We start from the raw sequence: 288,358 nt of genomic DNA on the forward strand, positions 1-288,358 counted from the left end.
TTGGAAGATGAATTACGAAGCCTGAAGGTTGTTGGTACTGAAATCACCAACTACAATCAGCGATTCATGGAATTAGTTTTGCTATGTCCTGAATTGGTTCCAACCGAAGAACGGAAGATTGAAATGTACAAAGATGGTTTGCCCAAAAAGGTCAAGGCAAATGTTACAGCATCGAAACCTAAGACAATTCATGAAGCTATAACCATGGCAAACGAGCTAATGGATCAGGTCATCTTGGATAAGAAAGTATCCAATACTGATGTGAAGGTATCTGGTAACAAAAGAAATTGGAATGGAAATTATGATCGAGGTAACCAACAACAATCTTTTAAGAAACAAGAAATCATACAAGGTGCGGGTAGTGGTTTAAGCTTTGGTTATAAAGGACAAAATCCTTTATGCAACCGATGCCACAAACATCACTCTGGTTACTGTAATGTGGTATGCAACAAATGTAATCGAAAGGGTCATCTTGCTGAAGATTGTAGGGCTCTCGTTACAAATACAAATGGTACCAAGACTCCTTCCACCAATGCAAATAGAACTGCTTTGGCTACCATTACTTGTTATGGGTGTGGAAAACAAGGTCACTATAAGAGCCAGTGTCCGAATCCAGAGAAGAATAATGGATCTGCACGTGGAAGAGCATTTGTTATTAATGCTAGAGAGGCGTGTGAAGACCCGGAGCTTGTTACGGGTACGTTTACCATTAATAACTTATCCGCATCTATTATATTTGATACTGGTGCTGATAGAAGTTACGTGTGTAGAGACTTTCACGCTAAATTGAATTGTTCATCATTACCTCTAGATGCTAAGTACATGATTGAGTTAGCTAATGGTAAACTAATTAAAGCCGATAAAATTTGCCGTGATTGTAAAATAAATTTAGTCGGAGAAACATTTACGATTGATTTGATACCCGTAGAATTAGGAAGTTTTGATGTAATAGTCGGCATGGACTGGATGTCCAAAATAGGAGCTGAAGTTGTGTGCGCCAAGAAGGCAATTCGCATTCCTCGTAAAAATAAAAAGCCAGTAATGATTTATGGAGAGAAGGGTAACACAAAGCTAAAACTCATTAGTTATTTGAAAGCTCAAAAGTGCTTGAAGAAAGGGTGCTATGCTATCTTAGCACATGTTAATAAAGTCGAAAAGAAAGAAAAAGAGAAGTGCATCAATGACGTGCCTGTGGCAAGAGATTTTCCTGAAGTATTTCCGGAAGAGTTGCCGGGATTACCTCCATTTAGATCTGTAGAATTTCAAATAGATCTTGTACCAGGAGCTGCACCGGTTGCCCGTGCTCCATATAGACTTGCACCGTCCGAGTTAAAAGAACTTCAAAGTCAGTTAAAAGAATTACTAGACCGTGGATTCATACGACCAAGCACTTCACCGTGGGGAGCTCCAATTTTGTTTGTTAAGAAGAAAGATGGATCTTTTAGGATGTGTATAGATTATCGTGAATTAAATAAGTTAACTATCAAGAATCGGTATCCACTACCAAGAATTGATGACTTATTTGATCAACTGCAAGGATCATGTGTTTATTCGAAAATCGACCTAAGATCGGGTTATCATCAATTACGTGTCAAAGAAGAGGACATTCCGAAAACTGCTTTTAGGACACGTTATGGTCATTACGAATTTTTGGTCATGCCGTTTGGATTGACGAATGCGCCAGCTGTATTCATGGACCTCATGAATCGAGTTTGTAGTCCATATTTAGATAAGTTTGTTATTGTTTTCATTGATGACATTCTTATCTATTCCAAGAGTGAGCAAGAGCATGAGCAGCATTTAAGGTTGATATTAGAGTTGTTGAGAAAAGAACAGCTATATGATAAATTTTCTAAATGTGCTTTCTGGTTGAAAGAAGTGCAATTTCTTGGTCACGTTGTTAGTAGCAAAGGATTTCAGGTTGATCCAGCTAAAATTGAGGCCATTGAAAAATGGGAGACTCCTAAAACACCAATGCAGATACGCCAATTTTTGGGTTTAGCCGGTTATTATAGAAGGTTTATTCAAGATTTTTCCCGAATAGCTAAGCCGTTGACAGCGTTAACGCAAAAAGGGAAGAAATATGAATGGACTTCTGAGCAGGAGAGTGCATTTCAATTACTGAAAAAGAAGTTGACTACAGCGCCTATTTTATCGTTACCTGAAGGGAACGATGATTTTGAAATATATTGTGACGCTTCGCGACAAGGTTTTGGTTGCGTTCTTATGCAACGGAAGAAAGTTATTGCATACGCATCCCGGCAATTAAAGATTCACGAGCGGAATTATACGACGCATGATCTAGAACTGGGAGCAGTCGTGTTTGCATTGAAGATATGGAGACACTACTTGTATGGGGTTAAATGCACTGTGTTTACTGATCATAAAAGTCTTCAACATATTTTTGATCAGAAACAGCTGAACATGAGGCAACGTAGGTGGGTCGAGCTGATAAACGACTATGATTGTGAAATTCGTTATCATCCCGGGAAGGCGAACGTGGTGGCCGATGCTCTAAGCAGAAAGGAATGAGAACCAATTCGAGTACGAGCAATGAATATAAAAATTCGCATGAATCTCAACTCACAAATCAAAGAAGTTCAACGAGAAGCACTTACTAAAGAAAACATAAGAAATGAAATAATGAAGAAGTATGAGAAGCAACTCGTTATACGGGAAGACGGAATTCGATATTTTGCAAACCGTATTTGGGTACCGAAGTTGGGTGGATTAAGGAAGTTGATATTGAACGAGGCACATAAGACAAGATATTCGATACATCCTGGAGTTGGAAAGATGTACCAAGATCTTAAGACACATTATTGGTGGCCTAATTTAAAGACAGACGTTGCAACATATGTTGGGGAGTGTTTAACTTGTTCCAAAGTCAAAGCAGAACACCAGAAGCCGTCAGGGTTACTTCAACAACCAGAAATTCCAGAATGGAAATGGGATGGTATTACCATGGATTTCATCATGAAGTTACCAAAGACTGCCTGGGGATATGACACCATTTGGGTAATTGTTGATCGTCTCACCAAGTCTGCACATTTCTTGCCTATAAAGGAAACGGATAGGATGGAGAAACTATTACGATTGTATATAAAGGAAATTGTTTCAAGGCATGGAATACCTATTTCCATTATATCTGATCGTGATGGTAGATTTACCTCAAAGTTCTGGCAATCACTACAGGAGGCACTAGGAACTCGTTTGGATATGAGTACCGCATATCATCCGCAAACGGACGGGCAGAGTGAAAGAACAATTCAGACTCTTGAAGACATGCTCAGGGCATGTGTGATCGATTTTGGAAACGGATGGGATAAGTATCTACCATTAGCAGAATTCTCGTATAATAATAGTTATCATGCGAGCATTAAAGCTGCACCATTCGAAGCATTGTACGGAAGGAAGTGTAGATCTCCTATCTGTTGGAATGAAGTAGGAGATCGACAATTAACTGGTCCCGAGATCATACATGAAACTACTGAAAAGATAGTACAAATCAAGGAGAGATTGAAAACAGCCCGTAGTCGCCAAAAGAGCTACGCCGATGTCTGAAGGAAACCATTAGAGTTTCAGATCGGTGACATGGTTATGTTAAAGGTGTCACCATGGAAAGGTGTAATACGTTTTGGAAAAAGGGGTAAACTGAACCCAAGATATGTAGGCCCGTTCAAGATCATCGAACGCATTGGACCGGTAGCTTATCGACTCGAGTTACCGCAACAACTCGCCGGAGTACATAATACCTTTCACGTCTCAAACCTTAAGAAGTGTCTTGCAAAGGAAGACCTCACCATTCCTCTTGAAGAAATCCATGTCGACGAGAAACTACAATTCATCGAAGAACCAATCGAAATCATGGATCGTGAAGTTAAACGACTCAAGCAGAGCAACATACCGATCGTTAAGGTTCGTTGGAATGCTCGAAGGGGTCCCGAGTTTACTTGGGAACGAGAGGATCAAATGAAACAAAAGTATCCACACTTGTTTCCCGATGACGCAAAATAGGTACAATTTTAAAATTTCGGGACGAAATTTATTTAACGGGTAGGTACTGTAATGACCCGCACTTTTTCGATCGTTCTATACTTATAAGATTAATATTTACATAAATTAAACCTTACCAACATGATAAGCAATCCAAATTGTTGAGATTTATGTTTTTGAAAAGAGTTTTACACAACGTTTGACCGTCTAGTTTGACCGATGATATCACGAACTATATAACATATGATAATTATACGTTTGTGTATATATATGTATATATACATATTTAACATGACCTAAGAATGTTTTAATATCTCATTTTGTATTAATAACAATAAGTTATAAGTATATTTTGAAACTACTAACTTAAGTTTTCAAAACGATAACCATACGTAACGTTAATTGACATAAATACTTATAATCTATAATGTTTATACATATATCGTATAAGTAATGTATTTAACCACTTTTTAAGGACTTAAACACATAAAACAATATAAGTGTATTCACAAAAGATAGCTATATTTGAATCCTCATTCCATTTTTCACAAAATTTCTATACGTATATCTAGAGTATATGTACTCGTATCATACCTAGCTCCTATATGTATTTACTATTGGTATATACACATCAAATCACCACCTAACCAGCCCTTGTTACTACCCTAGGTATAAGGTAATTGCTTTTGTATGATTGTTTGACAAATACACAAGATTACAAGCTTAAAAATTTTGTCCTTGCCCCCCCCATATCACGTTTTTAAGGAGACTCATCGATCATCATTTTGATTCATTTTAACTTCCAATTTCTAGCTAAAAACACACACTCTTTCAAGAACCATAAACTCCATAACAATCCAGCAAGTTACCAAGAAGATCTAGCCATAAAAACCTTACTTAATCACCATAAGAAAACCCTTACAAAAACACTTCAAGAATCCTTTCCAAGAACACAAACTTACTTCCAATCTTTCATCCAATTCCATCACCCTTTTGGTTCTAGGTTCTTACTCCTCTTTTACAGCAATCTTGTCCAAGTAACTTGAGGTAGTAACTTTGTTCATAACCTTATTCGATTCATATATATATATAGCTATCTTATTTTATGGTATAAAATTTTAACAACAAGAACATAGTTTGAATGTTTTCAAACTTGTTTGCAAACTAAATAGATCCTTCTAACTTAAATTTTAAAATACTTCAAGACCTGTAATATATCATAAATATATGCTAACTTAACAAGGTAAAACTTGGTTTTTCAAAGAACACCTTAAAAACTGAATTTACGACGTCGGAGTGCAACCGGGGGCTGTTTTGGGTTGGATAATTAAAAACTATTTTGAACTTTGAATTGGAGGCTTATTTTCTGGAAAATTGATATTTACTATGAATATGTTAACACATAAAAATTTCATGATTTAACTCAAAGTATAAGTATTTTTAGAAAAATAATCATTTAAGGTTGTTTACATGATGGAAAATGATCAACTTCATAACTTTCACTAAAGTTTGACCTATGACCTGTGATTTCAAATACAAACTAAGGTATTTACAGTTCATAGTCTTAAAGAGGGACTCGATCCAAGGAAGTGGCAAGTTGAATCAACGAAAACGGAGTTGTAACGAAGAAACTATGACCAAAACGAAATCGGATATCTAAGACTAGTTTAGCTACGAAAATAATTGGAGAAAATTAAATAAATCACATCTTTTTAAAATAACATGATATTTTATATATATGTACTCATAATTTAATTTTATATGGTTCAGGATCACCCATAAACAATACGAGAAGATTAATCATAAGATCCCATGATTGTACGCAACACGTCATTTGACAACACCGGTACTTTATGTACGCAACACGTCATTTGACAACACCGGTACCGTGGGTCAAGATTAATCTCGACTAATACATATACGATGGGGGTTTTTATTTATTTCATTGGGGGTTTATTAAACACCTAAAAAAATGAACCATTAAAATTGAATTACTAACATCGGACTGCTAACTACGGACTAAGGAATTATTAAAAGTATTAAAAGTATTATAAGTATATATATGTGACGTTTGTTTAAAAAGAAAAGGTATTGATATATTATATATGGATAGGTTCGTGATATCAATCGGAGACCAAGTCGAAATTACATATCTTCAAGACAAAAGTGAGTATATAGTCCCACTTTTAAACTCTAAATATTTCGGGATGAGAATACATGTATTTTATGTTTTACGATATGGACACAAGTAACTGAAAAATATATTCTACGTTGAGTTGTACCACTGGCATACTTCCCTGTAGCTTGGTAACTATTATTTACAGCGGTATTGTAAACGCGAATCCTGTTGATAGATCTATCGGGCCTGACAACCCCAACCGGACTGGACGACCAGTATTCAACGGTTGCACAGTACTTCGTTTCGTGACTACACTTGGTACGGTGTAGTAAGATTTCATAATAAAGGGAATATGCGATGTGATTAAATGTTAAGTATGGTTATCAAGTGCTCAACCACTTAGATTATTTTTATTAAAACGTTTATATATGAAATCTTGTGGTCTATATATATATATATATTGCTGCCGGCATTAAACCTATATCTCACCAACTTTATGTTGACGTTTTAAACATGTCTATTCTCAGGTGATAACTAAAAGCTTTCGCTGCAACATGTTGAATTTAAACAAGATCTTGAGTATGCATATTTGTGTCAAAAATAAAACTGCATATCGGAGGATTTGTAATGTAAAATATGCTAGAAATCGTATTGTTATCATCACATGTAAAGTTTGTAAGTCTAAGATTATCGCTAAACGATAATCATCTTTATTTTGTCTAAAGCTTGTATCAAAATAAGAATTATGGTTTGTAATGTAAAATATATGCAGTTGATTCTTTTAAAATTGTCGCATATAGAGGTCAATACCTCGCAATGAAATCATACGTTATCTAACACGTTCTTATGGTTAAGGACGGGTTATGACACTTATCCTGGCTGTCTGCCTATATTTTGGCTGTGGGGCTGAAGAACTAGATGCCGGGATAGAACGAATAGGAATAGCGGGTATAGGGGTGGTAGTGTCTAGTGGAGTTGGTGCCACATCATCCTCACTAAACTCGGGATTTGAATTTTCTAATTCATTAGCCTTTCGTTTCTTTCCTAGTTCAAACTTGTCTTTTGTAATTTCCTGTATTTCTTCCTCGGGTTCACTTTCCTCCTCGGGTTCACTTTCCGAGTTCTCTATAGTCGGTTCATCCGGAATTTGTGAGTCTTCCCCAAAGATATTATTTTCGTCATCGGATAGGTTAATGACTGGAACACCATCTGAAGATTCTGGTTCGGAGTCGCTGAATGTGATAACAAGTTTTGAGCCCGACATCTATCACATAACAACTAACCCATTAGTACTACATAATATTTACATATAAATTTTAACCAACAATGATAAGCAATGGTTTTTAAATCAGACCCGGTCAAAGTCCAGACTTACTAATGTATCCTAACGACTTATCAGTTAGACACACTAATGCAAACCTGGTTCGCTAAGACCACCGCTCTGATACCACATGTCATAACCCGTCCTTAACCATAAGAACGAGTTAGATAACGTATGATTTCATTGCGAGGTATTGACCTCTATATGCGACATTTTTAAAAGAACAACTGCATTTATTTTACATTACAAACCATAACTCTTATTTTAATATAAGCTTTAGACAATAAAAAGATGATTATCGTTTAGCGATAATCTTAGACTTACAAACTTTACATGTGATGATAACAATACGATTTCTAGCATATTTTACATTACAATTCCTCGGATATGCAGTTTTATTTTTGACACAAATATGCATACTCAAGATCTTGCTTAAATTCAACATGTTGCAGCGGAAGCTTCTAATTATCATCTGAGAATGAACATGCTTAAAACGTTAACATAAAGTTGGTGAGATATAGGTTTAATGCCGGCAGCAATATATATATATATATAGACCACAAGATTTCATATATAAACATTTTAATAAAAATATTCTAAGTGGTTGAGCACTTGGTAACCATACTTAACATTTAATCACGTCGCATATTCCCTTTATTATGAAATCTTACTACACCGTACCAAGTGTAGTCACGAAACGAAGTACTGTGCAACCGTTGAATACTGGTCGTCCAGTCCGGTTGGGGTTGTCAGGCCCGATAGATCTATCAACAGGATTCGCGTTTACAATACCGCTGTAAATAGTAGTTACCAAGCTACAGGGAAGTATGCCAGTGGTACAACTCAACGTAGAATATATTCTTCAGTTACTTGTGTCCATATCGTAAAACATAAAATACATGTATTCTCATCCCGAAATACTTAGAGTTTAAAAGTGGGACTATATACTCACTTTTGCCTTGAAGATATATATATTTTGACTTGGTCTCCGGTTGATATCATGAACCTATCCATATATAATATATCAATATATTTTCATTTTAAACAATCGTCACATATATATACTTATAATACTTTTAATGTCTTCTTAGTCCGTAGTTAGCAATTCAATTTTAGTGGTTCATATTTAGGTGTTTAATAAATAAATAAAACCCCTATCGAAATAAATAAAACCCCCAATCGTATTCGTATTGGTCGGGATTAATCTTGACCCACGGTACCGTGTTGTCAAATGACGTGTTGCGTACATAAAGTACCGGTGTTGTCAAATGACGTGTTGCGTACGTACATGAGGTCTTATGATTAATCTTCTCGTGTTATTTACGGGTGATCCTGAAATATATAAAATTAAATTATGAGTACATATATATAAAATATCATGTTATTTTAGAAAGATGTGATTTATTTAATTTTTCTCCAATTATTTTCGTGGCTAAACTAGTTTTGGATATCCGATCTTGTTTTAGTCATAGTTTCTTCGTTACAACTCCGTTTTCGTTGGTTCAACTTGCCACTTCCTTGGATCGAGTCCTTCTTTAAGAATATGAACTGTAAATACCTTAGTTTGTATTCAAAATCACAGGTCATAGGTCAAACTTTGGTGAAACTTATGAAGTTGATCATTTTCCATTATGTAAACAACCTTAAATGATTATTTTTCTAAAAATACTTATACTTTGAGTTAAATCATGAAATTTTTATGTGTTAACATATTCATAGTAAATATAAATTTTCCAGAAAATAAGCCTCCAATTCAAAGTTCAAGATGGTTTTTAATTATCCAACCCAAAACAGCCCCCGGTTGCACTCTGACGTCATAAATTCAGTTTTTAAGGTGTTCTTTGAAAAACCAAGTTATACCTTGTTAAATTAGCATATATTTATGATATATTACAGGTCTTGAAGTATTTTAAAAGTTAAGTTTGAAGGATCTATTTAGTTTGCAAACAAGTTTGAAATCATTCAAACTATGTTCTTGTTGTTAAAATTGTATACCATAAAATAAGATAGCTATATATATATGAATCGAATAAGGTTATGAACAAAGTTACTACCTCAAGTTACTTGGAAAAGATTTCTGTAAAAGAGAAGTAAAAACCTAGAACCAAAAGAGTGATGGAATTGGATGAAAGTTTGGAAGCAACTTAAGACATAAACTTGAATTGAAAGTTGTATCTTTGTAGTGTTTTTGTTTGATCTTGTTATGGTGGTGTTTAAGGTGATTCTTGAGAGGATTTTTGCTGGAGTTCTTAGAGATACATGAGGCTAGTAAATGTGTGTGTTTAGCTAGAGAAATGATGTATCAAAAATTGAAAATGGATGCATGTATAAATGATGGTGGTGGCGTGATTTATGATGAACAAATACAAAATTTTAGGTTGTTTTCTTGTATAATTAGTCATACTAGATAACAAAGTAGTTACCTTATACATAAGGCATGAACAAGGGCTGGTTGGTGGTGATTTGATGTGTATATACCAATAGTAAATATGTATAGAAGCTAGGTATGATACGAGTACATATACTCTAGATATACGTATAGAAATCTTGTGAAAACGGAACGAGGATTCAAATATAGCTATCTTTTGTGAATACACTTATATTGTTTTATGTATTTAAGTCCTTAAAAGTGATTAAATACATTACATATACGATATATGTATAAACATTATAGGTCATAAGTATTTATGTCAAATAACGTTACGTATGGTTATTGTTTTGAAAACTTAAGTTAGCAGTTTCAACATATACTTATAACTTATTGTTATTAATACAAAATGAGGTATTACAACATCCTTAGATCATGTTAAATATGTATATATACATATATATACACAAACATATAATTATCATATGTTATATAGTTCGTGATATCATCGGTCAACTAGACGGTCAAACGTTGTGTAAAACTTTTTTCAAAAACATAAGTCTCAACAATTTGGATTGCTTATCATCTTGGTAAGGTTTAATTTATGTAAATATTAATCTTATAAGTATAAATTGATCGAAAAAGTCCGGGTCATTACAGTCTTAGCGAACCAGGTCTTGCATTAGTGTGTCTAACTGGTAGTTGTTTAGATGCATTAGTGAGTCTGGACTTCGACCGTGTCTGCATGTCAAAATTTTTGCTTATCATTTCGTGTCAAAAATTACTTGCTCATCATCCTTAAAGTCTAGACACATCTTACTGCATTGATTGCATGAATAGTGTATAGACAAAAATTCATATCTTAGCGTATCTGTTACTGTAAACTTTGCCTGACATATTCCGTAAATTCCTCCGTAATCTACAAAATCTTTTATTCTATATATATATATATATATATATATATATATATATATATATATATATATATATATATATATATAGATATTCCTTGTAAGTAGAATACCATCCGATAGCCAGGAATCATTTCATATCGAAAAATCTTTTATTCAATCGTATAAAATGGAACTCTTCAGTAGTTCAAGTCCCTCGAATTCCGATATAGAGTTTCACTCAAGCTCCGAAAGAAATGTGACCGGAATGGACCAACCAATCAGCCATCATCTATTCTGGATGAATTGGGGATGAGTTCGTAGTCTACTTAATCATTGGAGATAAGAAGAAGGCGATCCCTTCCATCCACCACATTTTCCTCTTGACGAAGAATCTGAAGCACTTACCGGCGAACCTGTTCGAAACACCATTTTCTCTCTCATTTCCAGAGTATCTCTTCATGATTATATACTATCTAAGATTCTAGATTTTATTCATCCGCTCGTCCGAACTGACAATCACCCCGGTGTAACAGAAGAAGTTAACGCACTTCGCGCTCGGGTAGTGGCCTTGGATAATATGGTGCAAAGGTTACAAGCACCAGCAGCATCACCACCATCAACAGCAACATCCACACCCCACACTTTAACATCACAATCAGTACCTCGAGCATCAACGTCACACACACCATAGATACAAAGGAATACCAACAACAACAAACGATGAAGTAATGATTCATAACTTCATCAGAGAAATATTCTACGGTGATTATGTAATCTCTAAAGTTTTAGAGATTATTTATTCAAATCATAGCCGTAAACCAATATGAATGGATGGATAGAAATGATACATGGAAGAATAGAAACCCTGACAAGGATGGTGTAGTGACCCGAACTTTTCCATGTTTATATATATATTAAATGAAATTGTTATTTATATGATTAAGTGTTTCCAACATATTAAGCAATCAAACTTGTTAAGACTTGATTAATTGAAATAGGTTTCATATAGACAATTGACCACCCAAGTTGATCGGTGATTCACGAACGTTAAAACTTGTAAAAACTATATGATGACATATATATGGTTATATATATAGTTAACATGATATTATGATAAGTAAACATATCATTAAGTATATTAATAATGAACTACATATGTAAAAACAAGACTACTAACTTAATGGTTTTGAAACGAGACATATATGTAACGATTATCGTTGTAACGACATTTAATGTATATATATCATATTAAGAGATATTCGTACATCATAATATCATGATAATATAATAATTTAAAATCTCATTTGATATTATAAACATTGGGTTAACAACATTTAACAAGATCATTAACCTAAAGGTTTCAAAACAACACTTACATGTAATGACTAACGATGACTTAACGACTCAGTTAAAATGTATATACATGTAGTGTTTTAATATGTATTCATACACTTTTGAAAGACTTCAAGACACTTATCAAAATACTTATACTTAACAAAAATGCTTACAATTACATCCTCGTTCAGTTTCATCAACAATTCTACTCGTATGCACCCGTATTCGTACTCGTACAATACACAGCTTTTAGATGTATGTACTATTGGTATATACACTCCAATGATCAGCTCTTAGCAGCCCATGTGAGTCACCTAACACATGTGGGAACCATCATTTGGCAACTAGCATAAAATATCTCATAAAATTACAAAAATATGAGTAATCATTCATGACTTATTTACATGAAAACAAAATTACATATCCTTTATATCTAATCCATACACCAATGACCAAAAACACCTACAAACACTTTCATTCTTCAATTTTCTTCATCTAATTGATCTCTCTCAAGTTCTATCTTCAAGTTCTAAGTGTTCTTCATAAATTCTACAAGTTCTAGTTTCATAAAATCAAGAATACTTCCAAGTTTGCTAGCTTACTTCCAAGTTTGCTAGCTTACTTCCAATCTTGTAGAGTGATCATCCAACCTCAAGAAATCTTTCTTATTTATAGTAAGATATCTTTCTAATATAAGGTAATACTCATATTCAAACTTGTATTCAATTTCTATAACTATAACAATCTTATTTAGAGTGAAAATCTTACTTGAACTGTTTTCGTGTCATGATTCTGCTTCAAGAACTTTCAAGCCATCCAAGGATCCTTTGAAGCTAGATCCATTTTTATCATTTCTAGTAGCTTTATCCAGAAAACTTGAGGTATTAATGATGTTCATAACATCATTCGATTCATACATATAAAGCTATCTTATTCGAAGGTTTAAACTTGTAATCACTAGAACATAGTTTAGTTAATTCTAAACTTGTTCGCAAACAAAAGTTAATCCTTCTAACTTGACTTTTAAAATCAACTAAACACATGTTATATATCTATATGATATGCTAACTTAATGATTTAAACTTGGAAACACGAAAAAACACCGTAAAACCGGATTTACGCCGTCGTAGTAACACTGCGGGCTGTTTTGGGTTAGTTAATTTAAAACTATGATAAACTTTGATTTAAAAGTTATTCTTCAGGGAAAATGATTTTTCTTATGAACATTAAACTATATCCAAAAATCATGGTTAAACTCAAAGTGGAAGTATGTTTTCTAAAATGGTCATTTAGACGTCGTTCTTTCGACTGAAATGACTACCTTTACAAAAACGACTTGTAACTTATATTTCCGACTATAAACCTATACTTTTTCTGTTTGGATTCATAAAATATAGTTCAATATGAAACCATAGCAATTTGATTCACTCAAAACGGATCTAAAATGAAGAAGTTATGGGTAAAACAAGATTAGATAATTTTTCTTGTTGTAGCAACGTGAAAATTGGTAACAAATCTATATTAATCATATCCTAGCTAACTTATATTGTATTATACATGTATTCTAATATATTATGTAATCTTGGGATACCATAGACACGTATGCAAATGTTTTGACATATCATATCGACCCATGTGTATATATTATTTGGAACAACCATTGACACTTTATATGCAGTAATGTGGGAGTTAGCTATACAGGGTTGAGGTTGATTCCAAAAATATATATATACTTTAAGTTGTGATCTAGCCTGAGATGTGTATACACTGGGTCGTGGATTGATTCAAGATAATATATATCAATTGTTTTCTGTACATCTAACGTTGGACAACTAGTTGTAGGTTACTAACGAGGACAGCTGACTTAATAAACTTAAAACATCAAAATGTATTAAAAGTGTTGTAAATATATTTTGAATATACTTTGATATATATGTACATATTTGTTATAGGTTCGTGAATCGACCAGTGGCCAAGTCTTACTTCCCGACGAAGTAAAAATCTGTGAAAGTGAGTTATAGTCCCACTTTTAAAATCTAATATTTTTGGGATGAGAATACATGCAGGTTTTATAAATGATTTACAAAATAGACACAAGTACGTGAAACTACATTCTATGGTTGAATTATCAAAATCGAATATGCCTCTTTTTATTAAGTCTGGTAATCTAAGAATTAATGAACAGACACCCTAATTGACGCGAATCCTAAAGATAGATCTATTGGGCCTAACAAACCCCATCCAAAGTACCGGATGCTTTAGTACTTTGAAAGTTATATCATATCCGAAGGGTGTCCCGGAATGATGGGGATATTCTTATATATGCATCTTGTTAATGTCGGTTACCAGGTGTTCACCATATGAATGATTTTTATCTCTATGTATGGGATGTATATTGAAATATGAAAGCTTGTGGTCTATTGTTACGATTTGATATATATAGGTTAAACCTATAACTCACCAACATTTTTGTTGACGTTTAAAGCATGTTTATTCTCATGTGAATATTAAGAGCTTCCGCTGTTGCATACTAAAATAAGGATAAGATTTGGAGTCCATGTTTGTATGATATTATGTAAAAACTGCATTCAAGAAACATATGTCGATGTAATATATTTCTATTGTAAACCATTATGTAATGGTCGTGTGTAAACAGTATACTTTAGATTATCATTATTTGATAATCTACGTAATGCTTTTGAAACCTTTATTGATAAAATAAAGGTTATGGTTGTTTTAAAAATGAATGCAGTCTTTGAAAAACGTCTCATATAGAGGTCAAAACCTCGCAACGAAATCAATTAATATGGAACGTTTATAATCAATATGAACGGGACATTTCAGTTGGTATACGAGCGTTGGTCTTAGAGAACCAGAATTTCGCATTAGTGTGTCTTATCGAGTTTGTTAGGATGCATTAGTGAGTCTGGACTTCGACTGTGTTTACTTGAAAAATGATTGCTTAACAAATTTTGTTGGAAACTATATATTTTTAACATGTGAATATTATGTGATATATTAATCTCTTAACGCGTTTGATATTATGTGATAGATGTCTACCTCTAGAACAAGTCCCATTGACTCACCTAATAATAATGAAGAGTCAAATGTAAATTGGAATGATTCGTGGACTGATTCACAAGTTCCCGAAGAGGAACCGGAAGAAGAGTCGGAACCGGAAGAAGAATCGGAACCGGAAGAAGAATCAGAATCGGAAGAAGAAATAGAACCAGTGGGGGAAATAATAAAACGGTTAAGTAGAAGAAAATCCTCAACCAACTGCCCAAAGTTAATTATGGTCAATGGTGTTTCCGCTAAGGAAGCAAAGTATTGGGAGGATCACCAATTCTCCGATGAATCGGATCCCGACAAGGATTCCGATGATGTTATAGAAATTACCCCAACACAATTTAATAAGGCAAAAGAGAACAATAAGGGAAAGGGCATAAAAATAGAGAAATTTGATTCCAAACCCGATGAACTTTATATGTATCGTCAACACCCGTATTTCTTAAGTTGTGACAATAACCCGGGAACCTCTAAATGAAATGTCCCGTTCTTATTGATTAAAAACGTTCCATATTAATTGATTTCGTTGCGAGGTTTTGACCTCTATATGAGACGTTTTTCAAAGACTGCATTCATTTTTAAACACACCATAACCTTTATTTCATCAATAAAGGTTTAAAAAGCTTTACGTAGATTATCAAATAATGATAATCTAAAATATCCTGTTTACACACGACCATTACATAATGGTTTACAATACAAATATGTTACAACAAAATAAGTTCCTTGAATGCAGTTTTTACACAATATCATACAAGCATGGACTCCAAATCTTGTCCTTATTTAAGTATGCGACAGCGGAAGCTCTTAATAATCACCTGAGAATAAACATGCTTAAAACGTCAACAAAAATGTTGGTGAGTTATAGGTTTAACCTATATATATCAAATCGTAACAATAGACCACAAGATTTCATATTTCAATACACATCCCATACATAGAGATAAAAATCATTCATATGGTGAACACCTGGTAACCGACAATAACAAGATGCATATATAAGAATATCCCCATCATTCCGGGACACCCTTCGGATATGAAATAAATTTCGAAGTACTAAAGCATCCGGTACTTTGGATGGGGTTTGTTAGGCCCAATAGATCTATCTTTAGGATTCGCGTCAATTAGGGTGTCTGTTCCCTAATTCTTAGATTACCAGACTTAATAAAAAGGGGCATATTCGATTTCGATAATTCAACCATAGAATGTAGTTTCACGTACTTGTGTCTATTTTGTAAATCATTTATAAAACCTGCATGTATTCTCATCCCAAAAATATTAGATTTTAAAAGTGGGACTATAACTCACTTTCACAGATTTTTACTTCGTCGGGAAGTAAGACTTGGCCACTGGTTGATTCACGAACCTATAACAATATATACATATATATCAAAGTATGTTCAAAATATATTTACAACACTTTTAATATATTTTGATGTTTTAAGTTTATTAAGTCAGCTGTCCTCGTTAGTAACCTACAACTAGTTGTCCACAGTTAGATATACAGAAATAAATCGATAAATATTATCTTGAATCAATCCACGACCCAGTGTATACGTATCTCAGTATTGATCACAACTCAAACTATATATATTTTGGAATCAACCTCAACCCTGTATAGCTAACTCCAACATTCACATATAGAGTGTCTATGGTTGTTCCGAAATATATATAGATGTGTCGACATGATAGGTCGAAACATTGTATACGTGTCTATGGTATCTCAAGATTACATAATATACAATACAAGTTGATTAAGTTATGGTTGGAATATATTTGTTACCAATTTTCACGTAGCTAAAATGAGAAAATTTATCCAATCTTGTTTTACCCATAACTTCTTCATTTTAAATCCGTTTTGAGTGAATCAAATTGCTATGGTTTCATATTGAACTCTATTTTATGAATCTAAACAGAAAAAGTATAGGTTTATAGTCGGAAAAATAAGTTACAAGTCGTTTTTTGTAAAGGTAGTCATTTCAGTCGAAAGAACGACGTCTAGATGACCATTTTAGAAAACATACTTCCACTTTGAGTTTAACTATAATTTTTGGATATAGTTTCATGTTCATAATAAAAATCATTTTCTCAGAATAACAACTTTTAAATCAAAGTTTATCATAGTTTTTAATTAACTAACCCAAAACAGCCCGCGGTGTTACTACGACGGCGTAAATCCGGTTTTACGGTGTTTTTCGTGTTTCCAGGTTTTAAATCATTAAGTTAGCATATCATATAGATATAGAACATGTGTTTAGTTGATTTTAAAAGTCAATTTAGAAGGATTAACTTTTGTTTGCGAACAAGTTTAGAATTAACTAAACTATGTTCTAGTGATTACAAGTTTAAACCTTCGAATAAGATAGCTTTATATGTATGAATCGAATGATGTTATGAACATCATTACTACCTTAAGTTCCTTGGATAAACCTACTGGAAAAGAGAAAAATGGATCTAGCTTCAATGGATCCTTGGATGGCTCAAAGTTCATGAAGCAAAATCATGACACGAAAACAAGTTCAAGTAAGATCATCACTTGAAATAAGATTGTTATAGTTATAGAAATTGAACCAAAGTTTGAATATGATTATTACCTTGTATTAGAATGATAACCTACTGTAAGAAACAAAGATTTCTTGAGGTTGGATGATCACCTTACAAGATTGGAAGTGAGCTAGCAAACTTGAAAGTATTCTTGATTTTATGAAACTAGAACTTTTGGAATTTATGAAGAACACTTAGAACTTGAAGATAGAACTTGAGAGAGTTCAATTAGATGAAGAAAATTGAAGAATGAAAGTGTTTGTAGGTGTTTTTGGTCGTTGGTGTATGGATTAGATATAAAGGATATGTAATTTTGTTTTCATGTAAATAAGTCATGAATGATTACTCATATTTTTGTAATTTTATGAGATATTTCATGCTAGTTGCCAAATGATGGTTCCCACATGTGTTAGGTGACTCACATGGGCTGCTAAGAGCTGATCATTTGAGTGTATATACCAATAGTACATACATCTAAAAGCTGTGTATTGTACGAGTACGAATACGGGTGCATACGAGTAGAATTGTTGATGAAACTGAACGAGGATGTAATTGTAAGCATTTTTGTTAATTAGAAGTATTTTGATAAGTGTATTGAAGTCTTTTAAAAGTGTATAAATACATATTAAAACACTACATGTATATACATTTTAACTGAGTCGTTAAGTCATCGTTAGTCGTTACATGTAAGTGTTGTTTTGAAACCTTTAGGTTAACGATCTTGTTAAATGTTGTTAACCCAATGTTTATAATATCAAATGAGATTTTAAATTATTATATTATCATGATATTATCATGTATGAATATCTCTTAATATGATATATATACATTAAATGTCTTTACAACGATAATCGTTACATATATGTCTCGTTTAAAAATCATTAAGTTAGTAGTCTTGTTTTTACATATGTAGTTCATTGTTAATATACTTTATGATATGTTTTCTTATCATAGTATCATGTTAACTATATATATATATCCATATATATGTCATCATATAGTTTTTACAAGTTTTAACGTTCGTGAATCACCGATCAACTTGGGTGGTCAATTGTCTATATGAAACATATTTCAATTAATCAAGTCTTAACAAGTTTGATTGCTTAACATGTTGGAAACATTTAATCATGTAAATATCAATCTCAATTAATATATATAAACATGGAAAAGTTCGGGTCACTACAGTACCTACCCGTTAAATAAATTTCGTCCCGAAATTTTAAGCTGTTGAAGGTGTTGACGAATCTTCTGGAAATAGATGCGGGTATTTCTTCTTCATCTGATCTTCACGCTCCCAGGTGAACTCGGGTCCTCTACGAGCATTCCATCGAACCTTAATAATTGGTATCTTGTTTTGCTTAAGTCTTTTAACCTCACGATCCATTATTTCGACGGGTTCTTCGATGAATTGAAGTTTTTCGTTGATTTGGATTTCATCTAACGGAATAGTGAGATCTTCTTTAGCAAAACATTTCTTTAAATTCGAGACGTGGAAAGTGTTATGTACAGCCGCGAGTTGTTGAGGTAACTCTAGTCGGTATGCTACTGGTCCGACACGATCAATAGTCTTGAATGGTCCAATATACCTTGGATTTAATTTCCCTCGTTTACCAAATCGAACAACGCCTTTCCAAGGTGCAAATTTAAGCATGACCATCTCTCCAATTTTAAATTCTATATCTTTTCTTTTAATGTCAGCGTAGCTCTTTTGTCGACTTTGGGCGGTTTTCAACCGTTGTTGAATTTGGATGATCTTCTCGGTAGTTTCTTGTATAATCTCCGGACCCGTAATCTGTCTATCCCCCACCTCACTCCAACAAATCGGAGACCTGCACTTTCTATCATAAAGTGCTTCAAACGGCGCCATCTCAATGCTTGAATGGTAGCTGTTGTTGTAGGAAAATTCTGCTAACGGTAGATGTCGATCCCAACTGTTTCCGAAATCAATAACACATGCTCGTAGCATGTCTTCAAGCGTTTGTATCGTCCTTTCGCTCTGCCCATCAGTTTGTGGATGATAGGCAGTACTCATGTCTAGACGAGTTCCTAATGCTTGCTGTAATGTCTGCCAGAATCTTGAAATAAATCTGCCATCCCTATCAGAGATAATAGAGATTGGTATTCCATGTCTGGAGACGACTTCCTTCAAATACAGTCGTGCTAACTTCTCCATCTTGTCATCTTCTCTTATTGGTAGGAAGTGTGCTGATTTGGTGAGACGATCAACTATTACCCAAATAGTATCAAAACCACTTGCAGTCCTTGGCAATTTAGTGATGAAATCCATGGTAATGTTTTCCCATTTCCATTCCGGGATTTCGGGTTGTTGAAGTAGACCTGATGGTTTCTGATGCTCAGCTTTGACCTTAGAACACGTCAAACATTCTCCTACGTATTTAGCAACATCGGCTTTCATACCCGGCCACCAAAAATGTTTCTTGAGATCCTTGTACATCTTCCCCGTTCCAGGATGTATTGAGTATCTGGTTTTATGAGCTTCTCTAAGTACCATTTCTCTCATATCTCCAAATTTTGGTACCCAAATCCTTTCAGCCCTATACCGGGTTCCGTCTTCCCGAATATTAAGATGCTTCTCCGATCCTTTGGGTATTTCATCCTTTAAATTTCCCTCTTTTAAAACTCCTTGTTGCGCCTCCTTTATTTGAGTAGTAAGGTTATTATGAATCATTATATTCATAGATTTTACTCGAATGGGTTCTCTGTCCTTCCTGCTCAAGGCATCGGCTACCACATTTGCCTTCCCCGGGTGGTAACGAATCTCAAAGTCGTAATCATTCAATAATTCAATCCACCTACGCTGCCTCATATTCAGTTGTTTCTGATTAAATATGTGTTGAAGACTTTTGTGGTCGGTATATATAATACTTTTGACCCCATATAAGTAGTGCCTCCAAGTCTTTAATGCAAAAACAACCGCGCCTAATTCCAAATCATGCGTCGTATAATTTTGTTCGTGAATCTTCAATTGTCTAGACGCATAAGCAATCACCTTCGTTCATTGCATTAATACACAACCGAGACCTTGCTTTGATGCATCACAATAAATCACAAAATCATCATTCCCTTCAGGCAATGACAATATAGGTGCCGTAGTTAGCTTTTTCTTCAATAACTAAAACGCTTTCTCTTGTTCATCATTCCATTCAAATTTCTTCCCTTTATGCGTTAATGCAGTCAAGGGTTTTGCTATTCTGGAAAAGTCTTGGATGAACCTTCTGTAGTAACCAGCTAGTCCTAAAAACTGGCGTATGTGTTTCGGAGTTTTCGGGGTTTCCCACTTTTCAACAGTTTCTATCTTTGCCGGATCCACCTTAATACCTTCTTTGTTCACTATGTGACCGAGGAATTGAACTTATTCCAACCAAAATGCACACTTTGAAAACTTAGCGTACAATTCTTCCTTTCTCAATACTTCTAACACCTTTCTCAAATGTTCACCGTGTTCTTGGTCATTCTTTGAGTAAATAAGTATGTCATCAATGAAAACAATGACAAACTTGTCAAGGTATGGTCCACACACTCGGTTCATAAGGTCCATGAACACAGCTGGTGCATTAGTTAAACCAAACGGCATGACCATAAACTCGTAATGACCATAACGTGTTTTGAAAGCAGTCTTTGGAATATCATCTTCTTTCACCCGCATTTGATGATACCCGGAACGTAAGTCAATCTTTGAATAAACAGACGAGCCTTGTAGTTGATCAAATAAGTCGTCGATTCTCGGTAGTGGGTAGCGGTTCTTGATGGTAAGTTTGTTCAACTCTCGGTAGTCGATACACAACCTGAATGTACCATCTTTCTTCTTAACAAACAAAACAGGAGCTCCCCACGGTGATGTGCTTGGTCGAATGAAACCACGCTCTAAAAGTTCTTGTAATTGGCTTTGCAGTTCTTTCATCTCGCTGGGTGCGAGTCTGTAAGGAGCACGAGCTATTGGTGCAGCTCCTGGTACAAGATCTATTTGAAATTCAACGGATCGATGTGGGGGTAATCCCGGTAATTCTTTCGGAAATACATCGGGAAATTCTTTTGCAATGGGAACATCATTGATGCTCTTTTCTTCAGTTTGTACTTTCTCGACGTGTGCTAGAACAGCATAGCAACCTTTTCTTATTAGTTTTTGTGCCTTCAAATTACTAATAAGATGTAGCTTCGTGTTGCCCTTTTCTCCGTACACCATTAAGGGTTTTCCTTTTTCTCGTATAATGCGAATTGCATTTTTGTAACAAACGATCTCCGCTTTCACTTCTTTCAACCAGTCCATGCCGATTATCACATCAAAACTCCCTAACTCTACTGGTATCAAATCAATCTTAAATGTTTCGCTAACCAGTTTAATTTCTCGATTCCGACATATATTATCTGCTGAAATTAATTTACCATTTGCTAATTCGATTAAAAATTTACTATCCAAAGGCGTCAATGGACAACTTAATTTAGCACAAAAATCTCTACTCATATAGCTTCTATCCGCACCCGAATCAAATAAAACGTAAGCAGATTTATTGTCAATAAGAAACGTACCCGTAACAAGCTCCGGGTCTTCCTGTGCCTCTACCGCATTAATATTGAAAACTCTTCCACGGCCTTGTCCATTCGTGTTCTCCTGGTTCGGGCAATTTCTAATAATGTGACCTGGTTTTCCACATTTATAACAAACTACATTGGCATAACTTGCTCCGACACTACTTGCTCCGCCATTACTCGTTCCGACACCATTTGTTCCTTTCGTTCTATTAACCCCTGGTCCGTAGACCTCACACTTCGCCGCGCTATGACCATTTCTTTTACACTTGTTGCAAAATTTGGTGCAGAACCCCGAGTGATTCTTTTCACACCTTTGGCATAGTTGCTTCTGATTGTTGTTGTTGTTGCGGTTATTATTGTTGTTGGGATGATTGTTGTAGTTGCTGTTGTTGTTGTTGTTGTTGTTGTTGTTGGGCCGTTTGTTGTAGTTGCGATTGATGTTGCGATTGTTGGGATAATTGTTGCGATTATTGTTGTAATTGCTGTTGTTGTTGTATTGGTGATTCTTATCACCGTTTTCCTCCCACTTTCTTTTGACTTGCTTCACATTGGCCTCTTCAGCAGTCTGTTCTTTAATTCTTTCTTCAATCTGGTTCACTAGTTTGTGAGCCATTCTACATGCCTGTTGTATGGAGGCGGGCTCGTGTGAACTTATATCTTCTTGGATTCTTTCCGGTAATCCTTTCACAAACGCGTCGATCTTCTCTTCCTCATCTTCGAATGCTCCCGGACACAATAGGCACAATTCTGTGAATCGTCTTTCGTACGTGGTAATATCAAATCCTTGGGTTCGTAACCCTCTAAGTTCTGTCTTGAGCTTATTGACCTCGGTTCTGGGACGGTACTTCTCGTTCATCAAGTGCTTGAATGCTGACCACGGTAGTGCGTACGCATCATCTTGTCCCACTTGCTCTAGATAGGTATTCCACCATGTTAACGCAGAACCTGTGAAGGTATGCGTAGCGTACTTCACTTTGTCCTCTTCAGTACACTTACTTATGGCAAACACCGATTCAACCTTCTCGGTCCACCGTTTCAATCCGATCGGTCCTTCGGTTCCATCAAATTCCAAAGGTTTGCAGGCAGTGAATTCTTTGTAGGTGCATCCTACACGATTTCCTGTACTGCTAGATCCAAGGTTATTGTTGGTATGTAGCGCAGCCTGTACTGCGGCTATGTTTGAAGCTAGAAAAGTACGGAATTCCTCTTCATTCATATTCACGGTGTGTCGAGTAGTCGGTGCCATTTCCTTCAAAATAGTTAAATGGAACAAGTTAATCATACAGAATATTAAGAGTAGTTAATAGTATTTCGTAGCATAATATGAACTCATTTATAAAAGCTTTTTCTTCATATTAGCGTTTTATAAGTTTAAATTCGGGTAGTACCTACCCGTTAAGTTCATACTTAGTAGCTAATATACAATTCAACTACTACAATTCTATATGAAAAACTGATTATAATAATATTTCGCGTTCAAACTTTTATACAATATTTTACAAACTTACAATACCGCTTATTTTACATAAAGCATGAAATATAGCACACAATAACTTTGATACAAGATAGTTGTGAAGACAATTCTAGCTAGTACACAAGTCGTTCAGCAAAGGCAATAAAGACACGTAATTCATACGTCCAGAAACAAGTCATGCATTCTGGTTTTACTAGGACTACTTCCCATCCTTGGTCTTGTGCAACATAACCGTTATGGCCGTTGATAAGACAGCGTGTTGTAACGTCATCAAAGGGACGAGGGTTACGTAATGTCCAACAGTCTCGTAATAATCTAAAAACCTCATTTCTTACCCCAATTACCGACTCCGTCACTTGTGGAAACGTTTTGTTTAATAGTTGTAGCCCGATGTTCTTGTTCTCACTTTGGTGAGAAGCGAACATTACTAATCCGTAAGCATAACATGCTTCTTTATGTTGCATGTTAGCCGCTTTTTCTAAATCACGAAGTCCAATATTCGGATATATTGAGTCAAAATAATTTCTTAACCCGTTGCGTAAAATAGCATTTGGGTTCCCCGCAATATATGCGTCAAAGTAAACACATCGTAACTTATGGGTTTCCCAATGTGATATCCCCCATCTTTCAAACGAAAGTCTCTTATAAACCAAGACATTCTTGGAACGTTCTTCGAATGTCTTACAAACTGATCTCGCCTTAAATAGTTGTGCCGAAGAATTCTGGCCGACTCTAGACAAGATTTCATCAATCATGTCTCCGGGTAGGTCTCTTAAAATATTGGGTTGTCTATCCATTTTGTGTTTTTAAACTGTAAAATAGACAAGAGTTAGATTCATAAAAAAATACTTATTAATACAAGCAATTTTTACATATATCATAAAGCATAAGAACACTATATTACATATATTACACCACACGAATACAACTATCTTATTCCGACTCGTTCGTTTCTTCTTCTTCGGTTTTGGTTCGTTTTGCCAAGTTTATAGGGATATATGATGTTCCCCTAATACGAGCCGTCGTTGTCCACATTGGTTTAGAAAAACCTGGTGGTTTAGAGGTTCCCGGGTCATTGTTACAACTTAAGGACTTCGGGGGTTGACGATACATATAAAGGTCATCGGGGTTGGAATTAGATTTCTCTATTTTTATGCCCTTTCCCTTATTATTTTCTTTTGCCTTTTTAAATTCAGTTGGGGTAATTTCTATAACATCATCGGAATTCTCGTCGGAATCCGATTCATCGGAGAATTGGTAATCCTCCCAATATTTTGCTTCCTTGGCGGAAACACCATTGACCATAATTAACTTTGGTCGGTTGGTTGAGGATTTTCTTTTACTTAACCGTTTTATTATTTCCCCCACCGGTTCTATTTCTTCATCCGGTTCCGATTCTTCTTCCGGTTCCGATTCTTCTTCCGGTTCCGACTCTTCTTCCGGTTCCTCTTCGGGAACTTGTGAATCAGTCCACAAATCATTCCAATTTACATTTGACTCTTCATTATTATTAGGTGAGTCAATGGGACTTGTTCTAGAGGTAGACATCTATCACATAATATCAAACACGTTAAGAGATTAATATATCACATAATATTCATATGTTAAAAATATATAGTTTCCAACAAAAATGTTAAGCAATCATTTTTAAAGAAAACACGGTCGAAGTCCAGACTCACTAATGCATCCTAACAAACTCGATAAGACACACTAATGCAAATTTTCTGGTTCTCTAAGACCAACGCTCGGATACCAACTGAAATGTCCCGTTCTTATTGATTAAAAACGTTCCATATTAATTGATTTCGTTGCGAGGTTTTGACCTCTATATGAGACGTTTTTCAAAGACTGCATTCATTTTTAAACACACCATAACCTTTATTTCATCAATAAAGGTTTAAAAAGCTTTACGTAGATTATCAAATAATGATAATCTAAAATATCCTGTTTACACACGACCATTACATAATGGTTTACAATACAAATATGTTACAACAAAATAAGTTCCTTGAATGCAGTTTTTACACAATATCATACAAGCATGGACTCCAAATCTTGTCCTTATTTAAGTATGCGACAGCGGAAGCTCTTAATAATCACCTGAGAATAAACATGCTTAAAACGTCAACAAAAATGTTGGTGAGTTATAGGTTTAACCTATATATATCAAATCGTAACAATAGACCACAAGATTTCATATTTCAATACACATCCCATACATAGAGATAAAAATCATTCATATGGTGAACACCTGGTAACCGACAATAACAAGATGCATATATAAGAATATCCCCATCATTCCGGGACACCCTTCGGATATGAAATAAATTTCGAAGTACTAAAGCATCCGGTACTTTGGATGGGGTTTGTTAGGCCCAATAGATCTATCTTTAGGATTCGCGTCAATTAGGGTGTCTGTTCCCTAATTCTTAGATTACCAGACTTAATAAAAAGGGGCATATTCGATTTCGATAATTCAACCATAGAATGTAGTTTCACGTACTTGTGTCTATTTTGTAAATCATTTATAAAACCTGCATGTATTCTCATCCCAAAAATATTAGATTTTAAAAGTGGGACTATAACTCACTTTCACAGATTTTTACTTCGTCGGGAAGTAAGACTTGGCCACTGGTTGATTCACGAACCTATAACAATATATACATATATATCAAAGTATGTTCAAAATATATTTACAACACTTTTAATATATTTTGATGTTTTAAGTTTATTAAGTCAGCTGTCCTCGTTAGTAACCTACAACTAGTTGTCCACAGTTAGATATACAGAAATAAATCGATAAATATTATCTTGAATCAATCCACGACCCAGTGTATACGTATCTCAGTATTGATCACAACTCAAACTATATATATTTTGGAATCAACCTCAACCCTGTATAGCTAACTCCAACATTCACATATAGAGTGTCTATGGTTGTTCCGAAATATATATAGATGTGTCGACATGATAGGTCGAAACATTGTATACGTGTCTATGGTATCTCAAGATTACATAATATACAATACAAGTTGATTAAGTTATGGTTGGAATATATTTGTTACCAATTTTCACGTAGCTAAAATGAGAAAATTTATCCAATCTTGTTTTACCCATAACTTCTTCATTTTAAATCCGTTTTGAGTGAATCAAATTGCTATGGTTTCATATTGAACTCTATTTTATGAATCTAAACAGAAAAAGTATAGGTTTATAGTCGGAAAAATAAGTTACAAGTCGTTTTTTGTAAAGGTAGTCATTTCAGTCGAAAGAACGACGTCTAGATGACCATTTTAGAAAACATACTTCCACTTTGAGTTTAACTATAATTTTTGGATATAGTTTCATGTTCATAATAAAAATCATTTTCTCAGAATAACAACTTTTAAATCAAAGTTTATCATAGTTTTTAATTAACTAACCCAAAACAGCCCGCGGTGTTACTACGACGGCGTAAATCCGGTTTTACGGTGTTTTTTCGTGTTTCCAGGTTTTAAATCATTAAGTTAGCATATCATATAGATATAGAACATGTGTTTAGTTGATTTTAAAAGTCAATTTAGAAGGATTAACTTTTGTTTGCGAACAAGTTTAGAATTAACTAAACTATGTTCTAGTGATTACAAGTTTAAACCTTCGAATAAGATAGCTTTATATGTATGAATCGAATGATGTTATGAACATCATTACTACCTTAAGTTCCTTGGATAAACCTACTGGAAAAGAGAAAAATGGATCTAGCTTCAATGGATCCTTGGATGGCTCAAAGTTCTTGAAGCAAAATCATGACACGAAAACAAGTTCAAGTAAGATCATCACTTGAAATAAGATTGTTATAGTTATAGAAATTGAACCAAAGTTTGAATATGATTATTACCTTGTATTAGAATGATAACCTACTGTAAGAAACAAAGATTTCTTGAGGTTGGATGATCACCTTACAAGATTGGAAGTGAGCTAGCAAACTTGAAAGTATTCTTGATTTTATGAAACTAGAACTTTTGGAATTTATGAAGAACACTTAGAACTTGAAGATAGAACTTGAGAGAGTTCAATTAGATGAAGAAAATTGAAGAATGAAAGTGTTTGTAGGTGTTTTTGGTCGTTGGTGTATGGATTAGATATAAAGGATATGTAATTTTGTTTTCATGTAAATAAGTCATGAATGATTACTCATATTTTTGTAATTTTATGAGATATTTCATGCTAGTTGCCAAATGATGGTTCCCACATGTGTTAGGTGACTCACATGGGCTGCTAAGAGCTGATCATTTGAGTGTATATACCAATAGTACATACATCTAAAAGCTGTGTATTGTACGAGTACGAATACGGGTGCATACGAGTAGAATTGTTGATGAAACTGAACGAGGATGTAATTGTAAGCATTTTTGTTAATTAGAAGTATTTTGATAAGTGTATTGAAGTCTTTTAAAAGTGTATAAATACATATTAAAACACTACATGTATATACATTTTAACTGAGTCGTTAAGTCATCGTTAGTCGTTACATGTAAGTGTTGTTTTGAAACCTTTAGGTTAACGATCTTGTTAAATGTTGTTAACCCAATGTTTATAATATCAAATGAGATTTTAAATTATTATATTATCATGATATTATCATGTATGAATATCTCTTAATATGATATATATACATTAAATGTCTTTACAACGATAATCGTTACATATATGTCTCGTTTAAAAATCATTAAGTTAGTAGTCTTATTTTTACATATGTAGTTCATTGTTAATATACTTTATGATATGTTTTCTTATCATAGTATCATGTTAACTATATATATATATCCATATATATGTCATCATATAGTTTTTACAAGTTTTAACGTTCGTGAATCACCGATCAACTTGGGTGGTCAATTGTCTATATGAAACATATTTCAATTAATCAAGTCTTAACAAGTTTGATTGCTTAACATGTTGGAAACATTTAATCATGTAAATATCAATCTCAATTAATATATATAAACATGGAAAAGTTCGGGTCACTACACTAAACCACCAGGTTTTTCTAAACCAATGTGGAAAATGACGGCTCGTATTAGGGGAACATCATATATCCCTAGAAACTTGGCAAAATGAACCAAAACCGAAGAAGAAGAAACGAGCGAGTCGGAATAAGATAGTTGTATTCGTGTGGTGTAATATATGTAATATAGTGTGCTTATGCTTTATGATATATGTAAAAATTGCTTGTATTAATAAGTATTTTTTTTTATGAATCTAACTCTTGTCTATTTTACAGTATAAAAACACAAAATGGATAGACAACCCAATATTTTAAGAGACCTACCCGGAGACATGATTGATGAAATCTTGTCTAGAGTCAGTCAGAATTCCTCGGCACAACTATTTAAGGCGAGATCAGTTTGTAAGACATTCGAAGAACGTTCCAAGAATGCCTTGATTTATAAAAGGCTTTCGTTCGAAAGATGGGGGATATCACATTGGGAAATCCATAAGTTACAATGTGTTTACTTTGACGCATATATTGCGGGGAACCCAAATGCTATTTTACGCAACGGGTTGAGAAATTATTTTGACTCAATATATCCGAATATAGGACTTCGTGATTTAGAAAAAGCGGCTAACATGCAACATAAAGAAGCATGTTATGCTTACGGGTTAGTAATGTTCACTTCTCACCAAAGTGAAAACAAGAACATCGGGCTACAACTATTAAACAAAACGTTCCCACAAGTGACGGAGTAGGTAATTGGGGTAAGAAATGAGGTTTTTAGGTTATTACGAGACTGTTGGTCATTACGTAACCTTCATCCTTTTGACGACGTTACAACACATTGTCTTACTATCGGTCACAACGGTTATGTTCCACAAAACCAAGGATGGGAAGTGGTATTAGTAAAACCAGAATGCATGACTTGTTTCTGGACGTATGAATTACGTGTCTTTATTGCCTTTGCTGAACACCTTATTTATTAACTAGAATTATCTTCACAACTACTTTGTATCAAAGTTTTATGTGCTATATTTCATGCTATATATATAAAAAAGCGGTATTGTAAGTTTGCAAGTTATTGTAAAAAGGTTTGAATATGATAATTTTTTTTTTTTTTTTTTTTTGTGATTAGTTTTTCATATAGAATTGTAGTAGTTGAAATGGTATGTTAGCTACTAAGTATGAACTTAACAGGTAGGTACTACCCGAATTAAAGAGTATAAAACGCTAATATGAAGAAAGAGCTTTTATAAATAAGTTCATATTACGCTACGAAATACTATTGACTACTCTTGATATTCTATATGATTAACTCATTTCATTTGACTATTTTGAAGGAAATGGCACCGACTACTCGACACACCTTGAATATGAACGAAGAGGAATTTCGTGCCTTTCTTGCTTCAAACATAGCCGCAGTACAGGCTGCGCTACATACCAACAATAACCTTGGATCTAGCAATACAGGAAATCGTGTAGGATGCACCTACAAAGAATTCACTGCCTGCAAACCTTTGGAATTTGATGAAACCGAAGGACCGATCGGATTGAAACGGTGGACCGAGAAGGTCGAATCGGTGTTTGCCATAAGTAAGTGTACTGAAGAGGACAAAGTGAAGTACGCTACGCATACCTTCACAGGTTCTTCGTTAACATGGTGGAATACCTATCTAGAGCAAGTGGGACAAGATGATGCTTACGCACTACCGTGCTCAGCATTCAAGCACATGATGAACGAAAAGTACCGTCCCAGAACCGAGGTCAATAAGCTCAAGACAGAACTTAGAGGGTTACGAACCCAAGGATTTGATATTACCACGTACGAAAGACGATTCACAGAATTGTGCCTATTGTGTCCGGGAGCATTCGAAGATGAGGAAGAGAAGATCGACGCGTTTGTGAAAGGATTACCGGAAAGAATCCAAGAAGATATAAGTTCACACGAGCCCGCCTCCATACAACAGGCATGTAGAATGGCTCACAAACTAGTGAACCAGATTGAAGAAAGAATTAAAGAACAGAATGCTGAAGAGGCCAATGTGAAGCAAGTCAAAAGAAAGTGGGAGGAAAACGGTGATAAGAATCACCAATACAACAACAACAGCAATTACAACAATAATCGCAACAACTATCCCAACAATCGCAACATCAATCGCAACTACAACAAACGGCCCAACAACAACAACAACAACAACAACAACAACAACAACAACAACAACAGCAACTACAACAATCATCCCAACAACAATAATAACCGCAACAACAACAACAATCAGAAGCAGCTATGCCAAAGGTGTGAAAAGTATCACTCGGGGTTCTGCACCAAATACTGCAACAAGTGTAGAAGAAATGGTCATAGCGCGGCGAAGTGTGAGGTCTACGGACCAGGGGTTAACAGAACGAAAGGAACAAATGGTGTCGGAACGAGTAATGGCAGAGCAAGTAGTGTCGGAGCAAGTTATGCCAATGTAGTTTTTTATAAATGTGGAAAACCGGGCCACATTATTAGAAATTGCCCGAACCAGGAGAACACGAATGGACAAGGCCGCGGAAGAGTTTTCAATATTAATGCGGCAGAGGCACAGGAAGACCCGGAGCTTATTACGGGTACGTTTCTTATTGACAATAAATCTGCTTACGTTTTATTTGATTCGGGTGCGAATAGAAGCTATATGAGTAGAGAGTTTTGTGCTAAATTAAGTTGTCCATTGACGCCTTTGGATAGTAAATTTTTACTCGAATTAGCAAATGGTAAATTAATTTCAGCAGATAATATATGTCGGAATCGAGAAATTAAACTGGTTAGCAAAACATTTAAGATTGACTTGATACCAGTAGAGTTAGGGAGTTTTGATGTGATAATCGGTATGGACTGGTTGAAAGAAGTGAAAGCAGAGATCGTTTGTTACAAAACTGCAATTTGCATTATACGAGAAAAAGGAAAACCCTTAATGGTGTACGGAGAAAAGGGCAACATGAAGCTACATCTTATTAGTAATTTGAAGGCACAAAAACTAATAAGAAAAGGTTGCTATGCTGTTCTAGCACACGTCGAGAAAGTACAAACTGAAGAAAAGAGCATCAATGATGTTCCCATCGCAAAAGAATTTCCCGATGTATTTCCGAAAGAATTACCGGGATTACCCCCACATCGATCCGTTGAATTTCAAATAGATCTTGTACCAGGAGCTGCACCAATAGCTCGTCCTCCTTACAAACTCACACCCAGCGAGATGAAAGAACTGCAAAGCCAATTACAAGAACTTTTAGAGCGCGGTTTCATTCGACCAAGCACATCACCGTGGGGAGCTCCTATTTTGTTTGTCAAGAAGAAAGATGGTACATTCAGGTTGTGTATCGACTACCGAGAGTTGAACAAACTTACCATTAAGAACCGCTACCCACTACCGAGAATCGACGACTTATTTGATCAACTACAAGGCTCGTCTGTTTATTCAAAGATTGACTTACGTTCCGGGTATCATCAAATGTGGGTGAAAGAAGATGATATTCCAAAGACTGCTTTCAGAACATGTTACGGTCATTACGAGTTTATGGTCATGCCGTTTGGTTTAACTAATGCACCAGCTGTGTTCATGGACCTTATGAACCGAGTGTGTGGACCATACCTTGACAAGTTTGTCATTGTTTTCATTGATGACATACTTATTTACTCAAAGAATGACCAAGAACACGGTGAACATTTGAGAAAGGTGTTAGAAGTATTGAGGAAGGAAGAATTGTACGCTAAGTTTTCAAAGTGTGCATTTTGGTTGGAAGAAGTTCAATTCCTCGGTCACATAGTGAACAAAGAAGGTATTAAGGTGGATCCGGCAAAGATAGAAACTGTTGAAAAGTGGGAAACCCCGAAAACTCCGAAACACATACGCCAGTTTTTTGGACTAGCTGGTTACTACAGAAGGTTCATCCAAGACTTTTCCAGAATAGCAAAACCCTTGACTGCATTAATGCATAAAGGGAAGAAATTTGAATGGAAGGATGAACAAGAGAAAGCGTTTCAGTTATTGAAGAAAAAGCTAACTACGGCACCTATATTGTCATTGCCTGAAGGGAATGATGATTTTGTGATTTATTGTGACGCATCATAGCAAGGTCTCGGTTGTGTATTAATGCAACGAACGAAGGTGATTGCTTATGCGTCTAGACAATTGAAGATTCACGAATAAAATTATACGATGCATGATTTGGAATTAGGCGCGGTTGTTTTTGCATTAAAGACTTGGAGGCACTACTTATATGAGGTCAAAAGTGTTATATATACCGACCACAAAAGTCTTCAACACATATTTAATCAGAAACAACTGAATATGAGGCAGCGTAGGTGGATTGAATTGTTGAATGATTATGACTTTAAGATTCGTTACCACCCAGGGAAGGCAAATGTGGTAGCTGATGCCTTGAGCAGGAAGGACAGAGAACCCATTTGAGTAAAATCGATGAATATAATGATTCACAATAACCTTACTACTCAAATAAAGGAGGCGCAACAAGGAGTTTTAAAATAGGGAAATTGAAAGGATGAAATACCCAAAGGATCGGAGAAGCATCTTAATATTCGGGAAGACGGAACCCGGTATAGGGCTGAAAGGATTTGAGTACCAAAATTTGGAGTTATGAGAGAAATGGTACTTAGAGAAGCTCATAAAACCAGATACTCAATACATCCTGGAACGAGGAAGATGTACAAGGATCTCAAGAAACATTTTTGGTGGCCGGGTATGAAAGCCGATGTTGCTAAATACGTAGGAGAATGTTTGACGTGTTCTAAGGTCAAAGCTGAGCATCAGAAACCATCAGGTCTACTTCAACAACCCAAAATCCCGGAATGGAAATGGGAAAACATTACCATGGATTTCATCAATAAATTGCCAAAGACTGCAAGTGGTTTTGATACTATTTGGGTAATAGTTGATCGTCTCACCAAATCAGCACACTTCCTGCCAATAAGAGAAGATGATAAGATGGAGAAGTTAGCACGACTGTATTTGTAGGAAGTCGTCTCCAGACATGGAATACCAATCTCTATTATCTCTGATAGGGATGGCAGATTTATTTCAAGATTCTGGCAGACATTACAGCAAGCATTAGGAACTCGTCTAGACATGAGTACTCCCTATCATCCACAAACTGATGGGCATAGCCAAAGGATGATACAAACGCTTGAAGACATGCTACGAGCATGTGTTATTGATTTCGAAAATAGTTGGGATCGACATCTACCGTTAGCAGAATTTTCCTACAACAACAGCTACCATTCAAGCATTGAGATGGCGCCGTTTGAAGCACTTTATGGTAGAAAGTGCAGGTCTCCGATTTGTTGGAATGAAGTGGGGGATAGACAAATTACGGGTCCAGAGATAATACAAGAAACTACCGAGAAGATCATCCAAATTCAACAACGGTTGAAACCCGCCCAAAGTCGACAAAAGAGCTACGCTGACATTAAAAGAAAAGATATAGAATTTGAAATTGGAGAGATGGTCATGCTTAAAGTTGCACCTTGGAAAGGTGTTGTTCGATTTGGAAAGGTATATCGAACCATTCAAGATTATTGATCGTATCGGACCAGTAGCTTACCGACTTGAGTTACCTCAACAACTCGCGGCTGTACATAACACTTTTCACGTCTTGAATTTGAAGAAATGTTTTACTAAAGAAGATCTCACTATTCTGTTAGATGAAATCCAAATCAATGAAAAACTTCAATTCATCGAAGAACCCGTCAAAATAATGGATCGTGAGGTTAAAAGACTTAAGCAAAACAAGATACCAATTATTAAGGTTCGATGGAATGCTCGTAGAGGACCCGAGTTCACCTGGGAACGAGAAGATCAGATGAAGAAGAAATACCCGCATTTATTTCCAGAAGATACGTCAACACCTCCAACTGCTTAAAATTTCGGGACGAAATTTATTTAACTGGTAGGTATTGTAGTGACCCGAACTTTTCCATGTTTATATATATATATTAAATGAAATTGTTATTTACATGATTAATTGTTTCCAACATATTAAGCAATCAAACTTGTTAAGACTTGATTAATTGAAATAGGTTTCATATAGACAATTGACCACCCAAGTTGACCGGTGATTCACGAACGTTAAAACTTGTAAAAACTATATGATGACATATATATGGTTATATATATAGTTAACATGATATTATGATAAGTAAACATATCATTAAGTATATTAATAATGAACTACATATGTAAAAACAAGACTACTAACTTAATGGTTTTGAAACGAGACATATATGTAACGATTATCGTTGTAACGACATTTAATGTATATATATCATATTAAGAGATATTCGTACATCATAATATTATGATAATATAATAATTTAAAATCTCATTTGATATTATAAACATTGGGTTAACAACATTTAACAAGATCGTTAACCTAAAGGTTTCAAAACAACACTTACATGTAACGACTAACGATGACTTAACGACTCAGTTAAAATGTATATATATGTAGTGTTTTAATATGTATTCATACACTTTTGAAAGACTTCAAGACACTTATCAAAATACTTCTACTTAACAAAAATGCTTACAATTACATCCTCGTTCAGTTTCATCAACAATTCTACTCGTATGCACCCGTATTCGTACTCGTACAATACACAGCTTTTAGATGTATGTACTATTGGTATATACACTCCAATGATCAGCTCTTAGCAGCCCATGTGAGTCACCTAACATATGTGGGAACCATCATTTGGCAACTAGCATGAAATATCTCATAAAATTACAAAAATATGAGTAATCATTCATGACTTATTTACATGAAAACAAAATTACATATCCTTTATATCTAATCGATACACCAACGACCAAAAATACCTACAAACACTTTCATTCTTCAATTTTCTTCATCTAATTGATCTCTCTCAAGTTCTATCTTCAAGTTCTAAGTGTTCTTCATAAATTCTACAAGTTCTAGTTTCATAAAATCAAGAATACTTCCAAGTTTGCTAGCTTACTTCCAATCTTGTAGAGTGATCATCCAACTTCAAGAAATCTTTCTTATTCACAGCAAGATATCTTTCTAATACAAGGTAATACTCATATTCAAACTTTGATTCAATTTCTATAACTATAACAATCTTATTTCGAGTGAAAATCTTACTTGAACTGTTTTCGTGTCATGATTCTGCTTCAAGAACTTTCAAGCCATCCAAGGATCCTTTGAAGCTAGATCCATATTTCTAATTTCCAGTAGCTTTATCCAGAAAACTTGAGGTAGTAATGATGTTCATAACATCATTCGATTCATACATATAAAGCTATCTTATTCGAAGGTTTAAACTTGTAATCACTAGAACATAGTTTAGTTAATTCTAAACTTGTTCGCAAACAAAAGTTAATCCTCCTAACTTAACTTTTAAAATCAACTAAACACATGTTCTATATCTATATGATATGCTAACTTAATGATTTAAAACCTGGAAACACGAAAAACACCGTAAAACCATATTTACGCCGTCGTAGTAACACCGCGGGCTGTTTTGGGTTAGTTAATTAAAAACTACGATAAACTTGGATTTAAAAGTTGTTATTCTGGGAAAATGATTTTTCTTATGAACATTAAACTATATCCAAAAATCATGGTTAAACTCAAAGTGAAAGTATGTTTTCTAAAATGGCCATCTAGACGTCGTTCTTTCGACTCAAATGACTACCTTTACAAAAACGACTTGTAACTTATATTTCTGACTATAAACCTATACTTTTTCTATTTAGATTCATAAAATAGAGTTCAATATGAAACCATAGCAATTTGATTCACTCAAAACGGATTTAAAATGAAGAAGTTATGGGTAAAACAAGATTGGATAATTTTTCTTGCTGTAGCAACGTGAAAATTGGTAACAAATCTATATTAATCATATCCTAGCTAACTTATATTGTATTATACATGTATTCTAATATATTATGTAATCTTGGGATACCATAGAAACGTATGCAAATGTTTTGACATATCATATCGACCCATGTGTATATATTATTTCGGACAACCATTGACACTCTATATGCAGTAATGTGAGAGTTAGCTATACAGGGTTGAGGTTGATTCCAAAAATATATATACTTTGAGTTGTGATCTAGCCTGAGACGTGTATACACTAGGTCGTGGATTGATTCAAGATAATATATATCAATTTTTTTCTGTACATCTAACGTTGGACAACTAGTTGTAGGTTACTAACGAGGACAGCTGACTTAATAAACTTAAAACATCAAAATGTATTAAAAGTGTTGTAAATATATTTTGAATATACTTTGATATATATGTACATATTTGTTATAGGTTCGTGAATCGACCAGTGGCCAAGTCTTACTTCCCGACGAAGTAAAAATACGTGAAAGTGAGTTATAGTCCCACTTTTAAAATCTAATATTTTTGGGATGAGAATACATGCAGATTTTATAAATGATTTACAAAATAGACACAAGTACGTGAAAATACATTCTATGATTGAATTATCGAAATCGAATATGCCCCTTTTTATTAAGTCTGGTAATCTAAGAATTAGGGAACAGACACCCTAATTGACGATAATCCTAAAGATAGATCTATTGGGCCTAACAAACCCCATCCAAAGTACCGGATGCTTTAGTACTTCGAGAGTTATATCATATCCGAAGGGTGTCCCGGAATGATGGGGATATTCTTATATATGCATCTTGTTAATGTCGGTTACCAGGTGTTCACCATATGAATGATTTTTATCTCTATGTATGGGATGTATATTGAAATATGAAATCTTGTGGTCTATTGTTACGATTTGATATATATAGGTTAAACCTATAACTCACCAACATTTTTGTTGACGTTTAAAGCATGTTTATTCTCAGGTGAATATTAAGAGCTTCCGCTGTTGCATACTAAAATAAGGACAAGATTTTGAGTCCATGTTTGTATGATATTATGTAAAAACTGCATTCAAGAAACATATGTCGATGTAATATATTTCTATTGTAAACCATTATGTAATGGTCGTGTGTAAACAGTATACTTTAGATTATCATTATTTGATAATCTACGTAATGCTTTTGAAACCTTTATTGATAAAATAAAGGTTATGGTTGTTTTAAAAATGAATGCAGTCTTTGAAAAACGTCTCATATAGAGGTCAAAACCTCGCAACGAAATCAATTAATATAGAACGTTTATAATCAATATGAACGCGACATTTCAGATGGTGCACGAATTACAAGCTAGACTTGTTTACCAGCAGTATCAACAGTACCGCCAGCATCACCGACAGTATTAGCAACACCAGCAACACCTGTAACATTACAAGCTTCATCAATTATATAACCACCAACGATATCGACAACACAATCACCAATAGGTATATCGAAATAATGAGTTATGAAGTATTAACTCATTTCCACTGAAGGATTTATATGTATATCTTATATATATAAATCTTTAAACCATTATGTGTGAATCTTAACACAATCACCAATAGGTATAAATCCTTCAGTACTAAGCTATTATGTGTGAATCTTAACTACAGTTAATTCATATTACTAATATGCTATGATGTACATCTTTCTTCAGCGACTTAATCATCGTTAACTACAATCTCTGTTTCAATTCAATGAATTCCATTTCATAATAAATCAAGTGTATTATTCAAATATATATTTGATTTTACACTTTCATCATCGATGTACTTAAAACTTTTCAAGAAAACATCATTCGTACCTTGCAAAGTTCACAAAAGTTCCATGAAGACCAACATCATGCATCAACAAATAACGAAGTATTGATTCATAATTTCAATTTCATTGAAGAAATACTCCGTAAAAGTTATGTAATTTCTAAAGTTTTTAGAGATTATTCAATTCTAGTTTCAACCGTAAATCAAATGAGTTTAATTTAATATTAACTCATTAAATCTATGTTACATCTGAAGAAAATATACACATATATATTTTCATAAAGACTGTAATAAAACTCTTTTGTACAAAATATTAATTGTGAAATTTTTTTATTAACGGGTAGGTAATACCCGAGAGATATATATAAATTCACAATTAATATGTACATTCTTCGAATCTGATTCAGCAATCACCAACTATACTCACTACTTTCACAACATTATACATTCTTTTATAGAAATCAAAATAATCATTCTCATCCAAATTTGATCACGTATTCTGATATTGACAAATCAAAATCCAAGTCAAGATTTAACAGAAGACATCACTCTTAGATTCTTACATCTTTCAAATCTATACTTTGACTTCAAAACTGTGCTAGAACATCATTTCTATTCATAGAACCCAAAAAAAAAAAAAAAAATTGTATCATTCAAAATCCTAGAACCTCATAGGTATATTAACGATTACAATCTGTGTTCAAACCCTTCGAAATTCCTGAAGACACTTTAAATAATGAACAATCGAGATGATGATCCAACCACATGTTACCCAGAGTTATGTACCTGAAAAGATCTTGAAACCAAAGTAAAATTTTAAACACGTATCCGGGTCAGTTTCTTTGGCATTTATTAGCAAAAATAACTTTGTGATTCCTTTTCAAAGTAGCCAGTTTTGTCACAGCTCCAACAAGTCAACTTTGACTTTTCAGTTGAAACATCTTATTATAACCTCGATATATACGTTGCCCTTTCGCCATCATTACCGGGGAACCGTTTATGTTCCACCACATTAGCAATAAACTTACCAACAACTCCACTGATCTTTGATTTTTCCAAAAAATCATTATATTTATCAAATTCCTATCATTTATTCATCTGCATCTTGTAACGAGAATTGCCATACGAATCATCGGGAATTAGCAATCAGTATTTTGAAATCTTGCAGCATGTCTACGCCAACAGTTATATGTGTACATATAACGGACTTACATACTTCGAATGTGAAGTTTCTGAAAAACACCCCGAACTGCGGAATAGTTCTCGAAATGCTGATGAAGCAGCAAAAATTATAAACGACATTAACAGTAAAAAGTTTGATGATAAAGAATAGTATGTTGGCAAAGCTCAGAAATGTTGGAACTGGAAAACGGATTAAGCAAACCATGAAGGAGACCAAGGACAAATACAAGGACCAAACTCTGTGTTTAAAGAATCCTAATGATTCTGTTTCTGATGAAATTTTTAGCGAATACCTTGCTCCTTACTCTAAAATCTTTGCGGACAATATTCTTCATCATCATCATCTTATCTTAAATATTTTAAGATATCATCGTATCTCCCATTATAAATATCCTCCATATTTCTGAAGATACTTTCATAACCATTCTTATCTGAAATCATTACCTCTTCGCGCTATCTGTGTTACATCATAAAAGAAACTATTTTAGTTTCTAAATTCTGAAACCTTCTAGTTTAAAATATGAATGTTTTGAAGTAGTGTTGGGAACTGAAGCATGAGTTAGCATAATATAATGATACTTGATCAATGTGATTATATTACAGTAAGTCATGCTGAGTTTCTAAATGGAACGTGATGATTCACAGATCATAACGTCATCATGTGCCATGTTACACGACTCTTGTATTCTATCTAATCTATAAAAATATCAAGAAAATATTTTCTTGATGATTCGGTCTTTTTCGAGGTATTCTGGTAATTTGACAAATCAAGATCTTGCTATTACAATTTTCTTCTTAGAACATTAACTATGTTCATTCCGAAATTCATATCTGCGAATTCTGGATCATTACATGCGGTGCTTAATGGATAGAAGAGAAAACAGAGCATGAAACTCCAAAATAGAAATGAAGGTATAAATCGCAGCAAATAGGAGAGAGCATTAATGGTGGATGTCGATAATTATAGAAAGACAGAAGCAGGGACTCTGAAAAATAATGAAAAATATAAAGCCCGACGACAACATATAAATTACAAACCGTGTATATCAATAAGTATTGCAACGTAAAGGCACGGGAGAACTAAAAATACTATAAAGCTAAGAGTATAGTAAAAGTGAATAGATTCTTTCGGTGGTAGATGAAAAAGAAGACTGACATATATGAAGGTTAGGAGTATATCAAGAATCAGAACTGGATGGAGCATATTAATGAATGCTTTAAAGTATGAACTGAGAAAGAAAGAATAGAAGATGTGAGCTATGGAAGTAAGGAGACGAAGAGGGTGGATTTATAGTAAGATATCCGACAGAGCAATCAAAGCAGATGATCGCATTTAAAGCGTGTCCTAATTTCCTTGATTACCGAAGAATCAAATCTTATTACGAAGATTTTCTCCAAATCCCTTGAACTCTAGAAATCAATCCTACCAACGTCAAAAGATATGACGAAACTTTATTTTCTCATTTCACTCTTTTGCGATAGCATCACTCGTACTCTTCACATAATCAAATTGTTTTATCCATATTACTCAATGATGATAAAAATATATTTATCAACTCATATTCGTCATAATAACATTCTTATCGTTAGCCATGACGACCTCGATCAAATTTCGGGGACAAAATTTCTTTAACGGGTAGGTACTGTGACAACCCAGAAATTTCTGACCAAATTTAAACTTGATCTTTATATATTTCCGACACGATAAGCAAAGTCTGTAATGTTGAAATCTTAAAAACTATGAACTGTGTTCATGTATTCATTTACCCTTCGACTGTTCTCGATGATTCACGAACTTTTATGTGTAAATAAATATGCATGAATATATATATATATATATATATATATATATATATATATATATATATATATATATATATATATATATATATGTGTGTGTGTGTGTGTGTGTGTGTGTGTTGGTGTGTGAATATTAAATTGGGGAACATTAATAAAACATTAAACGGTTTGATTGATATGAAAATAAGTTATGAAGTCTATTATATGACTTGAGAATGCTAACAAATTATTTGATGAATAATACTTTACATAAACATATTAGTTTCAATATATGTTATCGATGGAATTAGAAGATAATATCAAATGATTGATTTATCAGATACATTGTATGATTACGAGTCTTTGTTGTGAGGTCCACGTTGATTTGAGAAATCGCTCCTTTTTAATGATATTCGGAATAATTGGTAAAGTAATCTACAAGTGGGAACAAAGTGTCAAATAACAAAAGTTAGTGGAGAATTGAATTTCATAATATTCGAATTACCTATATTCAAATGTGCGGAAACGTTCTTCGATTCAATTGAATTTGATTATTAAAAATGTTTTGTTTAAATAACAAAATTTGAATATATACAATATGATATTAATTATTATAATTAAATATATAAATAACTCGCAACGTGTATTTAAAAATGTGTTATTGAATATTATACATGTATATGTAAGTATATATAATAAATTGAAATTATGAAAAATAATTTAAACATTACAATTAAATATGTAAAATAAGATATAAAATCATTAAGCTATAATTAAAATGAATTTATATTAAATATATGATTTCTATAGATAATTACTACTATATGTATATTATAATATAGATAAAATTTATAAACAAGAAATATTCAATAAAAGTTAATATATAATATAATTAATGATACATATATATAATACAAGTATAAATATAGTTGTTATAATAATATTGTAATTACTTTCAATATTAATTTCAATATTAGTGTTAATAATATTATTTAAATATATAATCTAAAGATATGAATTTGATATATATATATATATATATATATATATATATATATATATATATATATATATATATATATATATATATATATATATATATATATAGTATCATTATTATTAATATTATAATTATTAATAATATTAGTATTATTAGTATTATTGTTATTTACAATATTATTGTGATACATTTTATAGCAATTGTTATCATTATCATTAGCAATATTATTATTACTATTATATTATTAAAGATTTGTATTATTATTATTATAATATAAAGAGTATTATTATTATAGTTATTTTTATTAATAAGATAAATTATAATCTATAAAAAAAATATTTTATAAATATAAGAGTTATATAAATACGGAGATAAATACAGATATATTAGGAAAACAATATTAATATTTTTATTTAGTGATATTACAGCCTATTATTATTAATGAATTTTGAAGTCAAACTTTTGAATTTAAAAAGTCAACAATTGTTCTTCAGTTAAATTCGAACTTCTTGTTATGAATTAAGGGAAATTAAGGATTGAGAAAGTTTTTAGGAGGGATTTAAAGTCTTTTTCATGTTATAGGTTTTGTCTAAAACCTTCTAAAATTTCGAAATTGATTTGAGTTGGATTCGTGTTCTTCACAGACCTGTTACAACTTCTTTTATTATTTTTTTTCTCTTTTCATTTATTCTGATTAATCCCAATCACATTACAATTGGATTCTGGATCAATTTAACCTTCTAAATTAAATCATAAAACTCATTGTCATTTAGTTCTGGTCGATTGTGTTTTGATATGAAGAATAAGGAAATAGGAACACAGATGTTTGGTTAAAAAATATAAATACGAATTTAATCAGGAAATGGGTAGTCGCTCAGTTGGTCTAGGGTGTTTAACGGTTTACAAGAGGTCTCGGGTTCGATCCTTGCTAGTGACATCTTATTTTTTTTTAAAGCTTGTTTTGAGGTTTGTGAATCCAAGACCAACCCCACACTTGTTCAATGTTGTCATATGTATTTTTACTACAAATTACAATATTGTGAGTTTCATTTCTCCCTTTTTATATATATTTTTGGGACTGAGAATACATGCGCTGTTTTTATAAATGTTTGACGAAATAGACACAAGTACTCAAAACTATATTATATGGTTGGATTATTAAACCAAATGAAATGCCCCGTTCATATACATTATAAACGATTCACAATAGTTGATTTCATTGCGAGGTACTTGACCTCTATATGATACATTTTACAAACATTGCATTCATTTTTAAAAGGCAAACTTTCATCACATCGAAAGTTGGCGGCATGCATACTATTTCATAATATATCCAACTATAATTGACTTAATAATAATCTTAATGAATTCAACGTCTTTTGAAATATGTCATTTATTTTCAAGTAATATCTCTAAAATGAGCAAATGCACAGCGGAAGATTTCTTACATACCTGAGAATAAACATGCTTTAAAGTGTCAACCAAAAGGTTGGTGAGTTCATTAGTTTATCATAATCATTCATTTCCATCATTTTAATAGACCACAAGATTTCATATATTGACACGTGTAACTCGCGAATTAAAATTCATTCATATAGATTGAACACCTGGTAACCGACCTTAACAGGATACATATAGAATATCCCCATCTTTCCAGGCTCATCGTACATGATAAATCGAAGTACTAAAGCAGTTCAAATTCTCTAACTGGGGCTTGTCAAGGCCCATAGATCTATCTTTAGGATTCGCGTCAATTGGTGGCAATTATAATAAACACCAATTTTTAGGCTACCAAGTTCAACAAGGGGCATATTCGGTTCGATAATCCAACCATAGAATGTAGTTTCGATTACTTGTGTCTATTTCGTAAAGCATTTATAAAAGCAGTGCATGTATTCTCAGTTCCAAAAATATATATTGCAAAAGCATTTAAAAAAGGAGCAAATGAAACTCACCATACGATATTTTGTAGTAAAAATATGCATACGACGGAACCAAACAATGCAAGGTTGGCCTCGGATTCACAAACCTATATCATTCATATATATATTAACACATATACTTGTAATCGAATAAATTTATATATATGTAAATTTATTAGTTATATCGTTTTACCGTTTTATTAATGATAATATATATGATGATAATAATAATATTAATAACTTTTCATAACTTAATATATTTATTTTCAGTAATTGAAATAAGTACTTAGTATTAATTTAAAAAGGTAATTTATCAATGTTAATATATTAGAAAAATATTTTAGTTTTATTTATAATAATCATAAAATAATAATGTTAGTATTAAGATTAATAACTTCAAAAATAATTGTAGTGGTGATAATTTTAATGATAATAATAATACTAATTATAACAATAATAATATTAATAATAATAATTTTAGTAATAATAACAATAACAATAATAATGATAATTAAATCATAAATTTTCTACTAATGATGATAATAATGATAATAATATTAATAATGCTAATACTAATAATAATAGGGATAATAATATAATTATATTAAGCTTTATAATAAGCTTCATGGTTTTAGTATTAGTAATATTAATAAGTACTCTAAAAATAATAATAACAACAATAATAATTAATAATAATAATAATGAAATAATAATAATAAAGATATAACTACCTTAAGAAGGTAGGCCAAAAATAAATAACACCACTGCCGGGCTCGAACCTTCGACCTATTGTTAAATCGAAAACTCCACTAACCATCTGTCTGACTCGTCTTTTTTGATTTAAATCGGGGTTTATATGCATTAAACCTATTTTCTTCAGCCCAACTATATTTTCAGCCCAACTATCTTGTGCAGCCCAAGTATCAATTCCTTTAACAACCCATTACACAAGCCATATGTGGGTTTTGTCTGGTACTTCAAATGTCAGAGAAACAATGAAAAAAAAATCGTAACCCTTACAGTTACGGCAATAAAAGTGGAAACATGAAACAATACGCCTTCATCATCATCGTTTATCAAACATCATCAACATGTACATCATCGTTCTTATCATACAGTCACGATCATAAAATCATAATATCTTCATCATCTCGTTATCATAGTAACATCATCATCATTCATTATCTCTTCTCACTATCATATCACGATCCTTATCAATTATCATCATCTTCATTTTCAAACAGTAAGCATGGCTGCAACAGTAGCTTGATTATGAAGATGATGATGCTACAGTTGTGTGATCAAAAACAGACATCAGCTACATTGCAGGAGGTGTTATTGTGTGAGTTTTGATGGTTTTTAGTTTGGGTTTAATTGAAATAGCAAAAACAGATGTTGCAGTAGGTTAAGTTGATGATGGTGATCGAAGGATAACAAAAAAATAGAACAATAAGATAGTGGATATGTGATGGGTTTTGTTGATGATGTGTGAAAGGACCCGTTCATATACATTATAAACGATTCACAATAGTTGATTACATTGCGAGGTATTTGACCTCTATATGATACATTTTACAAACATTGCATTCGTTTTTAAAAGACAATCTTTCTTTACATCGAAAATTGACAGGCATGCATACCATTTCATAATATCCACTATCCAACTATAAATTGATTTAATAATAATCTTTGATGAACTCAATGACTCGAATGCAACGTTCTTCGAAATATGCTATGAAAGACTCCAAGTAATATCTTTAAAATGAGCAAATGCACAGCGGAAGATTTCTTTAACACCTGAGAATAAACATGCTTTAAAGTGTCAACCAAAAGGTTGGTGAGTTCATTAGTTTATCATAATCATTTATTTCCATCATTTTAATAGACCACAAGAATTTCATTTCCAGTTCTCATAAATATACGTCCCATGCATAGAGACAAAAATAATCATTCATATGGTGAACACCTGGTAACCGACATTAACAATATGCATATAAGAATATCCCCTATCATTCCGGGATCCTCCTTCGGACATGATATAAATTTCGAAGTACTAAAGCATCCGGTACTTTGGATGGGGTTTGTTAGGCCCGATAGATCTATCTTTAGGATTCGCGTCAATTAGGGTGTATGTTCCCTAATTCTTAGATTACCAGACTTTAATAAAAAGGGGCATATTCGATTTCGATAATTCAACCATAGAATGTAGTTTCAATTACTTGTGTCTATTTCGTCAAACATTTATAAAAGCGCATGTATTCTCAGTCCCAAAAATATAAAGGGTAAAAAGGCAAATGAAACTCACCATACTGTATTTCGTAGTAAAAATACATATAACGTCATTGAACAAGTGCAAGGTTGGCCTCGGATTCACGAACCTATATTAATTATATATATTTATATGTTGGTCAATATTTGTATAGCAATTTAGGTCAGGTCATAGTGTAATCCTATCCTATAGCTCGAGTCTAACTCTACAGTATAGTAACATGTTATATTACTCATGCTCAATTAAGATTCTAGTAAAAGGTGACGTGTGAAACAACGTAACACAAATGGTTTCATAATCATAAAATAGTATTTTAGGTTTTTTTTTTTTTTTTTTTTTTTTAGAGAAAATCAACACAAAAAGTTAACTGAAAAGTTAACAGGAAAAGTCAAAGTTCAAAGTCAAAAGTCAAAGGTTAAAGTCAAAAGTCAAAGGTCAAAGTAAAAATGAGGTCGCATGCAAATATATAATAACTTATACAAAAATGATTTTCGGTCAAACATGACTAAACGTGCCACTTCAGCTATTTTTAGAAAAATTATCAGAACTCCGATTGATAAACGGCCAAAGATAAAAGTTACACATTACCAAAAAAATTAAGCATAAATATTACAGAAGTAAACTAAACCTAGACAACTCGTAGTTGCCAACGCGTTTTCGGCGTTTCAAAGTTAATTTTTCAGCTTTAATAAATTTACAAAAGTGACCGAGTAGCCTACTTTGGAGATTTTTAGAAAATTCCTCAAAACTCGTATTGACAAACGGTCAAAGCATGAAAATTCTCGTTACCACAAAGATATAACATGATTTTTGGCAAGAGTAAACACATATCAGGCCGACCATGACAACTGATACAAAACTGACATTTTTAAATAAAAAAGTTTCAGCTCTTTTTAGAATTTTAAAATGTGACCAAACTGTCAACTTTGATGATTTTTAGAAAAATCGTCGAGACTCGAATTGACAAACGACTAGAGTTGTTTATTAGACCTTACAGCAAAGAATTCAGTGGTATTTTTTTTATATATGAAACAACGCAGATCAGCGAGAATTTCAGTTCCCGTTTCGACATTTCATCAAAATTTGCAAAACTTCTTTTGTCCATAACTTGACAACCGTTCAACGAAACGAGACGTGCTTTATATGAAAATTCATCTACTCGACGAGTAGAATCCAAATAATCACTTTTTATAACCCAGAAAATTAGTTCACTAATTATCATCAGCAATTTTAATTACGAAATTAATTATGCAATTTGTTTATTTCATAACTTTCTAACCATTACTTGGATTCAAGTGATTCTTAAACCAAAATTCAACTATTTTTCGCTAGCTTTCCAACGACATGCATATCTTATACCTTATCTCAATCGTATATGTAACTAATTCAGGAATCAACATAACCTATCTAATGGCAATATCAAAAGTACAAGCATGCATAATCCTATATACTCGAGCACTAGTCAGGGATACACTATTAGTATGTAAAAATTAAATTATGAGTACTCACATATCAATATTGAGATTCAATATTGCAGGAAAGGTACGTAAACGCAACGGAGATGATAAACATTATATTGACCTCACGAGCATACCCATGAACCATACTCAATCACCTCCATAGCTATAACCCATAATTTCCTTAATCTTATCCCACTCGAAAAAACAACCTCGAAATCACTCAGACAACACTCCGTCGTAATATTTTATGTATACTAATAATATCTTGAGATAATACGGAGTAAATATATATATGTAAATCGATTGAGAGAGTTTAGAGAAAACTATTTTCAAGTTTCTATGAAATAATGAAACCTATTGAATTCTATTTATAATAGATTTTTGAATTATTAAAGTGAATTATTAAAGTATGAATTATTAAAGTGAATTATTAAAGCATGAATTATTAAAGTGAATTATTAAAGTATGAATTATTAAAGTAAATTATTAAAGTATGAATTATTAAAGTGAATTATTAAAGTATGAATTATTAAAGTTAAAGTAAAGTAAAAATAAAGTAAAGGTAAAGTTTAAGTAGAGTAAAAGTATAAAACTATGTACGTATAATACGCGTATAAATATATATAATATTAATTTAAATCGTTATATATATTTAATAAAATAAAATATAAATATTGTTATCTTTATCATACTAGTTAAGTAATGAGTTGTCAAAAGTGGTTCTAGATATTTATAAAAGTTATATACGTTTTAATAATAAAGTTCTTTTTAAACTAAAAACGTTTTTGTACGTTTGAAACTAAATAGATCAATCGAGTCTTTATGAGATTCAATCTTCCACTATCCTTTGTCTAGTTCTCAATGATTGACAATTTGTTCATATTTATAAATCACTTTACCATTTTCCGAATATTGTTAAAATGAAAAGATTTCTCAAATCAACGTGGGCCTTTCAACAGAGACTTGTAATCATAATTCAATATATCTGATAATTCAATCATTTGATCTTATCTTCTAATTCCATTGATAAACATTTTGAAACAGATACAATCATATAAAGTATTTAATCTAATATTTTGTTTACGTTTCAAGTTATAATATATATACACATATACATATATAATCATATTCGTTTAATGGTTCGTGAATCGTTGGAACTTGGTCGAGGTTGAATGAATGTATGAACATAGTTTAAAATTCTTGAAATTTAACTTAACAAATATTGCTTATCGTGTCAGAAACATATAAAGATTAAAGTTTAAATTTGGTTGGAAATTTCCGGGTTGTCACAGTACCTACCCGTTAAAGAAATTTCGTCCCGAAATTTGAGTGGAAAGGTCATGAATGATAATAAATATGTTATCATGATGCATACGGGCTGAAAATTAGAGTTTTATCATCAGCGAATAATTTGGATAAATAATCTATTTATATGAAGAGTACGAATGAAGCTAACATAGAAGAGTGAAATGAGTAAGTGTAGATTCATCTTATCATTTGACGTAGATATGATTGATTCCCAGATTTTAAGGGATTTGAAGAAAATCTTCTTAATAAGATTTGACTCTCCGGTAATCAAGGGAATTAGGATCTGCTTTAAATGCGATCGTCCATTTTAATTGTTCTGTCGGAGATTTTCTTATAAATTCACCTCCTTCATTTCCTTACAACTCACACCATCTGTTGATGCATTTTATGCAAGTCCCTAGACATCTACCCACGTCCATTGCAGGTACAACAGTTTACAGGCCACCATGATTGCTCGTTATTATCCTATCCGTGGTTGTATGTGGTTACAGGAACTACAGGAACGAGATTTAGATGTTTGACTATGTTAGACTTAGTCAGACGTACGAGTGAAGCCTCACTAGTACGGCTGACAGGCTCATACGCATGGTTGATGCTGAGCTAAGTCACAATTACAACCTAAATGATAAGACACGAGTGAGTGATCACCCGTACGGTTGATGAAGCCAACTCGTACGTGTGATGAATGAATCGTATGGGTGTGTCAACAGCAGGGGTATATAAAGTCTTATGTTCTTCATTTTAGGTTAAGCCTCTCATTTGTTACACACACTCAGATCTAGTGAGCTCCTTCGATTCTCTCTCAGTCCAAATCACCTAGGTGGTGAATAATAGCTCTAGGTGTTGATCTAATCACACTTGATTTAGTTGTGGTTTGACTAAATTAATCAAAAAAAAAAAACTTAACCTATTCACTAGAGGGTTTGATTCACTTATTCTGCCATTGTGTGAGTTAAATCTGTTGATTTCTAAGTTCCTAGTCATGTTTCATCACCTTCTATTCTTTCCCCCTCAACTCATATTTTAAAGTATTCATCAATATGCTCCATCCAGTTCTGATTCTCGATATACTTCTAACTTTCATATCGGTCATTCTTCTTTTTTTTTTCATCTACCGCCGGAAGAATCTATTTACTTCTACTATACTCTTGGGTTTATAGTGTTCCTAGTTCTCCCGTGTCTTTATATTGCTATATGCATCGATATATATGGTTTATAATTTCTGGTTTGTCGTTGGGCTTTATATGTTCCCTTATATTTCAAAGTCTCTGCTTCTGTCTTCTATAATCATTATCATTCACAGTTAATGCTCTCTTTTATTTGCTGCAATTTATACCCCAATTTCTATTTCGAAGTTTTGTCCTTTCGTTTCTTCTTCTTGCGATTAAGCACCGCTTGTAATGTTCCAGAATTCACATATACGAATTTCAAAATGAACATTGTTAATGTTCTAGGAAGGAAATTGTGTTGGCACGATCTTGACTTGTCAAATTACTAAAATACCTTGGAAAAGGCCGAATCATCAAGAAATATTTTCTTGATATTTTAGAGGTTAAATAGAATACAAGAGTCGTATAACATGGCACATGATGATGTTATGATCTGTGAATCATCACGTTCCATTTAGAAACTCAGCATGACTTACTGTAATATAATCACATTGATCAAGTGTCATTATATTATACTAATTCATGCTTCAGTTCCCAACACTACTTCAAAATATTCCTATTTTAAACTTGAATGTTTCAGAATTTAGAAACTAAAATAGTTTCTTTTATGATGTAATACAGATAGCGCGAAGAGGTAAATGATTTCAAATAAGAAAAATTAATATCTTCAGAAATATGGAGGATATTTATAATGAAAGATATGATGATATTTTAGAATTTCTAGTATCAGAGGATGATGAAGAATATTGTCCGCAGGGGTTTAGAGTCAGGAGCAAGGTATTTGTTAATGACTTCAGCAGATACTGAATTATTTGGATCCTTTGAAGTCAGGTTCAGTCTTTGTAATTTGTCCACAGCCTCCTTCCTACTTTGCTCAATCCGTTTTCCAGTTTCAAGACTTCTCTTTTTCTGCGCTTTGCCAGCACACCTATTCATTATCATCAAACTTTTACTGTTAAGGTCGTTTATAGTTTTTTTGCTGCTTCATCAGTATTTTTCCATTTTCAGAGAACCAATTCGTAGTTCGAAGTGTTTTTCAGAATCTTCACATTCAAATTAAGTCCAGAAGATAGACGTTATATATACACATGTAACTGTTGGCGTAGACATGCTGCAAGATTTCAAAATACTGATTGCTAATTCCCAATGATTCGTATGGAAATTCTCATTACAAGATGCGAATGAGTAAATGATGGGGTTTCAATGAATAATTATAATGACTTTTTGGAGAGGCTAAAGTCAAAGGGTAATGAAGTTGTTGATACATCTGTTAATAATGTGGTGGAATGTTAAAGGTTCCCTGGTAATGATGGTGTATATCTCAAGGTTATAATAAGGTTAGTCTGACTGAAAAGTCGAAGTTGACTTGCTGGAGCTGTGACAAAACTGGCTACTTTGAATAGGAGTCGCAAAGTTATTTTTGCTAATAAATGCTAAAGAATCTGACGCGGATACGTTGTTTAAACTTTTACTTTGGTTTCAAGAGTTTTTCAGGTACATAACTGTGGGTAACATGTGGTTGGATCATCATCTCGATTGCTCATCATTCGAAGTGTCTTCAGAAATTTTTGAAGGGTTTGAACACAGATTGTAATCGTTAACATACATTTGATGTTCTAACACAGTTTTGAAGTCAAAATATAGCTTGTGAAAGATGTAAGGATCTAAGAGTGATGATTTTGGTCATATCTCAAGTTGAATTTTGAGATTTCAAAATCAGAATATGTAATTAAATTTTGAATGAGTATGGTTGTTTTGATTTCTATAAAAGAGTGTATATTGTTGTGAAAGTAGGGAGTATAATGGATGATTTGCTGAATCAGATTCGAAGAATGTAATATATTAATTGTGAATTTATATATCACTCGGGTATTACCTACCCGTTAAAAAAAATTTCACAATTAATATTTTGTACAAAAGAATTTTATTACAGTCTTTATGAAAATATATATATGTATATTTTCTTCAGATGTAACATAGATTTATTGAGTTAATGTTAAATTAAACTCATTTGATTTACGGTTGAAACTAGAATTGAATAATCCCTAAAGGCTTTAAAAAGTACATAACTTTTACGCAGTATTTCTTTAATGACATTGAAATTATGAATCAATACTTCATTATTTGTTGATGTATGATGTTCGGTTCGTGGAATTCTTGTGAATTTCGCAAAGTACGAATGATGTTATCTGAAAAGTTTCGGGTACATCGATGATGAAAGTGTAAAATCAAATATATACTTGATTTATTATGAATTTGAATTTGTTAAATTGCGACAGAGATTGTAGTTAACGCTGGTTAAGTTGCGGCCGAAGGATGTACATTATTGCATATTTGTAATATGAATTAACCGAGTAGTTAAGATTCACACACAATAGCTTAGCACGGAAAGATTTATTTTTATTTCAAAATATATAAAATATACATATAATTTCTTCAAAGGGAATGAGTTAATTCTTCATAACTCGTTGATACAATATACGAGTTATTGATTCGTAATGATGTCCATAGTGATTCTTGAGCTGACGGAGTTTGTGATGTTATAAGTGTTGTTGATTCTGATGTTGACTGTACTGATGATGCTGGTGACGCTGACGGTACTGTTGATGATGTTGGTAAAACAAGTTTAGCTTGTTAATCACACACCATTTTTGTCAGGGTTTCTACTCTTCCTTCTATCATTTTGGTTCGCTTAACTGATTTATGGTTATGGCTAGATTAGATAATCTCTAAGACTTTAGAGATTACATAATCTGCGTGGAATGTTTCTCCAATGAAGTTATGAATTAATACTTCGTCGGTTATTGTTGTTGGTATTCCTTGGTATCTACCGGGCGTATGACATTGGTGCTCGTGGGACAGAGTGTAAAGTTGAGGTTTACGACGTGGTTATGGTTGGGGTGGTAATGGTAATATTGGCGTTGATGATGGTGTTACTGATTATGCTGCTGATGCTGCTGCTGGTGTTTGTAATCTCTACACCATATTCTCCAAAGCCACTACCCGAGCGCGAAGCTCGTTGACTTCTTCTATTACACCGGGGTGATTGTCGGTTCGGACGAGCGGATAAATAAAATCTAAAATTTGATGTAATATATAATCGTGACGAGATACTCTGGATATGAGCGAGAAAATGGTGTTTCGGACAGGTTCGCCGGTAAGTGCTTCAGGTTCTTCGTCAAGAGGGCAATGTGGTGGATGGAAGGGATCACCTTCTTCTTGTCTCCAATGATTGAGGAGGCTACGAAACCATCCCCAATTCATCCAGAATAGGTGATGACTGATTGGTTGATCTATTCCGGTCACACTGCTTTCGGAGCTGGAGTGGGATTCCATTTCGAAATTCGAAGAACTTGAATTAATGATGAATTCCATTTCGTACGATTGAATAAGGAATTTTTTTTTTGATATGAAATGATTTTCGGTTATCGGATGGTATTCTAATTACATAGAATATCCATATATATAGAACAAAAGATTTCGTAAATTACGGAGGAATTTACGGGATATATCAGGCAACGTTTACAATAATAGATACGATAAGATATGATTTAGCAGATACGCTAAGATATGAATTTTTGTCTATACACTATTCATGCAATCAATGCAGCAAGACGTGTCTTAGACTAAAAATGATAAGCAGGTAATTTCCTGAGGATGATAAGTAGTTAATTTTTGACACAAAATGATAAGCAAAACTATTGACATGCAGACACGGTCGAAGTCCAGACTCACTAATGCATCCTATCGACTTATCTGTTAGACACACTAATGCAGACCTGGTTCGCTAAGACCACCGCTCTGATACCAACTGAAAGGACCCGTTCATATACATTATAAACGATTCACAATAGTTGATTACATTGCGAGGTATTTGACCTCTATATGATACATTTTACAAACATTGCATTCGTTTTTAAAAGACAATCTTTCTTTACATCGAAAATTGACAGGCATGCATACCATTTCATAATATCCACTATCCAACTATAAATTGATTTAATAATAATCTTTGATGAACTCAATGACTCGAATGCAACGTTCTTCGAAATATGCTATGAAAGACTCCAAGTAATATCTTTAAAATGAGCAAATGCACAGCGGAAGATTTCTTTAACACCTGAGAATAAACATGCTTTAAAGTGTCAACCAAAAGGTTGGTGAGTTCTTTAGTTTATCATAATCATTTATTTCCATCATTTTAATAGACCACAAGAATTTCATTTCCAGTTCTCATAAATATACGTCCCATGCATAGAGACAAAAATAATCATTCATATGGTGAACACCTGGTAACCGACATTAACAATATGCATATAAGAATATCCCCTATCATTCCGGGATCCTCCTTCGGACATGATATAAATTTCGAAGTACTAAAGCATCCGGTACTTTGGATGGGGTTTGTTAGGCCCGATAGATCTATCTTTAGGATTCGCGTCAATTAGGGTGTATGTTCCCTAATTCTTAGATTACCAGACTTTAATAAAAAGGGGCATATTCGATTTCGATAATTCAACCATAGAATGTAGTTTCAATTACTTGTGTCTATTTCGTCAAACATTTATAAAAGCGCATGTATTCTCAGTCCCAAAAATATAAAGGGTAAAAAGGCAAATGAAACTCACCATACTGTATTTCGTAGTAAAAATACATATAACTTCATTGAACAAGTGCAAGGTTGGCCTCGGATTCACGAACCTATATTAATTATATATATTTATATGTTGGTCAATATTTGTATAGCAATTTAGGTCAGGTCATAGTGTAATCCTATCCTATAGCTCGAGTCTAACTCTACAGTATAGTAACATGTTATATTACTCATGCTCAATTAAGATTCTAGTAAAAGGTGACGTGTGAAACAACGTAACACAAATGGTTTCATAATCATAAAATAGTATTTTAGGTTTTTTTTTTTTTTTTTTTTTTTTTTTAGAGAAAATCAACACAAAAAGTTAACTGAAAAGTTAACAGGAAAAGTCAAAGTTCAAAGTCAAAAGTCAAAGGTTAAAGTCAAAAGTCAAAGGTCAAAGTAAAAATGAGGTCGCATGCAAATATATAATAACTTATACAAAAATGATTTTCGGTCAAACATGACTAAACGTGCCACTTCAGCTATTTTTAGAAAAATTATCAGAACTCCGATTGATAAACGGCCAAAGATAAAAGTTACACATTACCAAAAAAATTAAGCATAAATATTACAGAAGTAAACTAAACCTAGACAACTCGTAGTTGCCAACGCGTTTTCGGCGTTTCAAAGTTAATTTTTCAGCTTTAATAAATTTACAAAAGTGACCGAGTAGCCTACTTTGGAGATTTTTAGAAAATTCCTCAAAACTCGTATTGACAAACGGTCAAAGCATGAAAATTCTCGTTACCACAAAGATATAACATGATTTTTGGCAAGAGTAAACACATATCAGGCCGACCATGACAACTGATACAAAACTGACATTTTTAAATAAAAAAGTTTCAGCTCTTTTTAGAATTTTAAAATGTGACCAAACTGTCAACTTTGATGATTTTTAGAAAAATCGTCGAGACTCGAATTGACAAACGACTAGAGTTGTTTATTAGACCTTACAGCAAAGAATTCAGTGGTATTTTTTTTATATATGAAACAACGCAGATCAGCGAGAATTTCAGTTCCCGTTTCGACATTTCATCAAAATTTGCAAAACTTCTTTTGTCCATAACTTGACAACCGTTCAACGAAACGAGACGTGCTTTATATGAAAATTCATCTACTCGACGAGTAGAATCCAAATAATCACTTTTTATAACCCAGAAAATTAGTTCACTAATTATCATCAGCAATTTTAATTACGAAATTAATTATGCAATTTGTTTATTTCATAACTTTCTAACCATTACTTGGATTCAAGTGATTCTTAAACCAAAATTCAACTATTTTTCGCTAGCTTTCCAACGACATGCATATCTTATACCTTATCTCAATCGTATATGTAACTAATTCAGGAATCAACATAACCTATCTAATGGCAATATCAAAAGTACAAGCATGCATAATCCTATATACTCGAGCACTAGTCAGGGATACACTATTAGTATGTAAAAATTAAATTATGAGTACTCACATATCAATATTGAGATTCAATATTGCAGGAAAGGTACGTAAACGCAACGGAGATGATAAACATTATATTGACCTCACGAGCATACCCATGAACCATACTCAATCACCTCCATAGCTATAACCCATAATTTCCTTAATCTTATCCCACTCGAAAAAACAACTTCGAAATCACTCGGACAACACTCCGTCGTAATATTTTATGTATACTAATAATATCTTGAGATAATACGGAGTAAATATATATATGTAAATCGATTGAGAGAGTTTAGAGAAAACTATTTTCAAGTTTCTATGAAATAATGAAACCTATTGAATTCTATTTATAATAGATTTTTGAATTATTAAAGTGAATTATTAAAGTATGAATTATTAAAGTGAATTATTAAAGCATGAATTATTAAAGTGAATTATTAAAGTATGAATTATTAAAGTAAATTATTAAAGTATGAATTATTAAAGTGAATTATTAAAGTATGAATTATTAAAGTTAAAGTAAAGTAAAAATAAAGTAAAGGTAAAGTTTAAGTAGAGTAAAAGTATAAAACTATGTACGTATAATACGCGTATAAATATATATAATATTAATTTAAATCGTTATATATATTTAATAAAATAAAATATAAATATTGTTATCTTTATCATACTAGTTAAGTAATGAGTTGTCAAAAGTGGTTCTAGATATTTATAAAAGTTATATATGTTTTAATAATAAAGTTCTTTTTAAACTAAAAACATTTTTGTACGTTTGAAACTAAATAGATCAATCGAGTCTTTATGAGATTCAATCTTCCACTATCCTTTGTCTAGTTCTCAATGATTGACAATTTGTTCATATTTATAAATCACTTTACCATTTTCCGAATATTGTTAAAATGAAAAGATTTCTCAAATCAACGTGGGCCTTTCAACAGAGACTTGTAATCATAATTCAATATATCTGATAATTCAATCATTTGATCTTATCTTCTAATTCCATTGATAAACATTTTGAAACAGATACAATCATATAAAGTATTTAATCTAATATTTTGTTTACGTTTCAAGTTATAATATATATATACACATATACATATATAATCATATTCGTTTAATGGTTCGTGAATCGTTGGAACTTGGTCGAGGTTGAATGAATGTATGAACATAGTTTAAAATTCTTGAAATTTAACTTAACAAATATTGCTTATCGTGTCAGAAACATATAAAGATTAAAGTTTAAATTTGGTTGGAAATTTCCGGGTTGTCACAATGTGTGGGTTATGTGGGTTTTTGTTCCGAACTAGAAATAGTTGCATATCTTAGTTACAAGTTAACCAATTGTTGTGGTAGAGTGGTGTTTGGGTTTTTGAACATGGCAGGAGTAAACAACAGCAGGAATACAAGTGGGTTACGTGATTTTTACAAACAGAAAACAAAAGTATAGTAGCAGTATGTAACGAGGACGATGATGGTTGGGATCTTCATTGAACAAACTAAAAACAATATAAAGTATAGTAGTCAACTCACGATGGTATATATATCGGGTTTGATGTATATTTTCATCACAATACATAAAGGTTCGAGTAGTAAGAGAGATAGAGGAAGGTGGTTGGGTTCGTTAACAGAAGAATAAATACTCAACAGAATTTAATACTTGCGAGTAATTGGTGATGAGGTTGATCATATGTTGATTTGTTCAGATGTGATGAAGTGGTGGTTGATCATAATTAGCTAAACAGAAATAGTAAGCAATGGTTTGGCTTGGTGACGGGGTTTCAAGGTGACGGTGGTAACCGATGGTTAAAGGTTGAAGATGGTTGTGGTCGATAGATCATGGTGGTGATGGAATTCACTATGGTGATCCAATAATCCATATGAGTATGTATCATGTATATATAGATTTATATATATATTTATTACATAAAGTTAATCTAATTAATAATAGTAATATAATGATGATGAATTGAAATGAAACAATGATTGGTTGAGGTTGTGTGTGTTGGATCGTAAAGGAGAAAAGAAACACAAGATAGTGGCTATCATAAAGTAGTATTTATTCTATCAAGTTGGGTTTGAAAACAAAAGGCAGAGACAATTAACATTTGGAAGAATTGAGAGAAACAGTTAAGCCATCGATAAATTTTGGATTCTAATTACCGACAGTTTATCACGGATGGCCATATCGTGTTCATTGCTAAACAGTTAACGTATAAAAGTGTTCCTAAAAATCTCAAATTTTTAAATCAAGTTCATTTATTTATTTTGGTCATTAAATTTTTTGAAACCTGATCAAAAAGGTGCGTCTAATATTTATTTTTAATTTCAAGTAATCTATACAGAGTATTAAAATTTAACTCATCAATGTAAAAATATTTTTAATAAATCTAAACTTTATATAACTTAATTATGGACCAATATTTAATTCCAACTTCTCATAAGTTCGAGTTTTAAACTTGTTTAATATTATTCATAAAAAAATTGACCTGTCATTCGAGCTCGATCCCAACTAAAAATTAAATATTTTTAAAATTGATAAAATAGATTCTAAATATATTTTTAATAAAGCTAAAATTGATACAGCATATTTCAGATCATTGTTTATTCTAAAATCACGTAAGTTTCTTGTTAACTCATTTACTATCAAACGAATAACAATTGAGCGTTACCGTCGTTTACTAGATAACTTCGAAACCATATACTTGTATATTCTACATACTTTATTTACATATAGATACTTTTTATGTATTATTATTATTTTAAAAACAAAAAATTATTTTAACAATTACAATATATAATATTTCATTTTATTTATTACCCTTTTATATTATCAACTAGGTGATACTTATATCATAATTGAATTTTTAATATCTAAATATTTTTATAAATTTATATATACATATAATATTTACAACAATGGTTCATGAATCGTCAGGAATAGTCAAAGACCAAATGAATATATATGAAAACAGTTCAAAATTTTTGAGATTCAACATTACGGACTTTTCTTATCATGTCAAAATCATATTAAGATCAAGTTTAAATTTGTTCGAAAATTTTCGGGTCGTCACAATACCTACTCGTTAAAGAAATTTTGTCCCGAAATTTGACGAGATCGTCATGGCTAACAATAAGAATGTTTTCCTGGCGAATATGAGCTGATAAATAGAGTTTTATCATCATTGAGTAATATGGATAAAATAATTTGATTACGCGAAGAGTACAAGTGAAGCTATCACAAAAGAGTGGAATGAATAAATATAGGTTCATTTTAATCGGTGACGTAGTCACGGTTGATTTCCGAAATTCAAGGAATTTAAAGAAAATCTTCGAAATCTAATAGATTTGATTCTTCGGCGAATAAGGAAATTAAGATCTCTATAATTAAATACGGTGATCTTCCTTGATTACTCTGTCTGATATTTTCATTATAAATTAAACTTTTTCCGTTCCATTATTTTCCACCACTCCCATTTTCTATACTTTAATTCATATTTCCAAATCATCAGTCAATATGCTTCATCCAGTTTTAATTCTGGATATATTCCTGACTTTAATATCAATCATTCTCCTTTTTCATCTACCACTGGAGGAATCTGTCTACTTCTACTATGCTCTTGGGTTTATAGTGTTATTAGTTCTCCCGAGTCTTTATATGGTTATACGCATTGATATACACGGTTTGTAATTTCGGTGTTGTTGTTAGGATTTATATTTTCCTTTATATTTCGAAGTCCCATCTTTTGGCTTCCATAATCATTGTCATCCACAGTTAATGCTCTCTTTTATTTGCTGCAATTTATACTCTCATTTCTATTTCGAAGTTCTATTCCTTTGCTTTCTCTCCGCAAGTAATGGTCTAGAATTTGTAAGTATAGAGTTTCGAATGAACATGACTAATGTTCTAAGAGAGGAATTGTAATAACACGATCTTGATTGGTTAAATTATCAGAATTCAGGAGAAAGGATTAAACTATCAAGAAAATATGTTCTTGATTTGTTTATAGATTAGATAGAATGTAAGAGTCGTGTAACAGGGCACATGATGACATTATGATCTGTGAATCATCACGTTCCATTAGAAACTCAGCATGACTTACTGTAATATAATCACGTTGATCAAATGTCATTATATTATACTAACTCATGCTTCAATTCCCAACACTACTTCAAAAACATTCATATTTTAAATTTGAATTTTCAGAATTTAGAAGCTAAAACAGTTTCCTTTCTGATGTAACACTGATATCACAAAGAGATAAATAATTTCAGATAAGAATAGTTATGACAATATCTTCAGAAATATCGAGGATATTTATAATGAAAGATACGATGATATTTTAGAATTTCTAATATCGATGGATGATGATGAAGTTTGTCTGAACAAGTGTAGAGTCGGGAGCAAGGTATTCGTTAATGACTTCGGCAGATACTGGATCATTCGGATTCTTTGAAGGCAAGTTTAGTCTGAGTGATTTGTCCACAACCTTCTTCATGGTTTGCTCAATCCGTTTTTTAGTATCAAAACTTTTGAGCTTTTTCAGTATGTCGCTCTTTATTATCAAATTTTTTGACTGTTTAGACAGTCTTCAGTTTTCGCTGCTTCATCAGCTTTTTCAGAACTCAGAGATCTGATTCGTAAGCTAGAGTGCTTTTCAGGAATTCAGAGATTTCGAATTGAAATTCATCAGTCCAGAAGATATACGTTATATATAGATATATAATTGTTGACGTAGGAATGCTGCGAAATTCGAGAATTAATGATTAATGCTTCCCTATATTTGGTATAACAATTATCGTTACAAGATGCCGATGAGTTCATGATAAGACTTCAATAGATAAATATAGTGATTTGTCGGAGAGATTTAAGCCAAAGAGCAACGAGGTTACTGGTACGTCTGCTGGTAATAAGATGGAATATAAAAGGTTCCCCGATAATAATAAAAGAGCACGCATATATTTCAAGGTTATAATAAGGTTGTTTCGAACAAAAATTGAAGTTGACTTGTTGGAGCTGTGACAAAATTGGCTAATTTGAAAAGGAATTGCAAAGTTATTTTCGGTAATAACAATGCCAAAGGAGCTAGCACAGATACGTATTAAACGTTTACTCAGGTTTCAAGAGTTTTTCAGGTGCATAACTATATGCATCAATCTTTTCTTTCGTAGATGAAGTGCGGTTGGTTCATCCTCTACATTGAGGTGTTTTCAAGAATCATGAAAGGTTTGAATGCAGATTGTAATCGTCAAGATACAAATGAGGTTTAAGAAGAAATCGAGTTGCAAACTTGAAGAATTGTTTAGTTTCATATGTCATAATCAATATTTTAATTCATTTTAATTGTCCAATGTTGGTAGTCCACAGTTTGTAGTCCACAGTTAGCAATTCAATAATTCATATATAGTTTAATATATAATATTCGAATTAATTAATACGTATCGTGACCCATTGTATACATGTCTCAGACTCGATCACAACTCAAAGTATATATATTATTTGAGAATCAACCTCAACCCTGTATAGGTAACTCGATCATTACTGCATATAGAGTGTCTATGGTTATTCTAAATAATATATATAGATGACATCAATATGATATGTCAAAATATTGTATACATGTCCCGATATTTAAAGTGCGTAAAATAAATAACAGAAATTAAATGACGATAAATAAAATTGAAAGAATTTAAATTGTGATAAATAAATTGCGATAATTAATTTGCGATAAATAAATTGCGATAAATAAAATGTAATACGGAATTAACAGTTAGCTAGGAACAGTTAGCTAGGAATAGTTAGCGTGGATTCTTAACAAAATTTCTCATAATTAATTTGTTTGTTTCTAACAAATTTTATTTTGTCCAATGTTTTCTTCATTATGCCAATTGTTAGATTCTGATAAGTCAAAATCTAGATATAAAATTGAATGAAAATGGTTATTCTGTGATGAATGGATTCGTATATCTGTGGATGTAAGTAAGATAGTAATTGACTATCGAATCTAGTTTGAAGAATATACAGTGTAACTTATTAATGTGAAATCTAAATATTAATCGGGTATTACCTACCCGTTAAAATATTTTCACCATTAACAGTTTGTACAAAAGAATTTTTAATTACAATCTTTATGAAAACATATATACATATATATTTTCTTCAGATGTAATTATGGATTTAATGAGTTAATATGATATTAATCTCATTTGCTTTACGGTTAGAACTAGAGTACATAATCTCTAAAACAATAGAGATTACATAATCGTCATGAGGAACGAAGATAAATGATGTAGAACGATACGTAGAACGAAGATAACCGATGTAAATGAAGATGTGAAACGAAGATTATGCTCGAGGTATAGATTGCGATGTTGAGTCGTGTGATGCGAATGTTGTTGTTAGTGGTATTACTGGTGCTCGTGGTGCTGGTGGTATTACTGAAGCTGGTAAATTTTGCACCATATTCTCCAAAGCTATTACTCGAGTGCGAAGCTCGGTGACTTCTACGATTACTCCGGGCTGATTGTCGGTTCCGACGAGTGGATGAATAAGATCTAGAATTTGAGATAGTATATTATCGTGACGAGATACTCTTGAAATGAGAGAGAAAATGGTGTCTCGAACAGGTTCGCCGGTAAATGCTTCAGGTTCTTCGCCAAGAGGGAAATGTGGTGGATGTAAGGGATGGCCTTCTTTTTGTCTCCAATGATTGAGGAGGCTACGAACCCATCAGATGAATTGGGGATGGCTGATTGGTTGATTCATTCTGGTGACGCTGCTTCTGGAGCTTAGGTGAACATCCATGTCGGAATAGCTGTCGGATTCCGAAGAACTTGAACTAGTGGCGAGTTCCATTTCGTACGATTGAGTAAAGGGTTTTTTTAGTATGAAATGATTTTTGAATATCGGATGGTATTCTAATTATATAGAATATCTATATATATAGCATAAAGATTTCGCAGATTACGGAGAAAATTTCAAAAGCTGTCAGGCAAAGGTAACAGTAACAGATACGCTAAGATATGAACTTTTGTCTATACACTATTTATGTAATTAATGCAGTAAGATGTGTCTAGACTAAGAATGGTAAGCATGTAATTTTCGACACAAAATGATAAGCAAAACTTTTGACATGCAGAAACGGTCGAAGTCCAGACCCACTAATGCATACTAACAACTACTAGTTAGACACACTAATGCAAGACCTTGTTCACTAAGACCACTGCTTTGATACCAACTGAAATGCTCCGTTCATATACATTATAAACGATTCACAATAGTTGATTTCATTGCAAGGTACTTGACCTCTATATGATACATTTTACAAACATTGCATTCGTTTTTAAAAGGCAATCTTTCATCACATCGAAAGTTGGCGGCATGCATACCATTTCATAATATATCCAACTATAATTGACTTAATAATAATCTTGATGAATTCAAAGTCTTTTGAAATATGTCATTTATGATTCCAAGTAATATCTCTAAAATGAGCAAATGCACAGCGGAAGATTTCTTTCATACCTGAGAATAAACATGCTTTAAAGTGTCAACCAAAAGGTTGGTGAGTTCATTAGTTTATCATAATCATTCATTTCCATCATTTTAATAGACCACAAGATTTCATATATTGACACGCGTAACTCGAGAATTAAAATTCATTCATATGGATTGAACACCTGGTAACCGACCTTAACAGGATGCATATTGAATATCCCCATCTTTCCAGGACTCTCATCGGACATGATAAATCGAAGTACTAAAGCAGTTCAAATTCTCTGACGGGGGCTTGTCAAGGCCCATAGATCTATCTTTAGGATTCGCGTCAATTGGTGGCAATTATAATAAACACCAATTCTTAGGCTACCAAGTTCAACAAGGGGCATATTCGATTCGATAATCCAACCATAGAATGTAGTTTCGATTACTTGTGTCTATTTCGTAAAGCATTTATAAAAGCAGCGCATGTATTCTCAGTCCCAAAAATATATATTGCAAAAGAATTTAAAAAGGGAGTAAATGAAACTCACCATACGATATTTTGTAGTAAAAATATGCATACGACGGAACTAAACAATGCAAGGTTAGCCTCGGATTCATGAACATATATCATTCATATATATATATTAACACATATACTTGTAATCGAATAAATTTATATATATGTAAATTTTTTAGTTATATCGTTTTATCATTTTATTAATGATAATATATATGATGATAATAATAATATTAATAACTCATCATAACTTAATATATTTATTTTCAGTAATTAAAATAAGTACTTAGTATTAATTTAAAAAGGTAATTTATCAATGTTAATATATTAGAAAAATATTTTAGTTTTTATTTATAGTAATCATAAAATAATAATGTTAGTATTATGATTAATAACTTCAATAATAATTGTAGTGGTGATAATTTTAATGATAATAATAATACTAATTATAACAATAATAATATTAATAATAATATTATTAGTAATAATAACAATAATAATAATAATGATAATTAAATCATAAATTTTCTACTAATGATGATAATAATGATAATAATATTAATAATGCTAATACTAATAATAATAGGGATAATAATATAATTATATTAAGCTTTATAATAAGCTTCATGGTTTTAGTATTAGTAATATTAATAAGTACTCTAAAAATAATAATTACAACAATAATAATAATTAATAATAATAATAATGAAATAATAATAATAAAGGTATAACTACCTTAAGAAGGTAGGCAAAAAATAAATAACACCACTTCCGGGCTCGAACCTCCGACCTATTGTTAACCCAAAAACTCCCCTAACCATCCGTCTGACTCGTCTTTTCTGATTTAAATCGAGGTTTATATGCATTAAACCTATTTTCTTCAGCCCAACTATATTTTCAGCCCAACTATCTTGCGCAGCCCATGTATCAATTCCTTTAATAGCCCATTACACAAGCCATATGTGGGTTTGGTCTGGTACTTCAAAGGTCACAGAAACAATGAAACAAAAATCGTAACCTTTACAGTTACGGCAATAAAAGTGGAAACAGGAAACAATACGCCTTCATCATCATCGTCGATCAAACAACATCAACATGTACATCGTTGTTCTTATTATACAGTCACGATCATAAAATCATAATATCTTTATCATATCGTTATCATAGTAATATCATCATCATTCATTATCTCTTCTAACTATCATATCACGATCCTTATCAATTATCATCATCTTCATTTTCAAACAGTAAGCATGGCTGCAACAGTAGCTTGATTATGAAGAAGATGATGCTACAGTTGTGTGATCAAAAACAGACATCAGCTACATTGCAGGATGTAACGACCCTGGATTTTCCAACGTTTATTTATCAATAATTGTTATTATTAATACGTGTGATAAAACTAATGTATGTTATTACATTTACATGTTGCCATGATTGCTCGAACTTGACTTTAATTGCCCGAAACGTCTTTGTGACACCCGGAACTTACACGAATAATATTTTCAAGTATTATTTACATTCATGATTAATTTTATTAATCATTTTAATTAACTAAGGTTGTTAGTTAGTTACATGGGCTTTTAATGGGTTAATTTGTTAATTAATTGAACTTAGGCTTTACTAGTGTAATGGACTCATGATATTGGGCTTATAAGCCCACCCTACCTTCTAAGTGGACTAACTAGCCCACTCTCCCACTTGTAAGTATTATTTGAACATGAACTAGTTGGTTAAGGCATTAGGAATCTAGTTAACTTGTTATCCCCATGCATGCACCTCAAGTAACCACCTTTAAGGACAATCTCATGCTAATAACCATTAAACACTTGCCTTCCCTTTTTTTTTTAGCTGCTGGCCGTAGGTTTCCTTGGCTACAAGGAGTGTTTTTTTTTTTCATTTTTGCATTACTTCATTCCTTGTTTACTCTCTCAAAAACACACACACAAAATACTTGTAATTTCTCTCAAACATTCTCTCTTTTCTCTCTAGTTGTTGTAAGTAACTTGGACTCTTTTTCTCTTCTTCATTTCTTGTAAAAACCGAATACTAATCACTCTTAATCATCATCATACTTTGTTTGTTTTAATCTTTGTTTACTTGTGTTGATTTCTAGTAGTTGTTAGTTACTTACTTACTTGGTTTCAAGAATCAAACTTGCCAGTTTCTTTCTTCTTTTATCTTGTAATTATAAGAACTCTCAAGAACATAACTTACTAGTTATGTTCTACATATACTTTCTTAATAGATTGCAAGTCCATGTGTTGATTAAAATCATACTTGTGATTCATGAAGTAAACTTTAAAGTTTACTTTCTTAAAGATCAAACTTTGGTTTGAATCTTTAAAGTATGAACAACCATGAACAAATTACATGTTTACTTAGTTTACTTCTTCATTCTTGCACTTTAATTTCATGTAATTAGTTTAAATGGTCAAGTACTACAAGTTAGTCTTGATCTCATTAATCTTGAACTAAAAGTTAACTTTGAAAGTTTAAGAACACACAAATAAGTTTTCTTTAAATATAACTTTGTATACTTATGCTTGATCTAGACTTTTGAGTCTTGGATCTTCAAGATCTAACTAAGAACTATGTTCTACACCTTAAGATCTTGATTAGTTAGCTTACTTTCAAGTTTATAGTTCAATATTACCTTTAAAGTTCATGTATGTGTTAGATCTAAGACTTTGATGTAACTTTGGTTCATCAAAACACTTGCAACACTTAAGTGAGTTGTGCTTCATGTCTTAGACTTGCACTTGGGTTATGATGGTCAAACCTTGGTGAAGATGATGTAAACGCATCAATGAGTTGTACACTTGAAGCTATATGCATCAAGGATGAGAACCATGATGAACATCAAGCACCAAGACCACCGGAACTCACTTTTAACTTCCTGTTTTCTGTTTACAGCCCTCTGTCCTACTGTTTCTGTAACAGACCAGTAGAAATGGGCTACTGAGACCTTGATTTTCAAATAGATCTTTTCGAGTAGATAATTTTTCATATAATACTCGTCTTAATCCGAGTTATGGTTTAGGATTTATGGCCCTCCGATCGTTACTATGTCCTTTTAACGTTGTGCAGAAATTTCTGACCTACTCGCACTTAGACCGTCACCACGGTCAAACGAAGATGAGTTTGCTTCTGAAAATTTTACCACACTTAAAGGACTCATATACTGAGTCATGGCCACTGGTCTCACCTTAATTCAGTAAGGGTAGAGGCCGTGGTGACTGATCAAAGTCAGCCTTTGTTTTAAACTACTTTCATAAACGAAACTTACTTTACGCCTTTTGTTTGATGATGAGTGATGATGACCTTTAAGACCTTATTCACATACTTTTACGACTACTTTATCATTGTGAGTTATAGCATTCCTGAAAGGACCCGTCCTAATCCATCCGGACAAAGTCCATATCGATTACAAACGATTCACAATAGTTGGTTACATCGCGAGGTACTTGACCTCTATATGATACATTTTACAAACATTGCATTCGTTTTTAAAAGACAAACTTGCTTTATATCAAAAATTGATGACATGCAAATCATTTCATAATATATTCAACTATAATTGACTAAATAATAATCTTGATGAACTCGACGACTCGAATGCAACGTCTTTTGAAATATGTCATGAATGACTCCAAGTAATATCTTTTAAATGAGCAATTGTACAGCGGAAGACTTCTTTCATACCTGAGAATAAACATGCTTTCAAGTGTCAACCAAAAGGTTGGTGAGTTCATTAGTTTAACATAAATAATCATTTCATAATTTTAATAGACCACAAGATTTCATATTTCCATTTCTCATAAACATACGTCCCATGCATAGAAACAAAAATATCATTCATATGGATTGAACACCTGGTAACCGACATTCACAATATGTATATAATAATATCCCCATCATTCCAGGATCCTCCTTTGGACATGATATAAATTTCGAAGTACTAAAGCATCCGGTACTTTGGATGGGGCTTGTTGGGCCCGATAGATCTATCTTTAGAGTTCGCGTCAATTAGGGTGTCTGTTCCCTAATTCTTAGATTACCATACTTAATAAAAAGGGGCATATTCGGTTTAATAATCCAGCCATAGAATGTAGTTTTAAGTACTTGTGTCTATTTCGTCAAACATTTATAAAATCAACGAATGTATTCTCAGCCCAAAAATATAAATAAAAAGGGAATAATGAAACTCACGCATATAAATATTGTAAAACAGTTAATAAAGCATTTGCATGTATTCTCAGCCCAAAAACGTAAAGAGTAAAAAGGGCAAATGAAACTCACCATACGATATTTTGTAGTAAAAATATGCATACGACGAAACTGAACAATGCAGGGTTGACCTCGGATTCACGAACCTATACCATTTGTATATATTAAAACATATAATTGTAACTATACAAATTTATTTATTATAACTTAATTTATATATTATATATATTTGATTTGTGTATATATTCAAAGTTATTTATATTATTATAGTTATATATAGGTATATCTGCTTAGTGTTGTAGTAAAAATGCCTAAATTGCCATATATGAGTATTCCTAAAATAATTTGTTAATATAGTTAATATATACTTATAATAATATTTTTAAAACTTTTATTTTTATCTTCATGGTACTTTTAATAATAATGATATTGTTATTACTAATAATCGTAACACTTTTTGTTTTAAAATAATAACTTTAAATAAATGATTAGTAATGATAATAAGTGTTAATAATAATAATAATAGCCCTGTTAAAAGAATATAATAATAATAATAATAATAATAATAATAATAATAATAATAATAATAATAATAATAATAATAATAATAATAATAATAATAATAATAATAATAATGATAATGTTAAGGTAATACTTATAACAATAATAATGATAATAATGATATTACAAATTTTAAATGTGTTACTATACTAATAGAAATGGTACTAATATCAATTTTAATGAAAGCAATACTTCTATTTTTTTTTATTTTTTTTTAATAATACTACTAATATTCATTATTGTATCTAAATATTCTAATAATGATAAATAATGATAACATTTATAGTTATACCAAATTTTGTAACCATAATAATAATAATTATTATTATACTTATAATGATAACAATAATTAATATCAACAATAACATTTTATAATAATAACAATAATACTAATAATTAATAATAATAATATAACATAAAAAGAGAAGTATACCTTCAAATAAGCTTTTAAAATTTTTTTTTGCCTCAAGCGAGGCTCGAACCTCCGACCTCTCGTTAACTTGAAACAACACCACACCACTCCTCTGTTTTCTATTTTCCTGATATTTATCTCGCCTAATATATAGATATATCAAATACTAAGAACAAAAGGTTTGACTTTTTATGAAAATACCTTTGACTTCAAGATTAGAGTTCAATACTAAGAATTTGATCTTTAACTTTTGCAGAAAGATTAAGTATCCAATTCCTAACAAAACCATATTTAAAGATTTTAAATTGGCATTCGAATTCGAATTATTTGAAAAAATAATCAAGAGCAGAGGTTACGTACTGGGTGTTCTTCAAAAATTGCTTTAATTCTACTATTTTTGATTCTGTAAAGATATCTGTAGTTGTTAAAGAATAATGTGGGTTCATTTTTTTATTACATACACTGAATTGCATCTTTTAATAAATCAATTTAATCGACAGAACTCTTTTACGAAGGACATAAAATAATAAAAGGAAATAAAAAGTGAAAGAGACATGGAACTGATTTTTGGATTCATTCAGATAATAGTATTCAGGATTGGTACGAATTTGTGGACAAAAAAAAATCCATTCACAACAGCTGGAAAGTGATGCACAAGAGATTAGGAATTTTCTGTATTTGTTTATATAATAAATTGTATATATATCTATATTTTTATCTGTATATTCATTTATCTATATAAACATATATATATATATAACTGTATTATATATATATATATATATATATATATATATATATATATATATATATATATATATATATATATATATATATATATATGTATTTATATTTATATATAACTGATTTTATATAACTGGATAATCGATTAGCTTTATATCCTAATAATATTAATTATGCAAACATTAATTTTTAATAATAGTAATGGAACTAATAATAATAAATATATATAATCTTGATACTAAAAAAAATGATAATAATCTTATTATTAATGTTAATAATAATAGAATGTATTATTTTCTAATAAATATTAATTATGATATCACTAATGATAATTATATTAAATATACTAATATTATATATTAATAATGATATAAATTATGAAATGGTAAAAATATCATTATTTATAATACTATTAATAATACTAAGTATGATGATATTAATAATAATGATATTAATAACAGGATAATATTAAAATATGATTATTTTACCTAAAATGAAATACTATAAATTTCTACATATATATATTATTTATTTTAAAGTATTCATATGAATAACTGTGTATAGAAGTATGTATATATATATATATATATATATATATATATATATATATATATATATATATATATATATATATATATATATATATATATATATATTTATATTTATATATCTAATTACAATCAGTTGTTCGTGAATCGTCGGGAGTAGACAAAGGGTAATTGATTACATGAATAAAATTTCAAAATTTTGAGATTCAACACTACAGACTTTGCTTATCGTATCGAAATCATATAAAGATCAAAGTTTAAATTTGGTCAGAAATTCCCGGGTCATCACAGTACCTACCCGTTAAAGAAATTTCGTCCCGAAATTTGAGTGAGGTGGTCATGACTAACAATAAAAATATTTTCATGACGAATATTAGTTGTTAAATAGAGTTTTATCATCTCTGAGTAATATAGATTAAACGATTCGGTTACTTGAAGCGTATGAGTGAAGCTATCGTAAAAGTTTGAAATAGGAAAAATAAAGATTTGTCTTGACTTTTGACAAAGTCATGTTTGAATTCCGGAATTCAAGAGATTTAAAAGAAAATCTTTGAAATCTATAAGATCTGATTCTTTGGGATTTATGGAGATTAAGATCTTTTTTAATTAAATGCGATCATTTGTCTCGATTGTTCTGTCAGGTATTTCCACTATAAATGAACTTCTTCCGTTCCATTATTTTCACCATTCCAATACTTTCTTTCTTAGTTCGTACATCCAATGGATTGTGAAAATGCTTAATCCAATTCTAATCCTTGATATTTTCCTAGTTATAATTTCTGTCATCCTTCTTTTCGTTCTTCCACCAGAAAAATCTGTTTACTTCCATTATCGCCTTGGGGTGATACTATTCTTAATTATACCGTGTCTTTATATTGCTATTCGTATTAATATCCACGATTTGTAATTTATGTGTTGTTATCGGGCTTTATATCTTCCCTTATACTTCGAAGTCCTTGCTTCTGTTTTCTATAATCATTGTCATCCCCAGTTAATACTCTCCCCTATTTGCTGCGATTTATACTCCAATTTCTATTTCGGAGCTTTGTCCCTTCGTTTCTTCTTCTTGCGATTGGGCATCTCTTGTAATGGTCCAGAATTCGCAGATACATGTTTCAGAATGAACATTGTTAATGTCCTAAAAAAAAGAAACGGTAATAGCACAATTTGACTTGTCAAATTACCAGAATTCGAGGAAAGATAGGACTATCAAGAAAATATGTTCTTGATATGTTTGAAGATTAGATAGAATGTAAAAGTCGTGTAACATGGCACATGATGACGTTATGGTCTGTGAATCATTACGTTTCATTAGAAACTCAGCATGACTTACTGTAATATAATCACGTTGATCAAGTGTCATTATATTATACTCACTCATGCATCAGTTCCCAATATTATTTCAATAACATTCACATTTTAAGCTCGAAAGTTACAGAATATAGAAACTAACAGTTTCTATATGATGTAACACTGATAGCACGAAGAGATTAATGATTTCAGATAAGAATAGTTATGAAAATATTTTCAGAAATATGGAGGATATTTATAATGAAAAATACGATGATATCTTGGAATTTCTAATATCGATGAATGATGAAGAAGATTTATCCGTAAAGGTTTAGATTCGGAAGCAAGGTATTCGCTAAAGACTTCAGCAGGCATTGTATCATTTAGATTCTTTGAAGTTAAACTTATTCTTTGTGATTTGTCCACGGCTTCTTTCATAGTTTCGTATAATCCGCTTTTCGGTACTAAATTTTCTATTGAATGTTTCCAATATAATGATACACAGGAAGCACGAAGAGATATATAATTTCAGACGAGAATATTTATGAAAATATCCTCAGAAATATCGAAGATATTGATGATGATATTTTGGAATTTCTAAGTTCGAAGGTTGATGAGGAAGATTTTCCGCAAGATTTTAACATGAGTACAGAGCAAGATATTCGTTGAAGGTTTCATCGGATCCAGAATTACCTGGATTCTTTTAATATATGGTATGGTCCTTGTGTTTGTCCTTGGTCTCCTTCATGGTTAGCTCAATCCGTTTTTCAGTTCCAACTTTTCTGAACCTTTCCAACATACTATTCTTTATCATTAAACTTCCGACGATTAAGGTCATTTAAGGTTGTCTACAGTTCCTGCTGCTTCATTCAGCTTTTTCAACATTCAGAGTATTAATTCACAGATTGGGTGCTTTTCCGAATTTCAGAATGAAAGATCATAGTTCTAAGAGATAAATGTTATATGTATACATATAACTGTTGATGTAAAAACGTTGCGAGATTTAAAATACTGATTTGCTGATTCCCGGTAAGACAATTCTTGTTACAAAACGAGGATGAGTATATGATAGGGTATTTATGAATAAATATAGTGATTTATCGAAGTGACTTACGCCAAAGAGTAGTGAAGTTGCTGGTACGTTTTCTGTTAATGTGGTGGGATATAAACAGTTCCCCGGTAACGAAGGCGAAAAGACAACGTATGTATCAAGGTTATAATAAAGTTGTTTCAAACGAAAAGTCGAAGTTGACTTGTTGGAGCTGTGACAAAATTGGCTATTTTGAAGAAGAACTGCAAGGTTATTTTTGGGTAATAATAACACTAAATAAATTAGCACAGTTATGTGTTAAACGTTTACTCAGTTTCCGAGAGTTTTTCAAATGCATTACTATATGCATCAATCTTTTCTTCCGTAGATGAAGTGCGGTTGGTTCATCCTATCGATTGAGGTGTTTTCAAGAATCATGAAAGGTTTGAACGCAGATTGTAATCGTCAAGATACAAATGAGGTTTAAGGTGAAATCAAGTGGCAAACATGAAGACTTGTTTAGTTTCATATGTTATAATCAATATTTTAATTTATTTTAATTGTTTAATGTTATTAGTCCACAGTCGATAGTCCACAGTTGATAGTCCAATAATTCATATATATAGTTTAATATATAATATTCGAATTAATTAATACGTGTCGTGACCCATATACGTCTCAGACTCGATCACAACTCAAACTATATATATTATTGTAGAATCAACCCCAACCCTGTATAGAGAACTCGATCATTACTGCATATAGAGTGTCTATGGTGATTCCAAATAATATATATAGATGCGTCGATATGATATGTCAAAACCTTAAATACGTGTCCCGAAATTTAAAGTGCGTAAAATAAATAACAGAAATTAAATAACGATAAATAAAGTGCGTAAAGTAAATAACAGAAATTAAATAACAATAAATAGAATTGCGAGAATTAAATTGCGATAAAATAAATTGCGATAAATAAAATGTAATACGGAATTAACAGTTAGCTAGGAACAGTTAGCTTGGATTTTATTAGCGTGGATTCTTAATAGAATTTCATATTGTTAATTAATCTGTTTCTAATCAATTTTTATTGTGTCCATTATTTCTTCGTTATGCCACTTGATGGATTCTGATAGATCAAAATCCAAATATGTAATTGAATGAATATGGTTATTCTGTGGTGAACGGATTTGTATATCGATGGATGTAAGTAGGATAGTATATGACTTGTTGAAACAGATTCGAAGAACGTACAATGTAACTTATTAATGTGAAATTTAAATAGTCCTGGGGTATTACCTACCCGTTAAAATATTTTCATCATTAACAGTTTGTACAAGAGAATTTTTAATTACAATCTTTATGAAAACATATATATATATATATTTTCTTTAGATGTATTCATGGATTTAATGAGTTAATATGATATTAAACTCATTTTTTTTGGTTGGAACAAGAATAAATAATCTCTAAAACTTTAGAGATTACATATTCGCCATGTCGAACGAAGATAAATGAGGTAGAACGATACATAGAACGAAGATCATACTCAAAGTACATATGATGATATTGAAGCATGGATTGTTGATGGTACTGGTGCTGTTATTGATTGTATTATTGGTGCCGGTGATGTTGCTGAAGCTGGTACATTTTGCACCATATTCTCTGAATTGATTATTCGAGCACGAAGTTCATTGACTTATTACTCTAGGATGATTGTTGGTAACGAGCGGATAAATAAGGTTTAGAATCTGAGTTATGATATAGTCGTGGCGAGATATTTGGGAAATGAGGGTGAAATGGTGTTACGAACAGGTTCCCCGGTAAGTGCTTCAGGTTCTTCGCCAAAAGGTGAATTCGGTTAGTGGATGGGATCGCCTTCTGCGCGTCTCCATTGGTTAAGTCAACTATGAATCCATCAGATGAATTGGGGATGGATGATTGGTTGATTCATTCTGGTGTCGTTGCTTCCAGAGCTTAGATGACTATCCATTCTGAATAACTGTCGGGATAACTATCGGAATAGCTGTCGGAATCCGAGGGACTCGATCTAGTTGAGGGATTCATCTCGTACGATCAGATGAAGGATTTTCGATAAGAAATAGATTATAGAATGTAGATTAGTATTCTGCAATACATAATTTATATAAGCATATATAATACTAAAATCCCACAAGTTACAGAGGAATCTACGAAAATTGTCAGGCAAAGTTATAGAAACAGATACACTAAGATATGAAGTAGCAGATACGCTAAGATATGAATTTTGTCTATACACTATTCATGCAGTCAATGCAGTAAAACGTGTCTAGACTAAGAATAATTAGCATGTACTTTCCTAAGGATGATAAGCATATGGTTTTCGACAAAAATGATAAGCAAAACTTTTGACATGCAGACACGGTCGAAGTCCAGACTCACTAATGCATCCTAACGACTTATCAGTTAGACACACTAATGCAGACATGGTTCGACCACCGCTCTGATACCAACTGAAAGGACCCGTCCTAATCCATCCGGACAAAGTCCATATCGATTACAAACGATTCACAATAGTTGGTTACATCGCGAGGTACTTGACCTCTATATGATACATTTTACAAACATTGCATTCGTTTTTAAAAGACAAACTTGCTTTATATCGAAAATTGATGACATGCAAATCATTTCATAATATATTCAACTATAATTGACTAAATAATAATCTTGATGAACTCGACGACTCGAATGCAACGTCTTTTGAAATATGTCATGAATGACTCCAAGTAATATCTTTTAAATGAGCAATTGTATAGCGGAAGACTTCCTTCATACCTGAGAATAAACATGCTTTCAAGTGTCAACCAAAAGGTTGGTGAGTTCATTAGTTTAACATAAATAATCATTTCATAATTTTAATAGACCACAAGATTTCATATTTCCATTTCTCATAAACATACGTCCCATGCATAGAGACAAAAATATCATTCATATGGATTGAACACCTGGTAACCGACATTCACAATATGTATATAAGAATATCCCATCATTCTGGGATCCTCCTTCGGACATGATATAAATTTCGAAGTACTAAAGCATCCGGTACTTTGGATGGGGCTTGTTGGTCCCGATAGATCTATCTTTAGAGTTCGCGTCAATTAGGGTATCTGTTCCCTAATTCTTAGATTACCAGACTTAATAAAAAGGGGCATATTCGGTTTAATAATCCAGCCATAGAATGTAGTTTTAAGTACTTGTGTCTATTTCGTCAAACATTTATAAAATCAACGCATGTATTCTCAGCCCAAAAATATAAATAAAAAGGGAATAATGAAACTCACGCATATAAATATTGTAAAACAGTTAATAAAGCATTTGCATGTATTCTTAGCCCAAAAACGTAAAGAGTAAAAAGGGCAAATGAAACTCACCATACGATATTTTGTAGTAAAAATATGCATACGACGAAACTGAACAATTCAGGGTTGACCTCGGATTCACGAACCTATACCATTTGTATATATTAAAACATATAATTATAACTATACAAATTTATTTATTATAACTTAATTTATATATTATATATATTTGATTTGTGTATATATTCAAAGTCACGAACCTAAATTGCCATATATGAGTATTCCTAAAATAATTTGTTAATATAGTTAATATATACTTATAATAATATTTTTAAAACTTTTATTTTTATCTTCATAGTACTTTTAATAATAATTATATTGTTATTACTAATAATCGTAACACTTTTTGTTTTAAAATAATAACTTTAAATAAATGATTAGTAATGATAATAAGTGTTAATAATAATAATAATAGTCCTGTTAAAAGAATATAATAATAATAATAATAATGATAATGTTAAGGTAATACTTATAACAATAATAATGATAATAATGATATTACAAATTTTAAATGTGTTACTATACTAATAGAAATGGTACTAATATCAATTTTAATGAAAGCAATACTTCTATTTTTTTATTTTTTTATTATTATTTTTATAATAATACTACTAATATTCATTATTGTATCTAAATATTCTAATAATGATAAATAATGATAACTTTTATAGTTATACCAAATTTTGTAACCATAATAATAATAATTATTATTATACTTATAATGATAACAATAATTAATATCAACAATAACATTTTATAATAATAACAATAATACTAATAATTAATAATAATAATATAACATAAAAAGAGAAGTATACCTTCAAATAAGCTTTTAAATTTTTTTTTGCCTCAAGCGAGGCTCGAACCTCCGACCTCTCGTTAACTTGAAACAACACCACACCACTCCTCTGTTTTCTGTTTTCCTGATATTTATCTCGCCTAATATATAGATATAACAACTTTTATGTTCCTACTTCTTCTTCTTCTTTGCAATACCCAATCGACTGACCTCACGAATTATCAATGTGTAATAATTTGTTTGGTTTCGGTTATGTTAACTAGCATTTATACGATCCTCAGCGAGTTCCAATTTAATAGCAAACAACAACAAAAATTAAAAAGAAACTAAACAGCAGTCGCTGTTTAAAAAAAAATGAAGAACATTAAAATTGATTTAGACCTTAAGACCTTTTTAACAGATGTTTTCTACATGAACTAGTTTTCAAATCATGAATACAAACTCTAGAAATCATCAATTTATCTTGAGATATCAAAACGTATTCGATTTTCACCAAGAACAAAAGGTTTGACTTTTTATGAAAATACCTTTGACTTCAAAATTAGAGTTCAATACTAAGAATTTGATCTTTAACTTTTGCAGAAAGATTAAGTATCCAATTCCTAACAAAACCATATTTAAGGATTTTAAATTGGCATTCGAATTCAAATTATTTGAAAAATAATCAAGAGCAGAGGTTACGTACTGGGTGTTCTTCAAAAATTGATTTAATTCTACTATTTTTGATTCTGTAAAGATATCTGTAGTTGTTAAAGAATAATGTGGGTTCATTTTTTTATTACATACACTGAATTGCATCTTTTAATAAATCAATTTAATCGACAGAACTCTTTTACGATGGACATAAAATAATAAAAGGAAATAAAAAGTGAAAGAGATATGGAACTGATTTTTGGATTCATTCAGATAATTGTATTCAGGATTGGTACGAATTTGTGGACAAAAAAAATCCATTCACAATAGCTGGAAAGTGATGCACAAGAGATTAGGAATTTTCTGTATTTGTTTATATAATAAATTGTATATATATCTATATTTTTATCTGTATATTCATTTATCTATATAAACATATATATATATATAATTGTATTATATATATATATATGTATTTATATTTATATATAACTGATTTTATATAACTGGATAATCGATTAGCTTTATATCCTAATAATATTAATTATGCAAACATTAATTTTAATAATAGTAATGGAACTAATAATAATAAATATATATAATCTTGATACTAAAAAAAAATGATAATAATCCTATTATTAATGTTAATAATAATAGAATGTATTATTTTCTAATAAATATTAATTATGATATCACTAATGATAATTATATTAAATATACTAATATTATATATTAATAATGATATAAATTATGAAATGGTAAAAATATCATTATTCATAATACTATTAATAATACTAAGTATGATGATATTAATAATAATGATAATAATAACAGGATAATATTAAAATATGATTATTCTACCTAAAATGAAATACTATAAATTTCTACATATATATATTATTTATTTTAAAGTATTCATATGAATAACTGTGTATAGAAGTATGTATGTATGTATGTATGTATGTATGTATATATATATATATATATATATATATATATATATATATCTAATTACAATCAGTTGTTCGTGATTCGTCGGGAGTAGACAAAGGGTAATTGATTACATGAATAAAATTTCAAAATTTTGAGATTCAACACTACAGACTTTGCTTATCGTATCGAAATCATATAAAGATCAAAGTTTAAATTTGGTCTGAAATTCCCGGGTCATCACAATTCCCTTTTTACTTTAACTTATTTTGGGAACTGAGAATACATGCGGATTTTATGTTTTACATACTAGGCACGAGTACTTAAACTTTTATGTGTGTGGGTTATACAACGGCATAAACATTCTCTTTAGCTCGGTAACGTTTAATCATTGGTTTTTGAACCGTGAACGCGAATCTTAGATATGGATCCATATGGTTTGATATCCCCACTAGGGCTAGTAACGCTAGCATTTAATGGGAGTCTAATACTTCGTAAACATACGCACTTGCCAAGTGTACTTTCAGGGGGTATAAACGTTAAATTAGTTACCAAGTGCCCACGGTTAACATATACTTTATCATACTGTTTTGAAACGCTCTTTGTAGCACTGAAATCTCGTAGCCTACCTTACTTACTGTTATACTTAAACTATAGCTCACCAACCTTTGTGTTGATGTTTTTAAGCATGTTTTTCTCAGGTGCTTGAGGTTAGCTTCTGCTGTGTACTAGTCATGCTGTAGACACCCGCTGCTTAGAGTTGTTATCGCATGAACTACTTTATTTTGAATTCAAACATTAGTACTTTTGAGCTATGACTTGTAACGTCCGTTGTGGTCACATACACTTATTATTTGCTTCTACTTAATGAAGCATGCTTTTGGATTGTAAAACATTCGATGTTGGTTTAGACATCACTTTATTAATGAATGCAAACTCTTTTTGAAAAAGCATATAGTACTTAACCGTGTAATGATCCTGTTGTTGATGATTCATACACGATGGTTTTGTACGGGGTATCACATTTGGTATCAGAGCATTGGTTATAGGGAATTAGGTTGCATTAGTGAGTCTAAGACCGACCCGAGTAGGATTCACTAATAGGACTAATCTACAACTTGCTAGTTTACTTGTTTCCGCTAAACTTACTACATGCTGCTGCTCACTTTTACTGCTATATGCCGTATGCTATTACATGATTTCACTACTGCATGATATTACTTGCTTTCGATTGCATGCTACTTCTGTACGATTCGTTATTATTGCCATGCTACTTATTGTTATACATGATTTAAACTGTTGGCCTAATACGTGCTTGCTTTATGACTTACTGACATGGAAAATTTATTTTTCCTTGTTCAGATGTCGGATGTTCCACCTGCTATCATTTTGGGCAGTTTAGACTCTTCAGCTACCCCACCTACCACCGTTGCCGATCCACCGATCCCGATACGCACGAGTGACCCCGGCGCTTCATCTTTCGGGACTAGCAGCCAGTCGCCTGCAACAGGACGGACTCGTGGACCCTGCGGAGATTCCAGCTCCATCTGCTCCCGGATCCTCGGAGTCACAGCCCCGCATCGGTGGTGTTGTGATCCCCGCGGAGTTCGGGGAAGGGCCATTCTGTAACCATATGCGCATGCCGTGCCGACGCGCTTCAGATGGACGTTTAGTGCCGATTCCGCCATTCAGACACAGAGAGATGTTGGCCGTCTTCGAATTGCCAGTTCAGCCACCCGTGCCACCACCACATGATTCGGATGACTCATCATCCGCCGATTCTTCATCAGATGACTCTTCGTCAGACGACTCCAGTGATGATGAGGACCCTGCTGACGTACCTATACAGGCACCCTCCACCCCGCTGAAGAATCGGTACCGTCCTGATGGCACTGTCATTCCAGGGGTGAATGGAGGTCATGCTTTCACTGACTCTTTTGGTCGGCGTCGGAGGGTTACTGCCCGTAAGCGGCTTGTGACGTACCCTGCCGACCCACTCATACGTAAGGCACCTCGTTACATGCTGACTATTTCTGGAGCCGGGACATCTGCACCCCGTTTCGTGCGGTCTGCACCATCCGCTCCACCGGCCCCGCCTTCACCACCAGCACCGCCTGCCCCACCATCTCCCACTGTCGAGGAATTGACAAGGGAAGTGGGAATGTGATGACGCGGGAATTTCTGACCAAATTTAAACTTGAATCTTAATATGAATTCGACACGATAAGCGAAGTTTGTAATATTGAGTCTCAGAAACTATGAACAATTTACATGAATGCATTTGCCTTTCGACTAGTCTCGACGATTCACGAACCACTATTTGTAAAATATATATATATATATATATATATATATATATATATATATATATATATATATATATATATATATATATATATATATATATATATATATATATAGATATATAAATATATAATAATAATTTGAAATATAATTTGAAATATTATATATTGTAATTATTAAAATTAATTATGTAAAATAATAATAATATATAATTTAAAAAGTATCTACATATATAAATAAAGTATATAAAATATATATTTTATGATTTCAAAGTTATTTAGTAAACAACGGTAACGCTCAATTATCATATGATTGATAGTAAACGAATTAAAAAGGAACATATGTGATTTTAAAATAAACGGTGATCCGAAAATGAGTTTTATAAATTATAGGCTTATTAAAAATATATTTAGGAACGATTGGTTGAATTATAAAACTTTTTATATTTTACTTGGGGTTAGGAGTGAATAATTAATGTAATTTTTATTTAATAGTTAATAACCGAATTTTATACCATAATGACTGAAATAATTAAAGAAACTTAATATAAAATTTTGGTATTTTTCTGAAGACTTTTTACTCGTCACTGTTTAGCAATAGAGCACGAAATCCAGTCCAGGAAATACATGTCGACAGATAAAATAAAAATTGGGGCGGCTAATCTTTTAGTTTACTGTTTAACCTTTGAAATTTCAAGTGAATTATTGTTATTATTTTATATTATATTTATTATTATATTATATATATTATATATATAATTCTCTACATATATATGAAACATACATATACAGAAGATATAGAAACACCACACCAACACTTGGTGCTCCTGCTTGTTTTGTGAGGTTTCGGCAACCACCAATCATGACCACTGTAGTGACCCGAACTTTTCCATGTTTATATATATATTAAATGAAATTGTTATTTACATGATTAAGTGTTTTCAACATGTTAAGCAATCAAACTTGTTAAGACTTGATAAATTGAAATAGGTTTCATATAGACAATTGACCACCCAAGTTGACTGGTGATTCACGAACGTTAAAACTTGTAAAAACTATACGATGACATATATATGGTTATATATATAGTTAACATGATTTTATTACAAGTATGTATCTCATTAGGTATTTTAACAATGAGTTATATACATAAAAATGACACTATTAATTTAAGAAACTCGAAAACGATATATATAACGATTATCGTTATAACAACGTCTTACTAGGTACATATGAATCATATTAAGATATTGATACACTTGGTTAATTATGTTAAATGATAAGTAAATATATTATTAAGTGTATTAACAATGAAATACATACGTAAAAATAAGACTACTAACTTAATGATTTCGAAACGAGACATATATGTAACGATTATCGTTGTAACGACATTTAACTGTATATACATCATACTAAGATATATTATATATCATAATATCATGATAATATAACAATTTAACATCTCATTTGTTATAATAAACAATGGGTTAACAACATTCAACAAGTTCGTTAACCTAAAGGTTTCAAAACAACATTTACATGTAACGACTAACGATGACTTAACGACTCAGTTAAAATGTGTATACATGTAGTGTTTTAATATGTATTCATACACTTTTGAAAGACTTCAAGACACTTATCAAAATACTTCTACTTAACAAAAATTCTTACAATTACATCCTCGTTCAGTTTCATCAACAATTCTACTCGTATGCACCCGTATTCGTACTCATACAATACACAGCTTTTAGATGTATGTACTATTGGTATATACACTCCAATGATCAGCACTTAGCAGCCCATGTGAGTCACCTAACACATGTGGGAACCATCATTTGGAAACTAGCATGAAATATCTCATAAAATTACAAAAATATGAGTAATCATTCATGACTTATTTACTTGAAAACAAAATTACATATCCTTTATATCTAATCCATACACCAAAGACAAAAAACACCTACAAACACTTTCATTCTTCAATTTTCTTCATCTAATTGATCTCTCTCAAGTTCTATCTTCAAGTTCTAAGTGTTCTTCATAAATTCCAAAAGTTCTAGTTTCATAAAATCAAGAATACTTCCAAGATTGCAAGTTTACTTCCAAGTTTTCTAAATCCATTCCAAGTAATCATCCAAGATCAAGAAACCTTTGTTACTTACAGTAGGTTATCTTTCTAATACAAGGTAATAATCATATTCAAACTTTAATTCAATTTCTATAATTATAACAATCTTATTTCGAGTGGAAATCTTACTTGAAATTGTTTTCGTGTCATGATTCTGCTTCAAGAACTTTCAAGCCATCCAAGGATCCTTTGAAGCTAGATCTATTTTTCTCATTTCCAGTAGGTTTATCCAAAGAACTTGAGGTAGTAATGATGTTCATAACATCATTCGATTCATACATATAAAGCTATCTTATTCGAAGGTTTAAACTTGTAATCACTAGAACATAGTTTAGTTAATTCTAAACTTGTTCGCAAATAAAAGTTAATCCTTATAACTTGACTTTTAAAATCAACTAAACACATGTTCTATATCTATATGATATGCTAACTTAATGATTTAAAACCTGGAAACACGAAAAACACCGTAAAACCGAATTTACGCCGTCGTAGTAACACCGCGGACTGTTTTGGGTTAGTTAATTAAAAACTATGATAAACTTTGATTTAAAAGTTTTTATTCTGAGAAAATGATTTTTATTATGAACATGAAACTATATCCAAAAATTATGGTTAAACTCAAAGTGGAAGTATGTTTTCTAAAATGGTCATCTAGACGTCGTTCTTTCGACTGAAATGAATACCTTTACAAAAATGACTTGTAACTTATTTTTCCGACTATAAACCTATAATTTTTCTGTTTAGATTCATAAAATAGAGTTCAATATGAAACCATAGCAATTTGATTCACTCAAAACGGATTTAAAATGAAGAAGTTATGGGTAAAACAAGATTGGATAATTTTTCTCATTTTAGCTACGTGAAAATTGGTAACAAATCTATTCCAACCATAACTTAATCAACTTGTATTGTATATTATGTAATCTTGAGATACCATAGACACGTATACAATGTTTCGACCTATCATGTCGACACATCTATATATATTTCGGAACAACCATAGACACTCTATATGTGAATGTTTGAGTTAGCTATACAGGGTTGAGGTTGATTCCAAAATATATATAGTTTGAGTTGTGATCAATACTGAGATACGTATACACTGGATCATGGATTGATTCAAGATAATATTTATATATTATTTCTGTACATCTAACTGTAGACAACTAGTTGTAGGTTACTAACGAGGACAGCTGACTTAATAAACTTAAAACATCAAAATATATTAAAAGTGTTGTAAATATATTTTGAACATACTTTGATATATTTGTATATATTGTTATAGGTTCGTGAATCAACCAGTGGCCAAGTCTTACTTCCCGACGAAGTAAAAATCTGTGAAAGTGAGTTTCATTAATCCCTTTTTAAATGCTTTCGCAATATATATTTTTGGGACTGAGAATACATGCGCTGCTTTTAGAATTGTTTTACGAAATAGACACAAGTAATCGAAACTACATTTTATGGTTGGATTATTAAACCGAATATGCCCCTATTTAGTCTGGTAATCTAAGAATTAGGGAACACACACCCTAATTGATGCGAACTCTAAAGATAGATCTATTGGGCCTAACAAACCCCATCCAAAGTACCGGATGCATTAGTACTTCGAAATTTATATCATATCCGAAGGGTGTCCCGGAATGATGGGGATATTCTTATATATGCATCTTGTTAATGTCGGTTACCAGGTGTTCACCATCTGAATGATTTTTATCTCTATGTATGGGATGTGTATTGAAATATGAAATCTTGTGGTCTATTGTTACGATTTGATATATATAGGTTAAACCTATAACTCACCAACATTTTTGTTGAAGTTTAAAGCATGTTTATTCTCAGGTGAATACTAAGAGCTTCCGCTGTTGCATACTAAAATAAGGACAAGATTTGGAGTCCATGTTTGTATGATATTGTGTAAAAACTGCATTCAAGAAACTAATTTCGATGTAACATATTTGTATTGTAAACCATTATGTAATGGTCGTGTATAAACAGGATATTTTAGATTATCATTATTTGATAATCTACGTAAAGCTTTTTAAACCTTTATTTATGAAATAAAGGTTATGGTTTGTTTTAAAAATGAATGCAGTCTTTGAAAAACGTCTCATATAGAGGTCAAAACTCGCAACGAAATCAATTAATATGGAACGTTTTTAATCAATAAGAACGGGACATTTCAGTTGGTATCCGAGCGTTGGTCTTAGAGAACCAAAAAATTTGCATTAGTGTGTCTTATCGAGTTTGTTAGGATGCATTAGTGAGTCTGGACTTCGACCGTGTTTTCTTTAAAAATGATTGCTTAACATTTTTGTTGGAAACTATATATTATTAACATGTATATATTATGTGATATATTAATCTCTTAACATGTTTGATATTGTGTGATAGATGTCTACCTCTAGCACAAACCCCATTGACTCACCTAATAATAACGAAGAGTCGAATATATATTGGTCTGATTCACAAGTTCCCGAAGAAGAACCGGAAGAAGAATCAGAACCGGAAGAAGAATCAGAACCGGAAGAGGAGGAACCGGAGGAGGAAATAGAACCGGTGGGGGAAATAATAAAACGGTTAAGTAAAAGAAAATCCTCAACCAACCGACCAAGGTTAATTATGGTCAATGGTGTTTCCACCAAGGAAGCAAACTATTGGGAGGATTACCAATTCTCCGATGAATCGGATTCCGACGAGAATTCCGATGATGTTATAGAAATTACCCCAACTGAATTTAAAAAGGCAAAAGAAAATAATAAGAGAAAGGGCATAAAAATAGAGAAATCTAATTCCAACCCCGATGAACTTTATATGTATCGTCAACCCCCGAAGCCCTTAAGTTGTAACAATGACCCGGGAACCTCTAAACCAACAGGTTTTTCTAAACCGTTGTGAAAAACGACAGCTCGTATTAGGGGAACATCATATATCCCTAGAAACTTGGCAAAACGAACCAAAACCGAAGAAGAAGAAACGAGCGAGTCGGAATAAGATAGTTGTATTCGTGTGGTGTAATATATGTAATATAGTGTGCTTATGCTTTATGATATATGTAAAAATTGCTTGTATTAATAAGTATTTTTTTTATGAATCTAACTCTTGTCTATTTTACAGTATAAAAACACAAAATGGATAGACAACCCAATATTTTAAGAGACCTACCCGGAGACATGATTGATGAAATCTTGTCTAGAGTCGGTCAGAATTCTTCGGCACAACTATTTACGGCGAAATCAGTTTGTAAGACATTCGAAGAACGTTCCAAGAATGTCTTGGTTTATAAGAGACTTTCGTTTGAAAGATGGGGGATATCACATTGGGAAACCCATAAGTTATGATGTGTTTACTTTGACGCATATATTGCGGGGAACCTAAATGCTATTTTACGCAACGGTTTAAGAAATTATTTTGACTCAATGTATCCGAATATAGGACTTCATGATTTAGAAAAAGCGACTAACATGCAACATAAAGAAGCATGCTATGCTTACGGGTTAGTAATGTTCGCTTCTCACCAAAGTGAGAAAAAGAACATCGGGCTACAACTATTAAACAAAATGTTCCCACAAGTGACGGAGTCGGTAATTGGGGTAAGAAATGAGGTTTTTAGGTTATTACGAGACTGTTGGTCATTACGTAACCCTCGTCCCTTTGACGATGTTACAACACGCTGTCTTATCAACGGCCATAACGGTTATGTTCCACAAGACCAAGGATGGGAAGTAGTCCTAGTAAAACCAGAATGCATGACTTGTTTCTGGACATATGAATTACGTGTCTTTATTGCCTTTGCTGAACGACTTGTGTACTAGCTAGAATTATCTTCACAACTATCTTGTATCAAAGTTATTGTGTGCTATATTTCATGCTTTATGAAAAATAAGCGGTATTGTGAGTTTGTAAAATATTGTATAAAAGTTTGAACGCGAAATATTATTATAATCAGTTTTTCATATAGAATTGTAGTAGTTGAATTGTATATTAGCTACTAAGTATGAACTTAACGGGTAGGTACTACCCGAATTTAAACTTATAAAACGCTAATATGAAGAAAAAGCTTTTATAAATGAGTTCATATTATGCTACGAAATACTATTAACTACTCTTAATATTCTGTATGATTAACTTGTTCCATTTGACTATTTTGAAGGTAATGGCACCGACTACTCGACACACTGTGAATATGAATGAAGAGGAATTCCGTATTTTTCTAGCTTCAAACATAGCCGCAGTACAGGCTGCGCTACATACCAACAATAGCCTTGGATCTAGCAGTACAGGAAATCGTGTAGGATGCACCTACAAAGAATTCACTGCCTGCAAACCTTTGGAATTTAATGGAACCGAAGGACCGATCAGATTGAAACGGTGGACCGAGAAGGTCGAATCGGTGTTTTCCATAAGTAAGTGTACTGAAGAGGACAAAGTGAAGTACGCTACGCATACCTTCACAGGTTCTGCGTTAACATGGTGGAATACCTATCTAGAGCAAGTGGGACAAGATGATGCGTACGCACTACCGTGGTCAGCATTCAAGCACTTGATGAACGAGAAGTACCGTCCCAGAATCGAGGTCAATAAGCTCAAGACAGAACTTAGAGGGTTACGAACCTAAGGATTTGATATTACCACATACGAAAGACGATTCACAGAATTGTGCCTATTGTGTCCGGGAGCGTTCGAAGATGAGGAAGAGAAGATCGACGCGTTTGTGAAAGGATTACCGGAAAGAATCCAAGAAGATATAAGTTCACACGAGCTCGCCTCCATACAACAGGCATGTAGAATGGCTCACAAACTAGTGAACCAGATTGAGGAAAGAATTAAAGAACAGACGGCTGAAGAGGCCAATGTGAAGCAACTCAAAAGAAAGTGGGAGGAAAACGGTGATAAGAATCACCAATACAACAACAACAGCAATTACAATAATAATCGCAACAATTATCCCAACAATCGCAACATCAATCGCAACTACAACAAACGGCCCAACAACAACAACAACAACAACAATAACAACAGCAACTACAACAATCATCCCAACAACAATAACAACTACAACAACAACAACAATAAGAAGTAGCTATGCCAAAGGTGTGAAAAGTATCACTCGGGGTTCTGCACCAAATTTTGCAACAAGTGTAAAAGAAATGGTCATAGCGCGGCGAAGTGTGAGGTCTACGGACCAGGGGTTAACAGAACGAAAGGAACAAATGGTGTCGGAACGAGTAATGGCGGAGCAAGTAGTGTCGGAGCAAGTTATGCCAATGTAGTTTGTTATAAATGTGGAAAACTGGGCCACATTATTAGAAATTGCCCGAACCAAGAGAACACGAATGGACAAGGCCGCGGAAGAGTTTTCAATATTAATGCGGCAGAGGCACAGGAAGACCCGGAGCTTGTTACGGGTACGTTTCTTATTGCCAATAAATCTGCTTACGTTTTATTTGATTCGGGTGCGGATAGAAGCTATATGAGTAGAGATTTTTGTACTAAATTAATTTGTCCATTGACGCCGTTGGATAGTAAATTTTTACTCGAATTAGCAAACGGTAAATTAATTTCAGCAGATAATATATGCCGGAATTGAGAAATTAAACTGGGTAGCGAAATATTTAAGATTGATTTGATACCAGTAGAGTTAGGGAGTTTTGATGTAATAGTTGGCATGGACTGGCTGAAGAAGGTGAAAGCAGAAATCGTATGTTATAAAAATGCAATTCGCATTGTACGAGAAGAAGGAGAACCCTTAATGGTGTACGGAGAAAAGGGCAACATGAAGCTACATCTTATTAGTAATTTGAAGGCACAAAAACTAATAAGAAAAGGTTGCTATGCTGTTCTAGCACACGTCGAGAAAGTACAAACTGAAGAAAAGAGCATCAATGATGTTCCCGTCGCAAAAGAATTTCTCGATGTATTTCCGAAAGAATTACCGGGACTACCTCCACATCGATCTGTTGAATTTCAAATAGATCTTGTACCAGGATCTGCACCAATAGCTCGTGCTCCTTATAGACTCGCACCCAGCGAGATGAAAGAACTGCAAAGCCAACTGCAAGAACTATTAGAACGTGGTTTCATTCGACCAAGCACATCACCATGTGGAGCTCCTGTTTTGTTTGTCAAGAAGAAGGATGGTACATTTAGGTTGTGTTTTGACTACAGAGAGTTGAACAAACTTACCATCAAAAACCGTTATCCACTGCCGAGAATTGACGACTTATTTGATCAACTACAAGGCTCGTCGGTTTATTCAAAGATCGATTTACGTTCTGGATATCATCAAATGCGAGTAAAGGAGGATGATATTCCAAAAACTACTTTTAAGATGCGTTATGGTCATTACGAATTTATGGTTATGCCGTTTGGATTGACTAACGCACCAGCTGTGTTCATGGACCTTATGAACCGAGTGTGTGGGCCATATCTTGACAAGTTTGTCATTGTTTTCATCGATGACATACTTATTTACTCAAAGAATGATCAAGAGCACGAAGAACATTTGAGAAAAGTGCTAGAAGTATTGAGGAAAGAAAAACTGTACGCTAAGTTTTCAAAGTGTGCATTTTGGTTGGAAGAAGTTCAATTCCTCGGTCACATAGTGAACAAAGAAGGTATCCAGGTGGACCCAGCAAAGATCGAAACCATTGAAAAGTGGGAAACCCCAAAAACTCCGAAGCATATACGTCAATTTTTAGGATTGGCTGGTTACTACAGAAGATTCATCTAAGATTTCTCCAAAATAGCAAAACCCTTGACTGCATTAACGCATAAAGGGAAGAAATTTGAATGGAAGGATGAACAAGAGAAGGCGTTTCAATTATTGAAGAAAAAACTAACTACGGCACCTATATTGTCACTGCCTGAAGGGAATGATGATTTTGTGATTTATTGTGACGCATCAAAGCAAGGTCTCGGTTGTGCATTAATGCAACGGACGAAGGTGATTGCTTATGCGTCTAGAAAATTAAAGATTCACGAGCAAAATTATACGACACATGATTTGGAATTAGGCGCGGTTGTTTTTGCATTAAAGACTTGGAGGCACTACTTATATGGGGTCAAAAGTATTATATATACCGACCACAAAAGTATTCAACACATATTTAATCAGATACAACTGAATATGAGGCATCATAGTTGGATTGAATTGCTGAATGATTACGACTTTGAGATTCGTTATCACCCGGGGAAGGCAAATATGGTAGCCGACGCCTTGAGCAGAAAGGACAGAGAACTCATTCGAGTAAAATCTATGAATATAATGATTCACACTAACCTTACTACTCAAATAAAGGAGGCGCAACAAGGAGTTTTAAAAAAGGGAAATTTAAAGGATGAAATACCCAAAGGATCGGAGAAGCATCTTAATATTCGGGAAGACGGAACCCGGTATAGGGCTGAAAGAATTTGGGTACCAAAATTTGGAGATATGAGAGAAATGGTACTTAGAGAAGCTCATAAAACCAGATACTCAATACATCCTGGAACGAGGAAGATGTACAAGGATCTTAAGAAACATTTTTGGTGGCCAGGTATGAAAGCCGATATTGCTAAATATGTAGGAGAATGTTTGACGTGTTCTAAGGTCAAAGCTGAACATCAGAAACCATCAGGTCTACTACAACAACCTGAAATTCTGGATTGGAAATGGGAAAACATTACCATGAATTTCATTACTAAATTGCCAAGGACTGCAAGTGGTTATGATACTATTTGGGTAATAGTTGATCGTCTCACCAAGTCAGCACACTTCCTGCCAATAAGAGAAGATGACAAGATGGAGAAGTTAGCACGACTGTATTTGAAGGAAGTCGTCTACAGACATGGAATACCAATCTCTATTATCTCTGATAGGGATGGCAGATTTATTTCAAGATTCTGGCAGACATTATAGCAAGCATTGGGAACTCGTCTAGACATGAGTACTGCCTATCATCCACAAACTGATGGGCAGAGTGAAAGGACGATACAAATGCTTGAAGACATGCTACAAGCTTGTGTTATTAATTTCGGAAACAGTTGGGATCGACATCTACCGTTAGCAGAATTTTCCTACAACAACAGCTACCATTCAAGCATTGAGATGGCGCCATTTGAAGCACTTTATGGTAGAAAGTGCAGGTCTCCAATTTGTTGGAGTGAAGTGGGGGATAGACAGATTACGAGTCCGGAGATAATACAAGAAACTATCAAGAAAATCATCCAAATTCAACAAAGATTGAAAACCGCCCAGAGTCGACAAAAGAGCTACGCGGACAGTAAAAGAAAAGATATAGAGTTTGAAATTGGAGATATGGTCATGCTTAAGGTTTCACCTTGGAAAGGCGTTGTTCAATTTGGTAAACGGGAGAAACTAAATCCAAGGTACATTGGACCATTCAAGATTATAGATCGTGTCGGACCAGTAGCTTACCAACTGGAGCTACCTCAATAACTCACGGCTGTACATAACACTTTCCACGTCTCAAATTTGAAGAAATGTTTTGCTAAAGAAGATCTCAATATTCCATTGGACGAAATCCAAATCAATGAAAAACTTCAATTCATTGAAGAACCCGTCGAAATAATGGATCGTGAGGTTAAGAGACTTAAACAAAACAAGATACCGATTGTTAAGGTTCAATGGAATGATCGTAGAGGACCCGAGTTCACCTGGGAGCGTGAAGATCAGATGAAGAAGAAATACCCACATTTATTTCCAGAAGATACGTCAACACCTCCAACTGCTTAAAATTTCGGGACGAAATTTATTTAACGGGTAGGTACTGTAGTGACCCGAACTTTTCCATGTTTATATATATATTAAATGAAATTGTTATTTACATGATTAAGTGTTTTCAACATGTTAAGCAATCAAACTTGTAAAGACTTGATAAATTGAAATAGGTTTCATATAGACAATTGACCACCCAAGTTGACTGGTGATTCACGAACGTTAAAACTTGTAAAAACTATACGATGACATATATATGGTTATATATATATAGTTAACATGATTTTATTATAAGTACGTATCTCATTAGGTATTTTAACAATGAGTTATATACATAAAAATGAGACTATTAATTTAAGAAACTCGAAAATGATATATATAACGATTATCGTTATAACAACGTCTTACTAGGTACATATGAATCATATTAAGATATTGATACACTTGGTTAATTATGTTAAATGATAAGTAAATATATTATTAAGTGTATTTACAATGAAATACATATGTAAAAATAAGACTACTAACTTAATGATTTCGAAACGAGACATATATGTAACGATTATCGTTGTAACGACATTTAACTGTATATACATCATACTAAGATATATTATATATCATAATATCATGATAATATAACAATTTAACATCTCATTTGTTATAATAAACAATGGGTTAACAACATTCAACAAGATCGTTAACCTAAAGGTTTCAAAACAACATTTACATGTAACGACTAACGATGACTTAACGACTCAGTTAAAATGTATATACATGTAGTGTTTTAATATGTATTCATACAATTTTGAAAGACTTCAAGACACTTATCAAAATACTTCTACTTAACAAAAATTCTTACAATTACATCCTCGTTCAGTTTCATCAACAATTCTACTCGTATGCACCCGTATTCGTACTCATACAATACACAGCTTTTAGATGTATGTACTATTGGTATATACACTCCAATGATCAGCTCTTAGCAGCCCATGTGAGTCACCTAACACATGTGGGAACCATCATTTGGAAACTAGTATGAAATATCTCATAAAATTACAAAAATATGAGTAATCATTCATGACTTATTTACATGAAAACAAAATTACATATCCCTTATATGTAATCCATACACCAACGACCAAAAACACCTACAAACACTTTCATTCTTCAATTTTCTTCATCTAATTGATCTCTCTCAAGTTCTATCTTCAAGTTCTAAGTGTTCTTCATAAATTCCAAAAGTTCTAGTTTCATAAAATCAAGAATACTTCCAAGATTGCAAGTTTACTTCCAAGTTTTCTAAATCCATTCCAAGTAATCATCCAAGATCAAGAAACCTTTGTTACTTACAGTAGGTTATCTTTATAATACAAGGTAATAATCATATTCAAACTTTAATTCAATTTCTATAACTATAACAATCTTATTTCGAGTGGAAATCTTACTTGAAATTGTTTTCGTGTCATGATTCTGCTTCAAGAACTTTCAAGCCATCCAAGGATCCTTTGAAGCTAGATCTATTTTTCTCATTTCCAGTAGGTTTATCCAAGGAACTTGAGGTAGTAATGATGTTCATAACATCATTCGATTCATACATATAAAGCTATCTTATTCGAAGGTTTAAACTTGTAATCACTAGAACATAGTTTAGTTAATTCTAAACTTGTTCGCAAATAAAAGTTAATCCTTCTAACTTGACTTTTAAAATCAACTAAACACATGTTCTATATCTATATGATATGCTAACTTAATGATTTAAAACCTGGAAACACGAAAAACACCGTAAAACTGGATTTACGCCGTCGTAGTAACACCGCGGGTTGTTTTGGGTTAGTTAATTAAAAACTGTGATAAACTTTGATTTAAAAGTTGTTATTCTGAGAAAATGATTTTTATTATGAACATGAAACTATATCCAAAAATTATGGTTAAACTCAAAGTGGAAGTATGTTTTCTAAAATGGTCATCTAGACGTCGTTCTTTCGACTGAAATGAATACCTTTACAAAAACGACTTGTAACTTATTTTTCCGACTATAAACCTATACTTTTTCTGTTTAGATTCATAAAATAGAGTTCAATATGAAACCATAGCAATTTGATTCACTCAAAACGGATTTAAAATGAAGAAGTTATGGGTAAAACAAGATTAGATAATTTTTCTCATTTTAGCTACGTGAAAATTGGTAACAAATCTATTCCAACCATAAATTAATCAACTTGTATTGTATATTATGTAATCTTGAGATACCATAGACACGTATACAATGTTTTGACCTATCATGTCGACACATCTATATATATTTCGGAACAACCATAGACACTCTATATGTGAATGTTGGAGTTAGCTATACAGGGTTCAGGTTGATTCCAAAATATATATAGTTTGAGTTGTGATCAATACTGAGATACGTATACACTGGGTCGTGGATTGATTCAAGATAATATTTATATATTATTTCTGTACATCTAACTGTAGACAACTAGTTGTAGGTTACTAACGAGGACAGCTGACTTAATAAACTTAAAACATAAAAATATATTAGAAGTGTTGTAAATATATTTTGAACATACTTTGATATATATGTATATATTGTTATAGGTTCGTGAATCAACCAGTGGCCAAGTCTTACTTCCCGACGAAGTAAAAATCTGTGAAAGTGAGTTTCATTAATCCCTTTTTAAATGCTTTCGCAATATATATTTTTGGGACTGAGAATACATGCGCTGCTTTTAGAACTGTTTTACGAAATAGACACAAGTAATCGAAACTACATTTTATGGTTGGATTATTAAACCGAATATGCCCCTATTTAGTCTGGTAATCTAAGAATTAGGGAACAGACACCCTAATTGACGCGAACTCTAAAGATAGATCTATTGGGCCTAACAAACCCCATCCAAAGTACCGGATGCTTTAGTACTTCGAAATTTATATCATATCCGAAGGGTGTCCCAGAATGATGGGGATATTCTTATATATGCATCTTGTTAATGTCGGTTACCAGGTGTTCACCATATGAATGATTTTTATCTCTATGTATGGGATGTGTATTGAAATATGAAATCTTGTGGTCCATTGTTACGATTTGATATATATAGGTTAAACCTATAACTCACCAACATTTTTGTTGAAGTTTAAAGCATGTTTATTCTCAGGTGAATACTAAGAGCTTCCGCTGTTGCATACTAAAATAAGGACAAGATTTGGAGTCCATGTTTGTATGATATTGTGTAAAAACTGCATTCAAGAAACTGATTTCGATGTAACATATTTGTATTGTAAACCATTATGTAATGGTCGTGTGTAAACATGATATTTTAGATTATCATTATTTGATAATCTACTTAAAGCTTTTTAAACCTTTATTTATGAAAAAAAGGTTATGGTTTGTTTTAAAAATTAATGCAGTCTTTGAAAAACGTCTCATATAGAGGTCAAAACTCGCAACGAAATCAATTAATATGGAATGTTTTTAATCAATAAGAATGGGACATTTCAACCACCATCCACCATCGGAGCCACCATACAACCGACACCCATGACCACCATTGTCATCACTTTTCTCGGCAATCATCTTACACCACCTTCACCCATGAAACCCACTTCCATCCGTCACCACTTCGACACCATCGACCACCCAGTCACCACCCAACACCATTTCACTAGCTTGATGTTGCTGCTGCCAATATAAAGACCACCACCGAGAACCACAATTAAAATCATCAAACAAACTACCATTCGCATTTTTTTTTTTTTGCTTTATTACACCATTGGACATCATCATCATTAATTTAAAACCCACTTCACACTCTCAATTGACAACAACGAACAATATGATATACTAGCATGATGATGTCGACTGTAATGATAATAATGAAGTATGATGATGATTTCACGAAGATAACGTTAATGGCTCAACGAAGAAGACGATGAATAGTGTACTCGATGAGCTCCTATTCCTGTTTCTGTTGAGAAGCCATCAAAGAACTTGTTACAACTACTGCCAATATGTTCCTGTTTATTTGAAAGATGATGCCGCTATCCTTTCCTATCTCTACTTGATCCAACCACAGATCGATGATGATGTATATAACATATGATGCACATGATGATAAATGTTACTATGATGAGCGTAATAATGGTGATAAGAACACGTGAATGTATGATGATGATATGATTCGTGTAAGAAGATGATGGTGAGGATAATTGAAGATGATGATCGAGACGATGAGCTTTAACGAGTGATGAGTTGAGATGATGAAAATTTTTAGATGATGATGATGATGATAAATATGAACCGAAGCCATGTTGTTAACCTGCTACTGCCTTCTTTACCTGTTTCCGTTCGAGTCGACAAAAACCACAAATAATCCTTTCCTGTTGGAGGTTGCTGCTTGTATTTTACTATGGTGTATTTTCTGTTTCTGTGTTGATATAGAGAAACCCTAAACTAAACATTCTATAACGGCCTGCTACTGTTTCTAAATCTGTTTCTGCCCAACGAACGGCCCATCAAAACAAAGTTGTGGGCTTAGTGGATCGGGTTAAATAAAAATAAGTTGGGTTTTAAATCAGAAAAACAGAAATGGAGGAGTGGTTATGAGTTGTTCCGGATATATGGGAGGTCGCGGGTTCGAGTTCGGCTCAAGGCATCTTTTTGTTTAAAACCTATTTTAGTGCGGTATAACTCTTTTATTTATTATTATTATTATAATTTATTGTTATTAGTTGTAAACTTGTCATTTTAGTATTATTATTATCATTATGATTATGATTGTTATTATTATTATTATTATTATTTTGGTTATTATCATTTATATTATTATTATTATTAATGTTATTACTATGATTATTATTATTGTTATTAATATTATTGTTAGTATTAGTATTATAACACATATTATCATTATTATCATTCTTATAAAATTATTCTTTGTTATCACTAAAACTATCAATATTATCATAAATATATACTTTTATATAAAAATACATTACGCTATACTTTTATTATCAAAAAGATATTAGTCTAGCTATATGGAATAATATATAAATATATACACAAACTAAATAAGTATAATATATAATTCAAGTTATAATATATAAACTTGTTCGAATACGATTATACATTTTAATAAGTATACAAATGATATAGGTTCGTGAATCCGAGGCCAACCCTGCATTGTTCAGTTTGTCTAACGTCGTCATATGTATTTTTACTACAAAATACATTAGGTGAGTTTCATTTGATCCCTTTTTACCCTTTATATTTTTGGGCTGAGAATACATGCGCAATTTTTATAAATATTTTACGATATAGACACAAGTAATCGAAACTACCTTATATGGTTGAATTATTGAAATCGAATATGCCCCTTTTTCTTAAGTCTGGTAATCTAAGAATTAGGGAACAGACACCCTAATTGACGCGAATCCTAAAGATAGATCTATCGGGCTCAACAAGCCCCATCCAAAGTACCGGATGCTTTAGTACTTCAAAATTTATATCATGTCCGAAGGAGGATCCCGGAATGATGGGGATATTCTTATATGCATATTGTGAATGTCGATTACCAGTTGTTCAATCCATATGAATGATTATTTTTGTCTCTATGCATGGGATGTATATTTATGAGAAATAAAAATCTTGTGGTCTATTAAAATGATGGAAATGATTATTTATGTTAAACTAATGAACTCACCAACCTTTTGGTTGACACTTGAAAGCATGTTTATTCTCAGGTATGAAAGAAATCTTCCGCTGTGCATTTGCCCATTTTAAAGATATTACTTGGAGTCATTCATGACATATTTCAAAAGACGTTGCATTCAAGTCGTTGAGTTCATCAAGATTATTATTAAGTCAATTATAGTTGGATATGTTATGAATTGGTATGCATGCCGTCAACGTTAGATGTAAAGAAAGTTTGTCTTTTGAAAATGAATGCAATGTTTGTAAAATGTATCATATAGAGGTCAAATACCTCGCGATGTAACCAAATGTAATGTATTCATCCAGATGGATTAGGACGGGTCCTTTCAATTGGTATCAGAGCGGTGGTCTTAGCGAACCAGGTCTGCATTAGTGTGTATAACTGATAAGTCGTTAAGATGCATTAGTGAGTCTGGACTTCGACCGTGTCTGCATGTCAAAAGTTTTGCTTATCATTAGTGTCGAAAATTAATTTCTTATCATCCTTAAAGTCTAGGCACGTATTACTGCCTCTATTGCATAGACAGTGTATAGATAAATTCATATCCTAGCGTATCTATTATTGTTACCTTTGCTTGACAGCTTCCGTAGATTCCTCCGTAACTTATGGAATTTTTATTATTATATATGCATATGTAAATTATGTATTGCAGGGTACTAATCTACATCCTATAATCTATTTCTTATCGAAAATTCTTCATCTGATCATATGAGATGAATCCCTCAACCAGTTCGAATTCCTCGGATTCCGATAGCTATTCCGATATGGATTTTCACCTAAGCTCCGAAAGCAGCGTCACCAGAATGAATCAACCAATCATCTGTCCCCAATTCATCTGATGAATTCGTAGTCGACTTAATTAATGGAAATGCGAAGAAGACGATCCTTTCCACCAACCAAATTCATCTCTTGGCGGAGAACCTGAAGCACTTATCGGTGAACCACTTCGATACACTATATTCACTCTCATTTCCAGGATATCTCGCCATGATTATATGATATCCAAAAATTCTCGACCGTATTCATCCGCTCGTTCCGACCGACAATCATCCTGGAGTAATAAGTCAATGAACTTCGCGCTTGAATAATCAATTCGGAGAATATGGTGCAAAATGTACCAGCTTCAGCAACATTACCAGCACCAACAGTACCATCAGTAACAGCACCAGTACCATCAACAATCCATGCTTCAATACCACTATCTGTACTTCGAGTATGATCTTCGTTCTACGTATCGTTCTTCCTCCTTTATCTTCGTTCGACATGGCGAATATGTAATCTCTAAAGTTTTAGAGATTATTTATTCTAGTTCCAACCGAAAACTAAATGAGTTTAATATTATATTAACTCATTAAATCCATGATTACATCTGAAGAAAATATATATGTATATATGTTTTCATAAAGATTGTAATTAAAAATTCTTTTGTACAAACTGTTAATGGTGAAAATATTTTAACGGGTAGGTAATACCCGATGAATATTTAGATTTCACATTAATAATTTACATTGTACATTATTCGAATTTGATTCAACAATCATTTACTATCCTAATAAATCCACCGATATACAAATCTGTTCACCACGAAATAACCATTTTCATTCAATTTCATATTTGAATTTTAACCTATCAGAATCCGACAAGTGGTATAAGGAAGAAAACATTGGACAAAATAAAATTTGTTAGAAACAAACAAATTAACTATGAGAAATTTTGTTAAGAATCCACGCTAACTGTTCCTAGCTAATTGTTCCTAGCTAACTGATTACATTTTATTTATCGCAATTTAATTATCGCAATTTACATTCTCGCACTTTTATTTATCATCATTTAATTTCTGTTATTTACTTTATGCACTTTATTTATCGTTATTTAATTTATGTTATTTATTTTACGCACTTTAAATATCGCGACACGTATACAAGATTTTAACATATCATATCGACGCATATATATATATTATTTGGAATAACCATAGACACTCTATATGCAGTAATGATCGAGTTCTCTATACAGGGTTGAGGTTGATTCTATAATAATATATATACTTTGAGTTGTGATCGAGTCTGAGACGAATACGGGTCACGATACGTATTAATTAATTCGAATATTATATATTAAATTATATATGAATTATTGGACTGTTAATTGTAGACTATCGACTGTGGACTAATGACATTGGACAATTAAAATGAATTAAAATATTGATTATAACATATGAAACTAAACAATTCTTCAAGTTGCCAATTGATCTCATTTTAAACCTCATTTGTATCTTGACGATTTCAATCTGCGTTCAAACCTTTGATGATTCTTGAAAACATTTCAATCGAGAGAATGAACCAATCGCTCATCATTTATGGAAGGAAAGAGTGATGCATATGAAATGTCCCGTTCTTATTGATTAAAAATGTTCCATATTAATTGATTTCGTTGCGAGGTTTTGACCTCTATATGAGACGTTTTTCAAAGACTGCATTCATTTTAAAACAAACCATAACCTTTATTTCATCAATAAAGGTTTAAAAAGCTTTACGTAGATTATCAAATAATGATAATCTAAAATATCATGTTTACACACGACCATTACATAATGGTTTACAATACAAATATGTTACAACAAAATAAGTTTCTTGAATGCAGTTTTTACACAATATCATGCAAGCATGGACTCCAAATCTCGTCCTTATTTAAGTATGCGACAGCGGAAGCTCTTAATAATCACCTGAGAATAAACATGCTTAAAACGTCAACAAAAATGTTGGTGAGTTATAGGTTTAACCTATATATATCAAATCGTAACAATAGACCACAAGATTTCATATTTCAATACACATCCCATACATAGAGATAAAAATCATTCATATGGTGGACACCTGGTAACCGACATTAACAAGATGCATATATAAGAATATCCCCATCATTCCGGGACACCCTTCGGATATGATATAAATTTCGAAGTACTAAAGCATCCGGTACTTTGGATGGGGTTTGTTAGGCCCAATAGATCTATCTTTAGGATTCGCGTCAATTAGGGTGTCTGTTCCCTAATTCTTAGATTACCAGACTTAATAAAAAGAGGCATATTCGATTTCGATAATTCAACCATAGAATGTAGTTTCACGTACTTGTGTCTATTTTGTAAATCATTTATAAAACCTGCATGTATTCTCATCCCAAAAATATTAGATTTTAAAAGTGGGACTATAACTCACTTTCACAGATTTTTACTTCGTCGAGAAGTAAGACTTGGCCACTGTTGATTCACGAACCTATAACAATATATACATATATATTAAAGTATGTTCAAAATATATTTACAACACTTTTAATATATTTTGATGTTTTAAGTTTATTAAGTCAGCTGTCCTCGTTAGTAACCTACAACTAGTTGTCCACAGTTAGATGTACAGAAATAAATCGATAAATATTATCTTGAATCAATCCACGACCCAGTGTATACATATCTCAGTATTGATCACAACTCAAACTATATATATTTTGGAATCAACCTCAACCCTGTATAGCTAACTCCAACATTCACATATAGAGTGTCTATGGTTGTTCCGAAATATATATAGATGTGTCGACATGATAGGTCGAAACATTGTATACGTGTCTATGGTATCTCAAGATTACATAATATATAATACAAGTTGATTAAGTTATGGTTGGAATAGATTTGTTACCAATTTTCACGTAGCTAAAATGAGAAAAATTATCCAATCTTGTTTTACCCATAACTTCTTCATTTTAAATCCGTTTTGAGTGAATAAAATTGCTATGGTTTCATATTGAACTCTATTTTATGAATATAAATATAAAAAGTATAGGTTTATAGTTGGAAAAATAAGTTACAAGTCATTTTTGTAAAGGTAGTCATTTCAGTCGAAAGAACGACGTCTAGATGACCATTTTAGAAAACATACTTCCACTTTGAGTTTAACCATAATTTTTGGATATAGTTTCATGTTCATAATAAAAATCATTTTCTCAGAATAACAACTTTTAAATCAAAGTTTATCATAGTTTTTAATTAACTAACCCAAAACAGCCCGCGGTGTTACTACGACGGCGTAAATCCGGTTTTACGGTGTTTTTCGTGTTTCCAGGTTTTAAATCATTAAGTTAGCATATCATATAGATATAGAACATGTGTTTAGTTAATTTTAAAAGTCAAGTTAGAAGGATTAACTTTTGTTTGCGAACAAGTTTAGAATTAACTAAACTATGTTCTAGTGATTACGAGTTTAAACCTTCGAATAAGATAGTTTTATATATATGAATCGAATGATGTTATGAACATCATTACTACCTCAAGTTTAGTAGGTAAACCTACTGGAAGTGACAAGAAATGATCTAGCTTCAAAGGATCTTGGATGGCTTGAAAGTTCTTGAAGTAGGATCATGACACAAAAACAAGTTCAAGTAAGATTTTTATTCGAATTATGATAGTTTATAGTTATAGAAATTGAATCAAAGTTTGAATATGAATATTACCTTGAATAAGAAAGATAACCTACTATATATAACAAAGGTTTCTTGATCTTAGATGATTACTTGGAATGGATTAGAAAGCTTGGAAGTAAATTAGTAAACTTGAAGGGATTTTTGAAGGGTTCTTGAAGTGTTCTTCCTATGATGATTATAGCTTGATTCTTGAAGTGATTTTTGATGAAGATGATGATTAACTACTGGAAAAATACGTTCATAATAGTGTGTGTGTGTTGAGAGAGAATTAGAAAGAGAATTGGAAGTGAAATGGAGTGAATGATGAGTGGTAATTGGTGAGTGGTGAGTGGGGTTAAAAGGAGTTCTAGTTAGTTGACTAGCTCATGGTAGAAGTTAAAATTGATTAGTCATACATGACATAATCAAGAGTGGAATCCCATGCTAGTTCCTATTGGTATATACCCATAGTAAGTACGTTTTGAAGCTGTGTATAATACGGGTAAGAATACGACTAGAATTCTTGATGAAAGAAAAGAATGGGAAAGTAACTGTAACCATTTTCGTTAAGTATGAGTGTTTTGATATATGTATTGAAGTCTTCCAAAAGTATTTTAATACATCTAAATACACTACCTGTATATACATTTTAACTGAGTCGTTAAGTCATCGTTAGTCGTTACATGTAAGTGTTGTTTTGAAACCTTTAAGTTAACGATCTCAATTAATGTTGTTAACCCATTGTTTATTATATCTAATGAGATGTTAAATTATTATATTATCATGATATTATGATATATTAATATATCTTAATATGATATATATATACATTTAAATGTCGTTACAACGATAATCGTTACATATATGTCTCGTTTCGAAATCCTTAAGTTAGTAGTCTTGTTTATATGTATATAACTCATTGTTAATATACTTATGGAGATACTTACTTATCATAATCTCATGTTAACCATATGTATATCCATATATATATATATCGTCATGTCGTTTTTACAAGTTTTAACGTTCGTGAATCGCCGGTCAACTTGGGTGGTTAATTGTCTATATGAAACATATTTCCATTAATCAAGTCTTAACAAGTTTGATTGCTTAACATGTTGGAAACATTTAATCATGTAAATATCAATATCAATTAATATATATAAACATGGAAAAGTTCGGGTCACTACAGTACCTACCCGTTAAATAAATTTCGTCCCGAAATTTTAAGCTGTTGAAGGTGTTGAAGAATCTTCTGGAAATAGATGCGGGTATTTCTTCTTCATCTGATCTTCACGCTCCCAGGTGAACTCGGGTCCTCTACGAGCATTCCATCGAACCTTAACAATTGGTATCTTGTTTTGCTTAAGTCTTTTAACCTCACGATCCATTATTCCGACGGGTTCTTCGATGTATTGAAGTTTTTCGTTGATTTAGATTTCATCTAACGGAATAATGAGATCTTCTTTAGCAAAACATTTCTTCAAATTCGAGACGTGGAAAGTGTTATGTACAACCGCGAGTTGTTGAGGTAACTCAAGTCGGTAAGCTACTGGTCCGATACGATCAATAATCTTGAATGGTCCAATATACCTTGGATTTAATTTCCCTCGTTTACCAAATCGAACAACGCCTTTCCAAGGTGCAACTTTAAGCATGACCATCTCTCCAATTTCAAATTCTATATCTTTTCTTTTAATGTCAGCGTAGCTCTTTTGTCGACTTTGGGCGGTTTTCAACCGTTGTTGAATTTGGATTATCTTCTCGGTAGTTTCTTGTATAATCTTCGGACCCGTAATCTGTCTATCCCCCACTTCACTCCAACAAATCGGAGACCTGCACTTTCTACCATAAAGTGCTTCAAACGGCGCCATCTCAATGATTGAATGGTAGCTGTTGTTGTAGGAAAATTCTGCTAACGGTAGATGTCGATCCCAACTGTTTCCGAAATCAATAACACATGCTCGTAGCATGTCTTCAAGCGTTTGTATCGTCCTTTCGCTCTGCCCATCAGTTTGTGGATGATAGGCAGTACTCATGTCTAGACGAGTTCCTAATGCTTGTTGTAATGTCTGCCAGAATCTTGAAATAAATCTGCCATCCCTATCAGAGATAATAGAGATTGGTATTCCATGTCTGGAGACAACTTCCTTCAAATACAGTCGTGCTAACTTCTCCATCTTGTCATCTTCTCTTATTGGTAGGAAGTGTGCTGATTTGGTGAGACGATCAACTATTACCCAAATAGTATCAAAACCACTTGCAGTCCTTGGCAATTTAGTGATGAAATCCATGGTAATGTTTTCCCATTTCCATTCCGGGATTTCGGGTTGTTGAAGTAGACATGATGGTTTCTGATGCTCAGCTTTGACCTTAGAATACGTCAAACATTCTCCTACGTATTTAGCAACATCGGCTTTCATACCCGGCCACCAAAAATGTTTCTTGAGATCCTTGTACATCTTCCCCGTTCCAGGATGTATTGAGTATCTGGTTTTATGAGCTTCTCTAAGTACCATTTCTCTCATATCTCCAAATTTTGGTACCCAAATCCTTTCAGCCCTATACCGGGTTCCGTCTTCTCGAATATTAAGATGCTTCTCCGATCCTTTGGGTATTTCATCCTTTAAATTTCCCTCTTTTAAAACTCCTTGTTGCGCCTCCTTTATTTGAGTAGTAATGTTATTATGAATCATTATATTCATAGATTTTACTCAAATGGGTTCTCTGTCCTTCCTGCTCAAGGCATCGGCTACCACATTTGCCTTCCCCGGGTGGTAACGAATCTCAAAGTCGTAATCATTCAATAATTCAATCCACCTACGCTGCCTCATATTCAGTTGTTTCTGATTAAATATGTGTTGAAGACTTTTGTGGTCGGTATATATAATACTTTTGACCCCATATAAGTAGTGCCTCCAAGTCTTTAATGCAAAAACAACCGCGCCTAATTCCAAATCATGCGTCGTATAATTTTGCTCGTGAATCTTCAATTGTCTAGACGCATAAGCAATCACCTTCGTTCGTTGCATTAATACACAACCGAGACCTTGCTTTGATGCATCACAATAAATCACAAAATCATCATTCCCTTCAGGCAATGACAATATAGGTGCCGTAGTTAGCTTTTTCTTCAATAACTAAAACGCTTTCTCTTGTTCATCCTTCCATTCAAATTTCTTCCCTTTATGCGTTAATGCAGTCAAGGGTTTTGCTATTCTGGAAAAGTCTTGGATGCACCTTCTGTAGTAACCAGCTAGTCCTAAAAACTGGCGTATGTGTTTTGGAGTTTTCGGGGTTTCCCACTTTTCAACAGTTTCTATCTTTGCTGGATCCACCTTAATACCTTTTTTGTTCACTATGTGACCGAGGAATTGAACTTCTTCCAACCAAAATGCACATTTTGAAAATTTAGCATACAATTCTTCCTTTCTCAATACTTCTAACACCTTTCTCAAATGTTCACTGTGTTCTTGGTCATTCTTTGAGTAAATAAGTATGTCATCAATGAAAAAAATGACAAAGTTGTCAAGGTATGGTCCACACCCTCGGTTCATAAGGTCCATGAACATAGCTGGTGCATTAGTTAAACCAAATGGCATGACCATAAACTCGTAATGACCGTAACGTGTTCTAAAAGCAGTCTTTCGAATATCATCTTCTTTCACCCGCATTTGATGATACCCGGAACGTAAGTCAATCTTTGAATAAACAGACGAGCCTTGTAGTTGATCAAATAAGTCGTCGATTCTCGGTAGTGGGTAGCAGTTCTTGATGGTAAGTTTGTTTAACTCTCGGTAGTCGATACACAACCTTAATGTACCATCTTTCTTCTTGACAAACAAAACAAGAGCTCCCCACGGTGATGTGCTTGATCGAATGAAACCATGCTCTAAAAGTTCTTGTAATTGGCTTTGCAGTTCTTTCATCTCGCTGGGTGCGAGTCTGTAAGGAGCATGAGCTATTGGTGCAGCTCCTGGTACAAGATCTATTTGAAATTCAACGGATCGATGTGGGGGTAATCCCGGTAATTCTTTCGGAAATACATCGGGAAATTCTTTTGCGACTGGAACATCATTGATGCTCTTTTCTTCAGTTTGTACTTTCTCGACGTGTGCTAGAACAGCATAGCAACCTTTTCTTATTAGTTTTTGTGCCTTCAAATTACTAATAAGATGTAGCTTCGTGTTGCCCTTTTCTCCGTACACCATTAAGGGTTTTCCTTTTTCTCGTATAATGCGAATTGCATTTTTGTATCAAACGATCTCTGCTTTCACTTCTTTCAACCAGTCCATACCGATTATCACATCAAAACTCCCTAACTCTACTGGTATCAAGTGAATCTTAAATGTTTCGCTAACTAGTTTAATTTCTCGATTCCGACATATATTATCTGCTGAAATTAATTTACCATTTGCTAATTCGAGTAAAAATTTACTATCCAAAGGCGTCAATGGACAACTTAATTTAGCACAAAAATCTCTACTCATATAGCTTCTATCCGCACCCGAATCAAATAAAACGTAAGCAGATTTATTGTCAATAAGAAATGTACCCGTAACAAGCTCTGGGTCTTCCTGTGCCTCTGCCGCATTAATATTGAAAACTCTTCCGCGGCCTTGTCCATTCGTGTTCTCCTGGTTCGGGCAATTTCTAATAATGTGGCCCGGTTTTCCACATTTATAACAAACTACATTGGCATAACTTGCTCCGACACTACTTGCTCCGCCATTACTCGTTCCGACACCATTTGTTCCTTTCGTTCTATTAACCCCTGGTCCGTAGACCTCACACTTCACCGCGCTATGACCATTTCTTTTACACTTGTTGCAAAATTTGGTGCAGAACCCCGAGTGATACTTTTCACACCTTTGGCATAGCTGCTTCTGATTGTTGTTGTTGTTGCGGTTATTATTGTTGTTGGGATGATTGTTGTTGTTGTTGTTGTTGTTGTTGTTGTTGTTGTTGTTGTTGTTGTTGTTGTTGTTGGGCCGTTTGTTGTAGTTGCGATTGATGTTGCGATTGTTGGGATAATTTTTGCGATTATTGTTGTAATTGCTGTTGTTGTTGTATTGGTGATTCTTATCACCGTTTTCCTCCCACTTTCTTTTGACTTGCTTCACATTGGCCTCTTCAGCAGTCTGTTCTTTAATTCTTTCTTCAATCTGGTTCACTAGTTTGTGAGCTATTCTACATGCCTGTTGTATGGAGGCAGGCTCGTGTGAAATTATATCTTCTTGGATTCTTTCCGGTAATCCTTTCACAAACGCGTCGATCTTCTCTTCCTCATCTTCGAATGCTCCTGGACACAATAGGCACAATTCTGTGAATCATCTTTCGTACGTGGTAATATCAAATCCTTGGGTTCGTAACCCTCTAAGTTCTGTCTTGAGCTTATTGACCTCGGTTCTGGGACGGTACTTCTCGTTCATCAAGTGCTTGAATGCTGACCACGGTAGTGCGTACGCATCATCTTGTCCCACTTGCTCTAGATAGGTATTCCACCATGTTAACGCAGAACCTGTGAAGGTATGCGTAGCGTACTTCACTTTGTCCTCTTCAGTACACTCACTTTTTCCTCTTCAGTACACTTACTTATGGCAAACACCGATTCGACCTTCTCGGTCCACCGTTTCAATCCGATCGGTCCTTCGGTTCCATCAAATTCCAAAGGTTTGCAGGCAGTGAATTCTTTGTAGGTGCATCCTACACGATTTCCTGTACTGCCAGATCCAAGGTTATTGTTGGTATGTAGCGCAGCCTGTACTGCGGCTATGTTTGAAGCTAGAAAAGTACGGAATTCCTCTTCATTCATATTCACGGTGTGTCAAGTAGTCGGTGCCATTTCCTTCAAAATAGTCAAATGGAACAAGTTAATCATACAAAATATTAAGAGTAGTTAATAGTATTTCGTAGCATAATATGAACTCATTTATAAAAGCTTTTTCTTCATATTAGCGTTTTATAAGTTTAAATTCGGGTAGTACCTACCCGTTAAGTTCATACTTAGTAGCTAATATACAATTCAACTACTACAATTCTATATGAAAAACTGATTGTAATAATATTTCGCGTTCAAACTTTTATACAATATTTTACAAACTTACAATACCGCTTATTTTACATAAAGCATGAAATATAGCACACAATAACTTTGATACAAGATAGTTGTGAAGATAATTCTAGCTAGTACACAAGTCGTTCAGCAAAGGCAATAAAGACACGTAATTCATACGTCCAGAAACAAGTCATGCATTCTGGTTTTACTAGGATTACTTCCCATCCTTGGTCTTGTGGAACATAACCGTTATGGCCGTTGATAAGACAGCGTGTTGTAACGTCGTCAAAGGGACGAGGGTTACGTAATGTCCAACAGTCCCGTAACAATCTAAAAACCTCATTTCTTACCCCAATTACCGACTCCGTCACTTGTGGGAACGTTTTGTTTAATAGTTGTAGCCCGATGTTCTTGTTCTCACTTTGGTGAGAAGCGAACATTACTAATCCGTAAGCATAACATGCTTCTTTATGTTGCATGTTAGCCGCTTTTTCTAAATCACGAAGTCCAATATTCGGATATATTGAGTCAAAATAATTTCTTAACCCATTGCGTAAAATAGCATTTGGGTTCCCCGCAATATATGCGTCAAAGTAAACACATCGTAACTTATGGATTTCCCAATGTGATATCCCCCATCTTTCGAACGAAAGCCTTTTATAAACCAAGGCATTCTTGGAACGTTCTTCGAATGTCTTACAAACTGATCTTGCCTTAAATAGTTGTGCCGAAGAATTCTGACCGACTCTAGACAAGATTTCATCAATCATGTCTCCGGGTAGGTCTCTTAAAATATTGGGTTGTCTATCCATTTTGTGTTTTTATACTGTAAAATAGACAAGAGTTAGATTCATAAAAAAAAATACTTATTAATACAAGCAATTTTTACATATATCATAAAGCATAAGCACACTATATTACTTATATTACACCACACGAATACAACTATCTTATTCCGACTCGCTTGTTTCTTCTTCTTTGGTTTTGGTTCGTTTTGCCAAGTTTCTAGGGATATATGATGTTCCCCTAATACGAGCCGTCGTTATCCACATTGGTTTAGAAAAACCTGGTGGTTTAGAGGTTCCCGGGTCATTGTTACAACTTAAGGACTTCGGAGGTTGACGATACATATAAAGTTCATCGGGGTTGGAATTAGATTTCTCTATTTTTATGCCCTTTCCCTTATTATTTTCTTTTGCCTTTTTAAATTCAGTTGGGGTAATTTCTATAACATCATCGGAATTCTCGTCGGAATCCGATTCATCGGAGAATTGGTAATCCTCCCAATATTTTGCTTCCTTGGCGGAAACATCATTGACCATAATTAACCTTGGTCGGTTGGTTGAGGATTTTCTTTTACTTAACCGTTTTATTATTTCCCCCACCGGTTCTATTTCTTCATCCGGTTCCGATTCTTCTTCCGGTTCCGATTCTTCTTCCGGTTCCGACTCTTCTTCCGGTTCCTCTTCGGGAACTTGTGAATCAGTCCACGAATCATTCCAATTTACTTTTGACTCTTCATTATTATTAGGTGAGTCAATTGGACTTGTTCTAGAGGTAGACATCTATCACATAATATCAAACGCGTTAAGAGATTAATATATCACATAATATTCACATGTTAAAAATATATAGTTTCCAACAAAATTTGTTAAGCAATCATTTTTCAAGTAACCACGGTCGAAGTCCAGACTCACTAATGCATCCTAACAAACTCGATAAGACACACTAATGCAAAATTCTGGTTCTCTAAGACCAACGCTTTGATACCAACTGAAATGTCCCGTTCTTATTGATTAAAAACGTTCCATATTAATTGATTTCGTTGCGAGGTTTTGACCTCTATATGAGACGTTTTTCAAAGACTGCATTCATTTTAAAACAAACCATAACCTTTATTTCATCAATAAAGGTTTAAAAAGCTTTACGTAGATTATCAAATAATGATAATCTAAAATATCCTGTTTACACACGACCATTACATAATGGTTTACAATACAAATATGTTACAACAAAATAAGTTTCTTGAATGCAGTTTTTACACAATATCATACAAGCATGGACTCCAAATCTCGTCCTTATTTAAGTATGCGACAGCGGAAGCTCTTAATAATCACCTGAGAATAAACATGCTTAAAACGTCAACAAAAATGTTGGTGAGTTTTAGGTTTAACCTATATATATCAAATCGTAACAATAGACCACAAGATTTCATATTTCAATACACATCCCATACATAGAGATAAAAATCATTCATATGGTGAACACCTGGTAACCGACATTAACAAGATGCATATATAAGAATATCCCCATCATTCCGGGACACCCTTCGGATATGATATAAATTTCGAAGTACTAAAGCATCCGGTACTTTGGATGGGGTTTGTTAGGCCCAATAGATCTATCTTTAGGATTCGCGTCAATTAGGGTGTCTGTTCCCTAATTCTTAGATTACCAGACTTAATAAAAAGGGGCATATTCGATTTCGATAATTCAACCATAGAATGTAGTTTCACGTACTTGTGTCTATTTTGTAAATCATTTATAAAACCTGCATGTATTCACATCCCAAAAATATTAGATTTTAAAAGTGGGACTATAACTCACTTTCACAGATTTTTACTTCGTCGAGAAGTAAGACTTGGCCACTGTTGATTCACGAACCTATAACAATATATACATATATATTAAAGTATGTTCAAAATATATTTACAACACTTTTAATATATTTTGATGTTTTAAGTTTATTAAGTCAGCTATCCTCGTTAGTAACCTACAACTAGTTGTCCACAGTTAGATGTACAGAAATAAATCGATAAATATTATCTTGAATCAATCCACGACCCAGTGTATACGTATCTCAGTATTGATCACAACTCAAACTATATATATTTTGGAATCAACCTCAACCCTGTATAGCTAACTCCAACATTCACATATAGAGTGTCTATGGTTGTTCCGAAATATATATAGATGTGTCGACATGATATGTCGAAACATTGTATACGTGTCTATGGTATCTCAAGATTACATAATATACAATACAAGTTGATTAAGTTATGGTTGGAATAGATTTGTTACCAATTTTCACGTAGCTAAAATGAGAAAAATTATCCAATCTTGTTTTACCCATAACTTCTTCATTTTAAATCCATTTTGAGTGAATCAAATTGCTATGGTTTCATATTGAACTCTATTTTATGAATCTAAACAGAAAAAGTATAGGTTTATAGTCGAAAAATAAGTTACAAGTCGTTTTTGTAAAGGTAGTCATTTCAGTCGAAAGAACGACGTCTAGATGACCATTTTAGAAAACATACTTCCACTTTGAGTTTAACCATAATTTTTGGATATAGCTTCGTGTTCATAATAAAAATCATTTTCCCAGAATAACAACTTTTAAATCAAAGTTTATCATAGTTTTTAATTAACTAACCCAAAACAGCCCGCGGTGTTACTACGACGGCGTAAATCCGGTTTTACGGTGTTTTTCGTGTTTCCAGGTTTTAAATCATTAAGTTAGCATATTATATAGATATAGAACATGTGTTTAGTTGATTTTAAAAGTCAAGTTAGAAGGATTAACTTTTATTTGCGAACAAGTTTAGAATTAACTAAACTATGTTCTAGTGATTACAAGTTTAAACCTTCGAATAAGATAGCTTTATATGTATGAATCGAATGATGTTATGAACATCATTACTACCTCAAGTTCCTTGGATAAACCTAATGGAAATGAGAAAAATGGATCTAGCTTCAAAGGATCCTTGGATGGCTTGAAAGTTCTTGAAGCAGAATCATGACACGAAAACAATTTCAAGTAAGATTTCCACTCGAAATAAGATTATTATAGTTATAGAAATTGAATTAAAGTTTGAATATGATTATTACCTTGTATTATAAAGATAACCTACTGTAATTAACAAAGGTTTCTTGATCTTGGATGATTACTTGGAATGGATTTAGAAAACTTGGAAGTAAACTTGCAATCTTGGAAGTATTCTTGATTTTATGAAACTAGAACTTTTGGAATTTATGAAGAACACTTAGAACTTGAAGATAGAACTTGATAGAGATCAATTAGATAGAACTTATAAAATTATTCTTTGTTATCACTAAAACTATCAATATTATCATAAATAGATACTTTTATATAAAAATACATTACGCTATACTTTTATTATCAAAAAGATATTAGTCTAGCTATATGGAATAATATATAAATATATACACAAACTAAATAAGTATAATATATAATTCAAGTTATAATATATAAACTTGTTCGAATACGATTATACATTTTAATAAGTATACAAATAATATAGGTTCGTGAATCCGAGGCCAACCCTGCATTGTTCAGTTTGTCTAACGTCGTCATATGTATTTTTACTACAAAATACATTAGGTGAGTTTCATTTGATCCCTTTTTACCCTTTATATTTTTGGGCTGAGAATACATGCGCAATTTTTATAAATGTTTTACGATATAGACACAAGTAATCGAAACTACCTTATATGGTTGAATTATTGAAATCGAATATGCCCCTTTTTATTAAGTCTGGTAATCTAAGAATTAGGGAACAGACACCTTAATTGACGCGAATCCTAAAGATAGATCTATCGGGCTCAACAAGCCCCATCCAAAGTACCGGATGCTTTAGTACTTCAAAATTTATATCATGTTCGAAGGAGGATCCCGGAATGATGGGGATATTCTTATATGCATATTGTGAATGTCGATTACCAGGTGTTCAATCCATATGAATGATTATTTTTGTCTCTATGCATGGGACGTATATTTATGAGAAATAAAAATCTTGTGGTCTATTAAAATGATGGAAATGATTATTTATGTTAAACTAATGAACTCACCAACCTTTTGGTTGACACTTGAAAGCATGTTTATTCTCAGGTATGAAAGAAATCTTCCGCTGTGCATTTGCCCATTTTAAAGATATTACTTGGAGTCATTCATGACATATTTCAAAAGACGTTGCATTCAAGTCATTGAGTTCATCAAGATTATTATTAAGTCAATTATAGTTAGATATATTATGAATTGGTATGCATGCCGTCAACGTTAGATGTAAAGAAAGTTTGTCTTTTGAAAATGAATGCAATGTTTGTAAAATGTATCATATAGAGGTCAAATACCTCGCGATGTAACCAAATGTAATGTATTCATCCAGATGGATTAGGACGGGTCCTTTCAGTTGGTATCAGAGCGGTGGTCTTAGCGAACCAGGTCTGTATTAGTGTGTATAACTGATAAGTCGTTAAGATGCATTAGTGAGTCTGGACTTCGACCGTGTCTGCATGTCAAAAGTTTTGCTTATCATTATTGTCGAAAATTAATTACTTATCATCCTTAAAGTCTAGGCACGTCTTACTGCCTCTATTGTATAGACAGTGTATAGATAAATTCATATCCTAGCGTATCTATTATTGTTACCTTTGCTTGACAGCTTCCGTAGATTCCTCCGTAACTTATGGAATTTTTATTATTATATATGCATATGTAAATTATGTATTGCAGGGTACTAATCTACATCCTATAATCTATTTCTTATCGAAAATTCTTCATCTGATCGTACGAGATGAATTCCTCAACCAGTTCGAATTCCTCGGATTCCGATATGGATTTTCACCTAAGCTCCGAAAGCAGCGTCACCAGAATGAATCAACCAATCATCTGTCCCCAATTCATCTGATGGATTCGTAGTCGACTTAATTAATGGAAATGCGAAGAAGACGATCCTTTCCACTAACCAAATTCATCTCTTGGCGGAGAACCTGAAGCACTTATCGGTGAACCACTTCGATACACTATATTCACTCTCATTTCCAGGATATCTCGCCATGATTATATGATATCAAAAAATTCTCAACCGTATTCATCCGCTCGTTCCGACCGACAATCATCCTGGAGTAATAAGTCAATGAACTTCGCGCTTGAATAATCAATTCGGAGAATATGGTGCAAAATGTACCAGCTTCAGCAACATTACCAGCACCAACAGTACCATCAGTAACAGCACTAGTACCATCAACAATCCATGCTTCAATACCACTATCTGTACTTCGAGTATGATCTTCGTTCTACGTATCGTTCTTCCTCCTTTATCTTCGTTCGACATGGCGAATATGTAATCTCTAAAGTTTTAGAGATTATTTATTCTAGTTCCAACCGAAAACTAAATGAGTTTAATATTATATTAACTCATTAAATCCATGATTACATCTGAAGAAAATATATATGTATATATGTTTTCATAAAGATTGTAATTAAAAATTCTTTTGTACAAACTGTTAATGGTGAAAATATTTTAACGGGTAGGTAATACCCGATGAATATTTAGATTTCACATTAATAATTTACATTGTACATTATTCGAATTTGATTCAACAATCATTTACTATCCTAATAAATCCACCGATATACAAATCTGTTCAACACGAAATAACCATTTTCATTCAATTTCATATTTGAATTTTAACCTATCAGAATCCGACAAGTGGTATAAGGAAGAAAACATTGGACAAAATAAAATTTGTTAGAAACAAACAAATTAACTATGAGAAATTTTGTTAAGAATCCACGCTAACTGTGCCTAGCTAATTGTTCCTAGCTAACTGATTACATTTTATTTATCGCAATTTAATTATCGCAATTTACATTCTCGCACTTTTATTTATCATCATTTAATTTCTGTTATTTACTTTATGCACTTTATTTATCGTTATTTAATTTCTGTTATTTATTTTACGCACTTTAAATATCGAGACACGTATACAAGATTTTGACATATCATATCGACGCATATATATATATATTATTTGGAATAACCATAGACACTCTATATGCAGTAATGATCGAGTTCTCTATACAGGGTTGAGGTTGATTCTATAATAATATATATACTTTGAGTTGTGATCGACTCTGAGACGAATACGGGTCACGATACGTATTAATTAATTCGAATATTATATATTAAATTATATATGAATTATTAGACTGTTAATTGTAGACTATCGACTGTGGACTAATGACATTGAACAATTAAAATGAATTAAAATATTGATTATAACATATGAAACTAAACAATTCTTCAAGTTGCCACTTGATCTCATTTTAAACCTCATTTGTATCTTGACGATTTCAATCTGCGTTCAAACCTTTGATGATTCTTGAAAACATTTCAATCGAGAGAATGAACCAATCGCTCATCATTTACGGAAGGAAAGAGTGATGCATATGAAATGTCCCGTTCTTATTGATTAAAAACGTTCCATATTAATTGATTTCGTTGCGAGGTTTTGACCTCTATATGAGACGTTTTTCAAAGACTGCATTCATTTTAAAACAAACCATAACCTTTATTTCATCAATTAGGTTGTCTGTTCCCTAATTCTTAGATTACCAGACTTAATAAAAAGGGGCATATTCGATTTCGATAATTCAACCATAGAATGTAGTTTCACGTACTTGTGTCTATTTTGTAAATCATTTATAAAACCTGCATGTATTCTCATCCCAAAAATATTAGATTTTAAAAGTGGGACTATAACTCACTTTCACAGATTTTTACTTCGTCGAGAAGTAAGACTTGGCCACTGTTGATTCACGAACCTATAACAATATATACATATATATTAAAGTATGTTCAAAATATATTTACAACACTTTTAATATATTTTGATGTTTTAAGTTTATTAAGTCAGCTGTCCTCGTTAGTAACCTACAACTAGTTGTCCACAGTTAGATGTATAGAAATAAATCGATAAATATTATCTTGAATCAATCCACGACCCAGTGTATACGTATCTCAGTATTGATCACAACTCAAACTATATATATTTTGGAATCAACCTCAACCCTGTATAGCTAACTCCAACATTCACATATAGAGTGTCTATGGTTGTTCCGAAATATATATAGATGTGTCGACATGATAGGTCGAAACATTGTATACGTGTCTATGGTATCTCAAGATTACATAATATACAATACAAGTTGATTAATTTATGGTTGGAATAGATTTATTACCAATTTTCACGTAGCTAAAATGAGAAAAATTATCCAATCTTGTTTTACCCATAACTTCTTCATTTTAAATCCATTTTGAGTTAATCAAATTGCTATGGTTGCATATTGAACTCTATTTTATGAATCTAAACAGAAAAAGTATAGGTTTATAGTCAGAAAAATAAGTTACAAGTCATTTTTGTAAAGGTAGTCATTTCAGTCGAAAGAACGACGTCTAGATGACCATTTTAGAAAACATACTTCCACTTTGAGTTTAACCATAATTTTTGGATATAGTTTCATGTTCATAATAAAAATCATTTTCTCAGAATAACAACTTTTAAATCAAAGTTTATCATAGTTTTTAATTAACTAACCCAAAACAGCCCGCGGTGTTACTACGACGGCGTAAATCCGGTTTTACGGTGTTTTTCGTGTTTCCAGGTTTTAAATCATTAAGTTAGCATATCATATAGATATAGAACATGTGTTTAGTTAATTTTAAAAGTCAAGTTAGAAGGATTAACTTTTGTTTGCGAACAAGTTTAGAATTAACTAAACTATGTTCTAGTGATTACGAGTTTAAACCTTCGAATAAGATAGTTTTATATATATGAATCGAATGATGTTATGAACATCATTACTACCTCAAGTTTAGTAGGTAAACCTACTGGAAGTGACAAGAAATGATCTAGCTTCAAAGGATCTTGGATGGCTTGAAAGTTCTTGAAGTAGGATCATGACACAAAAACAAGTTCAAGTAAGATTTTTACACGAATTAAGATAGTTTATAGTTATAGAAATTGAATCAAAGTTTGAATATGAATATTACCTTGAATAAGAAAGATAACCTACTGTATATAACAAAGGTTTCTTGATCTTAGATGATTACTTGGAATGGATTAGAAAGCTTGGAAGTAAATTAGTAAACTTGAAGGGATTTTTGAAGTGTTCTTGAAGTGTTCTTCTTATGATGATTATAGCTTGATTCTTGAAGTGATTTTTGATGAAGATGATGATTAACTACTGGAAAAATACGTTCATAATAGTGTGTGTGTGTGTGTGTTGAGAGAGAATTAGAAAGAGAATTGGAAGTGAAATGGAGTGAATGATGAGTGGTAATTAGTGAGTGGTGAGTGGGGTTAAAAGGAGTTCTAGTTAGTTGACTAGCTCATGGTAGAAGTTAAAATTGATTAGTCATACATGACATAATCAAGAGTGGAATCCCATGCTAGTTCCTATTGGTATATACCCATAGTAAGTACGTTTTGAAGCTGTGTATAATACGGGTAAGAATACGACTAGAATTCTTGATGAAAGAAAAGATTGGGAAAGTAACTGTAACCATTTTAATTAAGTATGAGTGTTTTGATATATGTCTTGAAGTCTTCCAAAAGTATTTTAATACATCTAAATACACTACCTGTATATACATTTTAACTGAGTCGTTAAGTCATCGTTAGTCGTTACATGTAAGTGTTGTTTTGAAACCTTTAAGTTAACGATCTCAATTAATGTTGTTAACCCATTGTTTATTATATCTAATGAGATGTTATATTATTATATTATCATGATATTATGATATATTAATATATCTTAATATGATATATATACATTTAAATGTCGTTACAACGATAATCGTTACATATATGTCTCGTTTCGAAATCCTTAAGTTAGTAGTCTTGTTTATATGTATATAACTCATTGTAAATATACTTATGGAGATACTTACTTATCATAATCTCATGTTAACCATATGTATATCCATATATATATCGTCATGTCATTTTTACAAGTTTTAACGTTCGTGAATCGCCGGTCAACTTGGGTGGTCAATTGTCTATATGAAACATATTTCCATTAATCAAGTCTTAACAAGTTTGATTGCTTAACATGTTGGAAACATTTAATCATGTAAATATCAATCTCAATTAATATATATAAACATGGAAAAGTTCAGGTCACTACAGCATATAGCTATGCACCTGAAAATACTCAGAACCTGAGTAAACGTTTAACATATATCTGTGTTAGATCCTTTAGCATTATTATTACCCAAAATAACTTCACAATCCCTTTTCAAATTAGCAAATTTTATCACAGCTCCAGCAAGACAACTTCGACTTTTCATTCGAAACAACTTTATTATAACTTTGATATATATGCGAACTCTTTTATTATTACCAGGGAACCTTTTATATTTCATCTTAATACCAGCAGATGTACCAGTAACCTCGTTGCTCTTTGGGCTTAAATCTCTTCAGCAAATCACTACATTTATCTATTGAAGTCTCATCGTATTCTCATCTGTATCTTGTAACAAGAATTGCCATACCAATTACCGGGAATCAGCAAATCTGTATTGTGAATCTCGTAACGTTTCCACATCAACAGTTATATGTATCCATATAACATTTATCTCTTAGAACTATGATTTTCCATTCTGAAATTCTGAAAAGCACCCAGTCTGCAAATTAATACTCTGAATGTTGAAAAAGCTGAATGAAGCAGCAGAAACCATAGACAACCGTAAACGACCTTAATCATCGGAAGTTTGATGATAAAGAATAGTATGTTGGAAAAGCTCAGAAAAGTTGGAACTGGAAAACGGATTAAGCTAACCATGGAGGAGACCAAGGACAAATACAAGGACCATACCATATATTCAAAGAATCCAGGAAATTCTGGATCCGATGAAACCTTCAACGAATATCTTGCTCCGTACTCATGTTAAAATCTTGCGGAAAATCTTCCTCATCAACTATCGAACTTAGAAATTCCAAAATATCATCATAAATATCTTTGATATTTCTGAAGATATTTTCATAAATATTCTCGTCCAAAATTATTTAATATCTTCGTGCTATCAGTATTACATCATATAGAAACTGTTAGTTTCTATATTCTGTAAATTTTCGAGCTTAAATTTTGAATGTTATTGAAGTAATGTTGGGAATTGATGCATGAGTTAGTATAATATAATGACACTTGATCAACGTGATTATATTACAGTAAGTCATGCTGAGTTTCTAATGAAATGTGATGATGGTTCACAGTAGATTATACCATCATCATGTGTCATGTTACATAACTCTTACATTCTGCTTAACTTCGGAACATATCAAGAAAAGGTATTCTTGATGGTTCTATCTTCCGTGATGTTGATAAATTTGAAAATCAAATAGTGCTATCACGTTCATTCCTGCTTAGAACATTATAATCATTCGAAACTCTATATCTACAAATTCTGGACCATTATTCGCTTGACTTGAAGTTGGGAAGAGAAAACAAAAGCATAGAGCTTTGAAATATAAGGGAGAATATAAAGCTCGATAACAACACATAAATTACAAACCGTGTATATCAATGTTTATCGCAACATAAAGACACGGGAGAATTAAAAACATTATAATCCTAAGAGCGAAGTAGAAGAAAACAGATTCCTCTGGTGGAAGTTGGAAAAGGAGAATGATTGTTGCGATAGTAAGGATGAGGACAAGGATCAGAACTGGATTAAGCATTTTCAGAATTTTTTGGATGTATGAAACAAGAAGGAAAGTATAAGAATGGTGAGAATAATGGAACGGAAAAATTTGATTTATAATGGAAATATCAGACAGAGTAATAGAAGCAGGTCACCGTATTTAATTAGAGAAATCTTAATTTCCTTGTTCGCTGAAGAATCAGATCTTATAGATTTCCAAGATTTTCTTTTAAATCCCTTGAATTCCGGAATTCAACCATGGCAACGTTAAAAGTTAAAACAAAACTTCATTTATTCATTTCACTTTATTGTGATAGCTTCATTCGTGCTCTTCGAATAATCGAATTATTTTATCTGTATTATTCAATAATAATAAAAATCTATTTATCAACTCATATTCGTCAGGAAAACATATTTATTATTAGCCATGATGACCTCACTCAAATTTCGGGATGAAATTTCTTTAACGGGTAGGTACTGTGATGACCCGGGAATTTCCGACCAAAATTAAACTTGAATCTTAATATGAATTCGACACGATAAGCGAAGTTTGTAATATTGAGTCTCAGAAACTATGAATAATTTACATGAATGCATTTGCCTTTCGACTAGTCTCGACGATTCACGAACCACTATTTGTAAAATAGATATATATATATATATATATATATATATATATATATATATATATATATATATATATATATATATATATATATATATTTAGATATATAATAATAATTTGAAATATAATTTGAAATATTATATATTGTAATTATTAAAATTAATTATGTAAAATAATTATAATATATAATTTAAAAAGTATCTACATATATAAATAAAGTATATAAAATATATATTTTATGATTTTGAAGTTATTTAGTAAACAACGGTAACGCTCAATTGTCATATGATTGATAGTAAACGAATTAAAAAGGAACATATGTGATTTTAAAATAAACGGTGATCCGAAAATGAGTTTTATAAATTATAGGCTTATTAAAAATATATTTAGGAACGATTTGTTGAATTATAAAACTTTTTATATGTTACTTGGGGTTAGGAGTGAATAATTAATGTAATTTTTATTTAATAGTTAATAACCGAATTTTATACCATAATGACTGAAATAATTAAAGAAACTTAATATAAAAATTTGGTATTTTTCTGAAGACTTTTTACTCGTCACTGTTTAGCAATAGAGCACGAAATCCAGTCCAGGAAATAATGTCGACAGATAAAATAAAAATTGGGGCGGCTAATCTTTTAGTTTACTGTTTAACCTTTGAAATTTCAAGTGAATTATTGTTATTATTTTATATTATATTTATTATTATATTATATATATTATATATATAATTCTCTACATATATATGAAACATACATATACAGAAGATATAGAAACACCACACTAACACTTGGTGCTCCTGCTTGTTTTGTGAGGTTTCGGCAACCACCAATCATGACCACCATCCACCATCGGTGTAACATCCCGCGTTTTTCCGTTAAATTTATTTTTAACACCGTCTTTTTCTTTTAAATAATACCTTTCGTTATTTAAATTCGTAGTTTCCGTTGACTAACGTTCATAATAATTCCGTCATTTAATTATAACATCTCTCGTTAACTTGCGTTTTAAAAATAGTCGTTTGGTTATTTCCCGCACCCGACAACAAACTTGAGGGACTAATCTCGCCACTCGGGTAAACTTGGCTAACTAGTGACTCCTCACCACCACACACTTCATTTCACCATCTTCTTCCTCTTTTTCTTTCTTCCTTTTCTCTCAAGAACACAAACACAAATTCATCATCTAATTTTGATCTTGGAAGCTCACAACAAATCCGACTACATATTCTTGATCCTCTCATCATCCTCTTCGATTTGATGCTAACCACTTCGATTTTGGGTAACATTTCTAAAACTCTAGATTTCTCAAATTCGTGTTTTTGACTTGATATGTTGTTAGTTAGTGTCTATGGCTCGTGTATAACATGAATATATGATTTGTATGCTCGATCTTGATGTTTAGGTGTAACTAGCTTGATAATGAAAAGTGTATGCTTAATCTTTGATTTTGGATGATGAAATGTGTTTAGATGTTAATGTTTGTGTGTTCAAAGTGTTAGTTACTTCAATAGCTTCGTTTTGGTGTGTTGATTGACATGAAAACCTTACATTAACATGATTAGTGATTTTGAGGTTTGGTTAGGGTTTGACAACTCTTAAAAACGAACTTTTGATGCGTTGAATGCTTGTTAATGTTATTGATAAGTGTTTAGTTGTATTACACATTTCATTACCTTCAAAACGGCATATCATATGTATAAATTGGATTCCCGAAACTTGAATTGCAATTGATAAACTTAAAACTTGAAAATAAACCTCTATTGATCGCTTGACGGGATTTCGGTTATAGTATATGATGTTTTTGCTTGATGAAAAGTGCTTAGTTGCGCTCCTTGTCGAAAGAGCTTTCCGATGATATAAAATACATGTTCTAATTTTTTGCGGTTTGTAAAATGTGTTGGTTTGTGTTTTGGTTCGTGTAATTGAGAAATTCAGCAAACAGGGCCTGGAAGGCATTTGGGACGCCGTCCAGAAACTCAAGACGCCGTCCCACTCTTCAATTTGGTACGCCGTCTAGCCCATTAGGACGCCGTCCCACTCTTCAATTTGGGACGCCGTCTAGCTATTTGGGACGCCGTCCCATTGTGCTAAAACTGGCTGTTCACTTGGTCATTTGACATGAAAATGTTTGCTATGCTACGGACCTCCGATTAACATGAAACTTGGCCAACATGCTCATATATGATTATATAACTTAGAAAAATTGTCGGATATCCAACCCGACCCCGTTGACTTTTCTGTTGACTTTGACCCGACCAAGTTGACTTTTAATCAAACTTAACCAAATAATTGTGCAATCGTTCTAACATGTTTTTATACTTGTACCTTGCATGAAACATGACAACTTGACTCACATGCTACATTATTGAGTCGTAACGAGCCATAGGACTAATTGAACATCTTTGACCTATCGTGTTTACCGTTATTGATACAAACCTATTGTTTAGGTCAAGACTAGCTTTGTCTTTGCACGCGTTTACTTGTTGAAGTACTTTATTAACTCTCGCGCTCAAGGTGAGATCAAAGTCCCACCTTTTTCAACAACTTTTATACTTTTAAATCGTGGGCTGAGAAAACATCTACTTTGTTACATCTTGTACTACTTACTATTATGTTTTGAACACAAGTGTGAAAACAAACATTCCACGTGCGAGTTAGAACAAAAATGCCTCAATTCGATTATCATTAGTTACACTTGCAGGGTGTAAGCGAGAACTTATATTGTGTGGCCATACGGGTTTAACAAACCCTCATTCGGACGGTTCGCTACCGTTATGCGGATGAAATATATTTTTGTGTCTTAGTGCGGGTTCTAGCACTGTGTGATGGGGTAACGTTGGTTAAGTTTTGATAATTGAGTGCTCGCGTATAACAACACTTTTGGAATGCAAATGATTTGGATAATCTACGTTATGGATATACAAAAATCTTGTGGTTCAAAGACAACGTTTAATACTTACTAAACCTATGATTTCACCAACGTTTTCGTTGACAGATTCTTCTATGTTTTTCTCAGGTCTTGCACGATATGTGATACATGCTTCCGCTCACTATTTGATACTTGCATCCGATGTCGAGTATACATGCATTTCATGGAGCGTCTTTTGACTTTACTTTAAACCGTGTCGCCTAGATTTCAATCGTACTTATAACGTTGTAACTTAACTTTTGGTTGAACAATTCTTGTAAACTTTGAAACAATCTTATTTTGAAATGAAGGCGACATATTTTGGTCAAACGTAATCTTAAAGACTTATAATCAGGTAATGGGACCCACGTAGCCGACGCCGTCACTTGACGATTTGTCGGGGTCGCTACAGTTGGTATCAGAGCCTTGGTTGTAGGGATTTAGAGTTCATTTGTGTCCACCCCGAGTCATAGGGTACATAGGTGAATCTAGACTACAACCGGCATATAGACTGAGGTAGGGATTACTTGACTAATTGTGCATTTATACTCGAACTCTTATATCATATCTAACTCGTATTCGATCTTAATCTTAAGTTGATGAATTTTGTTGATGCGCCACTTTGACTTTATGAAGTAATGTTAAATGCACATGAGAATCAGGGTAATATAATTTCCGGGATTATATTACGGTGATTCACATGGACGTTCCGACATTATGACATAAAGAATTTAAGGCGAGTCAAGGAAAATTTTCTCTACATCATCCTTCCCTATCATGATTAGTATTATTGAGAATACTAATCAACGATATTCTTGTGTCTTGAAGGAACAATGCTTCCCCGTCGCGGACCACGTAATGAAACTTCCGAACAAGCTTTTCAACGCATGATAGCCACCGCCATAGGTGCGGCTATGGCTAGTATCTCCTCCGACATCAATAACAACCACAACCCCAACAACCATGGAGCCGGTAATTCAAACGAGGGTTGCTCCTACAAAACTTTCATGGGGTGCAAACCCCACACCTTCGATGGGACCGGAGGACCGGTTGTGCTCACCCGATGGTTTGAGCAAACAGAAGCCGTTTTTAGCATAAGCGGTTGTCGGGACCAAGACAAAGTCAAATATTCCACCCACACTTTCGCCGGTATCGCCCTCACATGGTGGAATACGTATGTGCTGTCGGTGGGTATCGATGAAGCTCACACTCTCTCATGGGCCGACTTAAAGAAAAAGATGATCACCGAATACTTCCCGCGCGAAGAGACCCGTAAGCTCGAACACGAACTAAGAACTTTAAAAGCGATCGGGAATGACCTAAAGGCATATAATCAACGATTTTCTGAGCTATCCTTGATGTGCCCAAACCTCGTGACCCCGAACCTCTAAGGGTTGAACTTTACATGGATGGTCTTCCCAAGAGCATCAAACAAGGAGTAATGTCATCCAAACCCGCTAACCACCAAGAGGCTTTGAATATGGCCCGCCAATTGATTGAAACAGTGGACGAGATTGAAGTGCAGGCACCTAGAGCCGAGGATGAGTCGGGTGACAACAAAAGAAAATGGGAAGCCCCCCCAATCGGGTAACTACAACAACAACTTTTCCAAGGAACCTCTCACCCCTGTCGGCAAGAAAAGTTATGCCGGGACACGACCTTTTTGCAACAAATGCCACAAGCATCATTTTGGTGAATGTGGCAAGCTAATTTGCCATCGGTGCCAAGGTAGTGGTCATATTGCCAAGTATTGTGGAAGTACTGCTCCCGTCACTCAAAAGGGGCCCGGCGCACCAAAGCCGAGTATTTGCTACAAATGTGGCCAATCGGGTCATTTTAGGAATGAATGCCCAAAGAATAAAGCAAAAACCAACGCGCGCCGTTGAACTTACAACATCGACACCTAGGATGCCCGAGACGATGATGGACTAGTCACGGGTACGTTTCTTCACAACAAACCGTATATTTCATACTTATTCGATTCGAGTACCGTTAGACGTTTTATAACCAAGGATTTGACTCGTGCTCTTTATATTCCACCTCTTTTCCCCTAGATACTATTTAGGCGATTTAAGCGACCAACGAAAAAAAAAAAAAAAAAAAAAAAAAAAAAAAAAGAAAATTGTGTGCCTATAAATATTTTCGGAGGATATACGTTAAGAAATTGAACTCGACACCAATAGAACTAAGGAACCCAAAACCTATTCATTAAGGAGAAATTGTTGCCCTACATTTATGTATAGATTATTGTGAACTAAGAAATTTTCGGTTGGAAACCGATACCCTCTCCCTCGCATCCATGACCTCATGATTTTTGCACGAATCCCGTATGTTCCAAATCGACCTCCGTTCCGGTTATCACCAATTGGGGGTTAAGGGAGACGATGTCTCCTAAGCCACTTTCCGAACTCGCCACGTTAGTTGTAAATCTCTCTTAGTACCGTTTGATTTATTTAGGGCTCGCCCGTATCCTTAAACCTCTTGAACCGCGTATGCAAATTCATATAGACTAATCTGTATTCATAGATGACATCTTAACTTATTCAAGTAAAAAAAAAAAAAAAAAGGGAAAACGAACAACACCACCATCTTAAGCTCGAACATTTGAGAAAAGAGCAACTTTATACCAAATTCTCCGAGTGAGAATTTCTGTTAAACGAAGTCAAATTTTTCTAGACCATGATGTTAATGGTCAAGGCATTACAATCAATCTCGAAATCAAGCCACACGTAATCATTAAACTCTGACTCGTATTCGTAAAATCTTAGATCTCGTCTATTTTTACCGAAGATTCATTTCTGACTTTTCTCGTGTTACACGACTTTTAAACTCGTTAACTCACTAAGGAAAACTCTAAACCTCCCCGTGTTCGAACCTTGAGCGTGATTCTTCACACCAACAATTCTAGTTAAAATCGTATAGCAACAGATGGAACTCAAACATGGAAATATTTCTACTTGAACGCCGAAAGGCATACTCTCTCGACTCAAAAAAAATCAACATAACTAAAATTCATTATTTTACACGAAGAATTCGAATACTAAATTGTGGATCCGATCAAACTTCTCATCATCACGTACCACACTACATACCTCTGTTATTTCACCGTCACCGTCTGATATTACTGGAATTTAAGATAACACACAATCCAACGATACTTCACTCTTCTTTGACTTAACGCCCTTGTGTTTCTGATAATCGGTCAACTATTATTCAACCCCGAACTATACAACTATGTGTACTACCTCGTTTCTCTTTCAGACTTCAACTTTTGACAACTAGAGGCACGTTATGGCAACCTCGAGATGCAAGCTCATCCTATTCTAAGTCCTCATTTCACTACTATCTCTACCGTTCGCATTTCCGTTTAGAGAAACTCCTTGTAACATTTCTCCATGGATGGAGAAATTCATCATATTACATTAGTATTCGCCACGAGGGTGAATAGTCCTAACGAACATTTTTCGAACCCTAACTAACTTGTTCAAACGTATCTTAAGAGATTCTATTCCAACACGGCGTATCTTTGTCAATTATTCCGTATCGAAATACTCGTTTCACTTCTAGTTTTACAAGAAACCTTGGAGACCCGTTTAGACATGAGTACCGCGTACCACCCACAAACCGACGAACCGAGCAAACGAACGATTTACGTCTTGGAAAGACATGTCACAAACTCGTATTGTCACTTTTAGTAGATCACTCTTACAACAGTAGTTACCACTCGTGTGTTCACGCGCACTTTCCGAAACCCTATATGACCGCTAATGTCATACCCCTGTTCATTTAACCAAAGCATCAACCACCGAAATCTGAACTCCATCAAGAAACAACAATCGAAATCATTCAAATCCGAGGAGGGCTCGAGACGATCCGTAGTCGCCAGAAGCGTTATACTAAACTTAGATGAAAACCTCACAAATCCCAGTGTGTAACCGCGTAACATTGAGAAACCGCACCTTGGAAAGGTGTAATCCATTTTGGGAAATCGAGAAAGGTTATATCCGCAATATTGAACCTTTTGAAACCTTGGGGCGTATTAGAGCCGCTTCCTACCATTTAGAACGGCCGACTCAATTAAGTTTCCGTTTACCCTACATTTCGTGTAACAAACTTAGAAACGTGTCCTGCGGAACAGGAACGTGCAATCCTGCTGGATACATCAACTATCGATGACAAACTTCTCTTCATAGGAAAACCAGTTGAAACTGGGGATCGTAAAAACCGAACCTTAATGCAACGTAAAACCCTGACTATCCAAATTCATGAGAACCCTCAAGAACGTACTTTCACTTATTCATAGCATTGACAACGTAAAGTCTCGAGTAAGAGATATCGACTACTACTTCCAACTAAATTTCGGGACGAAATTTCTTTTGAGTTGTGGATAATGTAACATCCCGCGTTTTTCCGTTAAATTTATTTTTAACACCGTCTTTTTCTTTTAAATAATACCTTTCGTTATTTAAATTCGTAGTTTCCGTTGACTAACGTTCATAATAATTCCGTCATTTAATTATAACATCTCTCGTTAACTTGCGTTTTAAAAATAGTCGTTTGGTTATTTCCCGCACCCGACAACAAACTTGAGGGACTAATCTCGCCACTCGGGTAAACTTGGCTAACTAGTGACTCCTCACCACCACACACTTCATTTCACCATCTTCTTCCTCTTTTTCTTTCTTCCTTTTCTCTCAAGAACACAAACACAAATTCATCATCTAATTTTGATCTTGGAAGCTCACAACAAATCCGACTACATATTCTTGATCCTCTCATCATCCTCTTCGATTTGATGCTAACCACTTCGATTTTGGGTAACATTTCTAAAACTCTAGATTTCTCAAATTCGTGTTTTTGACTTGATATGTTGTTAGTTAGTGTCTATGGCTCGTGTATAACATGAATATATGATTTGTATGCTCGATCTTGATGTTTAGGTGTAACTAGCTTGATAATGAAAAGTGTATGCTTAATCTTTGATTTTGGATGATGAAATGTGTTTAGATGTTAATGTTTGTGTGTTCAAAGTGTTAGTTACTTCAATAGCTTCGTTTTGGTGTGTTGATTGACATGAAAACCTTACATTAACATGATTAGTGATTTTGAGGTTTGGTTAGGGTTTGACAACTCTTAAAAACGAACTTTTGATGCGTTGAATGCTTGTTAATGTTATTGATAAGTGTTTAGTTGTATTACACATTTCATTACCTTCAAAACGGCATATCATATGTATAAATTGGATTCCCGAAACTTGAATTGCAATTGATAAACTTAAAACTTGAAAATAAACCTCTATTGATCGCTTGACGGGATTTCGGTTATAGTATATGATGTTTTTGCTTGATGAAAAGTGCTTAGTTGCGCTCCTTGTCGAAAGAGCTTTCCGATGATATAAAATACATGTTCTAATTGTTTGCGGTTTGTAAAATGTGTTGGTTTGTGTTTTGGTTCGTGTAATTGAGAAATTCAGCAAACAGGGCCTGGAAGGCATTTGGGACGCCGTCCAGAAACTCAAGACGCCGTCCCACTCTTCAATTTGGGACGCCGTCTAGCCCATTAGGACGCCGTCCCACTCTTCAATTTGGGACGCCGTCTAGCTATTTGGGACGCCGTCCCATTGTGCTAAAACTGGCTGTTCACTTGGTCATTTGACATGAAAATGTTTGCTATGCTACGGACCTCCGATTAACATGAAACTTGGCCAACATGCTCATATATGATTATATAACTTAGAAAAATTGTCGGATATCCAACCCGACCCCGTTGACTTTTCTGTTGACTTTGACCCGACCAAGTTGACTTTTAATCAAACTTAACCAAATAATTGTGCAATCGTTCTAACATGTTTTTATACTTGTACCTTGCATGAAACATGACAACTTGACTCACATGCTACATTATTGAGTCGTAACGAGCCATAGGACTAATTGAACATCTTTGACCTATCGTGTTTACCGTTATTGATACAAACCTATTGTTTAGGTCAAGACTAGCTTTGTCTTTGCACGCGTTTACTTGTTGAAGTACTTTATTAACTCTCGCGCTCAAGGTGAGATCAAAGTCCCACCTTTTTCAACAACTTTTATACTTTTAAATCGTGGGCTGAGAAAACATCTACTTTGTTACATCTTGTACTACTTACTATTATGTTTTGAACACAAGTGTGAAAACAAACATTCCACGTGCGAGTTAGAACAAAAATGCCTCAATTCGATTATCATTAGTTACACTTGCAGGGTGTAAGCGAGAACTTATATTGTGTGGCCATACGGGTTTAACAAACCCTCATTCGGACGGTTCGCTACCGTTATGCGGATGAAATATATTTTTGTGTCTTAGTGCGGGTTCTAGCACTGTGTGATGGGGTAACGTTGGTTAAGTTTTGATAATTGAGTGCTCGCGTATAACAACACTTTTGGAATGCAAATGATTTGGATAATCTACGTTATGGATATACAAAAATCTTGTGGTTCAAAGACAACGTTTAATACTTACTAAACCTATGATTTCACCAACGTTTTCGTTGACAGATTCTTCTATGTTTTTCTCAGGTCTTGCACGATATGTGATACATGCTTCCGCTCACTATTTGATACTTGCATCCGATGTCGAGTATACATGCATTTCATGGAGCGTCTTTTGACTTTACTTTAAACCGTGTCGCCTAGATTTCAATCGTACTTATAACGTTGTAACTTAACTTTTGGTTGAACAATTCTTGTAAACTTTGAAACAATCTTATTTTGAAATGAAGGCGACATATTTTGGTCAAACGTTATCTTAAAGACTTATAATCAGGTAATGGTACCCACGTAGCCGACGCCGTCACTTGACGATTTGTCGGGGTCGCTACAATCGGAGCCACCATACAACCGACACCCATGACCATCATGGTCATCACTTTTCTCGGCAATCATCTTACACCACCTTCACCCATGAAACCCACTTCCATCCGTCACCACTTCGACACCATCGACCATCCTGTCACCACCCAACACCATTTCACTAGCTTGATGTTGCTGCTACCAATATAAAGACCACCACCGAGAACCACAATTAAAATCATCAAACAAAGTACTATTCGCATTTTTTTTTTGCTTTATTACACCATCGGACATCATCATCATTAATTTAAAAGCCCACTTCACACTCTCAATTGACAACAACGAATAATATGATATACTAGCATGATGATGTCGACTGTAATGATAATAATGAAGTATGATGATGATTTCACGAAGATAACATTAATGGCTCAACGAAGAAGACGATGAATAGTGTACTCAATGAGCTCCTATTCCTGTTTCTGTTGAGATGCCATCAAAGAACTTGGTACAACTACTGCCAATACATTCCTGTTTATTTGAAAGATGATGCCGCTATCCTTTCCTATCTCTACTTGATCGAACCACAGATCGATGATGATGTATATAACATATGATGCACATGATGATAAATGTTACTATGATGAGCGTAATAATGGTGATAAGAACACGCGAATGTATGATGATGATATGATTCATGTAAGAAGATGATGGTGAGGATAATTGAAGATGATGATCAAGATGATGAGCTTTAACGAGTGATGAGTTGAGATGATGAAAATTTTTAGATGATGATGATGATGATAAAGATGAACCGAAGCCATGTTGTTAACCTGCTACTCCCTTCTTTACATGTTTTCGTTCGAGTCAACAAAAACCACAAATAATCCTTTCCTGTTGGAGGTTGCTGCTTGTATTTTACTATGGTGTATTTTCTGTTTCTGTGTCGATATAGAGAAACCCTAAACTAAACATTCTATAACGGCCTGCTACTGTTTCTAAATCTGTTTCTGCCCAACGAATGGCCCATCAAAACAAAGTTTTGGGCTTAGTGGATCGGGTTAAATAAAAATAAGTTGGGTTTTAAATCAGAAAAACAGAAACGGAGGAGTGGTTATGAGTTGTTCTGGATATACGGGAGGTCGCGGGTTTGAGTTCGGCTCGAGGCATCTTTTTGTTTAAAACCTATTTTAGTGAGGTATAACTCTTTTATTTATTATTATTATTATCATTTATTGTTATTAGTTGTAAACTTGTCATTTTAGTATTATTATTATCATTATGATTATGATTGTTATTACTATTATTTTGGTTATTATCATTTATATTATTATTATTATTATTAATGTTATTACTATGATTATTATTATTGTTATTAATATTAATATTATTGTTAGTATTAGTATTATAACACATATTATCATTATTATCATTCTTATAAAATTATTCTTTGTTATCACTAAAACTATCAATATTATCATAAATAGATACTTTTATATAAAAATACATTACGCTATACTTTTATTATCAAAAAGATATTAGTCTAGCTATATGGAATAATATATAAATATATACACAAACTAAATAAGTATAATATATAATTCAAGTTATAATATATAAACTTGTTCGAATACGATTATACATTTTAATAAGTATACAAATGATATAGGTTCGTGAATCCGAGGCCAACCCTGCATTGTTCAGTTTGTCTAACATCGTCATATGTATTTTTACTACAAAATACATTAGGTGAGTTCATCAAGATTATTATTAAGTCAATTATAGTTGGATATATTATGAATTGCTATGCATTCAAGTCGTTGAGTTCATCAAGATTATTATTAAGTCAATTATAGTTGGATATATTATGAATTGGTATGCATGCCGTCAACATTAGATGTAAAGAAAGTTTGTCTTTTGAAAATGAATGCAATGTTTGTAAAATGTATCATATAGAGGTCAAATACCTCGCGATGTAACCAAATGTAATGTATTCGTCCAGATGGATTAGGACGGGTCCTTTCAGGGAACCCTCCGAGCTCGGGTTACTGAGCTCGAGGAGCAGTTGGCTCAGGTTTTAGACATCCTACACCCACCTTCACCGTAGGACCTTTTGTATTAGATTTCATGATGTAATCTAGTTGTAGTTTCTTATTTCACTTATGTATTGTTCGAACTTATTCAGATGTATGAAACTTATTATTATTAATGAATGGAAACTTTGTGATATTACTTTTTGCACAAGTGTTCTACTTAAGTTACTGTATGGTGTTTTGCGGTACTTGTATCAACTTGCGTTACTTAATTAACATGTGTTGTGCTGTTTACATGTTGGTTGTTATATACTATATTATTATATATTGAATGCTGGATTTTGACTTGAGTCAAAATGTTTGTATAGAACACCATGGCTAAAGGTCGATCCACACCTACTGCTTCTCAAATTGAAGAGATAATCCAAGAACGTGTAGCCGCAGCCCTAGCAGAAAGAAACCTCCAAGCTCCACCTCCACCACCACCGGTTATCCCACCCGTTCAAAATGGGTATACTTACAAGGAATTCCAGAGCTGCAAACCACATAACTTCAGTGGAACCCAGGTACCGGTTGTTCTCACCAGATGGTTCGAGAAACTTGAATCAGTATTCCGAGTTAGCAACTGTTCGGAGGACAGCAAAACCAAATTTGCTTCTTGCACGCTATTTGACGGCGCGCTCACGTGGTGGAAGACAATGGCACAGGCACAAGGCATTGATGAGGCGTATGCTACGCCATGGGAAGCATTTAAGTGTGCCATGATTGAGGAGTATTGTTCGAGAATCGAAATCCAAAAGATGGAAATGGAATTCATGCAGTTAAAGGCCGTTGGGAACAACCTTGATAGTTACAACAGGAGATTTTTGGAGTTAGCCCTGATGTGTCCGACAATGGTCACCCCAGAATTCAAGCGAATGGAGAGATACTTCTGGGGACTCCCTAAGAGCATTAAGGGAAACGTCACCTCATCCAAACCCCCAAATGTTCCCGAAGCGATGCGCATGGCGCATACTTTGATGAATCAGATAACCATTGATGAACCGGAGAAAACTAAATCTGAAGCAGATACTAGTGCGAAGCGCAAATGGGATAACCACAACAACAACAACAACAACAACAACAGGGGAAGAAACTATGAACAGAACCCGGCGAAACGACATGAGGGTTTCAGAGGAAACAACAACGGTGGAAACCCCAACCCCAATAACAACACCAACTCCAACCCAAACTACAAGGGAACCCTACCTCAATGCAAGCGGTGTTACAAACACCACACTGGGTATTGCAATGTTGTCTGCGAGAAGTGCCAACGGTCTGGGCATGTTGGAAAAGACTGCAAGGTCACCACTTTGAATGGGAAGCGGAACCCCACAGGGCCGAGGAAGTGTTACGAATGCGGACAGACGGGCCATTTCAGAAATGCGTGTCCAAATAAGCGAAAAGATAGCGGACCACCGCGCGCTAGAGCTTTCAATGTTAATGCAAGGGACGCACGCGAAAACCCCGACTTGGTGACAGGTATATTCACAATCAACAATCTTTTAGCTTCTGTCTTGTTTGATACTGGTGCGGATAGAAGTTATGTATGTAGACATTTTTGCGATAAGATTAGTTGGTCATTAGTCCCGTTAAAAGAGAGTATGCTTGTCGAGGTCGCCAACGGTAAACTTGAAAAAGTTGACCACATTAGATGAGGAGCTATTATCAACATAGCTGGTGCAGATTTTGAAATTGATTTGATACCTATCAAACTGGGAAGTTTTGACGTGATCGTCGGTATGGATTGGTTGATCAAGATAAAGGCCGATATTATCTGTGGAGATAAAGCACTTTTCATACCACAAGGAGATGGCGAACCACTGGTTATCTATGGAGAGAGATGTACCTCGAAGTTGAACCTCATTAGTTGTGTGAAAGCGCAAAAGATTATGAAGAAGGGACGTTTTGCTGTCCTAGCACATGTGAAAGCGGTAGAAACTGAGGTGAAAAGCGTGAATGACGTTCGAATTGTGAACGAATTTTCCGATGTCTTCCCCGAGGAATTGTCTGGATTGCTACCGCCGAGAGCCGTAGAGTTTCAGATCGACTTAGTGCCAGGAGCTGCACCTGTAGCTCGCGCACCTTATAGACTTGCACCTTCCGAGATGTAAGAATTATAAAGCCAACTACAAGAACTACTTGATCGAGGATTTATTCAACCAAGTTTCTCGCCTTGGGGTGCACCTGTGTTATTTGTGAAGAAGAAGGATGGATCCTTCCGTATGTGTATCGACTACCGTGAACTCAACAAATTGACTATCAAGAATTGGTATCCTCTTCCACGAATTGATGATCTTTTTGATCAACTACAAGGATCGAGTGTCTACTCAAAGATCGATTTGTGATCTGGTTATCACCAGTTGAGGGTGAAGGAAAGTGACGTGATGAAAACTGCATTCAGGACCCGTTACGGTCATTATGAGTTTCTCGTGATGCCATTCGGGTTGACAAATGCACCTGCCGTGTTCATGGACCTCATGAATCGTGTCTGCAAGCCTTACTTGGACAAGTTTGTTATTGTCTTCATAGATGATATTCTCATCTACTCTAAGAGCGAAGAAGAGCATGAATAACACCTCCGGCTAGTACTTGAACTCTTGAGACAAGAGCAACTTTACGCCAAATTCTCCAAGTGTGAATTTTGGTTGAAGGAAGTTCAATTTCTGGGTCATGTTGTACGCGACCAGGGTATCAAAGTCGATCCCACCAAGATTGAAGCCATCATCAAGTGGGAGACCCCCACTACTCCAACTCACATTCGCCAATTCCTAGGTCTCGCCGGTTATTACTGAAGATTCATCGAAGGATTTTTCTCTGATTGCGCATCCTTTGACCGCGCTGACTCACAAGGGCAAGAAGTTCATTTGGGAACCCGCACATGAATCAACATTTCAAATTTTGAAGAAGAAGATAACCACCGCACCTATCCTATCACTCCCTGAGGGCAGTGACGACTTTGTTGTTTATTGTGATGCATCGAAGAGTGGTTTTGGTTGTGTACTGATGCAACGATCAAAAGTTATTGCCTATGCCTCCCGCCAATTGAAGATTCACGAGCGGAACTACACTACTCACGATCTTGAACTTGGAGCCATTATCTTTGCGCTTAAATTGTGGAGACACTATTTGTATGGAACTAAGAGCACTATCTTCACCGATCACAAGAGTCTCCAGCACATCTTCGATCAGAAGCAACTGAATATGAGACAGCGTCGATGGATCGAGACGCTCAATGACTACGATTGTGAACTCCGTTATCACCCTGGCAAGGCCAATGTTGTAGCTGACGCTTTAAGCCGAAAGGAGAGGACGACACCTCTTCGTGTTAGGGCTCTGAACATCACCATCCATTCGAACCTCAACAGTCAGCTCAGAGTAACCCAAGATGAGGCTCTCAAGGAGGAGAATATATCTCATGAATATTTGAACATACTTGTCTCTCGATTCGAGGTTAGGGATTCTGGACTCCGATGTTATGCCAGAAGAATTTGGGTACCTCTTTATGGAGATCTACGGAACTTGATACTTGATGAAGCACACAAATCGAGATATTCGATTCATCCTGGAGTGGGCAAAATGTACCACGACCTTAAAGAACAGTATTGGTGGCCGAATCTTAAGAAGAATGTTGCGACTTATGTTGGTAAGTGTTTGACTTGCTCGAAGGTTAAAGCCGAGCATCAGAGACCTTCTGGGTTACTTCAACAACCAGAAATCCCACAATGGAAGTGGGAACGGATAACAATCGATTTCATCACCAAGCTACCAAAGACGGCGGGCGGATACGATACTATTTGGGTTATTGTTGACCGCCTTACCAAATCTGCACACTTTCTAGCGATGAAGGAAACAGATACAATGGAGAGACTTGCTCAATTATACATCAAGGAGGTTGTGTCTCGTCATGGTGTACCTTTATCGATCATCTCAGATCGCGACCCCCGTTTTGCTTCTAGATTTTGGCGTTCTTTGCAAGAAGCCATGGGAACTCGTCTTGACATGAGTACTGCTTATCACCCTCACACTGACGGGCAAAGTGAACGAACGATTCAGACATTGGAGGACATGTTGTGTGCATGTGTCATTGATTTTGGAAAGGCCTGGGAAAGGCATTTGCCACTAGCCGAATTCTCGTACAACAATAGTTATCACTCTAGCATTAATGCTGCACCTTTTGAAGCATTTATGGCTGTAAGTGCCGATCTCCTATTTGTTGGGCCGAAGTAGGCGAAAAACAAATCACCGGGCCCGAGGTAGTCAACAAAATGACGGAGAAGATTGCTCAGATTCAAGCTAGACTTAAGACTGCCCGTGATTGCCAAAAGAGTTATGCTAATCTTAAACATAAAGACTTTGAATTCAATGTTGGTGACCGTGTTATGTTGAAGGTTGCACCTTGGAAGGGTGTGATTCGCTTTAGAAAACGTGGAAAGTTAAACCCGCGATACATTGGTCCTTTCGAAATCTTGGAACGTGTTGGACCCGTTGCTTACCGTTTGGATCTACCAGCATAATTGAGCTCAGTTCATCCTACCTTCCACGTGTCAAACCTGAAGAAGTGTCTTGCTGCACCTGAACTTATCATACCACTTGAGTGTAGTGACCCGAACTTTTCCATGTTTATATATATATTAAATGAAATTGTTATTTACATGATTAAGTGTTTCCAACATGTTAAGCAATCAAACTTGTTAAGACTTGATTAATTGAAATAGGTTTCATATAGACAATTGACCACCCAAGTTGACCGGTGATTCACGAACGTTAAAACTTGTAAAAACTATACGATGACATATATATGGTTATATATATAGTTAACATGGTTTTATTATAAGTATGTAACTTATTAGGTATTTTAACAATGAGTTATATACATAAAAATGAGACTATTAATTTAAGAAACTCGAAAACGATATATATAACGATTATCGTTATAACAACGTCTTACTAGGTATATATGAATCATATTAAGATATTGATACACTTGGTTAATTATGTTAAATGATAAGTAAATATATTATTAAGTGTATTAACAATGAAATACATATGTAACAATAAGACTACTAACTTAATGATTTCGAAACGAGACATATATGTAACGATTATCGTTGTAACGACATTTAACTGTATATATATCATACTAAGATATATTATATATCATAATATCATGATAATATAACAATTTAACATCTCATTTGTTATAATAAACAATGGGTTAACAACATTCAACAAGATCGTTAACCTAAAGGTTTCAAAACAACATTTACATGTAACGACTAACGATGACTTAACGACTCAGTTAAAATGTATATACATGTAGTGTTTTAATATGTATTCATACACTTTTGAAAGACTTCAAGACACTTATCAAAATACTTCTACTTAACAAAAATTCTTACAATTACATCCTCGTTCAGTTTCATCAACAATTCTACTCGTATGCACCTGTAGTCGTACTCGTACAATACACAGCTTTTAGATGTATGTACTATTGGTATATACACTCCAATGATCAACTCTTAGCAGCCCATGTGAGTCACCTAACACTTGTGGGAACCATCATTTGGCAACTAGCATGAAATATCTCATAAAATTATAAAAATATGAGTAATCATTCATGACTTATTTACATGAAAACAAAATTACATATCCTTTATATCTAATCCATACACCAACGACCAAAAACACCTACAAACACTTTCATTCTTCAATTTTCTTCATCTAATTAATCTCTCTCAAGTTCTATCTTCAAGTTCTAAGTGTTCTTCATAAATTCCAAAAGTTCTAGTTTCATAAAATCAAGAATACTTCCAAGATTGCAAGTTTACTTCCAAGTTTTCTAAATCCATTCCAATTAATCATCCAAGATCAAGAAACCTTTGTTACTTACAGTAGGTTATCTTTCTAATACAAGATAATAATCATATTCAAACTTTAATTCAATTTCTATAACTATAACAATCTTATTTCGAGTGGAAATCTTACTTGAAATTGTTTTCGTGTCATGATTCTGCTTCAAGAACTTTCAAGCCATCCAAGGATCCTTTGAAGCTAGATCTATTTTTCTCATTTCCAGTAGGTTTATCCAAGGAACTTGAGGTAGTAATGATGTTCATAACATCATTCGATTCATACATATAAAGCTATCTTATTCGAAGGTTTAAACTTATAATCACTAGAACATAGTTTAGTTAATTCTAAACTTGTTCGCAAATAAAAGTTAATCCTTCTAACTTGACTTTTAAAATCAACTAAACACATGTTCTATATCTATATGATATGCTAACTTAATGATTTAAAACCTGGAAACAAGAAAAACACCGTAAAACCGGATTTACGCCGTCGTAGTAACACCGCGGGCTGTTTTGGGTTAGTTAATTAAAAACTATGATAAACTTTAATTTAAAAGTTGTTATTCTGGGAAAATGATTTTTATTATGAACATGAAACTATATCCAAAAATTATGGTTAAACTCAAAGTGGAAGTATGTTTTCTAAAATGGTCATCTAGACGTCGTTCTTTCGACTGAAATGACTACCTTTACAAAAACGACTTGTAACTTATTTTTCCGACTATAAACCTATACTTTTTCTGTTTAGATTTATAAAATAGAGTTTAATATGAAACCATAGCAATTTGATTCACTCAAAACGGATTTAAAATGAAGAAGTTATGGGTAAAACAAGATTGGATAATTTTTCTGATTTTAGCTACGTGAAAATTGGTAACAAATCTATTCCAACCATAACTTAATCAACTTGTATTGTATATTATGTAATCTTGAGATACCATAGAAACGTATACAATGGTTCGACCTATCATGTCGACACATCTATATATATTTCGGAACAACCATAGACACTCTATATGTGAATGTTGGAGTTAGCTATACAGGGTTGAGGTTGATTCCAAAATATATATAGTTTGAGTTGTGATCAATACTGAGATACGTATACACTAGGTCGTGGATTGATTCAAGATAATATTTATCGATTTATTTCTGTACATCTAACTGTGGACAACTAGTTGTAGGTTACTAACGAGGACAGCTGACTTAATAAACTTAAAACATCAAAATATATTAAAAGTGTTGTAAATATATTTTGAACATACTTTGATATATATGTATATATTGTTATAGGTTCGTGAATCAACCAGTGGCCAAGTCTTACTTCCCGACGAAGTAAAAATCTGTGAAAGTGAGTTATAGTCCCACTTTTAAAATCTAATATTTTTGGGATGAGAATACATGCAGGTTTTATAAATGATTTACAAAATAGACACAAGTACGTGAAACTACATTCTATGGTTGAATTATCGAAATTGAATATGCCCCTTTTTATTAAGTCTGGTAATCTAAGAATTAGGGAACAGACACCCTAATTGATGCGAATCCTAAAGATAGATCTATTGGGCCTAACAAACCCCATCCAAAGTACCGGATGCTTTAGTACTTCGAAATTTATATCATATCCGAAGGGTGTCCCGGAATGATGGGGATATTCTTATATATGCATCTTGTTAATGTCGGTTACCAGGTGTTCACCATATGAATGATTTTTATCTCTATGTATGGGATGTGTATTGAAATATGAAATCTTGTGGTCTATTGTTACGATTTGATATATATAGGTTAAACCTATAACTCACCAACATTTTTGTTGACGTTTAAAGCATGTTTATTCTCAGGTGAATACTAAGAGCTTCCGCTGTTGCATACTAAAATAAGGACAAGATTTGGAGTCTATGTTTGTATGATATTGTGTAAAAACTGCATTCAAGAAACTGATTTCGATGTAACATATTTGTATTGTAAACCATTATGTAATGGTCGTGTGTAAACAGGATATTTTAGATTATCATTATTTGATAATCTACGTAAAGCTTTTTAAACCTTTATTTATGAAATAAAGGTTATGGTTTGTTTTAAAAATGAATGCAGTCTTTGAAAAACGTCTCATATACAGGTCAAAACCTCGCAACGAAATCAATTTATATGGAACGTTTTTAATCAATAAGAACGGGACATTTCAGTTGGTATCCGAGCGTTGGTCTTAGAGAACCAGAAATTTGCATTAGTGTGTCTTATCGAGTTTGTTAGGATGCATTAGTGAGTCTGGACTTCGACCGTGTTTTCTTTAAAAATGATTGCTTAACATTTTTGTTGGAAACTATATATTATTAACATGTATATATTATGTGATATATTAATCTCTTAACATGTTTGATATTGTGTGATAGATGTCTACCTCTAGCACAAATCTCACTGACTCCCCTAATAATAACGAAGAGTTGAATATATATTGGACTGATTCACAAGTTCCCGAAGAAGAACCGGAAGAAGAATCAGAACCGGAAGAAGAATCAGAACCGGAAGAAGAATCAGAACCGGAAGAGGAGGAACCGGAGGAGGAAATAGAACCGGTGGGGGAAATAATAAAACGGCTAAGTAAAAAAAAATCCTCAACCAACCGACCAAGGTTAATTATGGTCAATGGTGTTTCTGCCAAGGAAGCAAAATATTGGGAGGATTACCAATTCTCCGATGAATCGAATTCCGACGAGAATTCCGATGATGTTATAGAAATTACCCCAACTGAATTTAAAAAGGCAAAAGAAAATAATAAGGGAAAGGGCATAAAAATAGAGAAATCTAATTCCAACCTCGATGAACTTTATATGTATCGTCAACCCCCGAAGCCCTTAAGTTGTAACAATGACCCGGGAACCTCTAAACTACCAGGTTTTTCTAAACCGTTGTGGAAAACGACAGCTCGTATTAGGGGAACATCATATATCCCTAGAAAGTTGGCAAAACGAACCAAAACCAAAGAAGAAGAAACGGCCGAGTCGGAATAAGATAGTTATATTCGTGTGGTGTAATATATGTAATATAGTGTGCTTATGCTTTATGATATATGTAAAAATTGCTTGTATTAATAAGTATTTTTTTTTATGAATCTAACTCTTGTCTATTTTACAGTATAAAAACACAAAATGGATAGACAACCCAATATTTTAAGAGACCTACCCGGAGACATGATTGATGAAATCTTGTCTAGAGTCGGTCAGAATTCTTCGGCACAACTATTTACGGCGAAATCAGTTTGTAAGACATTCGAAGAACGTTCCAAGAATGTCTTGGTTTATAAGAGACTTTCGTTTGAAAGATGGGGGATATCACATTGGGAAACCCATAAGTTACGATGTGTTTACTTTGACGCATATATTGCGGGAACCAAATGCTATTTTACGCAACGGGTTAAGAAATTATTTTGACTCAATATATCCGAATATAGGACTTCATGATTTAGAAAAAGTGGCTAACATGCAACATAAAGAAGCATGCTATGCTTACGGGTTAGTAATGTTCGCTTCTCACCAAAGTGAGAAAAAGAACATCGGGCTACAACTATTAAACAAAACGTTCCCACAAGTGACGGAGTCGGTAATTGGGGTAAGAAATGAGGTTTTTAGGTTATTACGAGACTGTTGGTCATTACGTAACCCTCGTCCCTTTGACGACGTTACAACACGCTATCTTATCAACGGCCATAACGGTTATATTCCACAAGACCAAGGATGGGAAGTAGTCCTAGTAAAACCAGAATGCATGACTTGTTTCTGGACGTATGAATTACGTGTCTTTATTGTCTTTGCTGAACGACTTGTGTACTAGCTAGCATTATCTTCACAACTATCTTGTATCAAAGTTATTGTGTGCTATATTTCATGCTTTATGTAAAATAAGCGGTATTGTAAGTTTGTAAAATATTGTATAAAAGTTTGAACGCGAAATATTATTATAATCAGTTTTTCATATAGAATTGTAGTAGTTGAATTGTATATTAGCTACTAAGTATGAACTTAACGGGTAGGTACTACCCGAATTTAAACTTATAAACGCTAATATGAAGAAAAGCTTTTATAAATGAGTTCATATTATGCTACGAAATACTATTAACTACTCTTAATATTCTGTATGATTAACTTGTTCCATTTGACTATTTTGAAGGAAATGGCACCGACTACTCGACAAACCGTGAATATGAATGAAGAGGAATTCCGTACTTTTCTAGCTTCAAACATAGCCGCAGTACAGGCTGCGCTACATACCAACAATAACCTTGGATCTAGCAGTACAGGAAATCGTGTAGGATGCACCTATAAAGAATTCACTGCCTGCAAACCTTTGGAATTTAATGGAACTGAAGGACCAATCGGATTGAAACGGTGGACCGAGAAGGTCGAATCGGTGTTTGCCATAAGTAAGTGTACTGAAGAGGACAAAGTGAAGTACGCTACACATACCTTCACAGGTTCTGCGTTAACATGGTGGAATACCTATCTAGAGCAAGTGGGACAAGATGATGCGTACGCACTACCGTGGTCAGCATTCAAGCACTTGATGAACGAGAAGTACCATCCCAGAACCGAGGTCAATAAGCTCAAGACAGAACTTAGAGGGTTACGAACCCAAGGATTTGATATTACCACGTACGAAAGATGATTCACAGAATTGTGCCTATTGTGTCCGGGAGCGTTCGAAGATGAGGAAGAGAAGATCGACGCGTTTGTGAAAGGATTACCGGAAAGAATCCAAGAAGATATAAGTTCACACGAGCCCGCCTCCATACAACAGGCATGTAGAATGGCTCACAAACTAGTGAACCAGATTGAGGAAAGAATTAAAGAACAGACGGCTGAAGAGGCCAATGTTAAGCAAGTCAAAAGAAAGTGAGAGGAAAACGGTGATAAGAATCACCAATACAACAACAACAGCAATTACAATAATAATCGCAACAATTATCCCAACAATCGCAACATCAATCGCAACTATAACAAACGGCCCAACAACAACAACAACAACAACAGCAGCAACTACAACAATCATCCCAACAACAATAACAACCGCAACAACAATAACAATCAGAAGCAGCTATGCCAAAGGTGTGAAAAGTATCACTCGGGGTTCTGCACCAAATTTTGCAACAAGTGTAAAAGAAATGGTCGTAGCACGGCGAAGTGTGAGGTCTACGGACCAGGGGTTAACAGAACGAAAGGAACAAATGGTGTCGGAACGAGTAATGGCGGAGCAAGTAGTATCGGAGCAAGTTATGCAAATGTAGTTTGTTATAAATGTGGAAAACCGGGCCACATTATTAGAAATTGTCCGAACCAGGAGAACACGAATGGACAAGGCCGCGGAAGAGTTTTCAATGTTAATGCGGCAGAGGCACAGGAAGACCCGGAGCTTGTTACGGGTACGTTTCTTATTGACAATAAATCTGCTTACGTTTTATTTGATTCGGGTGCGGATAGAAGCTATATGAGTAGAGATTTTTGTGCTAAATTAAGTTGTCCATTGATGTCGTTGGATAGTAAATTTTTACTCGAATTATCAAATGGTAAATTAATTTCAGCAGATAATATATGCCAGAATTGAGAAATTAAACTGGGTAGCAAAACATTTAAGATTGATTTGATACCAGAAGAGTTAGGGAGTTTTGATGTGATAATCGGTATGGAATGGTTGAGAAAAGTGAAAGCAGAGATCGTTTGTTACAAAAATGCAATTCGCACTATACGAGAAAAAGGAAAACCCTTAATGGTGTACGGAGAAAAGGGCAACATGAAGCTACATCTTATTAGTAATTTGAAGGCACAAAAGCTAATAAGAAAAGGTTGTTCTAGCACACGTCGAGAAAGTACAAACTGAAGAAAAGAGCATCAATGATGTTCCCGTCACAAAAGAATTTCCCGATGTATTTTCGAAAGAATTACTGGGACTACCTCCACATCGATCTGTTGAATTTCAAATAGATCTTGTACCAGGAGCTGCACCAATAGCTCGTGCTCCTTATAGACTCGCACCCAGCGAGATGAAAGAACTGCAAAGCCAACTGCAAGAACTATTAGAACGTGGTTTCATTCGACCAAGCACATCACCATGGGGAGCTCCTGTTTTGTTTGTCAAGAAGAAGGATGGTACATTTAGGTTGTGTATTGACTACAGAGAGTTGAACAAACTTACCATCAAAAACCGTTATCCACTGCCGAGAATTGACGACTTATTTGATCAACTACAAGGCTCGTCGGTTTATTCGAAGATTGATTTACGTTCTGGATATCATCAAATGCGAGTAAAGGAGGTTGATATTCTAAAAACTGCTTTTAGGACGCGTTATGGTCATTACGAGTTTATGGTTATGCCGTTTGGATTGACTAACGCACCAGCTGTGTTCATGGACCTTATGAACCGAGTGTGTGGGCCATATCTTGACAAGTTTGTCATTGTCTTCATCGATGACATACTTATTTACTCAAAGAATGATCAAGAGCACGAAGAACATTTGAGAAAAGTGCTAGAAGTATTGAGGAAAGAAAAACTGTACGCTAAGTTTTCAAAGTGTGCATTTTAGTTGGAAGAAGTTCAATTCCTCGATCACATAGTGAACAAAGAAGGTATCCAGGTGGACCCGGTAAAGATCGAAACCGTTGAAAAGTGGGAAACCCCAAAAACTCCGAAGCATATACGTCAATTTTTAGGATTGGCTAGTTACTACAGAAGATTCATCCAAGATTTCTCCAAAATAGCAAAACCCTTGACTGCATTAATGCATAAAGGGAAGAAATTTGAATGGAAGGATGAACAAGAGAAGGCGTTTCAATTATTGAAGAAAAAGCTAACTACGGCACCTATATTGTCATTGCCTGAAGGGAATGATGATTTTGTGATTTATTGTGACGCATCAAAGCAAGGTCTCGGTTGTGTATTAATGCAACGAACGAAGGTGATTGCTTATGCGTCTAGACAATTGAAGATTCACGAGCAAAATTATACGACGCATGATTTGGAATTAGGCACGGTTGTTTTTGCATTAAAGACTTGGAGGCACTACTTATATGGGGTCAAAAGTATTATATATACCGACCACAAAAATCTTCAACACATATTTAATCAGAAACAACTGAATATGAGGTAGCGTAGGTGGATTGAATTGTTGAATGATTACAACTTTGAGATTCGTTACCACCCTTAGGAAGGCAAATGTGGTAGCCGATGCCTTGAGCAGAAAGGACAGAGAACCCATTCGAGTAAAATCTATGAATATAATGATTCACACTAACCTTACTACTCAAATAAAGGAGGCGCAACAAGGAGTTTTAAAAGAGGAAAATTTATAGGATGAAATACCCAAAGGATCGGAGAAGCATCTTAATATTCGGGAAGACGGAACCCGGTATAGGACTGAAAGAATTTGGGTACCAAAATTTGGAGATATGAGAGAAATGGTACTTAGAGAAGCTCATAAAACCAGATACTCAATACATCCTGGAACGGAGAAGATGTACAAGGATCTTAAGAAACATTTTTGGTGGCCAGGTATGAAAGCCGATATTGCTAAATATGTAGGAGAATGTTTGACGTGTTCTAAGGTCAAAGCTGAACATCAGAAACCATCAGGTCTACTACAACAACCTGAAATCCCGGAATGGAAATGGGAAAACATTACCATGGATTTCATTACTAAATTGCCAAGGACTGCAAGTGGTTATGATACTATTTGGGTAATAGTTGATCGTCTCACCAAGTCAGCACACTTCCTGCCAATAAGAGAAGATAACAAGATGGAGAAGTTAGCACGACTGTATTTGAAGGAAGTCGTCTCCAGACATGGAATACCAATCTCTATTATCTCTGATAGGGATGGCAGATTTATTTCAAGATTCTGGCAGACATTACAGCAAGCATTGGGAACTCGTCTAGACATGAGTACTGCCTATCATCCCCAAACTGATGGGCAGAGAAAAAGGACGATACAAACGCTTGAAGACATGCTACGAGCTTGTGTTATTGATTTCGGAAACAGTTGGGATCGACATCTACCGTTAGCAGAATTTTCCTACAACAACAGCTACCATTCAAGCATTGAGATGGCGCCGTTTGAAGCACTTTATGGTAGAAAGTGCAGGTCTCCGATTTGTTGGAGTGAAGTGGGGGATAGACAGATTACGGGTCCGGAGATAATACAAGAAACTACCGAGAAAATCATCCAAATTCAACAAAGATTGAAAACCGCCCAGAGTCGACAAAAGAGCTACGCGGACAGTAAAAGAAAAGATATAGAGTTTGAAATTGGAGAAATGGTCATGCTTAAGGTTTCACCTTGGAAAGGCGTTGTTCGATTTGGTAAACGGGGGAAACTAAATCCAAGGTACATTGGACCATTCAAGATTATAGATCGTGTCGGACCAGTAGCTTACCAACGGAAGCTACCTCAACAACTCGCGGCTGTACATAACACTTTCCACATCTAAAATTTGAAGAAATGTTTTGCTAAAGAAGATCTCACTATTCTGTTGGACGAAATCCAAATCAATGAAAAACTTCAATTCATTGAAGAACCCGTCGAAATAATGGATCGTGAGGTTAAGAGACTTAAACAAAACAAGATATCGATTGTTAAGGTTCGATGGAATGCTCATAGAGGACCCGAGTTCACCTGGGAGCATGAAGATCAGATGAAGAATAAATACCCGCATTTATTTCCAGAAGATACGTCAACACCTCCAACTGCTTAAAATTTTGAGACGAAATTTATTTAACGGGTAGTTACTGTAGTGACCCGAACTTTTCCATGTTTATATATATATTAAATGAAATTGTTATTTACATGATTAAGTGTTTCCAACATGTTAAGCAATCAAACTTGTTAAGACTTGATTAATTGAAATAGGTTTCATATAGACAATTGACCACCCAAGTTGACCGGTGATTCACGAACGTTAAAACTTGTAAAAACTATACGATGACATATATATGGTTATATATATAGTTAACATGATTTTATTATAAGTATGTATCTTATTAGGTATTTTAACAATGAGTTATATACATAAAAATGAGACTATTAATTTAAGAAACTCGAAAACGATATATATAACGATTATCGTTATAACAACGTCTTACTAGGTACATATGAATCATATTAAGATATTGTTACACTTGATTAATTATGTTAAATGATAAGTAAATATATTATTAAGTGTATTAACAATGAAATACATATGTAAAAATAAGACTACTAACTTAATGATTTCGAAACGAGACATATATGTAACGATTATCGTTGTAACGACATTTAACTGTATATATATCATACTAAGATATATTATATATCATAATATCATGATAATATAACAATTTAACATCTCATTTGTTATAATAAACAATGGGTTAACGACATTCAACAAGATCGTTAACCTAAAGGTTTCAAAACAACATTTACATGTAACGACTAACGATGACTTAACGACTCAGTTAAAATGTATATACATGTAGTGTTTTAATATGTATTCATACACTTTTGAAAGACTTCAAGACACTTATCAAAATACTTCTACTTAACAAAAATGCTTACAATTACATCCTCGTTCAGTTTCATCAACAATTCTACTCGTATGCACCCGTATTCGTACTCGTACAATACACAGCTTTTAGATATATGTACTATTGGTATATATACTCCAATGATCAACTCTTAGCAGCCCATTTGAGTCACCTAACATATGTGGGAACCATCATTTGGAAACTAGCATGAAATATCTCATAAAATTACAAAAATATGAGTAATCATTCATGACTTATTTACATGAAAACAAAATTACATATCCTTTATATCTAATCCATACACCAACGACCAAAAACACCTACAAATACTTTCATTCTTAAATTTTCTTCATCTAATTAATCTCTCTCAAGTTCTATCTTCAAGTTCTAAGTGTTCTTCATAAATTCCAAAAGTTCTAGTTTCATAAAATCAAGAATACTTCCAAGATTGCAAGTTTACTTCCAAGTTTTCTAAATCCATTCCAAGTAATCATCCAAGATCAAGAAACCTTTGTTACTTACAGTAGGTTATCTTTCTAATACAAGGTAATAATCATATTCAAACTTTAATTCAATTTCTATAACTATAACAATCTTATTTCGAGTGGAAATCTTACTTGAAATTGTTTTCGTGTCATGATTCTGCTTCAAGAACTTTCAAGCCATCCAAGGATCCTTTGAAGCTAGATCTATTTTTCTCATTTCCAGTAGGTTTATCCAAGGAACTTGAGGTAGTAATGATGTTTATAACATCATTCGATTCATACATATAAAGCTATCTTATTCGAAGGTTTAAACTTATAATCACTAGAACATAGTTTAGTTAATTCTAAACTTGTTCGCAAATAAAAGTTAATCCTTCTAACTTGAATTTTAAAATCAACTAAACACATGTTCTATATCTATATGATATGCTAACATAATGATTTAAAACCTAGAAACACGAAAAACACCGTAAAACCGGATTTACGCCGTCGTAGTAACACCGCGGGCTGTTTTGGGTTAGTTAATTAAAAACTATGATAAACTTTGATTTAAAAGTTGTTATTCTGGGAAAATGATTTTTATTATGAACATGAAACTATATCCAAAAATTATGGTTAAACTCAAAGTGGAAGTATGTTTTCTAAAATAGTCATCTAGACGTCGTTCTTTCGACTGAAATGACTACCTTTACAAAAATGACTTGTAACTTATTTTTACGACTATAAACCTATACTTTTTCTGTTTAGATTCATAAAATAGAGTTCAATATGAAACCATAGCAATTTGATTCACTCAAAACGGATTTAAAATGAAGAAGTTATGGGTAAAACAAGATTGGATAATTTTTCTCATTTTAGCTACGTGAAAATTGGTAACAAATCTATTCCAACCATAACTTAATCAACTTGTATTGTATATTATGTAATCTTGAGATACCATAGACACGTATACAATGTTTTCGACCTATCATGTCGACACATCTATATATATTTCGGAACAACCATAGACACTATATATGTGAATGTTGGAGTTAGCTATACAGGGTTGAGGTTGATTCCAAAATATATATAGTTTGAGTTGTGATCAATACTAAGATACGTATACACTGGGTCGTGGATTGATTCAAGATAATATTTATCAATTTATTTCTGTACATCTAACTGTGGACAACTAGTTGTAGGTTACTAACGAGGACAGCTGACTTAATAAACTTAAAACATCAAAATATATTAAAAGTGTTGTAAATATATTTTGAACATACTTTGATATATATGTATATATTGATATAGGTTCGTGAATCAACCAGTGGCCAAGTCTTACTTCCCGACGAAGTAAAAATCTGTGAAAGTGAGTTATAGTCTCACTTTTAAAATCTAATATTTTTTGGATGAGAATACATGCAGGTTTTATAAATGATTTACAAAATAGACACAAGTACGTGAAACTACATTCTATGGTTGAATTATCGAAATCGAATATACCCATTTTTATTAAGTCTGGTAATCTAAGAATTAGGGAACAGACACCCTAATTGATGCGAATCCTAAAGATAGATCTATTGGGCCTAACAAACCCCATCCAAAGTACCGGATGCTTTAGTACTTCGAAATTTATATCATATCCGAAGGGTGTCCCGGAATGATGGGGATATTCTTATATATGCATCTTGTTAATGTCGGTTACCAGGTGTTCACCATATGAATGATTTTTATCTCTATGTATGGGATGTGTATTGAAATATGAAATCTTGTGGTCTATTGTTACGATTTGATATTTATAGGTTAAACCTATAACTCACCAACACTTTTGTTGACGTTTAAAGCATGTTTATTCTCAGGTGAATACTAAGAGCTTCCGCTATTGCATACTAAAATAAGGACAAGATTTGGAGTCCATGTTTGTATGATATTGTGTAAAAACTGCATTCAAGAAACTGATTTCGATGTAACATATTTGTATTGTAAACCATTATGTAATGGTCGTATGTAAACAGGATATTTTAGATTATCATTATTTGATAATCTACGTAAAGCTTTTTAAACCTTTATTTATGAAATAAAGGTTATGGTTTGTTTTAAAAATGAATGCAGTCTTTGAAAAACGTCTCATATAGAGGTCAAAACCTCGCAACGAAATCAATTAATATGGAACGTTTTTAATCAATAAGAACGGGACATTTCATTGAGGGACTTATAATTGATGACAAACTTCACTTCGTGGAAGAACCTATTGAGATTATGGATCGTGAGATCAAAACTTTGAAACGCAACAAGATTCCGATCGTTTGAGTACCATGGAATGCCAAACGAGGACCTGAGTTTACTTGGGAGCGAGAGGATCAAATGATGCGGAAGTATCCTCACCTTTTTCCGACTCCTCCATCTACCTCAGCTTAAATTTCGGGACGAAATTTTCTTTAACAGGTGGGTAATGTAACGACCCTGGATTTTCCAACGTTTATTTATCAATAATTTTTATTATTAATACGTGTGATAAAACGAATGTATGTTATTACATTTACATGTTGCCATGATTGCCCGAACTTGACTTTAATTGCCCGAAACGTCTTTGTGACACCCGGAACTTACATGAATAATATTTTCAAGTATTATTTACATTCATGATTAATTTTATTAATCATTTTAATTAACTAAGGTTGTTAGTTAGTTACATGGGCTTTAAATGGATTAATTTGTTAATTAATTGAACTTGGGCTTTACTAGTGTAATGGACTCATGATATTGGGCTTATAAGCCCACCCTACCTTCTAAGTGGACTAACTAGCCCACTCTCCCACTTGTAAGTATTATTTGAACATGAACTAGTTGGTTAAGGCATTAGGAATCTAGTTAATTTGTTATCCCCATGCATGCACCTCAAGTAACCACCTTTAAGGACAATCTCATGCTAATAACCATTAAACACTTGCCTTCCCTTTTTTTTTTTTGAGCTGCTAGCCGTAGGTTTCCTTGGCTATAAGGAGTGTTTTTGTTTTCATTTTTGCATTACTTCATTCCTTGTTTACTCTCTCAAAAACACACACACAAAATACTTGTAATTTCTCTCAAACATTCTCTCTTTTCTCTCTAGTTGTTGTAAGTAACTTGGACTCTTTTTCTCTTCTTCATTTCTTGTAAAAACCGAATACTAATCACTCTTAATCATCATCATACTTTGTTTGTTTTAATCTTTGTTTACTTGTGTTGATTTCTAGTAGCTGTTAGTTACTTACTTACTTGGTTTCAAGAATCAAACTTGCTAGTTTCTTTCTTCTTTTATCTTGTAATTACAAGAACACTCAAGAACATAACTTACTAGTTATGTTCTACATATACTTTCTTAATAGATTGCAAGTCCATGTGTTGAACCAACGAGCTTATAGCTCAGTGGTACCCGATGCCTTTGATCCCTGGGCCCACAGTGGGGGAAGCTTTGACCCAAGAAAGGCGCAAGTTCGATTCTCAGTCTGGGCGCCCCGCATGGAATTATTTCTCCCTCCGGGGGGAAATTTGTGAAGTGTTTTCGGGGGTCTAGCTAGCTGGGGTAAAAATCGCCTTGCCGTCACTGTGGGTACTGGGAGGAGGTACTTTGCCGGCACAGGTCCCTTTCGGGGTGGGATTGGTGGGTGCTACGGCACACAGGGTTAGCGTGTCCCTGCCAACTTACACGTTTTGACCCAAGTCCATGTGTTGATTAAAATCATACTTGTAATTCATGAAGTAAACTTTAAAGTTTACTTTCTTAAAGATCAAACTTTGGTTTGAATCTTTAAAGTATGAACAACCATGAACAAATTACATGTTTACTTAGTTTACTTCTTCATTCTTACACTTTAATTTCATGTAATTAGTTTAAATGGTCAATTACTACAAGTTAGTCTTGATCTCATTAATCTTGAACTAAAAGTTAACTTTGAATGTTCAAGAACACACAAATAAGTTTTCTTTAAATATAACTTTGTATACTTATGTTTGATCTAGACTTTTGAGTCTTGGATCTTCAAGATCTAACTAAGAACCATGTTCTACACCTTAAGATCTTGATTAGTTAGCTTACTTTCAAGTTTATAGTTTAATATTACCTTTAAGGTTCATGTATGTGTTAGATCTAAGACTTTGATGTAACTTTGGTTCATCAAAACACTTGCAACACTTAAGTGAGTTGTGCTTCATGTCTTAGACTTGCACTTGGGTTATGATGGTCAAACCTTGGTGAAGATGATGTAAACACATCAATGAGTTGTACACTTGAAGCTATATGCATCAAGGATGAGAACCATGATGAGCATCAAGCACCAAGACCACCGGAACTCACTTTTAACTTCCTGTTTTCTGTTTACAGCCCTCTGTCCTACTGTTTCTGTAACAGACCAGTAGACCTGGGCTACTGAGACCTTGATTTTCAAATAGATCTTTTCGAGTAGATAATTTTTCATATAAGACTCGTCTTAATCCGAGTTACGGTTTAGGATTTATGGCCCTCCGATCGTCACTATGTCCTTTTAACGTTGTGCAGAAATTTCTGACCTACTCGCACTTAGACCGTCGCCACAGTCAAACGAAGACGAGTTTTCTTCTGTAAATTTTACCACACTTAAAGAACTCATATACAGAGCCATGGCCACTGGTCTCACCTTAATTCAGTAAGGGTAGAGGCCGTGGTGACTGATCAAAGTCAGCCTTTGTTTTAAACTACTTTCATAAACGAAACTTACTTTACACCTTTTGTTTGATGATGAGTGATGATGACCTTTAAGACCTTATTTACATACTTTTAAACCTATTCGGCCGATTTACTGACTTAGTACTATTTGACTTAGGTTGAGGACTCGTTGGACTTTTCGGACCGATTACTTGCACACTTTTCCCGACTCGACTTTACGACTACTTTATCATTGTGAGTTATAGCATTCCCTTTTTACTTTAACTTATTTTGGGAACTGAGAATTCATGCGGATTTTATGTTTTACATACTAGGCACGAGTACTTAAACTTATATGTGTGTGGGTTATACAACGGCATAAACATTCCCTTTAGCTCGGTAACGTTTAATCATTGGTTTTTGAACCGTGAACACGAATCTTAGATATGGATCCATAGGGTTTGACATCCCCACTCGGGCTAGTAGCGCTAGCATTTAACGGGTGTTTAATACTTCGTAAACATACGCACTTGCCAAGTGTACTTTCAGGGGGTATAAACGTTAAGTTAGTTACCAAGTGCCCACGATTAACATATACTTTATCATACTGTTTTGAAACGCTCTTTGTAGCACTAAAATCTCGTGGCCTACCTTACTTACTGTTATACTTAAACTATAGCTCACCAACCTTTGTGTTGACATTTTAAGCATGTTTTTCTCAGGTGCTTGAGGTTAGCTTCCGCTGTGTACTAGTCGTGCTGTAGACACCCGCTGCTTAGAGTTGTTATCGTATGAACTACTTTATTTTGCATTCAAACATTAGTACTTTTGAGCTATGACTTGTAACGACCATTGTGGTCACATACACTTATTATTTGCTTCTACTTAATGAAGCATGCTTTTGGATTGTAAAACATTCGATGTTGGTTTAGACATCACTTTATTAATGAATGCAAACTCTTTTTGAAAATGCATATAGTACTTAACCTTGTTGTTGATGATTCGTACACGATAGTTTTATATGGGGCATCACACAGGAGGTGTTATTGCGTGAGTTTTGATGGTTTTTAGTTTGGGTTTAATTGAAATAGTGAAAACAGATGTTGCAGTAGGTTAAGTTGATGATGGTGATCGAAGGATAACAGAAAAATAGAACAATAAGATAGTGGATGTGTGATGGGTTTTGTTGATGATGTGTGGGTTATGTGGGTTTTTGTTCCGAACCAGAAATAGTTGCATATCTTAGTTACAAGTTAAACAATTGTTATGGTAGAGTGACGTTTAGGTTTTCGAACATGGCAGGAGTAAACAGTAGCAGGAATATAAGTCGGTTACGTGATTTTTGCAAACAGAAAACAAAAGTATAGTAGCAGTATGTAACGAGGACGATGATGGTTGGGAGCTTCATTGAACAAACTAAAAACAATATAAAGTATAGTAGTCAACTCACGATGGTATATATATCGGGTTTGATGTATATTTTGATCACGAAACATAAAGGTTCGAGTAGTAAGAGAGATAGAGGAAGGTGGTTGGGTTCGTTAACAGAAGAATAAAAACTCAACAGAATTTAATACTTGCGAGTAATTTGGTGATTAGGTTGATCATATGTTGATTTGTTCAGATGTGATGAAGTGGTGGTTGATCATAATTAGCTAAACAAAAATAGTAAGCAATGGTTTGGCTTGGTGATGGGGTTTTAAGGTGACGGTGGTAACCGGTGCTTAAAGGTTGAAGATGGTTGTGGTCGATAGATCATGGTGGTGATGGAATTCACTATGGTGATCCAATAATCCATATGAGTATGTATCATGTATATATAGATTTATATATATATATTTATTACGTAAAGTTAATCTAATTAATAATAGTAATATAATGATGATGAATTGAAATGAAACAATGATTGGTTGAGGCTGTATGTGTTGGATCGTACAGGAGAAAAGAAACACAAGATAGTGGCTATCATAAAGTAGTATTTATTCTATCAAGTTGGGTTTGAAAACAAAAGGCAGAGACAATTAACATGTGGAAGAATTGAGAGAAACAGTTAAGCCATCGATAAATTTTGGATTCTAATTACCGACATTTTATCACGGATGGCCATATCGTGTTCATTGCTAAACAGTTAACATTCCTAAAAATCTCAAATTTTTAAATCAAGTTCATTTATTTATTTTGGTCATTAAATGTTTGAAACCTGATAAAAAAGGTGCGTCTAATATTTATTTTTAATTTCAAGTAATCTATACGGAGTATTAAAATTTAACTCATCAAAGTAAAAATATTTTTAATAAATCTAAACTTTATATAACTTAATTATGGACCAATATTTAATTCCAACTTCTCATAAGTTCGAGTCTTAAAATTGTTTAATATCGTTCATAAAAAAATTGACCTGTCATTCGAGCTCGATCCCAACTAGAAATTAAATATTTTTAAAATTGATAAAATAGATTCTAAAAATATTTTTAATAAAGCTAAAATTGATACAACCTATTTCAGATCATTGTTTATTCTAAAATCACGTAAGTTTCTTGTTAACTCATTTACTATCAAACGAATAACAATTGAGCGTTACCGTCATTTACTAAATAACTTCGAAACCATATACTTGTATATTCTACATACTTTATTTACATATAGATACTTTTTATGTATTATTACTATTTTAAAAACAAAAAATTATTTTAACAATTACAATATATAATACTTCATTTTATTTATTACCCTTTTATATTATCAACTATGTGATACTTATATCATAATTGAATTTTTAATATCTATATATTTTTATATATTTAAATATACATATAATATTTACAACAATGGTTCGTGAATCATCAGGAATAGTCAAAGGCCAAATGAATATATATGAAAACAGTTCAAAATTTTTGAGATTCAACATTACAGACTTTGCTTATCGTGTCGAAATCATATTAAGATTAAGTTTAAATTTGGTCGGAAATTTCCGGGTCGTCACACCGAATATCACTCCTTTTAGCTTGGTAACCTAAGAATTAGGCAGACAAGAGGTTATGTTCCTAATTGACGCGAATCCTAAAGATAGATCTATGGACCTCGACAAGTCCCATCCAGGTTATGGATGCTTTAGTACTTCGATTTTTATACAGGCGAGAGGTTCTGTATATACAGACGAGAGGTTCTGTATGTTTGGGGATATTCTAGATGCATTTTTGTTAATGTCGGTTACCAGGTATTCAATTCATATGAATGATTTTATCTTTATGCAGACGAGAGGTTCTGTTTATAAATACGAAAATCTTGTGGTCTATTAAAATTATGGAAATGATCGATTATGATAAACTAATGAACTCACCAACTTTTTGGTTGACACTTTAAAGCATGTTTATTCTCAGGATTGAAAGAAATCTTTCGCTGTGCATTTGCTCAATTTAAAAATATTACTTGGAGTCATTCATGGCATATTTCAAAAGACGTTGCATTCAAGTCATTGAGTTCAGTAAGATTATGATTAAGTAAATGACAGATTAGATCATTTATAGTTGGATATTATGAAATGGTATGCATGAATGTCAACTTTCGATGTAATGAAAGTTTGTCATTTAAAACGAATGCAATGTTTGTAAAATGTATCATATAAAGGTCAAATACCTCGCAATGTAATCATATTTTATTGTATTCGTTCTTATGGATTAGGACGGGTCTTTAATTTAATGACCCATCCTAATCCATCTGGATAAATACATTACATTTGGTTACATCATGAGGTACTTGACCTCTATATGATATATTTTTCAAACATTGCATTCGTTTTTAAAAGACAAACTTTCATTACATCGAAAGTTGACGACATGCATACCATCTCATAATATATCCAACAATAATTGACCTAATCTGTCATAATAATCTTTATTGAACTCAACGACTTGAATGCAACGTCTTTTGAAATATGTCATGAATGACACCAAGTAATATCTCTAAAATGAGCAAATGCACAGCGGAGGATTTCTTTCATACCTGAGATTAAACATGCTTTAAAGTGTCAACCAAAAGGTTGGTGAGCTCATTAGTTTATCGTAATTAATCATTTCCATAATTTAATAGACCACAAGATTTTCATTTCCATTTCTCATAAACATTGTAGCGACCCCGCCAAATCATCATTGACGGAGCCGTCTACTTAGGTCCCGTTACGTGGTCATAAGTCCTTAAAACAACGTTTGACCAAAATATGTCGCATTCATTTCAAATGTAAAAGTGTTTCGAGTTTACAAAAGTAGTTCAATGACTAGTTACATTACAATGTTTAACGTACAAATGAAACCTATGCGACACAATTTAAAAGTAGTCAAAAGACGCTCCAACTATGCATGTATACTCGACATCCAAGCAAGTATCAAAAAGAGTGCGGAAGCATGTATCACATAGCGTTCAAGGACCTGAGAAGACATATAGAAAACTGTTAATGAAAAACGTTGGTGAAATCATAGGTGTATTAGTAAACGTGCATTTGAACAACAAGATTTAATATAAGTTGATTATCTAAATCGTTTGCATTCCAAAAGTTGTTGTTTGTATCGCGAGCACCCAATTATCAATACTTAACTATTTTGTACCCTGTTATGTAGTGTTAGAACATACACTATACTCGAAAATATATTTCATCCGCTAACGGTAGCGAACCGTCCGAATGAGGCTCGTCAAGCCCGTGTGATCACATAATATAAGTTCTCATTTACACCCTGCAAGTGTAATTAATGATAATTGAATTGAGGCTTTTTGTTCAAACTCGCACGTGGAATGTTTATTTTCATACTTGTGTTCAAAGCATAAAAGTATGATACGTATATGTTTCTCATCCCATAGTTTAAAACGTAAAAGTTGTTGAAAAGGTGGGACTATGATCTCACCTTGAGTGCACGAGTAAAAAGTACTTCACAAGTATACGTGTGCAAAGAACAATGCTAGTCTTGACCTAAACAAACAGGTCGTATCAATAACGATAATCACGATTGGTCAAAGATGTTCAATTAGTCCTATGGCTCGTTACGACTCGATTATATAGCATGTGAATTAAATTGTCAAGTTTCATGCAAGATACAAGTATAAAAGCACGTTAAAAAGATTGCACAAACATTTGGTTAAGTTTGACTAAAAGTCAAATTTTGGTCAAAGTCAAAGTCAACAAAAGTCAACAAAAGTCAACACGTTCGGGTCGGGTCCCGAACTATTTTTCTGAAGTTATTAATCATAGATAAGCATGTTAGAACACGTTCATTGTGAATCGGAGGTCCCTAGCATAGCGTACATTTTTCGTGAAACGACCACCAAATCAGTCTGCCCCAGATGCGCCGCATCTGCAGCAGATGCGCCGCATCCAAAGGCAGATGCGCCGCATCTGTATCTGATTCAGTGAAATTGCTCTAAAACTCAACAAGTCTCGAGCCAAACTTCAATTTAACACAATTTATGATCCGTAAACATCTAAAACATGTATCTTATATCGTTGGAAAGGTATTTTGACAAGGAACACAACTAAACACATTTCAACAAACAATTCAATACTTACAACAACCCAAATCATATTCAATGCTCCTCATTTATGACATTTAAGTTCAATAATCTCATTTCACGATTCGGTGATCCACTTTACACCTATGATATGCCATTTCGAACATAATTAAACATACAATACAACTAAACACTTACAAACAACATCTCATGTCATTTAAAGCATCAAAAGTTCATTTCAAATTCATCAAACCCTAACTCAAATTCACCAAAATCAATAATCAAGTTTATGAAGTTTTCTAAAGTAACCTACACATCAAATTGAAGCTAGTAATACTAGGAACACATTTAATACTTGTACTTTATCATAACAACAACATTAAATCATCCAAAATTCAAAATCAAACACACACTTTTTAAGTTCATGCTAGTTACTTTTTAACAACGAGATCAAGCATATAAATAATATATTCATGTTAGACTTGAGCCATAGACACTAATTAACAACTTTATAAATTAAAAACATCAAGAATACAAAATCTAGTGATTTAGAAAGTTACCCAAATGTAATGAAATTGGTATGGAATCGAAGAGGAAGATGCAAGGATTCCAAATATGTAATTTGTTTTGTAAAACACTTGCTAGATCTTGAATGGATGATGAGTTCTTTGATTTGGAATTTGAGAGTAAAAAGTTGAAGTAGTAAAGTGAAAGAGATGAATGAATGGATGAGAGTGAGTGTTGACTAGTTGACCTAGTCAAAGATTTGGTCAATTGGCAAAACGAGTCCCTCAAGTTTCATTCGGGCGCGTGAATTACTTAAACGAGATAATTTAAAACGCGTATTAACGGTAGATGTTATAAATATAAAACGGACTTTAAATAAGTAAATGGAAAAGTAAACAGAAAAAGGCGGGATGTTAAATTACCTACCACTTAAAAGAAATTTCGTCCCGAAATTTAAGTAGGCGTAGTAGTCATTGTTTCTTCCTCGGAATCTTGCGTTTTCGGAACCGGGAATAGATGAGGGTATTTCCTTTGCATTTGATCTTGCCTTTCCCAAGTAAACTCGAGTCCTCTCTTGGCGTTCCAATGGACCTTAACAATCGATATTCAGCTTTGTTTTAGTGCCTTGACGGAGGTGTACACAATTTCAATCGGTTCCTCCACAAAATGAAGTTTCTCATCAATAGTTAGCTCTTCGAGAGGGATGACGACATCAGGTTCGGTAAGACATTTCTTCAATTTTGATACATGGAAGGTAGGATGAACGGAGCTCAATTGAGGCGGAAGATCTAAACGATAAGCAACGGTTCCAAAACGCTCCAAGATTTCGAAAGCACCAATATACCGTGGATTTAGCTTCCCACGTTTTCCGAAATGAATTACACCTTTCCAAGGTGTGACTTTTAACATTACGTGATTACCAACTTGAAATTCGAGGTCGTTGCGTCTTTTGTTGGTATAGCACTTTTGACGACTACGGACCGTCCTAAGCCTATCTCGGATTTGAACGATTTTCTCGGTTGTTTCATGAATGAGTTAGGGCCCGATGATTTGTGCGTCACCATCTTCGGCCCAACAAAGAGGAGAACGACATTTTCGGCCATATAACGCTTCAAAAGGTGCGGCTTTAATACTCGCGTAGTAGCTATTGTTGTATGAAAACTCGGCTAAAGGCAAATGCTTGTCCCAAGCTTTTTCAAAATCGATAACGCAAGCTCGTAGCATGTCTTCTAAAGTTTGGATTGTGCGTTCGCTTTTTCCGTCGGTTTATGGATGGTATGCGGTGCTCATGTCCAATCGCGTTCCCAACGCTTCTTGTAAAGTACGCCAAAATCGAGAAACAAAACGGCCATCTCGGTCGAAAATAATCGATAAAGGCACATCGTAACGGGCTACGATCTCTTTAATGTAAAGTTGTGCAAGTTTCTCCATTTTGTCGGTTTCCTTCATGGCTAGGAAGTGTGCGGATTTGGTGAGACGGTCAACAATAACCCAAATGGTATCATAACCGCCCGTCGTCTTTGGTAGCTTGGTGATAAAATCCATCGTTATTCTCTCCCACTTCCATTGCAGGATTTCGGGTTGTTGAAGTAACCCGGACGGTCTTTGGTGTTCGGCTTTGACTTTGGAACATGTTAAACACTTAGCAACATAAGTAGCTACGTCCCTTTTAATGTTCGGCCACCAATATTGTTCTTTAAGGTCGTGGTACATTTTATTGGCACTGGGGTGAATCGAGTATCGTGGCATATGGGCTTCATCTAAAATAAGGCTTCGTAGGTCCCCATAACTAGGCACCCAAATACTTCCGGCGAAGTATCGGAGTCCGGTCTCCTTAACTTCGAATCGAGAGACTAGAATGTTTAAGAGCTCGTGTGAAATGTTTTCATCCTTGAGAGCCTCGTCTTGGGCTACCCGAATTTGGTTATTGAGGTTGGTGTGGATAGTGATGTTTAATGCTCGTACACGAAGAGGCACTACTCTTTCTTTTCAACTAAAGGCATCGGCTATTACATTTGCCTTTCTGGGGTGGTAATGAAGCTCGCAATCGTAATCGTTTAAGGTTTCAATCCACCTTCGTTGTCTCATGTTTAGTTGCTTTTGGTCGAAGATGTGTTGAAGGCTTTTGTGATCGGTGAAGATGGTACTCTTGGTTCCATAAAGATAGTGTCTCCACATTTTAAGTGTAAAGACAACGGCTCCGAGTTCGAGATCATGGGTCGTATAATTCCGTTCGTGGACTTTTAGTTGTCGGGAGGCGTAAGCAATGACTTTCTCTCGTTGCATCAATACACACCCAAAACCATGTTTCGAGGCATCGCAATATACAACAAAATCATCATTGCCTTTGGGAAGTGACAAGATAGGAGCGGTGGTTAGCTTTGTCTTCAAGATTTGAAATGCGGATTCTTGTTCGGTTGCCCAAACAAATTTTCTTCCCTTATGAGTTAACGCGGTTAGAGGACGAGCAACCAAGGAGAAATCTTTGATGAATCTATGATAGTATCCGGTGAGACCCAAGAATTGACGAATGTGATTAGGAGTAGTAAGAGTCTCCCATTTACTAATGGCTTCGATTTTTGCAGGATCGACTTTAATACCCTGATCACTTACAACATGACCAAGGAATTGAACTTCCTTCAACCAAAATTCACACTTGGAGAATTTGGCATAGAGTCGTTCTTGTCTTAAAAGTTCAAGCACTAGTCGGAGGTGTTCCTCGTGTTCTTCTTCGCTCTTAGAATAGACCAAAATATCATCGATGAACACGATAACGAATTTATCGAGGTACGGTTTGCACACGCGGTTCATGAGGTTCATGAGGTCCATGAACACCGCCGGTGCGTTAGTGAGACCAAAGGGCATTACGAGAAATTCATAACTACCATAACGAGTCCGGAAAGCGGTTTTGGAGACATCTTCCTCCTTAACCCTTAGTTGATGATAACCCGAACGGAGATCGATTTTTGAATATACATGAGACCCTTGTAGTTGATCAAAGAGATCATCGATGCCAGGAAGAGGATATCGGTTCTTAACCGTTAATTTGTTTAGTTCACGATAATCAATACACATTCGTAGGGATCCATCTTTCTTCTTAACGAACAAAATCGGAGCGCCCCATGGTGAATGGCTAGGTTGGATAAAACCACGGTCAAGTATGTGACGATCCGGAAATTTCCGACCAAATTTAAACTTTATCTTTATATTATTCCGACACGATAAGCAAAGTTTGTTAAGTTAAATCTCAAGAATTTTAAATTGTGTTCATACATTCATTATAACCTCGACCAAATTTTGACGATTCACGAACCGTTATATATAAATAAATATGTATATATATGTATATTGTGAAGACCCGTCCTAATCCATCCGGACGAAGTCCATATCGATTATAAACGATTCACAACAGTTGATTACATCGCGAGGTACTTGACCTCTATATGATACATTTTACAAACATTGCATTCGTTTTTGAAAAGACAAACTTTCATTACATCGAAAGTTGACAGGCATGCATACCATTTCATAATATATCCAACTATAATTGACTTGATAATAATCTTGATGAACTCGACGACTCGAATGCAACGTCTTTTGAAATATGCCATGAATGACTCCAAGTAATATCTATAAAATGAGCAAATACACAGCGGAAGATTTCTTTCGTACCTGAGAATAAACATGCTTTAAAGTGTCAACAAAAGGTTGGTGAGTTCATTAGTTTAACTTAAACAATCGTTTCCATCATTTTAATAGACCACAAGATTTCAGATTTCCATTTCTCATAAACATACGTCCCATGCATAGAGACAAAAATATCATTCATATGGATTGAACACCTGGTAACCGACATTAACAATATGCATATATAAGAATATCCCCATCATTCCGGGATCCTCCTTCGGACATGATATAAATTTCGAAGTACTAAAACATCCGGTACTTTGGATGGGGCTTGTTGGACCCGATAGATCTATCTTTAGGATTCGCGTCAATTAGGGTGTCTGTTCCCTAATTCTTAGATTACCAGACTTAATAAAAAGGGGCATATTCGATTTCGATAATTCAACCATAGAATGTAGTTTCACATACTTGTGTCTATTTCGTAAAACATTTATAAAAGCATTTCATGTATTCGCAGTTCAAAATGTATATCAAAAGCATTTAATAAAGCAGTTGTAAAAGTAGCGCATGTATTCTCAGTCCCAAAAATGTAAAGAGTAAAAGGGAATCAAATGAAACTCACGATACTGTATTTTGTAGTAAAAATACATATGACGTCATTGAACAATGCAGGGTTGGCCTCGGATTCACGAACCTGTATCAATTGTGTATATATTAATACGTATAATGTAAGTTACAAAATTTCATTTATTAATATGTATTATTTATATATTATAGTTTTGTAGAATTTATTCTAACCTTTATTTTAAAACGTATACTTATATTATACTTTAAGTTATATTTTATATATATATCGATTTTATGTATATATATCTATAATGATTTACGTTTATATAAATAGTGACATTAATATATTTATATACATATATTTGTGGTTAGTATTGTATTTATGAAATTTTATTAGTTTGTTATGTGAATTATTAATACAATCCTAGTATATACCATAAGTATATATATAGTGTACAAAAGATTTATTTGTTAAAATAATAATTTAGATAATAATGATTTACTAATAATATTAATAATTTTATTAATAATGATAATACTAATAGCAAAAAAAATGAAAATGATAACTGTTAATGATACTAATAATAATAACTCTAAAATAATATTAATACTAATACCATACTTATGTTAATAATAAGGGTTCTAATATTTATAAAATGATAAATGATAATCATAATAATACTAGTAAATATTAATGATGATACTGATAAATATGATATTATTAATTGTAAATGTACTGATGATACTATTATTTATAAACCGGTACAAATTCTAATATTGATGATAATAATATATTTTTATTTCCTTCATAATAATAATAATGATAATCATAATCATAATCCTAATGATGATAAAATACTAAAATGATAAGTTTATTACTAATAATAATATTATTAATACCTATCATAATAATAATAGTAATGTCTATAATACTTTCAAATATGATAACAAGTATGATACTAATAATAACAATAACAATAACAATCAAAACAATCACAAAAATAATAATAATACTAATAATAATTAATATATAATAACAATAATAAAATTAGAAAAGAAAACTACCTCACATGAAAAGAGTTTCAAAAAAAAAAAGAAACTGCCGTCCTCTGGACTCGATCTCGTGACCACATGCTCACACGCAAACACTCGACCATCCCACCAATTCTGATTCTCTGTACTAATATCGAATTTAAATTTTATATATAAAATGTTTTTCTTCTATTCCTGTTCTTCTCCACAAGTCTCATGGATTCAACAAAACATCAATAACCAAAAAAAAAAAACAAAATCGGGGTTCCCTTTAAAGCTTCAAAACATTACAGAAAAAAAAAAAATTTGGGTGCTAAAATAAAAAAAAATATATACTAAAGGCCTACTGCAGCGTCGGTTCTTGGAACAAAAAAAAAAATTTGATTTCGTAATAGATAATATTATAGATAATGTTTATAACACGAAATAGTTTTCTAAACATGTATAAAAACTACTGGAATCGTCAATTTGATCAGAAACATATACACGAACGCGAATTTGTCTAAAGAACAATTGTTGACTTTTTTTAAACTAAACTTTGACTTCAAAATTCAAGATCGATATAAAGATTTGAGAGTTGAGATTTTGCAGATAGATTCAAAGAAAGATTTCTAACCTTTCTGCATTTTTAGATTTTGAAACTTTATTCGAAATTGAATTAAGAGAAAAAAAAAATTGGAGCGTGCAGAGAAGAAAAAAAAATAATATCGATGTGCTCTTTAATCCCATTGGATTTCCTTTTTATTTGATTTGCAATTATACATAATCATGTTGTAATAATAGAGATCGGTTGATAAAAAATGGAGAAAATGTCAACACAGGTTCACGAGTTGGGAGCAGGAAAGAAACAAAAAAAAATAATAATAATAGAGATAAAGGATACAGAGGTCACGCGTATAATATAGATCCCTACTATTTTTTCAATTAATAATAATAATATATAATAAAAATACTATTAATATCTAATAATATTAATAAAATTAATAATAATGATAAATATAATATTAATGATAATAATAATTGTAAAAATGATAATAATAATAATAATAATAATAATAATAATACCATACTAATTATGATAATATTAATATTTTATCGATAATAATAATATTAGTAATAATAATCTAATATATACATCCAATTTCATCTTTATATGATATAAAGTAATATTATGAATACAAATATTGATATTTGACGATACAAATAACATTACTACAACAACTATATTTGTATTTAAATTTAATTTATTAATATCATCTATTATTATGTAATATTTAATAATTATGTAATATGTATTGTAACATATACTGAATATTATATATTTATGCATTTTAATATAAATATATTATAATATTTATTTACATATTTACATACTAATTATATTATACTTATGTATGTAATTATGAAAAATATAAATGTTTTATATATGTAAGTATTATATATATTTATTAAAATAGTACATTATTTCATCATAGATATATTATAAATTTCTACATATACATAATATAATAATTATGTATAAAATCATATATATATATATAGTTATATTTATGTATATATGTATACTACCATATATATAAAATCATGTTTTAAATGTTGAGTAGATGATTAATTATGTATATTAAACAATTAACTACAAAGTATAACATTGTACATTTAATATTTTGATAACGTTGGTAAAATATGTTTGAATCATTTATATACAATATACTATATATATTCAAAATGAAAATCTTTAGTTATTAAATGTTATCTTTTATAATAACAAAATTACTTAATAGTTCATTAATACTAATATAATTAGTTTTATATATAATTATTTATATTTACATTCTTAGTTACAATTAAAGGTTCGTGAATCGTCGGAAATAGTTAAAGGTCAAATGTTATCATGAAATAGTTCAAACATAATGAGACTCAGTTTAATAGACTTTGCTTATCGAGTCGAATCATATAAGATTATGTTTAAATTTGGTCGGAAATTCCCGGGTCATCACAGTACCTACCCGTTAAAGAAATTTCGTCCCGAAATTTGAGTGAGGTCGTCATAGCTAACAATAAATATGTTTTCCTGACGAATATGAGTTGATAACTTGAGTTTTATCATCATTGAGTAATATGGATAAAAATAATTCGATTATTCGAAGAGTGCGAATGAAGCTATTCACAAAAGGATGAAATGAGAAACAAAGATTTGTTTTTAACTTTTGACGTAGTCAGGTTTGAATTTAGAAAATAAGGCGCGTCTTAACTTTTGACATTGCCTTGGTTGAATTCCGGAATTTAAGGGATTTAAAGAAAATCTTGAAGATCTATAAAATCTGATTCTTCGGGATTTATGGAAATTAAGATCTCTTTAATTAAATACGGTGATCTGCCCCGATTACTACGTCTGATATTTCCAGTATAAATTAAGCTCTTCCTTTCCATTATTCTCACCATTCTTATACTTTCTTTCTTAGTTCATACATCCAAAAGATTCTGAAAATGATTAATCCAGTTCTGATCCTTGTCCTCATCCTTACTATCGCAACAATCATTCTCCTTTTCCAACTTCCACCAGAGGAATCTGCTTTCTTCTACTTCGCCCTCGGGATTATAATGTTTTTAATTCTCCCGTGTCTTTATGTTGCGATAAACATTGATATACACGGTTTGTAATTTATGTGTTGTTATCGGACTTTATATTCTCCCTTATATTTCAAAGCTCTATGCTTTTGTTTTCTCTTCCCGACTTCAAGTCAAGCGAATAATGGTCCAGAATTTATAGATATAGAGTTTCGAATGATTATAATGTTCTAAGCATGAAGGAACGTGATAGCACGATTTGATTTTCAAATTTATCAACATCACGGAAGATAGAACCATCAAGAATACATTTTCTTGATCTGTTACGGAGTTAAGTAGGATGAAAGAGTTATGTAACATGGCACATGATGACGTTATGATCTGTGAATCATCACGTTTCATTTAGAAACTCAGCATGACTTACTGTAATATAATCACGTTGATCAAGTGTCATTATATTATACTAACTCATGCATCAGTTCCCATCATTACTTCAATAACATTCATATTTTAAGCTTGAAAATTTACAGAATATAGAAACTAACAGTTTCTATATGATGTAATACTGATAGCACGAAAAGATTAATGATTTCAGATAAGAATAGTTATAAAAATATCTCCAGAAATATGGAGGATATTTATAATGAAAGGTACGATAATATCTCAGAATATCTAAGATCAGAGGATGATAGAAACTATTGTCTGCAAGGGTTTAGAGTAAGGAGCAAGTTATTCACTATAGACTTTAGCAGACATTGAATTATTTGGATTCTTTGAAGTCAAACTTATTCTTTGTGATTTATCCACGGCTTTCTTCATAGTTTCGCATAATCTGCTTTTCGGTACTATATTTTTTATTGAATGTTTCCAATATATTGATACACAGGAAGCACGAAGAGGTATATAATTTTGAACGAGAATATTTATGAAAATATCCTCAGAAATATCAAAGATATTGATGATGATATTTTGGAATTTCTAAGTTCGACGGTTGATGGAGAAAGATTTTCCGCAAGATTTTAACATGACTTCGGAGCAAGATATTCTCTAAAGATTTCAACGGATCCAGAATTACCTGAATCCTTTGAATATAGGATTTGGTCCTTGTATTTGTCCTTGGTCTCCTTCATGGGTAACTCAATATGTTTTTCAATACCCAATTTTCTATCGAGCGTTCCTAACACTCCTTTCTTTATCATCAAACTTTTGTCCGTTTAGACCATCTACCATTTTTCTGTTTCCTCTGCATTTAATGCTATGATATCTGAATCATCGGTTATTAATCCGAGGTGGTTTCAGGAGAATTGTGTTTTTAGATGATTAAACGCTGATGGTAATATGATGGAATATGAAAGGTTACCCGGTAACAATAAAAGAGCACGCGTATATATAAACGTTATAATAAGGTTGTTTCGTACGAAAAGTCGAAGTTGACTTGTTGGAGCTGTGACAAAATTGGCTAATTTTGAAAAGGGATCGCAAAGTTGTTTTTGTTAATAAATGCCAAAGGATCTGACGCGGCTACGTGTTGAACTTTTACTCAATTGCCGAGAGTTTCTCAGGTGCATAACTATATGCATAAATCTTTCCTTCCGTAGATGAAGTGCGGTTGATTCATCCTATCGATTGAGGTGTTTTCAAGAATCATGAAAGGTTTGAACGCAGAATGTAATCGTGAAGATACAAATGAGGTTTAAGACGAAATCAAGTGGCAAACTTGAAGAATTGTTTAGTTTCATATGTTATATTCAATATTTTAATTCATTTTAATTGTCCAATGTTATTAGTCCACAGTCGATAGTCCACAGTTGACAGTGCAATCATTCATATATAGTTTAATATATAATATTTGAATTAATTAATACGTATCGTGACCCGTGTACATGTCTCAGACTCGATCACAACTCAAAGTATATATATTATTATAGAATCAACCTCAACCCTGTATAGAGAACTCGATCATTACTGCATATAGAGTGTCTATGGTGATTCCAAATAATATATATAGATGTGTCGATATGATATGTCAAAACCTTGTATACGTGTCCCGATATTTAAAGTGCGTAAAATAAATAACAGAAATTAAATGACGATAAATAAAGTGCGAAAAGTAAATAACAGAAATTAAATGACAATAAATAAAATTGCGAGAATATAAATTGCGATAAAATAAATTGCGATAAATAAATTGCGATAAATAAAATGTAATACGGAATTAACAGTTAGCTAGGAACAGTTAGCTAGGATTTTGTTAGCGTGGTTTCCTAATAAAATTTAATATTGTTAATTAGTCTGTTTCTAATCAATTTTTATTGTGTCCATTATTTCTTCATTATGCCACTTGTTGGATTCTGATAGGTCAAAATTCAAATATGAAATTGAATTTGAATGAAAATAGTTATTCTTTGGTGAACGGATAAGTATCCCGGTGGTTGTAAATAGGATAGTGAATAACTGTTGAATCAGATTCGAAGAATATACAGTGTAACTTATTAATGTGAAATTTAAATATTCCTCGGGTATTACCTACCCGTTAAAATATTTTTATTATTAACAGTTTGTACAAAAGAATTTTTAATTACAATCTTTATGAAAACATATATACATATATATTTTCTTCAGATGTAATCATGAATTTAATGAGTTAACATGATATTAAACTCATTTAGTTTTCAGTTGGAACTAGAATAAATAATCTCTAAAACATTAGAGATTACATAATCACCATGTCGAACGAAGATAACTGATGTAGAATGTCATGTAGAATGATGATTATACTCGAGGTATAGATTGAGATGTTGAGGCATGTGATATTGAAATTTGGGTTGTTGGTGGTACTGTTGGTGCCGGTGATTTGGATGAAGCTGGTACGTTTTGCACCATATTTTCCAAGACTACAACTTATGCGCGAAGTTCGTTAACTTCTTCTATTACACCGGGATGATTGTCGGTTCGGACGAGCGGATGAATGAGGTTTAGAATCTGAGATAGTATATGATCATGATGAGATACTTTGGAAATGAGAGAGAAAATGGTGTCTCGAACAGGTTCGCCGGTAAACGTTTTAGGTTCATTGTCAAGAGGTGAATTTGGTTAGTGGAAATGATCGCCTTCTTCGCGTTTCCATTGATTAAGTCGACCACGAACCCATCTCCAATTCATTCAGAATAGATGATGGCTAATTGATCGATTCATTCCGGTTACTCTGCTTTCGGAGCTCGAGTGGAAATCCATATCGAAATAGCTGTCGGAATAACTATCGAAATAGCTATCGAAATCTGATGGACTCGAACTGGTTGAGGGATTCATCTCGTACGATCAGATGAAGGATTTTCGATAAGAAATGGATTATAGGATGTAGATTAGTACCCTGCAATACATAATTTACATATGCATATATAATACTAAAATCCCATAAGCTACGGAGGAATCTACGGAAGCTGTCAGGCAAAGGTAACAATAACAGATACGCTAAGATACGAATTTAACTATACACTGTCTATGCAATAAAGGCAGTAAGACGTGTCTTAGACTTTAAGGATGATAAGCAAATAATTTTTCGACACTAAATGATAAGCAAAACTTTTGACATGCAGACACGGTCGAAGTCCAGACTCATTAATGCATTCTAACGACTATCAGTTAGACTCACTAATGCAAGACCTGGTTCGCTAAGACCACCGCTCTGATACCAACTGTGAAGACCCGTCCTAATCCATCCGGACGAAGTCCATATCGATTATAAACGATTCACAACAGTTGATTACATCGCGAGGTACTTGACCTCTATATGATACATTTTACAAACATTGCATTCGTTTTTGAAAAGACAAACTTTCATTACATCGAAAGTTGACAGGCATGCATACCATTTCATAATATATCCAACTATAATTGACTTGATAATAATCTTGATGAACTCGACGACTCGAATGCAACGTCTTTTGAAATATGCCATGAATGACTCCAAGTAATATCTATAAAATGAGCAAATACACAGCGGAAGATTTCTTTCGTACCTGAGAATAAACATGCTTTAAAGTGTCAACAAAAGGTTGGTGAGTTCATTAGTTTAACTTAAACAATCGTTTCCATCATTTTAATAGACCACAAGTTTTCAGATTTCCATTTCTCATAAACATACGTCCCATGCATAGAGACAAAAATATCATTCATATGGATTGAACACCTGGTAACCGACATTAACAATATGCATATATAAGAATATCCCCATCATTCCGGGATCCTCCTTCGGACATGATATAAATTTCGAAGTACTAAAACATCCGGTACTTTGGATGGGGCTTGTTGGACCCGATAGATCTATCTTTAGGATTCGCGTCAATTAGGGTGTCTGTTCCCTAATTCTTAGATTACCAGACTTAATAAAAAGGGGCATATTCGATTTCGATAATTCAACCATAGAATGTAGTTTCACATACTTGTGTCTATTTCGTAAAACATTTATAAAAGCATTTCATGTATTCGCAGTTCAAAATGTATATCAAAAGCATTTAATAAAGCAGTTGTAAAAGTAGCGCATGTATTCTCAGTCCCAAAAATGTAAAGAGTAAAAGGGAATCAAATGAAACTCACGATACTGTATTTTGTAGTAAAAATACATATGACGTCATTGAACAATGCAGGGTTGGCCTCGGATTCACGAACCTGTATCAATTGTGTATATATTAATACGTATAATGTAAGTTACAAAATTTCATTTATTAATATGTATTATTTATATATTATAGTTTTGTAGAATTTATTCTAACCTTTATTTTAAAACGTATACTTATATTATACTTTAAGTTATATTTTATATATATATCGATTTTATGTATATATATCTATAATGATTTACGTTTATATAAATAGTGACATTAATATATTTATATACATATATTTGTGGTTAGTATTGTATTTATGAAATTTTATTAGTTTGTTATGTGAATTATTAATACAATCCTAGTATATACCATAAGTATATATATAGTGTACAATAGATTTATTTGTTAAAATAATAATTTAGATAATAATGATTTACTAATAATATTAATAATTTTATTAATAATGATAATACTAATAGCAAAAAAAATGAAAATGATAACTGTTAATGATACTAATAATAATAACTCTAAAATAATATTAATACTAATACCATACTTATGTTAATAATAAGGGTTCTAATATTTATAAAATGATAAATGATAATCATAATAATACTAGTAAATATTAATGATGATACTGATAAATATGATATTATTAATTGTAAATGTACTGATGATACTATTATTTATAAACCGGTACAAATTCTAATATTGATGATAATAATATATTTTTATTTCCTTCATAATAATAATAATGATAATCATAATCATAATCCTAATGATGATAAAATACTAAAATGATAAGTTTATTACTAATAATAATATTATTAATACCTATCATAATAATAATAGTAATGTCTATAATACTTTCAAATATGATAACAAGTATGATACTAATAATAACAATAACAATAACAATCAAAACAATCACAAAAATAATAATAATACTAATAATAATTAATATATAATAACAATAATAAAATTAGAAAAGAAAACTACCTCACATGAAAAGAGTTTCAAAAAAAAAAAAAGAAACTGCCGTCCTCTGGACTCGATCTCGTGACCACATGCTCACACGCAAACACTCGACCATCCCACCAATTCTGATTCTCTGTACTAATATCGAATTTAAATTTTATATATAAAATGTTTTTCTTCTATTCCTGTTCTTCTCCACAAGTCTCATGGATTCAACAAAACATCAATAACCAAAAAAAAAAAAAAACAAAATCGGGGTTCCCTTTAAAGCTTCAAAACATTACAGAAAAAAAAAAAATTTGGGTGCTAAAATAAAAAAAAATATATACTAAAGGCCTACTGCAGCGTCGGTTCTTGGAACAAAAAAAAAATTGATTTAGTAATAGATAACATTATAGATAATGTTTATAACACGAAATAGTTTTCTAAACATGTATAAAAACTACTGGAATCGTCAATTTGATCAGAAACATATACACGAACGCGAATTTGTCTAAAGAACAATTGTTGACTTTTTTTAAACTAAACTTTGACTTCAAAATTCAAGATCGATATAAAGATTTGAGAGTTGAGATTTTGCAGATAGATTCAAAGAAAGATTTCTAACCTTTCTGCATTTTTAGATTTTGAAACTTTATTCGAAATTGAATTAAGAGAAAAAAAAAATTGGAGCGTACAGAGAAGAAGAAAAAAAAATAATATCGATGTGCTCTTTAATCCCATTGGATTTCCTTTTTATTTGATTTGCAATTATACATAATTACGTTGTAATAATAGAGATCGGTTGATAAAAAATGGAGAAAATGTCAACACAGGTTCACGAGTTGGGAGCAGGAAAGAAACAAAAAAAAATAATAATAATAGAGATAAAGGATACAGAGGTCACGCGTATAATATAGATCCCTACTATTTTTTCAATTAATAATAATAATATATAATAACAATACTATTAATATCTAATAATATTAATAAAATTAATAATAATGATAAATATAATATTAATGATAAGAATAATTGTAAAAATGATAATAATAATAATAATAATACCATACTAATTATGATAATATTAATATTTTATCGATAATAATAATATTAGTAATAATAATCTAATATATACATCCAATTTCATCTTTATATGATATAAAGTGATATTATGAATACAAATATTGATATTTGACGATACAAATAACATTACTACAACAACTATATTTGTATTTAAATTTAATTTATTAATATCATCTATTATTATGTAATATTTAATAATTATGTAATATGTATTGTAACATATACTGAATATTATATATTTATGCATTTTAATATAAATATATTATAATATTTATTTACATATTTACATACTAATTATATTATACTTATGTATGTAATTATGAAAAATATAAATGTTTTATATATGTAAGTATTATATATATTTATTAAAATAGTACATTATTTCATCATAGATATATTATAAATTTCTACATATACATAATATAATAATTATGTATAAAATCATATATATATATATAGTTATATTTATGTATATATGTATACTACCATATATATAAAATCATGTTTTAAATATTGAGTAGATGATTAATTATGTATATTAAACAATTAACTACAAAGTATAACATTGTACATTTAATATTTTGATAACGTTGGTAAAATATGTTTGAATCATTTATATACAATATACTATATATATTCAAAATGAAAATCTTTAGTTATTAAATGTTATCTTTTATAATAACAAAATTACTTAATAGTTCATTAATACTAATATAATTAATTTTATATATAATTATTTATATTTACATTCTTAGTTACAATTAAAGGTTCGTGAATCGTCGGAAATAGTTAAAGGTCAAATGTTATCATGAAATAGTTCAAACATAATGAGACTCGGTTTAATAGACTTTGCTTATCGAGTCGAATCATATAAGATTATGTTTAAATTTGGTCGGAAATTCCCGGGTCATCACATATATATATATATATATTATAACTTAAAAATATTAATACAGTATTAAACGTATAATACTTTACATGAACGTATTTGTTTCAATATGTTTATCGATGGAATTAGAAGATAATATCAAATGATTGATTTATCAGATACATTGTGATATGATTACGGGTCTATGTTATAAGGTCCACTGTGATTTAAGAAATCTATTCTTTTTGACGACATTCGAAAAATGGTAAAGTGATTTATAAGTAAGAACGTGGAGTGTAAATAACTTAGATGTTGGATATCGACAAGTTAAGTAACTCGACATTTTTCATTAAGATTATTTCATACGTTTATTTAACCTTTGAACTTTATCGCATGCTTCACCAACAGACTGTAATTTAAAAACTTAAAACCTATTATGAAAATATATGATTTTACTTTTCTAAAATGTTTTATGATATAACGATTTCCATTATTTTAACCTTTAAACAAAATGCTTCTTAAATATATTTAGTTTTGGAAAACAAAATTATCATATTTATTTGATTTAGTTTCAAACGTACAAAAACGTTTTCAGTTTAAAAAGAACTTTATTATTAAAACGTATATAACTTTTATAAATATCTAGAACCACTTTTAACAACTCATTACTTAACCAGTATGATAAAGATAAAGATAACGATATTTATATTTTATTTTATTAAATATATATAACGATATTTATATTTTATTTTATTAAATATATATAACGATTTAAATTAATATTATATATATTTATACGCATATTATACGTACATAGTTTTATACTCTTACTATACTTAAACTTTACCTTTACTTTATTTTTACTTTACCTTAACTTTAATAATTCATACTTTAATAATTCACTTTAATAATTCATACTTTAATAATTCACTTTAATAATTCATACTTTAATAATTCACTTTAATAATTCATACTTTAATAATTCATACTTTAATAATTCACTTTAATAATTCATACTTTAATAATTCAATTTAATAATTCATACTTTAATAATTCACTTTAATAATTCATACTTTAATAATTCAATTTAATAATTCATACTTTAATAATTCACTTTAATAATTCATACTTTAATAATTCACTTTAATAATTCACACTTTAATAATTCACTTTAATAATTCATACTTTAATAATTCACTTTAATAATTCAAAAATCTATTATAAATAGAATTCAATAGGTTTCATTATTTGATAGAAACTTGAAAATATTTACTCCGTATTATTTCAAGATATTATAAGTATACATAAAATATTATGACGGAGTGCTGTCCGAGTGATTTCGAAATTGTTTTTCGAGCGGGATAGAGCTAAGGAAATTATGGGCTAAAGCTATGGAGGTTATGGGTATGGTTCGGGAGTATTGCTCGTGAGTCAAACTAGTGTTTATCATCTCCGTTGCGTCTACGTACTTTTCCTGCAATATTGAATCTCAATATTGATACGTTCGTGAATCCAAGGCCAACATTGCACTTGTTCAATGATGTCATATGTATTTTTACTACAAAATACAGTATTGTGAGTTTCATTTGCTCCCTTTTTAATTGCTTTTGCAATATATTTTTGGGACTGAGAATACATGCGCTGTTTTTATAAATGTTTTACGAAATAGGCACAAGTACTAAAACTAATTCTACGTGGGTTTAAACCAGAAATATACCCTTAGCTTGGTAACATTAAACTACTTGTCTATGTACGGTAGGCGCAAATCCTAAAGATAGATCTATTGGGTCTGACAAGCCCCATCCTGACTATGAGATGCTTTAGTACTTCGAGGTTATTTTAAACACACCTGATCTGGTGTACTTCAGAGGGTAAAACATGAATGTTAAGGCTTGTTACCGGGTGCCTACAACTTATAGAATACTTTTATACACTTGCGAGTGTACATATATTTATAAACGGAAATCTTGTGGTCTATTAATATATTGAAATGATTGTTATGATAAACCTATGAACTCACCAACCTTTTAGCTGACACTTTAAAGCATGTTTATTCTCAGGTATTAAAGAAATCTTCCGCTGTGCATTAGCTCATTTTAAGGAAATTACTTGGAGTCATTCATGGCATATTTTAAAAGACGTTGCATTCAAGTCATTGAGTTCATCAAGATTATTATTAAGTCAATTATAGTTGAATGTATTATGAAATGGTGTGCATACCGTCAATTTTTGTTGTAAAGAAAGTTTGTCTTTTAAAAACGATTGCAATGTTTGTAAAATGTATCATATAGAGGTCAAATACCTCGCGATGTAATCAACTATTGTGAATCGTTTATAATGTATATGAACGGGTCCTTTCAGTTGGTATCAGAGTGGTGGTCTTAGCGAACCAGGTCTGCATTAGTGTGTCTAACTGATAGTCGTTAGGATGCATTAGTGAGTCTGGACTTCGACCGTGTCTGCATGTCAAAAGTTTCGCTTATCATTTTTGTCGGAAATCATCTGCTTATCATCTTTAGGAAATTACCTGCTCATTATTCTTAGTCTAGACACCTTTTACTGCATTGATTGCATGAATAAGTGTATAGACAAAATTCATATCTTAGCGTATCTGTTACTGTAGACCTTGCCTGATATCTCTCATAAATTTCTCCGTAATTTAAGGGATCCTGGTACTATATATATCTATGCACATTATGCATTGAGAATACCATCCAACTATCAATTTCTGTCACTAAACTCTTCATACCAAAAATATTTTATGTGATCGCTTAAGATGGCCTCTACGAATCGACCAAGTTCCTCTGACTCCGAAGACAGCGTGACAGGAGCACACCAACCAATCAACTACTGTGATTACTGGAGAAAATGGGGGTGGGTTCGTGACATACTCACCCTATGGAGAAGGGAAGAAGGTACTCCATATCATGAACCAAATCTACCACTTAACCTTGGAGTACTTGACCCGCTAATCGGCGAACCCGTTCGCAACACCGTTTATACCCTTTTTGCAAGAATTCTTCGTCTTGAGACTACCATTAACGGAACTAGAGAAGATATCCGACCTTTACCTCACACCGATAACCAACCAGGGTTAGTAGAAGAAGTTAAAGAACTCGGAGCTCGAGTGTTAACTTTAGAGAGCACGGTACACAATTTGCAAGCACCTGCAGTATCACCAACACCAGTAACATCACCAGCCTCAGCACCAATATCACTAGTACCACCAACAACAACATCCGCATCACCAGCTTCGACATCTCATTCTGTACCTCGAGTATAATCATCGTTCTACATGACGTTCTACATCATTTATTTTCATTCGACATAGCGATTAGGTAATCTCTAATATTTTAGAGATTATATATTCTTGTTCTAACGGTAAATCAAATGAGTTTAATATCATATTGACTCATTAAATCCATGATTACATCCGAAAAAAAAAATATATAGGTATATATATTTTTTTTTCATAAAGATTGTAATTAAAAATTCTTTCGTACAAACTGTTAATAGTGAAAATATTTTAACGGGTAGGTAATACATGAGGAATATTTAGATTTCATATTAATAAGTTACATTGTACATTCATCGAATCTGATTCAACAGTCATTTACTATCCTACTTACAACCACCGATATACGTATCCGTTCACCGCAGAATAATCATTTTCATCCAATTTTATATTTGGATTTTGGCCTATCAGAATCCAACAAGTGGCATAATGAAGAAAACATTGGACAAAATAAAATTTGTTAGAAACAAACAAATTAACTATGAGAAATTTTGTTAAGAATCCACGCTAACTGTTCCTAGCTAACTGTTCCTAGCTAATTGATTACATTTTATTTATCGTAATTTATTTATCGCAATTTATATTCTTGCAATTTTATTTATCGTCATTTAATTTCTGTTATTTATTTTTACGCACTTTAAATATCGAGACATGTATACAAGGTTTTGACATATCATATCGACGCATATATATATATATATATTATTTGGAATAACCATAGACACTCTATATGCAGTAATGCTGGAGTTAGCTATACAGGGTTGAGGTTGATTCTACAATAATATATATACTTTGAGTTGTGATCGAGTCTGAGACATGTATACGGGTCACGATATGTATTAATTAATTCGAATATTATATATTAAACTATATATGAATTATTGGACTATTAATTGTAGACTATCGACTGTGGACTAATAACATTGGACAATTAAAATGAATTAAAATTTTGATTATAACATATGAAACTAAACAATTCTTCAAGTTTGCCACTTGATTTCATCCTAAACTTCATTTGTATCTTGACGATTACAATCTGCATTCAAATCTTTCATGATTCTTGAAAACACCTCAATCGAGAGGATAAATTAACCGCACTTCATCTATGGAAGAAAAGATCGATGCATATAGTTATGCACCTGAAAACACTCGGAACCTGAGTAAACGTTTAACACGTATCTGTGCTAGCTCCCTGGGCGTTGTTATTACCGAAAATCACTTTGCAATTCCTTTTCAAAGTAGCAAATTTTGTCACAGCTCCAGCAAATCAACTTCGACTCTTCGTTCGAAACAACCATATCATAATTTTGATATATATATGCGTGCTCTTTATTGTTACCGGGGAACCTTTTATATTCCACCATATTACCATCAACGTTTAATCATCTAAAAACACAATTCTCTTGAAACCACCTCGGATTGATAACCGATGACCCAGATATGGTAACATTAAATGCAGAGGAAACAACAAATTGTAGATGGTCTAAACGGTCAAAAGTTTGATAATAAAGAATGGAATGTTGGGAACGCTCGATAGAAAATTTGGTACTGAAAAACAGATTGAGCTAACCATGAAGGAGACCAAGGACAAATACAAGGACCAAACCCTATATTCAAAGAATCCAGGTAATTCTGGATCCGATGAAATCTTTAGAGAATATCCTGCTTCGAAGTCATGTTAAAATCTTGCGAAAAATCTTTCTTCATCAACCTTCGATCTTAGAAATTCCAAAAATATCATCATAAATATCTTCGATATTTCCGAGGATATTTTCATAAGTATTCTTGTCCGAAATCATTTATCTCTTCGCGATATCAGTGTTATATCATAAAGGAAACTGTTTAGTTTCTAAAATCTGAAATCTTCGAGTTTTAAGTATGAATGTTTTCGAAGTAGTGTTGGGAACTGAAGCATGAGTTAGTATAATATAATGACACTTGATCAACGTGATTATATTACAGTAAGTCATGCTGAGTTTCTAATGAAACATGGTGATTCACAGACCATAACGTCATCATGTGCCATGTTCCGTGACTCTTACATTCTATCTAATCTCTAAACATATCAAGAACATAATTTCTTGATAATTCTATCTTTTCTCTTGAATTCTGGTAATTAACCAATCAAGATCGTGATATTACAATTTCTTCCTTAGAACATTAGTCATGTTCATTCGAAACTCCATACTTACGAATTCTGAACCATTATTCGCTGACTTAAAGTCGAGAAGAGAAAACAAAAGGATGGAACTCCAAAATATAAAGGAAATAAAGAGGGTGGATTTATAATGAAATATCCGACAGAGCAATCAAAACAGATTATCGCATTTAACCAAAGAAGATCCTATTCCTTAATCTCCGAAGAATCAAATTTTATTCAGATTTTAAAGATTTCTTTAAATCCCTTGAATTCCAGAAATCCACCGTGACTACGTCAAAAGTTAAATTTCTATCTCAAACTGTTGTGACAGCTACCCTCGTACGCTTCACATAATCGAATCCTTTTATCTACATTACTCAGTAATGATGAAACTCTATTTATCAACACATATTCGTCATGAAAATAGTTTTATGGTTAACCATGACGACCTTACTCAAATTTCGGGACGAAATTTCTTTAACGGGTAGGTACTGTGACGATCCGGAAATTTCCGACCAAATTTAAACTTTATCTTTATATTATTCCGACACGATAAGCAAAGTTTGTTAAGTTAAATCTCAAGAATTTTAAATTGTGTTCATACATTCATTATAACCTCGACCAAATTTCGACGATTCACGAACCGTTATATATAAATAAATATGTATATATATATATATATATATATATATATATATATATATATATATATATATATATATATATATATATATATATATATATATATTATAACTTAAAAATATTAATACAGTATTAAACGTATAATACTTTACATGAACGTATTTGTTTCAATATGTTTATCGATGGAATTAGAAGATAATATCAAATGATTGATTTATCAGATACATTGTGATATGATTACGGGTCTATGTTATAAGGTCCACTGTGATTTAAGAAATCTATTCTTTTTGACGACATTCGAAAAATGGTAAAGTGATTTATAAGTAAGAACGTGGAGTGTAAATAACTTAGATGTTGGATATCGACAAGTTAAGTAACTCGACATTTTTCATTAAGATTATTTCATACATTTATTTAACCTTTGAACTTTATCGCATGCTTCACCAACAGACTGTAATTTAAAAACTTAAAACCTATTATGAAAATATATGATTTTACTTTTCTAAAACGTTTTATGATATAACGATTTCCATTATTTTAACCTTTAAACAAAATGCTTCTTAAATATATTTAGTTTTGGAAAACAAAATTATCATATTTATTTGATTTAGTTTCAAACGTACAAAAACGTTTTCAGTTTAAAAAGAACTTTATTATTAAAACGTATATAACTTTTATAAATATCTAGAACCACTTTTAACAACTCATTACTTAACCAGTATGATAAAGATAACGATATTTATATTTTATTTTATTAAATATATATAACGATATTTATATTTTATTTTATTAAATATATATAACGATTTAAATTAATATTATATATATTTATACGCATATTATACGTACATAGTTTTATACTCTTACTATACTTAAACTTTACCTTTACTTTATTTTTACTTTACCTTAACTTTAATAATTCATACTTTAATAATTCACTTTAATAATTCATACTTTAATAATTCACTTTAATAATTCATACTTTAATAATTCACTTTAATAATTCATACTTTAATAATTCACTTTAATAATTCATACTTTAATAATTCACTTTAATAATTCATACTTTAATAATTCACTTTAATAATTCATACTTTAATAATTCAATTTAATAATTCATACTTTAATAATTCACTTTAATAATTCATACTTTAATAATTCACTTTAATAATTCATACTTTAATAATTCACTTTAATAATTCATACTTTAATAATTCACTTTAATAATTCAAAAATCTATTATAAATAGAATTCAATAGGTTTCATTATTTGATAGAAACTTGAAAATATTTTCTCTAAAATCTCTCAATCGATTTACATATATATATTTACTCCGTATTATTTCAAGATATTATAAGTATACATAAAATATTATGACGAAGTGCTGTCCGAGTGATTTCAAAATTGTTTTTCGAGCGGGATAGAGCTAAGGAAATTATGGGTTAAAGCTATGGAGGTTATGAGTATGGTTCGGGAGTATTGCTCGTGAGTCAAACTAGTGTTTATCATCTCCGTTGCGTCTACGTACTTTTCCTGCAATATTGAATCTCAATATTGATACGTTCGTGAATCCAAGGCCAACATTGCACTTGTTCAATGACGTCATATGTATTTTTACTACAAAATACAGTATTGTGAGTTTCATTTGCTCCCTTTTTAATTGCTTTTGCAATATATTTTTGGGACTGAGAATACATGCGCTGTTTTTATAAATGTTTTACGAAGTAGGCACAAGTACTAAAACTAATTCTACGTGGGTTTAAACCAGAAATATACCCTTAGCTTGGTAACATTAAACTACTTGTCTATGTACGGTAGGCGCGAATCCTAAAGATAGATCTATTGGGTCTGACAAGCCCCATCCTGACTATGGGATGCTTTAGTACTTCGAGGTTATTTTAAACACACCTGATCTGGTGTACTTCATAGGGTAAAACATGAATGTTAAGGCTTGTTACCGGGTGCCTACAACTTATAGAATACTTTTATACACTTGCGAGTGTACATATATTTATAAACGGAAATCTTGTGGTCTATTAATATATTGAAATGATTGTTATGATAAACCTATGAACTCACCAACCTTTTGGTTGACACTTTAAAGCATGTTTATTCTCAGGTATTAAAGAAATCTTCCGCTGTGCATTAGCTCATTTTAAGGAAATTACTTGGAGTCATTCATGGCATATTTTAAAAGACGTTGCATTCAAGTCATTGAGTTCATCAAGATTATTATTAAGTCAATTATAGTTGAATGTATTATGAAATGGTGTGCATACCGTCAATTTTCGTTGTAAAGAAAGTTTGTCTTTTAAAAACGATTGCAATGTTTGTAAAATGTATCATATAGAGGTCAAATACCTCGCGATGTAATCAACTATTGTGAATCGTTTATAATGTATATGAACGGGTCCTTTCAAAGTAGTTCTTGGATTTGACTTTGCAATTCTTGCATTTCGGATGGAGCAAGTCTATACGGTGCACGTGCTACGAGTATGGCTCCCGGAATAAGATCAATTTGGAATTTAACCGGTCGATGAGGTGGAAGACCCGGCAATTTGTCGAGAAATACATCGGAAAAGTCACTAACAATCAGCACATCATCGATGTGCTTCTCATCGGGCTCGACTTTCTTAACGTGAGCAAGGATCACAAAACAACCCTTACGGAGTAGTTTTCTAACTTTAAGGCACGAAATGAGGTTGAGTCTGGCGCAACTCTTATCGCCATAAACGATCAAAGGTTCACCATTCTCGATAGGAATTCGGATTGCGTGAACATCGCAAAGGATGTGAGATTTCGTTTTAACCATCCAATTCATACTGATTATTACATCAAAACTTCCTAGTTCCATGGGTATCAAGTCAATTTCAAATTCGTTACCCAAAATGTTTAACGTACACCCCCGGTAATATATGTCGGCACTCAATATGTTTTCGTTGGCCACTTCAATGGCATAAGTAGTATCTAGGGGAAGTGGTGAGGTGCAAAGAGTATGAGCTAAAGTCTTGGATACAAAATATTTATCGGCACCCGAATCGAATAAGCAAGTAACATAAGTGTTATTGAGAAGAAACGTACCCGTGACTAGTTCATTGTCATCCTGGGCTTCTTCGGTGGTGATGTTGAAAGCTCGGTCGCGTGCGTTGGGGTTAGTTTTATTCTTCGAGCATGCATTTCTATAATGACCCGTTTGGCCACATTCAAAACATACATCCGGTTTTGGTGCATTGGGCCCCTTTTGAGCTATGGGGGCGGCACTTCTACAATCACTGGCCACATGACCACTCCTTTGGCACCGGTGGCAAAATAGATTGCCGCATTCACCATAGTGATGTTTGTGGCATTTGTTGTAAAAAGGTTTATTTTCGCCATAACTTTTCTTGGCGTAGGAGGTGAAAGGCTTTTTGGTGAAGTTGTTGTTGTAGTTGTTTGATTGAGAGGGTTCCCACTTTCTTTTGTTGCCACCCGATTTGTCCTCGGCCTTAGGTGCCGAGACTACGATTTCGTCCGACGTTTCTATCAATTGGCGGGCCATCTTCAAAGCTTCTTGGTGATTAGCGGGTTTGGATGACATTACCCCATGTTTGATGCTCTTTGGAAGACCATCCATGTAAAGTTCAACCCTTAGGGCCTCGGGGTTCACAAGGTTTGGGTACATCAAGGCAAGTTCGGAGAATCGTTGATTATAGGCCTTGAGATCGTTTCCGACCGCTTTCAAAGTTCTTAGCTATTGTTCGAGCTTTCGGGTTTCTTCATGAGGAAAATATTCGGTGATCATCTTTCCCCTTAGGTCAACCCAAGAGAGGGCGTGATCTTCCTCGGTACCCACTGATTGTACATAAGTGTTCCACTAAGTGAGAGCGACACCGGCGAAAGTGTGAGAGGAGTATTTGACCTTGTCTTGGTCCCGACAACCGTTTATGCTAAAGACGGCTTTCGTTTGTTCGAACCATTGAGTGAGAGTAACCGGTCCCCCGGTCCCATCAAAAGTATGAGGTTTGAACCCCATAAAATTTTTATAGGAGCACCCTTCGCTTGAGTTACCAGCTCCTTGATTGTTGTTGTGGTTGTTGTTATTGTTATTGTTGGAAGAGTGACCGGCCATGGCCGCCTCTACGGTGGTGGCTACCATCCGTTGAAGAGCTTGGGCGGGTGTTTCGTTGTGTGGCACACGGCTAGGAGGCATTTTTCCTTTCAAAACATAAGAATATCGTTGATTAGTATTCTTAATAATACTAACCGTGATATGGAAAATAAGGATACAGAGAAAAATTATCTTTGACTCGCCTTAAATTCTTTATGTCATAATGTCGGAACGTCCATGTGAGTCACCGTAATCTAATCCCGGAAATTATATTACCCTGATTCACATGTGCATTTAACATTATTTCATATAGTCAAGGTGGCGCGTTAATTAAATTTAGTAACGCGAGATTAAGATTGAATAAGAGTTAGATATGATATGAGAGTTCGAGTATTATGTACAAGTAGTCAAGTAATTCCTACTTCAAGTCTATATGCCGGTTGTAGTCTAGACTCACTAATGTACCCTATAACTCGGGGTTGACACCAATGAACTCTAAATCCCTACAACCAACGCTCTGATACCATCTGTAATGACCCTGCCAAATCGTCATTGACGGCGCTGTCTACTTAGGTCCCGTTTCGTGGTCATAAGTCCTTAAAATAACGTTTGACCAAAATATGTCGCATTCATTTCAAATGTAAAAGTGTTTTGAGTTTACAAAAGTAGTTCAACGACTAGTTACATTACAATGTTTAACGTACAAATGAAACCTATGCGACACAATTTAAAAGTAGTCAAAAGACGCTCCAACTATGCATGTATACTCGACATCCAATCAAGTATCAAAAAGAGTGCGGAAGCATGTATCACATAGCGTTCAAGGACCTGAGTAGACATATAGAAAACTGTCAATGAAAAATGTTGGTGAAATCATAGGTGTATTAGTAAACGTGCATTTGAACCACAAGATTTAATATAAGTTGATTATCTAAATCGTTTGCATTCCAAAAGTTGTTGTTTGTATCGCGAGCACCCAATTATCAAGACTTAACTGGTTTGTACCATGTTACGTGGTGTTAGAACATACACTATACTCGAAAATATATTTTATCCGCTAACGGTAGCGAACCGTCCGAATGAGGCTCGCCAAGCCCATGTGATCACATAAAATTAGTTCTCGTTTACACCCTGCAAGTGTAACTAATGATAATTGAATTGAGGCTTTTTGTTCAAACTCGCACATGGAATGTTTGTTTTCGTACTTGTGTTCAAAGCATAAAAGTATGATACGTATATGTTTCTCATCCCATAGTTTAAAACGTAAAAGTTGTTGAAAAGGTGGGACTATGATCTCACCTTGAGTGCACGAGTAAAAAGTACTTCACAAGTATACGTGTGTAAAGAACAATGCTAGTCTTAACCTAAACAAATAGGTCATATCAATAACAATAATCACGATTGGTCAAAGATGTTCAATTAGTCCTATGGCTCGTTACGACTCGATTATATAGGATGTGAATTAAATTGTCAAATTTCATGCAAGATACAAGTATAAAAGCACGTTAGAAAGATTGCACAAACATTTGGTTAAGTTTGACTAAAAGTCAAATTTTGGTCAAAGTCAAAGTCAACAAAAGTCAACACGTTCTGGCCGGGTCCCGAACTATTTTTCTGAAGTTATTAATCATATATAAACATGTTAGAACAAGTTCCATGTGAATCGGAGGTCCCTAGCATAGCGTACATTTTTCGTGAAATGACCACCAAATCAGTCTGCCCCAGATGCGCCGCATCTGCTAGTGATGCGCCACATCTGCAGCAGATGCGCCGCATCCAAAGGCAGATGCACCGCATCTGTATCTGATTCAGTGAAACTGCTCTAAAACTCAACAAGTCTCGAGCCAAACTTCAATTTAACGCAATTTATGATCCGTAAACATCTAAAACATGTATCTTATATCGTTGGAAAGGTATTTTGACAAGGAACATAACTAAATACATTTCAACAAACAATTCAATACTTACAACAACCCAAATCACATTCAATGCTCCTCATTTATGACATTTAAGTTCAATAATCTCATTTCATGATTCGGTGATCAACTTTACACCTATGATATGCCGTTTCGAACGTAATTAAACATACAATACAACTAAACACTTACCAATAACATATCATATCATTTAAAGCATCAAAAGTTCATTTCAAGTTCATCAAACCCTAACTCAAATTCACCAAAATCAATAATCAAGTTTATGAAGTTTTCTAAAGCTACCTACACATCAAATTAAAGCTAGTGATACTAGGAACACATTTAATACTTGCACTTTATCATAACAACAACATTAAATCATCCAAAACTCAAAATCAAACACACAATTTTCAAGTTCATGCTAGTTACTTTTAAACAACGAGATCAAGCATATAAATAATATATTTATGTTAAACTTGAGCCATAGACACTAATTAACAAATTTATAAGTTAAAAACATCAAGAACACAAAATTTAGTGATTTAGAAAGTTACCCAAATGTAATAAAATCGGTATGGAATCGAAGAGGAAGATGCAAGGATTCCAAATATGTAATTTGTTTTTTAAAACACTTGCTAGATCTTGAATGGATGATGAGTTCTTTGATTTGGAGTTTGAGAGTAAAAAGTTGAAGTAGTAAAGTGAAAGAGATGAATGAATGGATGAGAGTGAGTGTTGACTAGTTGACCTAGTCAAAGATTTGGTCAATTGGCAAAACGAGTCCCTCAAGTTTCATTCGGGCGCGTGAATTACCTAAACGAGATAATTTAAAACGCGTATTAACTAGAGATGTTATAAATATAAAACGAACTTTAAATAAGTAAACAGAAAAAGGCGGGATGTTACAAACATAATCTCATATCAGGCATTTCGCACGACATAGAGATAAAAATCATTCATATGGTGAATGCTTGATAACCGAACTAACAGGAAGCATATAGAATATCCACATCATTCCGGGACTCTCATCGGACATGATAATCGAAGTACTAAAGCATTCGTAACCCGAATGGGACATGTCAAGGTCCATTGATCTATCTTTAGGATTCGCGTCAATTAGGGGTCATTTCCCTTATTCTTAGGCTACCAAGCTAAAAAGGGGCATATTCGATTCGATAATCCAACCATAGAATGTAGTTTCAATTACTTGTGTCTATTTCGTAAAACATTTATAAAAGCAGCGCATGTATTCTCAGTCCCAAAAATATATATTGCAAAAGCATTTAAAAAGGGAGCAAATGAAACTCACTCTACAATATTTTGTAGTAAAAATATTCATACGACGAAACTGAACAATGCAGGGTTGGCCTCGGATTCACGAACCTATATCATTTATAGATTTATTAATATACATAATTGTAATCGAACAAATATATATATAAATTTATTAGTTATATCCCTTTTTATATTAATAGTATATATATATATATATATATATATATGTTTCATATATTCATTTTGTATATAAAAATATTAATTTTTTTTATGTTATATGTATTAATATATATCATTTGTATATTAATAATAGTAGTTATAATAATACCAAAATAATATTAATAGTGATAAAAATGATAATAATTATAATACTTCATATTAATAATAAGATAATAATGTTAATAATTCTATTAATGATAATATTAATGATATTAATGATAATAAATGTAAAAATATTAATTTTACTGTTAATGATAGTTATGATAATGATTTTTGTAATTACATAATAATACTCATGATAATATAAATAATAATACTTATAACGATAATAATCATAATAATGACTATGGTACTTATAATGATAATTATAATATTAATAATAGTTATAATAATATTAATAATAATAATAATAATAATAATAATAATAATAATAATAATAATAATAATAATAATAATAATAATAATAATAATAATAATAATAATAATAATAATAGTAATAATAATAATAACCATAATATCTACAGTAATAATACTTTTACTAATAATAATATTAGTGATATTAATAATACTTATGATACTCTTAATATTGATAATAATGGTAATAATAATTATAACATGTTAATAATAATACTAATGCTTATAAATGATACTAATACTAATATTTGATGAAAATAATAATAACTTTGATTATTTTTATAATAATAATAATAATAATAATAATAATAATAATAATAATAATAATAATAATAATAATAATAATAATAATAATAATAATAATAATAATAATAATAATAATAATAATAATAATAATAATAATAATAATAATTCTAATTCTAATAATAATAGATAATAATAATAATGCTAATTTTTAATGAAAAAGATAATTTTAATAATAAAGTAGATTTTGATAATTTTTAACATTAATGATAAAAAATAATACTTTTAATGAAAATAATAAGAATCACACCATCTAATTAACATCATCATCTCATTATCATCATCTCATCATTTACGTTTGATATCATCTTCATAATCGTTACTTTTATCATGATCATAAACCGATTATCATAACTTAAACTAACATCCTCATTTTAATTATTTTATGTATCATTAAAATACATCACTAACATTTTCGTTAACATTATCATCAATACATAATCATCATAACTATAGTTCTTAATCATTATCACTTCATTTATCATAATTCTAAACTTAATCATCATCTAATTATTATCGTAATAATAATAATAATAATACAATAACTATAATTGTAATAATAATAATTATAATAATAATAATAATAATAATAATAATAATAATAATAATAATAATACTAATAATAATAATAATAATAATAATAATAATAATAATAATAATAATAATAATAATAATAATAATAATAATAAATGAAAATGAAAAACTACCTCCAAAGAGTGTTCTAAAAAAATTGCCCCGAACTAGACTTGAACCCGCGACCTCTCACTAACCCTTAAACACCTAACACCACTCATCTGTATCTATTTTTCTGAAATCATCTCACAGTTTTATCTATTTAACCCGCCTTCCTGTTTCTCCTTCTTCTCCAAAATTTCAGTTGACCGTAGGATCAAATTAACAAGCACAATAACTAGTTCAAGGGTTAAATTAATTTGTACTTGAAACATCAGTAATTGATTATGGATATTTGTATAAGGAAAAACGAGAAAAAAAAATAAAGAGAGCAGCTGCTGCTGCGTCATGAAGAACAAACAAAACTCAATCATCAAAATCAAAATCTTGAACGTTTTAGAAGAAAATTATAACAAGAATTATGTTTACAATCAATCTTAGAAACTTTCACAATCATCAGTTTAACTGGAAACATCAAAACAATAACGAATTTCGCGAAGAACAATTCTTTGACTTTTTGAAGTTTAAACTGTGACTCGAAATTTTAAGATTGATAAAACGAATTGGGATTTGAAACTTCACAGATAGTTTGAGTATGAGATTCCTAACACTTCTACATTATTACATTTTGTAATTTCTTTCGAATTCGAGTTTTGAAAAAAATTAATCAAGAACAGAGAACGAACACTTTTTTTTTATAAATTTGATCTTTTTCCTCTATAACTTGCAAAGGATACGCTATAACTGTGACAACTTGGAAATTTCTGACCAAATTTAAACTTTAATCTTTATATATTTCTGACACGATAAGCAAAGTTTGTAAGTTGAATCTCAAAAATTTTAAACTATGTTCATATATTCATTTAACCTCGACCAAATTCCAATGATTCACGAACCATTAAATGAACGTAAATGATTATATATGAATATGTGTATAGATTATAACTTGAAAATGTTAACGAAGTATTAAGTATAAATACTTTACATAAAAGTATTTAGTTTCATATTGAGGGAATTTGAAGATAATATCAAATGATTGATTTAATAGTTACATTGAATTATGATTTCAAGTCTCTGTTAAGAGGTCCACATTGATTTAGGAAACAATTCCTTTTTAACGGTATCCGGAATATTTAGTAAAAGTGATTTACAAAAGTGTCATTAACGAGAGTTAGTCAAAAGTTAGTAATCTAAACGTACGAACGAGCACTCGAGAAACCGAAAGTGGTACATGAGTCGAGTGACAACGTACGAGTCATTTAAACAAAAATTACATTTTTAGCATGCACGAGAATATAATATAATATTTAATTAATTCTAAAGATTAAATATATTATTTATTAAATAATATATATATAAAACATATGTTATAAGAAAACCGTCGGCAACTTTGGATTCATTAATATGAGCTGTACCATTGTGTCATGCGACCGCATGAAAAATCTTTATAAACATCATGCAGTCGTATGAAGAGAGAAATGAGTGCAAGTCTATAAAACGCAATAGGTTTACTCAGTTTGCATATACATCTTGATCTTATTCTCTCAATTTATATTATTATTATTATTATTATTAATATTATTATTATTATTATTATTATTATTATTAGTATTAGGAGCGATATTATTATGTATTAAACATAAAATACTACGACGAGGTTCTTCCCGCGTGATGTCAAAAATGAGCTTTTCGAGTAGGATAGGGCTAAGGAAATTATGGGTTATAGCTATGGAGGTGATGGGTAATGTTCATGGGTATGCTCGTGAGGTCAATCTAGTAATTTTCGTCTCCGTTGCATCTACGTACCTTTCCTGCAATATTGAATCTCAATATTGATACGTGAGTACTCGTAAATTAATTTTTACATATTAATATTGTATCCCTAACTAGTGCTCGAGTATATAGGATTATGCATGCTTGTACTTTTGGACTAGCAAAAAATTAAGAACTTTTCATTTAGATATCGAATGGTTTCGAAGAACATATTAGAGGTAATAGCCAATTGAATCTTTGTATTATTATTAAAAATGATTATTATTATCGTCGTTATTATCGTCGTTATAATTTTTATCTAATTATTATTATTATTATTATTATTATTATTATTATTATTATTATTATTATTATTATTATTATTATTATTATTATTATTATTATTATTATTATTATTATTATTACTACTAATATCATTATTATTATGATCATTATTATTATCATTATCCATAAAAAGTATTATCATTAAAAATTGTTATTTTATTATTATTATTACCATTATTATCGTTAAAGTTATAATTAATATTATTATTATTATCATTAAAATACTTATTAGTATTAATATTATCATAATATTTATTATTATTAGTATTATTATAATTAAAACTAATATTAGTAACACTTGATTATTATGATTACTATTATTATTATTAAAATGAACGCGATATAAAAGATAATTAAAAGCTATCAAATGAATCAATTAGGAAATAATGAGTATGTGTATCATAATGAAATTAAAATATTATAAGATATTATTTTAGATGAAATTATTGTACTTATTATTTTGTCATTACTATTTACTATTATTATTAAAAGTATTGATAATATTAAAACTATCATTTTAACAAAAATTATTATTTTAATAGAAATGTCATTGTTCTTATAAAATATCATTATTATTATCATTTTAAATAGAATTATTATTTTAAAGTTAATATTAAAAAGTATCATAAATATTAATGTTATCATAATTAGAATTATCATTTTATCATAATATCATTTTTAGTAATTATAAATATTGATATTTTTATTAATAGAATAATAATTATTATTATTACAAAATAATACAACTTTTACTTACTATTATTATAGATATTATTTTATCAAATAAATATGTGATACAAACATATTTTACTATGTGTAATAAAATTACTTTAATAATACCTATCATATTATCTTTATGATATTAAATGAACTTTATAAATTTTATTACTTAAGATATATAAAAGCATATATTTTTATAAAGTTTTATTTATTAATAAATGAATTATATTATTTACTCTAATAAATCTTTTAAAAATATTTAAAAATATAAAACGACGATATTTAAACTATATTATAATCATGTATAAATTTTGGAAATCATTTTGAGTCAAATTGACTTTTGTTGACTTTTGCATATTAGTCTCGAGCATTAGGTTTGTGGTACACTATGACTTGACCTAATTTGTTAAGACAAATATTGACCAACATATAAATATATGTAATTAATTTAGGTTCGTGAATCCGAGGCTAACCTTGCACTTGTTCAATGATGTTATATGTATTTTTACTACGAAATACAGTATGGTGAGTTTCATTTGCCTTTTTACCCTTTATATTTTTGGGCTGAGAATACATGCGAAAATTTTATAAATGTTTTACGAAATAGACACAAGTAATCAAAAGTACATTATATGGGTGAATGATCGAAGCCGAATATGCCCCTTTTGCTTGGTAAACTAAGAATTAGTAAACCGGTCTACTAATTGACGCGAATCCTAAAGATAGATCTATTGGGCCTAACGAACCCCATCTATGGTTGCGGATGCTTTAATACTTCGATGTTGTTTTATCATGTCCAATGGATGTCCCGGAATCATAGGGGATATTCTTATATGCATCTTGTTAATGTAGGTTACCAGGTGTTCACCATATGAATGATTTTTGTCTCTATGCATGGGACGTATATTTATGAGAACTGGAAATAAAATTCTTGTGGTTTATTAAAATGATGGAAATGAATGATTATGATAAACTAATGAACTCACCAACCTTTTGGTTGACACTTTAAAGCATGTTTATTCTCAGGTATTAAAGAAATCTTCCGCTGTGCATTAGCTCATTTTAAAGATATTACTTGGAATCATTCATGGAATATTTCAAAAGACGTTGCATTTAAGTCGTTGAGTTCAGTAAAGATTATGATTAAGTAAATGATAGATTAGATCATTTATAGATGAATATTACGAAATGGTATGCATGCCTGTCAACTTTTGATGTAATGAAAGATTTTCTTTTAAAACGAATGCAATGTTTGTAAAATGTATCATATAGAGGTCAAATACCTCGCGATGTAATCATATGTTATTGTATTCGTTCTTATGGATTAGGACGGGTATTTACATGTGGTATCAGAGCGGTGGTCTTATTGAACCAGGTCTGCATTAGTGTGTCTAACTGATAAGTCGTTAGGATGCATTAGTGAGTCTGGACTTCGACCATGTCTGCATGTTAAAAGTTTTGCTTATCATTTCTAGTTGGAAATCATCTGCTCATCATCCTTATGAAATTACCTGCTTATCATTCTTAGTCTAGACACATCTTACTGCATTGATTGCACAAATAGTGTATAGACCAAATTCATATCTTTGCGTATCTGTTACTGTAAACTTTTCCTGACATAATCCGTAAATTCCTCCGTAATCTACGAAATCTTTTGCTCTATATATATAGATATTATATATAATTAGAATACCATCCGATAGCCGAAAAATCATTTCATATCGAAAAATCCTTTATCCAATCGTACGAAATGGAATTCGTCATCAATTCAAGTCCCTCGGATTCCGAAATGGAATCTCACTCAACCTCTGAAAGCAGCGTGACCAGAATGGATCAACCAATCAGTCATCACCTATTCTGGATGAATTGGGGATGGGGTCATAGCCTCCTCAATCATTGGAGACAAGAAGAAGGTGATCCCTTCCATCCACCACATTGCCCTCTTGACGAAGAACCTGAAGCACTTACCGGCGAACCAATCCGAAACACCATTTTCTCTCTCATTTCAGAGTATCTCGTCATGATTATATACTACATCAAATTTTAGACTTTATTTATCCGCTCGTCCGAACCGACAATCACCCCGGTGTAATAGAAGAAGCCAACGAGCTTCGCACTCGGGTAGTGGCTTTGGAGAATATGATGCAAACATTACAAACACCAGCAGCAGCACCAGTAGCATAACCAGTACCACCATCATCAACGCCAACAGTACCATTACCACCTCCAACCACAACCGCGTCGTAAACCTCAACTTCACAATCTATCCCACATGCATCAACGTCATACTCACCATAGATACCAAGGAGTACCAACAACAATAACTGACGAAGTATTAACTCATAACTTCATTGGAGAAACATTCCGCGGCGATTATGTAATCTCTAAAGTCTTAGAGATTATCTAATCTAGCCTTAACCATAAATCAGTTAAGCGAACCAAAATGATAGAAGGAAGAGTAGAAACTCTGACAAAAATTGTGTTTGATTAACAAAGCTAAACTTGTTTTACCAACAGCATCAACAGTACCGTCAGCGTCACCAGCATCGCCAGTACAGTCAACATCAGAATCAACAACACCTATAACATCACAAACTCTGTCAGTTCAAGAATCACTGTGGACATCATTACAAATCAATAACGCGTATATTGTATCAACAAGTTATGAAGAATTAACTCATTCCCTCTGAAGAAATTATATGTATATTTTATATATATATTTTTTGAAATAAAAATAAATCTTTTCGTGCTAAGCTATTGTGTGTGAATCTTAACTACTCGATTAATTCATATTACAAATATGCAATAATGTACGTCTCTCGCCCGTGACTTAACCATCGTTAACTACAATCTCTGTCTCAATTCAACAAATTCCAGTTCCTAATAAATCAAGTATATATTTGATTTTACACTTCATCATTGATGTAACCGAAACTTTTCAGATAACATCATTCGTATTTTGCGAAGTTCACAAGAATTTAACGAAAACTAACATCACATCTCAACAAATAACGAAGTATTGATTCATAATTTCAATATTATTGAAGAAATACTTATGTAATCTCTAAAGCCTTCAAGGGATTATTCAATTCTGGTTTCAACCATAAATCGAATCAGTTTAATTTAGAAATGACTCATTGAAATCTATGTTACATCTGAAGAGAATATATACATATATATTTTCATAAAGACTGTAATAAAATTCTTCTGTACAAAATATTAATTGTGAATTTTTTTTTAACGGGTAGGTAATACCCGAGATATATGTATATATATATATATATATATATATATATATATATATATATATATATATATTCACAATTAATATGTTACATTCTTCGAATCTGATTAAGCAAATTATCAACTATACCTCCTACTTTCACAATAATATACATTCTTTCATAGCAATCAAAACAACAATACTCATTCAAACCCAATTACATATTCTGATTTTGAAACCTCAGAATTCAATACAAAAAATAACCGGTACCATCACTTTTAGATTCTTACATCTTTCAAAGCTATACTTTGACTTCAAAACTGTGTTAGAACATCAAATGTATATTAACGATTACAATCTCTGTTCAACCCTTCAAAAAATTTCTGAAGACACTTTAAATAATGAGCAATCGAGATGATGATTCAACCACATATTACCCACAGTTATGTACTTAAAAAGCTCTCGAAACCAAAGTCATAATTCAACACAGATCTGTGTCAGATCCTTTGGCATTTATTAACAAAAATAACTATGCAATTCCTTTTCAAAGTAGCAAATTCTATCACAGCTCCAGTAAGACAACTTCGATTTTTCATTCGGAGTAGCCTTATCATAATCTTGATATATATGATTACCCTTTTGTTATCGGAGAACCTTTCATGTTTCACCACATTAGCAATAAACTTAATCACAACTTCACTGATCTTTGACCTTCCGAAGAATCATTATAATTACCGAAACCCCATCATTTACTCATTCGCATCTTGTAACGAGAATTGCCATACGAATCATCGGGAATTAGCAATCAGTATTTTGAGATCTCGCAGCATGTCTACGCCAACAGTTATATGTGTATATATAACGTCTATCTTCTGGACTTAATTTGAATGTGAAGTTTCTAAAAAACACTCCGAACTACGAATTGGTTCTCCAAAAATGGAAAAATGCTGATGAAGCAGCAAAAACTGTAAACGACTTTAACAGTAAAAGTTTAATGATAATGAAGAAATATGCTGGAAAAGCGCAGAAAAAGAGAAGTCTTGGAATTGGAAACCGGATTGAGCAAAGTATGAAGGAGGCTGTGGATAAATCACAAAGACTGAACCTGACTTCAAAGGATCCAAATGATTCAATACCTGCTGAAGTCATTAACGAATACCTTGCTCCTGACTCTAAACCCCTGCGAACAATATTCTTCATCATCCTCTGATATTAGAAATTCTAAGATATCATTGTATCTTTCATTATAAATATCCTCCATATTTCTGAAGATATTTTCTTAATTATTCTTATCTGAAATCATTTACCGCTTCGCGTTATCTGTATTACATCATAAAAGAAACTATTTTAGTTTTTAAATTCTGAAACATTCGAGTTTAAAATAGGAATATTATTTATTTTTATTTTTTTATTAGTGTTGGGAGCTGAAACATGAGTTAGTATAATATAATGACACTTGATCAACGTGATTATATTACAGTAAGTCATGCTGAGTTTCTAAATGGAATGTGATGATTCACAGATCATAACATCATCATGTGCCATGTTATATGACTCTTGTATTCTATTTAACCTCTAAAATATCAAAAAAATATTTCTTGATGATTCGGCTTTTTCTGAGGTATTCTGGTAATTTTACAAGTCAAGATCGTGCCATTATAATTTCCTTCCTAGAACAATAACAATGTTCATTCCGAAATTCATATCTGCGAATTCTGGACCATTACAAGCGGTGCTTAATCGCAAGAAGAAGAAACGAAAGGATAAAATTCTGAAATAGAAATTAGGGTATAAATCGCAGCAAATAAAAGAGAGCATTAACTGGAGATAACAATGATTATGGGAGACAGAAGTAGAGACATCGAAATATAAGAGAAGATATAAAATCCAACAACCACCCAGAAATTATAAACCGTATATATCGATGCAAATAGCAATATAAAGACACGGGAGAACTAAAAACACTATAAACCCAAGGGTATAGTAAAAGTAAATAGATTCTTCCGGCGGCAGATGAAAAAGAAGAATGACAGATATGAAGGTAAGGAGTATATCAAGAATCAGAACTGGATGGAGTATATTGACAAATACTTTAAAGTATGAGCTGAGGGAGAAAGAAGGGAAGGTGTGAGTTGTAAGGAAATGAATGGAGTGGATTTATAGTAAAATATCAGACAGAGCAATCAAAATGGATGATCGCATTTAAAGCGGATCCTAATTTCCTTAATCAAATCTTATTACGAAGATTTTCTCCAAATCTCTTGAACTTGAAAATCAATTCTATCTACATCAAAAGATATGACGAATCTATACCTACTCATTTCACTCTTTTGGTAATAGATTCACTCTTACTCTTCACAAAATCAAATGATTTTATCTATATTACTCAATGATGATAAAACCCTAATCTTCAGCTTATATGCGTCATGAAAAAATACTTATTGTCAGCCATGACCATCCCAATCAAATTTCGGGATGAAATTTCTTTAACGGGTAGGTACTGTGACAACCCGGAAATTTCTGACCAAATTTAAACTTTAATCTTTATATATTCCCGACACGATAAGCAAAGTTTGTAAGTTGAATCTCAGAAATTTTAAACTATGTTCATATATTCATTTAACCTCGACCAAATTCCAATGATTCACGAACCATTAAATGAACGTAAATGATTATATATGAATATGTGTATAGATTATAACTTGAAAATGTTAACGAAGTATTAAGTATAAATACTTTACATAAAAGTATTTAGTTTCATATTGAGGGAATTTGAAGATAATATCAAATGATTGATTTAACAGTTACATTGAATTATGATTTCGAGTCTCTGTTAAGAGGTCCACTTTGATTTAGAAAACAATTCCTTTTAACGGTATCCGGAATATTTAGTAAAAGTGATTTACAAAAGTGTCATTAACGAGAGTTAGTCAAAAGTTAGTAATCTTTTCCGTTTAAATTTCAAAAGTGTACTTTACTTTGATAAACTTGTGTCCCTTGATAAATCAACTATTTAGTTTTTATATTAAAAACACTATTCGGTAAAATAACTACTATTATTTAAACGAGTTAAATTATATAAAACGAACTTTAAAATGTAATTGGTTTTGAAAGACTAAATATTATATCATTAGGTAAATATCTCAAACATATATATTATGTACAAATTTACGATTCTAAATAAAATATATATATATATATATATATATATATATATATATATATATATATATATATATATATATATATATATATATATATATATATATATATATATATATATATATATATATTTTAACTTAGTCATAAAACGTCCTGATTTAAAATAATATATTTTGACAAACAACGAGTCACTGATTTATAGAAGCAAATGACCACAACGCTCAATTTTATAAGTTACATTTATTATAAGGTAATTTTTTTGATAAGTAAGTCAAATTATTGACAAGGGTACACGTCGCATAACGTAAAAGGCTAGTTATCTAAACGTACAAACGAGCACTCGAGAAACCGAAAGTGGTACATGAGTCGAGTGACAACGTACGAGTCATTTGAACAAAAATTACATTTTTACCATGCACGAGAATATAATATAATATTTAATTAATTCTAAAGATTAAATATATTATATATTAAATAATATATATATATATATATATATATATAACATATGTTATAAGAAAACCGTCGGCAACTTTGGATTCGTTAATATGAGCTGTACCATTGTGTCATGCGACCGCATGACAAATCTTCCTAAACATCATGCAGTCGTATGAAGAAAGAAATGAGTGCAGGTCTATCAAACGCACGAGGTTTACTCAGTTTGCATATACATCTTGATCTTATTCTCTCAATCTATATTATTATTATTATTATTATTATTATTATTATTATTATTATTATTATTATTATTATTATTATTATTATTATTATTATTATTATTATTAATTATATTATTATTATTAGTAGTATTAGGAGCGATATTATTATGTATTAAACATAAAATACTACGACGAGGTTCTGCCCGCGTGATGTCAAAAATGAGTTTTTTGAGTAGAATAGGGCTAAGGAAATTATGGGTTATAGCTATAGAAGTGATGGGTAATGTTCATGGGTATGCTCGTGAGGTCAATCTAGTAATTTTTGTCTCCGTTGCATCTACGAACCTTTCCTGCAATATTGAATCTCAATATTGATACGTGAGTACTCGTAAATTAATTTTTACATCTTAGTAGTGTATCCCTGACTAGTGCTCGAGTATATAGGATTATGCATGCTTGTACTTTTGGATATTGCCCTTAGATAGGTTATGTTGAATATTGAATTAGTTATCTAGGTGGTTGAGATAAGGTATAAGATATGCATGTCGTTGGAAAGCTAGCAAAAAATTAAGAACTTTTCATTTAGATATCGAATGGTTTCGAAGAATAGATTAGAAGTTATAGCCAATTGAATCTTTGTATTATTATTAAAAATGATTATTATTATCGCCGTTATTATCATCGTTATAATTTTTATCTAATTATTATTATTATTATTATTATTATTATTATTATTATTATTATTATTATTATTATTATTATTATTATTATTATTATTATTATTATTATTATTATTATTATTAATATTATTATTATTATTATTATTATTATTATTATTATTATTACTAATATCATTATTATTATGATCATTATTATTATCATTATCCATAGAAAGTATTATCATTAAAAATTGTTATTTTATTATTATTATTACCGTTATTATCGTTAAAGTTATAATTAATATTATTATTATTATTATCATTAAAATAGTTATTAGTATTAATATTATCATAATATTTATTATTATTAGTATTATTATAATTAATACTAATATTAGTAACACTTAATTATTATGATTACTATTATTATTATTAAAATGAACGCGATATAAAAGACAATTAAAAGCTATCAAATGAATCAATTAGGAAATAATGAGTATGTGTATCATAATCAAATTAAAATATTGTAAGATATTAATTTAGATAAAATTATTGTACTTATTATTTTGTCATTACTATTATTATTAAAAGTATTAATAATATTAAAACTATCATTTTAATAAAAATTATCATTTTAATAGAAATGTCATTGTTATTATAAAATATCATTATTATTATCATTTTAAATAGAATTGTTATTTTAAAGTTAATATTAAAAAGTATCGTAAATATTAATGTTATCATAATTAGAATTATCATTTTATCATAATATCATTTTTAGTAATTATAAATATTGATATTTTTATTAATAGAATAATAATAATTATTATTACAAAATAATACAACTTTTACTTACTATTATTATAGATATTATTTTATCAAATAAATATGTGATACAAACATATTTTACTACGTGTAATAAAATTACTTTAATAATACCTATCACAATATCTTTATGATATTAAATGAACTTTATAAATTTTATTACTTAAGATATATAAAAGCATATTTTTTTATAAAGTTTTATTTATTAATAAATGAATTATATTATTTACTCTAATAAATCTTTTAAAAATATTTAAAAATATAAAATGACGATATTTAAACTATATTATAATCATGTATAAATTTTGGAAATCATTTTGAGTGAAATTGACTTTTGTTGACTTTTGCATATTAGTCTCGAGCATTAGGATTGTGGTACACTATGACTTGACCTAATTTGTTAAGAAAAATATTGACCAACATATAAATATATGTAATTAATTTAGGTTCGTGAATCCGAGGCCAACCTTGCACTTGTTCAATGATGTTATATGTATTTTTACTACGAAATACCGTATGGTGAGTTTCATCTTTTTACCCTTTATATTTTTGGGCTGAGAATACATGCGAAATTTTTATAAATGTTTTACGAAATAGACACAAGTAATCGAAACTACATTATATGGGTGAATGATCGAAGCCGAATATGCCCCTTTTGCTTGGTAACCTAAGAATTAGTAAACCAATATACTAATTGACACGAATCCTAAAGATAAATCTATTGGGCCTAACGAACCCCATCCAAGGTTGCGGATGCTTTAGTACTTCGATGTTGTTTTATCATGTCGATGGATGTCCCAGAATGATAGGGGATATTCTTATATGCATCTTGTTAATGTCGGTTACCAGGTGTTCACCATATGAATGATTTTTGTCTCTATGCATGGGACGTATATTTATGAGAACTGGAAATGAAATTCTTGTGTTCTATTAAAATGATGGAAATGAATGATTATGATAAACTAATGAACTCACCAACCTTTTGGTTGACACTTTAAAGCATGGTTATTCTCAGGTATTAAAGAAATCTTCCGCTGTGCATTAGCTCATTTTAAAGATATTACTTGGAATCATTCATGGCATATTTTAAAAGACGTTGCATTCAAGTCGTTAAGTTCAGTAAAGATTATGATTAAGTAAATGACAGATTAGATCATTTATAGATGAATATTACGAAATGGTATGCATGCCTGTCAACTTTCGATGTAATGAAAGATTTTCTTTTAAAACGAATGCAATGTTTGTAAAATGTATCATATAGAGGTCAAATATCTCGCGATGTAATCATATGTTATTGTATTCGTTCTTATGGATTAGGACGGGTCTTTACAATAAGCGTGATAGTACATAATTTAACAGTGGAATTGACTCAACTAGCATTTGTTTTGTAGCTTGATTCCTCGACAGATAGTACCAATTTGACACAGAAAGAAAGAAATTAAGAGCAGATATAATTTTTTTATTTCATTCGTACAAATCAAGGATTTTTAATATCAGATGGATAATTGAAACCTGATTGTGATATAACACATAATACCTAACGATCTGTATATTTATAAAACTGTTTTGTATATATATATCGATGTACATGTATTTATATTTATATATGTATTATAACTGTATTTAATATTAATATGTGTATATGTAATTATATATATCTAATCTTTATATATTTGGTTATATATCTGTATATATATATATATAATACCAAAGCTTGATAATTACATAAATAATAATAATAATTCTAACAATAATGATAATAATTTTAATTGTATTAATTATAATAATTATCATATTTTTAATTTTAATAATAATAATATTTAACATAATAATAATAACAACAATTAATTTATAATACTAATAATAACAATAATAATAATGTAACAAATTACATGTATCAATTTTATATCTATATATAATATTAAAATAGTATCATTCATAATACTGATATTAATATTGGTATCCATATTTATTTTAATAATAATAATGAAAGTAATAACCATTTATACATCACAACTTTCATATTTATATACAGTATATTTATATTAATATTAATAGTCATATTAATAATGAAAGTAACTATAACAATTATATTTTTAATCTGTTATCAAACTGATCATATTAATGTTACCTATTATTAATTATGTAATATATATATAATATCATGTATCGAATATTTATTATTCATACATACAATATAATAATAATAATTATACATTGATATCATATAGATATACATGATACGAATACATGGACGAATACATGATTCATAGATTTCACAGTGAGGTACTGACCTCTACATGATACATTTTGTAAACATTGCATTCTTTTGAAAAGGCACACCATAATTGAATATTTAATTCAAAGTTTTTTGACGTCTGATGATTTCTACATATAGACAATCATCGTAAATAATAGTTTACAATACTACATCCGTTCACAATGTAGTTAAAATAAGATACATGGTGATGAATTTATGAATGCAATGTTTTCTCGAAAAAGAATGTATGACTCCATGCACATAGCTTGTATAACATATAAGCAAACAGCGGAAGACTTCTAGGAACCTGAGAATAAACATGCTTAAAAGTGTCAACATAATGGTTGGTGAGTTCATAGTTTTAATGTTGCTCATAATCTGTATATAAAGGTGGATCACAAGATTTCAGTTGTTTCATCCAGAAATGTTTATCAAAATATTCTACAAGATTGAGCACCCTGGTAACTAAACTTTAACGTCTATAATAAGTACCCCTGTTTTAACATACATGCAACCAACATGTACAATACACGCAATCCAACATGTACTAACCTCAAATAGTATACATCTGTTTTATAGTTCAGGCTAGGGTTTCTATACCTGGAACAGACGGGGATGTCAAGACCTATGGATCCATATATAACTACTCGTGCCCACCAGTTCTTATAATCGGCAGTTACTAGTTACCAATGCTAAGGGATTTTCAGTTCAAACTCGGGGTAGAATTTAGTATATACTTGTATCCATTATTTAAAATAAAGTGCATGTATTCTCAGCCCAAAATATAGATTGTAAAAGCAATTAAAAAGGGAGCAAATAAAACTCACCTTAGCAGCACATAAATTTATTCACCAAAATGTGACCGAAACTCGGAATGCAAAGTAACCGTAGATCTCAACCTAGAGAATATATGTTGGTCAATAAATGTCTAACAAGCTAGGTCAGGTCATAGTGTATCACAATCCTAATGCTCGAGACCAACATGCAAAAGTTAACAAAAGTCATCTCAAAAGTCAACCTGACCCAATATGATCTTTAAATCTATACATGTTTATTATATTAACATAGTATAAGTCTTGATAATTGAACGAATTTATAGTTTATCAAATTCAAAATATTATTTATTTCAGGAGCTATATTATATTTGAATTATCATGGCAATCGGAAATGTTTTATTATTTCATATAGTTTTCCAATACTTGTAAAATCAGATTATAGTGTTTATAAAGCTTTAAAACATGATAAGACGGTCAACTTTCACAATTGTTCAATAAAATGAGACGTGCCTTATATAGAAATTCATTTACTCGATTAGTAATATTATAAAATCCAATTTATCATTCTCGTAGACAAGTTGTTTAAATATTAATTTACAGTATCAAAAACAATTTCAATTAACGTTAACCATAATTCAGTTGACCATATCTTTTAATCCGTTCATCGAAATCACGCGATTTCTAAATGAAAAGTTATTAATTTTTCGATAGCTTTCCAACGACATGCATATCATATACTTTATATCAGTAACATATGTATTAAATTCGTGATTCATTATAAACTATCTAACAACAAAATTAAAGCATACAAGCGTGCATAAACATATATACTCGAGCACTAGACATGGATACACTATTAATATATAAATGATAAGGTATAAATTCTTGTTACAATACATACGTATACACATTTAATGTTAGTAGGTAGTCAGTGCAATTAATATAGTTAGTTGAGTTGGTGCATTTATTGGGCTGTCAGGTCTTGTATCTCGGGTCTATATATATCCTCCTTGTATGTTGTAAATATGAATCAATTAAGAGAGATGAAATTAAAGAGAGTTTAGATATTTGTAGATGTTAAATTACATGGTATCAGAGCTAGGTAACGGGAGAATGGTTACCTGTGAAAGTACCCGATGAGTACTTTGTTAGAAGTTACACCCAGGAGTGTGTAACAGTGAGAAAGAGCACCCACGAGAGTGCTTAGTCAGAGACATAGAATCACCCAGGAAAAGTGATTTACGTGTGAAAGTTGAGTCCATTGTTGTATCCTGTGAGTACAACCATCCACCGCCACTGCTATTTCAAATCACCCGCGAGAGTGATTGTTGTCCCTTCAAGTCACCAAAATCAAGTGTCGTGAGTACCCTGTGAGTACTCTCTTCATTTAGTTTCTGTGTGAGTGAGTGTTGAAAAAAAAAAATTACCGTACCGCCACTGTCATCTGATTTCATCCACATCGAGTCATTTTTGAGTCTCACCACCCCCGCCAATTGATTCATACGGCTGCGAATTGCTGACCCTGAAAGTTAATTGCATTTACGACATCCACACAACTTCCACGCGCCGACAGCCACCGTCACAGTCAACCCACTCACGTGTGCGTGAGAGCGTGTGGGACTACCTCAGCTGCCGTTCCTTCTTCCGATCAGCTCGTTATGTAAGTCTGACCAAAACCATGCGTGTTTCGGTCTATTCTGATATGTCAATTTTTCGAATCCAATTGGTGTTTTTGGGGTTGTGTGTTTCTGTAATAATAATAAAACATATTTGAGTTATGATAGAGTTAAGGTATGATATAATATGAGGTGGGTGAAGAGTGCAAGAAATAATGGGTGGTGAAAAGATACGTTGATTGTTTTTTTCAAGTGTGATGATTTGCTGTTGATTTTTCAAAGGTGAAATAAAAGTCTTCAAAGTTGTATTATGTGCCCAGAAAAAGAAAAAAGAAGGTGATGGGGATATGGTGTGTGCATGATTAGTGTAATTAAATTAAAATAAAAATAATAATAAAATAATAAATAAACACCAAGTGGGTTTTGTGCAGGAGAAAAAAAAAGGATTGGTTTTTTTAATGGCTGCTATTTTTGCTTCCAGTTTGATGCATATTACGGATACGGATATGAATATGTCGGATGTTTATGGATTTGGTGGAATTCTGATTTGGTTATTTTTCAAGCTTATATTATATCCGTACATACTTGCTCCTTTTTATATATGGTCATTACAAGTAATCATGGGTGATGAAAATAAACTCTCATCACAAGTGAAATGTTCTGCCACATTTACTATCTCTGTGGAGGAATATAAAGAATACGTTCAATTGAAAGGATCCGTAAAACTCGCGACACCATTTGCTGCTTTTGGTGAATCGGGTAAGTCTAATACATGCCTATTATCATCGGCCTCTAAATGGGTCATCGATTCTGGTGCTTCAGATCACATGATAGGTAATCATCATCTTTTCTCCGATTTTAAATCACAACCATCTCATGGTACAATTGCAAATGGTACTACCTCTCCTGTCCTTAGTTTCGGTACAGTCAATCTTACCCCATCTATTTCGTTGTCATCTGTAACGACCCGACTTTTTCGACTTGCTTTTGTGCCTTGTGTTTTTGCAAAACTGCGTATTTGTGCGTATTGTGCTATCTTATACTCTAAAATCTTAAAACACGTGGTTTACTTTCATTTATATGTTAAAACGTGCCTTTGAGTACGTAGAATACTTAACTTGATCACCGGAAGCCTTTATGACCGTTAGTGTCACTTGACGTTTCGAATAAACTACGTACTGCATACACGTTTAACTTTGTCGTAATCGAAATATTATTACTATGAAATATTAATTGTTATTTTATAATAGCAGTTACTTGGGTTTTTGGATGCTTAATTACGCTTAGTAATTTACTTATGCTTACTAGTTAGTCTTGTTGGACTTTCTACCTTGTTGGACTTTAGCCCACCCTACACTAGTTAGTGGACTATTTAATTAGCCCAATTATAAGTAACTAGTGACCCATAATAAGTAAGACAAATGCTCATTTATTGGAGGGAACATACTAGCATTTTTGTCAAGTATTATCCTTAATGTTGCATGGGATCCCAACATAAGCACCAACTTTAGACAACCATTAACCAAAAAGCAAAAGTTGGTCTCCCTTGTCCCCCCACCCATACCCACGGCCACTTACCCCCTCCTTCACCCCATCCACCTATAAATACAAGCCTCATTCCATCCATTTTACACTTGTTTTTATTTGTAATTCACACACACTCACTCTTTAATTCTCTCTAGTCCTTCTCTCTCTAAAAAGTGTAAGTATTGATTTTTCTTCTTCTTCTTCCTCTCTCTCTCTCTCTCTCTCACGAATTCATCATCATCATCATCATCATGGGTCTAGCTTTTTAGCTTTGATCTTGATTACATCTTGTAGATTCAAACTTGGATTTGAATCCTTCAAGAACATGAAAGATTCAAGCTTTCTAGCTTTGAATCTTCACCTACTTTGTAGATCTATATCTTTTAACTTTAATCTTGTTATTTTGTTATAAAGATTCAAACTTGTGTTTGTAATCTTCATGTAACTTAAAGATCCAAGCTTTATGCTTCAAGATCTTCAAGAACAACCAAGATGCAAGCTTTCTAGCTTGAATCTTCATATCTTTTGATGGATCTAAGTTTTCTAACTTATGATCACATTACTTTGTTATATAGATCAAAACTTGTGTTTATGGTCTTCATGTAACTTAAAGATCTAAGCTTTATGCTTCAAGTTCTTCAAGAACACTAAAGGTTCAAGCTTTCTAGCTTTGTGACCTTATAACTTGTGTGAAAGGGATCCAAGCTCTCTAGCTTAGAGTTTCATCACTTTATTTGACTTAGATTATGTTCATACTTGCTTGATTGAAGTAAAGTTTGTAGCTTTAGTTGTAAATGTAACTTGTAATTGTGTTAAGACTAAGGATATGATGTAACCTTGGTTCATCATCCATCTAAGACTCTTAAATGAGTTGTGTTCTTACTTGGTCTTAACATATTGTGTGTTGATGGTAGAATCTTGGTCAAGGTGATGCTAATCCATCAACGAGTTGTACACTTGAAGCTACAAGCATCAAGGATGAGAACCGTGATGAGCATCAAGCACTAAGAACCCCACCGGAGCACCTTGCTTACTGTTTTCGGGATCTGATCAGACCACCTGGGCTACTGGAAAGTTAATTTTCACTTAGTTCGGTTCGAGTAGATGATTTTCCGTTTAGACCTCCTCTTAATCCTAGTTACGGTTTAGGATTTATGGCCTTCCGAAAGTCACTACACCCTATTACCGTTGTGCTGAAATTTCTGACCTACTCGCACTTAAACCGTTGCCACGGTCAAACGAGATGAGTTTGGTTCTGGAAATTGGTCAGAAACTAGGGGACTCATATACGGAGCCATAGCCACTGATTACGCGTCTTTTCGATTTACGTAGAGGTCGTAGCAGATGACCGAAGTCAGCCTATTGTTTCGATCTCTATTCTTTTCAAACTTACTTAGCTTTTATGATGATGAACGATGATGATGATGACACTTAAACTTATTTTATGCACTATTAGAACTTATGAGGATAACACACTGACCTAATAACCTTTGACGTAGGTTGACGACCTTTCGGACCGACTTACTACTTGAACACTTTCGTATCGACTTGTATTGCTTATTCACTGTGAGTTATAGCTTCCCTTTTTACTTTGCTATTTTTGGGACTGAGAATACATGCACTTTTTATGTTTTACTTATTTGACACGAGTACTTAAACTTTACATATATGTGGGTTATATAACGGTATAAACTTTTCCCTTAGCACGGTAACGTTTAACTATTGGTTTTTAAACCGGTAGACGCGAATCTTAGATATGGATCCATAGGGTTTGACATCCCCACTCGGGCTAGTCGCGCTAGCATTTAACGGGTGTTTAATACTTCGAGGACATACGCACTCGCCAGGTGTACATTTAGGGGGTGATATTTATATTTACGTTAAGTCTAGTTACCATGTGCCCACGGTTATACATATACTTTTCATACTGTTTTGAAACATTGAAATCTCGTGGTCAATCTTATATTACTGTTACAATTTAAACTATAGCTCACGAACATTATTATTGACGTTTTTAAGCATGTTTTCTCAGGTGCTTAGAGGTTTGTTGCTTCCGCTGTTAGACTTGCTGTCATGTTGTTTAGACTTGCTGTTAAGGACCTGCTGTGTTAGATATCCGCTGCATAACTTAGAGATGTCTCAATCATGGAACTTTTCTTTTGCATTCGTAGTTTAGGTTATTTTCAAATAATGACTTTGTAACGACCTTTGTGTTACGTTATCTTTTGTAAACGCTATGTATTTTTATGAATACAAACTGGTTTTCAAACAGCATATAGTATTTGACCGTGTAAAGATCCTGTTGTTGACGAATCATACACGATGGTTTTGTACGGGGTGTCACATTTGGTATCAGAGCATTGGTTGTAGGGTATTAGGTTGCATTAGTGAGTCTTGACCGAGTCGAGTAGGATTCGCTAATAGGACTAATCTACAACTTGCTCGTTTACTTGTTACTGCTTACTACTGCTGCATGTTACTGCTTACTTATACTGCCATATGATCTACTGCATGCTACTGCTTACTCTTACTGCTATGTGAACTCGCTGTATGCTATTACTTATCCTCGCTACTACATACTACTATCTGCTTTCGATTGCATGTTACTTCTGTTTAGTACTGTTAATATTGCCATGCTATATACTACTATAGACGATCTAGGTTACTGTAGTGCCTGATTACGTGCTTGCTTCATGCCTGCTATTCGCTGTACCGACTTGGAAAACTTATCTTTCCTAGTTCAGATGTTTTTCTGAACCCTTTTCTCACTTGTCTAACCCTAAGGATTAGTATTGTAATCCACCTGTTACTGTCGTTCCACCGTTCCGGAGATCGAAACATTACTTCACGCAAGTTTGGAGGAGTACCCCTCGGATTACGCGCCCACTAAAGTTGATCCTCGGAGGAGGAGATATGTGAGGACTTGTCGGAGTAATCGCACCCCGAGCTCACTCAAATTAGCCACGTACAACATATAAACATTAGAAGGTCATTCACTTCCCGCAAGGTGACCCGTATCCCGTACGCTTTCATGACCGTCACTTATCTCTTTCGTTCTTCACCACTACTCAACGATCTAACGACACTTCTGGATTTAGGACCCTAGCACTCTTAGGCATTGGGGAAGTCGGGAGGACATCTTCTTTCACAAGGTCAGAGTGCCTTCTACTGATGCTCAGCCATACCCAAAGACTTGGGAGTCACCTCAAGACATATCGTATTACTACTTGCTACATGTACAACTCGACGCGAGACCCAGATTGAATTTCTATAAAGGAACCTAACGACGTTACCTGAACCCGAATATTTTGAAGAAATTTTGGGACATTTAGGAATTGGTGCATGACCTATGGAACCTATGCACTCACACTGAGAAACTGTGAGATTAATTATGTAGATTTTGTTTTGAGATAGCATAGATAAAGCACCGTTGGATGAAATTGAGTAGAACTAGAAGTGATCACGTTACATTGACCATATGGAGTGATATTGGAATGAACGTATGATTTAGTACAATATAATGATGCCAGGCCAGCGTAATTATACTGAAGTGAATCATGCAGAAGTCCCAATGTTACTATATAATGAATATGAAGTGATTCAGATAAAATCTTGATAGGAACCACTTGAGTATACGCATTATGGTCTATTAGAGGTAGGGAAAGAATAACCACGTAGCCCAGATACTGTACAAGAAGGGCCTTGATTGCAGAAATGATAACCCGAAAATTTGTTATGGATATAGACTCTCTGGACACTTAAGGACAAAGTTCTTAAATAGGAAAAACTTTGGACTTACTTACTGTAGAGCAATCGTTATCTCAGCTATGGAGACTCGCATGGATCCTGATTTTTAGTTAGGGTACGTTTCGTCACGACGTTTTATTGCCTCCGAGTTATTTAATACTAGAGCGATAGAAACCTTATATCTAAGAACCTTAGTGTTATGACTAATAAGCCATTAACAACCATGAGAGTTAAGTATTCTATAGGACAAGCTAATGGTAAGCTGGCAAAGATAGAGGAATGATTTAAGGCAGTACCTTAAAATTAACAGGTGGGTCATTTGGAGATGACCTCATGTCAACAAAACTTGGAATTTTAAAGTAGTAGTGGAAAGGATTAGTTACCTACGCACAAGCGGATGTTATTTGAGGAGAATGATAGAATTTTTCACGGTAGTATAATAAGATTTGGTTGGAATGAACCTTAAGATTAACCTAATACTCATCAAGTTAGGAAGCTTTGATGAAATAGTTTGAATGGACTGGCTTTTAAGGATGAAAGCGAAAGTTATTTATAGTGAGAAGGTCATTCGTGTACCTCGCGAGAATGGTGAGCCGTTAATAGTTTACGGGGAGAGAAGTAGCCCGAAGCTGAACTTTATTAGTTGCATGACAACAACCCGAAATACCAAAATGGAAATGGGAAGGAATAACAATGGATTTTATCACGAAGCTACCAAAAACGGTAGGCGGTTAGGACACTATCTCGGTTATCATTGACCATCTCACCAAATCTGCTAACTTTCTAGCCATGAAAGAAACCTATACAATGGATAAACTTACACGACGATACATAAAGGAAATTGTATCCCGTGACTTCGGCGATTCAAATTCTATCTTAAGGACTAGACAGGAATCTTATTTGATACTCATTCTTACGCGACTCTGAATCCTAACTTATTCTGAGAGATTTCTTATTTGATGATAATCATACTATCATCCTTCTTACTTCGATATTAGTCATACCAGTTCAAAATTTTCCAAAATCAATGGGTAGTCAATTCCCATCCTCACACTCTCCCATTCATATCTCACTTATAAGCAACAACTTCACACTTAAGCATTTTTTGTCAAAGGACTTATGCCCTACTAATAGTCATCAACCACATTTAAATTCAATAGTTTTATTACCTCAAATATCACCCGAAATTTTCAAAATCTTTTACTCAATCCTCTTCAAGCTTTTTCCAACTTGTAATCTCCGAAACATGAAAATTTTGTTTGCCAAAATTTCTCACACACTATTTTACTGTGCGATCCTCTCAAAGTTTTATATTATTTTATTTGACATTTGTGCAAATTTTTGAAATCGTATATGTTATATAAAATAAAGTAAATGATTACTTATTTTTGACAAATACATATAAAATTTTACTATTACTTTTACAAATTAAATCTTTTATTCAAAGGATATTTTACTTTGAATGGTGCATGTTGTACATAACCCTAGTTTACTAAGAACTTCGTTTCTTTTCTTACATTGTCACCTTAAACAGTTTCTATAAAAAAAAAATTTGTTGCATATTATATAAAATTTTTCGTTGCTTATTCGTATCCAAGTCATCCTAAAGGCTTTACAATCGTTGAAATTGAAGGATTCATGTGTGTGTGTGTGTGTGTGTGTGATGAAGGCACTTACTACCACGTCATGCAGAGCCTTCGGACATCCACTAACACTTAAACCATTCAAAATTACTGCATTACCCAGGAATCTCATTTGTCACACCGGTCGGAGCAATGCTCTTTCTTACGTAACCCTAAGTGCTGACTTATTCCAAGGGATTCTCATTTAGTAATATTAACACTATCAGTACTCTGACTTTAATATTGTCCATAACCTGTTTGGAATTTTTCAAAGTCACGAAGCGATTAACTTCTCATCCTCATGCTCTATCTGAAATGTCCCGTTCTTATTGATTAAAAACGTTCCATATTAATTGATTTCGTTGCAAGGTTTTGACCTCTATATGAGACGTTTTTCAAAGACTGCATTCATTTTTAAAATAAACCATAACCTTTATTTCATAGATAAAGGTTTTAAAAAAAGCTTTACGCAGATTATCAAATAATGATAATCTAAAATATCCTGTTTACACACGACCATTACATAATGGTTTACAATACAAATATGTTACAACAAAATAAGTTTCTTGAATGCAGTTTTTACACAATATCATACAAGCATGGACTCCAAATCTCGTCCTTATTTAAGTATGCGATAGCAGAAGCTCTTAATAATCACCTGAGAATAAACATGCTTAAAACGTCAACAAAAGTGTTGGTGAGTTATAGGTTTAACCTATATATATCAAATCATAATAATAGACCACAAGATTTCATATTTCAATACACATCCCATACATAGAGATAAAAATCATTCATATGGTGAACACCTGGTAACTGACATTAACAAGATGCATATATATAAGAATATCCCCATCATTCCGGGACACCCTTCGGATATGATATAAATTTCGAAGTACTAAAGCATCTGGTACTTTGGATGGGGTTTGTTAGGCCCAATAGATCTATCTTTAGGATTCGCGTCAATTAGGGTGTCTGTTCCCTAATTCTTAGATTACCAGACTTAATAAAAAGGGGCATATTCAATTTCGATAATTCAACCATAGAATGTAGTTTCACGTACTTGTGTCTATTTTGTAAATCATTTATAAAACCTGCATGTATTCTCATCCCAAAAATATTAGATTTTAAAAGTGGGACTATAACTCACTTTCACAGATTTTTACTTCGTCGGGAAGTAAGACTTGGCCACTGGTTGATTCACGAACCTATAACAATATATACATATATATCAAAGTATGTTCAAAATATATTTACAACACTTTTAATATATTTTGATGTTTTAAGTTTATTAAGTCAGCTTTCCTCGTTAGTAACCTACAACTAGTTGTCCACAGTTAGATGTATAGAAATAAATCAATAAATATTATCTTGAATCAATCCACGACCCAGTGTATACGTATCTCAGTATTGATCACAACTCAAACTATATATATTTTGGAATCAACCTCAACCCTGTATAGCTAACTCCAACATTCACATATAGAGTGTCTATGGTTGTTCCGAAATATATATAGATGTGTCGACATGATAGGTCGAAATATTGTATACGTGTCTATGGTATCTCAAGATTACATAATATACAATACAAGTTGATTAAGTTATGGTTGGAATAGATTTGTTACCAATTTTCACGTAGCTAAAATGAGAAAAATTATCCAATCTTGTTTTACCCATAACTTCTTCATTTTAAATCCGTTTTGAGTGAATCAAATTGCTATGGTTTCATATTGAACTCTATTTTATGAATCTAAACAGAAAAAGTATAGGTTTATAGTCGGAAAAATAAGTTACAAGTCGTTTTTGTAAAGGTAGTCATTTCAGTCGAAAGAACGACGTCTAGATGACCATTTTAGAAAACATACTTCCACTTTGAGTTTAACCATAATTTTTGGATATAGTTTCATGTTCATAATAAAAATCATTTTCTCAGAATAACAACTTTTAAATCAAAGTTTATCATAGTTTTTAATTAACTAACCCAAAACAGCCCACGGTGTTACTACGATGGCGTAAATCCGGTTTTACGGTGTTTTTCGTGTTTCCAGGTTTTAAATCATTAAGTTAGCATATCATATAGATATAGAACATGTGTTTAGTTGATTTTAAAAGTCAAGTTAGAAGGATTAACTTTTGTTTGCGAACAAGTTTAGAATTAACTAAACTATGTTCTAGTGATTACAAGTTTAAACCTTCGAATAAGATAGCTTTATATGTATGAATTGAATGATGTTATGAACATCATTACTACCTTAAGTTCCTTGGATAAACCTACTGGAAAAAATAAAAATGGATCTAGCTTCAACGGATCCTTGGATGGCTCGAAGTTCTTGAAGCAGAATCATGACACGAAAAGAAGTTCAAGTAAGATCATCACTTGAAATAAGATTGTTATAGTTATAGAAATTGAACCAAAGTTTGAATATGATTATTACCTTGTATTAGAATGATAACCTACTGTAATAAACAAAGATTTCTTGAGGTTGGATGATCACCTTACAAGATTAGAAGTGAGCTAGCAAACTTGAAAGTATTCTTGATTTTATGTAACTAGAACTTGTAGAATATATGAAGAACACTTAGAACTTGAAGATAGAACTTGAGAGAGATCAATTAGATGAAGAAAATTGAAGAATGAAAGTGTTTGTAGGTGTTTTTGGTCGTTGGTGTATGGATTAGATATAAAGGATATGTAATTTTGTTTTCATGTAAATAAGTCATGAATGATTACTCATATTTTTGTAATTTTATGAGATATTTCATGCTAGTTTCCAAATGATGGTTCCTACATGTGTTAGGTGACTCACATGGGCTGCTAAGAGCTAATCATTGGAGTGTATATACCAATAGTACATACATCTAAAAGCTGTGTATTGTACGAGTATGAATACGGATGCATACGAGTAGAATTGTTGATGAAACTGAACGAGGATGTAATTGTAAGCATTTTTGTTAAGTAGAAGTATTTTGATAAGTGTATTGAAGTCTTTCAAAAGTGTATAAATACATATTAAAACACTACATGTAAATATATTTTAACTGAGTCGTTAAGTCATCGTTAGTCATTACATGTAAGTGTTGTTTTGAAACCTTTAGGTTAACGATCTTGTTAAATGTTGTTAACCCAATGTTTATAATATCAAATGAGATTTTAAATTATTATATTATCATGATATTATCATGTATGAATATCTCTTAATATGATATATATACATTAAATGTCCTTACAACGATAATCATTACATATATGTCTCGTTTAAAAGATCACTAAGTTAGTAGTCTTGTTTTTACATATGTAGTTCATTGTTAATATACTTAATGATATGTTTACTTATCATAGTACCATGTTAACCATATGTATATCCATATATATATCGTCATGTCGTTTTTACAAGTTTTAACGTTCGTGAATCGCCGGTCAACTTGGGTGGTCAATTGTCTATATGAAACATATTTCAATTAATCAAGTCTTAACAAGTTTGATTGCTTAACATGTTGGAAACATTTAATCATGTAAATATCAATCTCAATTAATATATATAAACATGGAAAAGTTCGGGTCACTACAGTACCTACCCGTTAAATAAAGTTTGTCCCGAAATTTTAAGCTGTTGAAGGTGTTGACGAATCTTCTGGAAATAGATGCGGGTATTTCTTCTTCATCTGATCTTCACGCTCCCAGGTGAACTCGGGTCCTCTACGAGCATTCCATCGAACCTTAACAATTGGTATCTTGTTTTGCTTAAGTCTTTTAACCTCACGATCCATTATTTCGACGGGTTCTTCGATGAATTGAAGTTTTTCGTTGATTTGGATTTCATCTAACGGAATAGTGAGATCTTCTTTAGCAAAACATTTCTTCAAATTCGAGACGTGGAAAGTGTTATGTACAGCCGCGAGTTGTTGAGGTAACTCAAGTCGGTAAGCTACTGGTCCGACACGATCAATAATCTTGAATGGTCCAATATACCTTGGATTTAATTTCCCTCGTTTACCAAATCGAACAACGCCTTTCCAAGGTGCAACTTTAAGCATGACCATCTCTCCAATTTCAAATTCTATATCTTTTCTTTTAATGTCAGCGTAGCTCTTTTGTCGACTTTGGGCGGTTTTCAACCGTTGTTGAATTTGGATGATCTTCTCGGTAGTTTCTTGTATAATTTCCGGACCCGTAATCTGTCTATCCCCCACTTCACTCCAACAAATCGGAGACCTACACTTTCTACCATAAAGTGCTTCAAACGGCGCCATCTCAATGCTTGAATGGTAGCTGTTGTTGTAGGAAAATTCTGCTAACGGTAGATGTCGATCCCAACTGTTTCCGAAATCAATAACACATGCTCGTAGCATGTCTTCAAGCGTTTGTATCGTCCTTTCGCTCTGCCCATCAGTTTGTGGATGATAGGCAGTACTCATATCTAGACGAGTTCCTAATGCTTGCTGTAATGTCTGCCAGAATCTTGAAATAAATCTGCCATCCCTATCAGAGATAATAGAGATTGGTATTCTATGTCTGGAGACGACTTCCTTCAAATACAGTCGTGCTAACTTCTCCATCTTGTCATCTTCTCTTATTGGCAGGAAGTGTGTTGATTTGGTGAGACGATCAACTATTACCCAAATAGTATCAAAACCACTTGCAGTCCTTGGCAATTTAGTGATGAAATCTATGGTAATGTTTTCCCATTTCCATTCCGGAATTTCGGGTTGTTGAAGTAGACCTGATGGTTTCTGATGCTCAGCTTTAACCTTAGAACACGTCAAACATTCTCCTACGTATTTAGCAACATCGGCTTTCATACCCGGCCACCAAAAATGTTTCTTGAGATCCTTGTACATCTTCCCCGTTCCAGGATGTATTGAGTATCTGGTTTTATGAGCTTCTCTAAGTACCATTTCTCTCATATCTCCAAATTTTGGTACCCAAATCCTTTTAGCCCTATACCGGGTTCCGTCTTCCCGAATATTAAGATGCTTCTCCGATCCTTTGGGTATTTCATCCTTTAAATTTCCCTTTTTTAAAACTCCTTGTTGCGCCTCCTTTATTTGAGTAGTAAGGTTATTATGAATCATTATATTCATAGATTTTACTCGAATGGGTTCTCTGTCCTTCCTGCTCAAGGCATCGGCTACCACATTTGCCTTCCCCGGGTGGTAACGAATCTCAAAGTCGTAATCATTCAATAATTCAATCCACCTACGCTGCCTCATATTCAGTTTTTTCTGATTAAATATGTGTTGAAGACTTTTGTGGTCGGTATATATAATACTTTTGACCCCATATAAGTAGTGCCTCCAAGTCTTTAATGCAAAAACAACCGCGCCTAATTCCAAATCATGCGTCGTATAATTTTGTTCGTGAATCTTCAATTGTCTAGACGCATAAGCAATCACCTTTGTTCGTTGCATTAATACACAACCGAGACCTTGCTTTGATGCGTCACAATAAATCACAAAATCATCATTCCCTTCAGGCAATGACAATAGAGGTGCCGTAGTTAGCTTTTTCTTCAATAACTGAAACGCTTTCTCTTGTTCATCATTCCATTCAAATTTCTTCCATTTATGCGTTAATGCAGTCAAGGGTTTTGCTATTCTGGAAAAGTCTTGGATGAACCTTCTGTAGTAACCAGCTAGTCCTAAAAATTGGCGTATGTGTTTCGGAGTTTTCGGGGTTTCCCACTTTTCAACAGTTTCTATCTTTGCCGGATCCACCTTAATACCTTCTTTGTTCACTATGTGACCGAGGAATTGAACTTCTTCCAACCAAAATGCACACTTTGAAAACTTAGCGTACAATTCTTCCTTCCTCAATACTTCTAACACCTTTCTCAAATGTTCACCGTGTTCTTGGTCATTCTTTGAGTAAATAAGCATGTCATCAATGAAAACAATGACAAACTTGTCAAGGTATGGTCCACACACTCGGTTCATAAGGTCCATGAACACAGCTGGTGCATTAGTTAAACCAAACGGCATGACCATAAACTCGTAATGACCGTAACGTGTTCTAAAAGTAGTCTTTGGAATATCATCTTCTTTCACCCGCATTTGATGATACCCGGAACGTAAGTTAATCTTTGAATAAACAGACGAGCCTTGTAGTTGATCAAATAAGTCATCGATTCTCGGTAGTGGGTAGCGGTTCCTGATGGTAAGTTTGTTCAACTCTCGGTAGTCGATACATAACCTGAATGTACCATCTTTCTTCTTGACAAACAAAACAGGAGCTCCCCACGGTGATGTGCTTGGTCGAATGAAACCACGCTCTAAAAGTTCTTGTAATTGGCTTTACAGTTCTTTCATCTCGCTGGGTGCGAGTCTGTAAGGAGCACGAGCTATTGGTGCAGCTCCTGGTACAAGATCTATTTGAAATTCAACGGATCGATGTGGGGGTAATCCCGGTAATTCTTTCGGAAATATATCGGGAAATTCATTTGCGACGGGAACATCATTGATGCTCTTTTCTTCAGTTTGTACTTTCTCGACGTGTGCTAGAACAGCATAGCAACCTTTTCTTATTAGTTTTTGTGCCTTCAAATTACTAATAAGATGTAGCTTCGTGTTGCCCTTTTCTCCGTACACCATTAAGGGTTTTCCTTTTTTTTGTATAATGTGAATTGCATTTTTATAACAAACGATCTCTGCTTTCACTTCTTTCAACCAGTCCATACCGATTATCACATCAAAACTCCCTAACTCTACTGGTATCAAATCAATCTTAAATGTTTCGCTAACCAGTTTAATTTCTCGATTCCGACATATATTATCTGCTGAAATTAATTTACCATCTGCTAATTTGAGTAAAAATTTACTATCCAAAGGCGTCAACGGACAACTTAATTTAGCACAAAAATCTCTACTCATATAGCTTCTATCCGCACCCGAATCAAATAAAACGTAAGCAGATTTATTGTCAATAAGAAACGTACCCGTAACAAGCTCCGGGTCTTCCTGTGCCTCTGCCGCATTAATATTGAAAACTCTTCCGCGGCCTTGTCCATTCGTGTTCTCCTGGTTCGGGCAATTTCTAATAATGTGGCCCGGTTTTCCACATTTATAACAAGCTACATTGGCATAACTTGCTCCGACACTACTTGCTCCGCCATTACTCGTTCCGACACCATTTTTTCCTTTCGTTCTATTAACCCCTGGTCCGTAGACCTCACACTTCGCCGCGCTATGACCATTTCTTTTACACTTGTTGCAAAATTTGGTGCAGAACCCCGAGTGATACTTTTCACACCTTTGGCATCGCTGCTTCTGATTGTTGTTGTTGTTGCGGTTATTATTGTTGTTGGGATGATTGTTGTTGTTGTTGTTGTTGTTGTTGTTGTTGTTGTTGGGCCGTTTGTTGTAGTTGCGATTGATGTTGCGATTATTGTTGTAATTGCTGTTGTTGTTGTATTGGTGATTCTTATCACCGTTTTCCTCCCACTTTCTTTTGACTTGCTTCACATTGGCCTCTTCAGCAGTCTGTTCTTTAATTCTTTCTTCAATCTGGTTCACTAGTTTGTGAGCCATTCTGCATGCCTGTTGTATGGAGGCGGGCTCGTGTGAACTTATATCTTCTTGGATTCTTTCCGGTAATCCTTTCACAAACGCGTCGATCTTCTCTTCCTCATCTTCGAATGCTCCCGGACATAATAGGCACAATTCTGTGAATCGTCTTTCGTACGTGGTAATATCAAATCCTTGGGTTCGTAACCCTCTAAGTTCTGTCTTGAGCTTATTGACCTCGGTTCTGGGACGGTACTTCTCGTTCATCAAGTGCTTGAATGCTGACCACGGTAGTGCGTACGCATCATCTTGTCCCACTTGCTCTAGATAGGTATTCCACCATGTTAACGCAGAACCTGTGAAGGTATGCGTAGCGTACTTCACTTTGTCTTCTTCAGTACACTTACTAAAGACAAACACCGATTCGACCTTCTCGGTCCACCGTTTCAATCCGATCGGTCCTTCGGTTCCATCAAATTCCAAAGGTTTGCAGGCAGTGAATTCTTTGTAGGTGCATCCTACACGATTTCCTGTACTACTAGATCCAAGGTTATTGTTGGTATGTAGCGCAGCCTATACTGTGGCTATGTTTGAAGCTAGAAAAGTACGGAATTCCTCTTCATTCATATTCACGGTGTGTCGAGTAGTCGGTGCCATTTCCTTCAAAATAGTCAAATGGAACAAGTTAATCATACAGAATATTAAGAGTAGTTAATAGTATTTCGTAGCATAATATGAACTCATTTATAAAAGCTTTTTCTTCATATTAGCGTTTTATAAGTTTAAATTCGGGTAGTACCTACCCATTAAGTTCATACTTAGCAGCTAATATACAATTCAACTACTACAATTCTATATGAAAAACTGCTTATAATAATATTTTGCGTTCAAACTTTTATACAATATTTTACAAACTTACAATACCGCTTATTTTACATAAAGCATGAAATATAGCACACAATAACTTTGATACAAGATAGTTGTGAAGATAATTCTAGCTAGTACACAAGTCATTCAGCAAAGGCAATAAAGACACGTAATTCATACGTCCAGAAACAAGTCATGCATTCTGGTTTTACTAGGACTACTTCCCATCCTTGGTCTTGTGGAACATAACCGTTATGGTCGTTGATAAGACAGCGTGTTGTAACGTCGTCAAAGGGACGAGGGTTACGTAATGTCCAACAGTCCCGTAACAATCTAAAAACCTCATTTCTTACCCCAATTACCGACTCCGTCACTTGTGGAAAAGTTTCGTTTAATAGTTGAAGCCCGATGTTCTTGTTCTCACTTTGGTGAGAAGCGAACATTACTAATCCGTAAGCATAACATGCTTCTTTATTTTGCATGTTAGCCGCTTTTTCTAAATCACGAAGTCCAATATTCGGATATATTGAGTCAAAATAATTTCTTAACCCATTGCGTAAAATAGCATTTGGGTTCCCCGCAATATATGCGTCAAAGTAAACACATCGTAACTTATGGATTTCCCAATGTGATATACCCCATCTTTCGAACGAAAGCCTTTTATAAACCAAGGCATTCTTGGAACGTTCTTCGAATGTCTTATAAACTGATCTCGCCTTAAATAGTTGTGCCGAGGAATTCTGACCGACTCTAGACAAGATTTCATCAATCATGTCTCCGGGTAGGTCTCTTAAAATATTGGGTTGTCTATCCATTTTGTGTTTTTATACTGTAAAATAGACAAGAGTTAGATTCATAAAAAAAAATACTTATTAATACAAGCAATTTTTACATATATCATAAAGCATAAGCACACTATATTACATATATTACACCACACGAATACAACTATCTTATTCCGAATCGCTCGTTTCTTCTTCTTCGGTTTTGGTTCGTTTTGCCAAGTTTCTAGGGATATATGATGTTCCCCTAATACGAGCCGTCGTTATCCACATTGGTTTAGAAAAACCTGGTGGTTTAGAGGTTCCCGGGTCATTATTACAACTTAAGGACTTCGGGGGTTGACGATACATATAAAGTTCATCGGGGTTGGAATTAGATTTCTCTATTTTTATGCCCTTTCCCTTATTATTTTCTTTTGCCTTTTTAAATTCAGTTGGGGTAATTTCTATAACATCATCAGAATTCTCGTCGGAATCCGATTCATCGGAGAATTGGTAATCCTCCCAATATTTTGCTTCCTTGGCGGAAACACCATTGACCATAATTAACCTTGGTCGGTTGGTTGAGGATTCTCTTTTACTTAACCGTTTTATTATTTCCCCCACCGGTTCTATTTCTTCTTCCGGTTCCGATTCTTCTTCCGGTTCCGATTCTTCTTACGGTTCCGACTCTTCTTCCGGTTCCTCTTCAGGAACTTGTGAATCAGTCCACGAATCATTCCAATTTACATTTGACTCTTCATTATTATTAGGTGAGTCAATGGGACTTGTTCTAGAGGTAGACATCTATCACATAATATCAAACACGTTAAGAGATTAATATATCACATAATATTCATATGTTAAAAATATATAGTTTCCAACAAAAATGTTAAGCAATCATTTTTCAAGTAAACACGGTCGAAGTCCAGACTCACTAATGCATCCTAACAAACTCGATAAGACACACTAATGCAAAATTCTGGTTCTCTAAGACCAACGCTCGGATACCAACTGAAATGTCCCGTTCTTATTGATTAAAAACGTTCCATATTAATTGATTTCGTTGCGAGGTTTTGACCTCTATATGAGACGTTTTTCAAAGACTGCATTCATTTTTAAAATAAACCATAACCTTTATTTCATAGATAAAGGTTTTAAAAAAAGCTTTACGTAGATTATCAAATAATGATAATCTAAAATATCCTGTTTACACACGACCATTACATAATGGTTTACAATACAAATATGTTACAACAAAATAAGTTTCTTGAATGCAGTTTTTACACAATATCATACAAGCATGGACTCAAAATCTCGTCCTTATTTAAGTATGCGACAGCAGAAGCTCTTAATAATCACCTGAGAATAAACATGCTTAAAACGTCAACAAAAATGTTGGTGAGTTATAGGTTTAACCTATATATATCAAATCATAATAATAGACCACAAGATTTCATATTTCAATACACATCCCATACATAGAGATAAAAATCATTCATATGGTGAACACCTGGTAACCGACATTAACAAGATGCATATATATAAGAATATCCCCATCATTCTGGGACACCCTTCGGATATGATATAAATTTCGAAGTACTAAAGCATCCGGTACTTTGGATGGGGTTTGTTAGGCCCAATAGATCTATCTTTAGGATTCGCGTCAATTAGGGTGTCTGTTCCCTAATTCTTAGATTACCAGACTTAATAAAAAGGGGCATATTCGATTTCGATAATTCAACCATAGAATGTAGTTTCACGTACTTGTGTCTATTTTGTAAATCATTTATAAAACCTGCATGTATTCTCATCCCAAAAATATTAGATTTTAAAAGTTGGACTATAACTCACTTTCACAGATTTTTACTTCATCGGGAAGTAAGACTTGGCCACTGGTTGATTCACGAACCTATAACAATATATACATATATATCAAAGTATGTTCAAAATATATTTACAACACTTTTAATATATTTTGATGTTTTAAGTTTATTAAGTCAGCTGTCCTCGTTAGTAACCTACAACTAGTTGTCCACAGTTAGATGTATAGAAATAAATCAATAAATATTATCTTGAATCAATCCACGACCCAGTGTATACGTATCTCAGTATTGATCACAACTCAAACTATATATATTTTGGAATCAACCTCAACCCTGTATAGCTAACTCCAACATTCACATATAGAGTGTCTATGGTTGTTCCGAAATATATATAGATGTGTCGACATGATAGGTTGAAACATTGTATACGTGTCTATGGTATCTAAAGATTACATAATATACAATACAAGTTGATTAAGTTATGGTTGGAATAGATTTGTTACCAATTTTCACGTAGCTAAAATGAGAAAAATTATCCAATCTTGTTTTACCCATAACTTCTTCATTTTAAATCCGTTTTGAGTGAATCAAATTGCTATGGTTTCATATTGAACTCTATTTTATTAATCTAAACAGAAAAAGTATAGGTTTATAGTCGGAAAAATAAGTTACAAGTCGTTTTTGTAAAGGTAGTCATTTCAGTCGAAAGAACGACGTCTAGATGACCATTTTAGAAAACATACTTCCACTTTGAGTTTAACCATAATTTTTGGATATAGTTTCATGTTCATAATAAAAATCATTTTCTCAGAATAACAACTTTTAAATTAAAGTTTATCATAGTTTTTAATTAACTAACCCAAAACAGCCCGCGGTGTTACTACGACGGCGTAAATCCGGTTTTACGGTGTTTTTCGTGTTTCCAGGTTTTAAATCATTAAGTTAGCATATCATATAGATATAGAACATGTGTTTAGTTGATTTTAAAAGTCAAGTTAGAAGGATTAACTTTTGTTTGCGAACAAGTTTAGAATTAACTAAACTATGTTCTAGTGATTACAAGTTTAAACCTTCGAATAAGATAGCTTTATATGTATGAATCGAATGATGTTATGAACATCATTACTACCTTAAGTTCCTTGGATAAACCTACTGGAAAAGAGAAAAATGGATCTAGCTTCAACGGATCCTTGGATGGCTCGAAGTTCTTGAAGCAGAATCATGACACGAAAACAAGTTCAAGTAAGATCATCACTTGAAATAAGATTGTTATAGTTATAGAAATTGAACCAAAGTTTGAATATGATTATTACCTTGTATTAGAATGATAACCTACTGTAAGAAACAAAGATTTCTTGAGGTTGGATGATCACCTTACAAGATTGGAAGTGAGCTAGCAAACTTGAAAGTATTCTTGATTTTATGTAACTAGAACTTGTAGAATATATGAAGAACACTTAGAACTTGAAGATAGAACTTGAGAGAGATCAATTATATGAAGAAAATTGAAGAATGAAAGTGTTTGTAGGTGTTTTTGGTCGTTGGTGTATGGATTAGATATAAAGGATATGTAATTTTGTATTCATGTAAATAAGTCATGAATGATTACTCATATTTTTGTAATTTTATGAGATATTTCATGCTAGTTTCCAAATGATGGTTCCCACATGTGTTAGGTGACTCACATGGGCTGCTAAGAGCTGATCATTGGAGTGTATATACCAATAGTACATACATCTAAAAGCTGTGTATTGTACGAGTACGAATACGAATGCATACGAGTAGAATTGTTGATGAAACTGAACGAGGATGTAATTGTAAGCATTTTTGTTAAGTAGAAGTATTTTGATAAGTGTATTGAAGTCTTTCAAAAGTGTATAAATACATATTAAAACACTACATGTAAATATATTTTAACTGAGTCGTTAAGTCATCGTTAGTCGTTACATGTAAGTGTTGTTTTGAAACCTTTAGGTTAACGATCTTGTTAAATGTTGTTAACCCAATGTTTAAAATATCAAATGAGATTTTAAATTATTATATTATCATGATATTATCATGTATGAATATCTCTTAATATGATATATAAACATTAAATGTCCTTACAACGATAATCATTACATATATGTCTCGTTTAAAAAATCATTAAGTTAGTAGTCTTGTTTTTACATATGTAGTTCATTGTTAATATACTTAATGATATGTTTACTTATCATAGTACCATGTTAACCATATGTATATCCATATATATATCGTCATGTCGTTTTTACAAGTTTTAACGTTCGTGAATCGCCGGTCAACTTGGGTGGTCAATTGTCTATATGAAACATATTTCAATTAATCAAGTCTTAACAAGTTTGATTGCTTAACATGTTGGAAACATTTAATCATGTAAATATCAATCTCAATTAATATATATAAACATGGAAAAGTTCGGGTCACTACACTATCCTTCATACCTCACTTTTTAGCAACGGCTTCGCACGTGAATATTTTTTGGTCAAAGACTTAAGTCCCTGATAATCATCAAAACTACATTTAATTCATTAGTTTTTATTACCTAGTAACATGTCAACCGATGATTCAAAGATTTTCCACTCAATGTTTTTCAAATCGTAACCTCTGAAATACGAAAAACTATGTTTATCAAAAATTTTACACGTTGATTTTACACGTTGCTTATTTGTGAGGTCCTCAAGAGATTTATGGACAAATGAAAGTAGTAAAAACTTTTCTATCACTTATGCAATTTATAAAATCATATATGAATAAATTTACCCTTACTTATTTTGGGTTAGTACATACTAAGTTATACCTTCAAGATATTTAAAAGTCGCTCCTTTATTGAGTTGTTTAACTTAAGTCAAATGGTTTGTGCAAAATGGTACACGTTGTACATACTTCTAAATTTACTAAGAACTTCGTTCCGTTTATGTTATCACATCAAACATTTAAAGGATTTTCAAAACTCCCTTGGTTAATTTTATTGAAGGTTATCGTATTAGACTACACCATGTATGGATCAAGCTTCTTCTCGCCCTCCGTTGGGGATAAAGCTTACTATTAAAATCTTTGTTAAAAACTCTTAAGCCACTTTGGGTGGCAGTTTTATAAATTTGTTAAGAAGTCTTTGCGCTCATGAAATGTTCCTTTTAAGGTTAGACATGGCAAAAACGCGGGCCGATAAATCAATTTTTCTGGGAAACACTCAGTGGTCACCCTATCGTAGGAAAGGCACTAGGCAGATTTCTACTCTCAATGTTTCACGGCTAAATCGAAACACCCTCGTAAACGTCATCTCTATGAATCAGTAGGTTGAGGTACAAGGAATCGTTTTTGAGATTCTTTTCACTTAGAGTAAACCGTTCTTTATGACCAAGGATTCACATATTCTCTCATCTGCGCATCCCCATAAGTATAAGGATAAATTCGGATCAATCCACTCGAAGAGTTCACTCTGGTTCAAGGACCACACCTTTCGTGTGATTTTCTTTCGGAATTATAGTGTAAGATACTTTAGGAATCTATGAATCTCGTTATCCTTTTTGAAGGGGACTGCTTAAAACATTTACAGCACTGATGTGGATACTCTACATATTTCTTCCTTCGTTGATTGCAACTTTATGTTGTTCTAGTTAATAATAACCATAACTTCAACATGTAACTGAATGGATAAAGTTACAATATGGAACTGTGCTTTCATTCCACCCAAGGATAAGTTCACACGTAGTATGTTGTGATCATCATGTTTTCTATTCTATCTGTCAGCTTTGTATTGCGACATAAGCACTCAATGTTTTAGGTAAGTTTAGAAACATTCATGATGTATTTCATGCATCCGGCTTACTGAAGATGCCTGTAGGGCTAAAAACATCATATTTCCTTTTGTGGGTATATATATTCGGATGACATATTCATGTTAGCAAGAAACAAAATCAACTTGTTGATCTCTTAGGACAAGAGACTTAATTAATGGCATATACCTATTCTTACTTTTATACGCCGAAGTACCCTTTAAGGTAAATAACTCACTTCTGAGCCCACGAGTCTCACGGAACTTTAATACGCTACTTCTTAATTAAATACGGTACCACTATTAGTCACTCCTCAAATTTCAGGACGAAATTTCCATTAACAGGTGGGTAATGTAACGACCCGACTTTTTCGACTTGCTTTTGTGCCTTGTGTTTTTGCGAAACTGCGTATTTGTGTGTACTGTGTTATCTTATACTCTGAAATCTTAATACACGTGGTTTACTTTCATTTATATGTTAAAACGTGCCTTTGAGTACGTAGGATACTTAACTTGATCACCGGAAGCCTTTATGACCGTTAGTGTCACTTGACGTTTCGAACAAACTGCGTACTGCGCACACGTTTAACTTTTGTCGTAATCGGAATATTATGACTACGAAATATTAATTGTTATTTTATAATAGCAATTACTTAGGTTTTTGGATGCTTAATTAAGCTTAGTAATTTACTTATGCTTACTAGTTAGTCTTGTTGGACTTTCTACCTTGTTGGACTTTAGCCCACCCTACACTAGTTAGTGGACTATTTAATTAGCCCAATTATAAGTAACTAGTGACCCATTAATAAGTAAGACAAATGCCCATTTATTAGAGGGAACATACTAGCATTTTTGTCAAGTATTATCCTTAATGTTGCATGGGATCCCAACATAAGCACCAACTTTAGACAACCATTAACCAAAAAGAAAAAGTTGGTCTCCCTTGTCCCCCCCACCCATACCCACGGCCACTTACCCCCTCCCTCACCCCATCCACCTATAAATACAAGCCTCATTCCATCCATTTTACACTTGTTTTCATTTGTAATTCACACACACTCATTCTTTAATTCTCTCTCTAGTCCTTCTCTCTCTAAAAAGTGTAAGTATTGATTTTTCTTCTTCTTCTTCCTCTCTCTCTCTCTCGAATTCATCATCATCATCATCATCATCATGGGTCTAGCTTTTTAGCTTTGATCTTGATTACATCTTGTAGATTCAAACTTGGATTTGAATCCTTCAAGAACATGGAAGATTCAAGCTTTCTAGCTTTGAATCTTCACCTACTTTATAGATCTATATCTTTTAACTTTAATCTTGTTATTTTGTTATAAAGATTCAAACTTGTGTTTGTAATCTTCATGTAACTTAAAGATCCAAGCTTTATGCTTCAAGATCTTCAAGAACAACCAAGATGCAAGCTTTCTAGCTTGAATCTTCATATCTTTTGATGGATCTAATTTTTCTAACTTATGATCACATTACTTTGTTATAAAGATCAAAACTTGTGTTTATGGTCTTCATGTAACTTAAAGATCTAAGCTTTATGCTTCAAGTTCTTCAAGAACACTAAAGGTTCAAGCTTTCTAGCTTTGTGACCTTATAACTTGTGTGAAAGGGATCCAAGCTCTCTAGCTTAGGGTTTCATCACTTTATTTGACTTAGATTGTGTTCATACTTGCTTGATTGAAGTAAAGTTTGTAGCTTTAGTTGTAAATGTAACTTGTAATTGTGTTAAGACTAAGGATATGATGTAACCTTGGTTCATCATCCATCTAAGACTCTTAAATGAGTTGTGTTCTTACTTGGTCTTAACATATTGTGTGTTGATGGTAGAATCTTGGTCAAGGTGATGCTAACCCATCAACAAGTTGTACACTTGAAGCTATAAGCATCAATAATGAGAACCGTGATGAGCATCAAGCACTAAGAACCCCACCGGAGCACCTTGCTTACTGTTTTCGGGATCTGATCAGACCACCTGGGCTACTGGAAAGTTAATTTTCAGTTAGTTCAGTTCGAGTAGATGATTTTCCATTTAGACCTCCTCTTAATCCGAGTTACGGTTTAGGATTTATGGCCTTCCGAAAGTCACTACACCCTATTACCGTTGTGCTGAAATTTCTGACCTACTCGCACTTAAACCGTTGCCATGGTCAAATGAAGACGAGTTTGGTTCTGGAAATTGTTTAGAAACTAGGGGACTCATATACGGAGCCATAGCCACTGATTACGCGTCTTTTCGATTTACGTAGAGGTCGTAGCAGCTGACCGAAGTCAGCCTATTGTTTCGATCTCTATTCTTGTCAAACTTACTTAGCGTTTATGATGATGAACGATGATGATGATGACACTTAAACTTATTTTATGCACTATTAGAACTTATGAGGATAACACACTGACCTAATAACCTTTGACTTAGGTTGACGACTGTGACGACCCGGAAATTTCCGACCAAATTTAAACTTAACCTTTATATGTTTCTGACACGATAAGCAGAATTTGTAATGTTGAATCTCAAAAAGTTTGGAACTACATTCATGTAATCAATTACCCTTTGACCGTGTTCGACGATTCACGAACAATTATGTGTATATAGATATGTATATATAATATATAATATTAACTGAAAACATTAACAAAGTATTAGATATATGATACTTTACATAAACATATTTATTTCGATATATTTATCGACAGAATTAAGAGATAATATCAAATGATTGAATTATCAGATACATTATGATATGATTACGGGCCTATGTTATGAGGTCCACTGTGATTTAAGAAATTTTTTTTTTTTTTTTGACAACTCATTACTTAACCAGTATGATAAAGATAACGATATTTATATTTTATTTTATTAAATATATATATATATATATATATAACGATTTAAATTAATATTATATATATATTTTATACGCGTATTATACGTACATAGTTTTATACTTATACTATACTTTTACTTTACCTTTACTTTACTTTTACTTTACTTTAACTTTAATAATTCATACTTTAATAATTCACTTTAATAATTCATACTTTAATAATTCACTTTAATAATTCATACTTTAATAATTCACTTTAATAATTCATACTTTAATAATTCACTTTAATAATTCATACTTTAATAATTCACTTTAATAATTCATACTTTAATAATTCACTTTAATAATTCATACTTTAATAATTCACTTTAATAATTCATACTTTAATAATTCACTTTAATAATTCAAAAATCTATTATAAATAGAATTCAATAGGTTTCATTATTTCATAGAAACTTGAAAATATATTTCTCTAAACTCTCTCAATCGAATTACATATATATATTTACTTAGTATTATTTCAAGATATTATTAATATACATAAAATACTACGACGGAGTTATATTCAGACGATTTCAAAATAAGTTTTCAAACGGGATAGAGCTAAGGAAATTATGGGTTATAGCTAAGGAGGTTATGGGTATTGTTCGAGGGTATTGCTCGTGAGGTCAACCTAACGTTTATCATTTTCGTTGCGTCTACGTACTTTCCTGCAATATTGAATCACAATATTGATACGTGAGCATTCATATCTTATTTTTTTTTATTCATAGTGTATCCCTGACTAGTGCTCGAGTATATATGATTATGCATGTTTGTATGCTTAGTTTCGTCGTTAAATAGTTTATGATAAATCACGAATTTGATACATATGCTACTGAGATAAGGTATATGATATGCATGTCGTTAAAAAGCTAAAGAAAAATTAATAACTTTTCATTTAGAAATCGTGTGGGTTCGATGAACGGATTAAAAGATATGGCCAACTGAATTATTATTAATTTTAATATTATTATTAAAACTATTATTATAATTGTTATCAGTTGATGTTATTACTAAAATTATCTTTATTACTAAAAATTAATATTTTTATTGAAACTATCATTTTATTATTTGTATCATTATTATTATTATCAATATTATTTAATCAAATAAATATGCGTACAAAGATATTTTTAGCACACGTAATATAATTACATTAATAATACATACCACTATATTTTTATGATATCAAGTAAATTTTATAAATTTTATTACTTGAGATATATAAAAGTATATTTTTATCATATATGAATTTAAATATAAATTTTTATTTATTAATAAATGACTTGTATTATTTAGTATAATAAGATCTGATAAATATATTTAAATATATAAAACGACTATATTTAAGTTATATAATAAACATGTATAGATTTTGGAAGTCATTTTGGGTCAAGTTGACTTTTGTTGACTTTTGCATGTCGGTCTCGAGCATTAGAATTGTGATACACTACGACTTGACTTAAATTGTTAGACAGATATTGACCAACATATAAATATATATACTTAATATAGGTTCGTGAATCCGAGACAAACCCTGCACTTGTTCAGTTCCATCATATACATAATTGCTACGAAATACAGTATTGTGAGTTTCATTTACTCCCTTTTTATATATATTTTTGGGCTGAGAATACATGCGCTGATTTATAAATGTTTTACAAAATAGGCACAAGTACTAAAACTAATTCTATGTGGGTTTAAACCAGAAATATACCCTTAGCTTGGTAACATTAAACTACTTGTCTATGTACGGTAGGCGCGAATCCTAAAGATAGATCTATTGGGTCTGACAAACCCCATCGTGACTATGGGATGCTTTAGTACTTCGAGGTTATTTTAAACACACCTGATCTGGTGTACTTCAGAGGGTAAAACATGAACGTTAAAGCTTGTTACCGGGTGCCTACAACTTATAGAATACTTTTATACACTTGCGAGTGTACGAATATTTATAGAAACTGAAATCTTGTGGTCTATTACTATTACGGAAATGATGGATTATGATAAACTAATGAACTCACCAACCTTTTGGTTGACACTTTAAAGCATGTTTATTCTCAGGTATTAAAGAATTCTTCCGCTGTGCATTAGCTCATTTTAAGGATATTACTTGGAGTCATTCAAGACATACTTTGAAAGACGTTACATTCGAGTCGTTGAGTTCATCAAGATTAATATTAAGTCAATTATAGTTGGATGTAATATGAAATGGTATGCATGCCGTCAATTTTTTATGTAAAGAAAGTTTGTCTTTTAAAAACGAATGCAATGTTTGTAAAATGTATCATATAGAGGTCAAATACCTCGCGATGTAATCAACTATTGTGAATCGTTTATAATGTATATGAACGGGTCCTTTCAGTTGGTATCAGAGCGGTGGTCTTAGCGAACCAGGTCTTGCATTAGTGTGTCCAACTGATAGTTGTTAAGATGCATTAGTGAGTCTGGACTTCGACCGTGTCTGCATGTCAAAAGTTTTGCTTATCATTTTTAGTCAGAAATCATCTACTTACCATCCTTAGGAAATTACCTGCTTATCATTCTTAAGTCTAGACGCGTTTTCCTACATTTATTGCATAATAGTGTATAGACGAATTCTTATCTTAGCATATCTTTTACTGTGAACTTTGACTGACGTTTTTCAAAGATTCCTCCGTAATTTATGAGATTTTGGTATTATATATACATATGTAAATTATATATTGAAAAATACCAAATCTAAATTCTACAATCTATTTCATACCAAAAAAATTCTTTCCCTGATCATACAAGATGGATCCCTCAACCAGTTCGAGTTCCTCGAATTCTGACAGCTATGCCGATATGGATTTCCACATGAGCTCCGAAAGCAGTGTGACCGGAATGGATCAACCAATTAGCCATCATCTATTCTGGATGAATTGGGGATGGGTTCGTAATCTACTTAACCATTGGAGACAAGAAGAAGGCGATCCCTTTCATCCACCACATTGCCCTCTTGGCAATGAACCTGAAGCACTTACCGGCGAACCTGTCCGAAACACCATTTTCTCTCTCATTTCCAGAGTATCTCGTCATGATTATATACTACACCAAATTCTAGATCTTATTTATCCACTCGTCCGAACTGACAATCACCCCGATGTAATAGAAGAAGTCAACGAGCTTCCCGATCGGGTAGTGGCTTTGGAGAATATGGTGCAAAGGTTACAAACACCAGCAGTAGCACCATCAGCATAACCAGTACCACCATCAACAACATCAACAGTACCATTACCACCACCAACAACAACCGTATCGTAAACCTCAACTTCACAATCTGTCCCACGAGCATCGACGTCATACGCCATGTAGATACCAAGGAATACCACAACGATGAAGTATTGATTCATAACTTCATTGGGGAAACATTCTACAGCGATTATGTAATTTATAAAGTTTAGAAATTATCTATCCTAGCCTTAACCATAAATCAAATGAGTTTAATTTAATATTAACTCATTAAATCAATATTACATCTGAAGAAATATACACATATATATTTCCATAAAGACTGTAATAAAATTCTTTTGTACAAAATATTAATTGTGAAATTTTTTTTAACGGGTAGGTAATACCCGAGAGATATATAAATTCACAATTAATATGTTACATTCTTCGAATCTGATTCAGCAAATCATCCATTATACTCTCTACTTTCACAACAATATACATTCTTTTATAGAAATCAAAACAACCATACTCATTCAAAATCTAATTACATATTCTGATTTTGAAATCTCAGAATTCGATTCAAGATATAACCGAAATCATCACTCTTAGATTCCTACATCTTTCAAAACTATACTTTGACTTCAAAACTGTCCTAGAACCTCATTTCTATTCATGGAACTCACAAAAATATTTGTATCATTCAAAATTTTAGAACATCATATGTATATTAACAATTACAATATGTGTTCAAACACTTCGAAATTCCTAAAGACATGCGAGATGATGATCCAACCACATATTACACACTGTCATGCATCTGAAAAGCTCTCGAAACCAAAGTTATAGTTTAACACGTATCCGTGTCAGATCCTTTGATATTTATTACCAAATATAATTTTTCAATCTCTTTCCAAAATAGACAGTTTTGTCACAGCTCCAGCAAATCACCTTCATTTGTTTATACAAATAAACCTTATTATAACAATTACCCCTTCATCATTGTTACCGGGGAACCTTTCATATCTTGCCACATTAGCAGTAAACTTATCAACAACTTCATTAACCTTCGACTTAAGCCTCTCCGAAAAGCCACTATACTTATTCATTAAAACCCCATCATGTACTCACCTACATCCTGTAACAATAATTGTCACACCAACTACTGGGAATTAGCAATCAGTATTTTGAATTTCACGACAATTTTACATCAAAAGTTATACATATAACCTCTATCTCCTAGACTTACATACTTCGAATTTGAATTTTCTGAAAAACATCCCAAACTATGAACTAGTTCTCCGAAATTGGAAAAATGCTGATGAAGCAGCAAAAACTGTAAACGACTTTAACAGTCAAAAGTTTGATGATAAAGAATAGTATGGTGGTAAAGCTGAGAAAAAGAGAAGGTTTGAAACTGGAAAACGGATTGAGCAGACCATGAAGGAGGCTGTGGACAAATCACAAAGACTAAACTTGCCTTCAAAGGATCCAAATGATTCAGTGTCTACTGAAATCGTTAGCAAACACCTTACTTCTTATTCTAAACCTTCACAGACAAATCTTCTTCATCATCCATATTATCTTATCTTTTATTATAATATCATCGATATTCCTGAAGATATTTTCACAACTATTCTTATCCGATATCTTTTATCTCTTCGCAATATCTGCGTTACAACATAAAAAGAAACTGTGTTAGTTTCTAAATTTAAAAAAAAATTATGAATTTAAAATAGGAATGTTTTTGAAGTAGTGTTGGGAACTGAAGCATGAGTTAGTATAATATAATGACACTTGATCAACGTGATTATATTACAGTAAGTCATGCTGAGTTTCTAATGGAACGTGATGATTCACAGAACATACCGTCATCATGTACTGTTTACACGACTCTTACATTCTACCCAATTTTCAAACATATTAAGAACATATCATCTTGATAGCTCTATGTTTTCGGATATTCTGGTAATTTGCCAAATCAAGATCGTGCCATTACGATTTTCTTCTTGGAACATTAACTATGTTCATCCAAAAATTCATATCTACGAATTCTGGACTATTATCCGCTTGACTTAAGATCGGGAAGAGAAAACGAAAGCATCAAGCTCCGAAATATAATGGAGAATATAAAGCCCGATAACAACCCCAAAATTATAAACCGTGTATATAAATGCGTATAGCAATATAAAGACACGGGAGAATGAAAAACACAATAACCCCAAGGTAATGGTAGAAGAAAATAACTTCCTCCGGTGGTAGATGAAAAAGAAGAATGACAGATGTGAAAGTTAAAAGTATATCAAGAATCAATACTGGATGAAGCATATTAACGAATGCTTTAAAGTATGAATTAGGGAGAAAGACTAGAAGGTGTGAGCTGTGGAAATAAAGAAACGAAGGGGGTGGAATTATAGTAAAATATCAGACAGAGAAATCGAGACAGATTATCGCATTTAATCAAAGAAGATCCTGATTTCCTTAATCGCCGAAGAACCAAATCTTATTGCAAAGATTTTCTTTAAATCCCATGAATTCCGGAAATCAATCATAACTACGTCATCGGTTAAAACGAACATACGTTTACTCATTTCACTCTCTTGCGATAGCTTCACTTATACTCTTCGCGTAATCAAATTGTTTTATCTATATTACTCAATGATGATAAAACTCTATTTATCAACTCATATTCGTCATGAAAACATTTTTATAGTTAGCCATGACGACCTCGATCAAATTTTGGGACGAAATTTCTTTAACGGGTAGGTACTGTGACGACCCGGAAATTTCCGACCAAATTTAAACTTAACCTTTATATGTTTCTGACACGATAAGCAGAATTTGTAATGTTGAATCTCAAAAAGTTTGGAACTACATTCATGTATTCAATTACCCTTTGACCGTGTTCGATGATTCACGAACAATTATGTGTATATAGATATGTATATATAATATATAATATTAACTGAAAACATTAACAAAGTATTAGATATATGATACTTTACATAAACATATTTGTTTCGATATATTTATCGACAGAATTAAGAGATAATATCAAATGATTGAATTATCAGATACATTATGATATGATTACGGGCCTATGTTATGAGGTCCACTATGATTTAAGAAATTTTTTTTTTTTTACAACTCATTACTTAACCAGTATGATAAAGATAACGATATTTATATTTTATTTTATTAAATATATATATATATATATATATATATATATATATATATATATATATATATATATATATATATATATATATAACGATTTAAATTAATATTATATATATATTTTATACGCGTATTATACGTACATAGTTTTATACTTATACTATACTTTAACTTTACCTTTACTTTACTTTTACTTTACTTTAACTTTAATAATTCATACTTTAATAATTCACTTTAATAATTCATATTTTAATAATTCACTTTAATAATTCATACTTTAATAATTCACTTTAATAATTCACTTTAATAATTCATAATTTAATAATTCACTTTAATAATTCATACTTTAATAATTCACTTTAATAATTCATACTTTAATAATTCACTTTAATAATTTATACTTTAATAATTCACTTTAATAATTCATACTTTAATAATTCACTTTAATAATTCATACTTTAATAATTCACTTTAATAATTCAAAAATCTATTATAAATAGAATTCAATAGGTTTCATTATTTCATAGAAACTTGAAAATATATTTCTCTAAACTCTCTCAATCGAATTACATATATATATTTACTTATTATTATATCAAGATATTATTAGTATACATAAAATACTACGACGGAGTTATATTCAGACGATTTCAAAATAAGTTTTCAAACGGGATAGAGCTAAGGAAATTATGGGTTATAGCTAAGGAGGTTATGGGTATTGTTCGAGGGTATTGCTCGTGAGGTCAACCTAACGTTTATCATTTTCGTTGCGTCTACGTACTTTCCTGCAATATTGAATCACAATATTGATACGTGAACATTCATATCTTTTTTTTTATATATTCATAGTGTATCCCTGACTAGTGCTCGAGTATATATGATTATGCATGTTTGTATACTTAGTTTCGTCGTTAAATAGTTTATGATAAATCACGAATTTGATACATATGCTACTGAGATAAGGTATATGATATGCATGTCGTTAAAAAGCTAAAGAAAAATTAATAACTTTTCATTTAGAAATCGTGTGGGTTCGATGAACGGATTAAAAGATATGGCCAACTGAATTATTATTAATTTTAATATTATTATTAAAACTATTATTATAATTGTTATCAGTTGATGTTATTACTAAAATTATCTTTATTACTAAAAATTAATATTTTTATTGAAACTATCATTTTATTATTTATATCATTATTATTATTATCAATATTATTTAATCAAATAAATATGCGTACAAAGATATTTTTACCACACGTAATATAATTACATTAATAATACATACCACTATATTTTTATGATATCAAGTAAATTTTATAAATTTTATTACTTGAGATATATAAAAGTATATTTTTATCATATATGAATTTAAATATAAATTTTTATTTATTAATAAATTACTTGTATTATTTAGTATAATAAGATCTGATAAATATATTTAAATATATAAAACGACTATATATAAGTTATATAATAAACATGTATAGATTTTGGAAGTCATTTTGGGTCAAGTTGACTTTTGTTGACTTTTGCATGTCGGTCTCGAGCATTAGGATTGTGTTACACTACGACTTGACCTAAATTGTTAGACAGATATTGACCAACATATAAATATATATACTTAATATAGGTTCGTGAATCTGAGACAAACCCTGCACTTGTTCAGTTCCGTCATATACATAATTGCTACGAAATACAGTATTGTGAGTTTTATTTGCTCCCTTTTTAAATATATTTTTGGGCTGAGAATACATGCGCTGATTTATAAATGTTTTACAAAATAGGCACAAGTACTAAAACTAATTCTATGTGGGTTTAAACCAGAAATATACCCTTAGCTTGGTAACATTAAACTACTTGTCTATGTACGGTAGGCGCGAATCCTAAAGATAGATCTATCGGGTCTGACAAACCCCATCCTGACTATGGGATGCTTTAGTACTTCGAGGTTATTTTAAACACACCTGATCTGGTGTACTTCAGAGGGTAAAACATGAACGTTAAAGCTTGTTACCGGGTGCCTACAACTTATACAATACTTTTATACACTTGCGAGTGTACGAATATTTATAGAAACTGAAATCTTGTGGTCTATTACTATTACGGAAATGATGGATTATGATAAACTAATGAACTCACCAACCTTTTGGTTGACACTTTAAAGCATGTTTATTCTCAGGTATTAAAGAATTCTTTCGCTGTGCATTAGCTCATTTTAAGGATATTACTTGGAGTCATTCAAGACATACTTTAAAAGACTTTGCATTCGAGTCGTTGAGTTCATCAAGAATAATATTAAGTCAATTATAGTTGGATGTAATATGAAATGGTATGCATGCCGTCAATTTTTGATGTAAAGAAAGTTTGTCTTTTAAAAACGAATGCAATGTTTGTAAAACGTATCATATAGAGGTCAAATACCTCGCGATGTAATCAACTATTGTGAATCGTTTATAATGTATATGAACGGGTCCTTTCAACGACCTTTCGGACCGACTTACTACTTGCACACTTTCGTATCGACTTGTATTGCTTATTCACTGTGAGTTATAGCTTTCCTTTTTACTTTACTATTTTTGGGACTGAGAATACATGCGCTTTTTATGTTTTACTTATTTGACACGAGTACTTAAACTTTACATATGTGTGGGTTATATAACGGCATAAACCTTCCCCTTAGCACGGTAACGTTTAACTATTGGTTTTTGAACTGGTAGACACGAATCTTAGATATGGATCCATAGGGTTTCACATCCCCACTCGGGCTAGTCGCGCTAGCATTTAACGGGTGTTTAATACTTCGAGGACATACGCACTCGCCAGGTGTACATTTAGGGGGTGATATTTATATTTACGTTAAGTCTAGTTACCATGTGCCCACAGTTATACATATACTTTTCATACTGTTTTGAAACATTGAAATCTCGTGGTCAAGCTTATATTACTGTTACAATTTAAACTATAGCTCACCAACATTATTGTTGACGTTTTTAAGCATGTTTTCTCAGGTGCTTAGAGGTTTGTTGCTTCCGCTGTTAGACTTGCTGTCATGCTGTTTAGACTTGTTGTTAAGGACCTGCTGTGTTAGATATCCGCTGCATAACTTGTGATGACCCGGAAATTTCTGATCAAATTTAAACTTTAATCTTTATATGTTTCCGACACGATAAGCAAAATCTGTAATGTTGAGTCTCGAAAGTTTTGAAATCTATATTCATGTAATCAAATATCCTTTGACAATGCTCGACGATTCACGAACCATTAATCGTAAATAGAAACGTATATATGTAAATAAATATATAGGCAAATAATTATATATTATGAATTACATATATTAATAAACTAGTATGTGATTTAGAAAGAAAACTTAAACTTGATATTTAAAACATGACTAAATATGAAGTAGTTGAAATATATAAATATATAAACATATACACATATATATAGGATTAATATACATAATTATTTATTGTATGCATATTATAATATATAAAAAATGTAAAAATATTAAATATGGAATATTTGATATTATTTAATATATAATAGGTTACATAAATAATAATAGGTAATATTGATATATTCAATTTAAATTTAATGATAAATATAGTTGATATACTAATCTTATTATTATTATTTCATGATTGTTGACATTAATATTAATATCAGTATCATTAGTATTACTATATATGATATATAAATATGAAAGTTTATACATTTAAATTGTTATAACATTATTACTACTAAAGTTATTGTTGTCATCATTAATATTATTTTTACTACACTTGGTAATAAATATTATGATTATTATAAATATTATTAGTGTTAATATGATTATTAATATCTTTATCATTATTGTTATTAATAATATTAGTATAATTAGCATTACTGATATTAACAACATTATTGTTATACAATTATGGTAATTGCTATCATTATCATTAGTAATATTATTATTACTAGTATATTATTATAAATTATATTGTATTATTATTATGTAAAATATTAAGATCATTGTTATCATTGTTATCATAGTTATATTTATTAATAATATTAATATAATCTATAAAAATAAATACATAAGAAGATGTACATACATAGTGATATATAGATACAAATAAATATATACAGATATTTATATATGTCGTTATATACAGATATACTTATTAGGAAATCAGTATTATTATTTATTGATCATTATTATTTATTATTATTATTATTATTAATGAAAATATTATTAAAACTAATATATTTATTAATTGTATAACCTATAAATAAGGATAAAGGGAAACGAATTTGTTATACACTTCAACACTATGATCAAGCTGTACTTGTAGTGACCCGAACTTTTCCATGTTTAAATATATATTAAATGAAATTGTTATTTATATGATTAAGTGTTTCCAACATATTAAGCAATCAAACTTGTTAAGACTTGATTAATTGAAATAGGTTTCATATAGACAATTGACCACCCAAGTTGACCGGTGATTCACGAACGTTAAAACTTTTAAAAACTATACGATGACATATATACAGTTATATATGTAGTTAACATGATATTATTATAAGTATGTATCTCATTAGGTATTTTAACAATGAGTTATATACATAAAAATGAGACTATTAATTTAAGAAACTCAAAAACGATATATATAACGATTATCGTTATAACAACGTCTTACTAGGTACATATGAATCGTATTAAAATATTGATACACTTGGTTAATTATGTTAAATTATAAGTAAATATATTATTAAGTGTATTAACAATGAAATACATATGTAAAAATAAGACTACTAACTTAATGATTTCGAAACGAGACATATATGTAACGATTATCGTTGTAACGACATTTAACTGTATATATATCATACTAACATATATTATATATCATAATATCATGATAATATAACAATTTAACATCTCATTTGTTATAATAAATAATGGGTTAACAACATTCAACAAGATCGTTAACCTAAAGGTTTCAAAACAACATTTACATGTAACGACTAACGATGACTTAACGACTCAGTTAAAATGTATATACATGTAGTGTTTTAATATATATTCATACACTTTTGAAAGACTTCAAGACACTTATCAAAATACTTCTACTTAACAAAAATGCTTACAATTACATCCTCGTCATGTTTCATCAACAATTCTACTCGTATGCACCCGTATTCGTACTCGTACAATACACAGCTTTTAGATGTATGTACTATTGGTATATACACTACAATGATCAGCTCTTAGCAGCCCATGTGAGTCAACTAACACATATGGGAACCATCATTTGGCAACTAGCATAAAATATCTCATAAAATTACAAAAATATGAGTAATCATTCATGACTTATTTACATGAAAACAAAATTACATATCCTTTATATCTAATCCATACACCAATGACCAAAAACACCTACAAACAATTTCATTCTTCAATTTTCTTCATCTAATTGATCTCTCTCAAGTTCTATCTTCAAGTTCTAAGTGTTCTTCATAAATTCCAAAAGTTCTAGTTTCATAAAATCAAGAATACTTCCAAGATTGCAAGTTTACTTCCAAGTTTTCTAAATCCATTCCAAGTAATCATCCAAGATCAAGAAACCTTTGTTACTTATATTAGGTTATCTTTCTAATACAAGGTAATAATCATATTCAAACTTTAATTCAATTTCTATAACTATAACAATCTTATTTCGAGTGGAAATCTTACTTGAAATTGTTTTCGTGTCATGATTCTGCTTCAAGAACTTTCAATCCATCCAAGGATCCTTTGAAGCTAGATCTATTTTTCTCATTTCTAGTAGGTTTATCCAAGGAACTTAAGTTAGTAATGATGTTCATAACATCAATCAATTCATACATATAAAGCTATCTTATTCGAAGGTTTAAACTTGTAATCACTAGAACATAGTTTAGTTAATTCTAAACTTGTTCGCAAATAAAAGTTAATCCTTCTAACTTGACTTTTAAAATCAACTAAACACATGTTCTATATCTATATGATATGCTAACTTAATGATTTAAAACCTGGAAACACGAAAAACACCGTAAAACCGGATTTACGCCGTCGTAGTAACACCGCGGGCTGTTTTGGGTTAGTTAATTAAAAACTATGATAAACTTTGATTTAAAAGTTGTTATTCTGGGAAAATGGTTTTTATTATGAACATGAAACTATATCCAAAAATTATGGTTAAACTCAAAGTGGAAGTATGTTTTCTAAAATGGTCATCTAGACGTTCTTTCGACTGAAATGACTACCTTTACAAAAATGACTTGTAACTTATTTTCCTAACTATAAACCTATTCCTTTTATGTTTAGATTCATAAAATAGAGTTCAATATGAAATCATAGCAATTTGATTCACTCAAAACGGATTTAAAATGAAGAAGTTATGGGTAAAACAAGATTGGATAATTTTTCTCATTTTAGCTACGTGAAAATTGGTAACAAATCTATTCCAACCATAACTTAATCAACTTGTATTGTATATTATGTAATCTTGAGATACCATAGACACGTATACAATGTTTCGACCTATCATGTCGGCACATCTATATATATTTCGGAACAACCATAGACACTCTATATGTGAATGTTGGAGTTAGCTATACAGGGTTGAGGTTGATTCCAAAATATATATAGTTTGAGTTGTGATCAATACTGAGATATGTATACACTGGGTCATGGATTGATTCAAGATAATATTTATCGATTTATTTCTGTACATCTAACTGTGGACAACTAGTTGTAGGTTACTAACGAGGACAGCTGACTTAATAAACTTAAAACATCAAAATATATTAAAAGTGTTGTAAATATATTTTGAACATAGTTTGATATATATGTATATATTGTTATAGGTTCGTGAATCAACCAGTGGCCAAGTCTTACTTCTCGACGAAGTAAAAATCTGTGAAAGTGAGTTATAGTCCCACTTTTAAAATTTAATATTTTTGGGATGAGAATACATGCAGGTTTTATAAATAATTTACAAAATAGACACAAGTACGTGAAACTACATTCTATGGTTGAATTATCGAAATCGAATATGCCCCTTTTTATTATGTCTGGTAATCTAAGAATTAGGGAACAGACAACCTAATTGACGTGAATCCTAAAGATAGATCTATTGGGCCTAACAAACCCCATCTAAAGTACCGGATGCTTTAGTACTTCGAAATTTATATCATATCCAAAGGGTGTCCCGGAATGATGGGGATATTCTTATATATGCATCTTGTTAATGTCGGTTACCAGGTGTTCACCATATGAATGATTTTTTATCTCTATGTATGGGATGTGTATTGAAATATGAAATCTTGTGGTCTATTGTTACGATTTGATATATATAGGTTAAACCTATAACTCACAAACATTTTTGTTGATGTTTAAAGCATGTTTATTCTCAGGTGAATACTAAGAGCTTCCGCTGTTGCATACTAAAATAAGGACAAGATTTGGAGTCCATGTTTGTATGATATTGTGTAAAAACTGCATTCAAGAAACTGATTTCAATGTAACATATTTGTATTGTAAACCATTATGTAATGGTCGTGTGTAGACAGGATATTTTAGATTATCATTATTTGATAATCTACGTAAAGCTTTTTAAACCTTTATTTATGAAATAAAGGTTATGGTTTGTTTTATAAATGAATGCAGTATTTGAAAAATGTCTCATATAGAGGTCAAAACCTCGCAACGAAATCAATTAATATGGAACGTTTTTAATCAATAAGAACGGGACATTTAAGTTGGTATCCGAGCGTTGGTCTTAGAGAACAAGAAAATTTGCATTAGTGTATCTTATCGAGTTTGTTAGGATGCATTAGTGAGTCTGGACTTCGACCGTGTTTTCTTTAAAAATGATTGCTTAACATTTTTGTTGGAAACTATATATTATTAACATGTATATATTATGTGATATATTAATCTCTTAACATGTTTGATATTGTGTGATAGATGTCTACCTCTAGCACAAATCCCATTGACTCACCTAATAATAACGAAGAGTCGAATATATATTGGACTGATTCACAAGTTCCCGAAGAAGAACCGGAAGAAGAATCAGAACCGGAAGAAGAATCAGAACCGGAAGAGGAGGAACCGGAGGAGGAAATAGAACCGATGGGGGAAATAATAAAACTGTTAAGTAAAAGAAAATCCTCAACCAACCGACCAAGGTTAATTATGGTCAATGGTGTTTCCACCAAGGAAGCAAAATATTGGGAGGATTACCAATTCTCCGATGAATCGGATTCCGACGAGAATTCCGATGATGTTATAGAAATTACCCCAACTTAATTTAAAAAGTCAAAAGAAAATAATAAGGGAAAGGGCATAAAAATAGAGAAATCTAATTCCAACCCCGATGAACTTTATATGTATCGTCAACCCCCGAAGCCCTTAAGTTGTAACAATGACCCGGGAACCTCTAAACCACCAGGTTTTTCTAAACCGTTGTGGAAAACGACAGCTCGTATTAGGGGAACATCATATATCCCTAGAAACTTGACAAAATGAACCAAAACCGAAGAAGAAGAAACGAGCGAGTCGGAATAAGATAGTTGTATTCGTGTGGTGTAATATATGTAATATAGTGTGCTTATGCTTTATGATATATGTAAAAATTGCTTGTATTAATAAGTATTTTTTTTTTATGAATCTAACTCTTGTCTATTTTACAGTATAAAAACACAAAATGGATAGACAACCCAATATTTTAAGAGACCTACCCGGAGACATTATTGATGAAATCTTATCTAGAGTCGGTCAGAATTCTTCTGCATAACTATTTACGGTGAAATCAGTTTGTAAGACATTCGAAGAACGTTCCAAGAATGTCTTGGTTTATAAGAGACTTTCGTTTGAAAGATGGGGGATATCACATTGGGAAACCCATAAGTTACGATGTGTTTACTTTGACGCATATATTGCGGGGAACCCAAATGCTATTTTACGCAACGGGTTAAGAAATTATTTTGACTCAATGTATCCGAATATAGGACTTCATGATTTAGAAAAAGCGGCTAACATGCAACATAAAGAAGCATGCTATGCTTACGGGTTAGTTATGTTCGCTTCTCACCAAAGTGAGAAAAAGAACATCGGACTACAACTATTAAATAAAACGTTCCCACAAGTGACGGAGTCGGTAATTGGGGTAAGAAATGAGGTTTTTAGGTTATTACGAGACTGTTGGTCATTACGTAACCCTCGTCCCTTTGACGACGTTACAACACGCTGTCTTATCAACGGCCATAACGGTTATGTTCCACAAGACCAAGGATGGGAAGTAGTCCTAGTAAAACCAGAATGCATGACTTGTTTCTGGACGTAAGAATTACGTGTCTTTATTGCCTTTGTTGAACGACTTGTGTACTAGCTAGAATTATCTTCACAACTATCTTGTATCAAAGTTATTGTGTGCTATATTTCATGCTTTATGTAAAATAAGCGGTATTGTAAGTTTGTAAAATATTGTATAAAAGTTTGAACGCGAAATATTATTATAATCAGTTTTTCATATAGAATTGTAGTAGTTGAATTGTATATTAGCTACTAAGTATGAACTTAACGGGTAGGTACTACCCGAATTTAAACTTATAAAACGCTAATATGAAGAAAAAGCTTTTATAAATGAGTTCATATTATGCTACGAAATACTATTAACTACTCTTAATATTCTGTATGATTAACTTGTTCCATTTGACTATTTTGAAGGAAATGGCCCCGACTACTCGACACACCATGAATATGAATGAAGAGGAATTCCGTACTTTTCTAGCTTCAAACATAGCCGCAGTACAGGCTGCGCTACATACCAACAATAACCTTGGATCTAGCAGTACATGAAATCGTGTAGGATGCACCTACAAAGAATTCACTGCCTGCAAACCTTTGGAATTTGATGGAACCGAAGGACCGATCGGATTGAAACGGTGGACCGAGAAGGTCGAATCGGTGTTTGCCATAAGTAAGTGTACTGAAGAGGACAAAGTGAAGTACGCTACGCATACCATCACAGGTTCTGCGTTAACATGGTGGAATACCTATCTAGAGCAAGTGGGACAAGATGATGCGTACGCACTACCGTGGTCAGCATTCAAGCACATGATGAATGAGAAGTACCGTCCCAGAACCGAGGTCAATAAGCTCAAGACAGAACTTAGAGGGTTACGAACCCAAGGATTTGATATTACCACGTACGAAAGACGATTCACAGAATTGTGCCTATTGTGTCCGGGAGCGTTTAAAGATGAGGAAGAGAAGATCGACGCGTTTGTGAAAGGATTACCGGAAAGAATCCAAGAAGATATAAGTTCACACGAGCCCGCCTCCATACAACAGGCATGTAGAATGGCTCACAAACTAGTGAACCAGATTGAGGAAAGAATTAAAGAACAGACGGTTGAAGAGGCCAATGTGAAGCAAGTCAAAAGAAAGTGGGAGGAAAACGGTGATAAGAATCACCAATACAACAACAACAGCAATTACAATAATAATCGCAACAATTATCCCAACAATAACAACAATTATCCCAACAATCGCAACATCAATCGCAACTACAATAAACGGCCCAACAACAACAACAACAACAACAACAACAACAACAACAACAACAACAACAGCAACTACAACAATTATCCCAATAACAATAACAACCGCAACAACAACAATAATCAGAAGCAGCTATGCCAAAGGTGTGAAAAGTATCACTCGGGGTTCTGCACCAAATTTTGCAACAAGAGTAAAAGAAATGGTCATAGCTCGGTGAAGTGTGAGGTCTACGGACCAGGGGTTAACAGAACGAAAGGAACAAATGGTGTCGGAACGAGTAATGGCAGAGCAAGTAGTGTCGGAGCAAGTTATGCCAATGTAGTTTGTTATAAATGTGGAAAACCGGACCACATTATTAGAAATTGCCCGAACCAGGAGAACACGAATGGACAAGGCCGCAGAAGAGTTTTCAATATTAATGCAGCAGAGGCACAGGAAGACCCGGAGATTGTTACGGGTTCGTTTCTTATTGACAATAAATATGCTTACGTTTTATTTGATTTGGGTGCGGATAGAAGCTATATGAGTAGAGATTTTTGTGCTAAATTAAGTTGTCCATTGACGCCGTTGGATAGTAAATTTTTACTCGAATTAGCAAACGGTAAATTAATTTCAGCAGATAATATATGCCGGAATCGAGAAATTAAACTGGGTAGCGAAATATTTAAGATTGATTTGATACCAGTAGAGTTAGGGAGTTTTGATGTAATAGTTGGCATGGACTGGCTGAAGAAGGTGAAAGCAGAGATCGTATGTTATAAAAATTCAATTCGCATTGTACGAGAAGAAGAAGAACCCTTAATGGTGTACGGAGAAAAGGGCAACATGAAGCTACATCTTATTAGTAATTTGAAGGCACAAAAACTAATAAGAAAAGGTTGCTATGCTGTTCTAGCACACGTCGAGAAAGTACAAACTGAAGAAAAGAGCATCAATGATGTTCTCGTCGCAAAAGAATTTCCCGATGTATTTCCGAAAGAATTACCGGGACTACCTCCACATCGATCTGTTGAATTTCAAATAGATCTTATACCAGGAGCTGCACCAATAGCTCGTGCTCCTTATAGACTCGCACCCAGCGAGATGAAAGAACTGCAAAGCCAACTGCAAGAACTATTAGAACGTGGTTTCATTCGACCAAGCACATCACCATGAGGAGCTCCTGTTTTGTTTGTCAAGAAGAAGGATGGTACATTTAGATTGTGTATTGACTATAGAGAGTTGAACAAACTTACCATCAAAAACCGTTATCCACTGCCGAGAATTGACGACTTATTTGATCAACTACAAGGCTCGTCGGTTTATTCGAAGATCAATTTACGTTCTGGATATCATCAAATGCGAGTAAAGGAGGATGATATTCCAAAAACTGCTTTTAGGACGCGTTATGGTCATTACAAGTTTATGGTTATGCCGTTTGGATTGACTAACGCACCAGCTGTGTTCATGGACCTTATGAACCGAGTGTGTGGGCCATATCTTGACAAGTTTATCATTGTTTTCATCGATGACATACTTATTTACTCAAAGAATGATCAAGAGCACGAAGAACATTTGAGAAAAGTGCTAGAAGTATTGAGGAAAGAAAAACTGTACGCTAAGTTTTCAAAGTGTGCATTTTGGTTGGAAGAAGTTCAATTCCTCGGTCACATAGTGAACAAAGAAGGTATCCAGGTGGACCCAGCAAAGATCGAAACCGTTGAAAAGTGGAAAACCCCAAAAACTCCGAAGCATATACGTCAATTTTTAGGATTGGTTGGTTACTACAGAAGATTCATCCAAGATTTCTCCAAAATAGCAAAACCCTGGACTGCATTAACGCATAAAGGGAAGAAATTTGAATGGAAGGATGAACAAGAGAAGGCGTTTCAATTATTGAAGAAAAAGCTAACTACGGCACCTATATTGTCATTGCCTGAAGGGAATGATGATTTTGTGATTTATTGTGACGCATCAAAGCAAGGCCTCGGTTGTGTATTAATGCAACGGACGAAGGTGATTGCTTATGCGTCTAGACAATTAAAGATTCACGAGCAAAATTATACGACGCATGATTTGGAATTAGGCGCGGTTGTTTTTGCATTAAAGACTTGGAGGCACTACTTATATGGGGTCAAATGTATTATATATACCGACCACAAAACTCTTCAACACATATTTAATCATATATACCGACCACAAAAGTCTTCAACACATATTTAATCAGAAACAACTGAATATGAGGCAGCGTAGGTGGATTGAATTGTTGAATGATTACGACTTTGAGATTCGTTACCACCCGGGGAAGGCAAATGTGGTAGCCGACGCCTTGAGCAGAAAGGACAGAGAACCCATTCGAGTAAAATCTATGAATATAATGATTCACACTAACCTTACTACTCAAATAAAGGAGGCGCAACAAGGAGTTTTAAAAGAGGGAAATTTAAAGGATGAAATACCCAAAGGATCAGAGAAGCATCTTAATATTCGGGAAGACGGAACCCGGTATAGGGCTGAAAGAATTTGGGTACCAAAATTTGGAGATATGAGAGAAATGGTACTTAGAGAAGCTCATAAAACCAGATACTCAATACATCCTGGAACGGGAAAAATGTACAAGGATCTTAAGAAACATTTTTGGTGGCCAGGTATGAAAGCCGATATTGCTAAATATGTAGAGAATGTTTGACGTGTTCTACGGTCAAAGTTGAACATCCGAAACCATCAGGTCTACTACAACAACCTGAAATCCCGAAATGGAAATGGGAAAACATTACCATGGATTTCATTACTAAATTGCCAAGGACTGCAAGTGGTTATGATACTATTTGGGTAATAGTTGATCGTCTCACAAAGTCAGCACACTTCCTGCCAATAAGAGAAGATGACAAGATGGAGAAGTTAGCACGACTGTATTTGAAGGAAGTCGTCTCCAGACATGGAATACCAATCTCTATTATCTCTGATAGGGATGGCAGATTTATTTCAAGATTCTGGCAGACATTACAGCAAGCATTGGGAACTCGTCTAGACATGAGTACTGCTTATCATCCACAAACTGATGGGCAGAGTGAAAGGACGATACAAACGCTTGAAGACATGCTACAAGCTTGTGTTATTGATTTCGGAAACAGTTGGGATCGACATCTACCGTTAGCAGAATTTTCCTACAACAACAGCTACCATTCAAGCATTGAGATGGAGCCGTTTGAAGCACTTTATGGTAGAAAGTGCAGGTCTCCGATTTTTTGGAGTGAAGTGGGGGATAGACAGATTACGGTTCCGGAGATAATACAAGAAACTACCGAGAAAATCATCCAAATTCAACAAAGATTGAAAACCGCCCAGAGTCGACAAAAGAGCTACGCGGACAGTAAAAGAAAAGATATAGAGTTTGAAATTGGAGAAATGGTCATGCTTAAGGTTTCACATTGGAAAGGTGTTGTTCGATTTGGTAAACGGGGGAAACTAAATCCAAGGTACATTGGACCATTCAAGATTATAGATCGTGTAGGACCAGTAGCTTACCAACTGGAGCTACCTCAACAACTCGCAGCTGTACATAACACTTTCCACGTCTCAAATTTGAAGAAATGTTTTGCTAAAGAAGATCTTACTATTCCGTTTGACGAAATCCAAATCAATGAAAAACTTCAATTCATTGAAGAACGCGTCGAAATAATGGATCGTGAGGTTAAGAGACTTAAACAAAACAAGATACCGATTGTTAAGGTTCAATGGAATGCTCGTAGAGGACCCGAGTTCACTTGGGAGCATGAAGAATCGATGAAGAAGAAATACCCGCATTTATTTCCAGAAGATACGTCAACACCTCCAACTGCTTAAAATTTCGGGACGAAATTTATTTAACGGGTAGGTACTGTAGTGACCCGAACTTTTCCATGTTTATATATATATATTAAATGAAATTGTTATTTACATGATTAAGTGTTTCCAACATGTTAAGCAATCAAACTTTTTAAGACTTGATTAATTGAAATAGGTTTCATATAGACAATTGACCACCCAAGTTGACCGGTGATTCATGAATGTTAAAACTTGTAAAAACTATACGATGACATATATATAGTTATATATATAGTTAACATGATTTTATTATAAGTATGTATCTCATTAGGTATTTTAACAATGAGTTATATACATAAAAATGAGACTATTAATTTAAGAAACTCGAAAACGATATATATAACGATTATCGTTATAACAACGTCTTACTAGGTACATATGAATCATATTAATATATTGATACACTTGGTTAATTATGTTAAATGATAAGTAAATATATTATTAAGTGTATTAACAATGAAATACATATGTAAAAATAAGACTACTAACTTAATGATTTCGAAACGAGACATATACGACATTTAACTGTATATATATCATACTAAGATATATTATATATCATAATATCATGATAATATAACAATTTAACATCTCATTTTTTATAATAAACAATGGGTTAAAAACATTCAACAAGATCGTTAACCTAAAGGTTTCAAAACAACATTTACATGTAACGACTAACGATGACTTAATGACTCAGTTAAAATGTATATACATGTAGTGTTTTAATATGTATTCATACACTTTTGAAAGACTTCAAGACACTTATCAAAATACTTCTACTTAACAAAAATTCTTACAATTACATCATCGTTCAGTTTCATCAACAATTCTACTCGCATGCACCTGTATTCGTACTCGTACAGTACACAGCTTTTAGATGTATGTACTATTGGTATATACACTCCAATGATCAGCTCTTAGCAGCCCATGTGAGTCACCTAACACATGTGGGAACCATCATTTGGCAACTAGCATGAAATATCTCATAAAATTACAAAAATATGAGTAATCATTCATGACTTATTTACATGAAAACAAAATTACATATCCTTTATATCTAATCCATACACCAACGACCAAAAACACCTACAAACATTTTCATTCTTCAATTTTCTTCATCTAATTGATCTCTCTCAAGTTCTATCTTCAAGTTCTAAGTGTTCTTCATAAATTCCAAAAGTTCTAGTTTCATAAAATCAAGAATACTTCCAAGATTGCAAGTTTACTTCCAAGTTTTCTAAATCTATTCCAAGTAATCATCCAAGATCAAGAAACCTTTGTTACTTACAGTAGGTTATCTTTCTAATACAAGGTAATAATCATATTCAAACTTTAATTCAATTTCTATAACTATAACAATCTTATTTCGAGTGGAAATCTTACTTGGAATTGTTTTCGTGTCATGATTCTGCTTCAAGAACTTTCAAGCCATCCAAGGATCCTTTGAAGCTAGATCTATTTTTCTCATTTCCAGTAGGTTTATCCAAGGAACTTAAGGTAGTAATGATGTTCATAACATCATTCGATTCATACATATAAAGCTATCTTATTCGAAGGTTTAAACTTGTAATCACTAGAACATAGTTTAGTTAATTCTAAACTTGTTCGCAAATAAAAGTTAATCCTTCTAACTTTACTTTTAAAATCAACTAAACACATGTTCTATATCTATATGATATGCTAACTTAATGATTTAAAACCTGAAAACACGAAAAACACCGTAAAACCGGATTTACGCCGTCGTAGTAACACCGCGGGCTGTTTTGGGTTAGTTAATTAAAAACTATTCCAACCATAACTTAATCAACTTGTATTGTATATTATGTAATCTTGAGATACCATAGACACGTATACAATGTTTCGACCTATCATGTCGGCACATCTATATATATTTCGGAACAACCATAGACACTCTATATGTGAATGTTGGAGTTAGCTATACAGGGTTGAGGTTGATTCCAAAATATATATAGTTTGAGTTGTGATCAATACTGAGATACGTATACACTGGGTCATGGATTGATTCAAGATAATATTTATCGATTTATTTCTGTACATCTAACTGTGGACAACTAGTTGTAGGTTACTAACGAGGACAGCTGACTTAATAAACTTAAAACATCAAAATATATTAAAAGTGTTGTAAATATATTTTGAACATAGTTTGATATATATGTATATATTGTTATAGGTTCGTGAATCAACCAGTGGCCAAGTCTTACTTCTCGACGAAGTAAAAATCTGTGAAAGTGAGTTATAGTCCCACTTTTAAAATTTAATATTTTTGGGATGAGAATACATGCAGGTTTTATAAATAATTTACAAAATAGACACAAGTACGTGAAACTACATTCTATGGTTGAATTATCGAAATCGAATATGCCCCTTTTTATTATGTCTGGTAATCTAAGAATTAGGGAACAGACAACCTAATTGACGTGAATCCTAAAGATAGATCTATTGGGCCTAACAAACCCCATCTAAAGTACCGGATGCTTTAGTACTTCGAAATTTATATCATATCCGAAGGGTGTCCCGAAATGATGGGGATATTCTTATATATGCATCTTGTTAATGTCGGTTACCAGGTGTTCACCATATGAATGATTTTTATCTCTATGTATGGGATGTGTATTGAAATATGAAATCTTGTGGTCTATTGTTACGATTTGATATATATAGGTTAAACCTATAACTCACCAACATTTTTGTTGACGTTTAAAGCATGTTTATTCTCAGGTGAATACTAAGAGCTTTCGCTGTTGCATACTAAAATAAGGACAAGATTTGGAGTCCATATTTGTATGATATTGTGTAAAAACTGCATTCAAGAAACTGATTTCGATGTAACATATTTGTATTGTAAACCATTATGTAATGGTCGTGTGTAAACAGGATATTTTAGATTATCATTATTTGATAATCTACGTAAAGCTTTTTAAACCTTTATTTATGAAATAAAGGTTATGGTTTGTTTTAAAAATGAATGCAGTATTTGAAAAATGTCTCATATAGAGGTCAAAACCTCGCAACGAAATCAATTAATATGGAACGTTTTTAATCAATAAGAACGGAACATTTCAGTACTATCCTTGTTTCTATCTGAATTTAGTTAGAAGTCATTCTCATAAAACAGTTACAAACAAAATCTGTTTAATGTATCCATCTGCTTTCCAATTTTTATTTAATTATTCTGTCCTTGCTAATATATTATCTGTCGACTTGTTTTGGCTTTACAAAGGATACAAATCAGTGCTAGGTATTATCAAGAAACCCACATTCTCCTTTAACAGCTACAAGTACCTTTTACAGAGTCTAAAATTTTCGAATTTAATCAAATATTGAAGAACACCCAGAAGTGTTCCCTGTACGTGCTCCATTTCCTTTAAAACTTGATTTTTCATGATTTTTCAAAATGTGCTAATGCAATTCCATTATAAATCCCATATGAAAACTGTCTGCCAAGTTTCAAATCCCAATTCTTTTTATTAAGATCAAATTTTGGAGTCAAAGATGAATTCTAAAAAGTCAAACGGTATGATCTTAGCGAAATTCGACTTTGTTTTTAAGTTTCTGGTTAAATTGGCAGTTCAGAAAGTTTTTAAGAAAGAATTGGAATCTAATTTATGTTATAATGTTCACCTAAAACGATCTAGAATTCGTAAAGTGATTTTGAGTTCTTGCTATGCTTACGTGACCTGCTGCTACTGATTTTATAATTTTTTTTTATTTGCTGTTAATCCCAATCGTCACAACAAATTTCTTCTGGTTTGATTTCAATTTCTAAAACTAAAAACGTAATCCACTGAGAGCATTAGTGGATCCCTGATCGATTTGAAAATTGAAGAAGTTGAAGAAGAAAATATAAACAGAAAAATAAAACGAGTTATATACTTTTGATCCTAGAGTTGTTTGGGAAAAACAGGAACGGTTAAGTTGTTTGAGATGTTGACGGGTATGCGAGGGATCCGGGTTCGAGTCTTGTAACTGCCATATTTATTTTTTTGGGAGAACTTTATGAGGTAGCTTACTATCTCTATTATTTTTATCATTATGAAATTATTTATCTTTATTATTATTATTATTATGATTATTATTACTATTGTTATGTTATTATTATTATTATTATAAGTATTAGTTAACATTAATCATTAGGATTATAATTAAGAATATTGTTATTATAATTATTATTATTACAATTTTAGGAATTATACTAACATTATTATCAATATCAAACATTATTATTATTTAGTATTATTATTATTTTTATCATTTCTATTGAATAGAATCATGGTATTATTAATATTATTATTAATAACATGATTAGTGTCATTAATATAGTTTATAGTATTACCCTCTGTTGCAAAACACCCCGTCTCGAGCCGTCTCGACGCCCGTCTCGACAGTTTTGTGGCTAGCCCGTCCCGTCTCGAAGAAAACCGTCTAATATGACAGTCAAAGGTCAAAATTCGGGTCAAATATGAAAAAAATCGGGTCAAAGTCGATCAAGATTCAGAAAATCCAGAAAATCGGTAGAATCGGTGAAATATATTGTATTTTAGTTTGAATTTTTTGTATTAAATTAACAATGATAGCAATTATGGGTACAAATTAATCAATTGATGTTTTTAGCTTTAAAATATGTATACATATATGCATTTATATACTTATATATTTAAAAGTCAACTTTAGTCAACGTCCGTCTCGACTCCCGTCTCGACCCCGTCTCGAACGTCTCGACCTTTTTAGGACCCGACCGTCTCGACCCCGTCTCACGTCTTTTGCAACCTTGGTATTACCATTACTAGTACTACTATTAAATAGTATTATTCTTAATATTATCAGTAGTATTATTATAAATATTAATAATACTGTTATTATTATTAAAATTACCATTGTAAATATTATTATCATTATTATGATTATGATTAAGTATTAGTATTATAAAAACAATACAATTTTCAAAAATATTAGTATTTTTATCATATTAGAACTATTATTAGTAACATAAGCACATTAATAATAATATTATCATCATTTTTATAATTACCAATATTAGTTTAGTATAATTAAAATTATTGTTTTGACAAACAAATTATATACATAAATAAAAAGATATTTAGTGCATGTAACATAACAAAAGTTATATTACATAAGTATGTATTAATCATATTAATAAACTTTTATATAAATAATCATATATAATAAATTAGGTATTTTAATATAATATTAATCAGAAAATATATATATATATATATATATATATATATATATATATATATATATATATATATATATATATATATATATATAATATAAAAATATAAAATATATATATTTGTTCGATTTCAATAATGTGTGTTAATATACATACGAATGATATAGGTTCGTGAATCCGAGACCAACCCCATACTTGTTCAATGTCGTTCTATATATTTTTACTACAAAATACATAAGGTGAGTTTCATTTGCCTTTTTACCCTTTATATTTTTGGGCTGAGAATACATGCGTAACTTTTTATAACTGTTTTACAAAATAGACACAAGTAATCGAAACTACATTATATGGTTGAATGATCGAAATCGAATATGCCCCTTTATAGTCTGGTAATCTAAGAATTAGGGAACAGACACCCTAATTGATGCGAATCCTAAAGATAGATCTACCGGGCCCAACAAGCGCCATCCAAAGTATCGGATGCTTTAGTATTTCGAAATTTATATCATGTCCGAAGGAGGATCCCGGAATGATGGGGATATTCTTATATGCATATTGTGAATGTCGGTTACCAGGTATTCAATCCATATGAATGATATTTTTGTCTCTATGCATGAGACGTATGTTTATGAGAAATGGAAATATGAAGTCTTGTGGTCTATTGAAATTATGAAATGTTTATTTATGTTAAACTAATGAACTCACCAATCTTTTGGTTGACACTTTAAAGCATGTTTATTCTCAGGTATGAAAGAAATCTTCCGCTGTGCATTAGCTCATATTAGAGACATTACTTGGAGTCATTCATAACATATTTCAAAAGACGTTGCATTCGAGTCGTTGAGTTCATCAAGATTATTATTAAGTCAATTATAGTTAGATGTATTATGAAATGGTATGCATGCCGTCAACTTTCGATGTAATGAAAGTTTGTCTTTTCAAAAATGAATGCAATGTTTGTAAATGTATCATATAGAGGTCAAGTACCTCGCGATGTAATCAACTGTTGTGAATCATTTATAATCGATATGGACTTCGTCCAGATGGATTAGGACGGGTCTTTACAGTTGGTATCAGAGCGGTGGTCTTAGCGAACCAGGTCTGCATTAGTGTGTATAACTGATAAGTCGTTAGGATGCATTAGTGAGTCTGGACTTCGACCGTGTCTGTATGTCAAAAGTTTTGCTTATCATTTCGTGTCAAAAATTACTTGTTTATCATCCTTAAAGTCTAGACACGTCTTACTACCGCTATTGCATAGACAGTGTATAGATAAATTCATATCTTAGCATATCTGTTGTTGTTACCTTTGCCTGACAGCTTCTGTAGATTCCTCCGTAACTTATGAGATTTTAGTATTATATATGCATATGTAAATTATGTACTACAAGGTACTAATCTACATCCTATAATCTATTTCTTATCGAAAATTCTTCATCTGATTGTACGGGATGAATCCTTCAACCAGTTCGAGTCCCTCGAATTCCGATAGCTATTCCGATAGTTATTCCGACAGCTATTTCGACGTGGACGTTCACCTAAGCTCCGAAAGCAGCGTCACCAGAATGAATCAACCAACCAACCATCCCCACTTCATATGATGAGTTCGTAGTCGACTTAATTAATGGAGACGAGAAGAAGGCAATCCTTTCCATCAACCAAATTCACCTCTTGGTGAAGAACCTGAAGCACTTACCGACGAACCACACCAAAACACCATTTTCACCCTCATTTCCCGAATATCTCACCACGATTATATTCTATCTAAAATTTTAAACCTTATTCATCCATTCGTTCCGACTGACAATCATCCCGGAGTAATACAAGAAGTCAGCGAACTACGCGCCCGAGTTATAGTCTTGGAAAAATATGGTGCAAAATTTACCAGCTTCAGCAACATCACTGGCACCAACAGTACCACCAACATCAATACCAGTACCACCAACAACCCAAGTTTCAACATCACACGCCTCAACATCTCATTATGTACCCCGAGCATAATCATCATTCTACGTATCATTTTACATCATTTATCTTCGTTCGACATGCGATTATGAAATCTCTAATGTTTTAGAGATTATATATTCTAGTTCTAACGGTAAACCAAATGAGTTTAATATCATATTAACTCAATGAATCCATGATTACATCTGAAGAAAATATATATGTATATATGTTTTCATAAAGATTGTAATTAAAAATTCTTTCGTACAATGTGTTAATCGTGAAAATATTTTAACGGGTAGGTAATACCCGAGGAATATTCAGATTTCACATTAATAAATTACACTGTACATTCTTCGAAGCTGATTTAACAGTCGTTTACTATCCTACTTACATCCACCGATATGTGTATCCATTCACCGTAGAATAACCATTTTTATTCAAATTCATATTTGGATTTTGATTTATCATAATCCAACAAGTGGCATAATGAAGAAAACATTTGACAAAATAAAATTTGTTAGAAACAAATGATTTAACTATGAGAAGAATTTTGTTAAGAATCCACGCTAACGAAATTCTAGCTAACTGTTCCTAGCTAACTGTTAATTCCGTATTACATTTTAATTATTGCAATTTATTTATCGCAATTTATTTTATAGCAATTTTAATTCTCTCAATTTTATTTATCGTCATTTAATTTCTGTATTTATTTTACGCACTTTAAATATCGGGACACGTATACAAGGTTTTGACATATCATATCGACGCATATATATATATATATATATATATATATATATATATATATATATATATATATATATATATATATATATATATATATATATATATATATATATATATATATATATATATATTATTTGGAATAACCATAGACACTCTATATGCAGTAATGATCGAGTTCTCTATAAAGGGTTGAGGTTGATTCTATAATAATATATATACTTTGAGTTATGATCGAGTCTGAGACGTATACGGGTCACGACACGTATTAATTAATTCGAATATTATATATTAAACTATATATGAATTATTGGACTGTTACTGTGGACTATCGACAGTGGACTAATAACATTGGACAATTAAAATGAATTAAAATATTGATTTTAACATATTAAACTAAACATTCTTCAAGTTAGCAACTTGATTTCATCCTAAACCTCATTGTATCTTGACGATTAGAATCTACATTCAAACCTTACATGATTCTTGAAAACACCTCAATCGAGAGGATGAACCAACCGCACTTCATCTATGGAAGAAAAGATTGATGCATATAGTTATGCACCTGAAAACTCCCGGAACCTAAGTAAAAGTTAACACGTGTCTGTGTTAGCTCCTTTGGCATTGTTATTACCGAAAATAACATTGCAACTCTTTTTCAAATTAGCCAATTTTATCACAGTTTCAACAAATCAACTTCGACTTCCATTCGAATTAGCCTTATTATAACCTCGATATATAAGTTTGTCTGTCGTCATCGTTACCGGAGAACCATTTATATTTCACCACATTAGTAGTAAAATTACCAGCAACTTCAATGAATTTGGACTTTCCGAAAAATCATTATATTCATTGAAACCCCATCGTGTATTCATTTATACCATGTAACAATAATTGTCATACCAATTATCGAGAATCAACAATCAGTATTTCGAATCTCGTAGCATTTCTACATCAATAGTTATATGTATACATATAACAATTATCTCATAGAATTACGATCTTCAATTCTGAAATTTTGAAAAGGCACCCAGTTTACGAATCGATACTCTGAATGTTGAAAAAGCTGAATGAAGCAGCAGAAACTGTAGGCAACCGTAAACGACCTTAGTCGTCGGAAGTTTGATGATAAAGAATAGTATTGTGATGACCCGGAAATTTCTGATCAAATTTAAACTTAATCTTTGTATGATTAACATTTCCGACACGATAAGCAAAGTCTGTAATATTGATTCTCAAAATTTTTGAACTAATGTTATATATTCAGTTAACCTTTGACTATTGACCAACGATTCATGAACATCTATTTGAAAATAGATATATATATATATATATATATATATATATATATATATATATATATATATATATATATATATATATATATATATATATATATAAATTGGAATATTAATTATTCATAAATAACTTGCAATGTGTATTTAAAAACTGATTTATGTATATTAAAAAGATATATACATATATATAATTTCAAGTTATTTAGTAAACGATAGTAACATTCGTTTATTGATTCGATTGATATTTAGATAAGTTAACTATATCGTTTAAGATGAACCAGTAAAACACTAATTTGCTACAGTATTTTCAAATTGCTACAGTACCCAAAATGCTATAGTGTTTTCGAAAATCACTATTTGCTACAGTGAAATTGCTACAGTAAAACACTATTTCAAAATGAAAATGTATGTATTATATGTTAACAAATAGCGAGACGATGATTTATAGAAGTAAATGACCAAAACACTCAAATGTATAAGTTATACCTCGAGTGGTATAGTTTATGGATGATTTAAGACTATATTTTGACAAAGGTACAATTCACGAAACGTAAAGTACAAGTTTTCTCAGTATACGATAGGACGTTCGAAAAACCGAAACCGGGACATAAGTCAAGTGATGACGTACGACTTATCGGAATAAAAATTACAAGTCAACTATGCACGTGAATTTAATATAATATATAATTAATTATATAAATTATATATTATAAATATAATATAAATAAATATGTCGACAAGAGTCATGACAAAATCATATGAGAGCTGGAAAAGCTTTCCATGCGATCGCATGGGAATTACACTGTCCAGCCATGCGATCGCATGGCAACCCTGGACAGGCCACATCTATAAAAGCCGATGTTTTGTGCTTCTGATTTCATTCCTACTCCGTATTATATTAATTAATTATATTATTATTATTATTATTATTATTATTATTATTATTATTATTATTATTATTTTTATTATTATTATTATTATTATTATTATTATTATTATTAAGATTAATATTATTATTAATCTTATTATTATTAGTAGTATTTGTATTATTATTAGTATTATACATAAAATACTACGACGAGGTCATGAGCGTGTCACTTTCAAAATATGTTTTCAAGCGGGATAGAGTTAAGGAAATTATGGGTTATTGCCATGGAGGTTATGGATAATGTTCGGGGGTATATTTATGAATCAAATCTAGTGTTTATTATCTCCGTTACTTCTACGTACTTTTCTACAATATTGAATCTCAATATTGATATGTTGAGATCTACAGTTATTTGGTAATCCGTGTTTCGATCACATTTTGGTGAACGACTTTATATGCTGTTAAGGTGAGTTTCATATGATCCCTTTTACTCTCTATTTTTTTTGGGCTGAGAATACATGCAATTTATTTTAAACAATGGACACAAGTACATACTAAATTCTATACTGAGTTTGAACCGAAAATCCCTTAGCTTTGGTAACTGTTAACTGCCAGTTATAAGAACTGGTGGGCGCGAGTAGTAGTATATGGATCCATAGGTCTTGATATCCCCGTCCGAGCTAGAGCACTAGCCTTTTAACGGACGTATGCTATTTGAGAAACGTACACGTTGGTTTGCGTGTATTATTAAGATGATTATACAAAGGGTATAAATTATATATACGTTAAGTTTAGTTATCAGGGTACTCAATTTCGTAGAATATTTTGATAAACATTTCTGGATGAAACAACTGAAATCTTGTGATCCACCTTTATATACAGATTATACGAAACATTAAAACTATGAACTCACCAACCTTTGTGTTGACACTTGTTATCATGTTTATTCTCAGGTTTCCTAGAAGTCTTCCGCTGTTTGCTTAGATGTTAGACAAGCTATGTGCATGGAGTCTTACATGACATATTTTTCAAGGAAACGTTGCATTCACCAAATCATCACCATGTATCTTATTTTGACTGCATTGTCAACGGAAGTACTGTTGTAAACTATTATTTATGGTGATTGTCTATATGTAGAAATCATCAGATGTCAAAAACCTTTGATTTAAATATTCATTTATGGTGTGCCTTTTCAAAAGAATGCAATGTTTACAAAACGTATCATATAGAGGTCAAATACCTCGCAATGAAATCAATGAATGACGTGTTCGTCCATATGGATTTGGAGCGATCATCACAAGTATGTTGGAAAAGCTCAGAAACGTTGGAACTGGAAAACAGATTGAGCTAACCATGAAGGAGACCAAGGACAAATACAAGGACCATACCCTATATTCAAAGAATCCAGATAATTCTGGATCAGTTGAAATCTTTAGAGAATATCTTGCTCCGAAGTCATGTTAAAATTTTGCGGAAAATCTTTCTCCATCAACCATCGAACTTAGAAATTCCAAATTATCATCATCAATATCTTCGATATTTCTGAGGATATTTTCATAAATATTCTCGTCCGAAATTATATACCTCTTCGTGCTTCATGTGTTTCATTATATTGGAAACTTCTGAAAAATCTAAGTTTAATTTATGAATAAATTCTGGAGAAATGTAAAGAAATTGATGCATGAATTAGTATAATATAATGACACTTGATCAACGTGATTATATTACAGTAAGTCATGCTGAGTTTCTAATGGAACGTGATGATTCACAGATCATATCGTCATCACATGCCATGTTACATAACTCTATCATTAAAATTAACTTCTGAACATATCAAGAAAATATATTCTTGATAGTTCTATTCTCAGTGATTCTGGTAATTTGACAAATCAAATCGTGCTATTACGTTCTTTCTTGCTTAGAACATTAATTTCATTCGGAACTCCATACCTACAAATTCTGGACCAATACTTGCGAAAAGAAAACAAAAGCATGAAGCTCCGAAATAGAAAGGGAGTATAAATCGCAGAAAATAAGAGAGAGCATTAACTGTGGATGACAATGATTATAGGAGACAGAAGCAGGAACACCGAAATATAAGAGAAAATATAAAGCCCAATAACAACACGGGGATTATAAACCGTGGATATTAATACGAATAGCAATATAAAGACACGGTAGAATTAAGAATAGTATCATCTCAAGGTAATAGTAGAAGTAAACAGATTCTTCTGGTGGAAGATTAAAAAGAAGGATGACAGAAAGGATAATTAGGAAAATATCAATGATTAGAACTAGATGAAGCATTTTCAAAATCTTTTAGAAGTAAGAATTAAGAATGAAAGTATAGAAAATGGGAGTGGTGGAAAATAATGGAACGGAAAAAGTTTAATTTATAATGGAAATATCAGACAGAGTAATCTATGCAGATCACCGTATTTAATTATAGAGATCTTAATTTCCTTACTCGCCGAAGAGTCAAATCTTTTAGATTTCGAAGATTTTCTTTAAATCCCTTGAATTCCGGAATTCAACCCTCTACGTCAAAAGCTAAGACGCACCTTATTTTCAAAATTCCACTGTGACCACGTCAAAAGTTAAATCTCTATCTATATCTGTTGTGACAGCTTCATTCGTACGCTTCACCTAATCGACTCGTATTATCTATATTACTCAATAATGATAAAACTCCATTTATCAACTCATATTCGTCATGAAAACATTTTTATTGTTAGCCATGACCACCTCACTCAAATTTCGGGACGAAATTTCTTTAACGGGTAGGTACTGTAATGACCCGGAAATTTTCGATCAAATTTAAACTTTAATCTTTATATGTTTCCGACACGATAAGCAAAATCTGTAATGTTGAGTCTCGAAAGTTTTGAAATCTATATTCATGTGATCAAATATCCTTTGACTATGCTCGACGATTCACGAACCATTAATCGTAAATAAATATATAGGAAAATAATTATATATTATGAATTACATATATTAATAAACTAGTATGTGATTTAGAAAGAAAACTTAAACTTGATATTTAAAACATGACTAAATATGAAGTAGTTGAAATATATAAATATATAAACATATACACATATATATAGGATTAATATACATAATTATTTATTGTATGCATATTATAATATATAAAAAAATGTAAAAATATTAAATATGGAATATTTGATATTATTTAATATATAATAGGTTACATAAATAATAATAGGTAATATTGATATATTCAATTTAAATTTAATGATAAATATAGTTGTTATACTAATCTTATTATTATTATTTCATGATTGTTGACATTAATATTAATATCAGTATCATTAGTATTACTATATATGATATATAAATATGAAAGTTTATACATTTAAATTATTATAACATTATTACTACTAAAGTTATTGTTGTCATCATTAATATTATTTTTACTACACTTGGTAATAAATATTATGATTATTATAAATATTATTAGTGTTAATATGATTATTAATATCTTTATCATTATTGTTATTGATAATATTAGTATAATTAGCATTACTGTTATTAACAACATTATTGTTATACAATTATGGTAATTGCTATCATTATCATTAGTAATATTATTATTACTAGTATATTATTATAACTTATATTGTATTATTATTATGTATAATATTAAGATCATTGTTATCATAGTTATATTTATTAATAATATTAATATAATCTATAAAAATAAATACATAAGAAGATGTACATACATAGTGATATATAGATACAAATAAATGTATACAGATATTTATATATGTCGTTATATACAGATATACTTATTAGGAAATCAGTATTATTATTTATTGATCATTATTATTTATTATTATTATTATTATTAATGCAAATATTATTAAAACTAATATATTTATTAATTGTATAACCTATAAATAAGGATAAAGGGAAACGAATTTGTTATACACTTCAACACTATGATCAAGATGTACTATCCTTGTTTCTATCTGAATTTAGTTAGAAGTCATTCTCATAAAACAGTTACAAACAAAATCTGTTTAATGTATCCATCTGCTTTCCAATTTTTATTTAATTATTCTGTCCTTGCGAATATATTATCTGTCGACTTGTTTTGGCTTTACAAAGGATACAAATCAGTGCTAGGTATTATCAAGAAAACCACATTCTCCTTTAACAGCTGCAAGTACCTTTTACAGAGTCTAAAATTTTCAAATTTAATCAAATATTGAAGAACACCCAGAAGTGTTCCCTGTACGTGCTCCATTTCCTTTAAAACTTGATTTTTCATGATTTTTCAAAATGTGCTAATGCAATTCCGTTATAAATCCCATATGAAAACTGTCTCCCAAGTTTCAAATCCTAATTCTTTTTATTAAGATCTAATTTTGGAGTCAAAGATGAATTCTAAAAAGTCAAACGGTATGATCTTAGCGAAATTCGACTTTGTTTTTAAGTTTCTGGTTAAATTGGCAGTTCAGAAAGTTTTTAAGAAAGAATTGGAATCTAATTCATGTTATAATGTTCACCTAAAACGATCTAGAATTCGTAAAGTGATTTTGAGTTCTTGCTATGCTTACGTGACCTGCTGCTACTGATTTTATAATTTTTTTTATTTGCTGTTAATCCCAATCGTCACAAAAAATTTCTTCTGGTTCGATTTCAATTTCTAAAACTAAAAACGTAATCCACTGAGAGCATTAGTGGATCCCTGATCCTAGTGTTGTTTGGGAAAAACAGGAACGGTTAAGTGGTTTGAGATGTTGACGGGTATGCGAGGGATCTGGGTTCGAGTCTTGTAACTGCCATATTTATTTTTTTTGGGACAACTTTATGAGGTAGCTTACTATCTCTATTATTTTTATCATTATGAAATTATTTCTCTTTATTATTATTATTATGATTATTATTACTATAGTTATGTTATTATTATTATTATTATTATAAGTATTAGTTAACATTTATCATTAGGATTATAATTAAGAATATTGTTATTATAATTATTATTATTACAATTTTAGGAATTATACTAACATTATTATCAATATCAAATATTATTATTATTTAGTATTATTATTATTTTTATTATTTCTATTGAATAGAATCATGGTATTATTAATATTATTATTAATAACATGATTAGTGTCATTAATATAGTTTATAGTATTACCATTACTAGTACCACTATTAAATAGTATTATTCTTAATATTATCAGTAGTATTATTATAAATATTACTAATACTGTTATTATTATTATTAAAATTACCATTGTAAATATTATTATCATTATTATGATTATGATTAAGTATTAGTATTATAACAACAATACAATTTTCATAAATATTAGTATTTTTATCATATTAGAACTATTATTAGTAACATAAGCACATTAATAATAATATTATCATCATTTTTATAATTACCAATATTAGTTTAGTATAATTAAAATTATTGTTTTGACAAACAAATGATATATATAAATAAAAAGATATTTAGTGCATGTATCATAACAAAAGTTATATTACATAAGTATGTATTAATCATATTAATAAATTTTATATAAATAATCATATATAATAAATTAGGTATTTTTAATATAATATTAATCAGAAATATATATATATATATATATATATATATATATATATATATATATATATATATATATATATATATATAATATAAAAATATAAAATATATATATTTGTTCGATTTCAATAATGTGTGTTAATATGCATACGAATGATATAGGTTCGTGAATCCGAGGCCAACTCCATACTTGTTCAATGTTGTTCTATGTATTTTTACTACAAAATACATAAGGTGAGTTTCATTTGCCTTTTTACCCTTTATATTTTTGGTCTGAGAATGCGTAACTTTTTATAACTGTTTTACGAAATAGACACAAATAATCGAAACTACATTATATGGTTGAATGATCGAAATCGAATATGCCACTTTATAGTCTGGTAATCTAAGAATTAGGGAACAGACAACCTAATTGACGCGAATCCTAAAGATAGATCTATCGGGCCCAACAAGCCCCCATCCAAAGTATCGGATGCTTTAGTATTTTGAAATTTATATCATGTTCGAAGGAGGATCCCGGAATGATGGGGATATTCTTATATGCATATTGTGAATGTCGGTTACCAGGTGTTCAATCCATATGAATGATATTTTTGTCTCTATGCATGGGATGTATGTTTATGAGAAATGGAAATATGAAGTCTTGTGGTCTATTAAAATTATGAAATGATTATTTATGTTAAACTAATGAAGTCACCAACCTTTTGGTTGACACTTTAAAGCATGTTTATTCTCAGGTATGAAAGAAATCTTTCGCTGTGCATTAGCTCATATTAGAGACATTACTTGGAGTCATTCATGGCATATTTCAAAAGACATTGCATTCGAGTCGTTGAGTTCATCAAGATTATTATTAAGTCAATTATAGTTAGATGTATTATGAAATGGTATGCATGCCGTCAACTTTCGATGTAATGAAAGTTTGTCTTTTCAAAAACGAATGCAATGTTTGTAAATGTATCATATAGAGGTCAAGTACCTCGCGATGTAATCAACTGTTGTGAATCGTTTATAATCGATATGGACTTCGTCCGGATGGATTAGGACGGGTCTTTACATAACTTAGAAATGTCTCAATCATAGAACTTTTCTTTTGCATTCGTAGTTTAGGTTATTTTCAAATAATGACTTTGTAACGACCTTTGTATCACGTTATCTTTTGTAAATGCTATGTCTTTTTATGAATGCAAAAAGGTTTTCAAACAGCATATAGTATTTGACCGTGTAAAGATCCTGTTGTTGACGAATCGTACACGATGGTTTTGTACGGGGCGTCACATCATCGGTTTTAAGTCTACCTAACTTCTCATTTAATTTGTTGTCCGTTAGCAAAATTACTCGAGATTTGAATTGTGTTGCTTTACTCTATCCTGATTATTGTGTCTTCCAGGATCTATCAACAAAGAATATTATTGGTAATGGAAGGGTATCTGATGCCTATACATACTTGAACTTGAAACTAAAATACCACACTCTTTCGTATGCTCTAAGTCATCATCCCCTTATGAGATGCATTGTAGGTTGGGACATCCTTCTCTTCAGAGTATGAAGAAATTATGTCCCAAATTTTCTAATTTATCATCTCTATATTGTGAGTCATGTCAGTTTGCTAAACACCATAGAATCCACTTACCTCCCAGAGTCAATAAACGAGCTTCAGCTCCATTTGAATTGGTTCACTCTGATGTTTGGGAACCATGTTCAGTTACTTCCAAACCCGGTTTTAAGTACTTTGTTACCTTCATTGATGATTATTCTTCAGTTACCTGGCTTTACTTGATGAAAAGTCATTCCGAAGTATTTACTCACTTTTGCTCATTTGTTACTGAAATAAAAACACAATTTCAGGTTCCGGTTCAAACCTTGAGAAGTGATAATGCTAAAGAATTTCTTTCTGAATCATTTTCGTCATATATGCTTCAGAATGGTATCCTTCACGAGTCATCTTGTGTTGACACACCAGCCCAAAATGGGGTTGCAAAACGAAAGAATCGACATCTTCTTGAAGTAGCTCGAGCACTTTTATTTCAAATGAATGTTCCAAAACCATTTTGGGCTGACGCTGTTTCAACTGCATGTTTCCTTATAAATCGAATGCCATCCGCTGTCCTTAATGGTGATATTCCATATTCAGTCTTGTTTCCCACAAAATCTTTATTTCCGATTGAGCCAAAGATTTTTGGTAGTACTTTTTTTGTTCGGGACACTCAACCTCACCTCACTAAATTAGATCCTAAGTCCATCAAATGTGTGTTTCTTGGATATTCTCGTCTTTAGAAAGGTTACAGATGTTTTTCCCCTACTCTTCAACGTTATGTTGTTTCTCGAGATGTCACATTTGAAGAAAAGTTACCTTTCTTTCCGATGTCCACCTCTCACAATCATCAGGAAAGTGATGACTTATTGACATATGTAGTACCCACACCAGATCCCACACCAGATCCCATATCAGATCCCATACCAGATCTCACACCAGATCTTATACCAGATCCCACACCAGATCCCATACCAGATGAAATGTCCCGTTCTTATTGATTAAAAACGTTCCATATTAATTGATTTCGTTGCGAGGTTTTGACCTCTATATGAGACGTTTTTCAAAGACTGCATTCATTTTTAAAACAAACCATAACCTTTATTTCATAAATAAAGGTTTAAAAAGCTTTACGTAGATTATCAAATAATGATAATCTAAAGTATCCTGTTTACACACGACCATTATATAATGGTTTACAATACAAATACGTTTCGAAATCAGTTTCTTGAATGCAGTTTTTACACAATATCATACAAACATGGACTCCAAATCTTGTCCTTATTTTAGTATGCAACAGCGGAAGCTCTTAGTATTCACCTGAGAATAAACATGCTTTAAACGTCAACAAAAATGTTGGTGAGTTATAGGTTTAACCTATATATATCAAATCGTAACAATAGACCACAAGATTTCATATTTCAATACACATCCCATACATAGAGATAAAAATCATTCATATGGTGAACACCTGGTAACCGACATTAACAAGATGCATATATAAGAATATCCCCATCATTCGGGGACACCCTTCGGATATGATATAAATTTCGAAGTACTAAAGCATCCGGTACTTTGGATGGGGTTTGTTAGGCCCAATAGATCTATCTTTAGGATTCGCGTCAATTAGGGTGTCTGTTCCCTAATTCTTAGATTACTAGACTTAATAAAAAGGGGCATATTCGATTTCGATAATTCAACCATAGAATGTAGTTTCACGTACTTGTGTCTATTTTGTAAATCATTTATAAAACCTGCATGTATTCTCATCCCAAAAATATTAGATTTTAAAAGTGGGACTATAACTCACTTTCATAGATTTTTACTTCGTCGGGATGTAAGACTTGGCCACTGGTTGATTCACGAACCTATAACAATATATACATATATATCAAAGTATGTTCAAAATATATTTACAACACTTTTAATATATTTTGATGTTTTAAGTTTATTAAGTCAGCTGTCCTCGTTAGTAACCTACAACTAGTTGTCCACAGTTAGATGTACAGAAATAAATCGATAAATATTATCTTGAATCAATCCACGACCCAGTGTATACGTATCTCAGTATTGATCACAACTCAAACTATATATATTTTGGAATCAACCTCAACCCTGTATAGCTAACTCCAACATTCACATATAGAGTGTCTATGGTTGTTCCAAAATATATATAGATGTGTCGACATGATAGGTCGAAACATTGTATACGTGTCTATGGTATCTCAAGATTACATAATATACAATACAAGTTGATTAAGTTATGGTTGAAATAGATTTGTTACCAATTTTCACGTAGCTAAAATGAGAAAAATTATCTAATCTTGTTTTACCCATAACTTCTTCATTTTAAATCCGTTTTGAGTGAATCAAATTGCTATGGTTTCATATTGAACTCTATTTTATGAATCTAAAAAGAAAAAGTATAGGTTTATAGTCAGAAAAATAAGTTACAAGTCATTTTTGTAAAGGTAGTCATTTCAGTCGAAAGAACGACTTCAAGATGACCATTTTAGAAAACATACTTCCACTTTGAGTTTAACCATAATTTTTGGATATAGTTTCATGTTCATAATAAAAATCATTTTCCCATAATAAAAACTTTTAAATCAAAGTTTATCATAGTTTTTAATTAACTAACCCAAAACAGCCCGCGGTGTTACTACGACGCCGTAAATCCGGTTCTACGGTGTTTTTCGTATTTCCAGGTTTTAAATCATTAAGTTAGCATATCATATAGATATACAACATGTGTTTAGTTGATTTTAAAACTCAAGTTAGAAGGATTAACTTTTATTTGCGAACAAGTTTAGAATTAACTAAACTATGTTCTAGTGATTACAAGTTTAAACCTTCGAATAAGATAGCTTTATATGTATGAATCGAATGATGTTATGAACATAATTACTACCTCAAGTTCCTTGGATAAACCTACTAGAAATGAGAAAAATATATCTAGCTTCAAAGGATTCTTGGATGGCTTGAAAGTTCTTGAAGCAGAATCATGACACGAAAACAATTTCAAGTAAGATTTCCACTCGAAATAAGATTGTTATAGTTATAGAAATTGAATTAAAGTTTGAATATTATTATTACCTTGTATTAGAAAGATAACTTACTGTAAGTAATAAAGGTTTCTTGATCTTGGATATTTACTTGGAATGGATTTAGAAAACCTTGGAAGTAAACTTGCAATCTTGGAAGTATTCTTGATTTTATGAAACTAGAACTTTTGGAATTTATGAAGAACACTTAGAACTTGAAGATAGAACTTGAGAGAGATCAATTAGATGAAGAAAATTGAAGAATGAAAGTGTTTGTAGGTGTTTTTGGTCGTTGGTGTATGGATTAGATATAAAGGATATGTAATTTTGTTTTCATGTAAATAAGTCATGAATGATTACTCATATTTTTGTAATTTTATGAGATATTTCATGCTAGTTGCCAAATGATGGTTCCCACATGTGTTAGGTGACTCACATGGGCTGCTAAGAGCTGATCATTGGAGTGTATATACCAATAGTACATACATCTAAAAGCTGTGTATTGTAAGAGTACGAATACGGGTGCATACGAGTAGAATTGTTGATGAAACTGAACGAGGATGTAATTGTAAGCATTTTTGTTAAGTAGAAGTATTTTGATAAGTGTCTTGAAGTCTTTCAAAAGTGTATGAATACATATTAAAACACTACATGTATATTCATTTTAACTGAGTCGTTAAGTCATCGTTAGTCGTTACATGTAAATGTTGTTTTGAAACCTTTAGGTTAACGATCTTGTTGAATGTTGTTAACCCATTGTTTATTATAACAAATGAGATGTTAAATTGTTATATTATCATGATATTATGATATATAATATATCTTAGTATGATATATATACAGTTAAATGTTGTTACAACGATAATCGTTACATATATGTCTCGTTTCGAAATCATTAAGTTAGTAGTCTTATTTTTACATATGTATTTCATTGTTAATACACTTAACAATATATTTACTTATCATTTAACATAATTAACCAAGTGTATCAATATCTTAATATGATTCATATGTACCTATTAAGACGTTGTTATAACGATAATCGTTATATATATCGTTTTCGAGTTTCTTAAATTAATAGTCTCATTTTTATGTTTATAACTCATTGTTAAAATACCTAATGAGATACATACTTATAATAAAATCATGATAACTATATATATAACCATATATATGTCATCGTATAGTTTTTACAAGTTTTAACGTTCGTGAATCACCGGTCAACTTGGGTGGTCAATTGTCTATATGAAACCTATTTGAATTAATCAAGTCTTAACAAGTTTGATTGCTTAACATGTTGGAAATACTTAATTATGTAAATAACAATTTCATTTAATATATATATAAACATGGAAAAGTTCGGGTCACTACAGTACCTACCCGTAAAATAAATTTCGTCCCGAAATTTTAAGCAGTTGGAGGTGTTGACGTATCTTTTGGAAATAAATGCGGGTATTTCTTCTTCATTGGATCTTCACACTCCCAGGTGAACTCGGGTGCTCTACGAGCATTCCATCGAACCTTAACAATCGGTATCGTGTTTTGTTTAAGTCTCTTAACCTCACGATCCATTATTTCGACGGGTTCTTCAATGAATTGAAGTTTTTCATTGATTTGGATTTCGTCCAATGGAATAGTGAGATATTCTTTAGCAAAACATTTCTTCAAATTTGAGATGTGGAAAGTGTTATGTACAGCCGCGAGTTGTTGAGGTAGCTCCAGTTGGTAAGCTACTGGTCCGACACGATCTATAATCTTGAATGGTCCAATGTACCTTGGATTTAGTTTCCCTCGTTTACCAAATCGAACAACGCCTTTCCAAGGTGAAACCTTAAGCATGACCATTTCTCCAAATTCAAAATCTATATCTTTTCTTTTACTGTCCGCGTAGCTCTTTTGTCGACTTTGGGCGGTTTTCAATCTTTGTTGAATTTGGATGATTTTCTCGGTAGTTTCTTGTATTATCTCAGGACCCGTAATCTGTCTATCTCCCACTTCACTCCAACAAATCGGAGACCTGCACTTTCTACCATAAAGTGCTTCAAACGGCGCCATCTCAATGCTTGAATGGTAGCTGTTGTTGTAGGAAAATTCTGCTAACGGTAGATGTCGATCCCAACTGTTTCCGAAATCAATAACACAAGCTCGTAGCATGTCTTCAAGCATTTGTATCGTCCTTTCACTCTGCCCATCAGTTTGTGGATGATAGGCAGTACTCATGTCTAGACGAGTTCCCAATGCTTGCTGTAATGTCTTCCAGAATCTTGAAATAAATTTTCCATCCCTATCAGAGATAATAGAGATTGGTATTCCATGTCTGGAGACGTCTTCCTTCAAATACAGTCGTGCTAACTTCTCCATCTTGTCATCTTCTCTTATTGGCAGGAAGTGTGCTGACTTGGTGAGACGATCAACTATTACCCAAATAGTATCATAACCACTTGTAGTCCTTGGCAATTTAGTAATGAAATCCATGGTAATGTTTTCGCATTTCCATTCCGGGATTTCAGGTTGTTGTAGTAGACCTGATGGTTTCTGATGTTCAGCTTTGACCTTAGAACACGTCAAACATTCTCCTACATATTTAGCAATATCGGCTTTCATACCTGGCCACCAAAAATGTTTCTTAAGATCCTTGTACATCTTCCCCGTTCCAGGATGTATTGAGTATCTGGTTTTATGAGCTTCTCTAAGTACCATTTCTCTCATATCTCCAAATTTTGGTACCCAAATTCTTTCAGCCCTATACCGGGTTCCGTCTTCCCGAATATTAAGATCTTCTCCGATCCTTTGGGTATTTCATCCTTTAAATTTCCCTCTTTTAAAACTCCTTGTTGCGCCTCCTTTATTTGAGTAGTAAGGTTAGTGTGAATCATTATATTCATAGATTTTACTCGAATGGGTTCTCTGTCCTTTCTGCTCAAGGCGTCGGCTACCACATTTGCCTTCCCCGGGTGGTAACGAATCTCAAAGTCGTAATCATTCAACAATTTAATCCACCTACGCTGCCTCATATTCAGTTGTTTCTGATTAAATATGTGTTGAAGACTTTTGTGGTCGGTATATATAATACTTTTGACCCCATATAAGTAGTGCCTCCAAGTCTTTAATGCAAAAACAACCGCGCCTAATTCCAAATCATGCGTCGTATAATTTTGCTCGTGAATCTTCAATTGTCTAGACGCATAAGCAATCACCTTCATCTGTTGCATTAATACACAACCGAGACCTTGCTTTGATGCGTCACAATAAATCACAAAATCATCATTCCCTTCAGGCAATGACAATATAGGTGCCGTAGTTAGCTTTTTCTTTAATAATTGAAACGCCTTCTCTTGTTCATCCTTCCATTCAAATTTCTTCCCTTTATGCGTTAATGTAGTCAAGGGTTTTGCTATTTTGGAGAAATCTTGGATGAATCTTCTGTAGTAACCAGCCAATCCTAAAAATTGACGTATATGCTTCGGAGTTTTTGAGGTTTCCCACTTTTCAACGGTTTCGATCTTTTCCGGGTCCACCTAGATACCTTCTTTGTTCACTATGTGACCGAGGAATTGAACTTCTTCCAACCAAAATGCACACTTTGAAAACTTAGCGTACAGTTTTTCTTTCCTCGATACTTCTAGCACTTTTCTCAAATGTTCTTCGTGCTCTTGGTCATTCTTTAAGTAAATAAGTATGTCATCGATGAAAACAATGACAAACTTGTCAAGATATGGCCCACACACTCGGTTCATAAGGTCCATGAACACAGCTGGTGCGTTAGTCAATCCAAACGGCATAACCATAAACTCGTAATGACCATAACGCGTCCTAAAAGAAGTTTTTGGAATATCATCCTCCTTTACTCGTATTTGATGATATCCAGAACGTAAATCGATCTTCAAATAAATCGACGAGCCTTGTAGCTGATCAAATAAGTCGTCAATTCTCGGCAGTGGATAACGGTTTTTGATGGTAAGTTTGTTCAACTCTCTGTAGTCAATACACAACCTAAATGTACCATCCTTCTTCTTGACAAACAAAATAGGAGCTCCCCATGGTGATGTGCTTGTTCGAATGAAACCACGTTCTAATAGTTCTTGCAGTTGGCTTTGCAGTTCTTTCATCTCGCTGGGTGCGAGTCTATAAGGAGCACGAGCTATTGGTGCAGCTCCTGGTACAAGATCTATTTGAAATTCAACAGATCGATGTGGAGGTAGTCCCGGTAATTCTTTCGGAAATACATCGGGAAATTCTTTTGCGACGGGAACATCATTGATACTCTTTTCTTCAGTTTGTACTTTCTCGACGTGTGCTAGAACAGCATAGCAACCTTTTCTTATTAGTTTTTGTGCCTTCAAATTACTAATAAGATGTAGCTTCATGTTGCCCTTTTCTCCGTACACCATTAAGGGTTCTCCTTCTTCTCGTACAATGCGAATTGCATTTTTATAACATACGATCTCTGCTTTCACCTTCTTCAGCCAGTCCATGCCAACTATTACATCAAAACTCCCTAACTCTACTGGTATCAAATCAATCTTAAATATTTCGCTACCCAGTTTAATTTCTCGATTCCGGCATATATTATCTGCTGAAATTAATTTACCGTTTGTTAATTCGAGTAAAAATTTACTATCCAACGGCGTCAATGGACAACTTAATTTAGCACAAAAATCTCTACTCATATAGCTTCTATCCGCACCCGAATCAAATAAAACATAAGCAGATTTATTGTCAATAAGAAACGTACCCGTAACAAGCTTCGGGTCTTCATGTGCCTCTGCCGCATTAATATTGAAAACTCTTCCGCGACCTTGTCCATTCGTGTTCTCCTGGTTCAGGAAATTTCTAATAATGTGGCCCGGTTTTCCACATTTATAACAAACTACATTGGCATAACTTGCTCCGACACTACTTGCTCCGCCATTACTCGTTCCGACACCATTTGTTCCTTTCGTTCTGTTAACCCCTGGTCCGTAGACCTCACACTTCGCCGCGCTATGACCATTTCTTTTACACTTGTTGCAAAATTTGGTGCAGAACCCCGAGTGATACTTTTCACACCTTTGGCATAGCTGCTTCTGATTGTTGTTGTTGTTGCGGTTGTTATTGTTGTTGGGATGATTGTTGTAGTTGCTGCTGTTGTTGTTGTTGTTGTTGTTGTTGTTGTTGTTGGGCCATTTGTTGTAGTTGCGATTGATGTTGCGATTGTTGGGATAATTGTTGCGATTATTATTGTAATTGCTGTTGTTGTTGTATTGGTGATTCTTATCACCGTTTTCCTCTCACTTTCTTTTGACTTGCTTCACATTGGCCTCTTCAGCCGTCTGTTCTTTAATTCTTTCCTCAATCTGGTTCACTAGTTTGTGAGCCATTCTACATGCCTGTTGTATGGAGGCGGGCTCGTGTGAACTTATATCTTCTTGGATTCTTTCCGGTAATCCTTTCACAAACGCGTCGATCTTCTCTTCCTCATCTTCGAACGCTCCCGGACACAATAGGCACAATTCTGTGAATCGTATTTCGTACGTGGTAATATCAAATCCTTGGGTTCGTAACCCTCTAAGTTCTGTCTTGAGCTTATTGACCTCGGTTCTGGGACGGTACTTCTCGTTCATCAAGTGCTTGAATGCTGACCACGGTAGTGCGTACGCATCATCTTGTCCCACTTGCTCTAGATAGGTATTCCACCATGTTAACGCAGAACCTGTGAAGGTATGCGTAGCGTACTTCACTTTGTCCTCTTCAGTACACTTACTTATGGCAAACACCGATTCGACCTTCTCGGTCCACCGTTTCAATCCGATTGGTCCTTCGGTTCCATCAAATTCCAAAGGTTTACAGGCAGTGAATTCTTTGTAGGTGCATCCTACACGATTTCCTGTACTGCTAGATCCAAGGTTATTGTTGGTATGTAGCGCAGCATGTACTGCGGCTATGTTTGAAGCTAGAAAAGTACGGAATTCCTCTTCATTCATATTCACGGTGTGTCGAGTAGTCGGTGCCATTTCCTTCAAAATAGTCAAATGGAACAAGTTAATCATACAGAATATTAAGAGTAGTTAATAGTATTTCGTAGCATAATATGAACTCATTTATAAAAGCATTTTCTTCATATTAGCGTTTTATAAGTTTAAATTCGGGTAGTACCTACCCGTTAAGTTCATACTTAGTAGCTAATATACAATTCAACTACTACAATTCTATATGAAAAACTGATTATAATAATACTTCGCGTTCAAACTTTTATACAATATTTTACAAACTTACAATACCACTTATTTTACATAAAGCATGAAATATAGCACACAATAACTTTGATACAAGATAGTTGTGAAGATAATTCTAGCTAGTACACAAGTCGTTCAGCAAAGGCAATAAAGACACGTAATTCATACGTCCAGAAACAAGTCATGCATTCTGGTTTTACTAGGACTACTTCCCATCCTTGGTCTTGTGGAACATAACTGTTATGGCCGTTGATAAGACAGCGTGTTGTAACGTCGTCAAAGGTACGAGGGTTACGTAATGACCAACAGTCTCGTAATAACCTAAAAACCTCATTTCTTACCCCAATTACCGACTCCGTCACTTGTGGGAACGTTTTGTTTAATAGTTGTAGCCCGATATTCTTTTTCTCACTTTGGTGAGAAGCGAACATTACTAACCCGTAAGCATAGCATGCTTCTTTATGTTGCATGTTAGCCACTTTTTCTAAATCATGAAGTCCTATATTCGGATACATTGAGTCAAAATAATTTCTTAACCCGTTGCGTAAAATAGCATTTGAGTTCCCCACAATATATGCGTCAAAGTAAACACATCGTAACTTATGGGTTTCCCAATGTGATATCCCCCATCTTTCAAACGAAAGTCTCTTATAAACCAAGACATTCTTAGAACGTTCTTCGAATGTCTTACAAACTGATTTCGCCGTAAATAGTTGTGCCGAAGAATTCTGACCGACTCTAGACAAGATTTCATCAATCATGTCTCCGGGTAGGTCTCTTAAAATATTGGGTTGTCTATCCATTTTGTGTTTTTATACTGTAAAATAGACAAGAGTTAGATTCATAAAAAAAAATACTTATTAATACAAGCAATTTTTACATATATCATAAAGCATAAGCACACTATATTACATATATTACACCACACGAATACAACTATCTTATTCCGACTCGCTCGTTTCTTCTTTTTCGGTTTTGGTTCGTTTTGCCAAGTTTCTAGGGATATATGATGTTCCCTTAATACGAGCTGTCGTTTTCCACAACGGTTTAGAAAAACCTGGTGGTTTAGAGGTTCCCTGGTCATTGTTACAACTTAAGGGCTTCGGGGGTTGACGATACATATAAAGTTCATCGGGGTTGGAATTAGATTTCTCTATTTTTATGCCCTTTCCCTTATTATTTTCTTTTGCCTTTTTAAATTAAGTTAGGGTAATTTCTATAACATCATCGGAATTCTCGTCGGAATCCGATTCATCGGAGAATTGGTAATCCTCCCAATATTTTGCTTCCTTGGCGGAAACACCATTGACCATAATTAACCTTGGTCGGTTGGTTGAGGATTTTCTTTTACTTAACCGTTTTATTATTTCCCCCACCGGTTCTATTTCCTCCTCCGGTTCCTCCTCTTCCAGTTCTGATTCTTCTTCCGGTTCTGATTCTTCTTCCGGTTCTTCTTCGGGAACTTGTGAATCAGTCCAATATATATTCGACTCTTCGTTATTATTAGGTGAGTCAATGGGATTTGTGCTAGAGGTAGACATCTATCACACAATATCAAACATGTTAAGAGATTAATATATCACATAATATATACATGTTAATAATATATAGTTTCCAACAAAAATGTTAAGCAATCATTTTTAAAGAAAACAAGGTCGAAGTCCAGACTCACTAATACATCCTAACAAACTCGATAAGACACACTAATGCAAATTTTCTGGTTCTCTAAGACCAACGCTCGGATACCAACTGAAATGTCCCGTTCTTATTGATTAAAAACGTTCCATATTAATTGATTTCGTTGCGAGGTTTTGACCTCTATATGAGACATTTTTCAAATACTACATTCATTTATAAAACAAACCATAACCTTTATTTCATAAATAAAGGTTTAAAAAGCTTTACGTAGATTATCAAATAATGATAATCTAAAATATCCTGTTTACACACGACGATTATATAATGGTTTACAATACAAATACGTTACATCGAAATCAGTTTCTTGAATGCAGTTTTTACACAATATCATACAAACATGGACTCCAAATCTTGTCCTTATTTTAGTATGCAACAGCGGAAGCTCTTAGTATTCACCTGAGAATAAACATGCTTTAAACGTCAACAAAAATGTTGGTGAGTTATAGGTTTAACCTATATATATCAAATCGTAACAATAGACCACAAGATTTCATATTTCAATACACATCCCATACATAGAGATAAAAATCATTCATATGGTGAACACCTGGTAACCGACATTAACAAAATGCATATATAAGAATATCCCCATCATTCCGGGACACCCTTCGGATATGATATAAATTTCGAAGTACTAAAGCATCCGGTACTTTGGATGGGGTTTGTTAGGCCCAATAGATCTATCTTTAGGATTCGCATCAATTAGGGTGTCTGTTTCCTAATTCTTAGATTACCAGACTTAATAAAAAGGGGCATATTCGATTTCGATAATTCAACCATAGAATGTAGTTTCACGTACTTGTGTCTATTTTGTAAATCATTTATAAAACCTGCATGTATTCTCATCCCAAAAATATTAGATTTTAAAAGTGGAACTATAACTCACTTTCACAGATTTTTACTTCGTCGGGAAGTAAGACTTGGCCACTAGTTGATTCACGAACCTATAACAATATATACATATATATCAAAGTATGTTCAAAATATATTTACAACACTTTTAATATATTTTGATGTTTTAAGTTTATTAAGTCAGCTGTCCTCGTTAGTAACCTATAACTAGTTGTCCATAGTTAGATGTACAGAAATAAATCGATAAATATTATCTTGAATCAATCCACGACCCAGTGTATACGTATCTCAGTATTGATCACAACTCAAACTATATATATTTTGGAATCAACCTCAACCCTGTATAGCTAACTCCAACATTCACATATAGAGTGTCTATGGTTGTTCCGAAATATATATAGATGTGTCGACATGATAGGTTGAAACATTGTATACGTGTCTATGGTATCTCAAGATTACATAATATACAATACAAGTTGATTAAGTTATGGTTGGAATAGATTTGTTACCAATTTTCACGTATCTAAAATGAGAAAAATTATCCAATCTTGTTTTACCCATAACTTCTTCATTTTAAATCCGTTTTGAGTGAATCAAATTGCTATGGTTTCATATTGAACTCTATTTTATGAATATAAACAGAAAAAGTATAGGTTTATAGTCAGAAAAATAAGTTACAAGTCATTTTTGTAAAGGTAGTCATTTCAGTCGAAAGAACGACGTCTAGATGACCATTTTAGAAAACATACTTCCACTTTAAGTTTAACCATAATTTTTGGATATAGTTTCGTGTTCATAATAAAAATCATTTTCCCAGAATAACAACTTTTAAATCAAAGTTTATCATAGTTTTTAATTAACTAACCCAAAACAGCCCGCGGTGTTACTACGATGGCGTAAATCCGGTTTTACGGTGTTTTTCGTGTTTCCAGGTTTTAAATCATTAAGTTAGCATATCATATAGATATAGAACATGTGTTTAGTTGATTTTAAAAGTCAAGTTAGAAGGATTAACTTTTATTTGCGAACAAGTTTAGAATTAACTAAACTATGTTATAGTGATTACAAGTTTAAACCTTCGAATAAGATAGCTTTATATGTATGAATCGAATGATGTTATAAACATCATTACTATCTCAAGTTCCTTGGATAAACCTACTAAAAATGAGAAAAATAGATCTAGCTTCAAAGGATCCTTGGATGGCTTGAAAGTTTTTGAAGCAGAATCATGACACGAAAACAATTTCAAGTAAGATTTCCACTCGAAATAAGATTGTTATAGTTATAGAAATTGAATTAAAGTTTGAATATGATTATTACCTTGTATTATAAAGATAACCTACTGTAAGTAATAAAGGTTTCTTGATCTTGGATGATTATTTGGAATTGATTTAGAAAACCTTGGAAGTAAACTTGCAATCTTGGAAGTATTCTTGATTTTATGAAACTAGAACTTTTGGAATTTAAACACTTATAACTTGAAGATAGAACTTGAGAGAGATTAATTAGATGAAGAAAATTGAAGAATGAAAGTGTTTGTAGGTGTTTTTGGTCGTTGGTCTATGGATTAGATATAAAGGATATGTAATTTTGTTTTCATGTAAATAAGTCATGAATGATTACTCATATTTTTGTAATTTTATGAGATATTTCATGCTAGTTGCCAAATGATGGTTCACACATGTGTTAGTTGACTCACATGGGCTGCTAAGAGCTGATCATTGGAGTGTATATACCAATAGTACATACATCTAAAAGCTGTGTATTGTACGAGTACGAATAAGGGTGCATACGAGTAGAATTGTTGATGAAACTGAACGAGGATGTAATTGTAAGCATTTTTGTTAAGTAGAAGTATTTTGATAAGTGTCTTGAAGTCTTTCAAAAGTGTATGAATACATATTAAAACACTACATGTATATTCATTTTAACTGAGTCGTTAAGTCATCGTTAGTCGTTACATGTAAATGTTGTTTTGAAACCTTTAGGTTAACGATCTTGTTGAATATTGTTAACCCATTGTTTATTATAACAAATGAGATGTTAAATTGTTATATTATCATGATATTATGATATATAATATATCTTAGTATGATATATATACAGTTAAATGTCGTTACAACGATAATCGTTACATATATGTCTCGTTTCGAAATCATTAAGTTAGTAGTCTTATTTTTACATATGTATTTCATTGTTAATACACTTAATAATATATTTACTTATCATTTAACATAATTAACCAAGTGTATCAATATCTTAATATGATTCATATGTACCTATTAAGACGTTGTTATAACGATAATCCTTATATATATCGTTTTCGAGTTTCTTAAATTAATAGTCTCATTTTTATGTATATAACTCATTGTTAAAATACCTAATGAGATACATACTTATAATAAAATCATGTTAACTATATATATATAACCATATATATGTCATCGTATAGTTTTTACAAGTTTTAACGTTCGTGAATCACCGGTCAACTTGGGTGGTCAATTGTCTATATGAAACCTATTTCAATTAATCAAGTCTTAACAAGTTTGATTGCTTAACATGTTGGAAACACTTAATCATGTAAATAACAATTTCATTTAATATATATATAAACATGGAAATTTTCGGGTCACTACACCAGATCCCACACCAGAGCCCACACCATCAGAACAAACTGACCATTTTTAATATGTATACAGTCGACACCCCCGTCCTACATCAGTGCCCACTCCTGAGCCACAGTCATCGTCGGTAGATCCTCCTGGTGAGTCACCGAGTAATGTTTCTAGTGATATTCATGATACTCAATCTTCCGATTCAGATTCTGATATACCGATTGCTCTTTGAAAAGGTAAACGTAAATGTACTTATTCTATTGCTTCCTTTGTCTCTTATGATAAATTGTCTGTCTCTTCTCGTGCTTTTGTTGCCACTTTAGACTCTTTCTCCATTCCAAAAACTGTTAGTGAAGCTTTGGCTCATTCTGGATGGCGTGCTGCTATGATTGAGGAGATGAATGCACTCGATCATAATGGCACTTGGGCATTAGTTAACTTACCTGTTTCTAAAAAGGCAATTGGTTGTAAGTGGGTCTTCACAGTAAAGGTTAATCCTGATGGTTCTTTGGCACGGTTGAAAGCTCGTTTAGTTGCTAAGGGTTATGCTCAAACATATGGGGTGGATTATTCTGAGTCCTTTTCTCCTGTTGCTAAACTCACATCTATCATATTATTCATTTCTTTAGCTGCTACATATCAATGGACATTTCACCAACTTGATGTAAAGAATGCATTTTTACATGGAGATTTGAAGGAAGAAGTCTATATGGAGCAACCACCTGGGTTTGTTGCTCAGGGGGAGTCTGTTAAAGTATGCAAATTACGAAAAGCAATTTATGGCTTGAAGCAATCTCCTCGTGCCTGGTTCGGAAAATTCAATGCGGTAGTTAGGAACTTTGGCCTAAGAAGAAGTGCATATGATCACTCTGTATTCTTCGCTTCATCAAACTCCGGGTGCATCTTGCTTGTTGTTTATGTGGATGACATTGTAATTACTGGGAGTGATAAAGAAGGAATTCACAGGTTAAAAACATTCTTAAGTATTCAATTTCAAACAAAGGACCTTGGTCCTTTAAAATATTTTCTCGGTATTGAAGTATCTCGAAATAAAAGAGGTATTTTCTTATCTCAGAGAAAGTATTGTCTTGATGTGCTCAGTGATTCTGGGATGATTAATGCAAAAACTTGTGAAGCACCAATGATACCGAGTATAAAGCTAAAAACTGACGAAGGAGAACTTCTTATAAACCCAGAAAAATATAGAAGGATTGTCGACAAGCTAAATTATCTTACACTCACCCGTCCTGATATTGCTTTCCCGGTGAGTGTTGTTAGTCAGTTCTTGTCATCTCCGAGAACCTCACATTGGGATGCTGTCACTCATATCTTAAAGTACTTAAAAGGTACACCTGGTCGTGGTCTTTTATACCAGATCCTGCAACTAAACGGTCTACAACTGGTTATTGTGTCTTCGTTGGAGGAAATCTTGTATCTTGGAAAATTAAGAAACAAAATGTGGTATCTCGTTCAAGTGCGGAATCTGAGTATTGAGTCATGGCCCAGACAACTTGTGAACTTATTTGGGTTCATAATCTTCTTAGCGAGATTGGTTTTGCTCAGTCCGAACCAATGAATTTGTGATGTGATAACAAAGCAGCCATTCATATTGCAAGCAACCCCGTCTTCCATGAAAGGACCAAACATATTGAAGTTGACTGTCATTTTACTCGAGAAAAGTTAGAAGAAGGAATTATTCAAACACCCCATATCAAAAGTAATGAACAGTTGGCTGACTTATTCACCAAAGCATTACCTGGAAATTACATCCGTCAGTTTTGTGACAAGCTGGGCATGATCAATATCTATGCTCCAGCTTGAGGGGGAGTGTTACAATACATACGTATACATATTTAATGTTAGTAGGTAGTCGGTACAATTAATATACTTAGTTGAGTTGGTTCATTTATTGGGTTGTCAGGTCTTGTATCTCGGGTCTATATATATCCTCCTTGTATGTTGTAAATATGAATCAATTAAGAGAGATGAAATTACAGAGAGTTTAGATATTTGTAGATGTTAAATTACACTTACGTATCAATATTGTGATTCAATATTGAAGGAAAGTACGTAGACGCAACGGGGATGATAAACACTAGGTTTGACCTTTGACTCATGGTCATAACCCCCAAGTAATACCTATAACCTCCATAGCTATAACTCATAATTTCCTTAGCTTAAACCCGTTTGAAAACTCGTTTTGAAATAACTTGCTCATAACCTCGTCGTAGTATTTTATGTATAATACTAATAATAATAACCTTAATACTACTACTAATAATAATAATATTAATAATAATAATAATATAAAATAAATTAAATAAATATTACGAAGTAATACTAGAGAAAGAGAGATAGATTCAGCTGGAACCAGAAATCGTGCAATTTATAGAACCTGGTCTCACCAACCCTGCCATGCGATCGCATGGCTTGAAGGGGTAAATCCCATGCATTCGCATGGGTTCCCATGACAGCTCACATTCGTTTAACTCTTTGCTTGTCAACATGATTAATTAAATATATAATTTATATAATTTATATTAATTAATTATATACTATATTATATTCTCGAGCCTAGTTAACTTGTAATTTTGGTTCCGATGTCTTGTACATTTACGTTTGACTTATGTCCCGCTTCCGGTTTCTCGAACGCATTTTTGTACGCTTAGAAAACTAGTACTTTTCGTTTCGCGACGTGTACCTTTGTCAACATTTAGACTTAAATCATTGATAAACTATTTTACTCAAAGTATAACTTATTCATTTGAGTGTTTTGGTCATTTGCTTCTTTAAATCAAAGTCTCGTTATTTATCAAAATATATTTAATATTATTATCAAAACGTTTTAAAAGTAAATGTTATATTTTATCTTGTTGTAAAATATACATATATTTATTTAAAAATATAACTTTGTATATATTGAAATATTTATTTAATAATATGATATTTAGTTTTTCCAAAACTTTTTATTTTTCAAAGTTCATTTAAAATCATTTAGAATTTATTATTTCGTAATACATTTACCTTTTTAAAATGATGTAAATATATTTGCAATTTATAATAAAAAGCTTTAATTATGTTCTTCTAACTTTTATATACATAAATGAATTAACTTATAAAACGTTTTAATAATAAAGTTCTTTTTAAAACTGAAAACGTTTTAGTATGTTTGAAACTAAATTAAATAAATATTATAATTTTGTTTTCCGAAATCAATTATATTAAGAACCATTTTGTTAAAAGTTTAAAATAATGAAAATCGTTATATCATAACATGTTTTAGGAAAGTAAAATCATGTATGACACATAAAAGGTTTCAATTTTCTAAATTACCATTTGTTGGTGAAGCATATGATATAGTCCAATCGTTAATGTATGAAATAATTTAATATAAAACGTTGATTTACTTAACTTGTCGATATCTAACATCTAAGTTATTTACACTACACGTTCTTACTTTTTCTTTAAACAAAAGGAAAGGTAAAATAATTATCTTACTAAAACCATGAGGAAAATTTTGTAAAGCATGAATTGAAAATCAAATAGGAATCTCCACTAATCCTTGTCTAGTTCCCGTTAATTGACACTTTTGTTCTTACTTGTAAATCACTTTACCAATTATTCCGAATACCGTTAAAAAGGGATGATTTCTCAAATCAACGTGGACCTCATAACGTAGACCCGTAACAAATTCATCATGTATCTGATAATTCAATCATTTGATACTATCTTTTTAATTTCCATCGATAAACATATATTGAAACTAATACGTTTATGTAAAGTATTATTCATCAAATACTTTTTTAACGTTTTCAAGTCATATAATAATTTCATAAATTATTTTCATATCAACCAAACATTTAAATGTTTTATTAATATTTCTCAATTTAATAATCACACATATGTATATATTTATACATATCTATTTACACATAATTGTTCGTGACTCATCGAGAGCAGTCGAAGGGTAAATGAATACATGAACACGGTTCAAAATTTTTGAGATTTCAACATTAAAGACTTTGCTTATCGTGCAGAAACATTAAATCATTTAAAGATTAAGTTTAAATTCTGGGTCGTCACAGTACCCACCCGTTAAAGAAATTTCATCCCGAAATTTGACAGAGATCATCATAGTTGACAATAAGAATGTTTTCATGACGAATACGAGTTAAAAAGTAGACTTTTATCACCAATGAGTAATATTGATAAAATAATTCGATTATGTGAAGGGTACGAGTGAAGCTATCGCAAAAGAGTGAAGATGAGTAAATACATGTTCGCCTTAACTTGTGACGTAGTCACGGTTGATTTCCAAAATTCAAGAGATTTAGAGAAAATCTTCGTAATAAGATTTGGTTCTTCGGTAATTAAGGAAATTAGGATCCTCTTTGGTTAAATGCGATAATCTATTTCGATTGCTTTCGGATATTTCACTATAAATTCACCCCCTTCGTTTCCATATTTCCACAGCTCAAATCTTCTATTCTTTCTCCCTCAATTCATACTTTAAATCATTCGTCAATATGCTCCATCCAGTTCTAATTCTTGATATACTCCTAACTTTCATATCTGTCATTCTTCTTTTTCATCTGCCGCCGGAAGAATTTGTTTACTTCTACTATGCTTTTGGGTTTATAGTGTTTTTAGTTCTCCTGTGTCTTTATATTGCTATACGCATTGATATACACGGTTTGTAATTTAGGTGTTGTTGTCGGGCTTTATATTTTCCTTTATATTTCAGAGTTCCATGCTTTTGTTTCTTCTTCCCGACTTCAAGTCAAGCGAATAATGGTCCAGAATTCGTAGGTATGGAGTTTCGAATGATCATAATATACAAAGTAGAAAGGTAACAGCACAATTTAATTTGTCAAATTACCAGAATATCCGGAAAAGACCGAATCATCAAGAAAATATTTTCTTGATAGTTTAGAGGTTAAATAGAATGAAAGAGTTATGTAACATGGTTCATGATGAGGGTATGATCTGTGAACCTTTATCACGTTCCATTAGAAACTCAGCATGACTTACTATAATATAATCACGTTGATCAAGTGTCATTATATTATACTAACTCATGCTTCAATTCCCAACACTACTTCAAAAACATTCATATTTTAAATTCGAATTTTTTAGAATTTAGAAACTAAAACAGTTTTCTTTATGATATAACACAGATAGCGCGAAGAGATAAATGATTTCAGATAAGAATAGTTATGAAGATATCTCCAGAAATATTGAGGATATTTATAATGAAAGATACTATGATATCTTAGAATTTCTAATATCGAAAGATGATAAAGAAGATTTGTCCGTAAAGGTTTAGAGTCAGGAACAAGGTATTCGTTAATGACTTCAGCATATACTAAATCATTTGGATTCTTTGAAGGCAGGTTTAGTCCTTGTGATTTGTCTACAGCCTCCTTCATGATTTGCTTTATCTGTTTTTCAGTACCAAATTTTCTCATCTTCTGAGCTTCTTCATCCACTATTCTTTATCATCAAACTTTCAAATGTTAAGGTCATTTACAGTTTTTGCTGCTTCCTTCAACTTTTGCAACATTCAGAGTATTGATTCGTAGACTGGTTGCTTTTGAGAATTTTAGAATGAAAGCTCATAATTCTAAGAGATGAATGTTATATGTATACCTATGATGTTCTAGTACAGTTTTGAATTCAAAGTATGGCATTTGAAAGATGTAAGAATCTAAGAGTGATGTTTTCTGTTAAATCTTGGCTTGGATTCTGATTTTTCAAAATCAGAATATGTAATCAAATTTGAATGCGAATGGTTGTTTTGATTTCTAGGAAAGAATGTATATCGTTGTGAAAGTAGTGAGTATAGTTGATGATTTGCTCAATCAGAATCGAAGAATGTAACTTATTAATTGTGAATTTATATATCTTTCGGGTATTACCTACCCGTTAAAAGTTTCACAAGTAATATTTTATACCAGAGAATTTTATTACAGTCTTTATGAAAATATATGTATGTATATTTTCTTCAGATGTAATACAAATTTAATGAGTTAATATCATATTAAGCTCATTTGATTTTCGGCTGGATTAGAAATGAATAATCTCTAAAACATTAAAGATTTCATAATCTTCGCGGAGTATTTCACTAATGTAATCAATACTTTGTTATTCAGTTTTATTGATATTTCCTCAGTGAATCATGTTGGTGTTCATGGAACTCTTGCTAACTTC

The sequence above is a fragment of the Rutidosis leptorrhynchoides genome, chromosome 9 (genome assembly GCF_046630445.1).
Source record: "Rutidosis leptorrhynchoides isolate AG116_Rl617_1_P2 chromosome 9, CSIRO_AGI_Rlap_v1, whole genome shotgun sequence".
In the NCBI taxonomy this organism is placed as follows: domain Eukaryota; kingdom Viridiplantae; phylum Streptophyta; class Magnoliopsida; order Asterales; family Asteraceae; genus Rutidosis; species Rutidosis leptorrhynchoides.